We start from the raw sequence: 288,358 nt of genomic DNA on the forward strand, positions 1-288,358 counted from the left end.
GGGTCCGGTCTCGTAAACTGACATGCGACCGGGAGAGCAGTGCGCTGATCATATGCCCCTCCATATCTGCATCCAGTCACGCCTATGGGCTGAGGACGACACGGCGACCGATCGCTACCGTTGGGCCTTCCAAGGCCTGTTCAGACGGAGTTTAGTTTACATATATTCAAGATCCGATCAGTCGATAACTGGAATCCGCACTGCAAATCTCTCTGTCTATCTACCGCTTGCGCCTTGTCCCGCAGGTACGCAGGGTTGGCCATGGTTAATCGATTTGGCATGTTCATTTTAAGGGGTGGCCGGATGCCCTTCCTGCCACTACCCCGTACCCTCCAGGACGGAAATAGTGTACCCCAACTGTCTGTGTCTGGTGGAATCCATGAAATAGTGTGAATGTGTTCAGATGTCTGCGAGCTGTGTAACTGAAGTGGAACGTGGGGACCAGCCCGGTATTCACCTAGCGGGATGTGGAAAACCGCCTAAAAACCACATCCAGGCTGGCCAGCACACTGGCTCTCGTCGGTAATCCTCCGGGCGGATTCGATCCGGGGGCCGGCGCGTCTACCCGACTCCAGGAACCAAGAACTGGGGGGGGGGGAATCAAAAGTGTTTTATTTGCAACAATTAGCTACACCTTGCAACTAGTTGTCTACGTAGTCGCCGCCCCGGCATTGACATTTGTCCTAGCTTTTCCCCAATTCTGTACGCTGGTCTGCAGCTCGTTTTCTGTACCGACCTGCTTTCCTCGTAGCCAGCGGATCGTGTGAGCAAGAAGATAAAAATCAGACCGAGCCAAGTCCGCTGGCGCATGGCGGGTTATCAAACACTTCCCGTCGAAAACGCTGCAGGAGCTTCCTTATTGCAGTTGCAGTCTGCGGTCGAGCATTGCCATGAAGAAGGACGATCCCCGATGACAACATTTCTCTACGTTTGTTCTGAATTGCCCTTCGTAGACGATTTTGTCAAATCGCCTGATCCATTCGCTAAATAATATCGTCGGCTGGTACACCTTTCGTTCCCTGAGCCCCTGCATTACTGTGTAAGACGTGTATACTTCTATTGTCAAACCACAGATGTTTATATTTTATTAATAGGATTAAGTAGGAATAATTAATATTTGTCATTTTGGAAATAATTGTGGTAGCAGGGAATGTCTGCACCAAAGTATTATTGGCTGGAGAGACCGCACATTGATATAATTTTAAAAAGGGAGGAACAGACTACGTATGGATACATTTTAAGAAATGAGCGGGAAAGACCGCGCAATGATACAATTTGTAATGGTAGCAGGGATTGTCTGCACCAAAAACCATTGTTGGCGGGAGAGACAGCACTTTAGCGTTCGTAGGAAGTCAGTAGTAAGCGAGATGTGAAGCGATTCGGTAGCAGGTCTGAAGCGAGAGGTAGAGAGGAGCCACCAGCCTGCCAGCCACCAGTTATGATTTGCAAGAGATTATAAACGGATGTACAGAGACATCAGCTAACTATTATCATAAGAGGAACTAATATTATTGTTTCCTTTTTTTTTTTTTGAAACTCAAGACTACTGAAGGTATGTTTACGCAATGCTAGTTAATAAGTAAGTCCCATTTGAATGTTTGTAAAATCATTTCATTACTAGCAGTAAATATTTGAAGAAACGTTTTCAGAATATAATTAATTTTTGCCAGCAATGTTGCATTACTGTTTACAATCCATCCTAAAAACCATCAACTTAAAACTTTGCAAAACTTTATTGTTGTTAAGAAAAAGTTTAACTATTAATTACGCAACTTCAGTCAAATAAATAAAGAATAACGTCAGCTTTGCTATTAAAGAATAACGTCAGCTTTGGTAATAAATACAGCCACTTATTATGACAGCCCACCAGCAGCTAATATAGTTAAACAGAGTAAGTATATTCATGTCGCAGTTCGATGTAGCAGTCAGATGGCGATCCAGTAACAGTAAAAAAGGTAAGGAACAGTTTTGGGTTATTGCAAGTAACGACTGAGGGCCACGACGACGACACATTCTATGTTTCGTCGAAATGATCAGCAAATCACTTTTAATAAGCAGCATTTAAATATGCATGCGAAGATTGCACTTATTATTATTGGGAAAGAGAGTTAATTTCAAAGGGAAGATTTCATTTGTTATTATTAAGCAAGAGACAGAAATCCTAAGGGAAGGTTTCATAGGTTATTGTAGAAGGGAAGGTTGCGTAACAAAAGAGATTAGAGGAGACGGGAAAGTTTCAACTGACATTGTACGTCCCGCGTCAAAGTTCCTGCACCGCTGCCACACATTGCTGTCACGCATGACGGTTAAGTTATGTGGGCTGCATGAAATCAGGTGGAACGCCCAGACTGAAGAAATCGAATGATAGTACACACTTCAGACTTGGAGGGAGACACTATCGTTATAGACATTTTTACGTACGCACTGTGCGTTCAGAACTGAAAAGTTCGTCGTGACGCGATCGGTGGGTAATCTATCTGCTCAGAGCTTCATTAGATTTTCACTGTGGTTTTAACTTCTCTACCGACTAGACGCTGAAAAAAAAAATAGTCCTCGTATGTTAGCCGACTCTTCCCGGAAACTGCTGTCTGCAAATGTAAACAGAAAAAAACTTCTGCGTGATGGGTACGCCTGTCTTGGTGCGTTTGCCGCTGCAGTTTGATGAGCACATCCGTAACGCTTTCGCGCCGCCTAAGCGATCCTGTGACAAAATGCGCTCTTTTTTTTTTTAATAATGTCTGTCTCCTCTATTAATCCAACCTGTAGATGTCACAGACTGATGAGAATAGGTCGAATCAATATCCTGTAAGCCACTTCTTTCACGGATGTTACATTTCCGTAAGATTCTCCCTGCAAATGTCAGTCTGGCATCCGCTTTTCATACTGTTTGTTCTTTGTGGTCATTCTACTTAAGCTTGCTCTGGATAGATATTTTACTGTAGATACTGTTTCCACCGATCTGTCATCAATGATGTTGTTTGGTTCTACAGTAGCGTATTTCTTCTTCTACGTATTTATTTTCGCTCAGTGTCAACTGCCAGGGCCTGCACCATTCATTAGTCTTGTGGAAATCTTAAACAGCCTTCCGACGTTAAGCACTAGATCATTTACATATATCGTAAACAGTAACGTTCCTGTCGTAATTCTTTATGGTACTCCTGAAGTTGCCTTTACATCTGTCGATTTTGTTCTGTTAAAAGTAACGTATCGAGTTCAACCTCGGGTAGTCTTGAATTCAGTCGTAATGCGGTCCGATACTGCAAAGGAAGCGCGGGACTGGATCAAACGCCTTCCTGAAGCTAAGGAACACAGCACCAAACTGAGCGCTGACGTCTGCAGTGCTGTGGATCTAACGGGGAAAAGGAGCGAACTAAATTTCGCAAGATCTCTGTTTACGGAATCTTTGTTGATTGTTAGAGAGGGCGTTTTCGTTCTCCAAGAGCGCTACTTGTATTTTGCGGTGAGATCGAAACTGTAAGGTATTGCAAGGGATAGTCACACGAAGTTTTCACTGTCGCTTCTACATAACCAAAGTGCGGCGGTGAAACTTGGTGATGGTATTGGTCCTCCTGCACTCGTTACCCCTCTAATCTGACACATTTTTTCTTGCGATGGGTGATTTAGCGAAGACTTCCTTGTAGTAAGCCGGCCGAAGTGGCCGTGCGGTTAAAGGCGCTGCAGTCTGGAACCGCGAGACCGCTACGGTCGCAGGTTCGAATCCTGCCTCGGGCATGGATGTGTGTGATGTCTTTAGGTTAGTTAGGTTTAAGTAGTTCTAAGTTCTAGGGGACTGATGGCCACAGCAGGTAAGTCCCATAGTGCTCAGAGCCATTTGAACCTTGTAGTAGTCTGCATTTTGACTGCAAAGGAAACGTCTACCCCTAAATTCTGCGAGTCATCGTCGTTCTGGAAATGTGTGCCACGAAGTGCTTCCTTGAATCGAAGAATGAGGAAGAAGCCGTTGGGTGCCATGGACGAACAGTGTGGACGAGGCAAAATCTGGTATTCCGAAGAAGCAGCATATGTGACTCTGTGCTCGTGCTGTGGAGAATGAGATGGGGCGCTTCCTTGGACAGCTTCCTGCAATAGTTCGTCTTAATAGCCTCCCGTAATCTCATCAGTATACTTCCAAAGTATGATTTTGTGACGTTTGGCCCCTACCGAGCATAATCTGTTAGCACCACACTACGACAGTCCGAAAAAAAAAAACACTCAGCATCATTCTTCCCGGGTCTTCGCCTTTTTCGACGCTGGTGGCTCCACGTGTTTCCACTGCTTGCTTTGCTCCTTTGGTTAAGGGTCACAATCGCACACCCAGCACTCTCCCGTGATGATTAGACTGAAAAGTCTATAGAGAATCGTTTCATAAGACATTTTATCGATTTTATCTTGTTCACATCTCATTTTATACACCGCTCATCCGCGGTGTACTTCTTCAAACTTGCCCAGAAGGACTGAACAGTGAGAGTGATATAACCTGTACTCTGCATTAGAAATTCTATATGCAATGTTGTATCCATTACTGATCCTGTGTAATCCACACCAATATTTATATAATGACAATCTATGTTATCATGTTCACTCCTTTACCTTGTCTTCTGTACGAAGGAATGAGAGAGTACCTGTAATTTCTTTGCGTGTTTTTGGTACTTGCATTGTTTAATTCATAAATTTCGGGCGTATTATAGTATTTGAGAGTTGTAGCATCGCGTTTTAGTACCTGAATAGTGTAAAATCGCGTAGTCTCCTTCCGCCGCCGAGCAGTGTGTCAGCAGTGCGCAAGTAGCAGCATTACTGAATTTACTAGGCAACCTTGTATTTTAATAACCGTTTAAATTTTGTGACGATTTGTTTGCGCTCTCTATAGATTAGTTCAGACGTTCTTTGCACAACAGTTTTTAGCATGGATAGAGACTGCAACTGCTGTGTTCGGATGCAGGCTGAGTTGGCATCCCTTTGCTCCCAGCTACAGGCAGTGTTGGCTTCGGTCACACAGTTTGAGACTGTTGCCAATGGGCATCACTGTGGGGGTCCGGATGGGGGTTTGTCAGGGACGGCCAGCTCGTCCCACGCATCCCCCGATCGGACTACGACTGTGGTTGCCCGGGATACTGCCCGCATTGAGGCTGATCCCTCACCTGCGGTAGAGTGGGAGGTCGTCTCAAGTGTGGCAGGGGGCGAAGGACATTCCGGAGTGCTGAACGGAAGGCCTCTCCGGTTTGTCTGACGAACCGGTTTCAGGCTCTGTCTCAGGCTGATACTGATCTTCGGCCTGACATGGCTGCTTGTCCTGTTCCAGAGGTTGCCCCTCAGTCTGCAAGATCCGGGCGGTTGCAGAGGGTGGGCTTACTGGTAGTTGGGAGCTCCAACATCAGGCGCGTAATGGGGCCCCTTAGGAATATGGCAGCAAGAGAGGGGAAGAAAACCAATGTGCACTCCGTGTGCATACCGGGGGGAGTCATTCCAGATGTGGAAAGGGTCCTTCCGGATGCCATGAAGGGTACAGGGTGCACCCATCTGCAGGTGGTCGCTCATGTCGGCACCAATGATGTGTGTCGCTATGAATCCGAGGAAATCCTCTCTGGCTTCCGGCAGCTATCTGATTTGGTGAAGACTGCCAGTCTCGCTAGCGGGATGAAAGCAGAGCTCACCATCTGCAGCATCGTCGACAGGACTGACTGCGGACCTTTGGTACAGAGCCGAGTGGAGGGTCTGAATCAGAGGCTGAGACGGTTCTACGACCGTGTGGGCTGCAGATTCCTCGACTTGCGCCATAGGGTGGTGGGGTTTCGGGTTCCGCTGGATAGGTCAGGAGTCCACTACACGCAACAAGCAGCTACACGGGTAGCAGGGGTTGGGCTGGGCGGCTTTTTAGGTTAGATGGCCTTGGGCAAGTACAGAAAGGGCAACAACCTCAACGGGTGCAGGGCAAAGTCAGGACATGCGGGGACCAAGCAGCAATCGGTATTGTAATTGTCAACTGTCGAAGCTGCGTTGGTAAAGTACCAGAACTTCAAGCGCTGATAGAAAGCACCGAAGCCGAAATCGTTATAGGTACAGAAAGCTGGTTGAAGCCAGAGATAAATTCTGCCGAAATTTTTACAAAGGTACAGACGGTGTTTAGAAAGGATAGATTGCATGCAACCGGTGGTGGAGTGTTCGTCGCTGTTAGTAGTGGTTTATCCTGTAGTGAAATAGAAGTGGATAGTTCCTGTGAATTATTATGGGTGGAGGTTATACTCAACAACCGAGCTAGGTTAATAATTGACTCCTTTTACCGACCTCCCGACTCAGCAGCATTAGTGGCAGAACAACTGTGAGAAAATTTGGAATACATTTCACATAAATTTTCTCAGCATGTTATAGTCTTAGGTGGAGATTTCAATTTACCAGATATAGAGTGGGACACTCAGATGTTTAGGACGGGTGGTAGAGCATCGAGTGACATTATACTGAGTGCACTATCCGAAAATTACCTCGAGCAATTAAACAGAGAACCGACTCGTGGAGATAACATCTTGGACCTACTGATAACAAACAGACTCGAACTTTTCGACTCTGTATGTACAGAACAGGGAATCAGTGATCATAAGGCCGTTGCAGCATTCCTGAATATGGAAGTTAGTAGGAATATAAAAAAAGGGAGGAAGGTTTATCTGTTTAGCAAGAGTAATAGAAGGCAGATTTCAGACTACCTAACAGATCAAAATGAAAATTTCTGTTCCGACACTGACAATGTTGAGTGTTTATGGAAAAAGTTCAAGGCAATCGTAAAATGCGTTTTAGACAGGTACGTGCCGAGTAAAACTGTGAGGGACGGGAAAAACCCACCGTGGTACAACAACAAAGTTAGGAAACTACTGCGAAAGCAAAGAGAGCTTCACTCTAAGTTTAAACGCAGCCAAAACCTCTCAGACAAACAGAAGCTAAACGATGTCAAAGGCAGCGTAAGGAGGGCTATGCGTGAAACGTTCAGTGAATTCTAAAGTAAAATTCTATGTACCGACTTGACAGAAAATCCTAGGAAGTTCTGGTCTTACGTTAAATCAATAAGTGGCTCGAAACAGCATATCAAGACACTCCGGGATGATGATGGCATTGAAACAGAGGATGACACGCGTAAAGCTGAAGTACTAAACACCTTTTTCCAAAGCTGTTTCACAGAGGAAGACCGCACTGCAGTTCCTTCTCTAAATCCTCGCACAAACGAAAAAATGGCTGACATCGAAATAAGTGTCCAAGGAATAGAAAAGCAACAGGAATCACTCCACAGAGGGAAGTCCACTGGACCTGACGGGATACCAATTCGATTCTACACAGAGTACGCGAAAGAACTTGCCCCCCTTCTAACAGCCGTGTACCGCAAGTCTCTAGAGGAACAGAAGGTTCCAAATGATTGGAAAAGAGCACAGGTAGTCCCAGTCTTCAAGAAGGGTCGTCGAGCAGATGCGCAAAACTATAGACCTATATCTCTGACGTCGATCTGTTATAGAATTTTAGAACATGTTTTTTGCTCGAGTATCATGTCGTTTTTGGAAACCCAGAATCTACTATGTAGGAATCAACACGGATTCCGGAAACAGCGATCGTGTGAGACCCAGCTCGCTTTATTTGTTCACGAGACCCAGAAAATATTAGATACAGGCTCCCAGGTAGATGCTATTTTTCTTGACTTCCGGAAGGCGTTCGATACAGTTCCGCACTGTCGCCTGATAAACAAAGTAAGAGCCTACGGAATATCAGACCAGCTGTGTGGCTGGATTGAAGAGTTTTTAGCAAACAGAACACAGCATGTTGTTATCAATGGAGAGACGTCTACAGACGTTAAAGTAACCTCTGGCGTGCCACAGGGGAGTGTTATGGGACCATTGCTTTTCACAATATATATAAATGACCTAGTAGATAGTGTCGGAAGTTCCATGCGGCTTTTAGTATACAGAGAAGTTGCAGCATTAGAAAATTGTAGCGAAATGCAGGAAGATCTGCAGCGGATAGGCACTTGGTGCAGGGAGTGGCAACTGACCCTTAACATAGACAAATGTAATGTATTGCGAATACATAGAAAGAAGGATCCTTTATTGTATGATTATATGATAGCGGAACAAACATTGGTAGCAGTTACTTCTGTAAAATATCTGGGAGTATGCGTGCGGAACGATTTGAAGTGGAATGATCATATAAAATTAATTGTTGGTAAGGCGGGTACCAGGTTGAGATTCATTGGGAGAGTCCTTAGAAAATGTAGTCCATCAACAAAGGAGGTGGCTTACAAAACACTCGTGCGATCTATACTTGAGTATTGCTCATCAGTGTGGGATCCGTACCAGATCGGGTTGACGGAGGAGATAGAGAAGATCCAAAGAAGAGCGGCGCGTTTCGTCACAGGGTTATTTGGTAACCGTGATAGCGTTACGGAGATGTTTAACAAACTCAAGTGGCAGACTCTGCAAGAAAGGCGCTCTGCATCGCGGTATAGCTTGCTCGCTAGGTTTCGAGAGGGTGTGTTTCTGGATGAGGATCGAATATATTGCTTCCCCCTACTTATACCTCCCGAGGAGATCACGAATGTAAAATTAGAGAGATTAGAGCGCGCACGGAGGCTTTCAGACAGTCGTTCTTCCCGCGAACCATACGCGACTGGAACAGGAAAGGGAGGTAATGACAGTGGCACGTAAAGTGCCCTCCGCCACACACCGTTGGGTGGCTTGCGGAGTATAAATGTAGATGTAGATGTAGATGTATTTTTTCGGATTTATGAAGCATGTGGCAGTCTAGCTGCTTCCTATCTGCTGGTGGTACAGGAAAACCACCGGCGCAACGACATCTATCCCCACTACCCGTGTGTGTTATGTTGGGTGCGGAAATGACCCCTCTGGTACTTCCGGTTTACCTGGGTGGTTCTCTAGGTGCTATCGCCAGAAGGATACTCTGCTGCTGGCTGTTAGTGAGTTCGATTCGTAACTCTTATAGCACCGTCTTGCTACTTTAAAGCGATTGTGAATGTGTAAGTTCTTCAGCCTAACTGAAGCGATTTTTTTCACTTCACTGGGTTGTATTCAATTAAAAGTATAATGCTTCTCTACTGTTAGGGGTTTCGATTTATTCTGTAGCCTGGGTTTGCTCTGTTCCTTTGGAACAGTACGATGTGAAATGTTCGTCATTGCATGATGATTAGGACGAGTTAGGGCGATATTTACCCTGTGTGAGTGCGTGAGTGTGAGAATGATTGTGTCTTCGTGTGCGTTAAGTTTGTTTCTATTCTAGTTTATGTGTCTATTCCTGCTACGGCTTTGTGTGTGATTAGATGTACGAATTTCCGCGTGCGCTTTGTTCCACCTATTTCCACGTGTTCGTTAAGTGGCCCTCAGCTCGAATTTCTGTACCCCAAGATGTGATCTCAATTGACTTAAATGACCAACGTCTAACTTGCTATTTGAACAGCTACATCTTCATAGTTTTATGGGAGTTTAGCAACCTCTTTTGTTGGTGAGGACTGTGTGTTGCATGAACGAGTGGAAGATTCAGCTTTCCTGCTCTCAGCCGGCCGGTGTGGCCGTGCGGTTCTAGGCGCTACAGTCTGGAACCGCGTGGCCGCAACGGTCGCAGGTTCGAATCCTGCCTCGGGCATGGATGTGTGTGATGTCCTTAGGTTAGTTAGGTTTAAGTAGTTCTAAGTTCTAGGGGACTAATGACCTAAGATATTAAGTCCCATCGTGCTCAGAGCCATTTGAACCAATTTTTTTCCTGCTCTCGTTGATCTCTTCGCAGTTTCCTCATAATCTAGTCTAACTTTCATAGTGGTGTATTCGTTTCTCTGCAATTTAGCGATTTTTATCTGTTTCACCAAGGTGTTGCTCAGTGAGTAATCTATTCACTCATATGTACTTTCAGTTTCACCGTCCGTATTGTGGTCGCGAGTTCCCTATCTTATACTTGTTTCAGTTGTTCAGTCGGTATAAATATTGCTGTCGTAACTGCGCGTTTTTGGTCATGGTTCATTTCCCTCGTAACTCTGTTTCATAAGAACGCAGTTTGAGTGCCTGAGTCTACACGTTGCTCTTCCTCTCTCTTCACTTCCGGTATAGTCGATCACGATGAACGACGTTGCATCATTTTAACGTGTTCTGATGGGTTGTTTAATGCTCAGGTACCAGCCAGCTTCTAGCTTAGGATGTTCCCCCCTTTTATTCATACTCTGTCAATTTAAGAAGAAATGTTCTCACTGAAAATTAATACTTTGTGTCCTGTCGCATTCTTTCTGAGTTACCACGCAGTCACCTTCATTGTAAAATAAAGTGGGACGAGTGGTTATGTTTCTTCAGTATGTTTCATAGAAATGAAACGTAATTTGAGAAAGGGGTCTCATCACTGAAGTGCACAGCTCATACTTTAATAAGTTCACGCTTATTTTATTGTGTGATCACATTTTTGATTTCGCATAATTTGACTGAGTAAAATGAAAGCTAATAATTTCCAGGTATCGAGTCATAAGATGTTTTCCCGTTCGGTCTGACCTTTATTGTGTAAAGAAGGGTTTGGTAGAGGAGGGGGGGGGGGGAAGTTTGGAACGCTTAAGGGCTCTAGGACGAGGTTATCGGTGCCGTGGTAGTTAGGCAGTTACGGAGGTTATGTGGGTTGGCCTGACAAGCTGCAACTTTTCCACTGCTGCCTCAGCTCGGCGGCCTTTGTGAGTGGATGTGAGCAGTCATGGGACCCAGCCGGCACGAACTTTGTGAAATTGTCACTGTCGTGCGAGACGTTCAGAAGTGATTCACGACTGATTTTCACTTTGTCTCGTGTCGCCTCCATTATGACACGTCGACCCTCGAATACCGACTCCCGGTTCTTCACAGGGAGATGGGCTGCTACTCGAATCTCCGACATTTAGCCTTGTCTGACTCACCAGGAGCGCCTGCGGTGCGTGACCAGTGTTTCCGTACACGTCCACCAAAGCAGCACGGGCTGTCGCAGAGTTGTTCCCTTTCAGACGCAGTACAGGAATCACCGCACCACACTGCACTTTGTTAGTGGACCGTGCCGCTTTGTTTTAGTTTGTCCAGAGGCGTGCTACGGTACTGTGGCGCGGGGATTTGTACTCTGAAGGGTCAAGGAAACTGGTACGCCTTCCTAATATCGTGTAGGGCCTCCGCGAGCAAGCAGAAGTGCCTCAACGTGACATGGCATGGACTCGACTAATGTCTGAAGCAGTGCCAAAGGGAACTGACACTGTGAATCCTGCAGGGTTGTCCATAAATCCGTAAGAATACGACGCACGGTGCAAGGTATCCCAGATATGCTCAGTAATGTTCATGTCTGGGAAGTATGGTGGTCGGCGGAAGTGTTTAAACACAGAAGAGCGTTCCTGGAGCCACTCTGTAGCATTTCTGTCGGCGTTGACGGGCTCATGCGAGACGTACAGCTTTGTGTCGTGCAATCATCAAGGGTACAATAGTGGGCCTTCGGCTCCGAAAGCCCTTATCGATGATGTTTCGTCGAATGGTTCGCACGCTGACACTTGTTAATGGCCCAGCACTGAAATCTGCAGCAATTTTCGGAAGGGATGCACTTTGTCACATTGGACGATTCTCTTCAGTCGTCGTTGGTCCTGTTGTTGCAGGATCCTTTTCCAGCAGCAGCGATGTCGGTGATTTGATGTGTTACCGGATTCCTGATTTTCACGGTACACTCGGGAAATGGTTGTACGGGAAAATCTTCACTTCATCGGTACCTCGGAGGTGCTGTGTCCTATCGCTCGTGCGCCGACTATAACATGTCAAACTCACTTAAATCTTGCTAACTTACCGTTGTAGCAACAGTAACCAATCTGACAAGTGAGCCAGACACTTATCTTATATAGGCGTTGCCGACCACAACGCCGTATTCTACGTGTTTATATATCTCTGTACTTCAATACGCATGCCTATACCAGTTTCTTTGGCGCTTCAGTGTATGTGTATTAGGACTGTAGTCCTGTATGTGCAACACAAAAAAGAACAAATTACGTAACTTCTTTTTCTCGACACGATAATGAAAACTTCATGACTACCTCTCACACACGTGATCGCCTTGTTTCTACACGTTTGTTTATTAGTAACAGCAATGGTGAGTGATTCTGACAGCTTCAGACGGACATCGAAATAAATGAAAGGAGGAAAAGTTCCTTATTATACATTGTTACTGTAAAAACATTTCCAAAAATTCTCCAAACAAATCTTAAATAATCCTTTAAAATTTTCTGAAAATGAATGAAAATTCTTCAAGACCGCGCTAGCTGCTTAGAGGTTTATTTTTTAGGCATCTCAACCGGCTTCACATCATTATAGGTGCATCTTGAGCTGATAATAACTTCTCAGTTTGCAAGACTAGAAAGGATGTACCATATCCCAACATTCAAGTTTTAAACCGATTAGTTGCTTAACGTCTTAAAACCCTTATCATCGGATAGTTAAAATCGTAATTATACGCCGTAATATGAACGTCGAAAGCGTCGAAACTGGTGCTCCAATAAAATGCAAAGCTGTGTTATAATACACTCAGGATCTAAAAAAGTTGCCCTGAAATGCATCTCCACTAAAAGAGGAGTGCAGTTAGCATATACATGGTCTCCGTCAGGTGGATAAAACAACTGTTCATGTGGTTCACCAATAAAACTGTGCTACGACTGCGGTGAAGGAGCTATGATAGTTCAGGATGATCATGCGGTGATAAATTCTTGCATCCTGGTACTGAGAGTCCATCTTGTGTGGAATCTATTAGAGAGGGTTGTTGTGGCAGCCGTACGGTAGAAGAGATCACTAAGAAATAGTGATACGAAAGGTCTAATTAAGTTATCATATCAGTACGAGGCCCTTTGTGTATTGAAGAACACCGAGGCACAGTGCAATAAACAGCTAGCACCATATGAATAATCAGTGTGCATGTATGGACACTGATTTACAAGTGTAACGTGGGAGAACGCTGCCAGAGAATCCCTTGAATGTACACACATTTCGAGTCTCGTAGAACTGTAGATAAGATTTATGAGGGCGTGCTGAAAAGTAATGCATCAGGATTTTCCATGTGAAAACTCTTAAAGCTTTTGAAGTAAAACAAAAATTATTAAAATTCTATACCTTTATTCTTCATGTGTACATATTCGCAGCCCTTTATCGCTAGAAAAAAAAAGCACTCCGTCATCAGGCCACAAGTGGCCCATCGGGACCATCCGACCGCCGAGTCATCCTCCGATGAGAATGCGGATAGGAGGGGCGTGTGGTCAGCACACCGCTCTCCCGGTCGTTACGATGGGTTTCTTTGACGGGAGCCGCTACTATTCGGTCGATTAGCTCCTCAGCTGACATCACGAGGCTGAGTGCACCCCGAAAAATGGCAACAGCACATTGCGGCCCGGATAGTCACCCATCCAAGTGCCGGCCAAGCCCGACAGCGCTTACCTTCGGTGATCTGACGAGAACCAGTGTATCCACTGCGGCAAGGCCGTTGTCCCTTTATTGCTCCGAATTGTAGTGTGTAACGTGGCAATGGGCGACGTAAGTATCTCAGTGCATGAGAAACAGCGTGTTACAGTTGAGTCTAGAATTCGAAGAGTTCGTCCACACACAGAGCACCCTCTCCTTCAGCACGATAACGCCAGACTACACACGAGCGCTGCGAATCTCAACAATCCGAGACCTTGGATCCACTGTCATCCACCGTCCTCCATACACTCCCCACTTGGTCCCATCCGATTTTCATCTTCTTTCCAGAACTTACAGAACGCCTTAGAGGGCTTCACTTTGACAGCGGTGCAAGCAGAGGAGAGGTTGTGGCTCCTCAACAAAACAACCAACCATTCTGCAATGACGGCACCAACGAAGTGGTCTCTCGTTGGCAGAAATGTATTCGTCGCCAGAGTGCCTATGTTGAGAAATAAATATGAGACATGAAGTGTAAAGACGTGGAATGTCAATAACGTTTGTTTTATAGAAAAAGCTTAAAGAGTTTTCTCACAAAAAAACTCGGAGGCATTACTTTTCAGCAAACCCCTCGTATTTATGACAGATCGAGTCTTTTCCACAGCACTGCATAAATTTCCAAACTTTTGTGCTTATTCTGCGCTAGTTACATCAGGGAAGCTGGAGGACTGTAGAACCACACATAGGCGGGCGGCCCGCTCGACCCGTTCCGCGGCCGCGGCCGCAGCGGCAGCTCGGCTCACTTCTCAGCCGCGTGTCCTGGTTCACATCTCTGCGGTTTCCGCCACGATGCCGGCGGACTCACACGACGCGGCGCGACAACACGCGACACCGCGATCTCTTATATTTTCTCTGTTCGACTGATTTCAGTCATTTTCGTTACAAATCCGAGGAACATTTCTCACAGACAGCGCGATAAATGTATCGATAGATATTTAGCGACAATAACACTTATTTAAGAAAAGCTACCGGCTAGAAGGTATCAGATAGATTATATAGTGGTAAGACAGAAATTTACTAACATTTCCAGCGGCAGATGTGGACTCTGACCACAATCTATTGGTTATGAACTGTAGATTAAAACTGAATAAACTGCAAAAAGGTGGGAATTTAAGGAGATGGGACCTGGATAAACGGAAAGAACCAGAGGTTGTACTGAGTTTCAGGGAGAGCATAAGGGAACAATTGACAGGAATGGGGAAAGAAATACAGTAGAAGAAGAATGGGTAGCTCTGAGGGATGAAGTAGTGAAGGCAGCAGAGGATCAAGTAGGTAAAAAGACGAGGTCTAGTAGAAATCCTTGGGTAACAGAAGAAATATTGAATTTAATTGATGAAAGGAGGAAATATAAAAATGCAGTAAATGAAGCAGGCAAAAAGAAATACAAACGTCTCAAAAATGAGATCGACAGGAAGTGTAAAATGGCTAAGCAGGGATAGCTAGACGACAAATGTAAGGATGTAGAGGCTTATCTCACTAGGGGTGAGATAGATATTGCCTAAAGGAAAATTAAAGAGACCTTTGGAGAAAAGAGAGCCACTTCAATGAATATCAAGAGCTCAGATGGAAACCTTCTAAGCAGGCAAGGGAAAGCAGAAAGGTGGAAGGAGTGTATAGAGGGTCTATACAACGGCGATGTACTTGAGGACAATATTATAGAAATGGAAGTGAATGTAGATGAAGATGAAATAGGAGATATGATACTGAGTGAAGAGTTTGACAGAGCACTCAAAGACCTGAGTTCCATTAGAACTGCTGACGACCTTGGGAGAGCCAGTCCTGACAAACCTCTACCATCTGGTGAGCAAGATGTATGAGACAGGCGAAATACCCTCAGACTTCAAGAAGAATATAATAATTCCAATCCCAAAGAAAGCAGGTGTTGACAGATGTGAAAATTACCGAACTATCAGTTTAATAAGTCACAGCTGCAAAATACTAACGCGAATTCTTTACAGACGAATGGAAAAACTGGTAGAAGCCGACCTCGGGGAAGATCAGTTTGGATTCCGTAGAAATGTTGGAACACGTGAGACAATACTGACCTTACGACTTATCGTAGAAGTTAGATTAAGGAAAGGCAAACCTACGTTTCTAGCATTTGTAGACTTAGCGAAAGCTTTTGACAATGTTGACTAGAATACTCTTTTTCAAATTCTAAAGATGGCAGGGGTAAAATACAGGGAGCGAAAGGCTATTTACAATTTGTACAAAAACCAGATAGCAATTATAAGAGTCGAGGGGATGAAAGGAAAGCAGTGGTTGGGGAGGGAGTGAGACATGGTTGTAGCCTATCCCCGATGTTATACAATCTGTATATTGAGCAAGCAGTAAAGGAAACAAAAGAAATATTCGGAGTAGGTATTAAAATCCATGGAGAAGAAATAAAAACTTTGAGGTTCGCCGATGACATTGTAATTCTGTCAGAGACAGCAAAGGACTTGGAAGAGCAGTTGAACGGAATGGACAGTGTCTTGAAAGGAGGATATAAGATGAACGTCAACAAAAGTAAAACGAGGATAATGGAATGTAGTCGAATTAAGTCTGGTGATGATGAGGGAATTAGATTAGGAAATGAGACACTTAAAGTAGTAAAGGAGTTTTGCTATTTGTGGAGCAAAATAGCTGATGATGGTCGAAGTAGAGAGGATATAAAATGTAAGCTGGCAATGGCAAAGAAAGCGTTTCTGAAGAAGAGAAATTTGTTAACATTGAGTATAGATTTAAGTGTCAGGAAGTCGTTTCTGTAAGTATTTGTATGGAGTGTAGCTATCTGTGGAAGTGAAACATGGACGATAAGTAGTCTGGACAAGAAGAGAATAGAAGCTTTCGTAATGTGGTGCTACAGAAGAATGCTGAAGATTAGATGGGTAGATCACATAAATAATGTGGAGGTATTGAATAGAATTGCGAAGAAGAGGAGTTTGTGGCACAACTTGACAAGAAGAAGGGACCGGTTTGTGGTACATGTTCTGAGGCATGAAAGGATCACAAATTTAGCATTGGAGGGCAGCGTGGAGGGTAAAAATCGTAGAGGGAGACCAAGAGATGAATACACTAAGCAGATTCAGTAGGATGTAGGTTGCAGTAAGTACTGGGAGATGAAGAAGCTTGCACAGGATAGAGTAGCATGGAGAGCTGCATCAAACCAGTCTCAGGACTGAAGACCACAACAACAACAACCGGCTGTAACCAAAGTGTCGCTAATAATTACCACATTGCGGACGGGTACCGGGTTTACTCGTGTTTCCGTTAGGGAGGAATCTCAGGTAAACTCGTGTTTCCTACAAGCTGTCTGTAGATGCTATCTGCTGTGATGTATTTTAACTACTTCGTCTATTTAGATGCTTACATCAGTAGTCAACGTATCGAACTTGCTTGCCTTCATATACTTATCGCTTACTTACAAGGGAACCTCCCTATCGCACTCCCCTCAGATTTAGTTATAAGTTGGCACAGTGGATTGGCCTCGAAAAACTGAACGTAGATCAATTGACAAAACAGGAAGAAGTTGTGTGGAACTGTGAAAAAATAAGCAAAATATACAAACTGAGTAGTTCATGGGAAGATAGGCAACATTAAGGACGATAGGAACGCAGTGGCGCCGTGGTCTCGTGGTAACGTGAGCAGGTGCGGAACGGAAGGTCCTTGGTTCAAATCTTCCATCGAGTGAAAACTTTAATTTTTTTTAAATTTTCAGTTTATGTGACAAACTCTTATGTTTTCATCACTTTTTTGGGAGTGATTATCACATCCACAAGAATACCTAAATCGGGCAAGGTAGAAGAATCTTTTTACCCATTCGCCAAGTGTACAAGTTAGGTGGGTCGACAACATATTCCTGTCATATGACGCACATGCCGTCACCAGTGTCGTATTTATCAGATGTGTTTTCCTGTGGAGGAATCGGTTGACCTATGACCTTGCGATCAAATGTTTTCGGTTCCGATTGGAGGGGCACGTCCTTTCGTCTACTAATCGCACGGTTTTGCGATGCGGTCGCAAAACACAGACACTAAACTTATTACAGTGAACAGAGACGTCAATGAACGAACGGACAGATAATAACTATGCAAAAATAAAGAAAGTAAAATTTTCACTCGTTGGAAGACTTGAACCAATGACCTCTCCTTCTGCAGCTGCTCACTCTACCACGGGACCACGGCGCTCCTAAACTCACGTTCTCCTTTATGTTGCCTATGTGGCCAAGACTGATGACCAGTTTGTATATTTTGCTTATTTTTTCACAGTTCCACACAACTTCTTCATGTTTTCTCAATTGATCTGTGTTCAGTTTATCAAGGCCTATCCACTGTGCCAAGTTATAACTAAATCTGAGGGGGGTGCGATGGGGAGGTTCCCTTGTTAGTATTTCGAATTGTACTTTGATATTTCAGATAGTTCCTATTTTCCTCTCGAAGTTCCTCCTTCTTTCAGAGATGGCTCTGTTCAGGAAACGAAAAGGAAGTGGTCGAATCTGTACTTTTTTTGTGTTTGTAGATCCCAGTCATAGATCATAAAAAACTTTTATTAATAAGGTAGTTAATTTCGGTCAGCCATGACAATCTTCTGGGTTAAAAAAATATAACATACAAAGGTAGTTAGAGGGACAATGTCTCCAAATTATATAAAATATAGAATCAGAAATAATTATTAGTAAACACGACAGGATTTCCGTACCAGGGTGAATACAGTACGGTAAGTAATTCCTGTCATTGCGTATATAGATGTAATACAGTCATATTAACCAGCTGTACGAGCTTCATTATGAAATCTGAAAGGCGTTGAATGACATTTTGCTCGTTTCTGTACACATGGTTGGGATTTGGTTTGTAGGATCAAGTTTAGCAGATGGACTGCGGCCGGACGATGTGCGCCCTTGGAGTTAGGGTTTTTATGGTCCGTCTTATTAGCAAGCTGCAGATTTTATTCAACGATCGACTTCATTGCATAATAACGCTCTGTAATTTTGTAGCGCAGCTAGCATATTTAATAGTGCCCCTTCCCTACTACATTTTGTTACATAACACATAAAAACAGTAACCTGCGGTTTGAGATTTATTTGCGCTAAGTTCTGCAGGCAATTTTTTATATAATTACTGAAAAAGAGTATTATGAGATGCTAGCACAATTTAATGGAGCCCCTTCCCTACTGCATTTTGTTGCATAATACATAAAAAGGGTAACCTACAGTTTGAGAATGAGTATTATGAGATGCTAGCATATTTAATAGAGCTTCTTCCCTACTACATTTTGTTGCATAATACATAAAAATGGAAACCTACGGTTTTAGAATAATCTGCACTAAGTTCTGTAGGGAACTTTTTGGAAAAGTAATGAGAAAGAGTATTATGATATCTAACATGCCATAGCGACATAAGCTCGTCGCTGTGATTATTAGTCGACCACAATATTATTAGGGGAAGTGGCGGTAATATGAAACAGGGTTGTAATATGAAACACCGTAGTATTTGAAGACTAGTAATGTCATTTGGCTTCAGTTTCAGTTATCACAAGCGCAATGTTCTGTTTCCGCCACTAGAGGCAGCAGAGGTCAATATCTCATTGTATGTAGCCATGAGTAGACGCAAGTTGTTTTCCAACCTCCAAAAGTTTTTGCAACGTAAGATTCAAATATTTTTCCTGCTACTTTTATTTAGAAGTTAGCATATTGTTTCCACATTACGATTTAGTAATGGAATTAAACTTACAAATGATAATTTTGGTTACTTGAAATTGTTTATCGAAAGTGTAGTCTGTTTGGTTAGTTTGAAAATTGCTTTGGGTGGAAATATGAAACAGGCTGTTCCATATTACAACCCCTTTTATGTTTTATAGGTGTCGTCATGCCAACAAGCAGGTTATGGCCTGAAAAAAGGGGAATGCGACAGAAATGGCGCCCTGAAGATATGGTTCAAGCAATAATGGCTGTTAGGGATAAAACTAAAACTCTAAATGAAGCAGCAAGATTTCAATACACCAAAAGCTACTCTCTTTAGAAAGGTGGCTAGAAAGGATACAGATTTAAATACTTTAGCAGCTGAAAAATTAGGTAGAAAACCTATTATTCCCCAAGAAATTGAAAAGGACCTTGTTGAGTATTGCCTATAGATGGAAAAGAAATTTTATGGACTCACTCGTAATGACGTGAGGCGAATGGCTTATCAGCTGGCAGTAAGAAATGGAATCGGCTATCCGTTCACTGATGATATGACTGGAAGGGCATGGTTCGATCACTTCATGAACAGACACAAGAATCAGCTTTCAGTACGAAATCATGAAGGAGCATCACTTTCTCGAGCCACTGGCTTTAACTGAGAGAGTGCCATGAAATTTTTTGATCTTCTGGAAGCTGAATACACTGATTATCGCTATCCTCCTGACCGGATCTTCAATGTTGACGAGTCTGGTCTTAGTGTAGTTCAAACAAAAATTCCACACGTAATTGGCGTGAAGGGAAGAAAACAGATAGGAGTCCTCACTGCTGCACAGAGAGGAAGTCTGGTGACGATCATTGTAAGCATGAGTGCAGGTGGCAACTTTGTGCCTCCGATGATGATTTTTCCACGCACCAATTGGACAGACAGATTAATGAAAGGTGCACCTCCCGGAGCTATTGGAAAATGTCATCCGTCAGGCTGCGTACAGTTCTATCTATTCACTGAATGGTTTACCCACTGCGTTGAACATACGAAACCTACAGCTGAATCTCCTGTCTTGCTCATACTGGCTGGACATTATTCTCACACTAGGAATATAGATGTCATAATAAAAGCAAAGATAATCATGTGACCATTCTCTGCTTGCCACCTCATACTACACATAGACTACAGCCCCTTGATAGCACTTTCATGGGCCCCCTAGAAAAATACTACAGTGAAGAGATTAGGCAGGCACTAAGGACAGGCGGTGTGGACACCTACGATGTTGCAGAGAAGCTTGGAAAGGCGTACCTCAGAGTCCAAAGTGGTGCAGTAGCAGTCAATGGATTCAAATGTACCGGCATTTATCCACTAAACAGAGGTATTTTTACAGAAGCAGATTTCATTGCAGCTGAACATGAAGCAGAAAAGGCAGCTGACAGTGGTGAAGCACTTTGTGGCGATGGAGATGCCGGAGTTGGTTCAAAGCAAAGCGATGGGGGGCGAAGGGAAGAGCAGACAGCGGGTCCATCAATATCTGTAGGCTATATAAAGCCACGACACATCTCTCCAGTCCCTAGTTCAACAAAGAAGACATCAAACAGAGATCGCAAAGCACTTTTGGCTACTGTCCTAACCAGGTAACCCTATAAAAGCGTTTCGAAGTGTTTCATAGACAACAAACAAAGTACTGAACTGAATCTACAGAAGAAAAAGGCATCAATTCAGGTATCTTCCTTTTATAGCCCTATAGATCAACCAAGAACCGCCAAAATGTCAGACAGACCTACAAGGGCGAAGACTGTTGACACCGGTAAACGAACACTGTTCTTAACTACAAAAAGAAGTAAGGACGAAAGTTGTAGCGAGGAAGAGGAAATAGAACTATCTTCTGGTAGTTCAAACCTGACGGAATCTCTTGGGAAAGACGTTCCTGAAAACGATGATCCAGACTGTTTGTTTTCTGGTGAGGCATTTAAAAAGTCAAAACCTGGAGAACTTTGGGTTCAATGTGTCATGTGTCAGGAATGGGCTCATATGTTGTGCAGTGGGTGTGAGACACAAGTGTTCGTTTGCGACTTTTGTTCATGAAGAACTTTAAATTGTTTTCTACGGCTCATAAAAACTATTTTACCACAGATTTACATTGTAATTTGTGATTTTTCCATGTGAGGTCAAAATACCATTTTATAATTTCATTGACAAAAATCTAAAAATTTTAAATCTGTTTCATGTTACCAGCCCACTTAGAAATGCTCATAATTTACAGCAAGTCAAAAAGCTATTGTAATTATTTATTATGTTCATTTTTCATAAAAATTATTATTCATTCTTTCTAATAGATATATAAACTAACACAGCTGAAATTTCTGACGGAATAGCCACATTTTAAATTCAGTATTTTGCATTAAACAAAAAAGTGTTCCATATTAGCATCACTTCCCCTATATCTGGGAGTGATAGCGCATCGGTCGGCTTAACGTGAGTTAGCGCGTGTTCTGTGTTACGCAGGGAAGAAACGATGGTACAACTACAGTTATGCAAAGAAATCTGCGCTACAGTTGGTAATGAGTTATGAAGCCGATGCTAAAAACATTCTAAAGTCAAGATCGCATAAACACTTCTATATTTAAAACAACCGGTTTCGAAAGACATTGTTGTCGTCTTCACGCCTCAAAAATGGCCGGGCAAATGCTAGGTGGGCAGTGCATTTATGAATGGGTATCTGCCCGGAATTTGCCCAAAGCAGTTGTAAATGCCCAAAACCTAGAATTTATAAAAGAAGTATTTTTTAATTTTTTTGCTGTTAGAATGTGTAATTAACCAACTAAAATGGGAATAGGACGATACTCACGACATTAAGGGTTAGTAAATGTTTACACTTGTCTTTACGACTATGAACGAAAGGAAAGAAGAGAGAAGCATGTTTGTTTTTTTTGCTAGCAATTAAACTTGCTGTACCAGGGGATGGTGTATGTTGTTGACAGATGTTTATCATTTATAATATCCTTTCATTTTTACCAGTTCTCAAAATGGTTCAAATGTCTATGAGCACTGTGGGACTTAACATATGAGGTCATGAGTCCCCTAGAACTTAGAACTACTCAAACCTAACTAACCTAAGAACATCACACACATCCATGCCCGAGGTAGGATTCGAACCTGCGACCGTAGCGGTCGCGCTGTTCCAGACTGTAGCGACTAGAACCGCTCGGCCAACTCGGCCGGCTTACCAGTTCCTCTCTCTCTCTCCCTCCATATATATATATCTCTCTCTCCCTCTCACACACACACACACACACACACACACACACACACACACACACACACACACACACACGCAGTCACGGCGTTGAATAGCTTTGTTGTGATTAGCCGGCATAAAAAACATTCTCTTTGGGTCATCGCTTTGTAATGTAACGTTCTTCATAATCCGCGTCACATCTCCGAATAGTATTGAGGAATGATGATTGATAACAAAATTGTTACTGAATGTGTTAAACAGCTGGCATGTGTTACTCGATGATAAATGTATTATTAAATGTTAAACTGTTTTCAATGAAAAACAAAAAAATATAAATTGTCAGATGTTGCGACTTTTGAGACAGATTATACACTCCTGGAAATGGAAAAAAGAACACATTGACACCGGTGTGTCAGACCCACCATACTTGCTCCGGACACTGCGAGAGGGCTGTACAAGCAATGATCACACGCACAGCACAGCGGACACACCAGGAACCGCGGTGTTGGCCGTCGAATGGCGCTAGCTGCGCAGCATTTGTGCACCGCCGCCGTCAGTGTCAGCCAGTTTGCCGTGGCATACGGAGCTCCATCGCAGTCTTTAACACTGGTAGCATGCCGCGACAGCGTGGACGTGAACCGTATGTGCAGTTGACGGACTTTGAGCGAGGGCGTATAGTGGGCATGCGGGAGGCCGGGTGGACGTACCGCCGAATTGCTCAACACGTGGGGCGTGAGGTCTCCACAGTACATCGATGTTGTCGCCAGTGGTCGCCGGAAGGTGCACGTGCCCGTCGACCTGGGACCGGACCGCAGCGACGCACGGATGCACGCCAAGACCGTAGGATCCTACGCAGTGCCGTAGGGGACCGCACCGCCACTTCCCAGCAAATTAGGGACACTGTTGCTCCTGGGGCATCGGCGAGGACCATTCGCAACCGTCTCCATGAAGCTGGGCTACGGTCCCGCACACCGTTAGGCCGTCTTCCTCTCACGCCCCAACATCGTGCAGCCCGCCTCCAGTGGTGTCGCGACAGGCGTGAATGGAGGGACGAATGGAGACGTGTCGTCTTCAGCGATGAGAGTCGCTTCTGCCTTGGTGCCAATGATGGTCGTATGCGTGTTTGGCGCCGTGCAGGTGAGCGCCACAATCAGGACTGCATACGACCGAGGCACACAGGGCCAACACCCGGCATCATGGTGTGGGGAGCGATCTCCTACACTGGCCGTACACCACTGGTGATCGTCGAGGGGACACTGAATAGTGCACGGTACATCCAAACCGTCATCGAACCCATCGTTCTACCATTCCTAGACCGGCAAGGGAACTTGCTGTTCCAACAGGACAATGCACGTCCGCATGCATCCCGTGCCACCCAACGTGCTCTAGAAGGTGTAAGTCAACTACCCTGGCCAGCAAGATCTCCGGATCTGTCCCCCATTGAGCATGTTTGGGACTGGATGAAGCGTCGTCTCACGCGGTCTGCACGTCCAGCACGAATGCTGGTCCAACTGAGGCGCCAGGTGGAAATGGCATGGCAAGCCGTTCCACAGGACTACATCCAGCATCTCTACGATCGTCTCCATGGGAGAATAGCAGCCTGCATTGCTGCGAAAGGTGGATATACACTGTACTAGTGCCGACATTGTGCATGCTCTGTTGCCTGTGTCTATGTGCCTGTGGTTCTGTCAGTGTGATCATGTGATGTATCTGACCCCAGGAATGTGTCAATAAAGTTTCCCCTTCCTGGGACAATGAATTCACGGTGTGAAACTTCCTGGCAGATTAAAACTGTGTGCCCGACCGAGACCCGAACTCGGGACCTTTGCCTTTCGCGGGCAAGTGCTCTACCAACTGAGCTACCGAAGCACGACTCACGACCGGTACTCACAGCTTTACTTCTGCCAGTACCTCGTCTCCTACCTTCCAAACTTTACAGAAGCTCTCCTGCGAACCTTGCAGAACTAGCACTCCTGAAAGAAAGGATATTGCGGAGACATGGCTTAGCCACAGCCTGGGGGATGTTTCCAGAATGAGATTTTCACTCTGCAGCGGAGTGTGCGCTGATATGAAACTTCCTGGCAGATTAAAACTGTGTGCCCGACCGAGACCCGAACTCGGGACCTTTGCCTTTCGCGGGCAAGTGCTCTACCAACTGAGCTACCGAAGCACGACTCACGACCGGTACTCACAGCTTTACTTCTGCCATACTGCCAGGTACTGGCAGAAGTAAAGCTGTGAGTACCGGTCGTGAGTCGTGCTTCGGTAGCTCAGTTGGTAGAGCACTTGCCCGCGAAAGGCAAAGGTCCCGAGTTCGGGTCTCGGTCGGGCACACAGTTTTAATCTGCCAGGAAGTTTCATATCAGCGCACACTCCGCTGCAGAGTGAAAATCTCATTCTGGAAACATCCCCCAGGCTGTGGCTAAGCCATGTCTCCGCAATATCCTTTCTTTCAGGAGTGCTAGTTCTGCAAGGTTCGCAGGAGAGCTTCTGTAAAGTTTGGAAGGTAGGAGACGAGGTACTGGCAGAAGTAAAGCTGTGAGTACCGGTCGTGAGTCGTGCTTCGGTAGCTCAGTTGGTAGAGCACTTGCCCGCGAAAGGCAAAGGTCCCGAGTTCGGGTCTCGGTCGGGCACACAGTTTTAATCTGCCAGGAAGTTTCATATCAGCGCACACTCCGCTGCAGAGTGAAAATCTCATTCTGAATTCACGGTGTTCTTATTTCAATTTCCAGGAGTGTAGTATTCTATTCCACTTCTTTCTTTATCTACCGTGTGACTGCAATGCTGTGAAGATTAAATGAGAACACTAACCCAAAAAAAGATTTAATAAGAATGAACCGATGCCCAAGACGCTGGAATCATTTGATTCCAACAGTAGTCGATTCCTAGAAAATCCGCGATTCTTGGAATTGTGGAATCGCAATCGATATGTGACACATTCCTATCTAGAATCATAATTGATAAACTTTTTTGTCCTAATTCCAGTTATTCTAAGCAAATATTAGTGCTAATGCTATTGCAAATAGATAGTAGATCAGATTCTGAGTGAATAGCTGGCAATTTTCCGTAATTCATGCAGCTCTGTGGGTTATTTAGTTAACTGGAATTGGCAAGATTCTGACCGTCTGACAGACATTCAAGTCTATGTGGTTGAGCGAGAAACAACATAACCTCATCTTTGTGTTATTTACAGTGTTAGAGACAATAGATTATTGAATAGTTGCAAGATGGTTAAGAGAAAATGGCCTGTTTGGGAATTTTTCAATTTAAAACGGAAAGGAACATCTTATAAATATTGTTTTAAGGAATACAGTTACATTCCAACAAAATGGAAAAGCATATCAAAAAATGTTTCAAGTGCCCTCAGAATATGAAAAAAGTGCTGGATTAGGTATAGTGATTGAGAACAATTTCTTAATTTGTTTGCAGTAATATAATATAAGTAAATATACTACCTACAGGCTAGCTACTTAATATAAACTATACTTTATTTCAAAAATTACTTTAAATCTTGAGTGTCGTTTTATTTTCCTATTATGTACTACCCCTACAACTGACCTCATTAAAGATGTAAAAAGTTATGTTTACAGCGCAATTTATTTCTCCTGATAACTATCCCCTAACTCTCAAGCACCTTTCTCAACTTTGTTACCTAACCACTGAAAAAGGAATGTTTCAAAACAACTTTTCCAATACAAAAATCAGCTTAAATTTTTTTTATAAGCGTCGCTTATCAATAAACCTTTAAAATGCGTAAATGCCTGGGTATTTATGAATTTTGGGCATTTTTTTCAGGCATTTCTCCTGGGCATTTGCCCAACTTACAAACACCCAGACCGATGACCTCAGCAGTTTGGTCCCTTAAGACCTTACCACTACCACAGAGACCCAGGAGCTTTATATCTCTCGTTATGAAAAGTGTTTATTTTAAGCTGGATCTTACACCAAGTTGTCTTGTTGATAAAAGCAGCACTTTTTTTTTTTTTTTTTTTGATGCGACAACTTGGCGTGACGTCCAACATAAAATGAACACATTTCACAACAAAAAGATTTTTTAAGACCTGAAGATGACAGCAAAGTCTATCGAAATATTTATGCGATCTTGGATTTAGAATGTTTTTAGCAAGTAAAACATATCGCTCCTTCAATCTTCTCAAAATGAGAAAATTCAGTCAATATGAAGTGAACGGTCCATCACGCGAGGGGTGGACGCCAAGTTCTTCACCTATTGTATCTCTTTCATTGGAATCCGTTCCAGTTTCATCCGCCGTGTCAGTTTACGTATCATGGTCGCCGTCACGCGTTGCACACTCATCGTCATTCTCGAGACAACCATCGAGTATTATATTCTTGGTTGCTTCTTCGATTAACCCATCTCTGCGCCAATGTTCATTTTCAATTCCTTTTACATGTTCGCTAAATTTTAACCAGTTATGTTGGGTAATCTTAGATAAAGACTCTTTAATTACCAATATTTGTTTTAGGGCAGATAAATTAAAGGAGGAAACTTGTTCCGCATTTTTCTTTTGTTTCATTGTATTCCAGATTTTTTTCAGTGTTCAAATCGCATTGGTATAGTGGGAGTCTCAGTACGCCTATCACTTACTCTTAAAACTGGATTTTTTTTCTTTAAAAAATCGGAGTGAGCCATTCAGTTACGTCCTTTTTGGAAGTTGCAGCAATAAGAGCTTTATTTGTATGAAGAATATGATACAGTACGTTATCAAGAACAAAAATGCTACCAGATGAGACGTTAGGAATTCGTATCTCCTTTAGTCATTTGTGATAACTATCCCCATTGAAATCATCGTGGTATTCTTGTGATTTGTATTTAGAATCGCAGATTAATTGTGTTCCTTCTATGAAACCCATTGACTCACCAGCGTGGAGAACAACAACTCTCTGGACTGCAGCGCTATTAGTTATTGCACCATCGAACTTCTTCTGCTGCCAGCACTTTTTAATGGTACGGTCAGAATGTTGGAAGGTTCTATTAAAATGGTTATCATATCTTTACAGTTTTTGAAACGAAATGCCATGTCTTTCAAAAGTTTCAGGAACATTTCCCTTCCTCCCAGTAAATTTCTCTCAGTTTTTGAAAATATAAGGAACTTTCTTAGTGTTAGGCTTTCCTTCCTTTGATCATAAAACTTCAAAAATTTCCTCGACTGTTTGTTTTATTGAAGTCATCAATACAAACTATTTTTCTAGTACTACTTTGTTTTCTTGGAGTTTGAACTTGTGGACGCTTTCTTAAAATCATTCAAATTGTATTTTACTTCTTTCCGACTTGCCTACCATTTTCTCACCCACAATATGGCTTTCTATAAAGGTACCATTACCTGACTCTGCTTTTTATTTCTTCCTGGCAGAACTGTACACCTTTGATTAAAAGCTCTTTTTATCTGAATGTGTGCACTTCCGTGACATCTTCAGATTTAATCATGATTGTGAATAACACGGCAGTGCACTACTGGCAATGTTCCACGATGACACACTGCATCACTTAGCAGATTATAGACAACTGTGCGATACATTTTCCTTCGTCATCATTGTCCTTGCTTACCGTAACGTCACCGGCTGTTTCCGATAACGGCCACGAGAGACCAAGCGCAATAATATAGTGGCTGAGTAGTATGCCTTGTGTCTTTAAAGTGCCAACATGTCTGGCGTAATAGTATCCATGTCACTCAGAAAAATTTTAAGATTCCATGGCCAAGCTTGTTTAGCTAATTAATGTGACTGTACCATCTATATACGCAATGGCATGGATTATTTTATGTAATGGATTCACTCAGCTACGTAACTGTTGTCATGTTTGCTTATTATGTTTTCTGATTCAATATTTTATGTAATTTGGAGACATTGCACATCAAGGGACCTTTGTATGTTACATTTTTTTAGGTCTGACGATGAACATAGCTGATCGAAATTAAATACCTGATTAATAAAAGTTTTTGTGATCCGTGACAGGATTTATAATAAAATAAAAATTCCTGGGTCGCTGTGAAGCCTTATTGCGAATATTTCCCTGCTCGGGAATTTTACCTGCTCGGGAATCTACAATACTTTCGAAGGTTTTGGACGACGGTTATCCAGAAGTTTCTAGTGAGAACAAAGAACCGGATGAATGTGTTAATGAATGCTTTTTTTTTAAGATTCTGTGGGCGACTCCAGTGACTGACATCATTAGGCCTGTAAAAAACCACAAGGTGGCGTTGTTTTTAAGTGATTCCGACAGTAACAATGAAAGTGATCCTGTTCTTGTGAATTATTCGTTTTGTCATAATGTTAAGAGACTGCCTGTGCGCCAGCACTGGGGCTTACAAAAATGGGTGATATTGGAGAACAAGTACACGGTATAAAAGATTTGTCTGGCCTAGGACACATCAGGCTAATACCACGTGACACCGCCTTAGCCTATCGAGGAAGGGAGTCCGCAGGTTCCTTCAGCAATATCTTGTGCAAGTGGACCAAATTATTCCGTGAATGTCTTGCTCGAGCTGAGAGAACGTATAAGGAACAACAGAATTCGTGGAACAGCAAATAATGGATTCTTCACGGAAACATACCGCCATCCTCTAATGGTCACTTCGAGTAGTCTTTAACGTACCAGTGTGTTTTTGTTATCCAGCGTCGTTATATAATTGCCATGTGACTCCCAGCTTCGTTCGACTTCCTTTTTTTTCTTTATTTCTTCGCCGAGATGCTATTTCTACGGTTTGCGTATGAATTTCGCTGTATATATTACCAACCAGCCGTCTTAGGTTGTTTGCAGATGATGCTGTCATTTATCGTCTTTTATACTCATCAGAAGATCAAAACAAATTGCAAACGGTTTAGAAAAGATATCTGAATGGTGAGAAAATTGGCAGTTGAGCCTAAATAATGAAAAGTGTGAGGTCATCGACATAAGTGCTAAAAGGAATCCTAAGCTTCGGTTACACGATAAATCAGTCTAATCTAAAGGCCATAAATTCAACTAAATACCTAGGAATTACAATTACGAACAATTTAAATTGGAAAGAACGCATAGAAAATGTTATGCGTAAGGCAAACCAAAGACAGCAGAACGCTTAGGAAATGTAACAGGTTTACTAAAGAGACTGCCTATACTACGCTTGTCCGTCCTCTTTTGGAGTACTGCGCGCGGTTTGGGATCCTTACCGGATATCGAGAAAGTTCAACGAAGAGCAAGACGTTTTGTCTTATTGCGAAATAGGGGAGAGAGTGTGAAGGACGCAATACAGAATCTGGGATGGACATCTTTAAAACAAAGATGTTTTTCGTTGCGGCGAAACCTCCTCACGAAATTTCAATCACCACCTTTCTCCTCCGAATGCGAAAATATTTTGCTGGTTCCGACATACATAGGGAGAAACGATCATTATAATAAAATAAGGGAAATCACAGCTCGCACGAAAAGATATAAGTGTTCAGTTTTCCTCCACGCTGTTCGAGAGTGGAATAATAGAGAATTACTGTGAAGGCGGTTCGATGAACCCTCTGCCAGGCAGTTAAGTGTGATTTGCAGAGTATCCATGGAGATGTAGATGTATATGAAGCGACTTCTCATTAAGTACCAAGACATGGTGTGGACCCGGCCCCAGACCTGTCCTACAACACAAAATTACGAGAAAGGCACTCGGAAGCGAACGCGTAGCCATCGTATCATTAGCCAACAACGATAACCACTATATTGTATTTTTACAAGTTTCCTCAATGTACCTATCGAGAAATTACTCACATTATACGAGTCACTGAACAACAACGTCTGAAATTATATACTAAACCTGTACGCGGACCAATCAAATGAATACGAGGCAGATGGGAAAAAAAATGGCGATGTGTGAGTAGAAATCGCGCACTGAGGGTTCCGCCAAACTTAGTTATGCATACAGACAGTTCATTCACACCGGGAACCGAGAATTTCTGCTTGTTATCGACACTGATACTGGCAAGATGTTGGGCCCAGGAGTTCCAAGGCTTACAAGAATGTTAAATTTGAAATCGGATAGCAAATAACAAAAAAAAAAAATGTTTTTCGTGTGATATAATTATAAATTAACAATTTTCAGATCTTTTCCTTTACTTGTACGAGGGGCGTTTGAAAAGCCTGTGCAATAATAAAAACTACTTACGTGTTTGGGGTAAACCTTTTTTATTTTTCGACATAGTCTCCTTTTAGACTTATACACTTCGTCGAACGCTGTTCTAATTTGTTGATCCCTTCCGAATAATAGGAAGTGTCTAAGTCTGCAAAATAGCTATTAGTTGCTACATTCATCTCCTCGTTTGAATAAAATCTTTGTCCCTCCAGCCATTACTTCAAATTGGGAAACAAATAATAGTCAGAGGGAGCCAAGTCTAGAAAATAGGGGGGATGTGAAACGAGTTAGAATCCTATTTCCAATATTTTTGCGACCACAACTGCTGAGGTGTGTGCTGGTGCATTGTGGTGATGGAAAAAGACTTTTTTGCGGTCCAATCGCCGGCGTTTTTCTTGCAGCTCGGTTTTCAAACGGTTCAATAGCTATGAATAATATGCACCTGTAATAGTTTTACCCTTTTCCAGATTGTTGATGAGGATTATCCCTTGCGAATCCCCAAAGACAGTCACCATAACCTTTCTGGCCGAAGGAATGGACTCGCCTTTTTTGGTGCAGATTCTCCCTTGGTAGCCCATTGTTTAGATTACTCTTTGGTCTCAGGAGTATAGTAACGTATCCATGTCTCATCCGCAGTGACGAAACGACGCCTGCGGTTTCGTCCTCAACAGCTGCAACGATCCTTGCAACACTTCACACGATTCCGTTTTTGGTCAAGCGTGAGCAATCGCGGAACCCATCTTGCGGATAGCTTTCTCATGTCCAAATGCTTATGCAAAATATTATGTACCCGTTCATTCGAGATGCCCACAGCCCTAGCAATCTCACGCACCTTAACTCTTCTGTCATTCACCACCATATCATGGATTTTATCAATGATTTATGGAGCCAGAGTCCAGAACGTTCAGCACCATTTCTGCCCATATGGCCACTCCGAAAATTTTGAAACCACTTATAAATTGTTCTAATCTAAGGTGCAGAGTCACCGTAATGTTTATCAAGCTTCTTCTCCTTGGGCGTTTTGCCTTTCATAAAGTAATATTTAATCACCACACGAAATTCTTTTTCGTCCATTTTTGAGAATAGCTCGACTTCCCTGATTCACACGAATGCCAAACACAAAGAAATGGACTAGTGAGGCTGAAACTTGGTGTGGGTTCTTTCCAAAGATGTTACTAACTAAACATGACCTCGATACGCGTCGGTGGTGCCATCTCTCGGACTATGCACGGACTTTCCAAACGTCCCTCGTACTGTGAAACGCTGATTCTAGGTCAACGGAAAGCACCCTATACGTTTTAATGAAAGAGTTTGCTAGAATCAAAATAGAAGATGTAAATGATGTATATCTTTTGATTACTTTGACTTAGAAGCTCAACTTTTTTACATCACCACGGGACCTTCCGCTGTAGTATGTAGTATGTGACATAAATTTCATTTCGATCCGTCTACCCATTCTGAGGAAAAGGGATCTTAACAAATGGCTCTAAGCACTATGGGACTTAACATCTGAGGTCATCAGTCCCTAGACTTAGAACTACTTAAACCTAACTAACCTAAGGACATCACACACATCCATGCCCGAGGCAGGATTCGAACCTTCGACCGTAGCAGTAGCGCGGTTCCAGACTGAAGCGCCTAGAAACCGTTCGGCCACAGCGGCCGGCTGGATCTTAACAGGCGTACATAGAAACAACAAAGCCAAACAAATATTTTTCTCGTGTGATTTAATTACAAATTAACACTTTTGGGATTTTTTCCTGTTCACGTTCTGTTAGACAGTTTCTTGCCAAATTTCATGATTATATGTCAACGGGAAGTACGCTATACGCTTTGATGAGTGAGTTTGCGAGTGTCAAAATATGTTACATTAGTAGACGTATCATTTGATAGCAATGATTTCGGAAGCTTCAATGTTTTACACCGCCAAGGGAGCGCGGACGTTTGGCTGTCACATAAATTTTAACTTGATATGCATACCCGTTCCTGAGTAGAAGGAGTCTTAACTGTCGAACAGACAGACAGACAGGCTGACGACAAAGATATTCTTTAAGGGTTCCGTTCATACGAAACTCTAAAGATATGGAAACTGTTTATTATTTCAAAAGCAGTCGCTTTAATCGTCGCTATTGCGAGACCAGTTGGTCAGCGCCTTAAGGGAAAAATGTTTGTGGCTGCCTGCTGAACCTTGATTGTACCTCTTCGTCCGAAGTGGCCCACATGTTGCCAATGTTGTTAACGAGTACCCTCCTTAAGTTTCGCTGGGAAGTTGTACATCCTCCATACAGCCCCGATCACCCCCCATGCGATTTTTATGTTTTTTTCGAGCCCTGCGTCGGACAAAGACGTGCACGCCTGGGTACAATCATGGTTCGGTAGGCAACCGTAAACATTTTTCCTTGAAGTCATTGACCGTCTTGTCTCACAGCGGGATAAAGGTATTAATCGTTATTGCGATTATTTTTGAAGTATAAACGGTTTACTTATTTTTTCCGCACCTGTCTCGGATTCATTTGATTTGCCCTGGGCGGCCGAAATAAACTAGATAGCTTCTGGCCAGTAATGCCATACGATCTCATCATTTCATTGCATTAAAAGTCGAGTTTGGCTGTCAGTTAAGATATTATACAAGTAGCCTCAATAAAATTAGTTTTGTCTCCTTTTTAGTTCCGTGCTGACATCGTTACATTAGTGAAACAGTGTACAAGTGCAAGGTAGTCAGTATCAAGACGTCGTCATCCGATCGTTACACAAAAATTTGAGTAAATCTCACCTAGGTGAATTAGAGAAGACATGCAATCTAGCCGTAACACTCAGGTTAAGAAGCGCTGATATTTGCTACATTATAAATGGATTATTACGCAATATTTTTTAAAACATTTTTGTGGTCACATAAAGACGCGTTATATCTGTTTTGTCTTAACAGTAGAAAAGATTCCGTTTATCCTCATAGATCAATGTCTGAGTTGTTGCTGTCATGCAACCAATTCCTTTTAATTGATACACAAACCTATTTCCTTCTCTCTACATTCACTACATTTCGTGGTCCGTATCGCCCAATCAGCTGGTCTATTTGTACCTATCATGAGCGCAGTATTTTCAAAACGTTTAGTCTCTCCCAAAAGGACCGGGAGATCTGCATTTCACTAATCCACCAATTAAGGTCTTCCATGTTTGACAAGACCAATTTCATCAGTATCGAATCGTTGTATTATCTCATCAATAAGGTTAGGTTGAACAGTACAAATACGATGTCCACGAGGAACTCACATCACGGAGTTCTCCATTTCAGATTATCATCACTGCTAACAATGTCACTTATCTGATTACTTCTGGTAATAATAATACTACTACTACTACTACCACTACTACTACTACTACTACATACACAGGGTAAGACGCCCAACTTCTTTACCTCAAAATACTTTTGCCGCGTCAAGGGCATTTGTAATCTGTTTTCATCTTGAACAGTGAACAGGATCCTATAAAACAATCACCAATACTTTCTCGCAACTTCGTTAATTATCGAGGTACAGCTTTCAACTTTTTTTAAATATATAAAGGAAACTATCCTATTTTTTCCGCTAGAATAGCAGGTCTCTATGGGACGAACTGTTTTGTAGATATGAAACGTCTCTGTTGGATTCCTTTCATGTTAATTTCTTAAATCTGTTGTCATTTACGGCATACATTCCACTTCTAAATTTACTGTGGTGTTTCTGACTCTATCCGGGAGGAGACTGCGCAGTGGAACGTGTTACTTTTACACGTAAACAAGAACGATCTGTCACACTACTAAACTTTAAAACACAGTTTATATGTAATTCATGTCACACAGTCTCATATGGAACCTACATCCGCTTTCTTTTATATAGTGTATATGATAAGACACAGTCATCCCCCTTCCCTTCTGTGTGAAAGGATGAATGAGCAAATGTATTTTGAGTTCCATGCTTGATGGTAGCAGACAAGCCTGTCTGCTAGAGAACAGTAGGACCAACGTTGGAACAGGTAAATAAGCTTTCTTAAAGCAAAGAGGTTTCTATTCCTGGTATGGTCCTGTCCGTCCCTTGTCATGTGGTATAGGAAGCTGCCTCTCTGGTCACATCTGATTGTATCTGTAAGGCACCCACAGTAGAGGCCCACGCCAGTCTGTCCGCTGCGAGCGTCTGAAGTGGTAAGATCCCCGGTTAAGCGCGTCTCTGCTAATTTTGTAGGACAATGGATTTCTTAAGTTCAGCCTAACTGAAAATTTAATCACCTTTGTTTCAGGCTTCGATCTAAAATATCTTATGTTATCTTAAATTGCAACGCAGTGTAATTCGAGTGCGAAATTCAGAATATCTTCCAGTAGTTGCTTTGTCACTACTTTGTGAGCAAAGTGGAACGACGTGTTGATGATCCGTAACTGTAACTAAGATCATCAATCTTAAATGCGAATGTACGTGAGATTATAACGTCTCGTCTAGACAATATTTTTCAATATAGCAACTTTTCTTTATGTTCAACCCACGTGGGGTGTACTTTGTGAGACCAGTACCACGTGCTTACATAATTGTTTGACCCATCAGGTTAATAGTATGACGATAGTAACCAGTTCAAGGTTTTTCTTTTGTAAACTGCATTTCGATGTAATTTACTTTAATTATCAAAATTATTGTGGAGTTACACTCTTTGTGTAAACCAAGTTGACCACGTGAAGCATGTGGTGTATCATCAAAGTAGCCCTCAGCTACTCTTTTTGAGAAGATTTCACAGACAATTAGTATGAATTTAGTATACCAGTGTGTGGTAATTTCATGACGGACAGGACTGCGCTACGACCGTAACTTCTTTGGGTGAAAATTGAATAGGTTGGTTGTGGTTAATTTCCTCTTGCATATGTTTCAACGTTGTTCGTGTGTTATTTTATGAATGCAGTGTTGTATGCAGTCTCCCAATCGTGGCTCCATATTTGATGTGTTCCGTAAGATTACAAACTCACATTTTCACAATCCTAAATAAGGCACCAGTTTAGTTATGAATCAAGTTTAACATGGTGAAATTTTAACGGAACAATGATCAATGTTAAAATAAATGTCCAAATATAAACTGATTTATTTCTTTTTATTTAAATTCTCTTTTTATATACAGGGTGAGTCACCTAACATTACCGCTGGATATATTTCGTAAACCACATCAAATACTGACGAATCGATTCCACTGACCGAACGTGAGGAGAGGGGCTAGTGTAATCGTTTAATACAAACCATACAAAAATGCACGGAAGTATGTTTTTTAACACAAACCTACGTTTTTTTAAATGGAACCCCCTTAGTTTTGTTAGCACATCTGAACATATAAACAAATACGTAATCAGTGCCGTTTGTTGCATTGTAAAATGTTAATTACATCCGGAGATATTGTAACCTAAAGTTGACGCTTGAGTACCACTCCTCCGCTGTTCGATCGTGTGTATCGGAGAGCACCGAATTACGTAGGGATCCAAAGTGAACGGTGGTGGACCTTAGGTACAGAAGAGACTGGAACAGCACATTACGTCCACACGCTAACACCTTTTTATTGGTCTTTTTCACTGACGCACATGTACATTATCATGAGGGGTGAGGTACGCGTACACACGTGGTTTCCGTTTTCAATTACGGAGGGGAATAGAGTGTGTTCCGACATGTCAGGCCAATAGATGTTCAATGTGGTGGCCATCATTTGCTGCACACAATTGCAATCTCTGTCGTAGTGAATGTCGTACACGCCGCAGTACATCTGGTGTAATGTCGCCGCAGGCTGCCACAATACGTTGTTTCATATCCTCTGGGGTTGTAGGCACATCACGGTACACATTCTCCTCTAACGTACCCCACAGAAAGAAGTCCAGAGGTGTAAGATCAGGAGAACGGGCTAGCCAATTTATGCGTCCTCCACGTCCTATGAAGCGCCCTTTGAACATCCTGTCAAGGGTCAGCCTATTGTTAATTGCGGAATGTGCAGGTGCACCATCATGCTGATACCACATACGTCGACGCGTTTCCAGTGGGACATTTTCGAGCAACGTTGGCAGATCATTCTGTAGAAACGCGATGTATGTTGCAGCTGTTTGGGCCCCTGCAATGAAGTGAGGACCAATGAGGTGGTCGCCAATGATTCCGCACCATACATTTACAGTTCACGGTCGCTGTCGCTCTACCTGTCTGAGCCAGCGAGGATTGTCCACGGACCAGTAATGATGCATGTTCCGTAGATTCACTGCCCCGTGGTTTGTGAAACCCGCTTCATCGGTAAACAGGTAGAACTGCAACGCATTCTCTGTTAATGCCCATCGACAGAATTGCACTCGATGATTAAAGTCATCACCATGTAATTGCTGATGTAGCGACACATGAAACGGGTGAAAGCGGTGACGATGCAGTATGCGCAAGACACTACTTTGACTCAGTCCACCGGCTCTCGCAATGTCCCGTGTACTCATGTGTGGGTTCATGGCAACAGCAGCTAACACACCAACTGCACCCGCTTCTCCTGTGACGGGACTGTTACGGACCCGTTTGAGTGCTACGACCATACCTGTTGCATACATGTTCTGCAATGTGGGGCACGTTGGATGCTCTCTGTCCGGGTACCGTTCTGCATACACCCTGCGGGCTTCAGCTGCATTTCGTCGACACTCGCCATAGATGAGTATCATCTCCGCCTTTTCAGAGTTCGAATACACCATGGTCACAGTTCCTACAACACTACACCATCACAGACGTCTGGTAACACGGTGTACTACAGTTGGTCTGCGTGCGGAGACGAATGTAGAATAACAATAGCAGCAAGCGCTACATGGGGACACTGCGACAACTAGACCAAACCACAACAGCCACACTCGTAAACACGGTCGTCATCGTAAACATGACCCTGCAGATGCTGCTCGCCGACCGTGGCCCGTGTTTGTTACAACACGCAACTGAACGTCGGAGGTTTCAAGCGTCAACTTTAGGTTACAATATCTCCGGATGTAATTAACATTTTACAATGCAACAAACGGCACTGATTACGTATTTGCTTATATGTTCAGATGTGCTAGCAAAACTAACGTTACATTTAAAAAAAACGTAGGTTTGTGTTAAAAAACATACTTCCGTGCATTTTTGTATGGTTTGTATTAAACAATTACACTAGCCCCTCTCCTCACGTTCGGTCTGTGGAATCGATTCGTCAGTATTTGATGTGGTTTACGAAATATATCCAGCGGTAACGTTAGGTGACTCACCCTGTATATACAGGGTGATTCAAAAAGAATACCACAACTTTAAAAATGTGTATTTAATGAAAGAAACATAATATAACCTTCTGTTATACATCATTACAAAGAGTATTTAAAAAGGTTTTTTTTTTCAATCAAAAACAAGTTCAGAGATGTTCAATATGGCCCCCTCCAGACACACGAGCAATATCAACCCGATACTCCAACTCTTTCCACACTCTCTGTAGCATATCAGGCGCAACAGTTTGGATAGCTGCTGTTATTTCTCGTTTCAAATCATCAATGGTCGCTGGGAGAGGTGGCCGAAACACCATATCCTTAACATACCCCCATAAGAAAAAATCGCAGGGGGTAAGATCAGGGCTTCTTGGAGGCCAGTGATGAAGTGCTCTGTCACGGGCTGCCTGGCGGCCGATCCATCGCCTCGGGTAGTTGACGTTCAGGTTTCATAACTAACCTTTTTCGTAGGACTCTCCATACAGTTGATTGTGGAATTTTCAGCTCTCTGCTAGCTCTGCGAGTCGATTTTCCTGGGCTGCGAACAAATGCTTGCTGGATGCGTGCTACATTTTCATCACTCGTTCTCGGCCGTCCAGAACTTTTCCCTTTGCACAAACACCCATTCTCTGTAAACTGTTTATACCAACGTTTAATACACCACCTATCAGGAGGTTTAACACCATACTTCGTTCGAAATGCACGCTGAACAACTGTCGTCGATTCACTTCTGCCGTACTCAATAACACAAAAAGCTTTTTGTTGAGCGGTCGCCATCTTAGCATCAACTGACGCTGACGCCTAGTCAACAGCGCCTCAAGCGAACAAATGTACAACTAAATGAAACTTTATAGCTCCCTTAATTCGCCGACAGATAGTGCTTAGCTCTGCCTTTTGTCGTTGCAGAGTTTTAAATTCCTAAAGTTGTGGTATTCTTTTTGAATCACCTTGTATATCACCGGTTGTCGTAAGATGACTATTAGAAGATTATAATTAATGTTAGTCTGGTGGCAATTTGGTAAACTAGACTGGATACCTGGTGAAACAGTTGCTCAGTAATGCAAGGATAACTTCCCCAGATAGCTCACAGCTTTTAACCTGCTTTTATTATCTTGAATATCAGCACCGCTCTCAGAACAACTTAATGCATCAACTTTACAGATATTACAAAAAACCACATCGAATTTAGAGTTTTGTGTTGTTGTTGTTGTTGTTGTTGTTGCTGCCGCTGACTGGCCCATCACCTGGAAGTTTCTACCACTCTCCAGGGAAAGTTGCGCTGCCGGCTTAAGATGCAATGTCATGTTTGCGTGTTAGACTTAGCAAGGCTTAAACATATTTCGTACCAGATCGCTAGAAAGTCATTAAGATGAGATTTTTTTTTTTTTTTTTGCCTCCGTCAGTATTCAACAAAACGTCAGATACACATGAGAACATCGCACTCTCGAAATAATATTTATTAGTGACAACGTAACCACGGTATAAATGCAACCAAAGATTGTGAACAAAAAAAACAATGAAGATATTTCTGTTGGTGAGTTTTATTATACGGTGTGTTCAACGCGTGTACCGTTTGCGTCACGACACTACTCTCTACATCACTGACAAACTCAGTGCCATCAACATATCTGGTGTAGTCGATTTACACGCAACAATAATGTGCTGTCTCATGACTCATTACTCATGGCGTATCCCAACCAGTGCATTACAGTGCCATTTCAGTTTGTCGATGAATCGATGCCGAGCCCAATCGGACGCATTATCCTGATTAGATGCCACACCATTTGATGACAGACCAACGTCTATGGACAATTCCACCACAATCCATCAATTGAGCTTGAGGAATGGACGGCCGACATGTACGGTGCAAATCCACAGCCTCATTCCGACCCGCACGAAACGCCTTGACCCATCATGTAACTGGTAATGTATTCCCGCCACACGCTTTACGCAATCTTCGATAACATTGTCATGCATTTTTTTTCCACGAGTAACCTCGATTAGGTTCTTAAGAGCGGTGAAATCACACTTCTCACTTGAACGCCACAAAGCAACACTCCAAAATGGATGCCCCTCAAATGCTCACTACACATCGACAACAGCGCCAACGGACCACTCTGTTGCTGTATTTGCGCATGCCCGCGAGTGGCTGGCTCTGAGCACTATGGGACTTAACTTCTGAGGTCATCAGTCCCTTAGAACTTAGAGCTACTTAAACCTAACTATCCTAAGGACATCACACACACCCATGCCCGAGGCAGGATTCGAACCTGCGACCGTAGCGATCGCGCGATTCCAGACTGCAGCGCCTAGAACCGCTCGGGCACTACGGCCAGCTGCCCGCGAGTGTCTGGTCTACAACGCCACTACTTTATTTACAGTCCTTGTAGATACCATGTCTAGAGCAGCTGGTAAAAAAAAAAGGTTTTCCGCTATGGTGTGAGGTTTCTTAGCCTTTGCAGTATCATAGTCAACTTTGTAAGATGAAAGAAGAGCCTTTGTAGGAATTGCAGCTTGCTTAATGAAAGTTTTTTCTTGCTTGCGTTTCTGTTAGCATGTAGGAAAAGTACTCTCGTGATTTCGTTTGCCAAACTACCGTGATATGACTCCAAATCTCGTTTCATTTGATTAGGAAGCATACTTTCAGTAGCTATGACTTTTAAATAAATGACACGCTCTGGTAGCTCATTTCCAACGTAAAACCGAAATTGAAGTAATTGTCGTCAGCTTCATGCATTTTCTTCTACCCATGTCTTTAGAGTTATATGATGCATCTGAAATATCATGTTTAGGATTTATGTTTAAAATTTCTCTATACTGACAGGAAAATACAAATCATATAAGACAAACAATAACGATAAATGATTAGCATTTAACAGAATCCTGCTTTGACTCATGACGTCATATTTCGAGGAACGAGAATAGCTTACACGACTTATTAAGACAACCACAGGTAACATTTAATAACAGACAGCTTACATTCTTCAAGAGGCGACCGCAAGACCATTACAGTCGAAAGCAATATAATAACCCGCATAGTGTTTGAATCTGCTAATAAAATTAAATTAACGGGTGGTAACACAATGTAGAGCTTGGCCGTCTGGTCTCGCCCATTAACCCTCTGAGTGGATATGTGGCTGTTTCTTCAGCAGGATACGAGCAGGCAGTCGAGAGGAGCGGTTTACTAGTTATCGGCAGCTCCGATATTAGGCGCGTTATGGAGTTCCTTAGGCAGATAGCTTTCAGGGCGGAAGGAAAGCCAATGTGCGCTCAGTATGTCTGCTGGGGCTCTGATCTGAGATGTGGAGGACGCATTCCCTGTGGCTACCGAGCGTGCAGAGTGCAGTCATCTGCAAGTTGTGCCTCAAGTCAGCACCAGCGACGCCTGGTGCCTGGGTTCTGTGGCCACCCTCAGCTCATACAGGCGGCTGGGGAGGTGGTGAAGACTGCTGGTCTCGCGGGCAGAGTGCAAACAGAGCTCGCAATTTGTAGCATTGTTCTCACATTCGATCGGGGTCCTCTGATTTGGAGCCGTGTGGTCTCAACCAAAGGCTTCGTCGACTCTGTCACGGTCTAGGCTCCAGATACTGGACCTGCGTTATTGGGTGGAGAATTCCCCTTGATAGGTCAGGGATGGACTACACAAAGGAAGCATCTACTCCGGTAGCATAGTGGTTGTTGAGTGCACATAGGGTTTTTTTAGGCTAAGTGGTAGGTTGAGGTTCTCTAACACTCGCCAGGTGACTTCCAGATAGTGAAATCAGACCACATTCAGAGCAAAGACGCTTCGACTGTCAAAATTTTATCAGTAAATAGTCGAAGTATTCGTAACGAATTTACTCCTCTCCAGAAAACTTCTCACGTTGAAATTATTCTCTGGACCGAGAGGTGGCTGAAACCTGAAGTAGAAGCCTATAAGATGCTCGGCGATTCAGGGAACGTAAATCAACAAGACAGACTGGACGTCGTAGGAGGGGATTTGTTTGAGCCATGACTTTTTTTTTATCATTTGTTGCAGTCCAGTGGTGTCTTATTTCTTCTTTGGTTACCGCAATAACGTTGCTGTCTTCTCTCTGTGAGTGGCAGAAGTAGCGTGCATCGATACTAGTACTGCTGTACTATCATTGGTGTGGTGAATATACTTTCCAGGTGTGCTGAGTGTGGCAGTCGGTCGGTTGGGGCAGAGCAGCGGGGAAGTCTCCGTGGCGCGTAGTCAGGCCCGAGCCGACGGCGGCGTGCACGCGCAGTTGGAGTTGAGAGACGCTTCTTGCGAGGGTTACCAAGTTCGGCGCCCTCCGATTCTGGACACTTAAGTTGAGCGCTCACTTAGCCTACTATCAAGCCTCAACTGCTATCACATCTCTTCGTTTGATCCTGGTTGTCGCTTTCTGGGAGATTCCCGCAAGCAACAATGCGTGTGCATTGGAGTTGGCTAGAATTGCAGCCGTTTTCCTGTGTGGTGTTGAACTTAATGTAATTCATTCCTTCATTAATGAAGTGTACCAGCGGTATCTTCTGCCTTGTTGCTGTCGACGATCCAGTGACCTGCGCTGGTCGTTGACCTAGCTTTTAGCAGTGTATTTTCCTCGTCGTGTTGATGCTGTCCAGCACAGCGTGTAGTTCGACAGTTGAGGTGTTGTTGGTAGTTTTGGGCGTTTATTCTGACTTGGCTGGATTGGGCACCAGTATCAAGAACGTTGTGCTATTGACATCTTGTTATCGTTTTGCTGGTCAGGTGGGAGTAGAACTGATCTTTTTGGTTGGTTCGTCGGCTGGCTTTCGGTTGGGTTGCCTTCCGAGTAAGACGTTGTCGGTCTGGCTGTATGTCTCACCTAAACGTGTGTTAGTGTTGCCTTCCCAGGCCGATCCTTGCAACCCTCTGAGTGCCGCTCCTTGTGTTTTACAAAGTGATTTCCTTTTTTATTTTAAGTACTCTGTGTGGTCTTCAGCCGAGTTTTAGCTTATTAAAATTGCAAGGCTTTTCATCTTAGGCCTTAAGCCGTAAAAAAATTGGTTCTTGTTTGGTATGTGGCCTTCAGCCAAGTTTTCCAGCTTAAATTAAAAATTGGAAATTTCTTTGTCTGGGCTTTAGCCGCAAAATTATTTGCGTTTTGTATGTGGCCTTCAGCCGAGATCTTTGTGGAGCGTTTTAGGATAAAGCCTTTAGCCTATTTTAGTTGAAGTTTACAAGCTCTTCCCTTTAGGCCTTAAGCCATAATATTGTTTTTTTTGCATGGTGAGTGGCCTTCAGCCGAGTTTTAGTCTCTCTTTAATTAAAAATTCAAAATCCTTGTCTTGTCCTTAAGTCATAAGATTGTTATTCTTTAGTATGAGGTCTTCAGCCGAGTTTTACACGAAATATTTTAAGACGAGGCCTTCAGCCTTTTCAAATTGCAAATAATTTAAGAAACTATGCTGTAGTACTTCGTGCACTATGGGCTAGACAGACATCATGTTGGTAAAACAGTTTCCTCATAGTCTATAGTGGAACGGCTTCAAGCGTCCGTGGTAGATGGTCTGTTTGGAGGCTGCGATACTTGAGCACGTTCAGTGTTCTGTCTATGAAAAACGGGCCTATGAGCTCATGGTCGACATAACACTATTCTCATAATCGTTTCTATGCAGCTCTTGATGGAGAGAGATGTGATAGTAATGGAACCCTTGTCGATGGATAATGAGTAGGACTCTTGCCTGACTCATTTCACTTCCTCGTGCGATTATGCGGGAGCTAACGTGCGGATCCACTGCCGTCACTTGTTTTCTTCTGTTACGTTTTCTGGGTATTACTACCACTTTCATGTAACTGGTTGAAGAAATTGGTAAATAACTGCCGAGGTGGTTGGCGTGTATTGGGATATCTTGCCGCATACACCGTACGAGAACGAACTGCATTCTTTCTGCACCCTCCATACATCATGAACATGTCAGCTTTTTCTGCATTGGTAAATCCCATCGTCCACTCACAACCTACTGCTTGGACTATCATACACTAACCGACTAGCAAGTCGTTATGCACAAAGGGAACACACAAGCACAGTGCTAGCAAACATAATAACGTCGCATACCTAGCAACTACGTAGGTTGAGTGCCACACACAAATGTTGGCGTGGAAACTTTTTAAAATACGATATCTCGTAAACGACTTGCTCTAGAATCCTGAAACAAACATCATTGACGTTTACCCTACATTTAGTCTGTCAATGTCAGTAGGCACTGTTTCATTTCAAAAAGCGTATGTTTGCAGAAAAAAATACACTTTATAAGTATTTTTACAATCTGTTGACTGGCTAACAATACGAGCCCCTGACTACCCATTCTGTGAAAACCACAAATCAATAGCACTTCCCATTTCCGCAATATTTGCGCTGCATATATTAGGTGGTTCACCCTGCATACAGGATTCACCTGCGCTTTTTCACAGTCGCTTGGGGCTTTGCACTGGGCGAGAGATTCTCGATAATGGTTGGTTGGTTTGTTGGGGGAAGGAGACCAGACAGCGAAGTCGTCGGTCTCATCAGATTAGGGAAGGATAGGGAAGGAAGTCGGCCGTGCCCTTTGAAAGGAACCATCCCGGCATTTACCTGGAGAATTTAGGGAAATCACGGAAAACCTAAATCAGGATGGCCGGACGCGGGATTGAACCGTCGTCCTCCCGAATGCGAGTCCAGTGTCTAACCACTGCGCCACCTCGCTCGGTCTCGATAATGCAAGCTAATTAATGGGGCAATGCTGCAGAGTGTTCTTTGTAAAACTTAATTGGGATTGCATCAGCACCTGACGACTAATTTGCTTTTAACTCCTTCAGTTGTTTCATTACACCAGGGACGCTTATTAATATGTCCTCCAAACAGGAGTCTGTACGAAGGTCAAATGACGGCATTTTTGTACGATCCTCCTGATTGAACGGTTTCTTAAATGCGTAATTTGAAACTTAGACTTTACTTTAGCTATCTTCTGCTGAGACACCAGGCTGATCAACGAGTGGCTGGATAGAAGTAGTCTTAGGCCCACTAAGCGATTTTACGAAGGACCATAGTTATCTTGGTTTATCGTCAAGATCTGCTGCTAAAGTATGATGGCGACAGTTGCAAGCTTCGCTTGTCGATCTTTTTACAGGCGCACAATTTGTATTAACATTTCCCTGTCGTCATCTGCGCGTTCTCTTTTGAACCGAGAGTGCAACAGCCTTTGCCTCCTCATCGTTTTTAGAATTTCGTTGTTAAATCGTGGTTAGTCTTTTCTGTTCTCAATCCACTTACTCGGCACATACTTCTCGGGAACTAAACTACTTCAGTTCATTGTCAAGTGGGGTGCTAAGATCTGTCTGCCTGCCTGCTCTTTCGAGCAGAAATGCTCTCCCAGCCTTCTCGATTGATTTAATTAACTTTAGTAACCAAAGCCGCTATAATGACATCATGGCCGCTAATCTCTGTCTCTATACTGAAGCTGTCGTGAGGTCTTGCGTGTCTGTAGCTACAGGGTCTAAAATACTTGCGTTGCGTGTGGGCTGTCGAACTAGCTGCTCAAGACAGTTTACAGAAAACATGTTCAAAAGAACTTCGGAAGACTGACTGTCTGCACCCCCTGTAAAGAATTCATAGGCCTCCAGTTAATATTGCATACTCTGGGCATTTCTGCATTACTTCCTGTTAATGATTCTAAATTAATCGGGTAGCCGGTAAAAATATACAACAACTAACTTGATTTCACCTAGACCTGTTCTACGCAATCAGATAAATTCACTGTCGTACTCAAATACGACCTCAGTAGAGACAATATTTTTGTTAACTACAATGAACACAGAAATCCCTGGGCTAGCAGGACAGCGGATGCGGTTATATTGGTGGAAAGGGACCAAAATAAGTTACTGTCAGTTGCACTCAACAAATAAACTTTATTTCTTAAAACACACAATCACACAAGCAAGAATCAAAACTCTCAAGGTTTTAACGAAGGGCACAAGGCCTAAGCTAGGAACTGAGGTACAGGAGTTCTTCTGGAGGTTTCACTTCTTTAGAAAAAACAATTATCTTCAATATAAATAGTCTGAAAGCCTTAAGTTAAATTTTTTTCCATAGAACTCGGCTGAAAGCCTCACATTAATCAAGAACAGTGTTACGGCTTAAGGCCGAGACAAAGATTTTCAAAGATTTATCTAAATAGGCTGAAAAGTCGGCTGAAGGCCGCATGTCAACAAAACAGTTTAACGGCTTAAGGCCTAGGAAGAAGAGTTGGACTGGACGCAGGGGACCTATAACTCGGCCAGCCCATTCCTCGGATTTGACGTCTGTAAACTCTTTTCTGTGGGCAAAGCTGAAAGAAGCTTTCTACAAGGACATACCAACTACACCCAATGATATACAATGACGTATTACTGCAGCCTGCTCGGACACATCCACTGAAATGCTACCACATGTGCAGCATTCGTTCTACCAGACCGGAAGCGCGTATTGCCGCTGCTGGTGGTCATTTTGAACACAATCTGTGATGGTCAGTTGTCTCGTTACTGGTCAGAATCCACATAACTAGAGTGGAGAGCAGCTACGAAGGCGGGTGGTGTCGGATGCGCAGAAGCATGCAGAAGTGTACCATGTGACTCACAGCCAATCGTGCGCCAGTGACATCCCTGTCTTCGTTCTGTGCGGGTCGTGCTGTGTTCGGAAGTTCTGTTTACTTCAGTCATTGTGTTCCTTGCTGACTGCTGACTGCCTTCATAGTGTTCATTATGAGTGATGGTAAACTATCACGCCTAGTGCTACACAAACAGGCAAGATGAAGTGTTCCGTGTGTACCAATACTTTAAGAGACAGCCTTCCGCTGGATCCACGCCGGCACAAGGCGCGGCTCACGCGGTTGCCAAATGCAAGGAGCAGACAGCTGGAGCATGTGGTGTTGGTTTAAGGTCCGCTCAGAGAATATACAGCGAAGCTAAGACGTCTATGCAAGCCTGTGGCTCAGCTGTCTTCAAATCACCAGGGAAGCAACACAACCTCAAAAAAGAAGTGGGTGGGCTATACAATTTCGCGTAAAACGTTTTGCAGCACATAGTGTTCAGCGTGTATGCTGAAGGCGAGTATCCAACAGCAGAGAAACTAGTTTCGCGTATGAAAGAAGCTGAAAATTTTAACGGAAACAAATGTATCATGTTGAAGATACTGAAACACATGTGGTTCAGATATCAGAAAACGAACGATGGTAGGTAATTACTGATGGGACGAAGCGATATTTTAGCTGCCAGGACTGTGTTCTTGAGAACAATGCAGAAGATCAGAGCAGCTGGAACATCTCGAATTTATTACTTAGATGAAACTTTCGTTAATCAGAACCACGCAAGGGTTATGTGCGGGAAAATGAGCGATGGGTGCAGTGGATTAAAAGTCCCTGTTGGTAAGGGTAACAGAATTATAGGTGGAAGGAGTATATAGAGGGTCTATACAAGGGCGATGTACTTGAGGACAATATTATGGATATGGAAGAGGATGTAGATGAATATGAAATGGGAGATACAATACTGCGTGAAGAGTTTGACAGAGCACTTCAAGACATGAGTAGAAACAAGGCCCTGGGAGTAGACAACATTCCATCAGAACTACTGACGGCCTTGACAGAGCCAGCCCTGACAAACCTCTACCATCTGGTGAGCAGGATGTATGAGACAGGCGAAATACCCTCAGACTTCAAGAAGAATATAATAATTCCAATCCCAGAGAAAGCAGGTGTTGACAGATGTGAAAATTACCGAACTATCAGTTTAATAAGTCACTGCTGCAAAATACTAACGCGAATTCTTTACAGAAGAATGGAAAAACTGGTAGAAGACGACCGTGGGAAAGATCAGTTTGGATTCCGTAGAAATGTTCGAACACATGAGGCAATACTGACTCTACGACTTATATTAGAAGAAAGATTAAGGAAAGGCAAACCTACGTTTCTAGCATTTGTAGACTTAGAGAAAGCTTTTGACAATGTTGACTGGAATACTCTCTTCCAAATTCTAAAGGTGGCCGGGGTAAAATACAGGGAGCAAAAGGCTATTTACAATTTGTACAGAAACCAGATGGCAGTTATGAGAGTCGAGGGGGATGAAAGGGAAGCAGCGGTTGGGAAGGGAGTGAGACAGGGTTGTAGCATCTCCCCAATGTTATTCAATCTGTATATTGAGCAAAGGAAACAAAAGAAAAATTTGGAGTAGGTATTAAAATCCATGGAGAAGAAATAAAAACTTTGAGGTTCGTCGATGACATTGTAATTTTGTCAGAGACAGCAAAGGACTTGGAAGAGCAGTTGAACGGAATGGACAGTGTCTTGAAAGGAGGATATAAGATGAACATCAACAAAAGCAAAACGAGGATAATGGAATGTAGTCGAATTAAGTCGGATGATGCTGAGGGAATTATATTAGGAAATGAGACACTTAAAGTAGTAAAGGAGTTTTGCTGTTTGGGGAGCAAAATAACTCATGATGGTCGAAGTAGAGAGGATATAAAATGTAAACTGGCAATGGCAAGCAAAGCATATCTGAAGAAGAGAAATTAGTTAACATCGAGTATAGATTTAAGTGTCGTTTCTGAAAGTACTTGTATGGAGTGTAGCCATGTATGGAAGTGAAACATGGACGATAAATAGTTTGGACAAGAAGAGAATAGAAGCTTTCGAAATGTGGTGCTACAGAAGAATGCTAAAGATTATATGGGTAGATCACATAACTAATGAGGAGGTATTGAACAGAATTGGGGAGAAGAGGAGTTTGTGGCACAGCTTGACAAGAAGAAGGGACCGGTTGGTAGGACATCTTCTGAGGCACCAAGGGATCACAAATTTAGCATTAGAGGACAGCGTGGAGGGTAAAAATCGTAAACGGAAACCAAGAGATGAATACACGAAGCAGATTCACAAGGATGTAGGTTGCAGTAAGTACTGGGAGATGAAGCAGCTTGCACATGATAGAGTAGCGTGGAGAGCTGCAACAAACCAGTCTCAGGACTGAAGACCACAACAACAACAATGTCGGATCAGTAGATACTGGCTTTATTTCTCAGGGTAAGCTGATTTTTAAAGCGTCTAAAGCTAAGAATTCTGAAGATTACGACTCTGAAGAGACGTATAGCGTCTTCAAAAGATGGTTTGCACAACAATAATTGCCACTTATTCCCTCGTCTTCAGTTATAATCATGGACAATGCGAGCATCCACTCAATGCAAGTGAACAAAGCTTCAAATACGACATTATTGCATGGCTGTCATCTAACGGAATACCTCGTAATTCGTCGCATACCAGAGCAGAATTGCTGGTTCTTGTGAATCAACACAGGCCTACATACTGAGTTTATAAGATAGACGAAATTGCAAAGCAATATGGACACCGTGTCGTTAGATTACCCCAATGCCATTGCCATTACAACTCAATGGAGCTGGTATGGGCTCAGGTGAAACCATATATTGCGGAAAAGAACAACACATTCAAAACTGAGACGTTGAGAGACTTACACATAAGGCAATAGACAGCATCTCAACACCTTTATGGGCAGCTTGCGTAAGACACACAGAAAAACTGCAAGATGAAGATTCCAACGGGGAAATTGGTAGGGACACGGTCATCGAACCATTCGTCGTAAATCTTGCTGAGTCTGATTGATCTACATCGGACAGCGAAGACGATGGCGTGGATTTATTGCTGTGAAGTACGTAAGTACCAATTACTGCTACTTATTACCGTGTGACTGTTCCTGAAGCAGTATAAAAAATTATTTGTAGCTCAAGTTTCATCTTTGACCTCGTAACAATGCTGCTTTCTTCATAAAACATATTTCGTTCAATTAGTACACACACTATAACGCCGTAACAGGTTGCAGAATGAAAGAAAATTAGTTTTTAGTATCATTAAACGCTTCTGATATCCTTATGGCCACAAAATATTAAAACTTGAAAATGCTTTAAATGTATTCGATCACTGTGGCTGCCTAATGTAAGCAATGCAAAAATTAGTTTGATTAACGAAACAAATCGTTGTTGTTCGACAGACGGAACATTAAACATTGACAGTATTTAAAGAAAGAATGAAGCTACATCATGATTACTGACAAAATAGTGTATCGTCTTGGGATTGAAGCTCTTCCGTCTGTGTTTGCTTTACAAATAAACTATACTTTTAGAAGAGATCCGCCTTGACAAAAACACAATTGTTTCTTTTTGTGCTATCACCCAGGGACGTTTCGTTGAGGTTTCAGCATCAACGATGGGTTTTAGTTTGCTTTCTGTTATACAACAGGAAAAATATTATACACTATATTCAAAACTTTATGCTGTTTTCAGATTTGTAAAAAGTTTTTTAAAAACTCTAAAACTTTGCATATAGTGTATATCTTGCTACCACATGCAGTGGTTTTATATATATATATATATATATATATATATATATATATATATATATATATATATATATATATCAGTTTTAATTTCAGAGTCTGTCGTCTTCAACCATATAGAACTTAAAGTAGAGAAATTATTTATCTCGATGTTTTATACGATTGGGAATGTTTCGAGTTCAACATTAATTAATTCTATGGGGAAGGTTGTGTGTGTGTGCGCGCGTAAGGATTCTCGTTACTAAGAATGCTGTGGAACGTTGTTTATGCTAGCGCGCCGTCAGCTGTCTCAGTGAGTGGACTGACGGAAGGAAATTGGCAGCGTCGCACCTCTCCCCCTCTCTCTCTCTCTCTCTCTCTCTCTCTCTCTCTCTCTCTCTGCGCAGAAAGCGCGACGCGCCCACCTTCGTAGCTGCTCTCCATTCTAGTGTATGTACAGGGTTATTACAAATGATTGAAGCGATTTCACAGCTCTACAATAACTTTATTATTTGAGATATTTTCACAATGCTTTGCACACACATACAAAAACTCAAAAAGTTTTTTTAGGCATTCACAAATGTTCGATATATGCCCCTTTAGTGATTCGGCAGACACCAAGCCGATAATCAAGTTCCTCCCACACTCGGCGCAGCATGTCCCCATCAATGAGTTCGAAAGCATCGTTGATGCGAGCTCGCAGTTCTCGCACGTTTCTTGGTAGAGGAGGTTTAAACACTGAATCTTTCACATAATTCCACAGAAAGAAATCGCATGGGGTTAAGTCGGGAGAGCGTGGGGGCCATGACATGAATTGTTGATCATGATCTCCACCACGACCGATCCATCGGTTTTCCAATCTCCTGTTTAAGAAATGCTTCTGCTTTAGCCTTTTCCGTAAGATTTTCCAAACAGTCGGCTGTGGTACGTTTAGCTCCCTGCTTGCTTTATTCGTCGACTTCCGCGGGCTACGCGTGAAACTTGCCCGCACGTGTTCAACCGTTTCTTCGCTCACTGCAGGCCGATCCGTTGATTTCCCCTTACAGAGGCATCCATAAGCTTTAAACTGCGCATACCATCGCCGAATGGAGTTAGCAGTTGGTGGATCTCTGTTGAACTTCGTCCTGAAGTGTCGTTGCACTGTTATGACTGACTGACGTGAGTGCATTTCAAGCACGACATACGCATTCTCGGCTCCTGTCGCCATTTTGTCTCACTGCGCTCTCGAGCGCTCTGGCGGCAGAAACCTGAAGTGCGGCTTCAGCCGAACAAAACTTTATGAGTTTTTCTACGTATCTGTAGTGTGTCGTGACCATATGTCAATGAATGGAGCTACAGTGAATTTATGAAATCGTTTCAATCATTTGTAATAGCCCTGTACTTACGTGTGTCGGGTGGGACCTTCTCAAACTGCGATATCTCGTAAACGACTTGCTCTAGAATCCTGCAACAAACGCCACTGACATTCTAGTTTACTCTATTTTAGTTTGTTAATGTTGTAAGCTTATTGTCGTATCGCTGGCGCAGTTGCGGAATATCTTTGCGAGCGGCTCTTTTTTTTTTTTTTTTGCAGAGTCGAGCACAGGACAGGGAGTTACGTTGTGGAGTTGTGAGTAGCTCTGTATGGGAAAAGCATTTTTATGGAAGTTCAAGTGTGGCCACAAGTGCTATTATTGTGAAGTAACGAAATATGGAAGTGGATTCAGTGAAAACCGTGTAAAGAAGTAATTAAATATGAGCAGTGCCGCCATTAACGTTTTTGAGTGTCCACCCGTCTGCGTGTCGTACCGTACATCGGTCATCCGCGCTGTGTTCGGTCTCCCAGGATGAACTAACGTTAATCAGCAATATAGTTTACCAGAAAAGAGAGTATTCAAGTGCCAGTATCTTGTGGCGAGCTTGAGGACGTGCGTTTGGTCATCACGTTTCCGCATCATCAAGAATCAGCTGTGCCACAATTGTTACGCACACACTCGTACAAGTGAGAAATGTGAACATTAATTTAACTTTATGAACAGTGTTATATTATTACAAGTGCCAAGGAGGACTGGTACCAGATATCTGTGTATACGAGACAAGCATAAGAACCTTTGTTCGATCATTCTGCTTCCGCATCATCAACAATCACTCGCATCGTGTCGGTTACGTGTGCGCTCATCCAACTGATATTGTGGACAGATAATCATCAAGAACGTTAATTGGCATAAACATTTATGACTTAGAATGTAAACAGTGCAACCTGCGATTTTCTTATCGTCTCAGAATATAGTTGTTCATACCAGATGTAGGACAGTGTTGTGTTTAATGTTGAGTGGCTCCCCTAAACCCGCTTGCGTATTTATATACTTAATTTCAGGCAAGCCAGCAGCAGTGTGGAGCAGAACAATAAGACCGCCGCGGGAGAATCAGGTACGTGGTGTGGACAGCGCGCACGGTCAAGGAGATCCACTTTAAAGGTCCCCCACCATTTGTACCCTATCTGTGTTACAATGTCAATAGGCATTGTTCCATTTAAAAATTGTATGTTTTCACAAAAAATAAACTTGCAATATGTAGATTGGCTGAAAATACTAACCTCTGACTACCAATCCATTCTGTGAAAACCGCTCATCAATAGCCCTTTCTGTTCCAGAAATATTTGCAGTGCAAGTTTTAGGTGATTCAGCCTGTATGAGAAGCATAAAAGATTGGTTCCACAAAATTACAGACCAATATCTTTAACGTCTGTTGGCTGCAGAATTTTTTAACATATTCTCAGTTCGAATATAATAAATTTCCTTAAAGGGGAAAGCATCTGTCCACAAATCAGCAAGATTTTAGAAAGCAAAGCTCGTGCGAAATTCAGCTTGCCCTTTCTTCACATGAGATCCTATGAACCATGGATGAATGCCTACAAGCAGATCCCACATTTCTACACTTCCCCAAAGCATTTGACAAGCTGCCACAATGCTGACTGTTAACGAAGGTACAGGCATCCAGAATAGGTTCCCAGATACGTGAATGGCTTGAAGACATCTTAAGTAACAGAGTCGAGCATGTTGTCCTCTATAGAGAGTGTTTATCAGAGACAAGGGTATCGTCATGAATGCTTCACTGGGGAAGTGTGACAGGACTGCTGTTATTTTCTATGTATATAAATTAATTTCTGTATAGATATACATAACTAATCAGACATTTACTGGCTATACAGTGATGTATGGGAAGGTGTCGTCGTTGGATGATGGCAGAGGATACAGACTCATTGAAGCAGAATTTCTATTTGATGTGATGAATGGCAGCTATTTCTACATATAGACAAATGTAAGTTAATGCAGATGAGTAGGCCAAACAAACCCATCATGTTCGAGTACAGCATTAATAGAATCCTGCTTGATATAGTCATATCAATTAAATACCTAAGTGTAATGTTGCAAAGCAGTATGAAATGAAATGAACATGTAAGGATTGTAGTATGGAAGGTAAATGGTCGACTTCGATTTATTGGGAGAATTTTGGGAAAGTGTGGTTCATCTGTAAAGGAGACCGCATAGTCTGACCCATTGTTGATTACTGTTCGAGTGTTTGGGATCCGACGTTGTTCAAGAGGAGTACTATTGAGAAAACTTAGAGAACCGGCATTTGACGCTGACAGCAGAAAGATTCTAATGCCACCAACGTACATTTAGCGTCAGGACCATGAAAATCAGATTAGAGAGATTAGGTCTCATATGGAGGCATACAGACAGTCGTTTTTTCCTCATTGTATTTGCGAGTGAAACAGGAAAGGAAATGGCTAATAGTGGTTCAGGGTACCCTCCGCCATGCACATAAGGTGGCTTGCGGAGTGTGTATGGAGATGTAGATAAACTGAAAACACAAAATGGGAATCGAGTAATTCGCTTGACCTATACAAACCAAACGATGGCAGTTATGCTAGTCCCCCTCCCTCCACACCCACACGCAAAACAACAAGACAATCCACAAATGTCATACGAATTTCTCTAGAATAAACAGAACAAAACATACAAAAACTGCACAACTCGAATCGAATTTTTCGCTCAAACAAAGCCAGCTATACCAAAAACCCCACACCGAACCATGAAAATCAATATCACAATTTCCGTTAGGACTATATATCTGCTTATCTCACTAGGGGTAAGATAGATACCGCCCACAGGAAAATTAAAGAGACCTTTGGAGAAAAGAGAACCACTTGTATGAATATCAAGAGCTCAGATGGTCACCCAGTTCTAAGCAAAAAGGGAAAGCAGAAAGGTGGGACTATATAGAGGGTCTATACAAGGGTGATGTACTTGAGGGCAATATTATGGAAATGGAAGAGGACGTAGATGAAGATGAAATGGGAGACGATACTGCGTGAAGAGGTTGACAGAGCACTTCAAGACCTGAGTAGAAACATGGCCCCGGGAGTAGACAACATTCCATTAAAACTATTGATGGCCTTGGGAGAGCCAGCCCTGACAAAACTCTACCATCTGATGAGCAGGAAGTATGAGACAGGCGAAATACCCTCAGACTTCAAGAAGAATATAATAATTCCAATCCCAGAGAAAGCAGGTGTTGACAGATGTGAAAATTACCGAACTATCAGTTTAATAAGTCACTGCTGCAAAATACTAACGCGAATTCTTTACAGAAGAATGGAAAAACTGGTAGAAGACGACCGTGGGAAAGATCAGTTTGGATTCCGTAGAAATGTTCGAACACATAATCTTAGAAGAAAGATTAAGGAAAGGCAAACCTACATTTCTAGCATTTGTAGACTTAGAGAAAGCTTTTGACAATGTTGACTGGAATACTCTCTTTCAAATTCTAAAGGTGGCAGGGGTAAAACACAGGGATCGAAAGGCTATTTACAATTTGTACAGAAACCAGATGGCAGTTATAAGAGTTGAGGGGCATCAAAGGGAAGCAGTGATTGAGAAGGGAGTGAGACAGGGTTGTAGCCTCTCCCCGATGTTATTCAATCTGTATATTGAGCAAGCAATAAAGGAAACAAAAGAAAAATTTGGAGTAGGTATTAAAATCCATGGAGAAGAAATAAAAACTTTGAGGTTCGTCGATGACATTGTAATTTTGTCAGAGACAGCAAAGGACTTGGAAGAGCAGTTGAACGGAATGGACAGTGTCTTGAAAGGAGGATATAAGATGAACATCAACAAAAGCAAAACGAGGATAATGGAATGTAGTCGAATTAAGTCGGATGATGCTGAGGGAATTATATTAGGAAATGAGACACTTAAAGTAGTAAAGGAGTTTTGCTGTTTGGGGAGCAAAATAACTCATGATGGTCGAAGTAGAGAGGATATAAAATGTAAACTGGCAATGGCAAGCAAAGCATATCTGAAGAAGAGAAATTAGTTAACATCGAGTATAGATTTAAGTGTCGTTTCTGAAAGTACTTGTATGGAGTGTAGCCATGTATGGAAGTGAAACATGGACGATAAATAGTTTGGACAAGAAGAGAATAGAAGCTTTCGAAATGTGGTGCTACAGAAGAATGCTAAAGATTATATGGGTAGATCACATAACTAATGAGGAGGTATTGAACAGAATTGGGGAGAAGAGGAGTTTGTGGCACAGCTTGACAAGAAGAAGGGACCGGTTGGTAGGACATCTTCTGAGGCACCAAGGGATCACAAATTTAGCATTAGAGGACAGCGTGGAGGGTAAAAATCGTAAACGGAAACCAAGAGATGAATACACGAAGCAGATTCACAAGGATGTAGGTTGCAGTAAGTACTGGGAGATGAAGCAGCTTGCACATGATAGAGTAGCGTGGAGAGCTGCAACAAACCAGTCTCAGGACTGAAGACCACAACAACAACAATGTCGGATCAGTAGATACTGGCTTTATTTCTCAGGGTAAGCTGATTTTTAAAGCGTCTAAAGCTAAGAATTCTGAAGATTACGACTCTGAAGAGACGTATAGCGTCTTCAAAAGATGGTTTGCACAACAATAATTGCCACTTATTCCCTCGTCTTCAGTTATAATCATGGACAATGCGAGCATCCACTCAATGCAAGTGAACAAAGCTTCAAATACGACATTATTGCATGGCTGTCATCTAACGGAATACCTCGTAATTCGTCGCATACCAGAGCAGAATTGCTGGTTCTTGTGAATCAACACAGGCCTACATACTGAGTTTATAAGATAGACGAAATTGCAAAGCAATATGGACACCGTGTCGTTAGATTACCCCAATGCCATTGCCATTACAACTCAATGGAGCTGGTATGGGCTCAGGTGAAACCATATATTGCGGAAAAGAACAACACATTCAAAACTGAGACGTTGAGAGACTTACACATAAGGCAATAGACAGCATCTCAACACCTTTATGGGCAGCTTGCGTAAGACACACAGAAAAACTGCAAGATGAAGATTCCAACGGGGAAATTGGTAGGGACACGGTCATCGAACCATTCGTCGTAAATCTTGCTGAGTCTGATTGATCTACATCGGACAGCGAAGACGATGGCGTGGATTTATTGCTGTGAAGTACGTAAGTACCAATTACTGCTACTTATTACCGTGTGACTGTTCCTGAAGCAGTATAAAAAATTATTTGTAGCTCAAGTTTCATCTTTGACCTCGTAACAATGCTGCTTTCTTCATAAAACATATTTCGTTCAATTAGTACACACACTATAACGCCGTAACAGGTTGCAGAATGAAAGAAAATTAGTTTTTAGTATCATTAAACGTTTCTGATATCCTTATGGCCACAAAATATTAAAACTTGAAAATGCTTTAAATGTATTCGATCACTGTGGCTGCCTAATGTAAGCAATGCAAAAATTAGTTTGATTAACGAAACAAATCGTTGTTGTTCGACAGACGGAACATTAAACATTGACAGTATTTAAAGAAAGAATGAAGCTACATCATGATTACTGACAAAATAGTGTATCGTCTTGGGATTGAAGCTCTTCCGTCTGTGTTTGCTTTACAAATAAACTATACTTTTAGAAGAGATCCGCCTTGACAAAAACACAATTGTTTCTTTTTGTGCTATCACCCAGGGACGTTTCGTTGAGGTTTCAGCATCAACGATGGGTTTTCGTTTGCTTTCTGTTATACAACAGGAAAAATATTATACACTATATTCAAAACTTTATGCTGTTTTCAGATTTGTAAAAAGTTTTTTAAAAACTCTAAAACTTTGCATATAGTGTATATCTTGCTACCACATGCAGTGGTTTTATATATATATATATATATATATATATATATATATATATATATATATATATATATATCAGTTTTAATTTCAGAGTCTGTCGTCTTCAACCATATAGAACTTAAAGTAGAGAAATTATTTATCTCGATGTTTTATACGATTGGGAATGTTTCGAGTTCAACATTAATTAATTCTATGGGGAAGGTTGTGTGTGTGTGCGCGCGTAAGGATTCTCGTTACTAAGAATGCTGTGGAACGTTGTTTATGCTAGCGCGCCGTCAGCTGTCTCAGTGAGTGGACTGACGGAAGGAAATTGGCAGCGTCGCACCTCTCCCTCTCTCTCTCTCTCTCTCTCTCTCTCTCTCTCTGCGCAGAAAGCGCGACGCGCCCACCTTCGTAGCTGCTCTCCATTCTAGTGTATGTACAGGGTTATTACAAATGATTGAAGCGATTTCACAGCTCTACAATAACTTTATTATTTGAGATATTTTCACAATGCTTTGCACACACATACAAAAACTCAAAAAGTTTTTTTAGGCATTCACAAATGTTCGATATATGCCCCTTTAGTGATTCGGCAGACACCAAGCCGATAATCAAGTTCCTCCCACACTCGGCGCAGCATGTCCCCATCAATGAGTTCGAAAGCATCGTTGATGCGAGCTCGCAGTTCTCGCACGTTTCTTGGTAGAGGAGGTTTAAACACTGAATCTTTCACATAATTCCACAGAAAGAAATCGCATGGGGTTAAGTCGGGAGAGCGTGGGGGCCATGACATGAATTGTTGATCATGATCTCCACCACGACCGATCCATCGGTTTTCCAATCTCCTGTTTAAGAAATGCTTCTGCTTTAGCCTTTTCCGTAAGATTTTCCAAACCGTCGGCTGTGGTACGTTCAGCTCCCTGCTTGCTTTATTCGTCGACTTCCGCGGGCTACGCGTGAAACTTGCCCGCACGTGTTCAACCGTTTCTTCGCTCACTGCAGGCCGATCCGTTGATTTCCCCTTACAGAGGCATCCATAAGCTTTAAACTGCGCATACCATCGCCGAATGGAGTTAGCAGTTGGTGGATCTCTGTTGAACTTCGTCCTGAAGTGTCGTTGCACTGTTATGACTGACTGACGTGAGTGCATTTCAAGCACGACATACGCATTCTCGGCTCCTGTCGCCATTTTGTCTCACTGCGCTCTCGAGCGCTCTGGCGGCAGAAACCTGAAGTGCGGCTTCAGCCGAACAAAACTTTATGAGTTTTTCTACGTATCTGTAGTGTGTCGTGACCATATGTCAATGAATGGAGCTACAGTGAATTTATGAAATCGTTTCAATCATTTGTAATAGCCCTGTACTTACGTGTGTCGGGTGGGACCTTCTCAAACTGCGATATCTCGTAAACGACTTGCTCTAGAATCCTGCAACAAACGCCACTGACATTCTAGTTTACTCTATTTTAGTTTGTTAATGTTGTAAGCTTATTGTCGTATCGCTGGCGCAGTTGCGGAATATCTTTGCGAGCGGCTCTTTTTTTTTTTTTTTGCAGAGTCGAGCACAGGACAGGGAGTTACGTTGTGGAGTTGTGAGTAGCTCTGTATGGGAAAAGCATTTTTATGGAAGTTCAAGTGTGGCCACAAGTGCTATTATTGTGAAGTAACGAAATATGGAAGTGGATTCAGTGAAAACCGTGTAAAGAAGTAATTAAATATGAGCAGTGCCGCCATTAACGTTTTTGAGTGTCCACCCGTCTGCGTGTCGTACCGTACATCGGTCATCCGCGCTGTGTTCGGTCTCCCAGGATGAACTAACGTTAATCAGCAATATAGTTTACCAGAAAAGAGAGTATTCAAGTGCCAGTATCTTGTGGCGAGCTTGAGGACGTGCGTTTGGTCATCACGTTTCCGCATCATCAAGAATCAGCTGTGCCACAATTGTTACGCACACACTCGTACAAGTGAGAAATGTGAACATTAATTTAACTTTATGAACAGTGTTATATTATTACAAGTGCCAAGGAGGACTGGTACCAGATATCTGTGTATACGAGACAAGCATAAGAACCTTTGTTCGATCATTCTGCTTCCGCATCATCAACAATCACTCGCATCGTGTCGGTTACGTGTGCGCTCATCCAACTGATATTGTGGACAGATAATCATCAAGAACGTTAATTGGCATAAACATTTATGACTTAGAATGTAAACAGTGCAACCTGCGATTTTCTTATCGTCTCAGAATATAGTTGTTCATACCAGATGTAGGACAGTGTTGTGTTTAATGTTGAGTGGCTCCCCTAAACCCGCTTGCGTATTTATATACTTAATTTCAGGCAAGCCAGCAGCAGTGTGGAGCAGAACAATAAGACCGCCGCGGGAGAATCAGGTACGTGGTGTGGACAGCGCGCACGGTCAAGGAGATCCACTTTAAAGGTCCCCCACCATTTGTACCCTAGCTGTGTTACAATGTCAATAGGCATTGTTCCATTTAAAAATTGTATGTTTTCACAAAAAATAAACTTGCAATATGTAGATTGGCTGAAAATACTAACCTCTGACTACCAATCCATTCTGTGAAAACCGCTCATCAATAGCCCTTTCTGTTCCAGAAATATTTGCAGTGCAAGTTTTAGGTGATTCAGCCTGTATGAGAAGCATAAAAGATTGGTTCCACAAAATTACAGACCAATATCTTTAACGTCTGTTGGCTGCAGAATTTTTTAACATATTCTCAGTTCGAATATAATAAATTTCCTTAAAGGGGAAAGCATCTGTCCACAAATCAGCAAGATTTTAGAAAGCAAAGCTCGTGCGAAATTCAGCTTGCCCTTTCTTCACATGAGATCCTATGAACCATGGATGAATGCCTACAAGCAGATCCCACATTTCTACACTTCCCCAAAGCATTTGACAAGCTGCCACAATGCTGACTGTTAACGAAGGTACAGGCATCCAGAATAGGTTCCCAGATACGTGAATGGCTTGAAGACATCTTAAGTAACAGAGTCGAGCATGTTGTCCTCTATAGAGAGTGTTTATCAGAGACAAGGGTATCGTCATGAATGCTTCACTGGGGAAGTGTGACAGGACTGCTGTTATTTTCTATGTATATAAATTAATTTCTGTATAGATATACATAACTAATCAGACATTTACTGGCTATACAGTGATGTATGGGAAGGTGTCGTCGTTGGATGATGGCAGAGGATACAGACTCATTGAAGCAGAATTTCTATTTGATGTGATGAATGGCAGCTATTTCTACATATAGACAAATGTAAGTTAATGCAGATGAGTAGGCCAAACAAACCCATCATGTTCGAGTACAGCATTAATAGAATCCTGCTTGATATAGTCATATCAATTAAATACCTAAGTGTAATGTTGCAAAGCAGTATGAAATGAAATGAACATGTAAGGATTGTAGTATGGAAGGTAAATGGTCGACTTCGATTTATTGGGAGAATTTTGGGAAAGTGTGGTTCATCTGTAAAGGAGACCGCATAGTCTGACCCATTGTTGATTACTGTTCGAGTGTTTGGGATCCGACGTTGTTCAAGAGGAGTACTATTGAGAAAACTTAGAGAACCGGCATTTGACGCTGACAGCAGAAAGATTCTAATGCCACCAACGTACATTTAGCGTCAGGACCATGAAAATCAGATTAGAGAGATTAGGTCTCATATGGAGGCATACAGACAGTCGTTTTTTCCTCATTGTATTTGCGAGTGAAACAGGAAAGGAAATGCCTAATATTGGTTCAGGGTACCCTCCGCCATGCACATAAGGTGGCTTGCGGAGTGTGTATGGAGATGTAGATAAACTGAAAACACAAAATGGGAATCGAGTAATTCGCTTGACCTATACAAACCAAACGATGGCAGTTATGCTAGTCCCCCTCCCTCCACACCCACACGCAAAACAACAAGACAATCCACAAATGTCATACGAATTTCTCTAGAATAAACAGAACAAAACATACAAAAACTGCACAACTCGAATCGAATTTTTCGCTCAAACAAAGCCAGCTATACCAAAAACCCCACACCGAACCATGAAAATCAATATCACAATTTCCGTTAGGACTATATATCTGCTTATCTCACTAGGGGTAAGATAGATACCGCCCACAGGAAAATTAAAGAGACCTTTGGAGAAAAGAGAACCACTTGTATGAATATCAAGAGCTCAGATGGTCACCCAGTTCTAAGCAAAAAGGGAAAGCAGAAAGGTGGGACTATATAGAGGGTCTATACAAGGGTGATGTACTTGAGGGCAATATTATGGAAATGGAAGAGGACGTAGATGAAGATGAAATGGGAGACGATACTGCGTGAAGAGGTTGACAGAGCACTTCAAGACCTGAGTAGAAACATGGCCCCGGGAGTAGACAACATTCCATTAAAACTATTGATGGCCTTGGGAGAGCCAGCCCTGACAAAACTCTACCATCTGATGAGCAGGAAGTATGAGACAGGCGAAATACCCTCAGACTTCAAGAAGAATATAATAATTCCAATCCCAGAGAAAGCAGGTGTTGACAGATGTGAAAATTACCGAACTATCAGTTTAATAAGTCACTGCTGCAAAATACTAACGCGAATTCTTTACAGAAGAATGGAAAAACTGGTAGAAGACGACCGTGGGAAAGATCAGTTTGGATTCCGTAGAAATGTTCGAACACATAATCTTAGAAGAAAGATTAAGGAAAGGCAAACCTACATTTCTAGCATTTGTAGACTTAGAGAAAGCTTTTGACAATGTTGACTGGAATACTCTCTTTCAAATTCTAAAGGTGGCAGGGGTAAAATACAGGGATCGAAAGGCTATTTACAATTTGTACAGAAACCAGATGGCAGTTATAAGAGTTGAGGGGCATCAAAGGGAAGCAGTGATTGAGAAGGGAGTGAGACAGGGTTGTAGCCTCTCCCCGATGTTATTCAATCTGTATATTGAGCAAGCAATAAAGGAAACAAAAGAAAAATTTGGAGTAGGTATTAAAATCCATGGAGAAGAAATAAAAACTTTGAGGTACGCCGATGACATTGTAATTCTGTCAGAGACAGCAAAGGACTTGGAAGAGCAGTTGAACAGAATGACAGTGTCTTGAAAGTAGGATATAAGATGAACAACAACAAAAGCAAAACGAGGGTAATGGAATGTAGTCGAATTAAGTCGGGTGATGCTGAGGGAATTAGGTTAGAAAATGAGACACTTAAAGTAGTAAAGGAGTTTTGCTATTTGGGGAGCAAAATAACTGATGATGGTCGAAGTAGAGAGGATATAAAATGTAGACTGGCAATGGCAAGCAAAGCGTTTCTGAAGAAGAGAAATTTGTTAACATCGAATATAGATTTAAGTGTCAGGAAGTCGTTTCTGAAAGTATTTGTATGCAGTGTAGCCATGTATGGAAGTGAAACATGGACGATAAATAGTTTGGACAAGAAGAGAATAGAAGCTTTCGAAATGTGGTGCTACAGAAGAATGCTGAAGATTATATGGATAGATCACATGACTAATGAGGAGGTATTGGATCGAATTGGGGAGAAGAGGAATTTGTGGCACAAATTGACAAGAAGAAGGGACCGATTGGTAGGACATCTTCTGAGGCATCAGGGGATCACCAATTTAGTATTGGAGGGCAGCGTGGAGGGTAAAAATCGTAAACGGAAACCAAGAGATGAATACACGAAGCAGATTCACAGAATGTAGGTTGCAGTAAGTACTGGGAGATGAAGCAGCTTGCACAGGATAGAGTAGCATGGAGAGCTGCATCAAACCAGTCTTAGGACTGAAGACCACAACCACAACAACAATAACAACAACAACAACAACAACAAATGGTTCAAATGGCTCTGAGCACTATGGGACTTAACATCTGTGGTCATCAGTCCCCTAGAACTTAGAACTACTTAAACCTAACTAACCTAAGGACATCACACACATCCATGCCCGAAGCAGGATTCGAACCTGCGACTGTAGCGGTCAGGCGGTTCCAGACTGAAGCGCCTAGAACCGCACGGCCACACTGGCCGGCACACCAACAACAACAACAAACAAAATACAGTCTCAGAATAAAAGAAAAGCATAAAAACGAACGTAGCAAGCATAGTGTATGCCTAGTTAATCTAGGTTGGCTACCAAGGATACTACAAACCACAGATACGAACGTACACGTGCACATACGCACAGAGAAAGACACACAATAACACCCCCCGCCCCCTCTATCTCTAACTCACACACACACACACACACACACACACACACACACACACACACACACACACACAAAATCGCCCGAAAGAACCTTACCACACAAACCACTCTCATGTAATCACGACGCACACACTGGCTCAAAAATACCCATACCCAACATAATACCGAAATTCGATCTAAAGCAGGAACAAATTAAAAACGAAAGCTAGGAGCTCAAAAACGAAAAAGTAATTAAATGACATACTACTACGAAAGACTCGACACCATTAGTAAACAAGTAATCAAAAACACAATCATCCACCACAGAAGTAACGTCCCCGCTTACTTCAACACTCACCTTGGAAAACATCGAGCATCCAAGACTACACACAGCACAACGGGTTTCCGTCACGAATCAAAATCAACAAGTAGAATCGCTACACCTATATAGTTCAAACGAAGACAGTGATACCGGACACCCTGGCCCCCACCACACAAAAAAATTACTTAATCGAAAAATAACACAAATTCCTTCAGAGTAAACCGAAAGAAGATACATTATAAAAATTTGACTCGCACTGCTAACAAAAGTTCACAGGTCAAAAACCGAACACAAATAAAGAACCAACAAATACTAAAGACCCGATGCAATTCAACTAAACCATTACTACAGACCAAATAACAAAAACAAAAACAGATCACAAGATTGAGTCGCCAGCAAAGTCAACAAAACTTCTATAAGAATAATCGATTTCTCATATATGCAGCACCTCAGTGACATCAAATTCGAAATAAACAGCGAAATATTTGTAAAACCCAAAGTTATAAATAACATTACTATTTGTTTCACTCACGACTATTTGAACTATGAAAATTTTACAAACAACATAGGTTACACTAGTAATTAAGACAACCATTGACATTTAATAACCGGCCGCTTACATTCTTCGCAAAGAATTCGTAACGTCACGCAGGATGTCATGGGTCATAGCAGACGGTGGAATCGGACCATGTGCTTGACCCAATGAAACTAACCCTCAAACTGATTGTTACTGGACAAAAACAAAAGAATGGTGTAACACGAATAGACTGATATAGTAACACCACTTCCTTGACAGCCCGCTAAATATCACCACTAGCGGACACGTTGTTCCTTTACTTAAAAATAAACTACATTATGATCTTCATGAAACCACTGCCCCTGGGAGCTGCGGCGCATGGCTTGATAACTCCTGCACTAGTACGAGTCCAGTACGTATTCAGAGTGCATGCGACACTAACTGTGGTCTAAGCCTGCAATTTTTCCCGTTTAAAAAGGGGACATTTGAAAAGGTTGTGCTCAGCTGATCAATAATTTCTGAACTACTGTGTTAACAGGACATTAGGATGACGGAAAAACGATAATGAATAAATGCGCTTTGGATCATAACACTGTTTATTAACACTCTAAGTGAAGTACACTTACAAATACTTCATATCATTAGAATTTTGTTTGTATTTTACACCTGAGCGAATTTACTCACACAGCTGCTTACTTTGTAACAATCTGTCGTACAAGACTGCTCAGGAAATGCTTAGGTTACACTTGAGAATCACCTCCAGTTCCTGATTTCGAACCCAGGATACACAGAACAAGTTCTATAATTTTAGGCCGCACTTTTAGTTTTGAGCATGCTTCCTTTCACACTTTATAATTATTCCAACCCATCTATTGAATACATCTTACTTGAACGTTCCAGTAATTTAATTAGCAATACAATATTCATGAGACAGTTGTGCACTATCAATTTATACACAGCTGTCTTTCTGAAATGAACGGTATACTTGATTCTATGTCACTGCTCTTAACTCCTTTTTCAAACAGGCCCAAAAAAGTGATTTATAATCTGAAAACTGCTTCCACCAAAATACCAAATATTTAAGTGCTACATTATCGAATAAATGGATAGGAATAAAAGCTAGTGTGAGCAGTTTGATCACCGTCGTAAAGTTCCCTCAACGTCGATGCAGCCTTAAAACTGACAAAATTAATTTATTTCCTTTTCTTTATCTTTCTTATAAGTTAGTCTTAACAACATATTGTCTCTGCAAGGCAGGCATTTTGTTTTTCGATTCCTCGATTGTCAACCATCTTGTACTGCTGTAGCCTAGCAGTTGACGATAACTGACATTCATAAACCCCCAGAACTCTTTCAGTCTTTCCGCCCTTACAGTGTAAATAAGTAAATACTTGCAATTTTTATAAATGATATTCTATATATCAACTAGCAGCTCCCCAACGTCTGTTTCCACACTTGTGGGTGATAAATGCCATGCTGAGATGCGATGCAAGTTATTAATTATATGCGAGACTTTCTGGTGATTCTTCTTGAATAATATCATTTGTAAGACATTCACCAAAGAGGCTAGCAGTTTTTCAATCGCTATAAGAAGACAACGAAGATGGTGTTGTAGAAAAAAACATTCGCAAACTGACTGTGCGACCATTCTGTCCTACGAGGTGGTATGTCGGCACAGTCACTAAAATCGATGGAAGTAATTATGATTTTCCCTTGAAATTGTTGGAAGTCTGTGGGAAGGCTAGTGGATAGTTTACAAAAAAAATGGTTCAAATGGCTCTGAGCACTATGGGACTCAATATCTTAGGTCATCAGTCCCCTAGAACTTAGAACTACTTAAACCTAACTAACCTAAGGACATCACACACACCCATGCCCGAGACAGGATTCGAACCTGCGACCGTAGCAGTCCCGCGGTTCCGGACTGCAGTGCCAGAACCGCACGGCCACCGCGCCCGGCGATAGTTTACAAACCTGCGTCAATTCAGATTTCTTGTTTTACTGAAAGTGCCATCTTCAGTTTTCGGCCGAATTGAGCAACTTCATTGTTCTTTTCAGAAGAAATCATTGTCATGCCGAGAAATCTAAACATTGGTGGAAATTTTGTCTAGAGATTTAGCTTCACACAGGAAGTTTTTTTGAGTTATGGAATGAAACCATTAGGAAAGCGGAGGTACTTAACATTGATGAATCAGTTTTGCCAAGAAAAAGGAAGATGCCAAAACTAAGATAGTGATCCTCGCACATATCAAACTACGGAGGAAATGTACACGAAAATATTTTTTGAAATAATTGATGTGGCTGTGGCTTCGATAAATCAGACATTTGACTCAAAGATTCTGGAGCTTATTTCACAACTTGACGCTTTTAATATAGGTCAAATTGCTGCTGATAGAATCCTGCAGTTTTATGGGGGCAGACTGTGATAAAGACAAGCTAATTTTGTATAGGAACATGTTTCTAGATCTGTGCAGAATGAAGAAACGGAAAGTGGCCAAATTGTCAGCCATTACAAACATTTTAAGTAGAGAATGCGTGAACTGCTCACAGAATTTGTGACGTTTGTTCGGATGATTTTAATTATACCTATTGCTTCTTGCTGAGCAGCCGTTTTCACCACTTAGACGATTTAAACAAAAAGATTCAACGATTTGGCAGTTTTGCATTTTCGTAAAGAAATTACTAAAAATATTGATATTACCAAAACTGCAAGCAAATTCATATGTGCAAATTACCTAAGAAAGGAAGCGTTGTTTTTTTTTTTCTACTGAAAGTTAATAAGTCATGCTTACTATTTGGAACGTAAACTGAGTTACTTTGTATTTCTGTTCACAAATAAATATTTGCACAGTTCTTACTCCAATAAAGTAAAACTATCTGATTTATGAAGATTTTTTTCATTTTACTTTGAATATGTTATTTTCTTTTAGTAACGTGTTGATAACATCGTTGCCTCTTGCAGTCACTGTGCATGTGAATTGTTTAAAGTATACAACACCAGATACAGATTTAACTGGCACTTTTTAGTAAATTAGAAGTCGACAAAAGACAATTTAATTCAGAAAGAATCGATTAATGCTACGATTACACGTTTTGAGAATATTCGTTAAAGTAATTTATCCTTATAATCCAAATCCACTAGCGCGATAGCCCTTGCAGGCCGGGGCCTGTCACAGAGGCTCTCGTGTGGGCGGACACGTGGTCAGTGAGTTGCTTTGGACCCAAGGTTGGCCCCGGTACTCATTTCAGACTGAGTAGACCTCCGAAGCGTGCGGCCTGTGTTGGGGTGTAACGTTAGGACCTGCAAAGCGGGACGGCTTGGTACTTTAGCGACACGCAGAATGTAAAGATTATTATTTTATTAAGAATTAAAATAAACATATATGCAAGTATAAAAACAAACACGTATACAATAAACAGTAAAGTCAAACGCATAGAAATAGTCAGATCAACACGGATCAGCACCCGAAACTGTATAATGCGCATTTTTCTGAACATCTAACTTTTGGCATATCTTTATTTGGCAACGGTGTTAGTTATCCAATAAGAAGTAATGGTGTAATAAGGGGTAATCTGTTCAGTTTAGCACAACGGTTACAGGAGTACTGAGCGTCACAAGTGAATGCTACTCGGAAGTGAAACGTTATAATAGCAAATTATTATCAAGGCGAAAAAGAAAATTGTAGTAAAATCGCCATAAATGTAGTTAGGCCTGTTAATATCGCAAACTATTCAAATGATGTAAATGATGAAACTAAGAAGTTCTTCGTTTGACAAAATCCTTCATCTTGAAGGGAAATTGTCGACATTGGGGGTGGCTAACCAAAAGCATAGTGTCACACGAAACTATATGCTCACCCTAAGTCATGTATTGTATTCAATTCGTGGTGTACGAAAAACACAGCTGACGCCGGTATGTATTTATAAGTAAGGAAAAGTGAGATTGTCTAAAAATAGGTGCTTGAGCTAGTTTTGAATATAGCGATAATAATGGAATCCAAAATACAGCTTTTCGGAGTCGTAGGGAGAAAATAGGAGAATCAAACAGAGGAAACATTTATGCAACCATCAAACTTCTCGCAAAGTACAATCCGGTATTATACAATATGATAAAATAAACCAAAAATACACATATACGGAAAAATACCTTAGCCCTTCAGTTCAAAACGTCCTATTCCGTGCAACTGAAAAAAATTTTAATTACTCAAGCAACGTAGGGTATTACAAAAAGACGTTTTTCAGATGAGGTGCATTGTGCTGCCAGGTACACCATATCAACGACCTCAGCAGTCATTAGACATCGTGAGAGCAGAATGGGGCGCTGCGGAACTCACGGACTTCGAACGTGCTCAGATGATATTCAATTCGTGATTTTGTTATACATATATATATATTCAATTGTGTCATACGTCTGTACGCGAGATTTCCACACTCCAAAACATCCCTAGGTCCACTGTTTCCGATGTGATAGTGAAGTGGAAACGTGAAGGGACACGTACAGCACAAAAGCGTACAGGCCGACCTCGTCTGTTGACCGACAGAGACCGCCGGCAGTTGAAGAGGGTCGTAATGTGAAATAGAAATAGGCAGACGTCTATCCAGACCATCACACAGGAATTCGAGACTGCATCAGGATCCACTGCAAGTACTATGACAATTAGGCAGGAGGTGATAAAACTTGGATTTAATGGTCGAGCGGCTGCTCATAAGCCACACATCACGCCAGTAAATGCCAAACGACGCCTCGCCCGGTGTAATGTGTAGTGCCAACAGTAAAATTCGGAGGCGGTGGTACTACGGTGTGGCCGTGTTTTCGACAGAGGGGACTTGCAATCCTTGTTGTTTTGCCTAGCACTATCACAGCACACGCCTACATTAATGTTTCAAGCACCTTGTAACCTCCCCCCTCACTTATCGACCTTAATGACAGTGAAAAATTAAACCGCGTGTACCTAATGGAAATTTGGGAAAAGCAATCGTCACCGAAGTTAATCTATCGGTAAAGAGGGAGGAAAGGGTTACATCTAAATGAAAGGAAAAATGCAAATGAAACTGGTGGAAATTAATTTTGAAAAGGGGTAAACTTAATAAAGAAAGTAAATGTGCGGCCGTTACGTTAACAATTAACTAGCGGTAATTAGATATTTGAGATTTGGGGGAAATCACGGTCGCCAGTCCTAAGGACAATTACTATAGTAACTGAAAAAGAAAGGTTATTACACATATAATTAACACTAGAAGCGTGGCAACTGAAGGTTGACACGTGTAATGTGAAAACTGAAAGTTTGTCAGAAGTAATAAATTTCGCTATACTCTGACTTAATTTAGCAAAAGAATTAATAAAACCGGAAAATCGAAAGTTAATTTAGTGACTGAAGTTAATAGTGAGCTTTCTTTCTGAAGCACATCGAAATCCAGTAAAATACGGTTAGTCTTGGACTACCTCAACAATAATTTCAAAAGCAACTTGACTCTACGCAATTTAGAAACAAGAGATTTAACTTTGAACTTGAATTAAATGATTCTGAACTATTAACAATAGTAAAATTTAGTACGTACCAAGCTGAGCTGCAGTCACAGGTAAGCTAAAATATGCTAACAAAACTCGCACTCTAAATTTGTGCTCGTGTAACCTAAATATTGTAGCCAGCTACTGAACTTTGAAATTAAAGCAGTGAAATCTAATTATATTATTTTAATGCTGGCGTTTGAATTTCAACGACACTCGGGTTCATTTCGGAAAAGGAAGGGACCCTGCTTGGCAATGCAATTGGGACAATGAGCAACAAAGGTTCATGCTAAGTTGCTGTAATTTTGCGAGGCAAATGGAACAATTTGAAAAGCTGAGGTCTGCCATACAGTTCTGAAACTTTACGTGCTTTTAGTCTTCCTTGTTGGTTGATTGAAGGTTTGAAGCCGTCGATCGAGGAGGTGGCGACAGTCACTCATTGTCGGCCGTCGCTGTTGCAGAAGCTGGATGTTGGCGCGCCTTCTTCTCGACACGGTCACCAGGCGAAATGGGCTCTTGATGTGCGCCAGCTAATGCTTCTCGTCCGCGACACCATGTCAGAAACTATCATCGCGAGTCGAGCGCAATTACATGCTGCCAAACCCCGAAAGCGCGGCAACTCGCGGGAGCGTCACATAACACCTGCTCCACTCGCTACTCCCGCCAGACTCCCACTGCCCTGCCCGCGCTCCACGCGGCAGAGTTAACACTACCAAAGATCCTACACACTTTGATTCTTCACACGACCTATCGATGTAATCGTTCGATAGCAGTTTTCCCTAGGCAAGACCCAGCGTAAAAATACAAATAACATTTACGAAACAAACCAATTATACATCGACATAAGGGCATAAATATATATATATATATATATATATATATGTATATATATATATACAAACAGTAAAACAATTACAATATATAAAGAGACAGAAATGTCATATCATGAGGTAACAAAACAAGGAAAAAAAATAATAGTACAATAGATGAAAATAGGAGGATATGCATTTCCGGCGTTACACGTGCCCCACATTGTCTGAGGATGTTCGTGCAACGTAAACAGACTCAGAAAATGTCCCAAAAAAGAAACAGCGGAAATGCATATGCTCAAAACATCAACAAAAGTTAGCTTTCGTCTAATTAACCATAAATTAATTTTTAGACCATAATAATTGAGTGGAGACACTCCTAATCTTATTCCACTCTGTCATCTTGCACAAAATAAAATAGGTTGACAACATATTAAAATTCATAGAAAATATAGAAAATGGTTTAGCTATTCCAAAATCGTCAAAATCCGTAACACTATCATGAAATGGAATACTATTTACAAAATTAATCAGAGTACATGGTCATAAAAACAGGTAGATCAAAATACGCAAATTAATTATTAATTACATAGAATACACATTTTATATAACCTTTTCGTAATTAATACGCTTGCCATGAGAGTCCACTTAATGCTAAACAAGAAAATAATATTCAGTAGATCGAAAAAAACGTAAGTATTGACAGCAGAATTCTTTCACATCATCTGTCCGGGAAGAAAAACAATTCCGCCTTCCGTACTCGCAAGTACAAAGAATACCGACAGCGGCACAAGAGCCGACAGCGGCACCGCCTCGCCAGTATTGTTGCGCCCGCCTGTGCGGCACGCTTGATCTCACTCGCCTGTGTAACGGCATTTCCAGAACGTCCGTTTCACTGAATTCTTTCGGAAAAACTCACTCCCGAGTAATCTCAAGGAGTCCATTAACACTATCACAGTGGATAACACAACACTGTCCATCATCACACATGTACAAGCCTGAAACTTAAAACAGCGTCTAAGTACATCGGCAATGACTAGTAAAACACATATTCATGGAATCTTACAGCTAGTTACAAAATCATATTTACATTGCTTAATCTACTGTGACTCAGCTGAAAACTTAAACTAGCAGCTTGGATTTTTAAATTGATTAATATTCAGTAACTCTTAAATCATTTAATCAACATAAATTACTTATTAATTACAACTTCTTTAATGACCTCTAGGTCAGGCAAAAGCATCGCCACATGGCACATCCTTAAATCTTACACTCTATATCTACATACTGTACAAATTACCCTATCTGTGGTACTAATCAATCCTTGGTTGGTACAATTTCAGGTCTACAATGTTTCGTATACCTAATAGCTTTCCAGAGCTTGGATACTCTAAGCAATAAGCATTTGTGTGAGGTATACCAATGACTTTATATGGTCCATTATAAACAAACTTAAATTTAGAGATTTCATTGTCTATCTCGCTCGATTTCTCATGAGCTTTTACAAGTACTAAGTCTCCGATCGCAAACTTAGCAAAACGCGCTTTAGCGTCATGACGACGTATGCGAGCATCGGCTTTAAGCTTCATTACTTCTCGCAAACGATCTTTTTTCACACCAATACTAATGTCAATCCGTGGAGGGAATTTGATTATCTCTTCGACTAAACTTTTACTTCTGTCATCCAACAGGATTTCCTCTGGAGAAAATCCCGTAGATTCATGTCTCAAGGTGTTCATAATTCTCTCAAATACTGCTACATATTTGCCCCATGCCCTATGGTTGTGATGGCAATAGGTACGGCAAAGTTGGCCTAGCTCGCGCATATACCTCTCAGCGGGATTCCGAGCCGGACAATAAGCTGAAATATGGATCACCTCGACCCCATTACTTTCCATGCCTTCATTCCACAACTTAGAAGTAAATTGTGCCCCATTGTCTGATAGAATCGCCTTGGGCTTGCCAATATGAACAAAATAATCGTTCACAAGCTTGCTATAGACCGCTTTGGCTGTAGCTTTCCTAATCGGGTATAGTTTGATGAACTTGGAAAAAGCTTCTAGCACTACTAAAATGTAGGCAAAGTTTCCTGATGACTTGGGCAAAGGTCCGTACAAGTCCACGCACAGTAACTCAAAGGTGTCGTTAGGCCTTATACTTTGCATAGGACCACGACTCGTACAGTTGGTAACCTTCACCTTCTGACATAAATCGCAAGTTTTCACTCTGTCAGTAACTCGTTTTAACATGTTGTTGAAATGCACTACTTCACTCAGCTTTTCCGTACATTTCTTTGGTCCACAGTGACCATACGCCAAATGGTAGTAGTCTATTATTTCCGTGACGTATTTGCTGGGCCAGCATACCCGCCAAATATTACTATCTTCACCCTTACGTATGTACAAGATATGATCGTATATCTTGTAATACTTCCTTAATTTCTCTCCTTCTGGGCTCTTTTCATCATATCGGGTTTTCACCATATTTAAACAACCATCCTCGTTCTGATGACGACGTAGATTCTTACAAATGTTCATTATTAATTTACGTCCCTCAACTTCTTTAAAATAGTACAATTTGACCACTCCATCTGCCTCATCTTTCAATAGACCTTGATTAGACTCGGGCAACCGCGACAGCGCATCCGCTACGCAATTGTCGGTCCCTTTTACGTAACAGATGTCATAGTTAAATTGCTGTAAATACAGCGACCACCTAGTCAGTCTTTCGTGAAGTAGTTTACAATCCTTCAGATAAGTGAGCGCCTTATGGTCCGTATGAATAATCACCTTACGGTCCCATAGGTAACCCTTGAACTTCTTGAATCCCCACACGATAGCGAGACACTCTTTCTCAGAAATCGTGTAGTTTCGCTCACTTTTTGATAAAGTTCGACTCGCGAACGCTATCGTCCGGTGTTCCTTATCCTCTCCTTTACCAACTTCTTGGAACAGTTCTACCCCCACCCCGTAATTCGACGAATCCGTTCCCAGATGGAAGGGTAGCGATAAATCAGGATGAAATAGTATGTTAGATCTTAACAACTCGTCTTTTAATCTCTCGAAAGCGGTCTGACACCCGTCAGTCCACACAAACGGAACATTTTTGCGTAAGAGGTTATTCAAATTTTCATCATTAAACACTTGTCCTTTTACAAATTTACGGTAAAATCCTGTGAGCCCTAGAAAACTTTTTAACTGTTTCCTAGACTTGGGTGGAGGACAATTCCTTATTGCCTCTAGTTTCTCTGGGTCTTTCGTAATACCAGCAGTGGTAATTACATGCCCTAAAAATTTCAGTTCCTGCTTCACAAATTCGCATTTCTTTAGCTTTAGAGTCATTCCGCCACGGCGCAATGCTCTAAAAACTTCATCTAACAGGTCACAATGGTCATGCCAAGTGGCATTGGCCAACAATAGGTCGTCAACATATACAGTTAATCTTGAACTCAAAGCCGGTCTTAGCACTTTATCTAGGGCCCTGATGAATACGGACACAGATATATTAAGTCCAAACGGCAGTACTCTATACTGATAACACCTGCCCGCAAACAAGAAGGCGGTGTATGGCCTAGATTCTTCTTCGAGTTCTATTTGCCAGTAACTAGCTGTCAGATCGAGGCTAGTCATGAACTTAACGTCATGAAAACGTTGCAAAATCTCCTCCATACTCTCTGGTCTGTCTGTTTCACGTTGAACGACCCTATTCAACGTGCGTGCGTCAATCACAATACGCACACTACCATCCCGTTTTGCTACAATGACCAAACCGTTATTGTATGGACTTGTACTTCTTTCAATCACTCCCCATTCGATCATCTTATCTATCTCCCGTTGCACTGCTTCCTTTTTGGACAGCGGTATAGCATACGGTCTCACGAAGAATGGTTCGTGCGGAATTACATGCAACTTGCATTTATATCCTTCCACAAGACCCGGTTTGTCTGAAAACACACTCTTATTCCTCATTATTACTTCATACAGGCCTCGTCTTTGTTCGTGTGTTACGTTTGACACACCGTCTACAATACTTTCCAATTCACTTTCTACACTATTGTCAATGCCGAGATTCCTCACATTACAGTAGTTCAAATTCATACCTACGTCAATACCAACCGGCCAGTTAACAATGTGTATAGGCTGGTATTGCCTATGCACACCGTCTCCTGCCTCGTCAAAACTAACTACTATTGTTTTATCTTGGGACGTACATGTCAAAGTTTTGCTTTCGCAGTTAATCACTGCACAGTACTTTAATAGCCAATCTAACCCGATAATTACTTCCGTAGTTAAGTCTGGCACGACGACAAACTCTTGTTCAAATCGTGCCCCACATATCTCAAAGTTGACAAAAATCTGTTTTGTGACCGGTTTACTGGCCTTCCCAGTAGCACCGATAATTTTCACTCCTGTTACTGGCATAACTACGATGCCAGGTCTGTCTTTCAGAAACTCAAATATTTTCGCAGATACAGCACTCAATTCTGCACCGGTGTCAATCAACACGTTTAGTTGTAGGTCGTGCATATTAACAGACACTACTATCTGTCTACACTTGTCCTCGACTGTTTCTTTATTTTCCCACAGTAAATCCTCGTCTATATCCAGGTCATTCCAGAAAAAACCATCCGGCTTTGATCCTAAATCCGGTTTATCTGGCGGCTTTTTCAGCCTCTGTTCACATACAGTTTTAATTTCAACACGTTTGTCCTGAGGCTTAGTCTGTAGCGTCGCCTCCAATACCGAAACCTTTTCCTGTAACTCGTCAACTAGTGAGTGTTGCTTTGCTATCAATTCACTAATTGTCACCTTCGTTGATTCCTCTTTAATCAGATTGATCTCATCTGCCAATCTACCTGGAGACATGTGCCCAGTAGTATCTGCAATTACTTCCTCTAGATCTGCGCAACCCACACTGTTATCTTCTGACCGTATAATGTCAGCTCTAACCTCATACACGCTGTAATCTACGTGCTTTTCTACCAATCGTGTTCGGCTATCACTAAAATTTTCGTAATCTTTCTCCTTAATACTCTCGCAATGTTTAAACTGGATGTTCGCGTCGGATGGGTCGGCTACTTCTACCATTACAACTTTCGGTAAAGTCTGCCGGTTAGGGCCAGAACTTTCCGTTACTACTTCAACATTCAACTCCTGCGGGACGAAACACGACGCATCTTGCTCGTGCTCCCCATTAACATCAACTATTTCTAGTAAAGTCTGCCGGTTAGGGCCAGAACTTTCTATCACTTCACAATCACTATCTTCCTGCGGGACGAGACGCGGCAAATCCTGCCCGCGCTCCCCATAAACACTTCTCCCGTACAGGCCCCTATAATCTCTTAGTTCGTCGTATAAGCGACCGAACTGCCTTAACCAGACCTCATCCCTCTCTGCATCTCCTCGGCTCGATGACGGACGTTTTATCCGACATCTGATCTTCTTTCAACACTTGCGAATCATTCTTAAACTCAATCTCCAGTTCCGCTGTGGGTATTACAGCTGCCACTTTATAATCGATTTCCGGAACACTACTTAAATTGTTCTCACTGACAGTGAATGTACTTCCTACTGCCGTGTCTACAGCTGATCTACTACTTGTGGGCGCACTCCTTTCTCCTAACACTGGCACACTCTCCCGCCGTTGATTATTCCATACGGAATTTTCATAACGACGACACCTGGGTTTTCTCCTGTTATTGGGCCGCCAAAATTTCTCCACGCCCGGTCGGCCCCTCACCGGCGCGGCTAATGGTTTCCCTGTCTCGTCCCAGCAGATACGCTCCCCGGATACTGCTGAGGCGGCTGGTCACACCCTCTGGCGTTATTACTATTCTGCGCAGCCCGTATCACGCTAGTATGATACTGGTTTCCGTCATTCCGGTTATTATTTGCATTGTACCGATTGTTATTACGGTCCGAACCATTATTGTTATTGCTGCCATGGTTGCGGTATGCATTATTCCCATGGTTATCGTTGGTGTGGTTGCTGTGGTACCCGTTGTTGTTACCACGGCCTCTACCACTGTCGCGATTATTGCGCCAATTGTCCTCGTCCTCCACTCTTTCCAGGAAATCATTTATTGTCCTGTAATTGCTTCCTACGTAGCGTTTTGTATCATCTGGAAGCTTTTTGTAGAGTTCCCAGACTATTTCGGATTCCGTGCGGCGATCACGCAAATATTCCAACTTGCGGATCCAGCCCTCACAAAACTCCTTCATCGAGCCGCGCGAATTCGCATCGAAAGGCCTCGATACGACAAATTCGCGCCAGACACTTTGCTGTTTTGGCTCTGACCAGTATTCAGCCAGAAACAAATTTTTAAACTCGTCAAAAGTTAGGTTCGTAATGTTGAGGTTTAGGCCCCAACGCTTGGCATCACCAGCCAACACATCAATAACCGCATTGATTTTTCTCTCATTAGTCCATGATCTGGGTAAAACTCTTTCACAATTTTTAATGAAATCCGTCGGGTGTATACCGCCTTTTTTCAAGGGGTCGAACCGCTCCTCTTTCGTCAACAACTCCGAACTATGTGCACAGATTGGCACATAGCTCTGTTTTTCGTCAAGTTTCCTTTCTAATTCCGACACCCTCGTAATCACTTGGCAAGCGGTTGTCGCAAGCGTTTCCACTTCCCTCTTTTTCTCTTCGCAGGTGTTAGCCTGCTTCGTCACTTTGGTATCTACTTCGGATACTAAAGCCTTTAAAGTTTCCACCTTCTGTTGATCCTCTTTTCTCACTAATTGAATTTGTTCCGTCACCTTATTCTCGATGATCGGAGCAACTGCGTCTCCTACACTTTTCTCGATTCTGCTAATTTCGGAATCAAAACGAGTATTTATACTCGCAATTTCCGCCTGAACGCCTATCATTTCCTGTTTAAGGTTACCGATTTCGGTATTAATCACGACAATATCGTCTTTGATTTTATCAACTTTTGTGTTAACAACTTCAACATTGTTGTTAACAACATTAATAGCTTTGTTCTGATTGTCTAGCATTCGTTCAATTTTTTCAGACTGAGCTACTTGCTTGGCAGCCTGAGCTGCTTGCTCGGCAGCCTGAGCTTCTTGCTTGGCAGCCTGATCTTTAATTTCTGCCGATTGACTCTTGATTTCGTTAATCAAAACATTCAATAAATTAGTTAAATTCCCGGAAACCACCGGTTTTACTTCCGTAGCGGCTTCCTCTTTCATTGTCCCCCCCGTATTCGTCATCAAGGGATTCAGATTTGATTTTCACTTCCGATTCCGAAACATTTTCTAAAGTCTGGAATTCCATTTCTGCTCTTTGTTGTGTTTCGGCGGTCGCATCTTTCATGCTAGCCGCCTGCCCCGGAACAATGGGTACCGCTGTGCGCGTTTCCCACTGTTCGACCGATTGTTCCGTATCCAAGTCTACCAAATTTTGGTAATTGTTGCCTTCACTCATTTTAATAATTTTCAATAACAATGCAAAATCTCAACTCTAATTAGGATTCCTCACACGAATATTCTCGCTGACGTATCGACCATTTCGTAACCAGTACTTTGTTACGAGATTTGCACAATGCAAAATTCGTGTCCAGAACAACCTCAAATTTGAAGATTGTCCTGTCACCAGGTCGCCACGTGTAACCTCCCCCCTCACTTATCGACCTTAATGACAGTGAAAAATTAAACCGCGTGTACCTAATGGAAATTTGGGAAAAGCAATCGTCACCGAAGTTAATCTGTCGGTAAAGAGGGAGGAAAGGGTTACATCTAAATGAAAGGAAAAATGCAAATGAAACTGGTGGAAATTAATTTTGAAAAGGGGTAAAGTTAATAAAGAAAGTAAATGTGCGGCCGTTACGTTAGCAATTAACTAGCGGTAATTAGATATTTGAGATTTGGGGGAAATCACGGTCGCCAGTCCTATGGACAATTACTATAATAACTGAAAAAGAAAGGTTATTACACATATAATTAGCACTAGAAGCGTGGCAACTGAAGGTTGACACGTGTAGTGTGAAAACTGAAAGTTTGTCAGAAGTAATAAATTTCGCTACACTTAATTTAGCAAAAGAATTAATGAAACCGGAAATTCGAAAGTTAATTTAGTGACTGAAGTTAATAGTGAGCTTTCTTTCTGAAGCACATCGAAATCCAGTAAAATACGGTTAGTCTTGGACTACCTCAACAATCATTTCAAAAGCAACTTGACTCTACGCAATTTAGAAACAAGAGATTTAACTTTGAACTTGAATTAAATGATTCTGAACTATTAACAATAGTAAAATTTAGTACGTACCAAGCTGAGCTGCAGTCACAGGTAAGCTAAAATATGCTAACAAAACTCGCACTCTAAATTTGTGCTCGTGTAACCTAAATATTGTAGCCAGCTACTGAACTTTGAAATTAATGCAGTGAAATCTAATTATATTATTTTAATGCTGGCGTTTGAATTTCAACGACACTCGGGTTCATTTCGGAAAAGGAAGGGACCCTGCTTGGCAATGCAATTGGGACAATGAGCAACAAAGGTTCATGCTAAGTTGCTGTAATTTTGCGAGGCAAATGGAACAATTTGAAAAGCTGAGGTCTGCCATACAGTTCTGAAACTTTACGTGCTTTTAGTCTTCCTTGTTGGTTGATTGAAGGTTTGAAGCCGTCGATCGAGGAGGTGGCGACAGTCACTCATTGTCGGCCGTCGCTGTTGCAGAAGCTGGATGTTGGCGCGCCTTCTTCTCGACACGGTCACCAGGCGAAATGGGCTCTTGATGTGCGCCAGCTAATGCTTCTCGTCCGCGACACCATGTCAGAAACTATCATCGCGAGTCGAGCGCAATTACATGCTGCCAAACCCCGAAAGCGCGGCAACTCGCGGGAGCGTCACATAACACCTGCTCCACTCGCTACTCCCGCCAGACTCCCACTGCCCTGCCCGCGCTCCACGCGGCAGAGTTAACACTACCAAAGATCCTACACACTTTGATTCTTCACACGACCTATCGATGTAATCGTTCGATAGCAGTTTTCCCTAGGCAAGACCCAGCGTAAAAATACAAATAACATTTACGAAACAAACCAATTATACATCGACATAAGGGCATAAATATATATATATATATATATATATATATATATATATATATATATATATATATATATATATATATACAAACAGTAAAACAATTACAATATATAAAGAGACAGAAATGTCATATCATGAGGTAACAAAACAAGGAAAAAAAATAATAGTACAATAGATGAAAATAGGAGGATATGCATTTCCGGCGTTACAACCTTCTTGCTTCCCCCCGTTGAAGAGCAATTCGGGGATGGCGATTGCATCTTTGAACACGATCAAGCACCTGTTCATAATGCACGGCCTGGGGCGGAGTGATTACACGACAATAACGTCCCTGTAATGGACTGGCCTCCACAGAGTCCTGACCTGAATCCTATAGAACACCTTTCGGATGTTTTGGAACGCCGACTTCGTGCCAGGCCTCACCGACCGACATTGGTACCTCTCCTCAGTGCAGCACTCCATGAAGAATGGGCTGCCATCAGAGCTAAGAGTGGGCCAACACCATACTGAATTCCAGCATTACCGATGGATGGCGCCACGAACTTGTATGTCATTTTCAGCCAGGTGTCCGGATACTTTTGATCACATAGTATATGATACAGTGAAACGCCTTGTAAAGCGAGGATATATGAAAGCTGTTTAAGGTTTCGTGAAATAAAAGATCAAGGAGCATTAGGAACAGAAAGTAAAGACTAAATGCAATAAAGACTAAATGCAATAAATACAAAATGCAATAAATACAAAATGCAATAAATACAAAATGCAATAAATACAAAATGCAATAAATACTAAATGCAATAAATACTAAATGCAATAAATACTAAATGCAATAAATACTAAATGCAATAAATACTAAATGCAATAAATACTAAATGCAATAAATACTAAATGCAATAAATACTAAATGCAATAAATACTAAATGCAATAAATACTAAATGCAATAAATACTAAATGCAATAAATACTAAATGCAATAAATACTAAATGCAGTAAATACTAAATGCAGTAAATACTAAATGCAGTAAATACTAAATGCAATAAATACTAAATGCAAGCTCGGTAAGGGCTTTTGTTGAAGTTTCGAGAACATACCTTCACCGAGGAGTCAAGCAGTATATTGCTCCCTCCTACGTATATCTCGCGAAGAGACCATGAGGATAAAATCAGAGACATTAGAGCCCACACAGAGGCAAACCGACAATCTTTCTTTCTACGAATAATACGAGACTGGAATAGAAGGGAGAACCGATAGAGGTACTCAAAGTACCCTCTGCCACACACCGTCAGGTGGCTTGCGGAGTATAGATGTAGATGTATAGATGACACAGACTTTTTAACTAAATGCAGTGGTCAGGGTTATGATGGTTGTGCCAATATGTCAGGCATACTCAGAACTATCAGAACCAGAATTCAACAAAGACAAAAGACTTCAAAATTTGTACACTATGCAGTGTACACATTCAAGTCTAGCCAGCTTAACACTTAAAGATGCTACATGTGGAATTCAAGAAGTCAGGTCCTTTTACGACGCAGTAGAGACTTTCTATCCTTTCTTCAGCCATTGAATTAAAAGATGGGAATTCTGGTATCTTCTTGTACTTTAAAAAAGCTTGGCCCAACACGTCCGTCTTCAAGATATCAGTCTGTAAAAGCCCTGTCTATAAGGCTACTTAAGGCTCAAATGGCTCTGAGCACTATGGGACTGAACATCTTAGGTCATCAGTCACCTAGAACTTAGAACTACTTAAACCTAACTAACCTAAGGACAGCACACACATCCATGCCCGAGGCAGGATTCGAACCTGCGACTGTAGCGGTCACGCGGTTCCGGACTGCAGCGCCTAGAACCGCACGGCCACCACGGCCGGCTGCTACTTAAGGCACCGCAAGAAATAACATTGACGTATAAGTATAGGGAAGAAAGTGAACAAGCTGTTGTCTTGAAAAACATTTAGAGAAATGTGAATTCATTTTTCGGATAGAGCTGCGATCAAGAATTTGCAATTTATCATCTCAAATTAACGCAAACGGAAAATGTAGAGCATGATAAAGGGTGCTCTCTTGTTCCAATGCAGCTTATAATCACTCCTGCTATCGACACAATTTTTAGGAAGCAATATCATCGGCAACATATTTGGCAAAGAAATTGACATTTTAATGGCTGTTTGGACATCACTGCAGCCAAGAAAAAGAGCAAATTTGAGGATATACATCTCTTCAAAATTATTTTTCCAAAATTTATGAATTCTGTTTCCGAAGATGAGATTCACAATGCAGTAGTAATTGTTCAAAATGAATATGAGGAGGATTTATCCAGTAAATTCCCTAGCCGTAAAAGCTCTGAAAGAGAAATAGCCTTGTTAGCCTCACTAGTTGATAAACTAAACTCTTCGTAACAGAAATGTAATCGTTGCTGTAGCATTCCAGATTATGGCAGAAAATTTTACCAATTTTACCAATTCCTGTTGCTGTTTCTTCAGCTGTACGCTTATTTTCGAAGCTCATACTTATAAAGAACTATCCGTGGAATTCTATGACCCAAGACAGAGTTGGTGAACGCAGCCTCCACATTATCAAAAGTGATCCGTTGATGCCTGTAATACAATTAACCCCATCCATCACATGGTCCAGTTTCACGAGAGGTCAAAGCGAGTACAGTGAAGTACAAATCAAACAAACAAAAAATAGAACTACAAGCTTACGTTCATTGATGTTGACTATCAATCTCTATAATATGTTTAATTTTTAATAACATTTATCGGTATTAATAATTTCTGTGTAATACTTTGAATATAGTAAACGAATGATCTCTGTTGGTATTACATGGGATTTTACAACATACTCCATTAAATTTCCATTTCTACCTGCTGTAACGAAAGTTATGTTAGTTAATGATAGATTATACATTTTACTCATTTTACGTTAGGGGGTCAGGATTCTTATTTTTGTAGGAGGGCCCATATGAAAGGGAGGGAGGGTGGGGAGGGGGGGGGGGGACGGCTCTGGATCTGTGGGTTCGTCCGAGTACATCTGAACCCGAGTTTGATCTCATTTCTATTTTTAAATCAGTTGTGTTACCGACTGGGCTAGGGCAGTCTCAATGTACGCTTATAGTACCGGTATATTTTATCATAGCACAGACCTTTATGACATAGACAGTGTACATATAAGATTATAAAAAAATATCAAGACTCCCCAGGAAACATAATACATTTCACCATTGATATGCACCCACAAAAATTTTGGAATGTTGGCGCCCTTGATTCCAGTCACCCCCCCAGTTTCAACAGCAGCGTTAGAATTGTCATTTTAGACTCTAAAACGTTTAAAAGCCTAGAGTACAAATCAAGATAGGCTGAATGGCCTTGCTCTCCTGTCTCTGCGTGGCAGAATACCAGCTGCCACAAAGGATAAATGCTCGTTAAAGGTGTTAGCAGTAATCACTTTTTACTCGACATCGATACATTTTTGGGCCATAATTTCAAGCCAATAGCGAACACTGTGCCTTTACAAAATTTAAACAGAACTCTCCCTCCCCTCCCCCCCCCCCCAAATCCTTAAATCTTCCATGGGTAACTTAGTATGTAACGGGAGGTGATATTCTAATAAACATGGGGAATTGGAACGCTGTGATAGGAGAAGTGATTGAAGTGTGTGTTAAGGAAGAATATGGGTTCGGTAGTTAGAAATAGAGAATAAGGACTAATTGCATGCTATAGTAAATATCTGTGTGTAATAAGGAATACACTGTTCAAAAGTCACAAAAGGAGATAGACTTGGAAAGGGTCCAGGGGCACAAGAAGATACCAGCTGGATAAAATCATGGTCACACACAGATTCCGAAAACAGACTCTGTACTGTAAGGCGTACCTAGGAACAGATATTGATTCGGATCACAATTTAGTTATGAAGAATAGACTGAAGTTTAAGAGAATAATGCGGTGGACTGTGGGCGGTTCAGTTGAAGAGGAATTAACATCTGTGAAAAGAGTAATTACATTAGTTGGATTGGCAAGTATAGGCAACTGCGAGGAAATCTTGGGAAACAAAAGAAATACTTCAGTTGACCGATGGAAGAAGGAAGAACAAAAATGCTGGAAGAGACAGGAATACAGCAATACAGGTCACTGAAGAATGAAATAAGGATGAAGTGCGGGGAAGCTAAGGCGAAATGTGAGCAGAAAAAATGTGAAGAAATCTAAAAAGAAATGGTTGTCGGAAGGACAGGTTCAGCATGTCGAGAAGTCAAAAGAAAGGTAATCATAAGCAAAATTTAAGACAAATATGTTACCGTCTAAGCTAGGGTTGCAGCTATGTTGGGATTACAACAACTGAAACAACGAAATTAATTATATTGATTACAATTAAACACACTGAACTCACCCATTCACAGTAGGCAATCAAAATGTTTTCCTCTTTCATGAAGGCATAGGTAAACACGTTTACATTTATTTGCGAACACCTATACCAGTGTCATGTGTAATCGAATGCAGGCAATCAATTATTGCTGTTTTCAATTCATTTATTGTCTTTCAGTTATTTTGATAGACAAATGTTTTAGCCGCACCCCAAAGGAGGCTGTCGGGCGGAGACAGATCCGGTGGGCGGAGAGGCCAGAGAATGTCTCCAAAGAAATCTGAAAGTCATAGGGCCTCGAGTACCGTATGGGCAGTAGCGTTGTCATGTTGGAAGAATGAATGATTGATCTCATTTTCATTCAGCAAGGCAAATGGGAACAGTATTTATCATCAGTGACGGTAGTATCGAAAAAGATCGGCCCTATATTTCGCACTCGTGTTATGGCAACCCACACTGATTTTCTCCGAGTGTAATGTTGTTTCTCTTAAGGCATGTGGATTTTTTGATGATCAAATTCGTGTATTTTGGGAATTCATGTAGCCAGATAGGTGAAACCAAACCTCATCAGTGGAAAAGGTCTAATCTAAAACACTCAACTGCGTGTTGGTTAGCAAATCGCGGAAACTATTCACAGTACGCTATTCATTTCGTATGGCCCATACAATGTAATTCTCGTGCGGCCGAACTCCTCCGGAAGAGCCTCCCGGCCAACAATGCCACACGATCATTTCATTTTTACAGCAGTAATTTTATACGGATACGTCTCCAGTTCTTTGGTTGCGGCCTTACGTGTAGTCGTTAAGATAACCACCTAACTGAGTTGTTGAACTCCGGAACATGATGTCGCCAAGCTTGTGTTAAAATTGTGTGCCTGCTAGTTCGTGGTGCATTGTGAACTGAATCTGTTGTCTGGAATTTGCGAATTCAATCACGTTCAGTGTCACGATGTGGGCAACTCTAAGCCGGAAAAAAGCAATCTAAATTGCCGTCTCACGCGCTCCGTAAGGTTTCCTCCTGCACGGAAAACCCTCTTCCACTAGAACTCTCTCCGGAATAGTAGGGATTCTCGCCACATTCAGCTTACGCAAGAATTAGAAAATAACACAACGCACACTGCAACGCATACGTAACACTACTACTACCACCCCCTCCCCCGCCCCTCCCTACCACAGGAGGTCAGCAGAATACTAACCACAGGGAATTCCACTGCTGCCAGTCCGAGCCACAATGTTCAGCACAAGAAAGCACACGCTGACTGCCTCAGATTCGAATACATCGAAGCCAATCCCATGAAAATCCCTCCCACTTCCTCATATACATGCATTTTCCTTGTCTCTCGTGGAAGTCATGGATCTCTCAATTCAAGAACCCTTAGTTCTGAGATGAAGACGTGTGGTAATTACACAAAAGAAGTATTGCCAAATTCATTTCCTGTTAAGGTCAAATCATAATCAGATCCGTAGCTGAGGACTTCCATTGTAGCCTTCCCAAAATGTTTTCATTCACCATCTTTGGGAATGATGGAAGTATGTGGGCCAAAGTATCCCCAAACCCTAACGACCCACCAACCTTCACAGCAGTCATAATAGAAATGGAGCTTGACATGAAACGGACTTCTAGCGAGGACGATGGTAGACAAAGATCTTACCACATGGGTCCCCTCTCATCCTGGGATCTGAGAGACCTTCCCTTCCTTTAAAGCGTCCCCAACATGTCCCTTTCTCCTCTCCAACCAAGGAAGAATGGGAAGTGCCTCACTTCTGTGTGTCCTTCAGCATTACTGCTCGTACCTGGATCTGTAAGTTGATAAGAGCACTCTCCACAAAACGCAAGGTTCTTGGTTTGAGTCCTGGGCTAGCACAGAGTGTTGAACTGCCAGGAAGTGTAAATATAGCTCTATAATAGTATCTGCAGTTTGAAGATGCAATAATACCAAAATGGCTGTTTATTTCCAGGGAAATTCATGAACATTCAATAGCTTATGATTTCCTATTGTTTTACCTTATCAATATGCATTAAAATATTTGCATTCAATGAAACAGATAGCTCTCCTTTGGCTTCCAAATCAGTGCAAGAATTTCAGTTAGCAGCTCATGCAATCATTTCACTGTTTTTATTTTTCCACGTAGCTTCTCATTTAGATTCACAAGGGTTAGAGTAATTGTGATAGTTACAAGTGAATGTGATAAATTTTGTTATCAGTTTATTGGTATTGTTGCTTTTATATGTATTGTGATTTAAAACGTAAAATGTCATTATCGTTTTGTAGATAAAGACAAGGAACGGACAAGCTTCGCAAATGCGGACACTGATGGAGAGAAAGAAGTGCTTACACTTTATGGCCGTTAATTAACGCCCTCTGCATGGAAGCTGGCCGCTATATGAAGCATCGACAGCAATCACGTACAATACAATTATTGTTAAAAGTATTAATAATGCTGCTAATTTGTTCCTTTTATGGTTTCGATGTTTGTTTACAATGGTTTTTAGGGCAGTTAAGATTTGGATCTGGAGCCAACCAGATGGGTGAGTCGACTGCATGAAGTCATTGTCACGGGGAAGAGCAGGTCCATTTTGTACCACTGGCCATAACCATACATCACATCCAAAATTTTAAAGTGCATAACTTTGTGGGAAAACCGGAAATAATTTAGTTGGAAATACTCCACTTAAAAAAATTAACTTTTGAATAACACAGAAGTCATCAGCTGATTTCTGTGTCCACAATGTCTCTGAAGAGTTTATGGTTGTTTAATTAAGATCAGGGACTTGCTGGGTAACATTTACAGACAGTATGCGGTGTGAGTCAGCAATCCCATCACATAATCTTACACAGGGAATGGTGGTTGATTTGTATTGAAAGAATGGTAGTTTACGGGAATAAACTAAAGAGAAGATTCAATTACAAACCTTACGGGTAATGAGAGTTACTCTATCCCTTAGCGAATAGTTCTAGTCATCGTGCAACTATTAGTGCAAACTCAAGACATAAGCAGTCAAATTACAATTTCATCAGTGGTACAGAGTTGCTTCACCTCTTTCTCGCCCTTACTGTTAGATGAAAGATGACTGTGCGTAAGAACATTTGTATGGTGAGGAATTCGTACTGTGCGCGCGTTTGTTTGATGGTTTTACGAAGTTGGAGCAAGGCACGCGAACGCAGAACGTCACCAAGGAGCGACATCGATTTAGCGTCTGTCTTGATCTCCTTGAGGGGCCGCTTATGCTTCTGCATCGCGGCTTGGAAGGCAGAGAGCAAGAGGCACTGCCCACAATGTCAAAGCCTAGCAGCAATTGAACAAATCTTAAGAGAAACCCAACTACATTCTCTAATGTTCTGTTCAGAGATTCACTTCAGGCATGATGTTCTGATAGACAAGAGATCTGTGCATCCAATGTTGTAATTGTTATATAAGAGCAACAATACACAGAATAGTTCTTTAAAAAGCAGTAACGTCATTTCGTAGCGAGTTGGCATAGATGTGAGCTCTCTCACAGCTGTCGACCCTGTGCAGACGGCGTCACATGGTACAAGAGTGGCACTGCATAGCACAGTGGTTCCCAACCTACGTTAGACTATTACCCCTGAGTGCAATTACACATTAGCTGGCACATCCCTCACATTATCATCAACTTTAGTACCTAACGAAACTGTAGAAATGGACTTTTCTTAGACAGGGTGTATATGTGGAAAAGGAAAAAAATTCCCCGATTTTTCCCGGATTTCCCAGTTAAAAAATACAATTACGTTTACTCGGGCGAAAATAAACTCTGTCCGTGTTAAGCAACAGTGTACTTTCCCACGGAAGTCTAAAACTTATCAATCCTTTAAATGGTTAACGTTTTATACGCCGGCGTAGATCTTCCTGCAGCCACTTTAGAAGACGCAACTCAGAAAAAAACCCTGGAAACACCTCTGATGTGCAGCAACCTTACGTTATATATTTTCATAATTACGAAAGCATAAATTCGACTTCCATCAAACACAGTACGTTAGTTTCCAAAGCACTGACATCATGATCGTAATGCCCTTTTGTAAGTCGATCACAGCTCATGTCACGTGAACGCAACAGCAGATAATCAGGGCACAGAACATGGGGACGTTGTCAGCCAATAGCAACATCACTTAAGTAGAGCGAACACACAAATAGGAAAAGTTAATGATTTAAATTAATATACATAGTGTAGCTACAAGAAAAGGTAAGCCTTCACATATAAGATCGATCGCGAAGATTAATAAGCTACAAGACAAGTTAAGCTTTCACGTGTAATATTGGTCTGGTTACACTAAGATAAAAAATGGTTCAAATGGCTCTGAGCACTATGGGACTTAACATCTGAGGTCATCAGTCCCCTAGACTTAGAACTACTTAAACGTGACTAACCTAAGGACATCACACACATCCATGCCCAAGGCAGGATTCGAACCTGCGACAGTAGCGGACACGCTGTTCCAGACTGAAGCGCCTAGAACCGCACGGCCACACCGGCCGGCACACTATAAAATGCATCACACAAATGTACAAGTAAAATTTAAAATAATGACATAAATGTCTGGCCTTCTGGGCTCGTAATTCTCCTAAGTGGCTCTCCTGAAAGTGTTAAGTTTTAAACGAGGGACAAACGCTCTGTTATTTAAGGAATTCATTGCACATTCTCACACGTAACATAATTCATCTTGCGTAAAAGGAAATTTACTTTGAAAGTAACGCTTTTCGAATCACCATTCGCAATATTTTCCCGAAACCGGTTAGAAAGACGAGGGTGGTTTGAAAAGTTCTCGGAATCACCACAAGAGGTCAGCACTAGCGCAACGAGTTATTCACGTGATATTGGGCTGTTGCCTGTAAACACGTGCGAAGTCAGTGTTCTTGGAAGAGAGCTCTGGCGGTGACATGGCTCTGTTGTTGTTCCCGTGTAGTGATTTGCGAAGATGGAAAAAATCGAGATTCGAATAGTGATTAAGTATAAAGAAAGGTACGAAAGCAAAGTACATTCATGCCAATTTCCAGAGTATACTGTGGGACTCTGCTCCTTCATATTCAACTGTTGCCAATTGGACAAATTTAAATTTGGTCGGGAGAACTTTGAAGATGATCCGCGCAGTGGTCGGCCAAGTTGTGTCACTATTCCACAAATCAGTGCAAAAGTGCACAAAATGATGGAGGATCGCTGCTTGAAAGTGCACGAAATTGCTCACGCTTTCCAGATGTCATCTGAAAGGGTTTATCACATTTTAACTGAAGAATTAGAAATGTAAAAAATTTCTGCAAGATGGGTGCCGCGACTCTTGACGCAGGATCAAAAACGCATGAGAATGGACATATCGAAACAATGTTTGGCCCGATTTAGGAGAAACGAACAAGATTTTTTGTGCCGGTTTCTGACCAAAGACGAAACTTGTGTGCACTACAGCACCCCAGAAACGAAACAACAGTCAAAGCAGTGGAAACATGCTGATTCTCCATCACCAAAGAAAGCAAAGACAATTCTTTCAGTGGGAAAGGTCATGGCATTAGTGCTCTGGAGGAAAAGGGGATTCTGTTTGTAGATTATCTCCCCATTGGGCAAACAATTAATGAGAATACTATGCTAACCTCCTGGACAAATTGCAACAAAAGATACGCGAAAAAAGGCCAGGTTTAGCTATGAAGAAATTCACCTTCCATCAAGACAATGTGCACCTGCGCACATGTGCTGTCGCCATGGCAAAATTAGACAAACTAATGTATGAATTGTTGCCACAACCGTCTCATTCACCTGATATGGCTCCATCAGACCTCAATCTCTTACCAAAACTGAAAAGTTTTTCTTGGTGGACGGAGATTTACTTCAAACGAAGAATTGATAGCCACAGTTGACAACGATTTTGCAGGCCTGAAGGAAACTCATTTTCGAGATGGGATCAAGGAACTGGAACATCGTTGGACCAACTGCATTGATCTACAAGGAGACTACATTGAAAAATAAAAGAAGTTCCAGTGATGTGAGCACTTTTTTTTTCTATTCCGTTCCGATAACTTTTGAAACCACTCTCGTAGGTTCGTTTCAGTAGTTACCAAAGAATGCCAGGAAATAGGCGTTGCTGTGCATCCGCAGCAACGATGGTGTAGGAAGCCCGTATCTTCGTGCGTATAAAGCGTTATAAAATAAGAGATCTTACTTTACGTCATAAAAGAAACAGGACACCAGAGGTAATTTCAAGAGCATAGGAATTTCGTAAACCATATTCAAATGTATAACTCTACTCGAAGTGCACATTCGTACGCTCATATTCACAATGAAGTAGGGCTCAACCTCATATTAAGCCTTTCTGTTTGATTTCCGATGTGTAAATTTATTGGAGTGCCAAAACTGTACCATCTCACACTTAGTTCTTCATTATGGCAAAATGCCGTACATGCCAGAAGATGAAAACGTACACCTGAAATTCAACAAACAGTTGGAAGTAGCCTATACTGTGGAATGAACGCTTCGGCCTCGGCGAAAATATTAATTAAAGCAAAATTTCTTTAGCAAACCGACGAAAATAACATTTTAGTTTTGCAAGGCGATTATTGCCTGACTGCCAAAAACCTGGAAATAAAGTAAAATCAGAAAAACTAATAATCATGTATTTCATCCTTCCGTAATTGACTATTTTAATTCACATGATAGCTCCCGGCCACAGAAATCCATTTTGTTTTCATTTGACGTGAGAGCTCTAAGAGAAAACAGCAAAATCACTAAACGTAAAAACGGGTCATATGCACACTACCTCAGTTCCCATTACAACTCAGACTGCATGCGCAAATCTGGCCCCTTGGGCACGCCATAAAAAATTTTACGGCTAGAATATGACTTCAAGTAGCCAGAGGCGAAAAAAAGTTCTGCTCACATACCTGTAAGACAGAGCTACGCGTGCGCTTGGGTCTGCCGACAACTGTTCAAACGAACCTAATAAAACAGTTGTGATGTCACGCTCATTGGAAATAGTTTGTAGTTACAAAGTATTGCATAGTCTTCGTCCTAAGGCCTTTGACGCATTTTGCTGTTGCCAGACGCTTGTGTGTGCGTGGTATTAGGTTGTTATAAAGTTTTATTTTTTCTCTCATTTATGTTTTATTGCTGCACTATTATTTCGCAGTAAGGGGCTGTAGTAATATTCTTTGTTAGAGGATCAGTTTTTACCAGTCAAAATTACAAAAAATGAAGCGAAGAACTAAAACAATGAAAAATTCCCGGAATTCCGGAAAATTCTAGTGTTTTTCCTCGTCGAAAAAATTTCCGAGTTTTTCCCGGGGTGTATACATCTTGTTAGAACACTTATTTTTAAAATGATGAAAGATGAATGATATTTAGTTTGTGTGTGTGTGTGTGTGTGTGTGTGTGTGTGTGTGTGTGTGTGTGAGTGAGAGAGAGAGAGAGAGAGAGAATGACGAAGGAATTCATGATATATCGCAAGTGCTACCCACAACTCCTCCTCAGTTAAGAAAGTTAACTATCCACAGTAAGTGTGGACACTTGTTAAAACATACTTCCCTGCATTACTCCTCTCCATTGCGACACTTGCTTGACCTGTACACTGCATCCCAATCTAGAATCAACTGAGTTAAGATGTGTGCACTATACTTAATTTTCATAAATCACTTGATTGTTCCAGTCCTTACTTTTGAACTGGCAGAAATTGGATCACTTCGGACTGTTGATGCTTCGTGTCTGACCAAGCCACTGATGATGTTGATAATAATACTATGTACTCAGTGCTATAGGACCCCTTATGTAGTCACTCCTATCCCCATGAACCATGGACCATGGACCTTGCTGTTGGTGGGGAGGCTAGCGTGCCTCAGCGATACAGATGGCCGTACCGTGGGTGCAACCACAACGGAGAAGTATCTGTTGAGAGGCCAGACAAACGTGTGGTTCCTGAAGAGGGGCAGCAGCCTTTTCAGTAGTTGCAGGGGCAACAGTCTGGGTGATTGACTGATCTGGCCTTGTAACACTAACCAAAACGGCCTTGCTGTGCTGGTACTGCGAACGGCTGAAAGCAAGGGGAAACTACAGCCGTAATTTTTCCCGAGGGCATGCAGCTTTACTGTATGATTAAATTATGATGGCGTCCTCTTTGGTAAAATATTCCAGAGGTAAAGTAGTCCCCCATTCGGATCTCCGGGCGGGGACTACCCAAGAGGATGACGTTATCAGGAGAAAGAAAACTGGCGTTCTATGGAACGGAGCGTGGAATGTCAGATCCCTTAATCGGGCAGTTAGGTTAGAAAATTTAAAAAGGGGGATGGATAAGTTAAAGTTAGATATAGTGGGAATTAGTGAAGTTCGGAGGCAGGAGGAACAAGACTTTTGGTCAGGTGAATACAGGGTTATAAATACAAAATCAAACAGGGGTAATGCAGGAGTAGGTTTAATAATGAATAAAAAAATAGGAGTGCGGGTAAGCTACTACAAACAGCATACTGAATGCATTATTGTGCTCAAGATAGACACAAAGCCCATGCCTACTACAGTAGTACAAGTTTATATGCCAACTGGCTCTGCAGATGATTAAGAAATTGATGAAATGTATGATGAGATAAAAGAAATTATTCAGGTAGTGAAGGGAGACAAAAATTTTATAGTCATGGGTGACTGGAATTCGAGAGCAGGAAAAGGAAGAGAAGGAAACATAGTGCGTGAATATGGGTTGGGGGAGAGAAATGAAAGAGGAAGCCGCCTGGTAGAATTTTGCACAGAGCATAACTTAATCATAGCTAACACTTGGTTCAAGAATCATAAAAGAAGGCTGTATACATGGAAGAAGCCTGGAGATACTGGCAGGTTTCAGACAGATTATATAATGGTAAGACAGAGATTTAGGAACCAGGTTTTAAATTGTAAGACATTTCCAGGGCAGATGTGGACTCTGACCACAATCTATTGGTTATGAACTGTAGACTAAAACTGAAGAAACTGCAAAAAGGTGGGAATTTAAGTAGATGGGACCTGGATAAACGGACTAAACCAGAGGTTGTACAGAGTTTCAGGGAGAGCACAAGGGAACAATTGACAGGAACGGGGGAAAGAAATACAGTTGAAGAAGAATGGGTATCTGTGAGGGATGAAGGAATGAAGGCGGCAGAGGATCAAGTAGGTAAAAACACAAGGGCTAGTAGAAATCCTTGGGTAACAGAAGAAATATTGAATTTAATTGATGAAAGGAGAAAATATAAAAATGCAGTAAATGAAGAAGGCAAAAAAGAATACAAGCGACTCTGAGATCGACATGAACTGCAAAATGGCTAAGCAGGGATGGCTAGAGGACAAATGTAAGGATGTAGAGGTGTATCTCACTAGGGGGTAAGATAGATACTGCCTACAGGAAAATTAAAGAGACCTTTGAAGAAAAGAGAGCCACTTGCATGAATATCAAGAGCTCAGCTGGAAACCCGGTTCTAAGCAAAGAAGGGAAAGCAGAAAGGTGGAAGGAGTATATAGAGGGTCTATACAAGGGCGATGTACTTGAGGACAATATTATGGAAATTGAAGAGGATGTAGATGAAGATGAAATTGGAGATACGATACTGCGTGAAGAGTTTGACAGAGCACTGAAAGACCTGAGTCGAAACAAGGCCCCGGGAGTAGACAACATTCCATCAAAACTACTGACGGCCTTGGAAGAGCCAGTCCTGACAAAACTGTACCATCTGATGAGCAAGATGTATGTGACAGGTGAAATACCCTTAGACTTCAAGAAGAATACAGGGTGATTCAAAAAGAATACCACAACTTTAAAAATGTGTATTTAATGAAAGAAACATAATATAACCTTCTGTTATACATCATTACAAAGAGTATTTAAAAAGGTTTTTTTTCACTCAAAAACAAGTTCAGAGATGTTCAATATGGCCCCCTCCAGACACACGAGCAATATCAACCCGATACTCCAACTCGTTCCACACTCTCTGTAGCATATCAGGCGTAACAGTTTGGATAGCTGCTGTTATTTCTCGTTTCAAATCATCAATGGTGGCTGGGAGAGGTGGCCGAAACACCATATCCTTAACATACCCCCATTAGAAAAAATCGCAGGGGGTAAGATCAGGGCTTCTTGGAGGCCAGTGATGAAGTGCTCTGTCACGGGCTGCCTGGCGGCCGATCCATCGCCTCGGGTAGTTGACGTTCAGGTAGTTACGGACAGATGTGGTGGCGCTCCATCCTGCTGAAATATGAATTATTGTGCTTCTTGTTCGAGCTGAGGGAACAGCCAATTCTCTAACATCTCCAGATACTGTAGTCCAGTTACAGTAGCACCTTCGAAGAAAAAGGGACCAAAAACTTTATTGGCTGAAATGGCACAGAAAACGTTCACCTTAGGCGAGTCACGTTCATACTGAGTTGTTTCCCGCGGATTCTCAGTGCCCCATATACAGACATTGTGACGGTTGACTTTCCCGTTAGTGTGGAAAGTTGCTTCATCACTAAACACAATCTTTGAAACGAAAGATTCATCTGTTTCCATTTGAGCAAGGATAAAATCACAGAAATCGATTCTTTTAATCTTATCAGCTGCAGACAGTGCATGAACCAATTTCAGACGATAAGGTTTCATAACTAACCTTTTTCGTAGGACTCTCCATACAGTTGATTGTGGAATTTGCAGCTCTCTGCGAGTCGATTTTCCTGGGCTGTGAACAAATGCTTGCTGGATGCGTGCTGCATTTTCATCACTCGTTCTCGGCCGTCCAGAACTTTTCCTTTTGCACAAACACCCATTCTCTGTAAACTGTTTATACCAACGTTTAATACACCACCTATCAGGAGGTTTAACACCATACTTCGTTCGAAATGCATGCTGAACAACTGTCGTCGATTCACTTCTGCCGTACTCAATAACACAAAAAGCTTTCTGTTGAGCGGTCGCCATCTTAGCATCAACTGACGCTGACACCTAGTCAACAGCGCCTCAAGCGAACAAATGTACAACTAAATGAAACTTTACAGCTCCCTTAATTCGCCGACAGATAGTGCTTAGCTCTGCCTTTTGTCGTTGCAGAGTTTTAAATTCCTAAAGTTGTGGTATTCTTTTTGAATCACCCTGTATAATAATTCCAATCCAAAAGAAAGCAGGTGTTAACAGATGTCAAAATTACCGAACTATCAGTTTAATAAGTCACAGCTGCAAAATACTAACGTGAATTATTTACAGACAAATGGAAAAACTGGTAGAAGCCACCTCGGCGAAGATCAGTTTGGATTCCGCAGAAATGTTGGAACACGTGAGGCCATACAGACCCTACAACTTATCTTAGAAAATAGATTAAGGAAAGGCAAACCTACATTTCTAGCATTTGTAGACTTAGAGAAAGCTTTCGACAATGTTGACTGGAATACTCTCTTTCAAATTCTGAAGGTGGCAGGGGTAAAATACAGGGAGCGAAAGGCTATTTACAATTTGTACAGAAACCAGATGGCAGTTATAAGAGTCGAGGGGCATGAAAGGGAAGCAGCGGTTGGGAAGGGAGTGAGACAGGATTGTAGCCTCACCCCAATGTTATTCAATCTGTATATTGAGCAAGCAGTAAAGGGAACAAAAGAAAAGTTCGGAGTAGGTATTAAAATCCAGGGAGAAGAAATAAAAACTTTGAGGTTCGTCGATGACATTGTAATTCTGTCAGAGACAGCTAAGGACTTGGAAGAGCAGTTGAACGGAATGGACAGTGTCTTGAAAGGAGGATATAAGATGAACATCAACAAAAGCAAAATGAGGATAATGGAATGTAGTTGAATTAAGTCGGACGATGCTGAGGGAATTATATTACGAAATGAGACACTTAAAGTAGTAAAGGAGTTTTGCTATTTAGGGAGTAAAGTAGAGAGGATATAAAATGTAGACTGGCAATGGCAAGGAAAGCGTTTGTGAAGAAGAGAAATTTGTTAACATCGAGTATTGATTTAAGTGTCAGGAAGTTGTTTCTGAAAGTATTTGTATGGAGTGTAGCCATGTATGGAAGTGAAACATGGACGATAAATAGTTTGGACAAGAAGAGAATAGAAGCTTTCGAAATGTGGTGCTACAGAAGAATGCTAAAGATTAGATGGGTAGATCACATAACTAATGAGGAGGTATTGAACAGAATTGGGGAGAAGAGGAGTTTGTGGCACAGCTTGACAAGAAGAAGGGACTAGTTGGTAGGACATCTTCTGAGGCACCAAGGGATCACAAATTTAGCATTGGAGGATAGCGTGGAGGGTAAAAATCGTAAACGGAAACCAAGAGATGAATACACGAAGCAGATTCACAAGGATGTAGGTTGCAGTAAGTACTGGGAGATGAAGCAGCTTGCACATGATAGAGTAGCGTGGAGAGCTGCATGAAACCAGTGTCAGGACTTAAGACAACAACAACAACAACAACAACAACAACATGTAGTCACTATTTGTCGTGCTGTCATTTAATTCAATTATCTGTTTTGGGGGTGAGTAATGAAGCAATTTCTGGATTACTGGCAGGTATTATCTATAACTTGGAGAATACAATTTCTTGAGATTTTTAGCCTTTGTTACATAATGTCTCACTTTTATCATAGCGATGTATGGGACAAAGCACAACATACGTGTGTAGTGGGTGGACTGTATGAGGAACCTGTAACCTCCACCACATTAATGTTTCTAATTGAGAAAAAGCAATTATTGATAATTTATATAATCAATATTAAAGTCTCACAAAATTGTAATAATAGTAATGATCTTTTGAAAATAATTTAGCTTCGAGACGAACAGAATCGAATTGTTTAGTTTTTGCCCCTCGAATAATTAAATTCTACCCCTCATGGGGTAATTACCCCCAGGTTGGGAAACACTAGCATAGCAGGTCCACTGAGTCAGGAAACTATGAGAAAGCAACCATATGAAAATAATCAAGCTGGAAGTTGTCATGGAAAGCATTAAAGTGGCAGATCGATAGTGAAGCTGGTGACTCGGTTACAACCCACAACTTGAGTATTAACACTTTACACCTGACTGGAAAAAGTACTGCTCATTTCTGTAACTGATTGTGTGTATCTATAATCTTAATTTTGTAGCTTGCATTCGTATTAAACTGGAAGAACACTGAGAATATTAATTCGAAAAAGAAAAATAGTTACTTTCTCTTTGAAAAAGAAAGCCTTAAAATAGCTTTGCACGCGCTCTTCTCTGCTCCATGCAGGATATAGTACAGTAGTCCTCAATCCCCAACCATGAAGTTTTGATTTGGAACTGCAACGGCAGGGTTTGAAGACATAGGTGTCAAAAGAGGGCATTCCACCAGCTGACTTGTTATGGGAAGACTGGACCCGAGTGCTGAAGTGTCCAGAATGTTTGTTCTAGATTGTTGGAGAACGTTCCAAAACGTTATAGAATCTTTCAGAAGATTCGAGAATGTTCCCGATCTCCGAGTTAACGGCAATTGCTTCCTGTTATTCCAAAATCTATTCCGGCATGTGAAATCGATGCATGCTTGAGAGGAAAGTACAATTATAAACGAGTATAGGAGTTCAACTTTCCAATGATGATGAAGAGAAACATTTTGTGGAAAAAGTCCTAGAAATTAGTGAAGGCAATCACCCAACTGATTGAGTAACTAGCCATATTGAACTTACAAATGACTCGTGCAACACTAACAACAGTTCAAATGAATAAATAGATAAAGTTGTTCAAAATTACTCAGGTTGGTTATTTGAAACAGCCATTTTACAAGTAAGAAAAAATAATATCTGGAAAATAGAAAGGAAAACCAGCATTTATTCAGAGAATTCCGTTCGTATCTACCGAACTACCAACTGCAGTCACTGCTTTTTGTGACACGTGCTACCATCCGTTCTGCTTTTGTGTAGCATAGTGGTTGTGTGGTGGTAGCCGTTATTTTCTGGACATATGTGTTTGGAGTGGTCACTGTCTCACTGTAGTGGTCACCAGGACATCTTCCGCTCTTTTGCATCAGTGCATATTTTAAGGGAAAGGGTTCGAAATGTATTTATGTTGATGAGCCTTTATGAATATTTTCGAATGTTCTAAAATATTGCCGAATGTTCCAGAAAGTTCCTGTATGTTTTTAGCATTCTGAAATGTGTTGAACTGATTTGCACAGTATTTTATTTCAAATTAGGGTATTGTTGAACGCTTCAGTGAATTTAAGAGAACTGGACAGTATTGTTGAGCATTCGAGAGTACTTTCTAGCGTGGCATACCAACATTTTTACGATTTATTTTTAAATGTTAACTTTTGCTTTGTTCTCAAGTGATCTGGAATGTTCATCAAATGTTATGGCTTGGTGGTGCCTTGGACGTAAGGGAACAGAGAGATGCCCTCAAGAATGTAAACAAGCAGAAACAGATATTGTTTTACAAACAATCACTCACTCACTTTTGATCACTAATGACATTCCGAGACACGTCTGTTTTAATTAATCTGTCATGAGCTGTGATATCTGTTTACATATCATTCTTATTCAATTTGTGTGTCAAAATCAGTGCGTGTAAAATACAGAAGAATTACTGCTAAGCTGTTCATGTCACTTAGTAGCTTTGATGGAGTACAGCTCACTTCCAGCACCAATACGTCACAACAAAGTGAAAAGTTTGAGAGAACAGTCATGTGGTAGGACCAACAAATAATTAACTTCGAGAAAGGCGACCGGAAGTTAGTTACAAAGTAAACTGTCAAACATATACTGGGTGACAGATCGTGCTTGAAGTGCACACCACAAGGTAACAACGTAGAACACCTATAATAAAATAAGTCAGTCTGACACATTGTGTAAGCCAATAAGAACAATTATCCATTGTGTATACAATATTGTCAAATGGATCACCTCATGCTGGATAACAAAGATATAAAATACAGTATACTCCAGATTACTCAGGGTAATATGGGAAGAAGATGCACAAATAATTTTAAAACATGAATAATCAAGACCATTCCAAACATGTATTCTTTGTTCAAAAGTTTATCCAAATTCTGTGCATAGGTGTTGTAGGCCTGTTTATTTCTTAAAATAGTCTGTGATGTTGGAGAGGAGTTGACATTTTTTTGCACAGCATTTTGAATTTTTCTTGCAGCAATAATGTCATTATAATTTAACCCCTCTGGACCATATAATTTAGAACAGTATCAACACATTGTAGTGCAGTACAATGACTGACAAGGTTACTGTTTTCATACCCACTTTCACATTCACTGCCCTCTTCTTTATTTTGTTGTGAAGCAGCAGTCACAATTTTGGTACCACTCACGCACTGTAAGCCAGGTTGACATGCATCAATCTTCAACTAGCATTCTCAGTATTCTAGCCTCTTAGCACCATTTTACCAATGCAATTACATACTCCTACATTGGCTGCATAATGGCACTCACATTAGGAGGTAAAAACTTATTTACAGTAAGCCTTCATCAAATACGAGAACCATCTCATCATGATGTGAAGGGGCATTTCAAGAAATAGAACAGTCTTCTGTGGCAAACTCTTCTCTTCTAGACATCAATGAAACGTTGGTACAAAATGTGTGTGGACGCAGTTTTCAAAAATTTCACTATCCATCCATGCTCATTTTTGGTTGTAATAATACACAGGGAAATCCCTAGCTGCAACATCCTTGAATGCTTTTTCCCCTAATCCCTAGAACTTGACTTTGTGGTTCCCAGACACAATATAGTTCACAAAATTGTAATATATTCTTTACATGACTTATCCAGGAGCACGAACTTCACTTACGAGCACTGGTTCCGGTTGGTAGTCATTTCCAATACAGGCCACTTTCGTCTGTATTATAAATTTGGTCTGGTATGAAATTATTTCTCCCACCAATTTTCAGAACTCTTCCCAGAAGGAATCAGATGCCACAACATTAGAAATAAGCCACTCTCATTGCAGAGTAAGTCCACAAATCCTTTGACGACATTTGAATATGGTTTGCCATCCAGATGACGCATTAAATATTTCTGCTAACACTAGAGTGTCATGAAAAATTTAGCTTTTGTGGTCCACATCGTGCTTGAAACAGTGACACCTTCTGCTCGTTTTTCGGTAAACCACTGCAAAAGAGCAGCGTCTAACTTATCAAATTTAGATCTCTTCATGCTTTTTCATGCAGATGGTTCAGAAATATTATTTCATTTCCCAACAAAATCCTTATTTTGTGCTTATTCTTTTTAATAACTCCATTCCAATACCATAATCAGCATTTAGTTTTGCCCCCCTTCTCAAGTATTTCAGTTAGTTATAGTTCTTGTTTTAACGTCAGTACAGGTTTCTTTAATTTCTATAGTTTGTCTTTTACAAATTTCTTTTAACATACTTCATTGAAAAACACTAGTTAACATCAGAAAACTGAATTCATTGTTGATTTACATAAAACAGGCTGGCCAATAATAGTGTGTGTTGTGTGGCAGTTGTTTAAACAACGGAAATGGCACTTATTGTCACACAACGGGTTGTGTATTGCTAAAGAAAATTGTTGCACATCTTTATTGTTTAGAAATGCGAATAATCAGCAAACCAGATTAACCGCACATGAATAATTGGGAGTACACTGTACATTTAAGTGTGCTACAAACAGAACTGTCCACACTAACCATAATCAAAACATAAATACATGGCTTGAGAAAATCGGCGAAGCCTGAAACTATCCAGCCAGTAAACAGACACGAGATGCAATGTACTGAGAGCATTTACATCAATTTTTTATGATTCTAACGTTTTGTACTAACATCATTCATACAAAACGGACAGTTTTGGTGTGTGATTAGTCAACTTACTCTGTTTTCTCAGTCTGTGCAAATATTGTACTGTAAACATCTTAGTGGTTGCAAGTAATGCAAACAAACACAGTTATTGGTATATTTCGAATACTGGTGCAAGGGTAATAAATGTATCAAACAATATGTAACAAGACTACAGTCCATACAGGCTAGGTACATTTACTTTTACATAATAGTGAAGTTGGTAGTGTTTTATGTGAAACACTGTAGCCGTGTGGCAGTCAGTGTGTTAACTGATTTTATGGGGTCAAGAGTGTGTGTTACATGATGTTAGAAAATTGTAATAAATGTTTTAAAGTTAATCTGTCTGTCTCATATAAATCATTTCATAGTTAGTAAATCACAAATCACATGACATTGTAAATAAAAGAACTACAAGCAATATTTGTAATGGAGGAGTTACAAAATTAATATTCAATTGGTGTCCATCATGGAATAAAGTTAAAGAGTGCCAATTCAACCAGGGAAGACTGCAACTGTCTTTAGGAATAGTGGAAATATTTGATGTCATGGGCATGGAATGTGTCTGTCTGTATCTACCACTGAGGTTTAGATGAAATTTTCTTCAGAGCCCACTGGTACACTGCAAAAATGTTAACTTCTTTATTTGACAAAAATTTTGCATTATGTGGAGATTCAGAACTTGTTTGGCTATTCTAACATTCTGACGACTTAAAGTATGAGTGTGAATCTGGGTTGTATTGGCTTATTCCCCCAATCCAACTTCCACTTCTTTACGAGATGACTGACTTGGAATTTTTAGCCACTCTTCTTTACTGAATAGCCAACTGCTGGAAACCCTCTTGACTAACGCTAGATACAGGAATTTTTAGACTCTTTCTACTTATGAAATAAGTAGACATACAAGCTTTACTTTTTACTGTATTTGACCTCCATACACCATAAAAATTTCACTTTCCACATGAATATGTAACTTCCTGCAAGTCTCTTGTACAGTTGGACGTTAGAAACAAATTGAGTTACAGTTAAAAGAAAGTTGGCTTGGATACAATGACCTTTCCTAACATGAATAACAAAATGAGTCTTGCCTCTAACAAGGTTGCGTCAAAAGTCTACAAGAGTACTTTTTCAACTGTTCTTGTTTTAATAACAATAGTCAATGACACAATAAGCACACTAAAACATCTATGGATTGCCCAACAGGTACTTGTTGGGTGCCTTCTGACCGCCACTTCTATTTTCTTTCCATGACTGATTTTAAACCTGCACACACAAACATGTGACGCGCAGTAGGTAGGATTCTACCATCCATAACTCATATCCAGAACATCATGTGTTCGAGACAGTAGAACGCTGAGCGGGTCTAGAATTTACACAGAAATTCTTGAATCACTACACTACTCTCAGCAAAGTGCACAAAGTCTTCTGAAGCCTCGGCACTCAGTTTCTGTTACCTCCTATAGGCTAAAAACTCTTTTTGATATCACGTGGTCTGTCAGCTCTTCTTCAATTGCTAAATTTCTGTCAATGTTGCTCCCTCTATCAACTACTTCTGCTGAAAACGCAGTCAGTTCATTAATGGATGCCAAATTTACCACTCTTACAATTTCAGAATGACTCATTTACATCACTTTCCATGTTGGCTTCTTGGAAGAGTTTAGGCGATAGTTTTTTCCAGGCCCTGTGCAATGTATTTTTCACAGAGATCAAAGCAATTGCAGACGTTAAAACTGCATCTTTAATTTTAACACTACACTGGAAGACTGATACTGCAATCTGAGCTTAGCAGCTTTTGCAAAGACATTCTTCGGTAACAGCACTTTAAATTTTGTATGATCCATTGGTCCATGGGTTGAATTCATGATATAACATTGGTAGGAAGATGTGTGCCAAAAATATTACTTGATGAAGTCTGATTCTGAAGGTTAAGGTTGGCAAGTGTCAAGGATGACAACCACCTTAGAATTTGTAGATTGTCTTATTTTTTCGAAATTTTCTTTCACAGTTGGAACTAAATGCCGAAAGAAACAACCTTTGAACAACTCAGCTTTCATCCACGCACCAGGCTGGGCATCGGAAATAACCAGCATGTGTGTCACATTTTTTTTATAGGTCTAGGCTTATGTTGTTTCCCAATCACAAACAAAGGCAGTATGTGATCACATGAAGAATTTCCACACACTATGACAGTTATTCTTTCTATTATTTTTACAACCCTATGTACAGGACGACTCAATCTTCCACCAGGACTCCTCATCATTGTAAATTGGTGTGGGGACAACTTACACTTATCAATAATCTCTCAAAATATTCTTTTGCACTCAGTTGCAGCAGTCTCATCATTGAGTTTTATATCGCCAGAAGTATATAGTTTACAGATGCCATGATGAATTTTGAAACTATTACACTAGCTTTTTGAGAACAAAAAGAACACCTCTGTGCACATCTACTCCCTTGGGAAAAAATTTGGCCTTTTCTATTAACATAGGCCCCCTATCTCTGACATTTCCTCTGTTCTCTTAGCACCGAGTCATTTATACTGAACTTCATCTACTGTTTCTACTTTCTAACTTAGTTTTTTTTCCCCCCCCCAGATTGCCTAACATCTAGACTTGAACTGAAGCAAATTGTGACATTTTTTCTAGCTGGTTTTGGTTTTCAATGTCATATATAGCTGAAGGTGCAACATTAAATTCACTCATAATATTGCTTCGGTTCGTACCTTTTGCGACCACCTTATAATGTCAAGTTTTTGGTGCACTGTCAATGTCACTTTTGCCATTATAGATGTCCTTTGCTGTTTGGAAAACATATACTCTATACCGTACTGCGCTGTAGTCTACTTGATTCACCCAAGTAGCTGAATATTGATACAATAAAATGACTTTATTAAATAACTGTCAAATAAAACTGCACAGCACTGATGCAAATGTAAGTGCTGTAAATTTAAGAATAGTGAACAGAGAATTGTTGATATTAGCACAAGGCTACCAATGCAACTGCCTTATCTTGCAAGAATACAATCACTAAGCGAGTTGCAGTCAGGTCTTTGAAGGAAGCATTTGAGAATTCATGACATCTGGAAACAGATGGGTCCAGTACGCCAATATCGAAACTTTTTGAGAGGTGCTTTTGGGGCCCTGAAGATAGCATACTGAACTGCAGAAACCAGTTTCATCAACATTCACAAATTGACACAAAAAGCCCAGCAGACTGTGATAAAACAGTCCGACATTGTGTTAAAATGTAATGCCAGATGCACTTTGGGTCCACAGTGAGAAATTGCAGCACCCACCTCACACGCAGTTTCTTCATAGCAAATTCTCCATGCAGGACATTATGCACTGGTTCAGTTGAGATGCCTGAAACCTTAGAAATCTTGCGAATTTCTATTCAGTAGTCTTGCATTACCTTTTTCATGGATTTTGTCAATGTTCCCTTAGTGGTGACCTGAACTGGGTGGCTCGAGTGTGCTTAGTCTTGAATGCTTGTCCAATTGCATTTGAATTCATTAATCCAGAAGCAAATAGTCTTCAAGAATTGTGCAGAGTCCACATGAATTTCAAGCCATTCTGTTTTGATTTGTGCAGCAGTCCAACTCTTCAGATGAAAATATTCGCTAACAGCATGAGACACTGGTTTTTTCCATTTTCAATCGCAGTTGGCACTGAAACCTATTCAGACAGCTGACAACTATGAACTGTGCTGTACGTTGTTGAAATTCATTATATGATCCTTTGAATAATCAAGTTCCTAACCATGAAGGCACAACAAAAATATTGTGTTCTTCCAGGCAAATTTATGAGACTTATCAATCTACTCTCTTATCGTTATCTGTGAATACAATCATGTGCAACTTATTCTATAGTCTCATTTAGCCTTTAATTTTTTTTTAATGTAAAAGAGAAAATAAAGTTTTCTACGCAGTGCTTTGTTCATAATTACACTTAGCATGGCACAACTATTTTTCTATAACCCCCCCCCCCCCCCTCCCTCCTTTTCCTCAGTCAACTGGAACACAAAGAGTCACAATCCGTGATGCTGACATTACAAATTAAGGTCATTCCAAAAAAAGAGCAGTATTACAATCGTAAAAAAATCTGAAAATTTTATTTAGAATTGCACTAAAGTACAGTGTCAAAATGAAACAAAATTAATGAAACTAATTTACTTTTAGTAATGTTTTCTGTCTTTTTTGCCTAAAGGAACAATTTCCATGGCATGTAGAGTTCGCCGAAATTTCCTATAAAAGGCCAAAACTTCTGGATTTGCCCAGACCTGTTTAGGATCAAAGTCAAGAACCCTCAATGTATCAAAATTCTTTGCTCTGGACAGAGCAACATATGCCTGACCTGCCTCAAACACACGTGATAGAGACATTTCCACACAGTCCAGTGATAATCCCTGAAACACAAAAATAAAGAATTATTAGCTAGCAAAGAAAGTGTGAGACACATCACCACCACCTATCACAACAATGTCCTATTTCTGATATGTTAAGAAGAAACAGCTAGCTAATATCCGAAAATGTAACATCATGACAACCAACAAATATGACAACATTTAACATATATAACTTATAACAAAAAATATAAGTAACATAATACCACATGTGCCTGTGTGAGAATACATCCAAATCCCTGGCATTCCGAAGGACAAGCACCTATTACCATTTGTGTAAGAAAAACATTCATGGATTATATGAAAGAATAAAGATGAATGACATACACAGCAATTCTCTCATGGTTGTATTTGTAGATGTTAATCTGACTTTTAGTGCTGCATTTTATTTTGTTTCAGGAAATTAAATAATTACAAAACCTCATCTCACTGTGCAGTATGAACTATGTTTTTATGTTCAATGACTGTTTTAAAAAAATATTTGTTAGAACTACAAGTAACACTACACAACTGATTCAATGCATAAAGGACAAACATCCCCATTCTCACTTCGTTTAATGTAGAAGATGTGAGAGTAGCAGGAACAACAAAAATTACATAAGAAAATCTTAAAACATATGATACAGTTTCATATGAATCCTTTGAAGTAACTTCACAGCTCAATAAGGGAATTTTATTTACAAAAGTAATGATGGAATCCTCAGTGTCAGAAACCATATTATATGTATTTGTCAATCATGTAGAATATGTACTAATTTGGTACAATGTTGTCGAAAAAGAAAACATCCTATGGATTAACGATACAGGGCGAACATTAATAAAAACAATAAACTGCAATGATGGATTCCTGACTTGACCTCTTAGGAACAAATAATCCTGAGTTAATAATGAGCATCAAAATGGATGCAGGATTAGTGAACACAGGGTTGTTGTAGCGAGACTGAATATTGTAAACCCAAATCGTCCAACAATGAAAGAGAAATATACCTATTCAAAAAAGTAGACAACATTCACTTGATGCTTTCCTAAGAGACAATATCCACATCTTGCAAATTAACAATTTAAGTTTAGACCAGTGTGGCTTGAATTAAAAGAAATCGTACTGGGAGCAATTGAGAGATTTATACCAAATAAATTAACAAATGACGGTACAGATCCCCCACGGTACACAAAACAGGTCAAAACACTGTTGCAGAAACAACTAAAAAAAAAGCATGCAAAATTTAAATAAACGCAAAATCTCCAAGACTGGTGATCTTTTACAGAAGCCTGAAATTTGCACGGACTTCAATGTCAGATGGTTTTCATAGTTTCCACAATGAAACTGTCTTGAAACTTGGCAGAAGATCCAAAGAGATTCTGGTCGTATGTGAAGTGTGGTAGTGGCAAGACACAATCAATACCTTCTCTGTGTGATAGCAATGGAGATACTATTGGAGACAGTGCTACCAAAGCAGAGTTACTAAACACAGCCTTCCAAAATTCCTTCACCAAAGAAGATGAAGTAAAAATACCACAATTCAAATCAAGAACAGCTGCCAACGTGAGTAACATAGATGTAGAAAACCTCGGAATAGTGAAGCAATGTAAATCACTTAATAAAAGCAAGTCATACGGTCCACTCTGTGTACCAATTAGGTTCCTTTCAGAGTATGCTGATGCAATAGCTCCAAACTTAATAATCGTATACAACCGTTCACTCAACGAGAATCGGTACCCAATGACTGGAAAGTTGCAGAGGTCACACAAATATTCATGAAAGGTAGTACGAGTAATCCACTAAATTATATGCTCATATCATTTACATCGATATGCAGCAGGATTTAGGATCATATATTGTGTCAGAAAATTAGGAATTACATAAAAAGCACTTTCTATAGACACACAGTCAAAATGGATTTAGAAAAAAAATCTTTCTTGTAAAGCACAACTAGCTCTTCACTCGCACGAAGTGTTTAGTGCTAGTGACAAGGGATTTCATATTGATTCCTTATTTCTGGATTTCCGGAAGGCCTTCGACACTGTATCACACAAGTGGCTTGTAGAGAAACTGCATGCTTATGGAATATCGTCTCAGTTATGCAATTGGATTCGTGATTTCCTGTCACAGAGGTTACAGTTCATAGTTACGGATGGAAAGTCATCGAGTAAAACAGAAGTGATTTCTGGCATTCCCCAAGATAGTGTTATAGCCCTTTGCTGTTACACAAACGATTTGGGAGACAATCTGGGCAGCCAGCTTAGGTTGCTTGCAAATGATGCTGTCATGTATCGACTAGTAAAGTCATCACAAGATAAAAACAAATTGCAAAATGATTTAGAAAAGGTATCTGTATGGTGCAAAAATTGGCAATTGACCCTAAAGATTGAAAAGTGTGAGGTCATCCACATGAGTGCTAAAAGGAATCTGTTAAACTTCAGTTACACGATAAATCAGTCAAATCTAAAGGCCATAAATTCAACTAAATACCTGGGAATTACAATTATGAACAACTTAATTTGGAAAGAACACACAGAAAACGTTGTGGGGAAGGCTAACGAAACACTGCATTTTATTGGTAGGTCACTTAGAAAATTTAACGAATTTACTACGGAGACTGCCTACACTATACTTGTCCGTCCTCTTTTAGAATACCGATGCACGATGTGGGATCCCTACCAGGTAGGATTAATGGAATACATCGAAAAGGTTCAAAGAAAGGCAGCACGGTTTGTATTATCATGAAGTAGGGGAGTGAGTGTCACTGAAATGATACAGGATTTGGGTTGGACATCATTAAAACAAAGGCATTTTTCGTTGCAGAGGAATGTTCTCACAAAATTCCAATCACTAACTTTCTCCTCCAACTGCGAAATATTTTGTTGACACCGACCTACATAAGGAGAAACGATCACCATGATAAAATAAGGGAAATCAGAGCTCACACAGGAAGATGTAAGTGTTTATTCTTTCCGTGTGCTATACGAGATTGGAATAATAGAGAATTGTGAAGGTTGTTCGATAGGCCACCTGCCACACACTTAAATGTGATTTGCAGAGGATCTATGTAAATGTAGTGACTGGAATGGAGGCAAAAGGTTCTATGGACATGTATACAGAAATACATCATTGCCACAGTAGATGGTGTTGACAAATGAAAGTTCCTCTGATCACATGCCGTGTGTTACCTGTGTGTTGTAGGATGTGTTCGACACAGCATACTATAAGCAGCAGAATGATCTTGTATTCATGTCAGAAACAACCATAAATGGTGCTTGTGTATGGCCAAGCAGATGGAAATGGTTGAGGCAGCACGGCTATACCAAAACAAGTACCCTCACAGTCACCAACCACACCACACCACACAACAATTCAAGCCCTCTTTGGATGTTTGTGTGATCATGGGTCCTTTCAGGCAAAAATCCAGGGAGGCGGTGGACTGTACATACACCAAATTTGGAGGATGAGGTGCTCCAAGATATTGAGATGAACCCTAGTAGAGGCTCCAGACAAGTGGCTTGTCAATATGGTGTAAGCCAAAGTCTGATCATGTATATCCTTCATGACAGCCACCTCTATCACCTGCAATCCCTTGCGTGCCGCTTTGAGCAGCTGTTGTGGCACGGATGCAATGAAGCTCTGTACTGTGTTCTGGGATGACTTCTTGTCATTGCGTGCTCACTGTCCATTACCAGACACATATTCGTATGATCTTTTTTTCATCATATCCTGTCAGGAATCTGTCCCTGCATGCTTTTATTGATGTTCATCCTGTATGTGTGGGCATTCCGTAATTCCCAAAAGGTGTACCAGGTATCAAAATAGACTAGCTACTTGTAGATATAATAAATACAATACATGAGAAGATGAAACTTACAATTTGGAAATAACATGATAGCCAGTTAAATTTTATTGATGAGAAAGCTACAGAACATTAAACAGCTACCTAACATACATCAGCCACCGACAGAAGATACAATAATGTATCAGGCATCAAATCACTCGTATTCTCAGAAACAAGCAGCACATTTTTCACACACTAAACATAGTTCTCTTAAACACAGACAATTACTAAAATGAACTGAATACCAACATGTAAATACCCACAAATATTAATGCAAACAAAGCTTTAGTTATTAAAAAAAAAGAAGAAGGTACACAAAATCATTGATAAGGACAGAATCCATGATAAAAATATACACAAGGAGGAAGTATAAAAATGCAGTAAATGAAGCAGGCAAAAAGGAATACAAACGTCTCAAAAATGAGATCGACAGGAAGTGCAAAGTGGGTAAGCAGGGATGGCTAGAGGACAAATGTAAGGATTTAGAGGCTCGTCTCACTAGGGGTAAGATAGATACTGCCTACAGGAAATTTAAAGAGACCTTTGGAGAGAAGAGAACCACTTGTATGAATATAAAGAGCTCAGATGGCAACCTAGTTCTAAGCAAATAAGGGAAGGCAGAAAGGTGGAAGGAGTATATAGAGGGTTTATACAAGGGTGATGTGCTTGAGGACAATATTATGGAAATGGAAGAGGATGTACATGAAGACGAAATGGGAGATAAGATACTGTGTGAAGAGTTTGACAGAGCACTGAAAGACCTGAGTCGAAACAAGGCCCCGGGAGTAGACAACTAATGAGGAGGTATTGAATAGGATTGGGGAGAAGAGAAGTTTGTGGCACAACTTGACTAGAAGAAGGGATCGGTTGGTAGGGCATGTTTTGAGGCATCAAGGTATCACAAATTTAGCATTGGAGGGCAGCGCGGAGGGTAAAAATCGTAGAGGGAGACCAAGAGATGAATGCACTAAGCAGATTCAGAAGGATGTAGGTTGCAGTAGGTACTGGGAGATGAAGAAGCTTGCACAGGATAGAGTAGCATGGAGAGCTGCATCAAACCAGTCTCAGGACTGAAGACCACAACAACAACAACAACAACAACAACAACACCAACAACAACAACAACAACATCGGTTCTCCCGTCTAATCCAGTCTCGTATTGTTCGTGGAAAGAAAGATTGTCGGTATGCCTCTGTGTGGGCTCTAATCTCTCCGATTTTATGCTCATGGTCTCTTCGTTGGATATACGTAGGAGGGAGCAATATACTGCTTGACTCCTCGGTGAAGGTATGTTCTCGAAACTTCAACAAAAGGCCGTGCCGAGCTACTGAGCATCTCTCTTGCAGAGTCTTCCACTGGAGTTCATCTATCATCTCCGTAATGCTTTCGTGATTACTAAATGATCCTGTAATGAAGTGCGCTGCTCTCCGTTGGATCTTCTCTATCTCTTCTATCAACCCTATCTGGTACGGATCCACACTGGTGAGCAGTATTCAAGCAGTGGGCGAACAAGTGTACTGTAATCTACTTCCTTTGTTTTTGGATTGCATTCCCTTAGGATTCTTCCAATGAATCTCAGTCTGGCATCTGCTTTACCGACGATCAACTTTATATGATCATTCCATTTTAAATCACTCCTAATTCCTAGTCCCAGATAATTTATGGAATTAACTGCTTCCAGTTGGTGACCTGCTATATTGTAGCTAAATGATAAGGGATCTTTCTTTCTATGTATTCGCAGCACATTACACTTGTCTACATTGAGATTCAATTGCCATTCCCTGCACCACGCGTCACATCACTGCAGATCCTCCTCACTCCTAGTGAGTGACTCTTTAGAAGCTCACGAGTGTACCTTCACTTAACAGTGTGGCAGCTGGTCAGCTAACTATGGCAATGGCTACACACTGGCTGATAACGACACTGCTTCACCCACGCACAATGCAGCAAACAGCAAGCAGTGCGTGCGATAAGGTGAGCTGCAAATAGCTGCAAGTTAAATCTTTTTTGGTGCTATTCTGGTTGTGAAGTAGTGTTGATATATGTTGTTCTGATTTTTTGTGCTTGTATCTGAACAGAATCAGAGGATTTCAGTGTTCTTGGGTAGATAATAGTGTTGTTATTACTGTGTGCATATCACTACTCACAAAATGGATAGCATTGTCAGGAATTTTAAAAACCTAGTATAGTTATCAAATGGTGGTAACGCTCAAGCGGAGCAGCTAAACAAATTACACAAGCTGTCAAACAGTATTACAATGCAGACCTCAAAAGAAGTATGTACAAAAGTAGACTCTTTAGATAGGAACATTTTCAATATAGTTTGACCTTAGACAAATTACCTAAGGAGAGACAATGTGAAATAGAAAATCAATGTGATATGGTCAGGAACAAGGTTACGCAACAGTTTAAAGAAGTGAGTGATAAACACGAATTCAGAGATATACATCGTCAAATATCATAAATACAAAGTAGAGTGGAAACCTTGGAGCAATGTAAAGATTTTGGCTCAGTAATTAGTGCCCCAAATGCCGTGATCAGTATGGAGGAGCTTCTACAAGAGTTAGCTGAACATAAGATACAAGAGAAGAATGGTATTAACTAGTGCTGTAACTAATTCTTTGAGTGATATTGTACAACATCAGAAGGACATTCAGCAGTTGTGGGAAGCATTAGAAAATATCCAGAAAGAACTTAGAAAATAGCTATCATTGGGTTATCAAATGTTGTCATAGAGGAGCTCCAACTTTGAAGTAGTATGGGTTTATCAAAACATCCTCCAAAGTTTAAATCTGACGGGGAAGTGCACCGTACTTATTATCTGCACGTATTTTCTAGATCGTTACTGGAGATGTGGGGAGATCACAAGAAAATCAACTTTGCCCTTAGCTATTTTCTAGGGGATGTGGCAAAATTTTGGAAACTCACCCCAAGGATTTTAAATCCTGGGATGATTAAGAAATACATTGATGGCACTTGACAGGACCTAAATATTTTGAAACAAATGGAAGAAGCATGCCTTTCAAAGATATACTACAGTTTGTAAAAAATAGAACACTCAGAAGCAATGGTCTGCCATACACTACAATAACAGGATGTGTAGAAGAATGGAACCGTAACAAGTGATTTAAATGGCAGAGGGGCGGCATGCACATAGGCCCAACAACACACTCTTCTGTGTGACCGGACAAGCAGTGTTACACAATGCTCAGTCGTTGCGGAGCAGTCATAAGAAGCGGAAATGTGTAACCATGTGCCACTACACCTTTCCGACATCACAGGGTTGAGTAACAGCATGCGAGTGTGTTCAAACAGGGCAGAATGACATTTCTCCAGGAGGTAGATATGGAACCAGTGGAGATAAGAAGGCTGTACACATATCTGATAGGGTACAGATAATACGATCTAAACACGGTGCGTGATGGCTGCCATCGTCTGCTGATCCGTAGCAGACAGAACAACCTCATCCATAGTGTTGGTGCAATATTGGAGCACTGGAATGGGTGTGGACATGTCAGCTTTGATGATTTGACGCAGTCTTCTGCAGGCTAGATTGTTGACGTTCACACCATTGCACTGGCTTCCATTGACCAGAATCCACCAACAAGGCCTGCAATGGGCACATGAACATCGACTCTGGCAAATTGAGTGCCAAAACACAGTGTTTTTCGGATGAATCAGTCATCAACTTGTCCTACAGTGATGGCTGCATACACGTTTAACTTTCCCATGGTGAACGCAATCGGGCAGACTGTATTGTTGAGCAGTGTAGTGAACAAACCCCAAGTGTAATGGTTTGGCATGCCATTGCCTGTAACAAGTGATCTTGCCTCTAACATCTTAAAAGCAATCTGAACAGCTACTGCTACATTAGGGAGATATTACCGCCCGTGCCTCTTGCATGCCATTCCACATGCCATGTCTCGGCAGGACAATACCAGGTCCCATGTGGTGAGGAATGTGTCAGACTTCGTCGAAGAACTACAGGTACCACTGCTTTCCTGGCCTGCCCATTTGTCTGACACGTCCAAGATCTGCTCAATCAGCAACTTGATTGTTCAGGTCTTCCTGCAGCCATAGTTGATGCTTTGTGGACGAACCTATAATCTACGTGACAGGGTATTCCCCAGCAGCATATTCAGGTGCTTTTTGGATTCCATGCCATGAAGTCTAGCAGCTCGATTACAGTATTTGGTGGTTCTACTGTATTTCCAGTCACAGTGCATGTACTGGTCTGCCACACTTTAGTTTTTCTAGTGTCATGTAATCAGCAGAATAAATTTCATTGTGGTCATATCTCTCTGGACATTCCACTTTTTCCTTACAGTAGTATATTAGCACACAGCTTACTCCATTACCCAAAAAGGGAAATTTGGTATACAGGATGGACAATCATTACTAATTTGTTGACATGCATTGAAGGATTACACACATTAAACAAAGAATACCTTGGAACATTAGTTACTGTGTTCATACCAGTTGTATTTGATGCTGCAGAAACAAGGACGTTGTCATGTCATTTACATTACACAGAAACAGACTATTTTTCTTTTGTATGGGGAGCGATGACGAGGCATACAATTTTTCTCTTAGTACCAGTGACCCCAAAATAATACAAATATGCAATAAACATAATACGTAAAAATTATTGATGTGCTCAGCGTTGCTTTTATGCAACACTGAAAATGTAGCGCAGTGTCCTGCGATACAAATAGTGTTGCATAAATTTAAATGAAATATGTATGACTGCTGGTGATTTAAGGAACTATTTACAGGTTTTGAACCTGAATGATAAGATATTCTGACTTATAGTTACTCAATATATGGCTTGATAACTTTATAAAAAATGTTAACATTCAACACAATAGTTAATACTTGGATATTCCACAGATCATAATTGTTGAGTCACATGATTATGTGAAATGGGTCAGATCTAGCAATTTTTATTATTGTCACATTGTTTTTAAAAATTGTATTATTCTTTATTTCCATCTCCCACCTTTTCTTTCTTTATTCTAGTACAACAAGATGTCTGCCCTGAAAACTGATTATCATTAAGATACTAAACAGTTACCTGTGATTTATGAATTGAGAAAGCCCATGCAAGTCTAAGTGGTAGCTGCTTTCTTGTAAGTATTGTACCTCCAGCAGCTTTCACAACCCAGCGATCTGGACGAATAACATACTCTTTTCTGGAACAGAACCGAATAGCTGGCATCCCTGTTTGAACATAAAATGAAAACCCATTTCAATGAAGGGAACATTTAAGACTTCTTAAATTTAATAATTCTGACCAACAACCAGAAAATCACTTTGTTTGTGTTCCAGGATAATAAACATAACATTCACAGGCAATGGGACAATGACTAATCATTCTTTTCTCTTCTGAGTAAAGACTTAAAAAAAAGAGCTATAAACAAAATCAAAATTGCAGAAGTGATACACACAGTAGAAATTAAGAACTTTAGGATGGCAGTGTTACGCTTGATTCCTCTGCTCACAGTTATCTGGATCTCTTCCTAGTTTCAGCAGGATGACTAAACTTTATTTCTTCTACATTGCTTTTAAAATATTTCTACAAAATCTTTCAAAGAACTACAGAGAATGAACTGATGCCTTCTGTACACTCCCATCTCATCCTCTACTATCTAAATCAATAAACTATGTACAGAGTCAAAACTATTTGAAATTGTGTGTCACCAAAAATTACCAACCTTTGAGAACTACAAAAAGTCTACTGGTGTGATGGGAGAAGGTCAGGGGGTGGGTGTTGGTGGAGACTCTTTGCTGAATTACAGGTCAAGTACTAAATCCTTTGTACATGCTGAACTAAATCTTTTAACCTTCAAAAAGCATTTCAAGGATGTTGAGAAGAGACCAACATCAGCCTCAGAAGCATGGCTCCACTTACCAGAGACTGGTTGTGTGTGCGAGTTGTGTTTGTGTGTGTGTGTGTCATTTATTTCCAATAAATGCCATATTGGCCAAAAGCTCATTTTCCACCAGTCTTTTTGTTATGCCTTTCTGCGACTCAGAATTTTTGCTATATGGGGGGTAGCAAGTATTCCTTTCATACTATTGCTTCATTTTTGCTAACCAAATTGAGACAATTTCTGGTCCTTTCCACTACTGAAACAGAGAAGCTTGAACTAAAATTTAATGTCATGTTTTGGATCATGGCACCTGCAGTTCCAAAACAATCTTTCAAATGCCTGCCATTCAATGATACAGAAGTGGATGGCAAATATTACATTACTGTGGTGTGATACTTTGTTCATAAACCCAGCTCCAGCGGAGGACACAAAAGCATCAACTGTATCGAAGACACCTTGTGAACAAATCTCTCAAATGTTACAAGTGAAGCAGACAAATGGGTTTGCAAACACATATGAAGCCTACAATTATGCGCCTCAGTTATATTCTGTTAAAGACTATCTTGTTTACTGAGTTCCACTGATACTATCTGGACACCTACTTCACTTCCTACGTGGGGCAGAGGGCACTTTGTGTACTGATGTCTCACCTTACCTTCCTGCTACAGTTGAGAATGATATGTGGAGAGGATGACAGTTGATAAGCCTACATGTGAGCTCAGATACCACCGCTTTTACCTTCATGGTCTTTTCATGCAATATATGTAGGAGAAAGTAATACAGTATTTCCATTTTTCTAGGAACATTTGATTGTGGAATTCTAACTGTGAAGCACATAAGGACATGCAAAGCCTTTCTTGAAGCATCTAATATGGAAGATGAGTAGCTGTGTGATGCCACTGCATTTAAACAAACCTGTTACAAAATGCATTGTCATCCTTCGAATTTTCCCTATTTCCCCTGTCAATCCTAAATGGTATGGGTCCACAACTGACAAGCAATATTTATGTATCAGATTAATTTCATTCACAGCCTATAGTAATTTTTGCTGATTATGTTAAACAAAAGGCGATTAATTACGTATTGGTTTTTATGAAGATAGTTAAGAATATTTGCACAAAAAGTGCTCGTTAATTAAAAGTTGCCTTCATATTAATTGTTGGAGTTGGATGGTTTGGTTTGGGGTATAAAGGGACCAAACTACAGGGTCATCAGTCCATTTTCCCTCATGCAAACAAAGCTCAAGTTAAAACAATTCCCTAAAGGAGCCAGAGAAACAAAAAGGGTGGAAAACTAACAGGGAACCACACTGAAAGAAGAAACAAAAGAAGCTAACCAAAAGGGGAAAACATACACTAAAAGGAAAAATAGTGGAAGGTATTAAAATAATCTAGCAGCTGACCGAGGTTGGCTGATCACAAGAATAAAAAAGGACGAGCCAGCCACTCTGCAACGCACTAAAATCTCCAGCCTAAAAGAGAAGGTGAGATGAACACACACAGGGGCAAGAACACCACCAACACAAACGTAAAGAAAGAGTGAGGAAGAAGAATGGAGGGAGGATGAGGTCTGGGAGAGAAAGCCAGACCCTTAGATTGTGATAAAAACCATCCTTATGAACAACATCAGCCATTGAGACATTGTCGCCCAACACTAGAGGCAAGGTGCTCGGAAGATTAAAAGTCCGCCGCAGAGCAGCTAAAATTGGGCAGTCCAACAAGATGTGGACGACAGTCACAAGGGAGCCACATCAACACCAATGTGGATCCTCACAATGGAGGAGATGACCATGTGTTAGCCAAGTATGGTCAATGTGGAGCTGGCAAAAGACAACAGAATCCCTGGGAGTGGCTTGCAAGGATGACCGTCACATATTCATTGGCTCCTTGATAGCACATAGTTTATTTGGTGTACTAAGGGTGCGCCCTTTAGTATCCCAGATCACAAAAACTTTGAGGCAGAAGATCGATCGAAGTTTTCTCCAGCAGGCCAAACTGCAGAATTGGTTTACTGGTAGCCTGTTCGGCCACGCAGTCAGAAAGTTCATTGCCTGGGATCCTGACAAGTCCTGGAGTCCAAATGAAGGTCACTGAACATCCACCGTTGCCGAGGGCATAAAGAGACTCCTGGATAGTCAGTAATGAAGGATGGCTAGGGAAGACTAAACCAACAAGATCGTCGACCATTGATCCATCAGTGTAGACTACTGTCGTTAAAGTTCTGCATGATGGACAAGTTATATAAATAATTATATATTTTAGTCGTTTTTCTGCTTATATTCACTTGACACCATATTTTGGAGAATTTTCATTGGATTTATTTTGTGCTTGTTTTTTAAAGTTATGTTTTCATGTAGTGATAATCATTGTGTGTACACAGGGGTGAATCACCTAAAACTTACACCACAAATATTTTGAGAACATGATAAGTGCTTGACATGCAGTTTTCACATAAAAGATTGGTAGTCAGGGGCTCATATTTTTGGCCAATAGACAGACTGTAATGATACTTAGGAAAGAGTGTATTTTCTGCAACATGCAGTTTTTTTAAATGGAACAATGCCTGTTGACATAAACTTAAAGAAGGATAAATTAGAATATCAATGGTGTTTGTTGCAGGATTCTAGTGCAAGTCATTTACGGGATATCAAATTTTTAAAAGTTTCCACACCAACATTTGTTTGTGCCACTCGACCTACATAGTTGCTTGGTACGCAATGTTATTATGTTTGCTTACAGTGTGCTTGTGTGGTCATTGAGTGCACTGCCACTTGCTAGTCAGTCAGTGTGTGACAGTTCAAGCAGTAGGTCTTGAGTGGACAAAGGGATTAACCAATGCAGAACAAGCTAACATGCTCATGGTGTATGGAGTGTGTAGGAAGAATGCAGTTCTTTCTTGTATGGTGTATGTGGCAAGATATTCCAATAGATGTCAATCACATCAGCAATTTTTTATCAACCTATTGAACCAGTAAGTGAAAGTGGTAGTCTACCACCTAGACAACGTAACAACTACACATTCTTCATCAACATAGGTTTCATCCCAATTACATCTCTCTCCATCACGAGCTGCGTGGAAACAATTATAAGAATCTTGTTAACTTCTGTGAATGGACATTAAGACATGGTACTCCAGTTTGTTTAGTGAAGAAGCCATGTTCACCAATCAAGACCAAGTAAACTGCCGAAACATGCACTATTGGTCTGTTGACAATTCCCATTGTTATCATCAGGTGGAATGTCAGCTTCCATGGATTGTAAACATGTGTTGTGGGATAGTGAACCATCAGCTCATTTTCCTGTTTTTCAATAACTGAACACGCACAAGTATTTCAGTCTCTTAACAGATTATCTTTCATGGATGCTATAAGATATTCCTCTGCATATCAGGAGAAACCTGTGGCACCAACATGATGGCTGTCCAGCCCATAGTGCACGAAGTACTACAGTATGTTTTCATGAAAATTGTTGGATTGGATGCAGAGGACCTGTACCTTGGCTGGCCCATTCCTGGGATTTGATGCCTGCAGACTTTTTTTCTGTGCTGAAAGCTGAGATATGCTGTCTACAGGCACATGCTAACCACATCCGATCACATGCAATGACATACTACTGCAACCTGCTCAGATATCTCCACTGAAATTCTAGCATGTGTGAAGCAATCATTTCTGAACACAAACTGTGATGGTCAGTTGTCTCTTTAGTGGTCAGAATCCACATAACTTGCATATGCATTTATGTTATTCTTTATGGTGTGCTATCACATGCATTGTACATGTGTTGGTGTGGGAACTTTTCAAAATACAGTAACTCGTACAAGACTCTTACTAGAATCCTGCAACAAACACCACAGACATCCTCATTTACTCTACTCTTAGTTCGTTAATGTCAATAGGCATTGTGACATTTAAAAAGTGTATGTTTGCACAACAATACAATTTCTAAGTGTTACTGCAATCTGTTTATTGGCTAACAGTACAAGCCCTTTACTACCAATCCATTCAGTGATAAACCGCACAGAAATAGCACTTTCCATTTCCACAAAATTTGCAGTGCAAGTCTTAGGTGATTCTCCCTGTATAATCCAAGTGCCTGTTAATTATGCATCACTGAATATTTATTTAGCTGTAGCTTCTTTCCTATCTATTGGGGCCCTCCCTTTTGATTAATTTGCTTCTGAAAACTACGTTGCCATAAATTTACAGTCGAAATCTATTTTCTGTGGTTCGGAGATGGTTGAGGATCCTGTATCCTCTCATGTGAAAATAGTTATATTTTGTGACTTTTTTGTCAGGTTACCAAGTGCAGTAGAACCTCGACTACCCGACCTTTTACTAACTGACGCCTTGGATAATTTGACCATGTGTCTGACCATCTTTATGTGCTCTGCACTCAACAAAGTTATCCAACTATTTGCCTCACTGTGTCCATCTAAGTCAATACTCCTCATGCATGCTCAGTTCACAGACTATTGTTCTGCTTGACTGTTGGCTTTACTGTACTCTTTAATCTGCTGTTTCATCTGTGTGCTTTCTGTTCGTTACTGTATTTCCTTCAATCTTAAAGCTGTAATTTAGCTTTATGCAGAATGCTATCCCTTTCTTGCTGATGTAGAGGATGACAGCAGAGGAAGGTAATGCTGCTGCTGCTGTTACCAATGAAGAACTTTAAGGGGATCAGATCATTAATCTGGTTTTACAACAGTATAATGTTACGCAAGATGAGCCATATGATGAATAAAAGGAAGAAGACCACTTTGCCGTGAAGGATGCATTCGAGATTTCACACAAATATTTGGAACAACAGCCAACTGCTACAGCTCTGGACATAGTGTGTGCAAAGAGGTGGTGTGATGCAGCCACAAAGTCTAGGTTCACAAAACTGAATACATTTCACACTTTTTTAAATAGGTTTCAGTGCTAAAACTTTCTGTCTGCCTTCTCTTTATTAGAAATGTAATTTTTTTACTTGATCTTGGTTTATTATGCCGTTCTGAGCTCTTTAAACGATGTGTTTCATTCTCCTCTGATTATCTGACCTCTTTAGTGTTCCAAGCACCCCATGGTCCCAAAAGTGACATTTAGTTGAAGTTCTTCTGTAATGTCACTGCAGAGCATACATCGTATAACTGCAGCTACCACCAATAAAGTGATAGTAGTTTTGTGCATGTACCTGGCATAACACTGTGGTAACAGGTAGGTGGCTAGATCATCGCTGTCATTGGGCGGCTGCAGTCCCAATGTATTCAGACTATTTATCTGCACCACATTCAGATGGGCAGAAGATTTCTGTGTATAATAATAATGTCATATTGCGACATTAAGGATGTTACTCAAATAGAACATAGTTAAACTGGTTTTGATATGAGTAATAATTTTGATCATAAACAGTATAATATATGAGGCATCACTAACTTACCTGTCAAGCATTTCATTATTCGCTTCCTAAAATTTACCAGTCAAAGAAAAGATATTAGATCACTGAGTAGTAGAGAAGAGAGGTAGCACTGATTAATATAGCATCACCCATTGGTCTACTAACATTTTAGGATTGAGGGTCAACTGCCAAACCCTGCAGCAAGTGTCAATCCTCTGTAGGTCTTTGCTTAGAATTTTTCTAGTGTTATGACTTCTCTCTAATCATCATCATCCACAAAAATGAGCTTTGAGCTTCCAATGTTATCCACTAGGTCATTTAATATGTCGTGAACAGCAATGGTCCTACGACACTCCCTATGGGTACATCTGAAGTTACTTTTATGTCAGAAGATTCCTCTCTGTTAAGCCCGACATGATGTGTTACGTCTGCTACAAACCCTCCAATCCAATTGCAAAGCTAGTCTGATACTCCACACTGTATTGTTATAAATATTTAAGGTAAAATGGATGCCTTTCCAGCTGAGCAATGCCTGATAAACATTTATAAATTTGTATTTCAGTGTATTCACATTCACGTTATTCAAATATATTCAAACAATTTCATTTATTTTCTGTTTTATGTGCAGTTTACAAGATCATGAAAATGCAGCATTGTACGTTTTTATTGGCACGGAGTTCTGCAGTGCTGGTCACCACAACGTTTCAGCCAATGACCAGTGGCCAGAAGACGATGGGAACCGTATTGTCAGGCGCATCATTGTACTTTATTATAATAAGGATAACAAATGAAATGCAAAAAACATTATGTTAAGAGTTGTGATGGAGCAAGGTGGAACCACCCCCATGTTCTTGAAGCACTTCTGATAATATTTTTTCCCTTTATTCAGCCACGTTTTTGCGGAGAAAATGTGTGAGACAAGTATACAAAGCAGTTAATTTCATATTCAGGCTTTATATCATCAGAATTATTTGTTGAAGATATATTTTCTCAATCAGTAACAGTAATACTGTAGTTAAATTATGTGAAAATAATATACATAAATAAATGTTTTAATTTGAGTGTCTTATGAGCACATGGATATGTCCATTTTCACTAGAAAAACGTGTTAGTTTGTCAATCATTCAAGCTAGAAAATTTCAAGTTTTTGTCAATTTTGATTGAAGGAATTATTTAAGTCTAGTGTTACCTATGATTTATCAATGAAAACAATCAGTTTTTGAAAATACAATGTCAGGAGGAGCCACCGGTTCTAAAAGCATGAAAATTTCTCTATCTTTATACATTTTTTCCTACTGCTACTTGGTGAGCAGATTTTTACCTATCCAATTACATTTTAATACCCATAATTTGTCAATTATACTGTTATCCAATCCATAATATAACAGACTTGATCCTTGGGTCATTGTAATTTCTTGTTTACTAATTTGGTTCTTTTCCCTGTTATAAAGTAAAACATCATATCAAATTTTAATTATTGTACAGACAAACTTCTATAAATAGTTGTGCTGGATGGTTCTACAGTCAGTCCAGGTTCAGCAGCCAACCTGGTAACATTTCACAGTTACAACCAAACAAAATGTGTGATAATTTGGGAGTCAGTGCTTGGTAATCAAATAGCCAACCTCTGTGTGTTAGGCCCTTAGTTCATCTTCATGAAGTTAACAAGTGGCCACAGTCAGTGCAGATTAAGTAATCAACTGACCATCATTTTATAGTCATTCCCAATCTAAATGTGTCATCAGTCAGATGAATGATTCCAGTTGTATGTACTATTATGTTGTGATTCACCCTGTGATTAATTTTCAATTTGTAATCATCATATAAAATCATTGTGTGAATATCTAATACGTGAAGTAATTGTGTTACCAAATGATGAGCAAATTGTTCAGTCAATATGTTGCTATTTAGGACTTGTGAAGTTTAGATAGTGGTCTGTGATACATAAATCTAATAGCAAAAGCTGATCACTGTAATGTTTCAGGTATCAATAAATCTGAAAATATTTCAAGTTAACCACTATAGTGTTGTGATCACCATTTATCTATCAGGTCACTGAGTAAAATAATTACAGGAAGCCAGCAGCTCTTGTTCCTCCACCACCACCACCACCACCACCACCACCACCACCACCAGAGAGTGCAGCACTGTTAATTATTTTTACAAGCTTCAAACAGAAGCAACTTATTTTCACTTACCTGGGTGCTGGGTTGTTTAGTTTGCAAATTTTTTGCATGTTTGTGTGCTTAGTAGACACAGTTTTGTCTTTTAATAACTGTAGAGTTTCGCCATCTTTAGTATGGGTAGGGATTGTGATTGCTGTGTTTGGATGCAGGCTGAGTTGGTGACTCACTCACAGCTCCAGAAGGTGCTGGCATTGGACACACAGCTTGCAGCTTGTGGCTGTTACCAACAGTCATCACTGTGTGTGTGTGTGTGTGTGTGTGTGTGTGTGTGTGTGTGTGTGTGTGTGTGTGTGTGTAGGGGGATTGGCAGGGGGGGGGGTGGGGTGCTGGATGTGAGAATCCAAGTGACATCCAGTATGTCCCACGTGTCCACTACTGTGGCCACCAAAGGTACTGCCTACACAGAGGCTAACCCCTCATCCGTGATTGAGTGGGAGGTTGTTCCAAGGAGTGGCAGCAACGAAATACTTTCCACAGGGAGGGCTTCCCCTTTTCACCTGACAAAGATGTTTCAAGTGCTACCTGTGGCTGGTGAAGATCTTAAATCAGAGGCAGTGACTTGTTCTGTTTCAGAGGAAGCCTTTCAGGCTGCAAGATACAGTCACAGAGAATAGGCTTACTGGTTGTTGGGATCTCCAATGTTAGGCATATAATGGGGCCCCCTTAGGAACATGACTGCTAAGGAGGGGAAGAATACAATTTATTTATTTATACATCAAATTCCATAGGACCAAATTGAGGAGCAAATCTCCAAGGTCATTAAACATGTCAGTACATGAAATTACAACATAAAAGTAATAACAGACAAAAATAAAATGTTTATGAACTCGAAAAAGTCAATGCATAAGTTTAAGTAAATGCAATCAATAATACAACAAGAATCAGTTTAATTTTTCGAAGAACTCCTCGACAGAATAGGAGTGACTCTTCAGTTTTGATCTGAAAGTGTGTGGATTACTGCTAAGATTTTTGAATTCGAGTGGTAGCTTATTGAAAATTGATACACGCAGTATACTGCACACCTTTCTGCACAAGAGTTAAGGGAGTCTCATCCAAAGGCCAATGTCAAAATACCCAGACTCGTAAACAGGCGTCGACAAGAGGTTCGCAAACTTACACCACTTATTGCCCGAACTACACATTTCTGAGCCAAAAATATCCTTTTAGAATGGGAAGAGTTACCCCAAAATATAATACCATACATAAGTGAATGAAAATGAGCAAAGTAGACTAATTTCATGTAGAACAATCACTCATTTCAGATACCTTTTGAATAGTAAAAATGGCAGCTTTAAGTCTTTTAACAAAATCCTGAAGTTGGGCTTTCCATGACAGTTTACCATCTATCTGAACACCTAGAAATTTGAACTGTTGAGTTTCACTAATCAGATGCCCATTCTGTGAAATTAAAATTTCGAGTTTTGTTGAATTGTGTGTTAGAAACAGTAAAAACTGAGTCTTACTGTGATTTAGTGTTGGTTCATTTTCTACAGGCCATGAACTTTGGTCATGAACTGCACTATTTGAAACTGAGCCAAGTTGCACACAACATCCTTTACTACCAAGCTAGTGTCATCAGCAAACAGAAATATTTTAGAGTTACCCGTAATATTAGATGGCATATAATTTACATAAATAAGGAACTGGAGTGGCCCCAACACTGTTCCCTGGGGCACCCCCCTCTTGACCATACCCCACTCATAACCCCACATCACAGCCAATCTCAACATTGTGAATAATGACCTTTTGATGTCTGTTGCTAAAGTAAGAGGTGAACCAATTGTGAGCTACTCCCCGTATTCCGTAAAGGTCCAACTTCTGGAGCAATATTTTGTGATCAACACAATCAAACGCCTTAGTTAAATAAAAAAATATGCCTAGCATTCAAAACCCTTGTCTAACCCATCCAGTAACTCAGAGAAAATAAAATATAGTATTTTCAGTTGTTAGATGACTTCGAAAGCTGAACTGTACATTTGATAGCAAATTGTTTGATATAAAATGATCAATTATCCTTACACAAATACAGTCTTTTCAATAACTTTAGCAAACACTGATGGCATAAACATAGGTCTACAATTGTCTGCATTATCCCTTTCTCCCTTTTTATACAGTGGCTTTACTACTGAGTATTTTAATCGTTCAGGAAACTGACCATTCCCAAAATAAAAATTACAAATATGGCTAAGTAAGGGCTCTACAGATGTAGAGGCATATATCACAAGGGGGTAAGATAGATACTGCCTACAGGAAAATTAAAGAGACCTTCGGAGAAAAGAGAAACACTTCTATGAATATCAAGAGCTCAGATGGAAAACCAGTTCTAAGCAAAGAAGGGAAGTTTCACTAAATTCAACTGCCCCTGCACAACATTCAAATATCAGTTCAGTGCAGTGCCATGATACGTCTATGGACTCAAATGGAATACTTTTTCTTATGTACATAGACACTCCCCCACTACGCAAGGAACTCCCTGAAAAACAGCCAGCTAATCTGTATCCTGGTAATGGAAGCCTCTGAATTGTCAATTTATTTAAGTGGTGCTCCAATATACCAATAATTTCAGGGTCAACATGTGCACTCTGTGTGTATACTTGGGGAAGTTATCCCACATGTGGAACACACTTCTGGGTGCCGTGAAGAGCCAACTGCGGGTGGTGGCTCATGTCAGTACTAACAATTTGTGTAACTTTTGATCTAAAGAGATTCTCTCTGGTTTCGGGCGTTTGCTTGAAGTGATAAAGCCTGCCAGTCTTGCTTGCAAGATGAAGGCAGCGCTCACTATCTGCGGCATCACTGACAGGACCAATTGTGGATCTTTTATACAGAGCTGAGTGAAGGGTCTGAAACAGAGGCTCAGATGGTTCTGCAACCGTGTAGGTCAACTTGCGCCATAAGGTGTTGGGGTATCAGGATCGCTGAGTAGGTTAGGAGTCCATTACACACAAGCAGCAGCTACAATGGGTAGTGGGGGCTGTGTGGAGTGGATAGGTTTTTTTTTTCCTTGTGAGGTTGGGAAATAATAAAACGGGCTTCAGTCTCAAAGGGAGCAGGTCAAAAAGGACAAAGGTATACCTAGGAATCAAAGCTATTATAGTAGTAAACTGTCAAAGCTATGTTAAGAAAGAACCAGAGCTCCAAGTGCTAATAGAAAGCACTAAATCTGAAATCATTATAGGTACTGAAGTTGGCTTAAGCCAGAGATAAGTACAGCTGAAATTTTTGTAAAGGACCTAATGGTGTTTAGAAATGACAGATTACATATGGCTAATGGCAGCGTGTTTGTTGCTGTTAGATGTATTTTACCTCACAGTTAAATTGAAATAGACAGTCCCTGTGATCTGTTATGGACATATGTTAAACTTGACAACCAGAATAAATTAAAAATTGGTTTCTTTCACTGAGCCCAACTCAGATGATTCACTTGCTGAAAAAAGTTCAAAGAAAACTTTAGTATCATCTCAAATAAGTACCTCACTGATACAATTATTGTTGGTGATGACTTCAATTTACCTTTGACATGCAGACAAAAATAGGTGTTCAAAGATGGTGGTTGGTATAAATCGTCATCCGAAATTGTACTAAATGCTTCCTCTGACATTTATTTTGAGCAATTAATTTAGGAGGCCACTCAAAGTGTAAATGGTTGCAAAAACATTCTTGACCTCTAAGCAACAAATAATCCCATGCAAATAGTGAGCATCATGATAGATACAGGGATTAGTGACCACTAGATCATTGCAATAAGACTAAATACCATAATAATCAAACCCACCAAAAATAAACACAAAATATATCTAGTTAGAAAAGCATATAAAAATTCGCTTGATGCCTTCCTAAGGGACAGTCTCCATTCCTTCTGAAACTACAATGAAAGCGTAGATCAGATGTGGCTTGATGGTCCACAAACAGATCAGAACACCATTGCGGCAGCTACGAGAAAAGCATGCCAAATTTAAAGGAACACAACATCTACAAGACAGAAGTTCAACATTTAGATTTCAAAGCGAGATGCTTTTAACAACTCCCCAGTGAAACACTGTCTCGAAATGTGGCATAAAATACAAAGATTCTGGTCACATGCAAAGTACACCAGTGGCAAGACACAATCAATAGCTTCAATGAGCAATAGCCATGGTAATGTTACCAATGACAGTGCCACTGAATTGGACTTACTAAACCAAGTTTTACAACTTTTTTTCACCACTGAAGACGAAGGAAGTATTCCAGGGTTCAAATCAGGAAGAGCTGGCAATATGAGTAACTTCAAAGTAGATATGCTTGGTGTAGCAAAGCAACTCATGAGGACTGTCCAGAAATTAGATTAAGTTTTTGCCTGTAACAACAATGGATATGGTTAGTGTGGCCATATTGTCTTCTGAGTGCTGGTCCGTTCAGGCGGCATCCAGTTGTGCAAAGTGAGGTTTGTGTCATTTCCTGTTATTTCACAATAAAAATTTTAAATGCGTGCTGCAACTGAAAATCCTGTGAGTGAAGTGTGGTCAGTAATACGATTTTTATTGGCAAAAACCATAAACTGATTAAGATTTGGTGGCAACTGTGTGAAGTGCATGGAAACAGTGTGATCACTGAAGGTGGAATGCGCCAACAGTGCATTAGGTTTAAAAGTGGCTGAACTAATGTTCACACAGAGAGAAGTGGAGGACCAGACATTGTGAGTGATGAACTGGTCATAAAGTCTATGGAGTGGGGGCACACAAATTTCCACATAAACCAACATGAAATTGCTTGCAAATGATGTCTGCAAGAAAGATTATGGTGACTGTATTTTTGGGACAGGAAATGTATGCTGCTTGTCAATTTTCTGGAGTGTGGAACAACAACGAACTCTGCAAGGTTATTGTCAAGCTTCGGAAAACTGAAAATAAGTCGAGTAAGTACAGTAGCAGAAAGGTGAGCTCAGAAAATTTTTTCCTGCATGACAATGCTTGACCCCACACTGCAAAAACTGTACTCAAGAAGTACTCAATGCTCTTAACTGGGAGATGTTTCCTCATCTGCTGTACAGTCTGGATCTTTCACACTGTGACTGCCATCTGTTTCCAACAACAACACAAATCTGGCTCGCAACGCAGCGCTTTGATGATGACACGAAACACTCACTCACTCACTCACTCACTCACTGTCTGTCTGTCTGTCTGTCTGTCTGTCTGTGTGTGTGTGTGTGTGTGTGTGTGTGTGTGTGTAAAAATACCAAAATATAATAATCTTTCCGGACAGTCCTTAACGTCGCTTAATGAAGTTAAGTCTTCTTGTTCAGGGTCCAGATTGTATACCAGTCAGGTTCCTTTTAGAGTATGCTGATATAATACACAACCACTCACTCATTGAAATACCTGTACTTAAAGCCTGGAAATTTGCACAACTCACACCAATACCCAAGAAAGAAAATAGGAGTAATCTCCAGAATTACAGATCCATATCACTGAAGTCAATTTGCAGTAGAGTTTTGGGACATGTAATGGGTTTGAACATTATGACTTACCTCAAAATGATTTACCTGTTTTTACAAATGGTCTGCTTGGTTTCAGGAAATATCGTTCTTGTGGGACACAACTAGCTCTTTATTCTATGTGTGTTATTGACAATGGATCTCGAACTGATTCCCTATTTCTAGATTTCCAGAGGCTTTTGACACTGTTTCTGACAAGCAACTTCCAATCAAATTGCTTGCCTACGAAGTATCCACTCAATTGAGATACTGTGTTTGTGATTTCCTGTCAAAGCTCACATTTTGTAGTAACTGATGGCAAGTTATTGAGTCAAGCAGATGTGATACCCGGCATTCTCCAAGGAGTTAATATAAATTATTTAAAAGACAATCTGTGCATGATTCTTTGGATTGTTTGCAGATGACGCTGCCATTTACTGCTTATTAAGGTCTCCAGAGTTCAATACCAATTGCAAAATGATTTAGACAAGATATCTGTATGGTGCATTAAGTGACAATTGACTCTTAAATAATGAGAAGTCTGACGTCATCTATGTGAGTACTAAAATGAATCTATTAAATTTCTGTTACATGATAAAACACACAAATCTAAAGGCTGTCAATTCATCTAAATACCTATGGATAACAATAATGAACATCTTAAACAGAAACCATAACTCTGCTTTGGTGGCACTGTCATCAGTGACTTCACCATTGTTATCGCACAGTGAAGGTATTGACTGCGTCTTGCTACTGGTGTGCTTTTATATGACCAGAATCTCTTTTGGTTTTCTGCCAGATTCCGAGACAGAGTTTCATTATTGTGGAAATTATTAAAAGCATCTCACACTGAAGCATGTGCTATATTTCGAACTTCTGCAAAACTTTGCCAATCTTCAGGATTTTGTGTTCTTTTAAATTTGGCATGCTTTTTTCGTTGCTTCTGCAACAGTGATCTGATCCCTTTTGTGTACCATGGGGGATCAGTACCATCACTTATTAATTTATGTGGTATGTATCTCCCAATTGCCATCAATACCATCTCTTTGAAATCATTCCTCATCTTTTCAACATTTACGTGATCAGATTGGAAGGAGTGGAGACTGTCTCTTAAAAAGGCACGAAGACCATTTTTATCAGCTTTTTTAAATAAATGTACTTTGCGTTTCTTTTTGATGGTTGTAGGTGTTACAGTATTCAGCCTAGCAGCAACTGCCTTGTGCTTGCTAATCCCTGTATTCATCATGATACTCCCTATTTGTCCAGGATTATTTGTTCTAAGAGGTCAATTATCTTTCGCAACTGAGTGGGCTCATGAACTAACTGTTCAAAATAATTTTCTGAGAAAACATTCAGTACAATTTCTGATGACGTTTTATGTCTGCCGCCAGCTTTAAATGTATAATTTTTCCAGCATATCGAGGGTAGACTGAAGACGCCACCGACTATAATTGTATGAGTGGGGTACCTATATGAAATGAAACTCTGGTTTTCTTTGAACTGTTCAGCAATTATATCTCCATCACACAGAACATATTGTGGGGAAGACTAAATGTACTGTTTAACTCTCAGAATACTCAGAAGCTACATCAGATCCACTAAAGAGACTACGGCATTATGCTTGTCCATCCTGTGCTAGAGTACTGCTGTGCAGTATGGGATCCTTACCAGACAGGAAAGATGGAGGACATCGAAAAAATTCAACGAGGGGCAAACTTGCCTTATACCACTGCAAAATATGCGTTTAGATTGCCATGGGTATGATATGCAAGTTGGAGTGGTGATTATTAAAACAAAGGCATTTTTCGATGCAGTGAGATCTTTTCAAGAAATTTCTATCTCCAACATTCCCCCCTCTCAATGTGAAAGTATTTTGTTGATGCCTGCCTACAAAGGGAGAAATGATCATCGTAATAAAATAAGAGTTGACACCAGTAACCACAAAATCATGTAATTCACAAAATCATGTAATTCACAGAATTTAATCGTTCAGTGACTGAAAATATCATTGATAGCATATTTGGCTCAGTCATACCAATATCATTTGTGTTGTACATAGTTAGAGAACAAACAGGCTATGACTGCAGAAGATTAATTGGAAAAAATGTTTAAAGTTTGACATTTTTTTCCCATAGGTATTAAATTATTTATATTCCTAAACACCAAATTATTGGAATTTCATTTAAATGAAAAATAACACACATTCTGAATGTGACTATTATTCACACATGCTATCTAGCTTTGAGTTTGTTATCACTGCACGATTGTCATCTCTGACTGAGTAAGTATGAATTTTTGTTCTAAAACTATGAAAAATAAATACTGAAATAGTATCTCATTCCCTGAATAGAACTGCGTGAAGAACTTGCTGGTAATAAGAGAATATTTCAACAATAAAAAAGGCCTGTAATTACTAATCCACGAAGGTTCCTCACATGCACTAAGATTGGGTTTGTGGGTTTTGATTTGCTTTCGGGTGGAGAAACAACTAGCGTCATATGGGCCCATGTCAGAACTGTAGGGGGGAAAAAAGAAAGAAGAGTTAGAAACGAATATATGCCAGCCCAACGTCCTGAACTAAAGAGTAAATTTCCTTCACCATATTGCTACGACAGATAAAAAGTAAAACATGGTTAACAGCCCATCATCGTTCGCCAAAACTGCTGGTAACTCAGACAGCAAACATAAATGAGAACTAAGTGGTTAAAAAAAGGGCATTCCATCAGAAAATGGCGAACTGTCAGAGGTTGAGGCACTTACCAAATGGCGAAGGCAAAACCTAGCTGAAATGATTTCCTCGCGGCGAGCGGACGTCGTCCAAACCAACGAGAGAGGCTTAATTCCCCAAAGCTCGTTTCCATGAAGGGAGGACCAGTAGTGACACCAAAGTGACACCACGTGCTGACAGACGGCAACACACAGATTGGAGGGACTGGAAGAACTAGCGGGCGGAGGCACAAGGACTGCAGCCTTGGCAGCAGCCTCATTTCTCGTCAGACCGACATGACCAGGAACCCACATAAACATCACAGTGGCTCCATCAAGAGGGAGCAAGTGAAAACTTTCCTGTACCAGTTGCACTAAGGGATGAACGGTGTACAGCACAATGAGGTTCTGAAGGGCAGCAAGAGAGAGAACAGATGATGCAACTGAAAAGCCTGTGTTCCCCCATGTGCTGCACGGTCTGATATAGAGCGATGAGCTCTGCAGTAAATATTGACCAGTGTTCCAGATGCCGATACCAAAAAATATCACTGCCAGTAACAAAGGCACACCCGACACCATGATCAGTACAAGAGCCATCAGTATACACGAAGGTACTATCGTGAAGTTCCATGCAAAGGTCATGAAATTGAAGGCGATAGAGCGAGGCTGGAGTAGTGTCCTTAGGAAGTGAATGAAGGCCAAGATGATCACAGACCACTGCATGAAGCGAAGGTGGTGAAGGGCTCACACCCATTGGGAATGTGGCAGGTAGCATGAAGTTAGGTTGCTGGAGCAAGAGCCAAAAGCGAACTCCAGGAGGTAACAGAAGAGGGACACGCCCCCTACTGACGCTCAGAGGAGTCATTGAAGAAGGAGGCATAGGATGGGTGGCCAGGCATGGCAAACAAACTGCATGCATATCTGCTGAGGAGACACTCACAGCCATATGACAGCAGTAGTTCGGCAGCTTCTGCACACAGACACTCAACCGGGCTAGTGTAAAAGGCGCCAGTGGCCAAACGGAGGCCATAACGGTGGATAGTGTTGACACGGCATAAGAGGGATGGACGTGCAGACGCATAAACAAATCACCCTTAGTCGAGTTTCGAATGGACAAGGGAACGGTACAAATGGAGGAGGGTGGTTCGATCAGCACCCCAGGAAGTACCATTGAGGACACGTAGGACATTGAGGAACCGCCTACAGTGGGCTGTCACGTAAGACACCTGGGAGGACCAAGAGTGTTTCCTATTGAACATGAGCCTCAGGAATTTTGTAGTTTCAACAAATGGAATGGCAACAAGCCCAAGATGTCAAGATGGTGGGAGAGACCAACTGCGCCGCCAGATATTCAGACAGACAGTTTTGTCTGTGGAAAAACAAAAGCCATTGTCGATGCTCCAGAAGACGATCAAGACTTCACTGAAGATGCCGCTGAGTGAGACAGGTCCATGGAGAACTGCAATAGATCCCAAAATAGTCAACAAAAAGGGAGCCGGAGATGCCTGGCAGCGGTTAGCAAACTGCAAGGCTTGAGTCAACAAAAAGGGAGCCGGAGATGCCTGGCAGCGGTTAGCAAACTGCAAGGCTTGAGTCACCATACCAGCCGGGCATGAATCATATGTTCGATCACCTTGAAAATGCAGCTGGTGAGAGAAATAGGGCAGTAGCTAGAACGAAGGTGTTTATCCTTACCGGGCTTAGGTACAGGTATGACAGTGACTGCACACGCCAGTGCCTGGGAAACGTGCCCTCTGCCCAGATGCAATTGTACGTATGAAGAAGAAAGGGCTTACCTACAAGAAAAAGGTGCTGCCAACATCTGTATGTTAACATCGTCTGGCCCTGGGGCCGAGGATCGGAATGAAGTGAGAGCATGATCTAGCTCCCTCGTACTAAAGTCACCATTGTAGCACTCACTGTTCTAAGAAGAGAAAGGCATTGCCTGAGCCACCTCCACTCGTTTCCAATGGAGGAAGGCAGGGTGATAGCGGCAGCAGCTCTGAATCTCCGCAAAATGGCAGCCCAAGGTGTTTCAGATAACAATGGGTCCACTACGATATTGTCTGCTACTGTCACGCCTGAAATTGGCTAATGGATCTTCATCCCAGGGAGCCGCCGAAGGTTGGCCCACACGACAGAAGATGGAGTGAAACTGTTAAAAGAACTAATAAATGGGATCCAGCTAGTTTTTTGCTATACCAAAGAATGAGAGGACACTGTGCATGCAACTGTTTGTAACGAATGCAGTTTGCCAATGTAGGATGACGGTTAAAAATGCGGAGAGAGTGCCTCTGCATGCGGATTGTGTCACTGCACACCCAGTCAACCAAGGGACTGGAAAACGGTAAAGTGGAAGTGCAAGGAATGGAAGGTTCTGTGAGGGTAAGGATAGCGTTTGTAAGATATTCTACCTGGTCATCACAACTGGGGAAATGTTTTTGCTGAAGGCCGCCAGGGAGGAGTAAAGCCTCCAGTCACCCTTAGAAAGCTACCATTTGGGGGTGTATGTAGGTCGGGTAGGAATCAGCAAATGGATAGCACACAGGAATTGGTCGCTCGAGTATGTATCAGAACTGCTTCAAGCCAGGTAGCAAGGGAGATGGGTTGACTATGTATGTCATCCTGGGTGAGCAGCATGACCCCCCAGTGAGATTGAATGCCGCCCTCGGGAGGGAGGTCAAAACGAGCCGGGAAGAAAAGAGAGCTCAAAGAAGTTGTGAGGACACAATTTTGTTTCCTCGAGACTGAGAACAAGTGGACGCTGCAGTTCAAAGAGCAGCCGAAGTCCTCTTTTTTGGATTGAAGGCCACAAACATTCCATTGGAGAACAGTCACAATGAGGGAAGGGGAGCAAGGAACAAACCCTGTGAGGCAAAAGTTTCGTGGCTTGTTGCACAGCTGGAGGAGGAGACGGGGATGCTACCATGATGCAGGGCAATTTTACAACCGTGGTGCTGAATCTGAGGTCACATGTCTGCGTGGCCACATCCTTCATGGAGTGAGATTTAGCAAGAACAGTATTGTATGAGCCAGATGGTAGAATGCAGGGTTTGCAACTAGCCAATAACTCACAAGCGACTGGGTAAGGCAGGTTTTCCTTTACCCAGCTCTCCTGGACAGCCTGCTCATCAAGATACATGGGACAATCTCGAGAGGAGGATGCACAGTTGCCATTGCAGTTGATACAGTAGGGAGGAGGCGGCAGACAGTCGCCCTTGTAAGCACCCCTATCGCAGGTTTGGTCAGATGTGGTTGAAACGATGACACTAGTAGCAGTGCATTGCGTTTGGAATGTATGGTCGGACTGTAACAGGATTTAACAGTTAATCCTAAGAAGACTGCTGTGGTACCATTCACGAAGAAGCAGATCCAACACTCAAGTTGGAACCTAAAGCTTTTCGATGAAACTCTACCTGTGAAGGTGATAGTGAAATATCTAGGAGTAACCTTAGATGAGAAACTAACATGGATCCCTCACATTAAGAGCATCTGCTCCAAGGCGAAAGTTCCTCTAGTGAGTACCAGAAGGGCTTCTGTTAAAAACTGGGATCTAAACCCAGAGGTATGCACTGGATATACACCACAGTGGTTAGACCTAGGATTTACTACGGGGCGGTAGTGTGGTGGCAGAAGGTAGAACAGCAGGTTGCAGCTAAGGAGCTTGCTAAGCTGCAGAACCACAACAGGCAGAATTAGCAGCACACCAACCGCTGGGATGGAAGCCATGCTGGACATGCATCCACTACACGTTTGAGTCAAGATGAAGGAAGCAGCTGGTGCATACAGACTCAAAATTGGCAAAAACTGGATCTCATTGAGATATCCAGAATCACACACTGAAATAGTGCATGAGGTAAATATGGGAAAGGCTGGGGAAATGCCAGCCGACTATATAACAACTCCCAACTACTTCAACAAGCCTTACAACATAATAACTGGAAGCAGGTAGCAGTGGGAAAAACAGTTCGACACTGTACAGGGGACATTGTCTGGTTCACTGATGGGTCGAAATCAGACCATGGCACTGGGGCTGGGGCGTACGGGGTTCAGCCAGGACTGGAGGGCATCATCTCTCTAGTAAAATTGGCCTTAGTATTCCAAACTGAGATTACTGCAATCAGGGCGTGTGTGGAGGAGAATACGTGTAGGTGCTACAAGGACCATAGCATCTTCATCTATTCAGACAGCCAGGCAACTCTGATACCATAGGCAGCTCCCACAACAAAATCTAAAATTGTTGCAGAATGTCTCGGGGTTCTGGCGGAGCTAGGGGGAACCAATAGGGTAAATCTAGTGTGGGTCCCTGGCCACTCAGGGGTTGGTGGCAATGAACAAGCCGACAGATTGGCCGGGATGGGGCCAAAGACTCCATTAATTGGACTGGAACCTGTCCTGACAATCACCAAGGCTATGATCAAACTAAAACTATGTAACTGGCTTAGAAGAGAGCACATAGAACACTGGACCAAAGTCTATAAACGAAAACATGGTAAGGCAATGGCGCCACAGCTGTGTTTTAAAAAAGCTCTGTAGTCCTGGGCTTGAACAGGAAAGAGATTGAACTCATGGTTAGACTGATGACGGGCCATGGGAATTTCAAAAAACACGTACATACAATGGGTATAACAGAAGACGACCCTAAATGTAAGATCTGTAATGAGAGCGAAGAAACTGCATCACTTCTAATCTTCAAATGCACGGCATTGGAGAGCAAGAGACACAGAATTTTCGGGACAACTACACTTGAAGAAACTGTCTACCAAAGAGCTGGTAAAGGGACTCCTTGCACTATTTAAGGGCATTGGTTGGCTTTACTAGATATACAGGGAGCAATTCCACACAATAAACTCGGGAAGTGGCAGGTTAGACCAAAGATGTTTTAGCTTCCCTGCCAAAATCAAATCAATGATCGACAGTGGTAACTTCATAAGCTCTTTGATGGAAGCACCATTCTATCAACAGTGAGAAAAAGAGTGCATGTGGTCACTAAGGATGCATCAACCTTTTAAATCATCCGATGGACAGCAATGACATACTGACCAGAAAGGTATGTTTGGCTTTCAGCCTCAGTCGGACCATCGAACAAGCTAGTGTACATAACACCACGGGAGTAATTCACAGTTCTATGGGCCTTGACACTAACAGGATAGCTGTGAAGATGCGAAGTGGCAAGTTGCTGTTGTGCTTGAGAATCAGAAGCTGTCTTCAAAAGCAAAATGCTATTGCGTAAATGAGAGCAGTATTTCACAGGGCCGGCAATTGCATCAACACCTTTCGGAATAAGAAACGGACTTACTATTGCAAAGGACTGACCGTCTTCAGTGCATGAATAATTGGCTCATGGTAAGAAAATTCCTCATGATTGCCAGCACTTCTGATGGCGCCCTCAGAGAGGGGGGGCGGGCCTCACAGGCCTTAGGTGATTGTTAACACCCCAGGCCACACCTCCCGAACACCTGACAGATGGAGCAGTCAGCAATTTGCGAAGGTAACAGCTCAGGCAATCGCCCTTCCCTGGGCCTGGCCCGTACCAGGGGGTATGTGCGAACCCTACCTGTTGACCCAGGGCTGGGAATTACACATTACACAGACACCTGTTAGGCATCAGATGCGTGGGCCAGCCTTCAGGAGCACATAGGGAGGAAGAAGAAAAAGAGGAACCTCAAATGCTGATGCAGAGGAAGGATAGGAGAAGGTGAAGAAAGAAAGAAAGAAAGAAAGAAGGATCGAGTGGTGCGACCGTTCTGATGTCTGCTACTGAAATGCAAAACACATTCCCAAAACACCCCAAGGGCGGAGAAAAGGAATAGCAAGAGGATAGACATGCAGCATGGAAGAGAAAAGTTGTTGCAAAGGCTAGGGCCCCGTAGTAGCCAAGCACAAACCCACCAAAGAGCATCGAGCCCACTAGGGGGGTGACTCTCTGATGCCCGATCTTTATAAACTGGTCAAACCACTGAGGTACTATGCAGCACATGCTCAGTTTGTTCATCAGATGACCATGCAGAACAATGCCTAATAACTTCTAGAAGTAAAGGAACATGGAATCAATATGGGTGCTGGAAGCTACTGCTTTCTGTAACTCGTGGATGGACGTGGCAAGCTCGATTTCACGTGACCATTGTCTGCAGGATCAACGTTGATTTCTGGAAGAGTTTTTCATCCTCCAGAAAGGTAATACTACACAAACATAAAATGTGTTACAAAATTTTACAGACAGACATCAGCATAACAGGCTCATGTAGTAGTAGTAGTAGTAGTAGTAGTAGTAGTAGTGGTGTGTGTGTGTGTGTGTGTGTGTGTGTGTGTGTGTGTGTGTGTGTGTGTGTGTGTGTGTGTGTGTGGGGGGGGGGGGGGGGGGGGTTCCAGCGCATGCGTGTGTACATGCATGCACGAGTGCGAGCATGCGCGTTTTCAACAATCCTCCATGATGAGAGCAGTGACCTTGCAATGATTCTGCTGCAATTTGACTTTCTTTTCACAGGATTTCATTTCTGTATGTTGCTTAATACTATTGAAAATTGACACTTTCTTCTCTTATGCAGCACACGAAGAAATAGTGGGGGCACGTGCGCACGCACACACACACACACACACACACACACACACACACACACACACACACACACAGTGCTTATTTGGTCCCAGCTCAACTCCAAGAGTCCAGTACAGTGCTGGCTGAGATGTACATTTAAATGGGAACTTGGGCGCGTGCATGAGGGGTAAACTCGTTACCACTCAGCTAAGCAGCTGAAATGTGATATACTGAAGCACTACTAAATATAGAATGTGCCACCAACTGCTTTGCTTTGCTTTGCTTTTCAGTTGCAGTATATGCATCAAAGTCTGATGAAAATAAAAAATGAAACCTCTAAAATAATCACAATGTGCTTAAAACCAGTGACAACAGATGAAATTTACCTGCTGCCCAGAACAGCACCACCACCAATGTGAAAGGATGCTGCAGCCATGGCAGAGGTCAACGAACTCCACTGAGAAGTCACACACTGCATTGCCATAGGCTTCCAAAATTGATATTATAAATTAGTAATCTCTTGAGATCTACATTATTACCACAAGGCAGATAACTTGAAAAGCCCTGAAGTTCAAATTGAAAATGGTAAGGACTTTAGAACTGTTTCTTAACTGGGGGCCTCTGCTGGGACACATTGTATTTATGTTGGAACACACACTTAATGAACTGCAGCTGGTGTCTAATCATAGTTATAACGAAGTATTAGGGTTGAACTATAATACAACTGGTCATAATTTTATGGTGTCTTTGACACAATGAACAAAACTAATAAGCATTGTATTTTGGGAAGTATACTGCCAAACTTTCCATTTGACTAGATAACGTAAGTAACTATAATACCACATTAACACCACATCTATCTTTTAAAAAATTTCAGAAGAAACTTCAGTTTATAAAATGAATGCAGACTAAGAGACAATCAAAATTTTATAGAAACATCAGATTTCAAATGCAGGAACAATAACAAAGGCATGAAAGAGATGGAATCGAACAAGGATTAGATAGGGAAGGCGATGTAACTTCATGTCAAGATGATACAACAGGAAGGAAGGAAGGAAAGCAGACTCAGCAAGCTGTCAAGCAAGGATTATTGAAGATGGATAAGACAAAAACAGAAAATATATTACAAATAATTACAAAGATGAAATGTATCAAATAAATAATAATATAACGAACTGATAAAACAGGGAAGATTGCTTCTCACTACGAAGATGACACCTTTAGTAGCCAACAGGCACAATGAAATGATGTTAAACCTAAGCTTTTGGCTAACGCCTTCTTCAGAAAGGAAACCACACAAATTCACACAAACAAGCACACTTCATGCACACGACTACTAGCTCTGCCGAGATTGGACTGGGCTGTGTCACATTATTGTTGATATTCCAACCTGGACTTTCTATTGTTTGAAACAGTAAAGAGTTATAAATTTGATGGTGATATCATATGGAAGAGAATAAAGGGAAGATTAACTGCAAAAGGTATGAGTATAGATTAGTAAACTGGATAAACTTTGTGGTTGGAATTGAGCACATGCTGTACAGGAAGTTAACACCTATGAAGTCATGAGGAGCAAGTTCATATTTGTAGAATTAAAACTTCTTGAATACTGTCAAATAATCAGTTATATGATTTTGCAGGATTAAAGCAACAAACTAGACACTGAATGAATTGCAGTTAAATCATGGAACTGTCATATATTCATTTTGGAGAGATGACTGTAAAGAGAAAAATTTGTTACCATGCAACTTTTATCTTAAAATTCATACTGTGAAGTTTTCCAAAAGCTGTAAGGACAAATAGCTGAGAGAATAAAAAGGAGTTAAATCTTACCATCTTTATTAAATTTTGTAACAACACCTCTTGCACCATTCACAAGGCCTTCCGAAACATTTAGGTTTTTCATAAGCATCACCTGTGTTCCAACTTTCAGCTCTATCACACTTGCAACTGGTGTCTGTTGATCTAACTGTTTTGATATATATGGGTCACTATCAACAGCAGCAAACCTTTTTGTTTCACCTAATTAGAAATAGGAATATAGTTAAATAAGAAATAATAATACAAAACAGGAACATACATTTCCACGCATAATGTAACTTCATAAAATGTAATGTATGGGAGGGGGAGGGGAGGGGCGGGGAGACGGGGGGGGGGGGGGGGAGGGGAGGGGCGGGCAGACGGGGGGAGGGGCGGGCAGACGGGGGGAGGGGAGGGGAGACGGGGGGGAGGGGAGGGGAGACGGGGGGGAGGGGAGGGGAGACGGGGGGGAGGGGAGGGGAGACGGGAGGGGAGACGGGGGGAGGGGAGGGGAGACGGGGGAGGGGAGGGGAGACGGGGGGAGGGGAGGGGAGACGGGGGGAGGGGAGGGGAGACGGGGGAGGGGAGGGGAGACGGGGGGAGGGGAGGGGAGACGGGGGGAGGGGAGGGGAGACGGGGGGAGGGGAGGGGAGACGGGGGGAGGGGAGGGGAGACGGGGGGAGGGGAGGGGAGACGGGGGGAGGGGAGGGGAGACGGGGGGAGGGGAGGGGAGACGGGGGGAGGGGAGGGGAGACGGGGGGAGGGGAGGGGAGACGGGGGGGAGGGGAGGGGAGACGGGGGGGAGGGGAGGGGAGACGGGGGGGAGGGGAGGGGAGACCGGGGGGAGGGGAGGGGAGACGGGGGGAGGGGAGGGGAGACGGGGGGAGGGGAGGGGAGACGGGGGGAGGGGAGGGGAGACGGGGGAGGGGAGGGGAGACGGGGGGAGGGGAGGGGAGACGGGGGAGGGGAGGGGAGACGGGGGAGGGGAGGGGAGACGGGGGGAGGGGAGGGGAGACGGGGGGAGGGGAGGGGAGACGGGGGGAGGGGAGGGGAGACGGGGGGAGGGGAGGGGAGACGGGGGGAGGGGAGGGGAGACGGGGGGAGGGGAGGGGAGACGGGGGGAGGGGAGGGGAGACGGGGGGAGGGGAGGGGAGACGGGGGGAGGCGAGGGGAGGGGAGACGGGGGGAGGCGAGGGGAGGGGAGACGGGGGGAGGGGAGACGGGGGAGGGGAGGGGAGACGGGGGAGGGGAGGGGAGACGGGGGAGGGGAGGGGAGGGGAGACGGGGGGAGGGGAGGGGAGACGGGGGGAGGGGAGGGGCGGGGCGGGGAGACGGGGGGAGGGGAGGGGAGGGGCGGGGAGACGGGGGGAGGGGAGATGGGGGAGTCGAGTGGAGAGACCTCTATCTATTGCCTATCACTCATCTGAAGCAAGGTACTTTATCAAGTAACTGTTGATATGTTAACATAATTCACTAAGCCAAGTGGGAGAGACCACACCATTGTATGCCCCAAGTGGAAATTCCAAATTTATCAACTGCATTTTTGCTTACCTTATGCTAAAAATAAACATGTCTGGGATGAAAGGTTTTATGGAGTACAACAAATACATGACAGTTTTAAAGAAGACATGATAGACAGGAAGCATCAGGAGCTTGCAAGATAATACAGAAAACAACAAACCACAAAGTGTATCAGTTCCTACTATTAAATGAGTAATTGGTCCATTTAATATCACGACTTGTTTTAATTCTGATACTTAACAGCAAACCATTAAGGGATAAAACAATCTATGCCATGTGCTTTCATCTCGTTGGTCTTGGTTTCTGCTCAGTACATTAATGCAACAGATAGAAGAAAAAATCAAAAACATTTATGACTATAATGAACATGTTTGCACCATCAACATCAAGGTTGTGTGCAGCTCAAGTACCATTCAATGTCAGAAAAGAGAGCACAGAGAGCACATTTGAGGAAGCGAAGCTGCCCCACACACACAATATTTGATCCAGAAATACTAATTCATTATATAAAGAACATACATACTAACCTGGCAACTCTGCCATTTTAGTACGGTTGATCAAATCTGCATCTTGCATATGGCTGCACAATCTTGTTGCAAGTATTCCTTCCACTTCAATCTTATGTTTCGACGTAGATATTAACTTATCCGAAATTTCTGGAGTGATCCTGAAGTAGAAAGGAAGTACCGCACTAAATCAAAATATTCTCTCTTATTTTCATGGCAACATTACTTAATTATGTGTAAATGAGAAGGATACTCTTCTTGCTCATTTTAAAATTCTGACAAATTCTACACTTCAGTTTTGATTACATACTGCCATTGTACAAATGACATACATGAAACCATTCATGTTTTATTTTATTCTGAAACTGACATGTAGACAAGACGACTTTATGACAAATATTGAAGTAGCCTAATTCAACTATGGTTTTGTTTCTGACAATTTTAGTCATCCTCCAACCTTTCATAAATGAAATTAAGAATATATTCTGTTCAGAAAAGATGTGACATACACACTGAAGGCACGAACCTGCCGATCCGTACATTTTGCAAGATTTTAATGAATTCTGGATCTGCTTGGCGATGCACTTTATTAAGTTCAAAGCTTGTATGTATAACCTGGTCCCAGACAGCACTCTGGAAACAAAATTTTGCTTGACCAGGTTTTGCATCACGACAAACTGGTGGAAGCTGAAGAAAGTCACCACACAGGATAAGCTGTATTCCTCCAAATGGTCTCTCATTGTTCCTCACTATTCGGGCAACATATTCCAGTTTCTGTAACAGAAGAATTTTCATTACAAAAATGATAACCAAGTTATAAAATTTTTACTTTAAAAACATGTTTTCCATGCTCTTTAACACACTATGAAACAGCATGAGAGGAGGGGGGGGGGGGGGGGGGGAGATGATGGGAAAGGGGAGATGAAGGAAGAGTGCACACAAGCTGTACATCAGTGGAGTTAAATTGGAGGCATGGGACAGAGGTGGAGGTGGCAGTGGTGGGAGGGTTGGGGCCATGTGGATCCAAAGATAGTAGGATGTGTTTTAACTGAAATTTCCAGCTACATAATTCAAAGTAGCTGGTTTTGGAAGAAACAATCCACAAAGAATGAGTTATGGAGCAACTCCTGATAAAATGACTGTTTTTATGGGTGGCCCTACCACTAGCAATACAGGATGTATCCACGTTGGGACTCTAATAGCATGTGCTCAGTACATGCATACGGCATCTCTCACACCTTTGGCAAGGGAGTTGGAAGGTGGCATGGCATGAGGATGGATCATGTTGTTTCATAGGTAGCCTCTGTGGCAAAGTTACATATTTGAAGAGGTGGGCAGGCTACTGAAATGATGTTCCTTATTTCAGTGCATGGTGTCCCACTACTTTGTGCAAGGATAAGTATAAGGCCTCTGCAAATGAAGAGGTACATTCTAAACAATGGTTCCCCGATTGAGCAACAAGCTACGCTCACATATTGATGTACAGTATTTAACAAAAGGCAGTTGTTAACAGCCTGCTGCCACAGTGACTAACAGGGACAGATCCCCAGGGATGGAATGTGTTTTCTGAAAACACCTATACAGTGGTGCAGATTAGGATCCCAGGTATCACAGTTTGCAGCCATTCACTCTGATGGATTGAGGAAGGGATTGAATTGGTTAATGTGGCATCTTACTGCTGTCTGTCACTGAAAGTATTTTTGAATCCAAGTAGTCATTTTGTAGCCACTTGGTGATGAATTAATGAGTGACCAGAAAGTTACTGCACTTCTGTCACCATGAGTTTTATTATTATTATTTTTTTTCTTTTTTTTTTTTTGTGGTTTTAGGGCGCACAACTTCAATGGTCATTAGCGCCCAGACTACGTTAGGAATGCACCACGAGACACAAGTTTAAAACAGCAACTAAAAGGGAAAATACGATAAAAGACGATTGACAGGCATAGGATTAAAAAAACCAGCATAATCAAATGTCCTTAGACAGGTTTGTCAAGTTGATAAAACCAAGAACGCGAGCAGCTGCTCCTGGGTCATCCACTAAAATGGCATCTAGAGTACATGGCAGGCCAAGATCAAGACGCAGTGTATTAAAATCCGGACAGGACGTTAAAATGTGGCGGACCGTCAGCAATTGCCCACATGGGCAGAATGGTGCCGGCGCAGCCGTCAGCAGATGGTGATGGCTGAACCGGCAGTGTCCAATTTGTAACCGGGCCAAAACGACCTCCTCCCGCCGAGAAGGGCGTGAGGAGGACGTCCAAGCCGCGAGAAGAGATTTCAAGGCCCGAAGCTTGTTGTCCGTAAGTGCAGCCCAGTCGGCATGCCACAGCGATAAAATGCGCCGACAAATGACCCTGCTACAATCTGATGAAGGGACACAACAAGAAGCTGTCCGAGGCTGGAGGACCGCAGCCTTGGCCGCGGCATCTGCAGCTTCGTTCCCAGGGATACCGACATAGCCAGGAACCCACATAAAGCTAACCGGAGAACCGTCGTCCACCAGCTGCTGAAGAGAGCATTGGATCCGGAGCACGAAAGGGTGAACCGGATACGGATCACTGAGGCTCTGGATGGCGCTCAGGGAATCGGAGCAGATGACATAAGCAGAATGTCTGTGGCAGCAGATGTAAAGAACAGCCTGGTAGAGGGCAAAGAGCTCAGCTGTGAAGACCGAACAATGGCCATGGAGCCGGTATTTGAAACTTTGTGCCATGACAATAAAACAACACCCGACCCCGTCATTGGTCTTAGAGCCATCTGTATAAATGAAGGTCATATTAATGAACTTCGAACGAAGTTCGACAAAACGAGAGTGGTATACCGAACCGGGGGTAACCTCCTTTGGGAGCGAGCTGAGGTCAAGGTGAACGCGAACCTGAGCCTGGAGCAAAGGTGGCGTGTGGCTCTCGCCCACTCTAAAGGTTGCAGGGAATGAAAAATCAAGGTGTTGAAGGAGGCGACGAAAGCAAACTCCAGGGGGCAGCAGGGCAGAGACATACAACCCGTATTGACGGTCGAGAGAGTCGTCAAAAAAGGAACAATAAGACGGGTGGTCGGGCATTGACAGTAGCCGACAGGCATACCGACAAAGCAGTATATCGCGCCGGTAGGTGAGTGGCAATTCACCGGCTTCAGCATGAATTAACGATAAGACAGGTGGTCGGGCATTGACAGTAGCTGACAGGCATACCGACAAAGCAGTATATCGCGCCGGTAGGTGAGTGGCAATTCACCGGCTTCAGCATGAACACTCTCGACGGGACTAGTATAAAACGCTCCGATCGCAAGACGTAAACCCCGATGTTGTATGGAGTTGAGGCGGCGTAAGATGGACGGCCACGCAGAGGAGTATACGAAGCTCCCATAATCCAGCTTGGAGCTGATGATCAACCGATATAGGCGAAGTAGGACGGTTCGATCCGCTCCCCACGACATACCACTGAGAACACGGAGGACATTTAGAGAGCGGGTACAACGGGCAGCCAAATATGACACATGTGGAGACCAGCTAAGTTTCCTGTCAAATGTAAGACCGAAAAATTTTGTTGTCTCCATGAATGGGAGAGCAATGGGACCGAGTCATAAGGACGGTGGGAGAAACTCTTTGTAGCACCAGAAGTTAATACAGACCGTCTTCTCGGCAGAAAAACGGAAGCCATTGGCGACACTCCAGGAGTAAAGACGGTCAAGAGAACGCTGAAGACAGCGCTCCAGGAAACATGTACGTTGCGCGCTGCAATAGATGGTAAAATCGTCCACAAAAAGGGAACCTGATACATCAGCTGGGAGGCAATCCATTATTGGATTGATCGCTATGGCGAAGAGAGCGACGCTCAAAACTGAGCCCTGTGGCACCCCATTCTCCTGGCGAAAGGTGTCTGACAGGACAGAACCCACACGTACCCTGAACTGGTGATCCATTAAAAAGGAACAAATAAAAAGAGGGAGGCGACCGTGAAGGCCCATGTATGCATGGTGCAGAGAATGCCCGCCCTCCAACAGGTGTCATAAGCCTTCTCCAAATCAAAGAACACAGCCGCGGTCGGGCGCTTCTGCAAGAAATTATTCATAATTAAGGTCGACAAGGTAACCAGATGGTCAACAGCAGAGCGGCGCCTACGAAATCCACATTGTACATTGGTAAGTAGGCGTCGAGATTCGAGCAGCCAAACAAAACGAGAGTTAACCATTCGCTCCATCACCTTACAGACACAGCTGGTAAGCGAGATGGGTTGATAACTGGAAGGCAAGTGCTTGTCCTTCCCCGGCTTAGGAATCGGTACAACAATAGACTCGCGCCAGCATGCGGGAACATGTCCCTCAATCCAGATGCGATTATAAGTACGAAGAAGAAAACCTTTAGCCGCAGGAGAAAGGTTCTTCAGCATCTGAATATGAATGGAATCAGGCCCTGGAGCGGAGGACCGTGACCGGGCAAATGCATTTTTGAGTTCCCGCATGGTGAATGGGGCATTGTAACATTCACGATTCAAGGAGCGGAAGTTAGGTGGCCTAGCCTCCTCTGCCTGTTTTCGGGGGAGGAAGGCAGGGTGGTAATGTGCAGAGCTCAAAACCTCTGCGAAAAAGCGGCCGAAGGCATTGGAGACATCCTCAGGGGCCACAAGGACGTCATTCGCGACCGTCAAGCCAGAAACTGGTGAGTGGACCTTAGTGCCAGATAACCGGCGCAGGCTACCCCAGACAACAGGAGTAAAACTGTTGAAGGTGCTTGTGAAAGCAGCCCAGCTGGCTTTCTTGCTTTCTTTAATAATACGACGACACTGCGCACGTAATCGTTTATAATTGATACAATTCGCCACTGTAGGGTGGCGTTTAAAGGTGTGTAAAGCACGTCGACGAGCACGTAAAGCGTCTCTACATGCTGCGGTCCACCAGGGGACCGGTACGTGACGTGGAGAAGAAGTAGTGTGAGGGATGGAATATTCAGCAGCAGTGAGAATGACTTCCGTGAGGTGTGCGACCAGTCTATCGCAGCTTGTGAAGGTTTGATCCTGAAAGGTCGCCCTGGAAGAGAAGAGCCCCCAGTCTGCTTTGGAGATGTTCCAACTAGTTGAGCATGGAGAGGGGGTATGATGCAGGAGATGGATAACACACGGGAAGTGGTCGCTCGAATATGTGTCAGAAAGTGCATACCACTCAAACCGGCGTGCAAGTTGGGTAGTACATATAGAGAGGTCTAAATGGGAATAGGTGTGAGATGTGCCCGAAAGAAAAGTAGGGGCGCCAGTATTGAGGGAGACAAGATTGAGCTGGTTGAAAAGGTCTGCTAACAGGGAGCCCCTCGGGCAGGATGCTGGAGAGCCCCAAAGGGGATGGTGGGCATTGAAGTCTCCAGTTAACAACATAAATGGTGCAGGTAGCTGAGCAATAATTTGCATCATGTCTTGGCTGCCCTGGTAACGGCAGATGACGATGGAGTGTAAACGGTACAAATGGAAAATGTGAAAGTGGGGAGAGTAATTCGGACGGCAACTGCCTGCAGGCCGGTGTGCAATGTGATGGGATCGTAGTAAATATCATCCCGGACCAGCAACATAACCCCTCCGTGAGCCGGAATACCTACCACAGGGGGTAGGTCAAAACGCACAGAGGTGTAGTGTGCCAAGGCAATTTGATCGCATGGGCATAGCTTCGTTTCCTGGAGTGGACGGTGCAAGCGGAGCAGCAACTTTAAGTCCTCTCGGTTGGAGCGAGAATGCTGCGAATATTCCAGTGAATAAGTGCCATCGTGAGAAGAAAAGGAAGATGAAAGAAGGGGTCACCTCGAAGGCCGCTGAGGGCCTGGCTTCGAGCGAGCACTGCCGCCGCTATCAGTAGGCGGACAGTCATCGTCCATTGGTTCTATAGGTTCATCGGCCATCTTGTTAAGATGGCCGGGAGGGGGAGCTTCCTCTGGAGGTGAACGGCCAGATGTTCGGCTAACAGCGGTGCGGCCAGGCGAAACGGATGATGGCCTGGGGCGGCAACCGCTGGGTGGCGCAGAAGGAGAACTGTGCTTCCTATGAGCCTTCTTGGCAGGTCGTTTAGCGGAAGTACTGGTCGATGGCTGGGAGTTCGAGGTACGTAGGAAGTCTGTACGGGACGGTTCCTTCTTGAGGGCCCGTGCATCTGACTTCCGGGTCTTCGTCTTGGCAGAAGCTGATGAAGGTGCTTGTGTCTGAGGGGTGACGGGAGGAAGAGGAGGTGTCGACCGCGCGATCTTAGCACTGGCCGAACGGACGACATGGTGCTGAAGGTCAGATCGCATGTCTGCGTCGCCACCTACCTGGTAGTCCAAGGAGAGGCGAGGACAGTACTGTATTTCCCCGCTGGGAGCAGCGTGGGCTTCCTACTAGCAAATAGCTTGTGAGCAGCCGAGGTGGACACTTTCTCTTTGACCCGAATTTATTGGATACAGCGTTCTTCCTTGTAGATGGGACAGTCGCGGGAGGATGCTGCATGGTCACCCTGACAGTTCACACGAGGAGACGGAGGTGGACAGTCACCCTCATGGGCATCCCTGCCACAAGTGACACATTTAGCCGCATTGGAACCAGACTGGCGAGTGTGATTAAAACGCTGACACTGGTAGCAGCGTGTAGGTGTCGGGACATAGGGGTGAACAGAAATAACCTCGTAGCCTGCTTTGATGCGCGACGGCAGCTGAACACTATCAAAGGTCAAGAAAAGTGTCCGGGTCGGTACAAGGTCATTGTTGACCTTTTTCATGACCCTATGGACAGCCGTCACACCCTGCTCAGCGAGGAAAGACTGAATCTCCTCGTCAGTCAATCCGTCGAGTGATCTAGTATATACCACACCACGAGACGAATTCAAAGTGCGGTGAGCCTCCACCCGGACAGGGAACGTGTACAGGAGTGTGGCCCGAAGCAGTTTTTGTGCCTGAAAGGCGCTCTCAGTTTCTAGTAACAAGGTACCATTACGCAACCTGGTACAAGACTTGACAGATCCGGCTATGGCATCTACGCCCTTCTGGATAACGAAAGGGTTGACAGAGGAAAAATCCTTTCCGTCCTCAGATCGAGAAACTACGAGGAACTGTGGGGCAGGTGGTAGTACTTTTGTCACTGGTGGCTGGTCAAGTTTCCGATTGTGGGCAGAAGTCGAGAGAGAAGAAGAAGAGAAATCCATTGCAGAGGAATCCCCCATGATTGCCAGCGTCTCCGATGGCGCGCTCCTTCCATGTGGGGACCATCTCAGAGGGCACTCCCGCCTTAGGTGAATGTTTACAGTTCAGGTCACACCTCCCGAGAAACAGACGGAGGGACCAATCGGCACTGTCAGCAGGTATCAGCTCAGGCAATCACCCCTCCCTGGACCTGGCCTTTACCAGGGGGTACATGCATGCCTTACTTGTCTACCCAGGGCGGGGAATTACGTGTTACCCCGTCACCGGCTACACGTGCGAATGCGTGGGTCAGCCTTCAGGCGCGCACAGGGAGGAAGGAAGAAGAGGAAAAAGAAGAGAGAGAGGGAGAGAGAGGACAGACTGTCTCAAACGCTGAGGCGAAGGAGGCGAGGCGAAGGAGGCGAGGCGAAGGAGGCGAGGCGAAGGAGGCGAGGCGAAGGAGGCGAGGCGAAGGAGGCGAGGCGAAGGAGGCGAGGCGAAGGAGGCGAGGCGAAGGAGGCGAGGCGAAGGAGGCGAGGCGAAGGAGGCGAGGCGAAGGAGGCGAGGCGAAGGAGGCGAGGCGAAGGAGGCGAGGCGAAGGAGGCGAGGCGAAGGAGGCGAGGCGAAGGAGGCGAGGCGAAGGAGGCGAGGCGAAGGAGGCGAGGCGAAGGAGGCGAGGCGAAGGAGGCGAGGCGAAGGAGGCGAGGCGAAGGAGGCGAGGCGAAGGAGGCGAGGCGAAGGAGGCGAGGCGAAGGAGGCAAGGAGTAAGTAAGACAAGGCAAGGAGTAAGTAAGACAAGGGAAGGAGTAAGTAAGACAAGGGAAGGAGTAAGTAAGACAAGGGAAGGAGTAAGTAAGACAAGGGAAGGAGTAAGTAAGACAAGGGAAGGAGTAAGTAAGACAAGGGAAGGAGTAAGTAAGACAAGGGAAGGAGTAAGTAAGACAAGGGAAGGAGTAAGTAAGACAAGGGAAGGAGTAAGTAAGACAAGGGAAGGAGTAAGTAAGACAGTGAGATGGAGAAGAACAAAGAAAGGAACCAACCAAAGGAAGGAAGAAACGAGAAGAAGTGAAAAACCAAAATGACCGCAAATATAGGTCGTGGAACCGTCCGTCTCTGGACGCAGGCGCTAAATACCCCCTTAAGTGGGAGGGACTCCTTTTAGTCGCTTCTTACGACAGGCAGGAATACCTCGGGCCTATTCTAACCCCCGGACCCGCAGGGGGGATGAGCTTTATTACTGGTGGATTGTATAAATTTTTTTCATTCAGTAATTGCTGGCACTTTCTAAGTGGTCTGCACTGGATGGAGCCAAAACCACACCTCCAGTGTCTTGCAAGGTGGGTGTCAATATGTCTGATGGAACAGGACTGATCATGTTCAAAACTAGAACAGTAATCTGCTGCAGTGCATTACTTATGTTGAAATAGCCAAAGTTCCCTAACACCTATGTGACCTACTTCTGTTACAGGGAGAGCCAATTTAAGCCTCTGGGCCTATACAGATATAGTGTGAGCTGAGACTGGTAACGTATTTAATACATCTCATGCTACAAAAGGTATTCCAGCCATTGGTAGTGGAGACAATGATATTAACATTGTCAAATACATTTTGACACCATATTACACTTGGCACAAGCTCTTCAGTGTAGTTAATAGCTGTGGACTTTTTGTTACACACTTAACAACTGCAAATACATTTGCACTCAGTAAACTGAAAATAGCTCCTCTATATAAACACAAGCTCAGTGAAGTTATTTTATCTGCTCACATGAGAGAACGGAACAGCAAACATTGGGTTGGTATAGTCAGACTGTAAAGTGAAAAGTTAGCAGCACTCACCATGGAAGGTAGTTGCCTTTCCTGGAAGAACACTACAGTGGTAGTGAAGGATGACTAAGAATCAGTTTCCCCTCTAGCAGTGTAGAACAGTGTGTAGAGATTTACTTAGATTCTGTTCATGTGGGTTTCTTGCATTAGTATTATTAATAACTCCACACTGTCTTCTAAGTAGTGTTAAAATACTTTGTGGAAAATAAACAGCTTTGGGAATGTCTGCACACAACATCATCAGTGATTCATAAGGTGAGCTGTGAAAGGGTTGGTGTTACTTTATGAAACACCCTGTAGTTGCTTTTTGTTATGTAGTGGGGTAGAGAGATCGGATACTTGCCTCCTTGCTTTTCAGTTAGAAGATCTGTGATGGAGGAAGTGCATGAGCATAATCCAGTGACCTACTCCCTTACTAGAGATGTCCTGCACTTCGAAGTGGTGTATGCATTTAATATTTGATCTTAATCTACTTCATTTAATAAAAAGAAATCAATCTTATACGATTAAAACACTATTTTTAATAACCAGCAATTTTTCATCCCCTGCAATACAACAGGAACTAATATTTATTCCAAGAGAATTGATGAATAGCATCTTTTTGTAGGTAATGTAACAGAATTTACTTTTATACTTTGAAATATTTTTTATTTTTGCTGCAAGCTGTGGTTTTTGAGACAATCAAGAAAAACAAAGTAATTTTAAGCAGTCCCCCCCCCCCCCCCCCCCCCCCACACACACACACGAACACGCCCAAGTCTGGATTTTTAGAATGAAGTGCATTTCACTCATCCCACTGCATCATACAAAAATTTATGACTACACAAATTTTTTCGACTACTTTGCCTTTGTTGACTGGAAAATACTGTTTATGTATGAATTACACATACTGATCTGCGTAACTTAGCTTTGACACTGTGATGAAGCAAGCTGGGATATTTATACTTCCCCTCTTGTTTTGCCGTCTGCCTATTTAAATTCGTTTTTCATTTTGACTAATTACTATTAACATATGTGAGATTAATCTGCATGTTCATAAAAGAGGAAGATTGGCCCTCAGTTTTAAAGAATTTAACACTAGATCTAATTTTGTGCTTAGTTTTATGTATGAAATTGATTTTCTACTTTATTTTGACTATTACTAGTTAGTGTCTTTTGTTATAGGGTGAAATCAGTAATTGTTTTGTAACTTAAATTCTATTGCTGACGTGTAAACAAATATAAATTCTGTACTAATTACAAACATTCGGAAGACGAAATACTAGTAATCTTAAAGTATCTATTTGGCTCTATTCGAAAATATGTTAGCAAAGTCAGCCCTTAGTTAATTACAAAGGAATTAACAGTTTTGTTTATGTAACTATATATGTTAATTTCATGATTTAAACAAATAATTTGGCTTAACTCTTGTAGTAGAAGAAACTGTTAAAAAGATGCAATTTTTCGATGTATTCAGTTAATTTAATGAGTTAAATTTCTGTATATTTAACTTCGAACAATGTGTAGTTTTGGCCCTTATTATTGTGAGGATATATAAGGGCCTGATTTTTGGTCACGGCCAAGTTTCAGACGTGAAACCTGTGTAGGTTAGAACAACAATGCTTCCACTTAACAGTGGAATAAGTGTTAAACAATGACGCCGTGTGTAAAAACAATGACAGTGTCTGCTCCATACGTACCTTTCTATGCTTCAAGAACTGTGAGCTTTGTGGTTAGGTTTTTACTGCTCGTAGATGTTCAATAGTAAACTATTGCAGCAGTATGTGGATGTTTGCCTGCAACCTATTAATGGGGCTTATTGAAAGTTAAACAATAGTGCACTGGCCAAATAACTGAATTACTGGAGGGGTTGTGAAAAGTGAAAGTAAAAGACTGTAAAATGCAAATGTGCATCAGTCGGCTACATCATTTAAAGTAGTCCGTGTTTGACTTCCACACCCCATTTTTCATCCAGTATAGCAACGCAGTATTTCAACAACGAGGACAACAAACGAAGAAATTAAAGTATGCAAACTGCTACAACTTCCATACCTAACTGCAAATTCCAAGAATTCTGATAGTTTAAAAATGTATTCCTTTTTTGCAGTACCTCAAAAAATTCTCCTTCAACCATAGAAATTTCATCTATTATTAGATGACGACATTTTCTCCACATCTGCTGAACCTGTGGGCGAGTAGCCAATTCAATACAGCGTTCTTTGGAAGCCTGACCACTTCCTATTCCTTAAAGAAAAAAGAAAAAAAAAATGTTAGTCTGCTGCACTATCTCAATGTGTAATTCTTTAATAAGCAGCAATTGTTCAATTATTAAACAAATACCAAATTATTATTAATGGTAAAACTTACGTAATAGAGAACTAATTTATTATGGAGATGTGCAGCAACACAGGTTACACTGTGGTAGTGACATTACTAACAGACAAATTTGGAAACATCTGCCATATCTGTCAATTTTTTTGAATTACAACTGAGCAGCAACAGAAAAAAAATGTACTTGTCAACTGAAACAAGCATTAGTTAAGCCAACAGCGGAACTACTACTAGCATTGATGCCTAAGTAAAAAATGGAAAGAAAATTAGACTAACAGAAAAGTTATTAGGACAGAAACGGAGTCAAAGTGTCTCACATCAATTGAAAAGAGGTGGATAGGCCATGAAGGGGCAGGTCGGCAAAATTCAACAATGCTTAATTTTTAAGATACAAAATGTTACACAGTTAGCTCTACACAAATTAAAAAAGAGCCATCATATTTATGAACTCAAGGCAACTATTTACTATCACAAGAATTTATTATATTAAAACTGTGTTTTAATTTTTCTTGTAATATAAGAAACACATTGCATACCATCTACATTTCCGGAAAAAAAAAAAAACTAACTTCATGTAGAATCTTATTGACTGTAATGTGTAATTTAGATTAAATGCAAAATTTTATAACTCTTCAATAATTTCGCTGAAGGTTGTATACCTGGAAGAATCCTGGAGATACTAAAAGATATCAGATAGATTATATAATGGTAAGACAGAGATTTAGGAACCAGGTTTTAAATTGTAAGACATTTCCAGGGGCAGATGTGGATTCTGACCACAATCTATTGGTAATAAACTGCAGATTGAAACTGAAGAAACTGCAAAAAGGTGGGAATTTAAGGAGATGGGACCTGGATAAACTGAAAGAACCAGAGGTTGTAGAGAGTTTCAGGGAGAGCATAAGGGAACAATTGACAGGAATGGGGGAAAGAAATACAGTAGAAGAAGAATGGGTAGCTCTGAGGGATGAAGTAGTGAAGGCAGCAGATGATCAAGTAGGTAAAAAGACGAGGGCTAATAGAAATCCTTGGGTAACAGAAGAAATATTGAATTTAATTGATGAAAGGAGAAAATATAAAAATGCAGTAAATGAAGCAGGCAAAAAGGAATACAAATGTCTCAAAAATGATATCGACAGGAAGTGCAAAATGGCTAAGCAGGGATGGCTCGAGGACAAATGTAAGGATGTAGAGGCTTGTCTCACTAGGGGAAAGATAGATACTGCCTACAGGAAAATTAAAGAGACCTTTGGAGAGAAGAGAACCACTTGTATGAATATAAAGAGCTCAGATGGCAACCCAGTTCTAAGCAAAGAAGGGAAGGCAGAAAGGTGGAAGGAGTATATAGAGGGTGTATACAAGGGCGATGTACTTGAGGACAATATTATGGAAATGGAAGAGGATGTAGATGAAGATGAAATGGGAGATACGATACTGCGTGAAGAGTTTGACAGAGCACTGAAAGACCTGAGTTGAAACAAGGCCCCCGGAGTAGACAACATTCCATTAGAACTACTGATGGCCTCGGGAGAGCCAGTCCTGACAAAACTCTACTATCTGATGAGCACGATGTATGAGACAGGCGAAATACCCTCAGACTTCAAGAAGAATATAATAATTCCAATCCCAAAGAAAGCAGGTGTTGACAGATGTGAAAATCACTGAACTATCAGTTTAATAAGTCACAGCTGCAAAATACTAACGTGAATTCTTTACAGATGAATGGAAAAACTGGTAGAAGCCGACCTCGGGGAAGATCAGTTTGGATTCCGTAGAAATGTTGGAACACGTGAGGCAATACTGACCTTACGACTTATCTTAGAAGAAAGATTAAGAAAAGGCAAACCTACGTTTCTAGCATTTGTAGACTTAGAGAAAGCTTTTGACAATGTTAACTGGAATACTATCTTTCAAATTCTGAAGGTGGCAGGGGTAAAATACAGGGAGTGAAAGGCTATTTACAACTTGTACAGAAACCAAATGGCAGTTATAAGACTCGAGGGGCATGAAAGGGAAGCAGTGGTTGGGAAAGGAGTGAGACACGGTTGTAGCCTTTCCCCGATGTTATTCAATCTGTATATTGAGCGAGCAGTAAAGGAAACAAAAGAAAAATTCGGAGTAGGTATTAAAATTCACGGAGAAGAAGTAAAAACTTTGAGGTTCGCCGATGACATTGTAATTCTGTCAGAGACAGCAAAGGACTTGGAAGAGCAGTTGAACGGAATGGACAGTGTCTTGAAAGGAGGATATAAGATGAACATCAACAAAAGCAAAACGAGGATAATGGAATGTAGTCAAATTAAGTCGGGTGATGCTGAGGGAATTAGATTAGGAAATGAGACACTTAGAGTAGTAAAGGAGTTTTGCTATTTAGGGAGTAAAATAACCGATGATGGTCGAAGCAGAGGGGATATAAAATGTAGACTGGCAATGGCAAAGAAAGCGTTTCTCAAGAAGAGAAACTTGTTAACATCGAGTATAGATTTAAATGTCAGGAAGTCGTTTCTGAAAGTATTTGTATGGAGTGTAGCCATGTATGGAAGTGAAACATGGACGATAACTAGTTTGGACAAGAAGAGAATAGAAGCTTTCGAAATGTGGTGCTACAGAAGAATGCTGAAGATAAGGTGGGTAGATCACGTAACTAATGAGGAGGTATTGAGTAGGATTGGGGAGAAGAGGAGTTTGTGGCACAACTTGTCTAGAAGAAGGGATCGGTTGGTAGGACATGTTTTGAGGCATCAAGGGATCACAAATTTAGCATTGGAGGGCAGCGTGGAGGGTAAAAATCGTAGAGGGAGACCAAGAGATGAATACACTAAGCAGATTCAGAAGGATGTAGGTTGCAGTAGGTACTGGGAGATGAAGAAGCTTGCACAGGATAGAGTAGCATGGAGAGCTGCATCAAACCAGTCTCAGGACTGAAGACAACAACAACAACAACAACAACAACAACAACAACATTTCTCTACTAAATTATTTCTTAATTTTGACCAAACAAGCCTGCAGATGGAGAAATTCTCTTAATGCATGCAGTGTTGGCAAGGCAAGAACTGAGGCACTAATTACGTAGTAGTAGGAAAGGGTTAGCGTTTTGAGTATATTAATCATGGGAATTTAAATTGAAATATTTGCCAAATCAAAAGAAATCACTAGGAACCCAATTTTACCCAGTATTTTCCTTAATAGCTTGGTTTTTCTCAACCCTGTCTCCATCATCATACAAGGTGATCACGTGGAGCCAGTGTAATAATTATATACTTCTCACATAAGCTACAAAATATCAATGACCATTCTGCTGAAGCTCATTTTCTGCTTATGGTAGCTTACTACTAAACTGGACTAGAATAGTACCTCTATGTTGAAAAAGGCAGCAATATTATTGACAACGTATTGCAAAGAATGCTATTTTTCATATTGGTAGGAAACATAGCGAGATACAGGACTTAGGGGCTGGGAGTAAAATCTTATCAGAATGAGACGAAATGGGATGAATAGAGAGCAAGCTGCATTTCAATTTAGGGTGTAACTTCTGAGAACCATAGTGCTTGTGGAGAATGAGTTGACGCATTTTGGGTCGAGACTGTTGAATGAAGACATTGCATGCAAGAACACACATACCACATATTTTTATGCAACTACAGTATGCTTATTGGATGTTTCATACAAAAACTACACGCGTCTTCAAATAATGGTCTGACTTGTTTGCACAAACAGATGTTACAATAAACTCACATTTTATCAGTAACAGAAAATGCTACTGTATTAAGACTTAACAAGTGTTATTTATTCCAGAAAAGAATTTTTAAGCGAGGTTGGATGAAAAATTGTGCACTTTCCAAAGGTTATGAATACACCATGCTTAACAAGTGTCCTACATACAGCAAACAGTTTATGATGATCAATACCACAATGAACAATAGGAAAAGAGAAGAATGAAAGAAAAATAGTCACAAAAAACAGTACACTAAAGCGAAGTCTGAATAATGTACTACTTTTACAATACTTCACCTGCAAATGAGTGCAATGTTACACCACCTATCTGACAGGCTGCCACACCTGTGCTAGCTGTGGCTACTGTAACATCTGGAGGTAATGCTCCTAGAATTCGCTGAAGTAGGTAGGACTTACCAGTACCAGCACTACCTGAAATTTACGGACATATGTTGCAGCAACTGGTTTTGGTGTACATGATAATTTCAATACTACACTCCAACTACATTCCAAATCAGCAATCTGTGGTACTAGTGATAAATCAGTAAGTATTTGGTCACAAACTGGCAAAGACATTTAAATTAACACACACTGAGCCAGCATTCATTCCATTATGTATTTTACCAAAACAAATACTCACCTTTAGTCCATTCAATCTGAATGTTCACAGAGTAACACTTTTAATTATTAAACAACAGGGATTTACAGGAATAATGCAAAAAACTGAAAAGGCGTATCAGCTCTTGGGAGTGTGGCTTAATAAGTTACTGATATACCTATCATTTACACAAAATACTGACACTCTGGCATCAAGTAATTTGAAACAGCGGAAGCTAATGATCAGTTTAAATAGACAGCCACAGGGCAAAAGTTTAACAGGAGTGTTCATCATTCACAAAATAAAATGAAAAGTGATTATTGACTCTGAAACTTACTGACATAGTAAGCTCATTTTTCAAACAGAATTTCTGCCAACATAAAAATTAGATGCATTCACAATCATTAATTTAACATGACCAAAATTCAACATATGATAAATATAATTTCATAATTTCATAATTTCATCATCTTTTTCATTACTTTATTCTCTTATTTGTGATGTTTACAAAGGATAAGACCATGAAATAATATTTTATATGGGGGAGTGAAATCAGAGTTAGGAGAAAAGGAGCTAGGACCATTAAACACAAAAGAGAAATAATTACAACACAGTGATATGGTAATTTGAGAGAGTAAATGTTTCACAACAGTGATACCTGCATTCGAGTTTCCAGAAATTTCATGAACAATTCAACAAAACGTTCAAGGTGTAATACATGTAGTACAAAAACTGGGCCCACATCACATATTTCAACAATGGAAGTAATTACACAGACACACAGAGGAAAGTATGTACTTGGAATAAACATCTCGGCTGACCCAAACAGCCACAGGTAGTGGCCGTGTGTGTGTCAGGTGAGCTAGCTTGCTTGTGTGTGTGTGTGTGTGTGTGTGTGTGTTTCTTTTTTTATGTAGGCTTTGGCTGAAAGCTTAATGCACAACAGTCTCTTCATTGTGGCAGCCTGCAATTCAATGCGTCATCTGGACAGTGACTAGCAATCTACCCTTTTTGTAATTGTCAATAAACATCTATGTTATTCTAGTTCACAGCTTATACTGATGATCTTCAAAGTCTGCTTTAACTGCCAGGAAGCGTGTTAGCACCTCTTCTGTCCTCAGATGTAACCAACTGCAGCATTGAGCATCTTTTCCTTACAAAGATTTTACAATGGTGAAGAGTGTGGAGATGTTATACAGACGTGAACTTCAATAGAAAAAACTCCTGAACCTTGAAGTATTACTCACAGGGGGATCTGTTTACATATGTTGAAATGTTAGTCATGTCCAAAAATCAAAGAGAATCAAACTGGTGAGGGGAAGTTCATACAGTCCCCTCATCGGCAAACTAAACTGGTAAATTTGCCATGCTGGTAGCCCCATCGTGTTTACACTTCAGAAGCATGGAAATAATGTTCACTCAAGTACTCTTACAAGTGTAGTGCTGTCACATTCTACACCTCTTTAGGCGTCACTGAAGAAATGGCGTGTTTAGAACAACAACACAAACAGCACATACAGCGTATTTCACCTTTGCAGCTCAGGACACTTTGCTGGCAGTATCCATAAAACTACTTTCCCCAGTGATGTCACTATTTTCCTCAGCAGTGGCTGTTGACTGATCATCTGCTGTTTCAGTAGCGGACGATAATGTCACCTTTTTGTTAGACTCTATGCCAATCAATTTTGTTCTATTTTCAGTTTCCTTGTCCATCACAGAATCTCTCCCCCCATTAGTAACCACACAATTTTTTGGTGAGTCACATAGCCTTTAAAGTCTTCTAATGTTACAACAGTAAATACTAAAATCAAAGCAATTAAATCAGAATGATTGCATAGTGTAGGGTTTAGCGTATTTGGCTAGTATCGCCCAAGTCCCAGGATCAATTTCCAAAAACCACTTCAAATTTTTCATGGTGGAAAGATCTGGCAGAGATTCCATTCAAGCTTATGAGGGCAACCACAGCAGCATTACAATGAAAGGTTTACACCAGCAAAGTGGCACACACGCTTCATTTATAAGTACTAAAAACATCAGCTGCTACTTCTTCAGGTTAGAGGGTGAGATGTTTAATGCGTTACAACTACAGATCTTATTCTTCACAAGACTCCTTATCATATGGTGGCAGTACATAGGGAACAATTTGCTTGCAGATTTTTGTCAGCGGAATAAAGGAGAATGTGGTTAGGGTTCCTTAATGTCAAAAATCTGCCTTTCCTTGTCTCTACTTTTTTTCTGTCCATTTCTACATGACAGTAGAATGTACAAAAATTTGTGTCCGATAATACATTGATCTATACAGACAATGAATTTACTGTGTGCATTTTTTTCTGCTTGGAGGCAGATACTTGAATCCTGTCCACTATGCTGATATTTTTGCTGCTAATAAACAAACATCACGTCACCTTGCCTGGTGCAAGACTTTCAATGAAACATTTCTTTGGTGACGTGTGTGCCAAATGTGCTGTTTTAATTTTCAAGCAACATTTCAGTTGACTCAAGGCTGATTAGGCATCCTTCAAGGCCTTTCCACCATAAAAACATTGAAGTGCACACCATAAGAAGCCTCAAGCTCTAGCTGCTGCTGTGAGTTATTTGGAGTTGCGTATAAGTTAAAGCTGGGAAACTGTTCACTGTTGCAGTAATGCCCAGACGTGTGAACAATAACAGGCAGACCATAAAAAGTGTTGTAGAAAGGTCAGAGGGGCGGAGGAGAGTAATGATTAGTCTTAAACTTTTTAAGAATGGCAGGGATGGTTCCCTTTGGGGAACACCTCCAACATGTAATTATGATAAAAACTGTTCACTGTGCTGTGTATATGAACAAAGGCTGAGCAAATGCTAATGGGTTCTGCTGAAGCGGCTATGAAGAGGGCCTAAGCACAAAGCAGAACATATTAAGTGGAGACTACCGTCAATTATGTGCATTGCTACTTAAGCTGCTAATGGGATATTCTTACTATATGAATTCATATTTTATTTCATTAAGGACTGCTATTCAGTAAGAAGCTGTATCAACCAGTTATTTGAAATATAAATTTCAAGTGTAGCATAAATTATTACTGTGATTTCCGTGATCTTTTATGTTTAATAATCTTCAATTGACATTACACATCTGACCTTAAACCATTTGATCACAGAGTCACCAGTATATTGGCTTGACTAGTCACTACAACATCAGAGTGTAAAGCACGTAGTGTACAGCTTGACTGAGATATCTACGAGCCAAGTTCTTAACCAACAGTTTTATACATTAACCCAAGGAAAGTTAAGTCGCAAATGGGGTCTCTCTTATCCAGTATGTGGACTTCAATTTATTTTGTTCTGAATTTACAAATAGAACCGGTGATCCAGATCCTGAAAGTCTAGGCAGTTTTGCATAGAGGCTTCAGGCTTAAAGAAATTCAGCAGCAGCAGCAGCAGCAGTAGTATACTAAGTTGATATTGATTTGAAGCAGTGCAAAAGGGAAGAAGACAATAACTTGAGGGAGTGCTGAATTCTGTGACATTGGCTTCAGAAGCAGAGACCCAACACTGCAGACATCAGCTATTGCTTCAGTCACGGCTCCAGCTACAAGAGCTTCACTATCAGCATCAGCAGCATCTGCACTTTTTGGTGACAACAGCACAGCAGAGGCAGACATCATGACGAAAAAGGAAAGTATTGGCAACAAAACTGTCAATGTGTTTAGTTTTGTAGGCCTACCATCAGGAACGGATGATATCCTGTTCAGTCACTGAGACTAGTGTTTTGGAGAATAATAGTCAACTGGATAGCCCAAAGTCAGAGTGGGAAAGTTTAGATTTGGAAAATCCAGTTACTATGATGTTGGCAGATGATGGAGGCTTTATAGTTTAGTATGGGGGAAATGAAAATTGACCATTCAAATGAAATCTCAACAGTTAAAAATTATCAGTTGTTAAAACTGAGCTAAATTTAAAAATAAATGACAAACATTATTTAAAAAGTTAGCTAAAAGGTGAAGTTTGGAAAATTAACACTGCTGTATAGGATATGACTGAAGGAAGGTATTTGAGATTAGAAATGAAATGGACAAAATTACACACAAAGTAGGCTGTGCCACATGGATGAAAAAATCAATTATGTTAAAAAGTCATTGATCTAAACATAGAAAAGATGCATGATGAATTGAGGAGTTGCGTAGGCAACTGTTTGCTGAGGCAGAATGCAATTGTGGGGGAAACACAAGTAGCACTACAGAATGTGTGTGAAAAAACTGTAGTCTGCAATAGGGTCATTGGAAAAAGTCAGCAGGGTCTGGAGGATGTGCTTGAAATTAGCTGGGTTAGTGTCAGGTCAGGCCACCACTGTAATACATGTGCCATGAAGTGGGCCGGGAGCTTCAAAATGTTTCGCTAACAATGGAAAGTACCATTCAATAAATTTTCTTGTAGCTTGTACAGGTAGTTTCACACTGGGAATGTCTGATGCAACAAAAATAAAACCTAGTGAAAAGACAGTAGGAGACACACAATCATGGGTAAATTTGCTGGATGATTTGTTTACCAGTTGCAAGGTATTTGAAAGACTGGAGATTGCCTCAGTCAAAATCACGATATCATAAGGGTATGAGGGAATTTAAAAAGGCCAAGACAGGTAGGAGTGATGAAGCAGGGCTGAAGAAATTCATTGATGAATAATTGGAAGGAAATAATGAGGCTGAAGATGGAGTGACAGACGAGATGAAAGCATTGGAAGTGAAGGAAAGTTGAAGAGAGAGAGAAAACGATCCATTAAGAGGAAAATGTTTGGAGAGAGAAGCAGTTAAAAAAATTTCAACCAATAATAGAGGCCGACATTTGTGACAAAGATATATGCGCTTCTGGATTCAGATAGTAACATGTCAACAGAGTCAGAAGTGCTTATAATCCAACATAGAGAAAAAGATGTAGTAATATTTATCACTGGTGTCAAAATCAGAATTGCCACTGGTAGACTGAGTAGGCAAATAAAAAATGAGAAGTTTGAATTTAAGTGTGACAGTTAATGGTCTGATACAAGGTGTTTCATAGTGAAGAGATTAATTAAAGAAGTAGTAATAGGTAAGAATTTTTTATGAAAATGTGGGTCATCACTTAACTGCCATGAAAAGTGCTTTGCGTTTGAGATAAAAAAACACGAGGCATAAAGTAAAATTTGAAGATATGTTAACAAGGGAACAACATGTATCCCACACTGAAAAGATTGGCAGCTTGCATAGACAGAAGATGTTTTCAATCATTGAGGAGGGAGAACTGAGCATTTTGTTGCACCATAATGGAGATGTCTCCTCATGCAAACCTGTAAGGGTGCCTGGGAGTGAGTATTCAATTTAGGTGAGAGTGCATGAACTCATTAAGCTAAAGGCATATCCAATTGCAACTGCCAATAGGGAAGCTGAAAAGGCCAGGCTAGAAGAGAATGCAATGCTATGTTGTACAGCCGTGCAGAAATGATTACTGTAACCCTGTTGTCATAGTAAAGAAGAAGGATAACACTGTAAGAATAGTCTTTGACATGTGCAAATTGAATACGATCACTGTCAGAGAACAGAAACAACCAGGAAATGTGGTAGAACAGCTGCAAAATTTCCACAATGTAGAACTAATGTTGAGCGTAAACTTTATGTCAGGCTTCTAGCAGGTCACATCAGCAGAAGAAAGAAGATACTCAGCCTTTTCGTTTGAAGACCAAAGCTATAGGTTCAAGGTTATACCATTAAGGTTGACTATCTTAGTTGAGGTATTTGTTAGGGCACACTGCCAAATGTTAGGAACTGAACTTAGTGCAAGTTGGTTGTATATGCCGACAACATATTAATTGCAACTAGTTCACGGCATAGACACTGTAGCAGGAGTTGCTTATGGCTTTGAGGCATGGGGGCATGACACTCAAGTGTCTACATTAAGTGTGTCATAGCAGAAAGTATTCCACGCACACACTTATAAATGAAGCAGTACACGGTTATTAGTATATCAAATTAATTTAATGTATTAACTTTGTTGACAGTATTTGACTGAAAATGCAATAAACATACATCCTTTGCTGCATATAAGATGGTAGTCCATAAAGTAAGTTCCGTTTCTATTTCTATCCACGGCAGCGCTACAATCACATTTCCGAATAGGCGTGGCAGTTACTCTGACTCAAGGAGAAGACTTGTATGCCATTTTCAGATTGCTGCTGCTGGCTTGTGCTTTGTAGAGCTTCTTTATAATGTCAGCCGTAATTGAAAATGCCGCCGTGTGTGAAATCAGATCTGCGATTCGTTTTCTAAATGCAAAGAAAGTTAAACCAAAGGAAATTCATCGGCAAATCTGAAGGTTTACGAGCAAAATTCTATGAGTGATTCAAAGGTTAGAAGATGGGCCAGACTGTTCAATGAAGGACGTGATCAAGTGCACGATGAAGAATGAAGTGGACACCCGTCTGTGGTTACTGATTAACTGGTTCACACAATTGAAGAGAAGATTAAGCACAACCGAAAGTTTACACTTAGTGCCCTTGCTATCGAAGTTCTGCAAATCTCACAATTACTGATTCATAAAATTATTACTGAAAAACTGAAATTTCGAAAACTTTGCTCACATCGGGTACCCAAAATTCTTATTGAACACAAAAAACAACGGCTGGGCAGTGCACTTCAGTTTCCGACACGCTACAATGAAGAAGACAATGGTTTTCTTTCTCTGATGGTCAAATGGGATGAAACTTGGGTATCGTATGACACCCCTGAAACAAAATGGCAATCAACGGAATGGAGGCACACTTCATCCCCAATGATGGTTAAGCCTAAGCAAATATTGACACCTTGGAAAGTCATGTGCACAGTTTTTTGGGACAGAAAAGGCATTTTGCTGATGCATTTCTTACCATGAGGCCAAACAATAAGTACACATGGTTACTGCGAGACCAAGAAATTGTGCCATGCAATACAGAACAAGCACAGAGGATTATTGTCAAAAGATGGTGTTTTTTTCCACAATAATGCCTGACCTCACAAAGCAAATGTGAAAACAACTCTTATGGGAATTTCACTGGAAGGCGTTTGATCATCTGCCGTACAGCCCTGACCTCACTTCTAGTGACCATCTCTTCTTACACCTGAAATCTGTCCTTGGTGGTCAACACTTCAACAATGATGAGCTGAAAGAACACGTTACCACAGGGTTGAATACACAGGCGGCAGCCTTCTGTGAAGAAGGCATACAAAAACTTGTGCCACTCTATGACAAGTGCCTACAAAATTTTCGAAGCTATGTAGAAAAGTAGTTTAACAGTTGTAGATTTTTGTACAATAAATATTTTTTCTGTATCTGTACACATTTTTTTTATACAACCAAACAGAACTTTGTGGACATACCTCTTATCACAGCTCTATGTTTAGAGGAATAACAAATAGTGTCGGTATGCACAGTATCAAATAACATGTCATGTAACATATGTAAATTAATTGTAAAATTGTTAGTGTAGGAATCATGGTCCAGTTCCACAATTCCATTTCCATTCCATTTCAACTGCACATGGTGTGGTAAAGTGCTGAAGAAATACGTTATGTCATGAGGAGCTACTTGAAATCCCACTGGTTAAAATTTGGTGATGCGGTGTATATGGTGGTGGGAGATGCTCTTGAAAGCTACTGAAATGCAAGCACAAAAATTCCATTTCAGCCTTGAAAGAAAGAGAGAGAGAGAGAGAGAGAGAGAGAGAGAGAGAGAGAGAGAGAGAGAGGGGGGGGGGGGGGGTGTTACTGCCAGACACCACACTTGCTAGGTGGTAGCCTTTAAATCGGCCGAGGTCCGTTAGTATATGTCGGACCTGCATGTCGCCACTATCAGCGATTGCAGACCGAGCGCCGCCACACGGCAGGTCTAATCTAGAGAGACTCCCTAGCACTCGCCCCAGTTGTACAGCTGACTTTGCTAGCGATGGTTCACTGACTACAGACGCTCTCATTTGTATAGACGAGTGTAGCATAGCCTTCAGCTACGTCATTTGCTACGACCTAGCAAGGTGCCATATTCAGTTACTATTGATATTGATATTGTGAATCATGTACAGTCATGAGCGACTTTATCATAAATGGATTAAAGTTAAGTATGAAACTAGCTACGTCCGCTTTCTGAATTCTAATTCCTTATGTTCCAGACCTCACGTCAGTATAGTTCTTTCCTCCTCACACCAACATGTGCTTTTCGGCCTCCTCTAGTAACACGGTGTTGGCTCTTCTGCCACCACTACAGAGAGAGAGAGAGAGAGAGAGAGAGAGAGAGAGAGAGAGAGAGAGAGAGAGAGAGAGGGGGGGGGGGGGGGATGATTCTTTTTATTATTTTTTATAATGTGAGTGGATGTTCAGTTACAACCGTAGAAGACTTGTCTTTTTGTGATCAGGACTGCAGTCAAGCAACATATTCTGAACAGAGACTTGCTTCAGCGACTTCACCTGCTGGAGCATGGGACTGTATTTCATCATACGTGGACTTTGGTTAATACATCTGAGAATGGAAATGAGCGTATGGTGTCAGTGGCTGGGAGGCCCCTTACAGGACAGGTCCAGCTGCCTTGGTGCAGGTCTTATTACATTTGACCCCACATTGGGCGACCTGCACACCAGATGGGGATGAAATGATGATGAAGACAACACAACACCCAGTCCCTGAGCGGAGAAAATCCCTGACCCAGCCGGGAATCAAACCCGGGCCCCTTAGGACGGCAGTCTGTCACGCTGACCATTCAGCTATCGAGTGGACATCAGAGAATGGGGTTACAAGAACTGGTGTAAAAACATATTTAATAATTGAAAGTATTAATTGAGTCTACCATTACTTGTGTGCTGCTAGTTAAGTCACAAACGGGAATTATTACTAGATGAACTCATATTTCATTTTGTTAATGACCACTATTCAGTAAAAAGCTGTATCTTGCTGAATAAACCAGTTATTTACAATACAGGGAGAGTCAAAAGTCCTTGGACACCTTCATAAGTTGGAAGATTAAAGGGAAAATTGAAATGTGATGATGGGAACATAGGTTTGACTTAGGGTCGCAACTTCTGGAGTTAATGTCGTTCATGGCTGCCATCTTGAAATCCGCCATTTTGGATTCAATTCATTTTTTTTTTATGGGAAGGGGGGTGTATTACACATCAAACAACACTCACTTGAGCTCTGGAATTGACTGGTGTAATTTATTTTTGTCTAACTTGTACAGTTTATAAGTTATTAATTTTCAAAGTTACCTTGATACCGACTCACGTCTCTCTTTGTTCCAGGTGATCTAAAATGGGTCTGACACATGAATAGAAATTTGAAATCATCATTTTATCAGGGGAACGCTGCTATCGAACAATAGCAGCTGACTACAACTGACGGCACCCAGACAGAGAACCGGTATCGCACAACACGGTGGCTCATGTGATCACCAAATTCCAGGAGATGGGCTCTGTTCATGATAGGGCACGTAGTGGGCGACCAAGGACTGCCACCAATGAGGAAACTGCAACTGCGGTTGTTGCATTGCTTGTGAAAAGTTCTAAACGAAGTACCCGTCGTGTGGCCCCAGCATATGGAATAAGCCAAACCTCCATTGACCAGATATTGCACACCAATAAGTGGCATCCTTACAAGTTGCAGGTGCAATATCGACTCAGGATGACCCTGATCGCCGGTTGAAGTTCTGCCTGTGGGCTACTGAACAACACGAACTGGATCCTTCGTTTGCCAAGTGCATACTGTTCAGCGAATAGGCGTATTTCACTTTGAACAAGGAGGTTAATCGACATAATTGTTGATACTGGCGTGACGCAAATCTGAACTAGGTTGCCCAAATTCGAGAACATAGTCCAGCAAAGGTGATAGTGTGGTGTGGCATATGGAACACCCGCATCATTGGGCCATTTTTCATTTACAACACCTTAACTGCACCACAGTATCTGACGCTGCTGCAGGACCTTGTGTTCCCTCCCACAACATTTTCCCATCTTATTTTCAGCACAATGGAGCCCCTCCACACTATGGCATTGGTGTCTGAATGGTTGGAGAAACAACTGCCGGGGAAGTGGATTGGTCGCTGAGGTCCTGTGGAGTGGCCGCCCAGATCTCCTGACTTAACGCCCCTTGATTTTTATCTATGGGGACATCTTAAGAAGATAGTGTATGCTAAGAGCATCCGTGATTTGAGACACCTGGAGAAACGCATACAACATGCCTGTGACCAAATTGCTGGAGACACTCTCCTCCGTGTGCAGTCAGAGTGGTTGCGGCGACTACAGTTGTTCATTGCACGGGATGGACAACAACACATAGAACATGTGTTGTAGCAGTCGGTATGAAGGTAATTTCCCAACTTTGAACATTAATAACGTCTAATTGTACAAGATAGACAAAAACAAACTGGTGTAAAAACATATTTAATAATTGAAAGTATTAATTGAGTCTACCATTACTTGTGTGCTGCTAGTTAAGTCACAAACGGGAATTATTACTAGATGAACTCATATTTCATTTTGTTAATGACCACTATTCAGTAAAAAGCTGTATCTTGCTGAATAAACCAGTTATTTACAATACAGGGAGAGTCAAAAGTCCTTGGACACCTTCATAAGTTGGAAGATTAAAGGGAAAATTGAAATGTGATGATGGGAACATAGGTTTGACTTAGGGTCGCAACTTCTGGAGTTAATGTCGTTCATGGCTGCCATCTTGAAATCCGCCATTTTGGATTCAATTCATTTTTTTTTTTATGGGAAGGGGGGTGTATTACACATCAAACAACACTCACTTGAGCTCTGGAATTGACTGGTGTAATTTATTTTTGTCTAACTTGTACAGTTTATAAGTTATTAATTTTCAAAGTTACCTTGATACCGACTCATGTCTCTCTTTGTTCCAGGTGATCTAAAATGGGTCTGACACATGAATAGAAATTTGAAATCATCATTTTATCAGGGGAACGCTGCTATCGAACAATAGCAGCTGACTACAACTGACGGCACCCAGACAGAGAACCGGTATCGCACAACACGGTGGCTCATGTGATCACCAAATTCCAGGAGATGGGCTCTGTTCATGATAGGGCACGTAGTGGGCGACCAAGGACTGCCACCAATGAGGAAACTGCAACTGCGGTTGTTGCATTGCTTGTGAAAATTTCTAAACGAAGTACCCGTCGTGTGGCCCCAGCATATGGAATAAGCCAAACCTCCATTGACCAGATATTGCACACCAATAAGTGGCATCCTTACAAGTTGCAGGTGCAATATCGACTCAGGATGACCCTGATCGCCGGTTGAAGTTCTGCCTGTGGGCTACTGAACAACACGAACTGGATCCTTCGTTTGCCAAGTGCATACTGTTCAGCGAATAGGCGTATTTCACTTTGAACAAGGAGGTTAATCGACATAATTGTTGATACTGGCGTGACGCAAATCTGAACTAGGTTGCCCAAATTCGAGAACATAGTCCAGCAAAGGTGATAGTGTGGTGTGGCATATGGAACACCCGCATCATTGGGCCATTTTTCATTTACAACACCTTAACTGCACCACAGTATCTGACGCTGCTGCAGGACCTTGTGTTCCCTCCCACAACATTTTCCCATCTTATTTTCAGCACAATGGAGCCCCTCCACACTATGGCATTGGTGTCTGAATGGTTGGAGAAACAACTGCCGGGGAAGTGGATTGGTCGCTGAGGTCCTGTGGAGTGGCCGCCCAGATCTCCTGACTTAACGCCCCTTGATTTTTATCTATGGGGACATCTTAAGAAGATAGTGTATGCTAAGAGCATCCGTGATTTGAGACACCTGGAGAAACGCATACAACATGCCTGTGACCAAATTGCTGGAGACACTCTCCTCCGTGTGCAGTCAGAGTGGTTGCGGCGACTACAGTTGTTCATTGCACGGGATGGACAACAACACATAGAACATGTGTTGTAGCAGTCGGTATGAAGGTAATTTCCCAACTTTGAACATTAATAACGTCTAATTGTACAAGATAGACAAAAACAAATTACACCACTCAATTCCAGAGCTCAAGCGAGTGTTATCTGATGTGTCATACACCCCCTTCCCATTTAAAAAAAATGAATTGAATCCAAAATGGCGGATTTCAAGATGGCGGCCATGAATGACATTCACTCCAAAAGTTGCGGCTCCACATCAAACCTATGTTTCAATCATCACATTTCAATTTCCCCTTTAATCTTCCAACTTATGAAGATGTCCATTGACTCACCCTGTATAAATCTCGAGTGTAGCATACATTACTACTGTGATTTGCATGATCTTTTATGTTTAATAATCTTTAACTCACATTACATGTCTGTTCTCAGACCATTTGACCACAGGATCAGGAGTGTAGTGGACTGACAGATCACTACCGTATCAGGATTGAAAGCAGACTGTGTACGGCTCGACCCTGAGACATTTACAAGCCAAGCTTCTAACAAACAGTCATACATTAACCCAAGGAAGGTGGGTTGGGTTGATTTGGGGGGAAGAGACCAAACAGTGAGGTCATCTGTCTCATCAGATTAGGGAAGAATTCTCTGCCCAAACTCTTTGCCTTTACAAATGTCTGCTTGTGTCTGTATGTGCGGATGGATGTGTGTGTGTGTGTGTGTGTGTGTGTGTGTGTGTGTGTGTGGCGCGCGCGCGCGCGCGCGCGCGTGCGTACCCGTCTTTTTTCCCCCCTAAGGTAAGTCTTTCCGCTCCCGGGATTGGAATGACTCCTTACCCTCTCCCTTAAAACCCACATCCTTTCGTCTTTCCCTCTCCTTCCCTCTTTCCTGATGAGGCAACAGTTTGTTGCGAAAGCTTGAATTTTGTGTGTATGTTTGTGTTTGTTTGTGTGTCTGTCGACCTGCCAGTACTTTCATTTGGTAAGTCACATCATCTTTGTTTTTATATATATAAAAAGATGATGTGACTTACCAAACGAAAGCGCTGGCAGGTTGATAGACACACAAACACTAACATACACACAAAATTCAAATTTTCACAACCAACGGTTGCTTCATCAGGAAAGAGGGAAGGTGAGGGAAAGACGAAAGGATGTGGGTTTTAAGGGAAAGGGTACGGAGTCATTCCAATCCCGGGAGCTGAAAGACTTACACCTTAGGGGGAAAAAAGGACAGGTATACACTCGCGCGCGCGCGCGCGCACGCACGCACACACACACGCACACACGCACGCACGCACGCACGCACGCACAAGCAGACATTTCATATTTTTCCCACGTGGAATGTTTCCCTCTATTATATTCCTGTTGTAATCAGTATGTTGCTGTCTTTCTCCATCCTTTTCTACTGCGTCAAACATGTGTGTATTGTATAAATAACCTACAAATACATCAGCAGTCTGGTACCATGTTTGTGTTGTAAAGAATGTACAGAATGAAAGAAAGAGCGGGCAAAACCCAGTAATGGCACATAACACTCTCTTCTTGAACAGCAATTAATAGAATGACCAAGCCTAGCACCCATCTCAAACAGATCAGTTCTAAGTTTCACTTATTCCCATTGCACCAGATGGATTTAGTATTTAACCCACAGCATAGTCAAAAAGTCTGGTGATCACATAACTTTACGCTGCCACATCCCTTGCCAACTGAATACTGACAATGGAAGGTGCTTCCACAACCAGGGACTGAACCAACCCCAAAAACCAGCTTAAGCATTACTACATTACATGTTGAAGAATAGCCAACAGCATAAATTCTGCAGCTATAACCCTGAACGGTACTTCCATAAATAAAAGTTATGGTAATAACACATCCAAAATTGTATTATAAACGGTGGCATAACTGGGTTTCATGCACTGCCTGTTCCTGAAAACTGACCTGTAAAAAATATGTTTTGGCCCTTAAGAGCTGCTTCTAACACATGCTTTTGCTCATCTGTTAAAGGACAGGGGTCTAAACCTGAGGCTATCCGAATTTTCTTGGTGCCCTAAAAAAAAATAAAAAAAATAAAATAAAACAGAGTACTACTAGCAAAAACAATATCTCTGGTGCAGTTTGTGTAATATCGTCTTAACATGTTTTACAGCACATTTTAACCATGTGTCTTACTTCCTAGACATTTTATAATCCTTACAGTGTGACTGTATATTAGAAATATATTCAGCAATAATGCATTTCTCTTCAAATGATACTAACCATTACTTGCATTGTTTGCAATGGCCTCTTCTTCCCAGTTGGTGGTGTAGTTACAGTATTCGGTAAGCTTACTTTTGCCTTTGCTTTATTTACCTCTTGCAGAGTAACTGGACTTATTTCTTGAATTATTTTATCTTTTGCAGACAGTAACCTAGATTTAATGGGAACCTTGGTAGAAGCAGTATCTGCACTTAATTTTATAAATACGGTCTTCAGGAACGTCAGAAGGTTTACCGGTGGTGCATTTGAAATCAATAAAATTAATTTTTGAAGTTGAAAATTTATCGATGCTTTCCCTTCTGCCATAAATTTTTTGTGAACTGTTATCCCTTTCAATTGGAACCTGTTGTTAACAGAAGTTCCTTTTTCTGTCAGGATTTCAAGAAATATTTCCCTGAACTCATTTCTGATGAGCCTTAAAATGACATTCTTAAGAGCAGATTTTCTCACAACACAATTCTGTGAATTCAGCCATTCCAGCGTAACTGAACAAGACAGTGTAGGGCACTCCGCGGCATTTGTCATGTTGCTTTGTAAATCTGGAACAACTGTACATAACTTCTTAGTAGAAAAACAACAGAATGATTAAAAATTTGAAATCTGATCTTAACTTATATAAAGTGCTATACTCACCAGTAACAGAAACAAGACTAAATAAACATTTTTACAACAGACGCAGAAAGATCCACTTCTTTGGAACTAGGCATTTTCATTTGATAGTGAAGATGAATTGGAGAAAGAAAGGCAAAAATATTTGGCAGATATACAATGTCATTGCGTAAGTATGGATTTGAATCACTGTCCTCCCAAATACGAGTCCAGATACTTACCACCACACCACCTCACTTGGTCCCAAGAGGCAACTTTGTACAAGATATAAACATAGCACACAAAATTTTGCATGAGAGCTATAATTTTAGTTCTGGTAGGCCAGTCTTGGACTGACTGGTGGTCTAAGAGTTGCATTTTTGATTAATAAACAAAATGTCTTCTGTCCCAGGTTCGAAGCCCACCACCACTTAAATTTTGAATAAAAGTTATCAGCAATGGTGGCCAAAGACTTCTGGAATAAGAAGTCACTCCCATTCTACCAACAGCCTTTGTCAAACAGGGCAGAGGAGGGGACAGAGGTTCAGGGCACATCCTTGCCCTTGGGGTGGTAAATCGCCCCTGAAAGCTGAAGAATCAGCAATGACAATGGCATTACGATGCAGAATAAAATAGAAACCACTGCAATAAATACAAAACGTGTAGCCATAGGACATGTGGCCTGTAATTGAGGAAGTGTCATGATCTCTGCACGGGCAAAACATTCTGGACTAGTCGTCCATTTGGAGCTTTGGGAGGGGACTGCCATTGAATAATCAATGAAAGGAAAAGGATAATGTTCTATGAGTCAGGGCATAGAATGTCAGAAGTTTGAATATGGTAGGAAAACTAGAAAATGTGAAAAGGAAATTCTAAGGCTCAATATAAATATAGTGGGTGTCAGTGAAGTGAAATATAAAGACAACAGGGATTTCTGGCCAGATGAGTACAAAGTATCATCGACAGCAGTATAAAATATTACAATGCAGCGCCGGCCACTGCATACCGAACTTCATGCGTGCAGTGTGTGTGACTCACCCGGGGCCAAGGCCTGGCTTCTCACTCAGATTTGCTTAGTCCTCTTCTAAAATATCCAGAATAGTGCGAATTTCATTTAGCATTGCAGTGTGGCATTTTTCAGTCAGCACAACTGAGTTCAGCAGGACTGTGATGTCAGCACAGCTTATCCTTCAGTGTTTGTTCATAGTATGAAGGATGTTCACAAGTCCAGTGGCTGTATGCACAAAAAGGGGCAGTCTAGCAATCTTGGCATCACAATCCTTTAAGATGAATGGGAATGACTGAAGAGAGGGATGAGAATTCCCAATTCATCTATGCGATGAAAGAATTTAAAGATTTAACTGACAATGAAAGAGCAAAAAATTACAGTGATCGATAAATGGGATTTATTGAAATCACATGCATTATTCCATTGTCAGTCACAGTTGTTTTCAAGGGAACTGAACAACGAGTACAGAAACTTCATATATTACTGCAAAGTAAGTTGGTTAAAGGTATACTTGGGAAAGGGCAGGAGTTACAGGAAGATTTGAGTCAGATTACATCAAGGCCAGACAGAGATTCCAAAATCAAATATAGGTTTGTAAGACACACCAAGGAAACAAATATAGACTCCGATCACAATTTAACTGCGATAAAGAGAGGGCTGAAGTTTAAGGGACTAGTTGGGATACAGAAGTACTAAGGAATTAAGAGATACACTTAAAGTTCTCTGAGGCTATAGATAGTGTGATAACGAATAGCTCAGTAGGCAGTTCAGTTGAAGAGGAATGGACATCTCTAAAAAGGGCAATCACAGAAATTGCAAAGGAAAACACAGGCACAATAAAGGTAATTGTGAAGAAACCATGGGTAACAGAAGGGCTACGTCAATTGATCGATGAAAGAAGGGAGTACAAAATTTTTCAGGGAAATTCAAGAGTACAGAAATACGCTTAATTTAGAAATGAAATAAAGAGGAAACGCAAGGAAGCTAAGGTGAAATGGCTGCAGGAAAAATGGGAAGAAATAAACAAAATGTATGGTTATCAGAACGATTGGCTCAGCATATAGAAAAGTCAAAACAAACTCCAGTGAAATTAAAAGCACAGGTGATAACATTAAGAGTGCAATGAGAATTCCTTGGTTAAATGCAGAGGGGAAAGCAGGTAAGTGGTAAGAGTACACTGAAGGCCTCTGAGGAGGAAGACTTGTATGGAGACGTGATAGAAGAAGAAACAGGAGTCAGTAGGGAAGAGAGAAGAATCTGAATTTAAAAGAGCTTTGGAAGACGTAAGATTAAACACAGCAGAAGGGATAGATAACATTTCATCAGAATTACTAAAATCATTGGGAGGAGTGGCAATAAAACAACTATTCATGTTGGTGTGCAGAAGTTATGTAACTGGCAATATATCATCAGACTTTTGGAAAAATGTCATCCACTATTCTCTAGACTGGAAGAACTGACAAGTCTGAGAATTATCGCACATCAGCTTAACAGCTCATGTTGCTGACAAGAACAATATACAAAAGAATGGAAAAGAAAACTGAGGGTATGTTAGATGACGATCAGTTTGGCTTTAGGAAAAGAAATTCGATGTTTGATTTGTCGGACTAGAAAAAGCGTTCAACAATGTCAAATGGCGCAACATGTTTGAAATTCTGAGTAAAATAGGGGTAAGGTATAGGGAGGGAGGGAGGGAGTAAATATACAAAATGTACAAGGGTCAAGAGGGAACAATAGGAATGGAAGACAAATAATGAAGTGCTCTGATTAAAAAGGATGTAAGGCAGGAGTGTTATCTTTCACCCCTACTGTTTAATCTACACATCGAAGAAGCAATGACAGAAATAAAATAGGTTCAAGAGAAGTTAAAATTCAGGGTGAAAGGATATTGATAAGATTTGCTGATGGCATCACTATCCTAAGTGAAAGTTAAGAATAAGTACAGTATGTGTTGAATGAAATGAGCAGTCTATGGAGTACAGACTCAAGATTGAGAGTAAACCGAAGAAAGACTGAAGTAATGAGGGGTAGAAAAAATGAGAACAACAAAATTAACATCATAATTATTTATCACATAGTAGATGAAATTAAGGAATTTTGCTACCTAGGTACAAAATAACCCATGACGGACAGATCAAGGAGGACATAAAAAGAAGACTAGGACTTTTATTCCTCATCCTGCACTAGCTTCCACAATATGGGCATTTTGAAGTTTTCACTCTGCAATACTGCATTTTGTGCACTACATATTGCACTTTTTAGTAAGTAACTCAATATTAATCTTACCTAAACCAATTGCTTCAACATACTGAAGTTGCTGGCTCTTCTGTCTGTCCTGCCTACTGGTAACGTCTATAGCTTCCACTCTGATTTTGGTATTGAAGTTTTGGCTTGGGTGGAGGAACCAAGGAACCAAGGAACCATGGGACCCGACCCCCCCCCCCCCCCCCCCCGCCAAATAAATTTAAGAACACACAAATACTAAAATAGATGCTAGAGTATAATTTGAACTCAGATCCACCTAGTCTTACATGTTCTCTCCCCACACTCTTTGTATTCTACACCGTTTATGGTTAACATGCCCCTGCTCTTCAGTCATCCCCTATCTTTGAATTGCATTTTTATTTCTGCACACTATTAACACCCCTTGCATACCACTTGCCCTTTAAGGCCACTTGTTAGTATTATTTTATGACAACAGTGTAAAATACAATGTGTACATAACAGCAACTCATCCCTCAAGGTAAAGTTATGAAACAGATTTGAGTCTCTGTTATACATTCAATGATTGCAAATTATCTTCATTGTAGTAACAGTATACTATTTCAACAATCTCACTTCCCATCTAATTCCCCCCCCCCCCCCCCCCCCTGACAAAACTGCTATCAAATGTAGTACATTTCTGCCTAGCACTTTAAATATACACTAAAAGCAATACATTGAAATACAAAAAATGTAAAATTATACTTACTGTTAAAATGGTTGGTAAAAGAAATTCAGCACTGCTCTCTTGCCAAGAAACAGCTCTTCACCAGTCTGTCATGTATAGTATATTGCTGTAACACACTGGAAAAGAAAAGATTCCAAACTTTACCCCTTGATGAATTGAAAACTGACTTCTACTACAAGTTTTAGATTTGCAGATCCATCATGTGTCACTCTGACTAACAACACTACAATAATTGGTTGGTTGCATATTAAGGGAGTAAACAGTGAGGTTATTAGTATCTCTGTCGAACAATGGTTTAATTCAATTCATTGCCATGAATTTTAAATCAGTTATTTGGAAACTGTCAAAAGGTCATAAATATTCAACACTTGATAACATACAATGTTTTACATTATATATATCATTACGAGAATGAAAACTCTTATATCTTAACACAAAAAGGTGACTATGTCCTAGGCAGAATTAGGGATGTCAAACAAGGGAACTAGCTTTTTGATCTGTCTGGCAGCTTCAGCTTCAAAGACTTTTAAATAAAAACATCTCAACACACACTTACTTTTCACTTTTTAGTATTAGTACCCGTGTCATGTAATATAATACAGGGGTTGGAACTTTAATAGTGGCAACAATTTATTTACAGCTCTTACAAAATAGATACTTGTTTCAAAGTTTTATGGACCTTCAAAGTAGTCACCAGCGTAGTGTATAACCCATTGCCAGCAATGTGGAAGTCACAGGATACTCTTAGAGCAGTGCCAGTTGTGTTGACAGTTCGAGCGGTGCGGTCTATTGCCCAACGAATTTGTAGCAATTCTGAAGCGAATGCGAAGTGTTTCCTTCAGCTTAGAAATTGAGTTGAACTCACGAGGGCTTAAGTCAGGGGAGTGCAGTAGGTGGTATAGCAATTAGCAGCCCCATCAGTCAGACGAATCAGTACCATCTTGCACTGTACATTCTTGAGCACTGTCCTGCAAAATGATGGTCAGGTACTGCAGAAAGTGTCATCATTTCTGTCTCTAAGCTGGGTGTAGGTTGTGTTCATTTTCATACCAGACGTATTTCAGTACTATGTGGATTACTTCACACTTTTTTTTTTGTTTAGACTCAACTGCCATTTTTTGCACCATACAGATATCTTGTCTAAATCATTCTGCAATTTGTTTTAATCACTAATTACTTTACAAGATGGTAAATGACAGCATCATCTGCAAACAATCCAAGAGGGCTGCTCAGGTTGTCTCCTAAATCATTTATGTAGATCAGGAGCAGCAGAGGGCCTATAACATTTCCTTGGGTAATGCCAGATATTACTTCTGCTTTTCTCGACTTTCCGTCAGTTCCTACAAGTTGTGACCTTTCTAACAGAAACTCACAAATCCAGTCACACAACTGAGGCAATGCTCTACAGGCACAAAAGTTGATTAGAAGCAGCTTGTGAGGAACAGTGTCAAAAGCCTTCTGGAAATCTAAAAATATGGAATCAATTTGACGTACAGGTTGGTTGCACTCATTGCTAAGTGATGATAAAGTGCTAGTTTTGTTTCACAAGAATGATATTTTCCGACTCCACGCTGACTGTTTGCAAATAAATCACTTTCTTCAAGGTAATTCATTATGTTCGAACAAAGTATATGTTCCAAAACCATACGGAAAATCAGTATTACTGATATGGGTCTCTCACTCTAATCACTCTCATGTCCTTTCTTGGGTGTTGCTTTGACTTTTGCAATTTTCCAGTCTAAAGACCTAAAGGTACAGTTCTTTCAATAAGCAAGTGATTGCATACGATTGCTAAGTATGGAGCTACTGAATCGGCAAACTCTGAAAAGAATATGACCAGCATACAACCTGCACCAAAGGCCTTGCCTTTATTATACACCAAGGAATCTACTTTTAAGTTACTCATGTTGGCGGTTGTTCTAGATTCAAATTCTGAAGTATATACATCTTCTCTGGTGAAGGGTTTTTGGAAAACTGTGTTTAGTAACTCTGTTTTAGTGGCACTGTCATCAGTGATATCACCATTATTATCAAGCAGTGAAAGTATTGAGCGTGTACTTTATATATAACCATGTACTTTATATATAACCAGAATCTCTTTGGATTTTCTGCCAGATTTTGAGACAGAGTTTCATTATGGAAGCTATTACAAACATCTTGCATTGAAGTTCACACTAAATTTCGAGCTTTGGTGAAACTTGGCGAATCTTGGGCATTGTGCATTCTCTTCAATTTGGTTTGCTTCCTTTGTTGCTTCTGCAACAGTGTTCTAACCTGTTTTGTATACCATGGGGGATCAGGGCCATCTCTTACTAATTTATTTGATATACACCTCTCGATTGCTGTCTACACTATTTCTCTTAATTCAAACCACATATGGTCTACGCTAACATAGTCAGATCGGGAGGAGTGGAGACAGTCTCTTAGAAAGATGTATGTACACATATGAAACGACCATATTACATAGATGAACTTACTTAAAAGCTTACTATATTGCTAACTGAACAACTTACACAATGAACAACATATCGAAAACATACATCTTGTTATTATCTATTATCTTAAAATTCTTGTAATTTTTTAATTCAGGTATGCAATAATGAAAACTGAAAATTAAGTAATCATTGCTAGCAAACCTCAAATGAACAATTTTGGTGCAAAATGTTGCAACAATCAATTCAAATGAAGTATGAGTGTGATTGGCTGAAGTAAGCAGAACAACTGCGAAACAATGTCTACACAACAAAATACTGCCAGCTTTTCAGTTCAGTCCTGTACAAAAATTGGCAAACTTAAGCTTGTTTTGCCCAAAAATAAATTTCAACAAGACACACAATAGTTTCTTTAACAAGACTTAGTAAATTATTTTCTACTGGTTAGAAATAAGATGACCTTTTTCTGACACTTATTTTTATATAAATTTTTGGGTTACTTTAATTTTCTGCATTGTCATCAATAAAGCTTTAAATGCTTCATCAAACAGCAAATAATTCTGTGCAGTGCTGCGCATTATCCTGGTTTTATGCATGCATTGTTTTGCATGTCCAAAGCTTTTTCAATGATTTTAAGCCACTGGTGAACAAAACCTTTAATGTGTGAAGAATAAAATGATAATCAACTGTACTACCCAGTTCTTTTTTTTTAATTATATCCAAGTGCAGCACTTTAAAAAATGGTTCAAATGGCTCTGAGCTCTAAGGAACGTAGCATCTGAGGTCATTATTCCCCTAGAACTTAGAACCACTTAAACCTAACCAACCTAAGGACATCAGACACAACCATGCCCGAGGCACGATTCAAACCTGCAACCATAGCGGTCACACGGCTCCAGACTGAAGCGCCTAGAACCGCTTGGCCACACCGGCCAGACACAACACTTAAAATGCAACACATTTCTACAAAACACAATTTCTTGTGCAAACGCATGATTTTTCACATGTAAAATCTAAATGATGAAAGATTTTTGCAAATGCTTCTTATAATTACGATAAGGATATATTTTTTAATATCATCTGTATCATCTGAAAGACTCAGCACACGCGATTCGTGTAGAACCAGATTTTACGCGTGTTTTATGTACAACTTTAGACCACTGTATCATGGCATCAAATAAAGCTTTCAGAAAACAACAGCATGACCATTAATTACATTCACCTGTTTAACTTCTTACAAAATTTGAACCAAGTCATGCAAGTCCGAAAAACAGAACTGGTGCGTTTCAAAAATCTCCCAGAAAAACGTGTTTTTTGTATGCACGATAAAAGCAATCAAGATTTTTTTCAGTTAAAACTTGTCTTAGACTGAGCGTTGCCACACTACTCTACATTGTCCACACTGACACATGCATGCCTCAGTAATCCTCAAGTCTATGCATACCCGTGTGGGTGGCCATTGCATTTTTTTTATATTTCTTAATTTATAATGTACATGTATTTTAAAGTTTCTATTAATTATATTTATTTCTTATCATTCTCTATGATCGAGGAAACAGTTCCTGTGATCTATTGACATTATTGTGATACTTTGGGTGTCAGCTTAATGTTATAGACAAACTTGATCAGTTGTCTATTATATATTTAATATACAATCATATTACAGTAGTCTGTAGATCACAGTCTATTTGTCTGCATTGTCTCTCTATCTGAAAAAATAGATGGATTGGTTCAGAACGTAGGTCGGAGCAAATGAGGAGTTTCACAGGGTGCATCTGTAGCCAAAGAAATCACAGTTGCATCTAGCCTCTGCCAACCCAATTAAAGGCAAAGAGAATTAAGGAGACAGGAATGCTTTCTAGCTAGGCAATTCATAATGGTAAAAGTAAAAAGGCTAAATACATAATGGACACTAGTTTGACCATCAATTACAAAACAAGGTGAGAGATTAATCAGGTCAACAAGGGAGAGGTGTAGCGGTTATTAAAAAATAAAAAGAGAAGAAAAGAAAAGAACAAAAATGTGGGAAGAAATGGTGAATAAAAAGGGGTTTTTTAAATCGTTAATGACTGTGAAAAAAGGGAAAGAATGAAATGCAAATCGGACTTCGTATTACAGAAAAGTTATCGGACTTCGTGATTTGGAAAAGCTATTGTTGGGGTGGTCCTTGTGGCGTTTCTGAGCATAAGTCAAACCAATTTCCACTACAAAAATTATTTGAAAAAGAAAACAGAGAATAACAAATGTGACTAACAGGGGGAAATGGCGTAGATAAGAGTTCATCCTTTACCATGTTAACATGTCTTCTTTCGTGCGGCGTCCAGGTCTTCAAAAATCTCTTACTTCATTTCTGCGTGAGAAGTCTGCTCCAAAATCTTGCAATCGTCCAGGAATCACTAATTTATACAAATTAAAATCATCTTGACACTGAATGCAAATTAATTTACTTTGCTATTTCCATCCCATGAATTTCATAACAACTTCCACAATACGTCTACACATTAATAAGTTTTTTCGTCTTAATCAGACCAAGACCAGCTAATAAGTTTTTTACGTCTGAATTCAGCTTCGGCTCTCCATAGACAAAAAAGAAACGGATAGGGGGAAAAAAAAAAAAAAAAAAAAAAAAAAAAAAAAAAAAAAAAAAAAAAAAAGAGAGAGAGAGAGAGAGAGAGAGAGAGAGAGAGAGAGAGAGAGAGAGAGAGAGAGAGAGAGAGAGTGTTACAATTTTAGTATTTTCTCTGCCGTCGAGTGCTCATACCGCTGCGAAGGTATAATTTATGTCCGAGGGAACGACTGTAGCGCAGCAAAATTCAAAGTCCCGCTACAGATGCCAGACGAGTGTGCTCCGCCTTCAATTCATTACAGAGAGGAAAACTAACCACTGCATCAAAGGCAATTAAAACAGAGTAAAAGAGGGATGAGTGAGGAAGCTGGCAAAGGAGACACATCCAAGGGACTCGGACCTCGCCTGCAGCAGGAGAAACCCAAAACAACAACTGCTAATCCTAAAAGTAGTTTAAAATGTATATTTGATGATAAAAATCGCTTGCATGGAGACAATCACTTGCATGGAGGCAATGGAGAGGGGTTCAGCTATCCACAAGTCATTCACTAACATTGATGGAAAAGAATCCAGGAGATGATGCTTAGCATGGAGAGTCAGGAGAGGGACGTTTCAACACAATCGAGGTATTGTCTGTAAGGACACACAATCACAACAATTGTTATGATGGACAAAAAGTAAAACACAGTCAACAGGCCATGTGTCATTCGCCAAAGCAGCCGAGAACTCTGATGGCAAACATACATTAGGATGTAAGAGGTTAAAAAGGGCATTCAGTCGGGAAATGGCAAACTGTCAAGAGTTGATGACAACGAGCAGAAAGTGGTGGGGGATCATCATGTAACAAATGGCAATGGCTAAAATTACAGTGTGCAAGACACATCCTAGCTAAAATGATCTCCTTGCAGTAAGAGGGCCAAGAGGAAGTTGGCCAAGCTGCTGTATGAAGCCAAGGTGGTAATGGGTTCACACCCATCAGGAAAGTGGCAGGTACCAGAAGGCAGCAAAGAAGAGGGATGTCCTCCATACTGGTGGTCAGAGAAGTCATCAAAGAACAGGGAGTAGGCAGGGTGACAAATTTGGTTCGGTTTTGTTTTGTTTTGCTTTGCTTTGGGGCGCAAAAAACCAACTGGGGTCATATGCACCCAAGCAAAAACTATAGAACACGGAGACAGAAAGGAATTAAACAACTATAAGTCAGTCCCAACTGACATAAGTGAGGACAGCTAAAAACAGGAATGTGGAGAAAGGGCCAAAAAAGACACCATACAGAAATGAAGGTCCGAAAACTAAAAATTACATGGCCTTCGCCATATTGCTTTGGCGGATAAAAAGTAAAACGTGGTCGTAAGCCCACGCATCATTTGCTAAAATGGCCAATAACTCAGATGGCAGACCCAAGCAGCAATGTAAACAGTTCCTCTGTGAGAGGCTTAATAAGCCGAAGCTTATTCCTGTGAAGGGAGGACTATTGGTGATGCCAAAAGGACACCACCTCCTGACAGACGGCAACACAGAGATCGTCGGAGGGAATGTAGGAACTAGTGGGCTGAGATATGAGGAATGCAGCCTTGGCAGCAGCCTCATTTCCTGCTAGACAGACACGACCAGGAACCCACATAAACATCACAGTGGCTCCACCAAGAGAGAGCAAGTGACAGCTTTCCTGGACCTGCAGCACTAAGGGATGGGCGGTGTGCAGCACACAGACTTTGAAGGGCACTGAGTGAGTCTGAGCAGAGGACACAATTGAAAAGTCTGTATCGCCAGATGTACTCCATGGCTTGATACAGGGTGAAGAGCTTGGCTGTAAATACTGAGCACTGTGCTGGAAGCTGATATCTAAAGACACAACCGACCCCGCCGTCAGTCCGAGAGCCATTAGTGGCCGTCAGTCCGAGAGCTATCAGTGTATATAAAGGTACTATCGCAAAGGTCGTGAAACTGAAGGCGAGGCTGGAGTAGTGTCCTTAGGAAGCAAATGAAGGCCAAGACAGTGAAGGGTTCACACCCACCAGGAAAGCTGCAGGTAGTGCTGAGTTAAGCCGCCACAACAAGTGCCGGAAGCGGACTCCATGAGGTAACAGAGACGAGGGACACGCCCCATACTGACGATCAAGGGAATCATGGAAGAAGGCGGCATAGGATGGGTGGCCACACATGGCAGACAAATGGCATGCATACCTGCCAAGGAGAAAGTCACAGCGGCAAGACAGTGGTAGTTCCACAGCTTCAGCATACATACTCTCAACCGGGCTACTGTAAAAGGTGGCCAAATGGATACCACAATGGTGGATAGTGTTGAGACAGTGTAAGAGGGATGGATGTGAAGACGCATAAAGAAAGCACCAATAATCAAGTTTTGAATGGACAAGGGACTGGTACAAATGGAGGAGAGTGGTTCGATCGGTACCCCAGGAAGTATGATTAAGGACACGTACAACACTGAGGAACCGCGTACAGTAGGCTGCCACATAAACACATGTGGGTGGACCAAGAGTGTTTCCAGTCGAGCATGAGCCCCAGGGATTTCATAGTTTCAATGAGCGGAAGGGCAACAGGACCAAGATGTAAAGACAGTGTGGGAAACAAATCGCGACGGCAGAAATTCATCCAGACTGTTTTGTCTGTGGAAAAACAAAAGCCATTGTCAATGCTCCAGGAGTAAAGACGATCAAGACATTGCTGAAGGCGCTGCTCAGTGAGACAGGTCCGCGGAGAACTCCAACATATTGCAAAAGAGTCAACGAAAAGAGTGTCGGAGATGCCTGGCAGTGGTTAGTAAATTGCGAGGCTCCAGTCACCATACCAACCGGGCATGACTCGTGTTCCATCACCTTGAAAATGCAGCTGGTGAGAGAAATGGGGCAGTAGCTAGAATGAAGGTGTTTGTCCTCACCTGGCTTAGGTACAGGTATGACAGTGACTTCACACGCCAGTGCCTGGGAAATGTGCCCTCTGCCCAGATGCGATTGTGCGTATGTAGAAGAAAGGGCTTGCCTGCAAGAAAAAGGTGCTGCAACATCTGTATGTGAAAATCGTCTGGGGCTGGGGCAGAGGATCGGGATAAAGTGAGAGCGTGATCTAGCTCCCTCATACTAAAGGTGGCATTGCAGCACTCACTGTTCTGAGAAGAGAAAGGTATTGTCCAAGCCTCCTCAACTCTCTTCCAATGGAGGAAGGCAGGATGATAGTGGGAAGAGCTCTGAATCTCCAAAAAAATGGCAGCCCAACGTGTTTCAGATAACAATGGGTCCACTATGATATTGTCTACTACTGTCAGGCCTGAAATTGGTCAATGGATCTTCATCCCAGAGAGCCGTCGGAGGTTGACCCACATGACGGAAGAGGGAGTGGAACTGTTAAAAGAACTAATTAATGAAATCCAGCTAGTTTTTTTGCTATACAAAATAATGCAAAGACACTGTGCATGCAACTGTTTATAATGAAAGCAGTTTGCCACTGTAGGATGACTGTTAAGAATGCATAGAGCACATCTCCGTGCATGAATTGCGTGTCTCAGTCCACCAAGAATCTGGGACTCAGCGTGGTAAAGAGGAAGTGCAAGGAATGGAACGTTCTGCAGCTAAGGATAACTTTTGTGAGATATTCCACCTCATCATTACAACTGAGGAAATCTTGTTCTTCGAAGGTTGCCAGTGAGGAATAGAGCTACCAGTGAGGAATAAAGCTGCCCGTTAGCCTTAGTGAGCTGGCACTTGGGTGTGCAGGCAGGTGGGGTAGGAGTCAGCAAACGGATAGTACACTCAAAATGGTCGCTCAAGTAGGTGTCAGAAAAAAACAGACCACTCATGATAAGCAAGCTGGGCAGTGCAGAAGTATAGGTCCAAATGGGAATAGATGTGTGAAGAGTCAGAAAGGAAAGTGGATGCTCCAGTGTTACGGCAGAAGAGGTTAAGGTGGTTAAGATGATCAGTGAAGAGGCCACCTTTGTGACAGGTCCTGGCGGAACCCCGATGGGTATGATGCACATTAAAGTCGCCAAGTAGCAAAAATGGGGGAGGTAGCTGCCCAATAAGCTGAAGGAAGTCTGCCCTCGTGACACTGAATGACGGAGGGACATAAATGGTGCAGAGGGAAAAAGTCAGGAGGATCCTGCTCCATGGGGTCCACAGAAGCATTGGCTTACTTGTGCTGTTGGTCTGTGGAGTCCGACACAGAAAAACTGTTGGTGGTGCGCACCGGTGACACAGAGGCCGACCGGGCTAAGGTATCTCATGGCGAAGAGGATCTTCGAATCGGCAAAGGAGAAGACCGTTTGCCTTTGGTGGATTTCTTCAAGCCTTTATGGTTAGAGGAAGATTAGGGTATTGGTTGGCTGGAGGGATGTAGGAAGTCTTCAAGAGAATACTCTTTCTGTCCTTTCTGGCCTACCGATTGTGTAGCTGATGGCTACGCCCCTTGGTGTGAGAGCTGGATGGCTTGTTGCACAGCTGGATGGGGGACAGCAATGCTACCTCGCCACTGGGCAATTTCACAACCTCAAAGCTGAATTGTTGGTTGCATGTCCACATGGCCATGTCCTTCATGAAGTGAGGAGGTAACAAGAACAGGACTACAGGTGCCACACGGGAGAATGAAGGGTTTGCGACTAGCCAATAACTTGCAACCAACTGGGTAAGACACTTTTTCCTTTACCCAAGTCTCTTGGACAGCCCGCTCATCAATACACATGGGACAATCCCAAGAGGTGGTGAAATGGCCACCATTGCAGTCGATACAACAGGGAGAAGGAGGCAGACAACCACCCTTGTTCCATTAAGTTTCGGTTGTGTAGCCACAAGAAATCTCCTTCTTCTAGTATTTTGGCTGTATAACGTTCAGCCATCTACAGAGTGAGCCGCAAGACTGCCACTCCAGTCCTCGCTTCGTCCCTTTATACTGTTGTACCACACGACTGCGCATGCGGCCACAGATGCAAATGCGCCAGAGACGTTGGTCGGCGGCAGAGACGTGCATAATGCGCGAGTTGTATCTATGACTCCGCAGTTGATCTGTGTTGGCATATCGATATATCATTGTGAGCTGCACTGTGATGTCGTCTTTGTGAATTTACTATGGCAAGTGCCGGATTCCATGATTTATCAAGATTGAAACCACTGATTGAAGATGGCTGAACGTTATACAGCCGAAATATTAGAAGAAGGAGATTTCTTGCGGCTGCACACCCGAAACTTAATAGAACAGTCTATGCGCCGCCAAAACCTGAAGATTCAAATCACCCTTGTGTGCATCCCTACCACTGGTTACACATTTGGCTGAGTGTAGACAAGACATTCTATGTTTGTTGTTGTGGTCTTCAGTCCTGAGACTGGTTTGATGCAGCTCTCCAAGCTACTCTATCCTGTGCAAGTTTCATCATCTCCCAGTACCTACTGCAGCCTACATTCTTCTGCATCTGCTTAGTGTATTCATCTCTTGGTCTCCCTCTACAATTTTTACCCTCAACGCTGCCCTCCAATACTAAACTGGTGACCCCTTGATGCCTCAAAATATGCCCTACCAACTGATCCCTTCTTCTAGTCAAGTTGTGCCAAAAAATTTCTCTTCTCTCCAATTCTATTCAATACCTCCTCATTAGTTATGTGATCTACCCATCTAATCTTCAGCATCCTTCTGTAGCACCACCTTTCGAAAGCTTCTATTCTCTTCTTGTCCAATCTATTTATCGTCCATGTTTCACTTCCATACATGGCTACACTCCATACAAATACTTTCAGAAACGCCTTCCTGACACTTAAATCTATACTCAATGTTAACAAATTTCTCTTCTTCAGAAACGCTTTCCTTGCCATTGCCAGTCTACATTTTATATCTTCTCTACTTCGACCATCATCAGTTATTTTGCTCCCCAAATAGCAAAACTCCTTTACTACTTTAAGCATCTCATTTCCTAATCTAATTCCCGCAGCATCACCTGACTTAATTCGACTACATTCCATTATACTCGTTTTGCTTTTGCTGGTGTTCATCTTATATCCTTCTTTCAAGACATTGTCCATTCCGTTCAACTGCTCTTCCGTGTCCCTTCCTGTCTGTGACAGGAAAGGGGGGGGGGGGGGGGGGTTGGGTGGCCAGGCATGGCAGACAATGGCATGCGTATATGCTGAGGAGAACATCACACTGGCATGACAGTGATAGTTCAGCAGCTTATGCATCGAGACTCCCAACCGAGTTAGTGCAAAGGTCCCAGTGGCCAAACGGATTCCACGATGGTGGATTGTATTTAGATGGCGTAAGATGGATGGACATGCATAAACAACATACCCATAGTCTAATTTCGATCAGACAGGGGATCCGTGCAAACAGAGGAGGGTGGTATGATCCGCTCTCCCGGAAGCACGGCTTAGGACACATAGGAGGAGGACCAAGAAAGTTGTCTACCAAGCATGAGCCACAGGAACTTCGTAGTTTCAATGAATGGAAGAGCAACAGGCCGGCCGAAGATGTAAAGACGGTGGAAGCAACCCATTGCTCCAGTGGAAATACATATGAACAGTTTTGTCAGTGGAAAAACAAAAGCCACTATCAATGCTCAATGAGTAAAGACGACAGAGACATCACTGGAGATGCTGCCCTAGGAGACAAGTCCGTGAAAATCAACGAAAAGGGACCCGGAGATGCCTGGCAGGAGACAGGTCATAACAGCCTTAACAGATATAGCAAAGAGGACGACAGTCAGGATGGAGCCCTGAGGCACCCCGTTTTCCTGGGTAAAGATTTCCAAGAAGGTAGAGCCCACACATATTTCAAAAACTCTTGTCTTTTGAAAATTATTGAAGGGAAACAGGGTAGGCTGCCTCGAAGCCCCATGTGTGGATAGTACGGAGGACACCAGTTCTCCAACAGGTGCCACACTTTCTCAAAGAAATAAAAAATAAAAACAGCCACAGTCTGGTATTTTTGCAGAAAACCATTCATGATACTGGTTGACAAAGTGATCAGATGGTCAACTGCAGAACGATCCACATTGAGCAGTGTTCAGTAAATTGCGAGACTCTAGACATACCAACCGGGCATGAATCATACGTGCCATCACCCTGCAAACACAGCTGGTGAGAGAAATGGGTTGGTAGTTAGAAGGACAGTGTTTGTCCTTACTGGGGGCTTAGGTATGGGTATGACTATGGCCTCATGTCAGCATCTGGGAAATGTGCCATTTGCCCAGTTGTGATTGTATGTGTATGAAGGAGAAATTGCTTGCCCACAAGGAAATGCTTTTGCAACATCTGAATGTGAACATCATCAAGCCCTGGGTCTGAAGATCAGGATGAATTGAGAGCACATCTAGGTCTCTCAGAGTAAAGACAGCATTTTAGCACTCATGATTCTGAGAGGAGAAGGATATCGCCCGAGACACCTACACTCGTTTCCGATAGATGAAGGTGGGGTGATATTGAGTGGAGCATGAAATCACAATGAAATAGCAGCCTAAGGTGTTGGAGATAGCAGTGGAGTCCACTATGGCATTATCTGTGACAGTCAGACCGGAAACTGGGGAATAGACCTTGATCCCAGTGAGCTGTCAGAGGTTGGTCCACATGATGGAAGACAGAGTGGAACTGTTAAAAGAAATAGTAAATGAAATCCAGCTAGCTTTTTTGCTATCCTAGAAAATGTGACGACATTGTGCACACAACTGTTTGTGCAGTGTTTATGCAGTGACCATGTGTCTGCACACAAATTGCATCATGGCATGCTGCAATCCACCAATGGACTGGGACACAGTGCGATAAATATCAGGTGCGAGGTATGGAACATTCTGTGGCAATATGGTTAATGTAACATTTGTAAGGTACTCCACCTGGTCACCATCACTTGTGGGGTAGAAGTCAGCAACCTGACAGCACACGGGAAATGGTCACTCAAGTACACTACTGGCCATTAAAATTGCTACACCACGAAGATGATGTGCTACAGATGCCAAATTTAACCAACAGGAAGAAGATGCTATGATATGCAAATGATTAGCTTTTCAGAGCATTCACACAAGGCTGGTGCCAGTGGCGATACCTACAACATGCTGACATGAGGAAAGTTTCCAACCGAGTTCTCATACACAAACAGCAGTTGACCAGTATTGCCTGGTGAAACGTTGTTGTGATGCCTCGTGTAAGGAGAATAAATGCGTACCATCACGTTCCCAACTTTGATAAAGATCAGATTGTAGCCTATCACGATTACAGCTTATTGTATCGCGACACTGCTGCTCGCTTGGTCAAGATCCAATGACTGTTAGCAGAATATGGAATCGGTGGGTTCAGGAGGGTAATACGGAACGCCGTGGTGGATCCCAACCGCCTCGTATCACTAGCAGTCGAGATGACAGGCATCTTATCTGCATGGCTGTAACGGATCGTGTAGCCACATCTCGATCCCTGAGTCAACAGATGGGGACGTTTGCAAGACAACAACCATCTGCACGAACAGTTCGACGACGTTCGCAGCAGCATGGACTATCAGCTCGAAGACCGTGGCTGCGGTTACCCTTGATGCTGCATCACAGACAGGAGCGCCTGCGATGGTGTACTGAACGACGAACCTGGGTGTACGAATAGCAAAACGTCATTTTTTCGGATGAATCCAGGTTCTGTTTACAGCATCATGATGGTCGCACCTGTGTTTGGCGACACCATGGTGAACGCACATTGGAAGTGTGTATTCATCATCGCCATACTGGTGTATCACCAGGAGTGATGGTATGGGGTGACATTGGTTACACATCTCTGTCACCTCTTGTTCGCATTGACTGCACTTTGAACAGTGGACGTTACATTTCAGATGTGTTACGACCCGTGGTTCTACCCTTCATTCGGTCCCTGCGAAACCTTACATTTCGGCAGGATAATGCACGACCGCACGTTGCAAGTCCTGTACGGGCCTTTCTGGGTACAGAAAATGTTCGACTGCTGCCCTGGCCAGCACATTATCCAGATCTCTCAGCAACTGAAAATGTCTGGTCAATGGTGGCCAAGCAACTGGCTCGTCACAATACGCCAGTCACTACTCTCGATGAACTGTATTATCGTGTTTAAGCTACATGGACAACTGTACCTGTACACGCCATCCACGCTCTGTTTGACTCAATGCCCAGGCGTATCAACGCCGTTATTACGACCAGAGATGGTTGTTCTGGGTAATGATTTCCCAGGATCTATGCACTAAAATTGCGTGAAAATGTAATCACATGTCAGTTCTAGTATAATATATTTGTCCAATGAATACCCGTTTATCATCTGTATTTCTTCTTGGTGTAGCAATTTTAATGGCCAGTAGTGTACATTTCAGAGACAATGGAGCACTTTAGACGATGGGCACGCTGAACAAGTGCAGGACGAGAGGTCCAAATGGGAGCAGGTGTATATGGAGTCTGAAAGGAACATGGACGTTCCAATGCTAAGGCAGATGAGGTTGAGTTGATTGAGACGGTCAGCCAAGTTCTGAAAGAGCCCCAAAGGAAGCCACCGAGCAGCAAAAGGTGATGAGGGAGTTTACCAATAAGCTGGAGGAAGTATGTCCTGGTGACACCAAATGATGGAGGAATATTAACGTTGCAAAGAACAAAGATGAAGCTAGGAAGAAAAATGTGGACAGCAATGACTTGCAGCTGGGGGATTAGTGAGATGGTGGACTATGATTATCATCCCGGATGATCATCACGACTGCCCTGTGAGGTGGAATACCATCCTCGGGAGGGGGAGGGGGGGGGGGGGTTGTTGTCAGCTTGGTAGTTGCCGAGAGCCTGCTTTCGAAGACTCAGTGCTGCAGGATGCAGAGGCTGGAGGATCCTGCTCCATAAGATCTACAGAGGTGTCAGCAATCTCTCTGGGTTAGCCTGCAGATTTCACAGAAGAAAAATGGTTGGCAGTGGGCAGTGGCAAAACAGAGGTCGGCCGGGTGGGGGTATTGCGTGACATTACCGCGGAAGAGGATCGACGAAGGAGAAGACTGTTTGTCTTTGATTTCTCCAAGCCTTTGCAGTTGGCAGATGAAGACTAATGTTTGTGGCTGGATGGATGTAAAAAGTCTTCACGGGAGTATTCCTTCTGTTCTTTCCGGGTTGGCAGTTATGTTGTAGGTGCTTTCACCTGCCGGAGGCGAAGATTTGACGGCTCGTTTCACAGCTGGAGGAGGAGAGGAGAGGGATGCTGCCGTGACATTGGGCAATTTGGCAATTGCAGTGATGAATTTGAAGTTGCAAGTCTGCAAGGCCATGACCTTCATGGAGCAACGTGTAGCAAGAATGGTACTTTAAGTGCCAGATGGTAAAGCAGAGCTTTTGACTAGCCAACTACTTGCAAGCAACAAGGTAAGGCAACTTTTCCTTCACCTGGATCTCCTGGACGGCTCGCTCTTTGAGATACATAGGACATCCTCAAGATGAGGCTGCATGGTCGCCATTGCAATTGATACATTGGGCAGAAGGAAGTGGACAATCACCCTCGTGAGCATCCCTATCATGTGTAGCACAAATGGCCGTGATTTGACAGGACATTCGAGTGTGGTTGTAACACTGATACTGGTACCAGCACATTAAGTTTGGAATGTACGACTGAACTGTGATGATTTCATAGCCTTCTTTGATCTTTGATGGAAGCACTACATCATCAAACGTAAGGATACATTGAAGGTAACAGCAAACGTAAAATACGTGGTAAATTAGTATTACACTACAATATCAGTGTTGCAATACAACTTCAGAGCCCATCTTACATACGGTTTAGTTAGCAGAAAGCTAAAACTCGCCTCCCATCTGCTTAAATTCCTTAGCTTGTTGTGGGCTTTAGTGATCGTGTACTGTTAGCCCATTGGTTCCTATAAAGTAGAACTCATTTGTGCTTTACATTCTGAACTCTTATTGTTAGCTAAAGGTTTTGTTTTGTACCTGCATCTGTCAGTGTACAATACCCAGTGTTTAAGTTTATTAATGTCATTTAGACTCTGTACATATAAGGAAGCAGTTTCTATAGCTGTATTAGGTCACTTTTGTGTTTACGCAAACGCTTGTTTAAATTACAAATACGTGGGATAATCAGTAGGTGCAGCTTACTGTAGGTCACTGTTTAATCGTTTATAATATTCACTAGATAGCCCCCAGCAGTTTACTGTAGGTCACTGTCTTATTCTTTAGTATTCACTAAATAGCCCCTAGCAGGAAAATAAGCACCAGATCTCGCTTCTACCATAAATTTTTATTTTCATTATTGAGTGTCCTTTCTGCCAACTAGAGTGTAGCTGAGGTTTCCTAAAGTTTTCTACGGTAAATCAGTTATTAGCTAGATGGATAGGGACTGTGTCTGTTGTGTGCAGATGCAGGAGGAGTTGGCCACAGTCCAAACACAGCTGGAACCTTTGTTGGCCACAGTCAACAAGCTCCAGAGTGCCACCTTGAGGTGCGGTGGGGATGGGGTGCCTGAGGCAGCCTCTGCTGTATTAGATGTCACATGTCACAGCTCTCTGTCATTGAGCTGACCTAAGGTGTGACTGAGCCGGCCGGCCTACTCTCACCTCAGTGTGGGTGGCAGAATGTGTTGAGGTCTCGAGCCTCAAGGCGAAGGCTGCATGGGGGACGCAAGCTCCTGCCAAATCCCATGCACTTTGCTAATAGATTCAGTGTGCTATCTGATGCTGGGGGAGGGGGAGGCTTAGCCGGGTCAGAATGCACCTTCTGCCAGGATAGTGGCTGCTCCTTCAGCAAGGTCTGTACAGGCACGTGGGGGTAGGGGTTTGTTAGTTATTGGGAGCTCCAATGTTAGGCGGCTCATGGAGCTCCTCAGGAACATAGTGGCCAGGGCAGGGAAGAAGTCCAGCGTTCACTCAGTGTGCTTGCTGGGGGGCCTTGTCCGGGATGTGGAAGAGGCTCTTCCGGCAGCTATCGAGCATGCGGGGTGCAGCCAGCTGCAGATTGTTGCACACGTCGGTACCAACGATGCCTGTCGTCGGGGTTCCGAGGAAATCCTTGGGTCCTTTCGACGGCTCGCTAAATTGGTGAAGGTGGCCTCCATCTCTCGAGGAGTGGAAGCCAAGCTGACGATCTGCAGCATCATACCCAGGGTGGACCGGGGTCCTCTGGTTTGGAGTCGAGTGGAGAATCTAAACCAGAGGCTGCGTCAACTCTGTGATGAAAATTGTTGTAGATTCCTCAACCTACACTATGGGGTGGAAGGTTGTAGGACACCCCTCAATAGATCAGGGGTGCACTACACACAGAAAGCAGCTACATGGGTAGCACAGTACTTGTGGCGTGCACATGGGAGTTTTTTAGATTAGGTTCCTCCCCATGGGAAACAAACCGCTGGCCTGAAAAATTACCAGTTCATGGCACTGATGTGGGTGTGCCAACCGTAAAAATTGTTAGTTCGCCTACACAGGTCATTCCGAAAGATTTAAATATGCTTATTCTCAAGTTAGTAAATTGTCAAAGTGTCTGTAGCAAGATCCCTGAGTTACTCTCCAAAATAAACAGTAGCAATGCCAATATTGTATTAGGTACCGAAAGCTGGCTGAAACCAGACATAAAAAGCAGTGAAATTTTGAACTTAGATTGGACAATGTTTAGGAAGGATAGGACAGATGCTATGGGAGGTGGTGTGTTCAGTGCAGTTAAAAGCTGTTTAAACGTAGTTGATGTCTATACTGGGTCGGACTGTGAAATAGTCTGGATAAAGCTGTCAATCAGACAAGGATTGACCATTATATTAGGATGTTTTTATAGACCATCAGCAACCGCAACAAACGTCGCAGAACGTTTTAGGGAAAGTCTTGAGTACATAGGAAGTAAATATCCAAATTATCCATTAGATATAGGTGGTGACTTTAATCTGGCATCCACTGACTGGGAAAATTACATGTTTATCACAGGGGGCAGAAGCAAAGATCCACGTGAAGTTATTCTAGGAGCGCTCTCAACATACAACCTTGAGCAATTGGTTAGAAAACCAACTCAAGACAGTAACATATCACATATCTTTGCGACAAACAGACCTGATCCTTTTGAGGAAGTTAATCTAAAAGAAGGTATTAGCGACCATAATGTCGTTGTGGCTTCTATGTCAGTGGAAGTTGAAAAAAAGTGTCATTAATGAATATCTTCATAGTCAGCTCCAAGCATTCACCGCGAGACTCAAGGATGTTTAGCATCTTTGGTCGGAATTTAAAGGTATTGTCCACCATGTGCTAGAGAAGTATGTGCCTAGCAAAAATATAGGAGGGGGAAAGGATCCACCTTGGCACAACAAACATATTAGGAAGCTGCTGAGAAAGCAGAGAATTTTGCACAGTCATTTTAAACAGTGTCACTGCCACACCCCCACTGACAAACAAATTATGCGAAACGAAAGGAGCTGTCAGAAGGACGATGAGAGATTCTTTTAACAAATTTGAAAGCAATATTTTATCTGCAGATTCTAAAAGTAAACCCAAAAAATTTTGGTTGTACGTAAAATCTATGAACGCTACAAATAATTCAATACCTTCTCTTGCTGACAGTACAGGTAATGTAACTGACGATGATAAACAGGATGCCGAAATTCTAAACCTAGCTTTCAAAAACTCGTTTACGGTAGAGGACTGCAGCACCATTCCCCCTTTCAATTATCAAACAAACGAAAGGATGGCTGACATAGTGTTTGCTGTCTCTGAGATTGTAAAACAGTTGAGATACGTAAGACACTAGGAAGGCATCTGGCCCGGATGGTATCCCTGTAACATTTTATGTTGACTATGCTACAAATATAGCACCATTCTTATCCATCATCTATCACACATCACTGGAACAGCGAGAAGTTCCACAGGACTGGAAGAAGGCCCAGGTCATAGCAATCTATAAAAAGGGTAGAAAAGCGGATGCACCTAATTACCGGCCAATTTCACTGACATCGATTTGTTGTAGAATCATGAAACATATTTCGTGTTCAGACATAATGACCTTTCTAGACTCTGAGAAGCTCATCTGCAGAAACCAGCACTGTTTTAAGAAACAGCGGTCATGCGAGACACAGCTGGCCCTCTTTGTGCAAGATATTCAACAGGCTCTAGATACCGGCTCCCAGGTTGATGCCATATTTCTCGACTTTCGAAAGGCGTTCGACTCAGTTCCGCACTATTGCTTGCTACAAAAAGTGCTTGCTTATGGTCTATCTGATGACATATGTGGTTGGATAAATGGTTTTCTAACAGACAGAGAGCAGTATGTGTGTCCTGAATGGGGTGACTTCAGCAGAAACAAACGTAACTTCAGGTGTGCCCCAGGGCAGGTCCGCCGCGTTTTACAATTTACATATATGATATGGTTGATGGTATTGACAGCAGCATTAGACTGTTTGCTGATGATGCTGTAGTCTACAGGAAAGTAGTATCACATGAAAGTTGAGAAGAAATCAATGAGGATGTCCAGAAAATAAATGTGTGGTGTAATGACTGGCAGTTATCTCTCAATATTAGTAAGTGTAACCTACTGCATATAACAAAGCGAAAATCCCCATTAATGTACGAGACAAAATAAATGCCCAGCCTTTGGAAGCGGTAACATCCGTCAAGTATCTGGGTATGACTATTCGAAATGTTCTCAAATGGAATGATCAGATTACACAAGTAACGGGTAAGGCAAACTCTACATTGCGGTTTATTGGTACAATCCTGAAACAATGCAGTCCTTCAACAAAAGGAAACAGCTTACAATATGTTAGTTCATCCAGTCTTGGAGTATTGTTCATCTGTATGGGACCCTTACCAGCTGGGTCTGATTCAAGAGATTGAGAAGGTCCAAAGAAGAGCGGCAAGATTCGTGACTGGTACATTTAGCCATTGCAAGATAGTTACAAATCTCATAGAAAGTTTGAAGTGCAGATAGACGGCAGATAGACGGCACGCTAAATAGAAGGGACTGCTCACTAAATTCCGAAATGCGATCTTCACTGAGGATGTAGAGCACATATTATTACCACCAACTTTCAAATCGCACAATGATCACCATTCAAAGATAAGTGAAATAAGAGCTCGTACTGAGGCGTTCAGACAGTCGTTTTTCCCTCGCGCGATCCGCGAGTGGAACAAAGGGGGGAAAATTTGATTTTGGCGTGAATTGTGCCCTCCGCCACACACCATTTGGTGGCTTGCAGAGTATATATGTAGATGTAGAAAAAGAGTGCACTGAGGTTGCATCAACCTTTTTCATTGCCTGATGGACTGCAGTGATACCCTGATCAGAGAGGTAAATTTGGAATTCTCCTTCAATCAAACCATCAAGCAGCCTAGCGTAAGTAACACTACGCACAGAATTCAGTGTCGATAGGCTTCGGCACGAACAGGATAGCCACGGAGGAGCAAAGCTGCAAGCAGTTGTTGGGCTTGAAAATCACAATTTGTCTCCACAAGCAAAGTGCCATTACGTACACAAGAGCAGGATTTTCCAGGGCCTGCAATTGCATCCACACCTTTATGAATAATAAACTGTAGCAAAAGAACAATCATTTTCAGTATGTGATAATATGAGGAACCAATATGTAGCTGGCAGTGTCTTGGAATGTTTAGCCCCATTCTGTTTATTTTTAGCAGACATAGCCTGAGATGGTGATAGGCCCATTGTGAGAAAATCCCCATGATTGCCAGTGTCTCCGGGGGCCAATAGGCAATTTGGGAATGCCTGTACCAGATGAACCCTATCTGTCAACACAGGGTGAGAATTACATGTTACCCTCTCACCTGTTACCTGTCAGACATGTAAGCCAGCCTTCAAGAATGCACAGTGAGGAAGAAGAAACAAAGAGCACTCAAACGCTAAAGCAGAGGAAGGATAGGAGGTGGAGAACGAAGAAAGGAAGAAAGAAACAACAGGAGGAGGACTGTTCAGATGTCAAGCTACTGGAATGTCTGACATTCCCAAAAATATCTCAGACATGTTCCCAAGGGAGGGGAAAAACAATAGCAAGAGGGTAGACATGCAGCACAGAAAGGGAAAAATGTGCTGCGAAGACTGGAGCCCTGCAGTAGCCAAGCATGAACTCATCAAAGAATGGTGAGACTGCTGGGGAAACAACATAGGGGTGATTTGTTGCATAAAATTAAATATTAGTTATCTGGTATGATCAAAGCTAAAGGTGTCACTGAGCCACAAACCAGGCAACAGTAGTCCAACCAGAATGACACCAGGGCCTAGCAAATATCAAGCAAAGTAGCATGATCCACACCCAAAGAGCCATGGACAAGGAAGCTTATGCATGCACCAACTCTTTAACTGATGAAAACGGGGAAATCACATTAGCTTTTTACTACAGAGGAGTCCCAAAAATTGTGACTCTGCAACAACATTGAAGTCTGGCTACTCAAGTAGAGTTCTGGATCGGGACTGACCATGGTACAAAGGCAAATTTAAGACTCATCTTCGGGGCAGAGAACTGTAAGCCACAGGCAAGGGTCCAAGCAGAGGCCCTTTGGATGGCATTCAGCCATTGCTACAGACTGTAACTGTACAAATGTGAAAGTCATCAACATACAGTATGAGATATCCACTAGTCTGACAGGAAGTCACTAAACCTATCGATGGCGATGAGAAGACTGCAACACTCAGAACAGACCTTGCAGGACAGTGTTCTCTTTGACCCAAGGAGATCTGAGTGACACTTATGAAGCCCAACTTGAAACAACTGCTGTGGAAAAAACTGACAAACAAAATGCAGTAGGGGGCCTAAAAAGTCTGTCATGGAGGTCAGGTAAAAATGAGATGATGCCGTGCCCTGCTGTATGTATTCTGTAGGTCACAAAAGTCAGCAATAAGGTACTGGTGTTTACAAAAACCCTGACAGAATGCTTTTTCCAACCTAATAGTTGTCCCCCCTGGAAACCACATATACCGATAGACAAAAGGTTCCACTATCCAAGAACACAGCATAATAATCTGGCTACCATCCTTTGAAGCAGTTTGCAGAGCATGTTGGAAAGCCCCCCCCCCCCCCCCCCCCCCCCGGTCACAAACCTGTGACCATTCTTGCTGCCCTTCTCTGTATCGTTCAATATCCCCTGTTAGGACTATCTGGTATTGGTCGCACACATTTGAGCAATATTCTAGAACCCGTCGCCCGAGTGATTTATAAGCAGTACCCTTTGTAGACTGATTGCAGTTCCCCAGTATACTACCAATAAACTGAAGTCTACCACCTGCTTTACCCACAACTGAGCATGTGTGATCATTCTATTTCATATCCCTATAATGTGTTACACCAAGGTATTTGTACGAGTTAGCCAGTTCCAATATATTGATATTATAGTCATAGGATACCATGTTTTTTTCGTTTTGTGAAGTGCAAAATTTTGTATTTCTGAACATTGGGAGAAAGTTGCCAATCTCTGCACCATGTTGAAATCTTGTCAAGATCTAACTGAATATTTACGCAACTTCTTTCAGGTAATTCTTCAGTATGGATAACAGCATCATCTGCAAAAATCCTGATCTTACTACCAAAACTGTCTGCAAAGGCATTAATATACAAAATGAACAGCAACACACTTCCCTGGGCCACACCTGAGGTTACTTGTACATCTGATGATGACTTCACATCCAAGGTAAGATGCTGTGTCCTCCCTACCAAAAAGTACACAATTCAGTCACAAATTTCACTTGATACCCCATATGATCATACTTTTGACAATAAGCATAGGTGCAGTACTGAGTCAAATGCTTTTTGGAAATCAATAAATGCTGCATCCATCCATTTGCCTTGAGTCAAAGCTTTCAGTATGTCACGTGAGAAAAGTGCAAGGTGGGTTTCACAGGATCAGTGTTTTCAAACTCTATGCTGGTTGGCATTGGGAGGTCACTTTGTTCAAGATATCCCATTATGTTCGAGATCAGAATATGTTCCAAGATTCTAATGCGTATTATAATAGCATCAGCAAGTAATCTTATTGTGTCCAAACTGCACCCTCAGAACAGCAATCTCCACCTTTTCAAGGTATGGCACAGTGTCATTAATGGTCCCAAAACATCTGTTCTACCATTAATGCTTACCACACAAAGTTCAAGCTAGATAGCTTTTGATTATACAGTTTCCTGTGTGGTCATCTTAGATATTTTCCCATATACTATTACCTTATGCTATCCAGCCATAATCCACTTCAAAGTCCTTGCAATTATGAACTTTGACACAAGTCTGCTGAGTTTGGCAAATGATTTTCACAGCCAACACAGTATTTCTCCAGACATCAATAAAGCCATGACCCAAGTGTAGAGGAGCAGGCAGTGTTTTACATCGTTTCCCCAGCACAATGCAACATAAACCTGTTTGACAATATGGAGGTGTCCTGGATGCAAGCATTTCGGGGAGCACATAGCATGTGCAATAGCAGCTTGCAGCCGAGTGAGCACATGAAATACAGGACTAGTGTAGCAGGGGATACAACCCGTCGGCTTTGGACAATGACGTCACAAGTCGCCAAACGAGAAGCGATTCATCTTAGTGTTGTAGCTCCCTTCAGTAGCTGATAAGTGTTTTTTGGCTTTTTAAAAAAAATCTCACGAGATAGAATAAACAGATCCACTTAATTAAGCAATCAGTAAAAAAACGAAACTGAAACATAACAGAAAAAGCAAAAATGGTAAACTGCTCTCTGGCGACTTGTGACGTCATTGTCCAAAGCCGATGGGTTGTATCCCCTGCTACACTAGACCCTGAAATACAAACCAGTTGGTGTTTCTCGAGTACACAGTGAGCCACGTCCTTTAAAGAAATGATCACAGCAGTACAAGAACAGCCGGAAACTTGGCAATCTAGTCATTCTCAGTATAAAAACAGGTTAATTGGAAGGATGTCTAAGAGTGAAATAGCACTGCAGCTTAATATTGTTGATAGTAAATATTTATTGGATACACTGTCCTTTTATCAAAGTAATCCACAAACACAATTCGCACACTTCTTGTCATTAGTAATGTTAAATGCAATTGTTTAAATTGTGTAATACTGTTTTGATTACAAAAAGTTTAATTCTGTTTTGGTATCACAAAGTAACAAAGTTTTCCATCTTGCAGTATAGCTGAAAGGAAATTTAATGTTAGGAAGAACTACTCTAGCAGTTGGTAAAATTGTAGTTTATTAAAACACAACTGGTTCCATGGCTTAAAGCTCCATCATCAGGTGCAATCTACATGTTAAAAAACAAAATCCCCACACTTTGTGGATATTACAATTAATAAAGGAACGTCTAAAACATACTTACAATGTTAAAAGATCAATGGCATATGCATCATTCCTAGTTATAATTTACTATTTGGAGAATATTGTCAATACTATAGCTAGTTAAAGATAAAGGAGATATGCTCCATTCTTTAACACTTGCCTGAAATTAAAAAGAAAAACTTTTAGCATCCACTCACTATAAAATATTTTCTTTTTTCTTGTTAAATGCTGGCATAGTTTAAAGAATGTAGCATGTCTTCTTTACCTTTCACTCGCCATAGTGTTGACAGTATTTTCTAAATAGTAAATTTCAACTAGGAGCGATGGGTATGGCTGTGTTCTTTATTTTAGACATACCTTTATTAACTTTAATATCCACAAAATGTGGTGACATTGTACTTTGCTTTTTACTGTGAAGTTTGCACTTGATGATGCCACTTTAAACCACAAAACCAGTTGTGTTTTAATAGACAACAATTTTACCAGCTGTTAGCAGAGTTCTTCCTACATCATGGCTGCAGTTGCTCAGAATATGAAATAGTTTGAATGGAAACTGATGCAGGGACCTGTACGCATAGACCTTTTTCAAAATGTAATCAAATTAAGACACAGACATTCTCTTTCATTCACAAAACAAATTCTCATACAACGTATTAAACTCTCCAAACAATTCTCTGTTTCACTAGAATACTTAGACCTAAAATTTGTTTCATTCCATCATTTCACTTGATACAGCAACCACTGTAAAATAGAGTCTTGCGTGTGGATCTTTTATTTTCAAATTAAATGACATTTTGTGTACAGATGCCCACCACAGACGAAATGCACCACTGAAATTTGAAAATAAAAATCTCCACAACTAAGACCATGTTTTTCTCTCTTACTTGGACTTTTCCCTACACTGGATAAATGGACTTCCTTTCAGTGTCACATCTGATAGCAATGCATCTACCAATTGTTTTATCTGTTCCGAACACTACTGCACACTTTTGAACAAAGAACTGCTACTCAGGACACTATAGTGTAGGCTGGCATTCTGACGACATCAAGAATTAACTTTCTGTTGTGTTTATGTTATTGCAGTGTCCTTTGCTGTTAGTTGCACAGTATGTCTTTTAGTTCAATTTGTGGCTTCTTTTAGGTATGGATATGACTTCTAAGTTTAATAGTGCGCGTCTGTGAGGGGAGGGTGGAGGGTGAAGGGTGTGTGTGTAGTAGTCTTTCTTTGGGTCTATTGTTTGTGTGTTATGATGTTCGGTGGGGTTTTTGTGTTGTTCATTCGGTGTTATTTACTGCATGTGTTGGTAGTTGATGTTTTGGTATCGGCACTTGTGGCTGATTTAAGTATCTTAGGGGAAGTACTCCATTTCAATTTTTTTGGTATCGACAACTGTATTTGAGCTATACAGGTCATGGGAAGTGTCCGATTCCAATGCGCCGTCGTAGCTGTGTGTGTTCTGGTAATGTGAGCTGCTATTACCTGTATAGGTCAAGGGAAGTTTTCGATTCCAATGTCTCGTTGTAGCTATGTGTTTTGGTATCGTGAGCTGCTGCTGACATATAGGTCAAGCAAAGCGTCTGATTCCATTTTTTGTTGTTTTAGGTGTTGGTTTTGTGGTATCGATAGCTGCGGTGTGGTTATAATTTTTGGAGTAGTTGGTTTTTATTCTGTGGTATTGACAATTGAGGTTGAGCTATGTAGGTGAAGGGAAGTGACCGATTCTTGTCAATACTGTGAGTGTAGCGGAATTTGAGAATTTTCTGGTGTTTTTATGTTGTTGTTTTGCGTGGTTTGGGATCATTTTGAGTGTTGTGTGTGTGGGGGGGGGGGGGGGGGGGGAGGGGGGCGGGGCGTGCGCGCGCGCACATTTAGTATTACCCCACCCAAGAACCCCCAATTTCCTGCACTGGTCCCGTTAGTTTGATTATATTTTTGGAGGGAGATGTGTGTGTTGGTTCTATACATATTTCCGTGTTTGTTGTCGTTTTTATGTAATGACATCGTAGGCGCCATATTGGAGATGTTGAGAATGGTCATTTCCGCCATATTGGTGACCTCATGGGTCAAAGCAGATGTGTGGAATCTGACACTTCTGTAATCTCGCACAATGATGTTTCCCTACAGCAGAGCTTGTAGTTATGAAGACAGTAAAACAATTCAAAAATAAGAAGTCAACAGAATAAATAAGGTTTCTGTCTTTGCTCAGAAGCATAGCACAGCATACCAGCCCAGGAACAAACACAATAAATTAATCCTTTAGTCCGGTTGTTTTCCCTAAGTACTTTAAGCATGCATGCATGATGCCCTCAAGAGAACAGTAGTGTGGAAAGCACTGAAAACCACAGGCCAGTTTCACTTCTTATTTTTATTTATTTATTCAGCCTAATTGATTAGGGCAATCAGGTCCCCTCTCGAGCCAGGGTTTCACTCATATAGTACTTTTTTATGTCCTAGTTACCTAAGAAATAACTTTAATATGAAAAATATTATGTCTTCATTCTCAAAAATAACTGAAGCAAGAGAGAAATAAGTTATACGAGAAAGACAACCTCTTTAAGAAAGCATAGTTTTATTTCAGAAGTGGAAAGAAGTACAACATCGGCCATTGTAGAGTCCACAAAAGTGGTACTCAAAGCTCCTGATAGGGATGATTGCACTACAGGAGTTTTCTTAGACTTGTCCAAGGCTTCTGATACTGTCTGATCACAAAATACTATTGAACAAGCTGGAAGTTCTAGGTATAAGAGGAACAGCAAATGAGTGATTTCAGTCTTACTGGGTAAACAGAATGCAAAAGATGGAGACTGTTGACACATCTGCTGATAACAAATTTTTAGTACAAAAATTTCCAGCAAGAAATATACACATAGTTGTTTCTCGGAGTAGTGAATTGGGTCTGTTTTTATATCAATGACTTTCCAGGCACAAAGAAAGTTATGTTTGCTGATGACAACATCATAGTCACTGAATAAACACCAGACACATATCAGAGAAAGCAAATGAAACCCTCAAGAAAACGAATGGTATGAACGCCAGCATAAAGACAGAAATCAACTGTCACTTTAAGCACAGGTGATAAGCCCATGGATTGTGTAGCAAACACAAAGATTTTGGGAATGAACATTTATAGCTAATGTTGAGTGAACATAAAAAGATACTGGTAAAAAGAATGTCATCAGCATGCTATGCTCTTAGGATGTCAGTACCTGTTTGTAATGACTTTTTGGTCACTATGCCTACAAACACTCAATTCTAAGTTATGAATTCTTTTTTTAAAAAAAAAAAAGAAAAAAAGAATCAGGTGTCCTTGCTACACTAATCTACAGTGCACATCTGGGAAAATAAATACTGCAGTAATAATTCTATACATAATAGTGGAACAAGAGCCAGTTTGGAGTTACATTTACCCAGGAACAACAAGAAACTCAAAACAGCCTTTTATATAAAAGAAAAAAATAGTATAATAAATTGCCAAGGGAAGTGAAAAATATTACTAAAACACATTGTATAAAATCATTCCTCACAAATAATGCATAATACACAATTAAAGGTTACTCAGAGGACTAAGTAGTGGATAGTAATAAAAGTGGATAACTAACGCACCTGTCACATTTCAGTACATTATTACTGTTTACTGCTTCCGCAAGGATCATGTGTAAAGATGTACAATGCATGACAGTAATGTGCGTTGGCCTACTTTTTCAGGTGGAAAGTAGCATATAGCTGAATACAGAGTCTAAAATCGAGGCAAGGAGCACAGCATCATCATCATCATCATCATCATCATCATCATCATCATCATCTCAGTCCAGGAACCGTCGGTAGGTGTCTGTGTGTGAGTGGCAGTGAAGAGTCCGGAAGCCATCAGTGGGTGTCCTCAGGGAGTGGACAGTGAACGAAGAAACTATGTACTATATTGGAAGTTATCTGAAATGAATTGTGTGTGAATGAAGGAACATTATACCACAGAGAATAATGCAGTGAAGCAGTGCTGACCTCATATTTGGGAGGTTGGAGCTGCTCTGTCTGGTTATCCTGATTTGGATTTTCCTAGATGGTTAAGGAAAATGCCGGGATGATTACTTAATCAAGGCCACGGCCGACCCCATGTCCTATCCCCAGAGGTTACCTGTCCTATCCTCTTACGGCATGTTACGTATGCTCTGTGTTATACTTAGGCTTATTGACTGGCACTGAATTACCTTGACAAATCTTATATCACTGTGAGATGATCCTGGGATTAATAAATAAATACAAACAGGTTTCCTTTGAGTTACTGTTGCCATGTGTTCATTTTATTTTGTCCAATCCTAAATTTTCAATGTACTCGACGACTACATGCCATGTTTTAAGAGAAAATGTTCACTTAAATATGTGATTTGGTGTTCTTTCCCTCCTGTGCTCCAGCTGACAGAATGAGGTCTGGGCTTTTTGACAATTTAAAATGGTAGTCTGTTCCACACTAAGTGCCACAAGATTTTGCTTTGTCCAGATTTTGAATAAATACAAAGAGTGTTGGTGATTTAAAACAGTTCTTTCCATGGTAGAGTGGTCAAGCAGATAAAATCTCAATGACTTTGGATCAGTCTATGTGTACAGATGTCAACAATATAAGAGTAAACATCACTAAGGTTTTATAAAACTGATTCAGGTGTGCACTAAGTGACATTTGGTATTTCAGTACCTTTGGGGGCCCCTTCCAGACTTTAATTATGATACCTAAGGGGGCTTACTACCGAAGACATGACCTAGAAATTTTACAAACTCGAGCAAGATGCCTTATTAGCAAAGGAGACAAGTAATAAAATGGGATATTTTGTTTCAGTGTACTGCATATGAGTATTTGAAATTTACACAGAACTTAAAATACATAGGGCCTAATGTTGTCAGCTTGGACAATAGTTATAAATAAGCAAAATACCTAGCAAAGTTAAAAGCTGTCAATAATATGTAAGGAGCTAAAAAAATAAAATTCAGAACTATGGGTGCTATGGCTATTTTGCAGACCACACTAACTGCCCCGTTAAAGCTTAAGAAAGCAGGTTAAAAAGATTATTCTGCTTCAATGCCTGGATGAAGCTAAGGCACATCCACCTCCATGATTAATATCTTCTTATTATGCAACAAAATCTGTCACACTGTTAAGTCTTCACAGACAGATTCACATTAGAAGAATGTGGTGTTCAGTTGCGATCAATGAAGGGTACAGATTGTTCCCCAATGCAACAATACTCTAAGGTATTGTGTACAGCGTGAATGTAAATAGCATAATTTATCTTCCCTCGACACATTAAGTAATAGTCTGCTACGACAGATCCTAGTGCCCCCTTCACTTACAAGTTGTTCTTAATATTGTGTTAGTTTGACATATTTGATATTTCATGTTTTTATCACATAAGTGTAAGTCCATCATGAGGGCAATTGTGCTTCTTCTCTCATCTTCTCTTCTACCCATTTATGTCTGATCAAATGAGAGGTGTGGAAACTTAGTTTCAAAATCTGAACTAACTAAGAACAAGAAACATTGCTTGCGAACTGCATAAATAAATGTTCAAAAGTACACGCAAGATAATAAATACCTACGCAGATTTACTTCTCAGCATTATGGTTCACACAAACTCGTATGTTTAGAAACCACACATAATTAATACGTAACAACAATTCGATATCTAAACTAACCGTACTGTAACAAATCCATACACACTACACCTGCAATACGTTACGAATCTGCAATTCACAAGTGTCAGTACCGAAAACTCGACAAAGCGAATCCCCACTCACACCTGAACAAAGAGTTAACTAAATGGATATAGGGATTATTATGAATAACTGATTGTCCTCTCTATTTCGAGTAGCGATTTTGACGACCGCAGCTAACCGAAGAAGTGTGTAGATATCGAGTTCCTAGGCGTACGGTACTTCTAATTACCTAACACACACACTTTTCTCAGGGCGACAGGTCGTACAATACAATGCCGCACAAGTGATACACATAACTACGTAACGCACAATCTGAAATTCCTATTTAAAGTATACAGTTATTAAGGACACGAATAATTTCACTTACCGGTACCTGAAAGTTTTTCATTTTCACTGCAACGTGCCGTTCCATTCCTTCCTCTTAAAAATTCTTTTTTTTTTTTTTTGTATATATAATGCAATTACTTTCCTTGGTAAGAATGGAGATTTTTCGCAGTCACTTACAAGGAGTGCTTTGTTCTACTTCCTCTAATTCAAATACATCTTAGTCCACCCGCCTCATGCTGTCACGCATGTCAGAGATTAAAATGATAATTGGCTTTCAAAATGAACCTCTTTGGCGAGCTTTCAATTTGGAAATGCCCCACAAATATGTACTACCAAAACTGAGTGTACTTCAGTTCTTGGCTATAATGCAATGCCTAGAAGCAGTGAAGTCGTCAGCAACTAATACGCCTCTAATAGAAACCAAAGAAATGTCTCTTGACAGTAAAAGGCTCCCAATGTCTCCGGTTCACGATTCCTACCCGAGCTCAGTAACCAGTGATCTCTATACTATTAGTATAGAGATCACTGTCAGTAACGGATATGACCACTGTTGATTAGCTGCCGGAAGCAGAAGACTTGCCCTGATTTAAGTAAACTGACATAACAAAGTTCATCTTCGGCACACCCACATAGAAGTTATCATAGACTCAGCTATCTGAAAAATCCATGCAGTTGGCACGATTATTTACATTACACAAGTTAATTTACGAATTTTCCATTGTGTGAGACGACGTGGGTCAGACTGGTCCGATTCTAAATGCAACGTTCTAACATTCTACTATCCGTGTCTTCTCACATAATCTTACACTGATTATGTCAATAGTCGTGCACCTTATGATATAACAATAAACTTTCGCTACATGAGACGGGAAACTATTTATCGTATGGGTACCCAACTTTGTAGGGATAATGTTCAGACTGTGCGTTGCAGTATTGGCGTTGTTCGTAGCGTTAACGTCATGACTTGCCGTTAGCCAACCGTGCTGGTATGGTGACGTAGAGTTGAAACACAAGGAGCAGTGTGAATTACAGTTGCAGACAGTCAACATGGGTCTGAGCCGGGCTTTACTCGTAAAGATGTTGTTTAAAAAGACAGAATACCGCTGCAGCTCTTCGCAAGTATCGACGCGTTAAAGGAATACAGAGAGGTCCTCTTTCCGCACTGCGGTTGAAGAACATGATTCGGAAGTTCGGATTAACTGGTGATTTGGAAATTGCTCTTGGGAGAGGCCAACTGCGCCCCAAATGGTTGAAGAAGTTACTGTTGCCACTGCTGCGAATGCTGGATGCAATGTTCGATTTTAAAGCAGTCAGCGAGGTGTGTCATGACTGTTGAACGTTCCATGGTCAGCCATTCGAAAAGTGTTGTGGGGAATCTCCAGTGCAGTTCCAGACTATCATCGATGCAAATGGTCCACCCATTGAGCAACGTTTGGAACCCTTAATGTAAACATAGGACACAACAAATTTGCACTGTCACATCGAAATTAAAATGTATTGCTTTCCATTGCTTATTCATTATTTATCTTCCACGTGTCCTTATTACAAGTGTTTCCACAAAGTTTCATTGTCCTGAGACCACTCGTTTTTCATAGGGACACTTTTAAGTTTACTTATGAAAGTTTACTTATAACCAGCCAACATTCTGTATTTTCGAACATTTGCTAGTGTGGTATCGGCGTAGGTGCAAGTTCATAGGTTGGCAATATGACACCGACACCGACGACAGTGCCCTCTAGCAGGCGCTGTCTCCATCTACGAGCTCCGCTGCAGATTCGACCCATTTGATCAAGAGCAGAGGGCCTTGATACATTGCTTCAACTTCACAGGGTGTTGGCTTGCTATTGAGATTACGCAGTACTTACGACGGGTCTAAGGCTTCGCACCTCCGTGCAAAGTTATGTATTCAGTTAATATTGTGGTATAGTAAAACCATTTCTAAGAACAGTACCGAGAGATTTTCACCTTTTCCTGCTCCTGCTCACTTCCTACATTCGGCCTACCCTTCAGTTTACAGGAGCAGACACATGTGCCGCCTTCCAGACGGAATACAAAAGCTAGTATCGCGAAATGCTTGTAGCTTATTGTCAATTGTAAACTCCACTCATAGATGTAAAAAGCTTCAATGCTTGGTACTCCATAGCTTTCAGATATTAAAGATCATCTATGCACCATGAGCTGTACGGTAAATAGTTTATTTGCCAAACCGATTTTCAGCTTAATGGTCCATCATCAGTGGCATCTGGTACAGAAGAACCAACCACTGTATGTACATTGATTTATACAAAATGATAACTGTACATACAGAGCAGTAATGCAAGTCTACAACCACAACGGAGGAGTATCTGTTGAAAGGCCACACGAACGTGTGGTTCCTGAGGAGGGGCAGCAGCCTTTTTAGTAGTTACAGGGGCAACAGTCTGGATAAATGACTGATTTGGCCTTGTAACACTAACCAAAACGGCCTTGCTGTGCAGGTACTGTGAACGGCTGAAAGCAAGGGGTAACTACAGCCGTAATTTTTCCCGAGGGCATGCAGCTTTAATGTATGGTTAAATGATGATGGCGTCCTCTTGTCCTGCAGCCAGGCGACTAGCGCGAGCTTTGGTGTTCTCGTAAAGATATGTCATTTTAGATTATAAAAACATATGGTTTAGTACTGATTACGTGGTAAATAGATGTATTAGTGTGCCTTTTAAACGTACCATTAAAGGTTTCATTTTTATTTACGTAATAGAACAGGAAACGCGAAAAGATCGTACAGTCGTGTTTTCTGTTCACGTTTTGCCGCAGCAAATCTAGTATATAATTTCGTTTAGTTGTTCTTTGCTCTCTCCAGCAATTTAACTGTAGCCCACCTCTTCATTATTTAACTCCCATTTCCGGAAAGTAGCCTAAAGTTTAAGTTTTTGTTTCAGAAAATTTGCACTGTTGTTTTTGTTTACACACAGTTGCGTATAGGTCTAATTTGTGGAACCATATTTTTGTGTTTATCTGTAATTTAACTGACTTATTCTTAATAAACTATTACGTTTATCACGAGTGAAAAGTGCTTCACTTGCCGTAGAATTGTTAGGTCGCGGCTTTGGTGTGACGGGTGCTGTAGTCTTTTTCCATGTGGGTGACTGTAATGGCGTGGGAATAGGGGAAGTAAATGAGACTCATCAGTGGTTTTGTAGGATATGTAGTAGAGATAGGAAGATACTAGAACAGGAGGGGAAAATTGCCGCCCTTCAGGCTGAGTTAGACAAGGCCAGGGGAGATCTTCAAAGGTTAAGGAGAGAGAAGGGTAAAGAGAGGTGGGAAGTGGCAACAGGAGGAACAGGCCTAGAACTTTGTCTGACAGCTTCGTGGTGAATGTGGAAAATAGATTTGACCTGTTGCTTCAGTTAGAAACTGGTGAGCCTCAAGCAGTTGCAGGTGTAGACAGGGCACAACAAACTTTCAGCAGCAAATTGAGAAGTAAGAATGCGGGGAAATCAGTAAAAAGAAAGAAAGTGGTGTTGTTAGGTAGCTCCCGTGGAAGAGGTGTTGGCCAACTTTTGCAGGATGAACAAGTATCAGAATACCAGGCCACCAATTTTTTTAAACCTAGTGCTCGTCTGGAGCAGGTGATAGTGGATTTAGGATCACTTTGCAAAGATTTCACTATGGAAGACACCGTGGTTGTAGTGGGTGGGGTAGGTAATAGTATTGACAGAGATCCTGGGTACAGTATAGAGTGTGACCTGGCAAAGATTGCATCAGCATCGAAGCATACTAGTGCTGTGTTTGTATCTGTTCTTGCGCTCCTTGAGCGACCTCATTTGCACTCTTCTCAAACCCAGCTGGCATAATCTGCCTCTCTGAACATCATGTGATCACTGGTATAGAACTTTTAAGTGCTACAGGGTTTAGGTTATCATCTTACTTTTATAGAGCAGAAATGGAGAAAGGAGGAGTTGCCACATTCATCAGGACCTGTCATAAATTTAAGAATGTAGACAGTCACAAATTTTGCCTAAAACAGCATAATGAAGTATGTGCAACAGAAGTAGAATTTTACAAAAAATTCTTCATAGTATTAAGTGTATATCGAGCACCTGCAGGTAACTTTAATCTGTTCATAAACCACCTTGAAGCCAAAAATTGATTATTTTAGGACACTCCTCAGAGACATTCACTGGACTGATGTTACAGTGCTCATGGCATGAATGAAAAATATAACACTTTTGCTAATAAAGTGTTTACCTTATTTGAACACTGTTTTCCCCCAAAACTATCCAAGGTTAGAACAAAGTCTACAAAGAAGCCATGGATTACTCAAGGAATAGGGGTATCTTGTAAAATAAAAAGAAAACTGTATCTGTCAATTCGAAACACTTCTGATGTTGATGCTATAGCACATTACAAGAAATACTGCAAAATATTAAAGACTGTAATATGGACATCAAAGCAAATATATTACAAGGAAAAGATAGTCATATCAGATAACAAATAAAGATAATATGGTATACAGTCAAGGAGGAGACTGGTAGAACCAGACATGAAGAGGGACAAATAGAATTAAGAGTAAATGATACATTGGTGACAGATGTGTGTAGTCTTGCAGAACTTTTTAACAAACATTTTATAACTGTTACTGAAAAGATGTGGTTGTCAGGTTCTGTAGATGCTGCTATGAAATACCTCAGACTAGACATTTCAAGTAACTTCCTTAATATGAATTTGACTCTAACTACCCCAGCAGAAATAATGTCCACCATAAAATCTTTAAAATCAAAGACATATAGTGGTTATGATGAAATATCAACAAAGTTAATTAAAGAATGTGATTCTGAGTTAAGTAACACATTAAGCTATCTGTTTAACCAGTCGTTTATATTTCCTGAATGGTTGAAATATGCTGAAGTTCAGCCACTGTTTAAGAAGAAAGATAAAGAAATAGCATCAAATTTCTGTCCAATTTCACTTTTGCATCATTCTCAAAAATTTTAGATAAAGTAATGTACAATCGGGTTTACAACCATCTTATCTCAAATAACACACTGTCAAAGTCGCAGTTCGGATTTCTAAAGGGTTCTGATATTGAGAAGACTATCTACACTTACAGTGAAAATGTGCTTAATTCATTAGACAAAAATTGCAGGCAACTGGTATATTTTGTGATCTGTCAAAGACATTTGACTGCGTAAATCACAATATATTTTTAAGTAAATTAGAATATTATTGTGTAACAGGAAATGCTGCAAAATGGTTCAAATCTTATATCTCTGGCAGGAAACAAAGGGTGTTATTAGGAAAGAGACATGTCTTAAGCTATCAGGCATCATCCAACTGGGAACTAATTACATGTAAGGTCTCACAAGGTTCCATTTTAGGGCCCTTACTTTTTCTTGTGTGTATCAATGACCCTTCATCAGTAACATTACCAGATGCCAAGTTCGTTTTGTTTGCCAATGATACAAACATTGCAATAAATAGCGAATCAAGTGTAGTCTTAGAAAGATCGGCTAATAAAATATTTGTGGACATTAATCACTGGTTCCTAGCTAATTTTTTGCACTAAACTTTGAAAAATCACACTACATGCAGTTCAAAACTTGTAAGGGGTGTCCCACGAGTATATGCCTAACATATGATGACAAACAGATAGAAGAAGTGTACAGTGTTAAATTCTTGGGATTACACCTTGATAATAAATTCAGCTGGGAGGAGCACACCACAGAACTGCTGAAGTAGCTTAACAAATCTTTATTTGCAATGCAAATTGTGTCAGACATAGGTGATATAAAAATGAAAAAGCTGGCATACTATGCCTACTTTCATTCCATAATGTCATAAGGGATTATTTTGTGGGGTAATTCATCAAGCCAAGCTAAAGTTTTTCAGGCACAAAAACGTGCAGTAAGAGTTATATGTGGTGTGAACTGAAGAAGATCCCGTAGAAGCCTGTTTAGGGAACTAGGGATACTAACTACTGCTTCCCAGTATATTTATTCCTTAATGAAATTTGTCATTAAAAATATATCACTTTTGCAAACCAACAGCTCAATTCATGGACTCAATACTAGAAATAAGAATAATCCTCACAAGAATTTAAAGTCACTTACTCTTGTACAAAAAGGTGTGCATTATTCAGAAACACACATTTTCAATAACTTGCCAAGAGCCATATAAAGCCTAACAACGATTGAAATTCAGTTTAAAAGAAGCCTAAGGGATTTATTGGTGGCCAACTCTGTCTACTCCATTCATGAATTTCTCAGTAGAACCAACTGATTTGTGTGTGTGTGTGTGTGTGTGTGTGTGTGTGTGTGTGTACATGTGTAAGTCCAATCTAACTTCTGCACCATTTCAGTGCAGTAATGTGTTCATTGTAAATAAGTATTATAGTAGTTCTATTACATGTTTATTACCTTATAAATAAAAAACTTTTTTATTTTAAATTCAGTACATTAGTGTTTGTAAAATGATTCTTTCATATTATGTTCATTAAAAAAATGACTATCATTCCAATTGGGACCTGTGGAAGGTAAATTATCTTATTTGTTTCAGTTGTAAATATTTGTCATATGTTATTGTTTTTCTGACATGTTCTACTTTCTGGAGGACCTCCTCACTACAGATCAGTTGGAATGAAAGGAAATCTAATCTAAAATATGCTGGAGGTAAAAAAGTCCCCCATTAGGATCCTAGGAGGACACCATTATCAAGAGAAAGAAAACTGGCGTTCTACAGATTGGAACATGGAATGTCAGATCCCTTAATCGGGCAGAAGGTTAGAAAATTTTAAAACGGGAAATGGATAGTTTCAAGTTAGATATAGTGGGAATTAGTGAAGTTCAGTGGCAGGAGGAACAAGACTTCTGGTCAGGTGAATACAGTATTATAAATACAAAATCAAATAAAGGTAATGCAGGAGTAGGTTTAATAATGAATAAAAAATAGGAGTGCCGGTAAGTTACTACAAACAGCATAGTACGTGCATTATTGTGGCTAGGATAGACACGAAGCCCACGCCTACCGCAGTAGTACAAGTTTATGTGCCAACTAGCTCTGCAGATGACGAAGAAATTGATGAAATGTATGATGAGATAAAAAAAATTATTCTGGTAGTGAAGGGAGACGAAAATTTAATAGTCATAGGAGACTAGAATTCGATAGTGGGAAAAGGAAGAGAAAGAAACGTAGTAGGTGAAGATGGAATGGGAGTAAGGAATGAAAGAGGAAGCAGCCTGGTAGAATTTTGCACAGAGCATAACTTAATCATAGCTAATACTTGGTTCAAGAACCATGAAAGAAGGTTCTATACATGGAAGAGAGCTAGAGATACTGGAAGGTTTCAGACAGATTATATAATGGCAAGACAGAGATTTAGGAACCAGGTTTTAAATTGTAAGACATTTCCAGGGGCAGATGTGGGCTCTGACCACAATCATTGATTATTAACTGTAGATTAAAACTGAAGAAATTGCAAAAAGGTGGGAATTTAAGGAGATGGGACCTGGATAAACTGAAAGAATCAAAGGTTGTGGAGAGTTTCAGAGAGAGCATTAAGGAACAATTGACAAGAATGGGGGAAAGAAATACAGTAGAAGAAGAATGGGTAGGTTTGAGATATGAGATAGTGAAGGCAGCAGAGGACCAAAGGCGTGGAAATCCTTGGGTAAAATGATGAAAGGAGAAAATATAAAAATGCAGTAAATGAAGAAGGCAAAAAGGACTACAAACACCTCGAAAATGAGATCGACAGGAAGTGCAAAATGGCTAAGCAGGGATGGCTAGAGGACAAATGTAAGGATGTAGAAGCATATATCACTAGGGGTAAGACAGATACTGCCTACAGGAAAATTAAAGAGACCTTTGGACAAAAAAGAACCACTTGTATGAATATCAAGAGAATATAAAGAGAAAACTAATGTGACATGATACGTTAATTATTTACAGTAACTGTAAATCAAAAATGCCGATCTACTACCGAATAGGTCACGCACAACACCAGTAACTTACTTATGAAAATTCTTGAAATATACATTGGAAAATGTCGAAAAATTCTCAAAAAACACATTTTATTTCCTCATAAGTAAATTATTACATTAGGTTGGTTGGTTGGTTGTTTTGGGAAGGATGGGGAAGGAAGTCGGCCGTGCCCTTTCAGAGGAACCATCCTGGCATTTGCCTGGAGTGATTTAGGGAAATCACGGAAAACCCAAATCAGGATGGCCGGATGCGGGATTGAACCGTCGTCCTCCCGAATGCGAGTCCAGTGTCTAACCACTGCGCCACCTCGCTCGGTAATTACATTAGGAAATGATTGGTTTTGAACAAGGTTACAGGGATCAAGAGGACTGTTCGATATGAGTCGTCAGCTTTGGCCCGTGAAGTAATGTAATGGCTGCTGTGACTTCACTTTTTGGTGCATATACAGGGTGTTACAAAAAGGTACGGCCAAACTTTCAGGAAACGTTCCTCACACACAAATAAAGAAAAGATGTTATGTGGACATGTGTCCGGAAGTGCTTAATTTCCATGTTAGAGCTCATTTTAGTTTCGTCAGTATGTACTGTACTTCCTCGATTCACCGCCAGTTGGCCCAATTGAAGGAAGGTAATGTTGATTTCGGTGCTTGTGTTGACATGCAACTCATTGCTCTACAGTACTAGCATCAAACACATCAGTACGTAGCATCAACAGGTTAGTGTTCATCACGAACGTGGTTTTGCAGTCAGTGCAATGTTTACAAATGTGGAGTTGGCAGATGCCCATTTGATGTATGGGTTAGCACGGGGCAATAGCCGTGGCGCGGTACGTTTGTATCGAGACAGATTTCCAGAACGAAGGTGTCCCGACAGGAAGACGTTCGAAGAAATTGATCGGCGTCTTAGGGAGCACGGAACATTCCAGCCTATGTCTTGCGACTGGGGAAGACCTAGAACGACGAGGACACCTGCAATGGACGAGGCAATTTTTCGTGCAGTTGACGATAACCCTAATGTCAGCATCAGAGAAGTTGCTGCTGTACAAGCTAACGTTGACCACGTCACTGTATGGAGAGTGCTACGGGAGAACCAGTTGTTTCTGTACCATGTACAACGTGTGCAGGCACTTTCAGCAGGTGATTGGCCTCCACGGGTTCACTTCTGCGAATGGTTCATCCAACAATGTGTCAGTCCTCATTTCAGTGCAAATGTTCTCTTTATGTATGAGGCTTCATTCCAACGTGATCAAATTGTAAATTTCCACAATCAACATGTGGGGGCTGACGAGAATCCGCATGCAATTGTGCAATCACGTCATCAACACAGATTTTCTGTGAACGTTTGGGCAGGCATTGTTGGTGATGTCTTGATTGGGCCCAATGTTCTTCCACCTACGCTCAATGGAGCACGTTATCACGATTTCATACGGGATACTCTACCTGTGCTGCTAGAACATGTGCCTTTACAAGTACGACACAACATGTGGTTCATGGACGAGGGAGATCCTGCACATTTCAGTCGAAGTGTTCGTACGCTTCTCAACAACAGATTCGGTGACCGATGGATTGGTAGAGGCGGACCAATTCCATGGCCTCCACGCTCTCCTGACCTCAACCCTCTTGACTTTCATTTATGGGGGCATTTGAAAGCTCTTGTCTACTCAACCCCGGTACCAAATGTAGAGACTCTTCGTGCTCGTATTGTGGACGGCTGTGATACAATACGCCATTCTCCAGGGCTGCATCAGCGCTTCAGGGATTCCATGCGACGTAGGGTGGATGCATGTATCCTCGCTAATGGAGGACATTTTGAACATGTCCTGTAACAAAGTGTTTGAAGTCACGCTGTACGTTCTGTTGTTGTGTGTTTCCATTCCATGATTAATGTGATAAGAAGAGAAGTAATAAAATGAGCTCTAACATGGAAAGTAAGCGTTTCTGGACACATGTCCACATAACATATTTTCTTTCTTTGTGTGTGAGGAATGTTTCCTGAAAGTTTGGCCGTACCTTTTTATAACACCCTATATTCACAGTTTTGTCGTTAGTTGACGAAGTCAAAGAATTTAAAAGAAAAACAGCTGGTTGTGGTTACACAGTGATCTGTAGCTTCACCCGAGGTGTAAGTTAGGTTGGAAGGTAAGAGTCTAGTTGTGAGTTGGCTAAGTAAGAAAAACGTGGTTGTGGCAACAGACTGATCTGTAGCTTTGTACAAGGCCTTTTTAGGTTTGATTGGAAGGTGACAGTTCGCTTATAAGTTGGCGAAGTCAACATATGTGGCACTAAAAAAACCTGCTTGTATTAACATGCTGATCTGCAAATAGACCTTGTGAAAAAAATGGCTCTGAGCACTATGCGACTTAACTTCTGAGGTCATCAGTCCCCTAGAACTTAGAACTACTTAAACCTAACTAACCTAAGGACATCACACACATCCAAACCCGAGGCAGGATTCGAACCTGTGACTGTAGCGGTCGCGCGATTCCAGACTGTAGCGCCTAGAACCGCTCGGGCACCCAAGCCGGCCCCTTGTAAAAAAGTCGTTATCACGTTATAGCTGCTATGTTGTTTATGGCGTTTGTCGCATGTTTCCTATATCACTGGCCAAAGCGGACGACTGTTATGGAACATTCTGTGTATCCGGATACAGTACCCAAAATGTTTAAAATCTACAGGTTACTAAAGGACATCTTCTATACACCATGAGCTGCACTAGAAATATTTTATTTGCCTAATGTGGTTTTCGGCTTTATAACCCATCATTGGTAGCATCTGATAGAGAGGAAACGACAACTGTACATACATTTCTACAAAACGATAGCTGTACGAGTATACATATAACAGTAATAAAGTCTACTTGCATTATGCACTTCTATAGAAATGTCATGCTTTTCAGTTAATACGACAGGATCTGAAACGTATCCTACAACATAGCGCACAGTATGTCACATATTTTACTGCTGTCAGATCTTGAGCAGTGACAATTATTAACTTTTGACATAACCTGTCAAAAGACTAAATATGGAAGTGACAGGTGAAGGAGTCTACATTACCTATATTTTGCTATTTCGAAGACCATATTTATATCTATCTGTGACATGCATTCATATGATTACGTAAATTACAATTTTTGACAATTGGCATATAAGATAGAATGCACAGAAGGTATAAAATAGCAAAATAATCCTATATATCACGTCACATTTATGCAATTTACATAATTATATGAATGCATGTCACAATAAGTATAAACATGATCTCAGAACAGGTAATGCAGACTTCTTGATCTGTCAGTTCAATGTTTACTCTATATGACAGTCATGTCAAACATTATCAAGACTTGTCTTTGCCCAAATTTTTACAGCAGAGACATACATGACAAACTGCCTATTACATTATAGGGCATATTTCAGATCCTGTCTTTTTAACTGAAAAGCATGTCATCCTACAGAAGCGTGTAACGCATGTTGTTGTTGTGGTCTTATGTCCAGAGACTGGTTTGATGCAGCTCTCCATGCTACTCTATCCTGTGCAAGCTTCTTCATCTCCCAGTACCTACTGCAGCCTACATTCTTCTGCATCTGCTTAGTGTATTCATCTCTTGGTCTCCCTCTACAATTTTTACCCTCAACGCTGCCCTCCAATACTAAATTGGTGACCCCTTGATGCCTCAGAATATGCCCTACCAACTGATCCCTTCTTCTAGTCACGTTATGCCACGAATTTCTCTTCTCCCCAAATCTATTCAGTACCTCCTCATTAGTTATGTGATCTACCCATCTAATATTCAGCATTCTTCTGTAGCACCACGTTTCGAAAGCTTCCATTATCTTCTTGTCTAAGCTATTTATCGTCCGTGTTTCACTTCCATATATGGCTACACTCCATACAAATACTTTCAGAAACGACTTCCAGACACTTAAAATTGTACTCAATGTTAACAAATTTCTCTTCTTCAGAAACGCTTTCCTTGCCATTGCCAGTCGACATTTTATATCCTCTCCACTTCGACCATTATCAGTTATTATGCTCCACAAACAGCAAAACTCATTTACTAATTTAAGTGTTTCATTTCCTAATCTAATTCCCTCAGCATCACCAGATTTAATTCTATTACATTCCATTATCCTTGTTTTTATTTTTTTGACGTTCATCTTATCTCCTCCTTTAAAAATACCTGTACTGTCTATTCTGCTCAACTGCTCTTCCAGGTCCTTTGCTGTCTCTGACAGAATTACAATGTCATCAGCGAACCTCAAAGTTTTTATTTCTTCTCCATGGATTTTAATTCCTACTCCGAATTTTTCTGTTGTTTCCTTTACTGTTTGCTCAATATACAGACTGAATAACATTGGGGATAGGCTGCAACCCTGTCTCACTCCCATCCCAACCACTGCTTTCCTTTGATGCCCCTCGACTCCTATAACTGCCATCTGGTTTCTGTACAAATTCTAAATAGCTTTTCGCTCCCTGCATTTTATCCCTACCACCTTCAGAATTGGAAGAGAATATTCCAGTCACATTGTCAAAAGCTTTCTCTAAGTCTACAAATGCTAAAAACGTAGGTTTCCCTTTCTTTAATCTATCTTCTAGGATACATTGTAGGGTCAATATTGCCTCACGTGTTCCAACATTTCTACAGAATCCTAACTGATCTTCCCTGAGGTCGGCTTCTACCAGTTTTTTCATTCGTCTGTAAAGAACTCGTGTTACTATTTTGGAGCCGTGACTTATTAAACTGATAGTTCGGTGATTTTCACACCAGTCAACACCTGCTTTCTTTGGGATTGGAATTATTATATTCTTCTTGAAGACTGAGGGTATTTCGCCTGTCTCATACATCTTGCTCACCACATGGTAGAGTATTGTCAGGACTGGCTCTCCCAAGGCTATCAGTAGTTCTACTCCCAAGGCCTTGTCTTTCAGGGCTCTGTCAAACTCTTCATGTGGTTTCATATCTCCAATTTCATCTTCATCTGTGTCCTCTTCCATTTCCATAACATTGTCCTCAAGTACATCTTCCATGTGTAGACCCTCTATATACTCCTTTCACCTTTCTGCTTTCCCTTCTTTGCTTAGAACTGGGTTTCCATCTGAGCTCTTGATATTCATACAAGTGGTTCTTTTTTGTCCAAAGGTCTCTTTAATTTTCCTGTAGGCAGTATCTGTCTTACCCCTAGTGATATATAAATTAAACGTCCTGTGTCTCGTGTCATGGGGAGGTATATGCAGGGGTCCATAATTGCCGACATTTTACATATGACGAATAATGGTACGCCTTAAGGAAATGACAGCAGCGATTAGGAAGGAACACCAGGTGCACTGAACACGTATTCAACACATTGAAAAGGATATTCCAGCAGCCAAAGTCGCCTTGGCTCCATGGTCATACTTGAATCATTCCAGCAACTGGCAGAGAAGGGTGAGAATACTAGCCTCGCTCAAGAAGTTTCAACAAAGCTCACAATCTGCAGCATTGTCCCCAGAACAGATTGTGGCCCCCTGGTTCTGAGTCGAATGGAATGCTTGAACCAGAGACTTCGAAAGTTTTATGGCAAGCTAGATTGACATCCTAGATTTCCATCACAGGGTTGAGAACTGTAGAGTACCTTAAAGGATCAGGTGTTCGCTAAACATCAGTGGCTGCTACCCAGGTAGCTGAATGTGTGCAGCGTGCACACAAACATTTTTTTAGATTATGCAAGTCTCCATACCACCACAACTATAGGAAACTCAGAAATAGCAGTGTAAGATCCAAAGAAACGTGGTCCACAGGTGAAGGTATTGCAATCCTAGTGGTTAACTGTCGAATACTAGGTTAGAAAGCTGGTTAAAATCGAGAGGTGACAGTAGTCAGATTTTTGGGGAAAATGTAAGCATATACCAAAAGGAAAGACTAATAGGCAATGGAGGAGGTGTATATGGTATGGTACACAAGACACTAAAAACTAACAAAATAGAAACTGAAGCTGTATGCGGTATTGTTTGGGCAACGGTGGGCACAAAATTATAACTGAATTCTTCTATCGACCACCATCCTCACCTCCTGATCTAAACAAAAACTTTAATGAAAACCCAGTTCACTTTAACGAAAGTTCCCTTAATCATTTTGTAATCATCAGAGCAGAGTATGATCATCCATCAATCACTTGGGATAATTACAGTTTTGTTAGTGGTGGGTGTGACAACACCTTCTCTGAAAACTACTCAGAAAACCACTGATGAAAAATTATTGTATCTACTGGCAACAAACACAACAGACCTTTTAGACAGTCTCTACATAAAAACAGGCACCTGTGACAATGAGGCAGTACAATGAATACCAAGGTACAAAGGGCAGCTAAACCCAGTAGAAATATCTATATGCTCAGTAAAATAGACAAATAATCGGTGGCATCATATCCCAGTGAGGAACTTGAAACTTATAGGGCAGGACAGGACAGATAGAGCAGTGGTGCTCAACCTAACGATCGCGACGACCGGTAGATCGTCATGGCTTTATAAGTCGATCTTCCAATACCTCTACCCGAAATCTTATTAAATGAGCTGTTTTTGTTTGAATACCAGATTGTTGACCATGAGTGTTTCGCACGATATTTCTGGGTGGTAAATCTGACAACATTGCCTTTGTCTCTTTCGTCTCCATCTGCACTTCACTACCTTTAACGCTCGTACCAAGCAACAATCCTTCCCCTTGCTTGGTGAGGTTACTACTTGAAATGTGGCAATGTGCTGTGCACGAAAGACCACGCTTCAGATAAACCTTAGTTTTAAGAACTTCATGTGATACCTAAGAATATGAGGTGGCTTCAGAAAGGAACCTGGTCGTTGTACGGGCAATAAAACTAAAGTTCTGGCCTTTTTTAATTAATCGAGTGCCGATTAGCATGCAGCAGGGTGGCAGACAGACAGCCAGCCAGAGCAGAGGTAGTGTGCCAAAGGGTTACGATAAGAGCCGAGTCGGGTGCAGTAGGCCATCGCGGTGACTTGGAAGAACGTGAAGGCGGAAGGACACAGAAAAGCCAGGGGTAGCTTAGAAATACGACGCAGCATCCACAGGCAGACACCCCTCGGGGATGGAGAAGGTGGACCGGTCCGACCAGAGGCTGCCAAAGGGTAAAAAAGTAGTTCGTTTGAAAAAAACTTTAAATTAGAGCAGAGGGCCAGAGTAAAATTTGCAGAAGAGTGTAAATGAAAAGTGTATTTGCGTAGAAAGCAACAGGGAAAGTATAAGGTAAAATGTGCCTGTTTTAAGGGCAGAGGTGGTGGCTGACGTCACAAGCGATTTAGTGGAGGAGGAGGAGAAGCGCACAGCTCGCCATTGTTGAGGACTAGCTGTTCGACTGGGGAGCAGTACGGATGACCGGCAGTTGCGCTCCCGCAAGATTACCAACTAAGCTTTGCATTTTCACTAAATCTGCATAAGACTGCGTAGGTGATGAAGTTATTTTGACTATGAATGAATGTTTATCTTAATATGTGACAATTACTGAGATATAGGCGGAAATAGTTAACTGAGCAGAGCTTAGTGCAAGCAACAGCACTCCTGCTGTTGCAGTTCTGTTTTGTTTTCTGCCAATGATCATTATGACCAATTTGTTATGATCATGTTTATTTTTATCTGGGGTATCAAGTGTAAGTAAAGACTGAGTTCTGTGGCATACGGTAGTACAAGATCATGGTCTTGTGCACTAAAAGACCCACGTGGCAGCTGAATGAATTCTATTAATACGGTCACAGTTGGGATTAGCCTGCTTGCAACAACAACCAAATGCAATCGGTACCCTACAGTGGTCTTAAACCCACTTAGAGGGCTATATCCGTCTGACCGCTATCTGGCTGGATTCTGGCTAGCAAACCACGATTTTGCCATTTGTTTGTAATAAATTGTATCAAAGGATTTTAGGCCACCGTGTCTCTAGAATATAATTGCTTTTATCAGAGCTGCGTTGCATTATTCAGTAGCACCGGAATTCCTCTCCAAAACCTTAGTTCTACGTATTTACTAAGTCCAGAGTCCACAGGGTGCCGAATAACGCACGAGTAGCTGAACTGCGGGTAAGGGCAGGTAAGATTACAGGTCAAGAAAGTGCGGAGGCCGACTGCGCAGTTAAGGCACAAAGAGGACCTGACACACACCCCTGTAAATCTACCGTTTACCGTAACAGACAGTCCAAGGGGTCCAGTACGTTTTATAAGTTAGGCTTTGTCATTCCACAGAGGGGCTGTTACAAAGTGGTACATCGGCATAGGGAATGTTACATACTTGCGAACTGTAACTTAGCCTGTTGTGAGGCGGGTTACGGGGAAAACGACGACGTCGTCTCGCAGCCACTGACGGTTTACTGGAAGGTCATGTTGTCTTTCGATACTTCAGACAATTTTAAATTTTAGGGGGCTTCACACTAAGTCGCCTTATCTCTCTTTGCCTGATTTCAGTAAACAAATGTTGGGGGTAAATAGGGCTGAAGCGGTCAGTGTCATAAGGAGGTTGATGTTCTCCTAACCGACGACAAGACCAAGTGCTGAACATCAGCAGCAGTAGCTACATGGTGGCTCACGAAAAATCGACCCCAACAGCACTCCTCTCTAAGTACACATGAATTGTTTCCCACCAAGAGCAGATACAGCAACAAATAGATAAAACAATTAGATTATAAAGAAATAACAAATAAGCTTATGCGAAGGTTTGTATTTACTGAAATGATCTTGTCTTTTACATCACATTACATTAGATGCTCAAAATAGCCTCTTTGCGCTTCAATGCAATTTTGCTCACACCCTAATGTGTTAATATACACTTGGCGCACATTTGCCACATAATTTCTACAAATCAATACGGATATTGTCCTTCAAGTCTTTTAAGTGCTCTTTGCTGGTTTGCAAACTCCAGGAAACTTTTTTGCAAAAATGTCCCGCATTTCCTAAAATGACCCGGTTCAAATGGCTCTGAGCACTATGGGACTCAACTGCTGAGGTCATTAGTCCCCTAGAACTTAGAACTAGTTAAACCTAACTAACCTAAGGACATCACAAACATCCATGCCCGAGGCAGGATTCGAACCTGCGACCGTAGCGGTCTTGCGGTTCCAGACTGCAGCGCCTTTAACCGCACGGCCACTTCGGCCGGCAAATGACCCGGTAGCCACATATGGTTCCATATTACGATTCTTTCTAGAAGACGATACATATTACTGAGATATTTACTTCATACATCTTAACAAAGATGCAACAAGTTTCGTTCTGATAGTATAAAACGTAGTCGCAACAGCTTCATGATAATTGGCAGGCGACAATGAGCAGTCTAGTACTCGGGGCCGGTTTTTGGTACACCACCCTGTATAGTTAGAGTATCGGCGTCCCCATTGGCTTGCTTAATATCGAAGTGCTCGCCGTCAAGTTGTAAATCAGTAAAGAGAAGAGATGCTGTTTTATTGCTTTCTTTCGACAGAGACAGGACTTGTGCCATGTCTACTGAAGTTGCTTCATTAGATGTGACAGCTGGAGCAGTCATTTTGCTAGCTCCGTACAGCTGCTCAGTTGATTTCGTGCTCCTGTCATCTGTTCCTCCATGGTATCCACAAACAGAATTAACTCTGAATGAACGTACTCTATTATATTGCACTCACAAGGATTTCTTAGTCAGGTAAATTTGTATGATCAGGATGGTATGTCTATGATATGAGTGTAAAAATGGAAGGCACTAACACAAACTCCGACTTGGCGGTTTGAATATACAGTGAAGCGCCAAAGAAGCTGGTACAGGCATGAATATTCAGATACAGAGATATGTAAACAGGCAGAATACGGCGCTGCAGTTGCCAACATCTATATAGAACGACACGTGTCTGACGTGGTTGTTAGATCGGTTACTGCTGCTACAATGGCAGGTTATCAAGATTAAAATGGGTTTGAATGTGGTGTTACAGTCGGCACACGGATGATGAGACACAGTATCTCCGAGGTAGCGACGAATTGGGGATTATCCCGTACGACCATTTAACGAGTGTACCGTGAATATCAGGAATCCGGTAAAACACAAAATCTCCAACATCGCTGTGGCCGGAAAAAGATTCTGCAAGACTCGGACCAACGACGCCTGAAGAGAATCGTTCAGTGTGACAGAAGAGCAACCCTTCCACAAACTGCTGAAGATTTCAATCTGAGCCATCAACAAGTATCAGCATGCGAACCATTCAACGAAACTTCATCGATATGGACTTTTGAAGTTGAAGCCTTACTCTTGTACCCTTGATGACTCCACAACACAAAGTTTTACATTCGCCTGTGCCCGTCAACACTGGCGTTGGACTGTTGATGACTGGAAACATGTAGCCTGATCGGACGAGTCTCGTTTCAAATTTCATCGAGCAGATGGACGTGTATGGCTATGGAGACAACCTCATGAATCCATGGACTCTGCATGTCAGCAGAGGACTGTTGAAGCTGGTGGAGGCTCTATAATGGTGTGGGAAGTGTGCAATTGGAGTGATATGGGACCCCTGATACGTCTATATACGACTCTGAAAGGTGACACCTACATAAGCATCCTGTCTGAGCACCTGCAACCATTCATGTCCACTGTGCATTCCGACAGACTTGGTCAACTCCAGCGGGACAATGCGACCCCCCACACGTCCAGAATTGCTACAGAGTGACTCCAGGAATACTCCTCTGAGTTCCAACACTTCCGCTGGCCACCAAACTCCCCAGGCATGAACATTATTGACCATATCTAGGATATCTGTTCAGAAGAGATCGCTAACCCCTCGTACTCTTAGGGATTTATGGACAGCCATGCAGGATTCATGGAGTCAGTTCCCTCCAGCACTACTTTAGACATTAGCCGGGTCCAAGCAACGTTGTGTTGCGAAACTTGTGCGTGTTCGTGGGGGCCCTAGACGATATTAGGCAGGTGTACCAGTTTGTCTCTTCAGTGTACATAAGACGTCACTGTGCTTTGGCTAGATTTACAAGTATCAAAAATACGATAAGGTTTCGTGTAAGTGACGAAATTGAGAAAAATAAAAAAAAACACACTTGGGATTTTTAATTGTATTTACATCGTTTATTCCTTGATAAATATGTGATGGTAAGTTTTTTGCTACTGCACAGTGCGAAACTATACCCACTTGGTGTGAGTGTGGCCATAGTGCAATTTTTTTCGGACGCTACACACCTATAATGGGAAACGCTATTCTGAAGTTGCTATGGCTTATGTTCCGATATGTGCAAAGAAAATGAATATGTCCGATCGTAAGGGAGGAATGGATTTGACGTGCGACATTCTGAGTTTCAACATATCGATAGAGATAAGGGTATAAGAGATTTTACGTGGAAAAGTTATGTACAGTCATAAGGAGGTTATAATACTGATATTTCAACGTTGGAAATTGATATTTCCAGAGCCACTGCAGTCAGGAGGAGGTATTACCGATACTTCGTTCATTGTCGAATGTCACTATATTGGTGCTACGATCGCAATATTTAATTGTAATTGCAGTGATAACTATGTGGCAGATTTCCTAGCACGACACCGTTTGGCGTGTGGGGCGCGTGGCGGAGATAGCCCGTGGCCGGAACAAATGGGCATTTCCCTCTTAAATCTCTCGCGGGCGGCGGCTACAAAAAAAAGCTTCAGCCGGCTGGACGACTAGTCGGTTCTCTCACGCAGCTGCAAGTATAGGTCCCAGCGGCGGCGCTCTCTGGATGGCTGAAAAGCAAACTAAATACTCAGTATTCTTGAGCAGCCTTCGCGATCGCGGATGTTACGAGTATTCTCCGATTTTTACGTGTGTATTTGAGAAGATTCAATATCGACCACTGGCAGGTGTTGGTACTGGACGCACCTATAACATTCGAATTCCTACCGCTCCAATTATCCCCAGAGCCATCCATAACTGGGCAGTCCTCTCCGGCAGACCGAGTCTTGCTGCTGACCTGGCACGATCGTTGAGACGGGCGTAAACTGCGGCAACATGCGCTGCGCCACTGTCTGGCCTGGGGCCCTCTGTGTGGACATTGGGATATGAGCGTGTGAGATGCGTGAGTGTTTTAGCGATCTCTGACATCTAGCCGTGAAAACTACTGCTACAGAATGGAATGAGGTTTATGAGTGTCCTGTTTAGTGCTTCCCAATACATCACAGTGGATTCTGTCTTGCAGTGGTGTTCGTTGTTGTTGTCTCTATCCTATCATGTGGTAGACCCCTTCCTCCTCATCCGCTTCCTCCTCCTCATTCTTCGTCCTCGCGCAGCTGAGAGAACCAACTTAGGGATTATAAAGTGCTTTAAAAACCCAATCACAACGTCAAATTCCCGATTGATCAATTTATTGCTTCTAATAGTGGTATTGCGAGCACACACACCATTCCAACCCCTCCCATACATTCAGACAACTTACGGGAATTCAGGCAGGTAATATTTACAGCGACCGCCGATATTCCAGCGGGAGTACACCCCGCCATTTTCACGGCACAAACTTCCTTGAAATTGGCGAGGTGTACTCCAGTCGAAATATCTGCGGTCGCTGTAAATATTACCTGGCTGAATTCCCATAAGTTGTTTGAAAATTGTACACGCCAAGAGAAAATCAGACCTCCCATATACTGTTTAAGGACACAGAATCCAACTGAGCCGTGATCTGAAATTTTCAGCTACCTGCAACGTAATGGACTTCCTACCAAATGACCTAACTGTTCCAGTATCCACCAACAATTGACAAGCGGGAAAACATACAGAAGGAGAAAGAGTAGCGTTGGGAAACTGTTGGCTGTGGGATCGAATCCCTCTACCAATAGGAAGCACACACACAGAGGATATAGATTTAATTAATTAGTCATTCAGTCTGATAGAGTGGTTGACCTGTTCCCAAGACGTTAACAGCCCAGAATTTTCAGAAGGGCTACTTAGATCTTCTGGAATGCCTTCGTTCCATTCGTTCCAGGTTTCCATACCAGTGGGAGTGAGAGAACAAAGGGGTGTACCAACTACCAACGGCAGGTCTGCAGGAGTGGCAAAGGGGCCGTGGGAGGGGATGGAAGGGAGGAATTGGGTGGGGAATCTTGATGTGTTTCTGTTTGCCTACATTGGTTCACACAAAAAGGAAGCATTCACTTGAGAAAGAGAGGGAGAGAGAGATGGAGAGAGAGAGAAGGAGAGAGGGAGAGAAGGTATTTCGACAGAAATTTGTCAGGTATCAATATGAAAGATATGCTGCCACCTGATGCTTTGTTCCGGGGCATTAGTGGAGTATGTCGGGTGCTACAGCGGTGGGGGCACAGTGCATGGATCTGGTGGCAAGGCTCTGACAGTAGTTCCGATGCATGTGCATGCCTCGTGGTCCCTCTGAAGACACAGTTACTTCAAGGGATACATGACACTTCCAGTCTTACACTGCAGCTTCAGCGCAGGTGTTCTTATCACAGAAGATAGTGACCACAATGTAATTATCTGTAGTGAGTGTTTTATATTGACAGTATTCCTTATGCAATAGGAAAAAACGGCGCAAATTGTTAAAGAAACAATATTCCATACTCTGCAATCAATTTCCCGACATTTTGTTTAAATAAATATATAAACCATATTCCATACCCTGCCTGGCATCCCATAAATTCCTTAAATAAACAATATTATACACATTGCCTTGTCTACCAGTAATTGTTTAAACAGTATTCCATATAATCCAATTGATTTCCCACCAAATTCTTTACATAAATAAATAAATTATATCCATACACTGCCTTAGTGAGCCATGCATGGCTTATGTTCCCGCCATCACATATTTTACTCCCTGTTTTTAATGTACTTCCACCTCACTACATTAATTTAAATTACTACTGTCACTGAGTTGCTGCTTTGCCTGACTGCGACCGGCGCTAGCAGCGCATATCGATATATCCCCTCTCGTAGTATCTTTGCTCAACTATTATTACTTCCCGGTCGTTGTCTGTTGTGTACCAGTTCGGGTCACGAGTTTCGACTGCCAGTTGGTTGGATCGCATCTGGAGCGCAGTCTGGTCCTGCCAGTTGGGGAATTGCAATGCGGCACTAGTGCAGTCGGGTTGGAGCTGCAGTGAGGTCTGTGACGACATGGCTCACCTGACCATTGCCACCACACACCACTTGAGCCGGGCCACGGTCTTGGCGGATCGTCGGTCGGTCGTCCTACCGGACGACACGTTTTGGCTCGCCGAACGTTCATGAGTCGGCTGTGTGTGTATGCATCGACTCCCGATTTGTCTTCATGTGTGCTTAGTTACTGTTGGGTATCATTCAGGTCTTCGTGAAAGTGTTTGTCAGGTTGTGTGTGTAGTTGGCGTTATTTCCAATGACGACATTGGCATTCTGAGAGGAGTCAGTCGGAACGTATGAGGAGGAGAGTTCACAGCAGTTCGGGTCATGTCGCCGGCTTGCAGCAGCAGTGAGCCCTGCGTGGACATCGCCCACCCGACCGTTGCTGCCACGCATCACTTAAGCGACTTTTGGTGGATTGTTGGTCGGTCGGTTCGTCCGAGGACATCTCCATGTGGCGAAGTCGACTTGGCCCCTGGCGGTGTTTGCGCAGTGTCAGAGTCTGTCTGGAGCTGTCTGATTAACACGAGCATCGTCGCTCGCCGACCCAGGACGTGAAGGTTAAGTGGTTTTGAGCATCACATTGTTGGTTCCAGCGCTGCTGTTGTGGAGGTTTTCCTGTGAGCAACAACGAGTGAAGTGTTCGAGATAGCCGCTGTCAGATGGAATTGATCAAATTAATTTATCCAGAGCAAGTGCACCAGCGGAATTTTCTGCCTTGTGGCCGTTAATGTACTGGTTACCTGCCCTGGCCGCTAGCGTAAGTTCAGGCAGTGTTCATTTTGGGTGAAGTTAACGGTATTATCTTGTTTTGTAGTTACGTGAACCTGTGGAATTTTCTGCCTTGTGACCGTTAAGGTTCTGGTTACATGCCCCGGTCGATAACGTAGTTTTTATGCAGTGTCGTTTCCTAACCTGTTGCTGCTGCCCAACATGGTGTGTAGTTTTGGCAGCTCAGTTCACATACGCATATGTTTGAGGATAGTGATACTTGTAATTGTTTGGGGGCCTTGAATTCTCGTGTACTCCGTCGTGGCAAGCAAGCGGTTAGTCGGTCGGTCTGTGACTGTCCCTTGGTGGGAATCGCACGAATTAAGTGTAGTTAGACTCAACACCTGTCTCGCCTAAGTGAACGAGGGCAGACCGATCCACTGGAGACTCCTGAGTGCCGTTCTCTTAATTATCCTTTTGGCAGTGTTAATGTTGTTGTAATTTAACTGTATTTTATATTTTTTTAATTTGGCAAGTTAGTTGTGGGCCTTCAGCCCTAGAAACATGTTCTTAGAGTTTCCTTCTAGTCCAAACATTATCGCCTTCTGCTCTTGAGATGTTATTGTAATTTCCTCTGAAATATTTTACAAGTTATTGTGGGCCTTCCGCCGTTGGTGATGCAAAAAGGAAATTTATAAACTTAATGTATTGTTTTATCGATTGTTGCAATAGATATTTCCTTAATTTGCAGAATTTAACCTTGCAGCCTTCAGCCATCTTATTGCCTTTGTTTATCTCTTTCTGTGCACCTTGAGGGCCATCGGCCCTGTTAGCATCTTAAAACATTGTGGCCTTCTGCCATCAGTAATCATCATAGAATATTTGAAATTTTTGAAGATTTAATCTGGCGCCCTTCAGCCACTCCGCATGCTGATCTCATATATGTATACGATTTATCTTATTTGTAAATTTAATTGTGTGTCATTTTTTTTCAAATTGAACTTATTCTAAAGCATCTGTTTGGAGGCCTTCTGCTGTGAATCAAATTTAATTCTTTCAAAAGTGCATTGGTGAACTAAATGATAATAAATTACGATTGTGAAATGAATCCAACCACAGCTCCCTTGGCCCTTTCCACAATCCTAATTACCTATTATCTCTGCATGATTTAACAGGCGTTTCACTTATATCCCATAAACTGTTTAAATAAACAATATTCCACACATTTCATTGTCTACCAGAATTTTTTTAACATGGCACAGAGTAGGCTCAGGATAGGATTAGGACAGAGCTCGTAGGTGGCTTCACTACAGTGTAATTACATAATTAGAACATGTAGTTGCTGAATGTGAGCATTTCCTGTCAAATAAATGAAAGATTCAGCCCCTGGCAAACTGCATTTTATAAATAAATAACATATCCTCTGATATGTAACTGACATTGGTTTGAAAGCCACACCCTCAGCTGGTAAAGTCATGGCAATGGTATTCTGAGAGTCTGAAGGGGTTATTCTATTTGATGCATTCTTTGTTTATAATTAATGGGCAATAACTGTCAGGGTAATTACCATAATTTGCAGGTAAGATGGCCAACTAGTGGGGACTTGAGTTCATGTTTACTCAGGCATTCAGTGCTTATAGCTTAAACTGATAACTATCATGTTTAGTGGTGATAATGTATAACCCAAAAAAATGACACTCCCACTGTGCAGCTATTAGTCATTCCCTTGCCATCACCACTGCCCCTACTGCTCCTTATCATCACACAAACTAATTTTTACTTAGGACCCTCCTGGAGTAACACTGCCACCATCAAGAATTGTCAGATATCATCCACCACCACTGAGAAGAATAAAAAGAAGAAAACTGTTTCATTTGAATTTAAGTACTGATAACTCCATCCTTTTTCTCATTGTTGTCATTTTTCTGTTGTTTTAGTAACGTTTTTGATAATTTTTCCCCTGCAGTTTAGTGAATTCCTGATGATAATGTAGCTGACCAGCTTAATTTATGCGAACTTCACGACACTTACATGATTTTGGTGGACTCCGGGTTCCCATTTTCTGTTTTGGGCTGCTTTGTGCCTCCACTGTAGAAGCACCAGGAGTGGGCCACATCGACGTATCAGTGGATAATATAAAAGAACTGTTCTTCTGTGATTGTGAGTTACCACTATAATATCTGCACCATCATTCGTTGGTTACAGTGGCATAATACATACATTGAAGTGTTTCTGTTCACTATTATGTACAATCTAAACTTCAGTGGTAGGAAACATATAGCTGCATCCGTGTCCTCAGGGTATGAATTCAATACTCTAATAGTGTTTGAAAATCTTCAGTTTAGTGGCAAAAATGTTACGCTTTCATCATATGTGTGATGGTAGCTATATGAGAATTTCTCGAAGAAAATTTCTCTGTTCAATGATCAAACCGCACCCTCTGTGTTACTTAGTTGTCACTCAGTGTGTGTTGGTGACTATTCGAAAACTATTAAAATGATCAACAATGAGGATAAGTTAGAGTACACCCATTTACAGTAAGTGACATTCAGAAACTTGGTGAGCGCCAGTTCAGGGTCATGTGGTTGGTAGGATTATGTCTATGGATTTTTGACAATGTTTGGATACACTCTTTCACAGCTGACTAATGAGAACTCTTCTGAGGATGTATTTTTGATATGTGTTGTATGGACCATGTATGGTGCATCACCACTACCTGATGTAAGCGAAAATATGCATACATACTTACATGTGTTTATCTTCCCCACTTGCTATCTGTCATTAAAAGTAAAAATAAATGACCTGTAAAACAAAATTTCTTTGTACTTTTTTATTTTTCAAGTAAAGATGCAGTGCTGCTGTAGCTTGGCCTGTAGTGTGTGTACTTGCACCAACTGACTCTAAGCTGTATATAATGGCAATGCATTTTTATAAGCAGCAGCGTCATCTAAAAAATATGTGATATATTGTTTTGTAAATTAAAAGATCAAGAGAGTGTTGCATATTTGACAATTTTATTTCTAGTTTATTCACTAGACATATACATTGATTCTTTTATACAGAGAGAGGGATCAAAGCATTGAGTAGCAATTCCTTTTCTTAATGACTAGAAGTTACAGGAATACACTGCAATGACAAGAGATACATTTCTTCTTAATTACTAGTCACACTTCATACTACTAGAAACCAAGCCTCCTATGGCAATCTCTTTTCATTTATCAGTTGTCATCTATCACAATGTTAGAGAGCATCTTTTCATTGATTCAGTACTACAGATTTTGTAGTGTACTGACATAGAAAAGATACTCAGAGACAAGTGAACACTAAATATATACACTAATAATACTGGAATGGCTAGCAACAGGTGAAGAAATAACTACACACACACACACAAACACACACACACACAAACACACACACACACACATACACAGAGAGAGAGAGAGAGAGAGAGAATCAAAAGTGTGCACCCAAATTATACAGGGCTTTTCTGTAAGAGCACGAAAAAATTTAACAGGATACAGAGGATGCTCCACTGAACAATTTGAGGTGGGGAACCTGGAGTCGGAGAAGCCAGCTTAAGGAGATAAAAGGAATAAACCTCTTTACTATATCTTTTTTTATTTACATTAGTTACAGTTCACTGCAAATACCATCACTGACGCAATGAACATACCCTTTGTACCGTATCTTACAAAAAATGCTGGAACTGATGGCCATCAACCTTAATGCTAGCATGACATCGGCGAACAAGATTCTGAAGCACCTTGACAAATATCCCTGGTGTGTTTCATATCGCATCACAGGCAGCTAAAATTCTGGCAACTAATTCCGTATCCGTATCCACTGGGGGCTCATACACAAGTGACTTTAGATATCCTTGTAGGAAATAATCAAGAGGATTCAGGTCAGGTGACCTTGCAGGCCTTGGTACAGGACCTCCACTTCCAACTCTGCGACAAGGAAATACAGCACTGAAGTGGTTGCGGACATCCAAACTGAAGTGAGGTGGTACACCATCGTGTTGTTGGTTCATAGCACGTTCTGTCATGGAGCAATTTAAATAGGATAAAACAGAACCACCTGACAGACAAGTAAAGTAAACAAAACCAGTTTTATTACCTCCTAGTAATCAGGCTGGTCTTCCTTGTTTCCTTCCGGGAAATAAAGAATGTACATGTACAGGCTGTTTCAAAAATGACCGGTATATTTGAAACGGCAATAAAAACTAAACGAGCAGCGATCGAAATACACCGTTTGTTGCAATATGCTTGGGACAACAGTACATTTTCAGGCAGACAAACTTTCGAAATTACAGTAGTTACAATTTTCAACAACAGATGGCGCTGCGGTCTGGGAAACTCTATAGTACGATATTTTCCACATATCCACCATGCGTAGCAATAATATGGCGTAGTCTCTGAATGAAATTACCCGAAACCTTTGACAACGTGTCTGGCGGAATGGCTTCACATGCAGATGAGATGTACTGCTTCAGCTGTTCAATTGTTTCTGGATTCTGGCGGTACACCTGGTCTTTCAAGTGTGCCCACAGAAAGAAGTCACAGGGGTTCATGTCTGGCGAATAGGGAGGCCGATCCACGCTGCCTCCTGTATGTTTTGGATAGCCCAAAGCAATCACACGATCATCGAAATATTCATTCAGGAAATTAAGGACGTCGGCCGTGCGATGTGGCCGGGCACCATCTTGCATAAACCACGAGGTGTTCGCAGTGTCGTCTAAGGCAGTTTGTACCGCCACAAATTCACGAAGAATGTCCAGATAGCGTGATGCAGTAATCGTTTTGGATCTGAAAAATGGGCCAATGATTCCTTTGGAAGAAATGGCGGCCCAGACCAGTACTTTTTGAGGACGCAGGGACGATGGGACTGCAACATGGGGCTTTTCGGTTCCCCATATGCGCCAGTTCTGTTTATTGACGAAGCCGTCCAGGTAAAAATAAGCTTCGTCAGTAAACCAAATGCTGCCCACATGCATATCGCCGTCATCAATCCTGTGCACTAAATCGTTAGCGAATGTCTCTCGTGCAGCAATGGTAGCGGTGCTGGGGGGTTGCCGCGTTTGAATTTTGTATGGATAGAGGTGTAAACTCTGGCGCATGAGACGATACGTGGACGTTGGTGTCATTTGGACCGCAGCTGCAACACGGCGAACGGAAACCCGAGGCCGCTGTTGGATCACCTGCTGCACTAGCTGCGCGTTGCCCTCTGTGGTTGCCGTAAGCGGTCGCCCTACCTTTCCAGCACGTTCATCCGTCACGTTCCCAGTCCGTTGAAATTTTTCAAACAGATCCTTTATTGTATTGCTTTTCGGTCCTTTGGTTACATTAAACCTCCGTTGAAAACTTCGTCTTGTTGCAACAACACTGTGTTCTAGGCGGTGGAATTCCAACACCCGAAAAATCCTCTGTTCTAAGGAATAAACCATGTTGTCTACAGCACACTTGCACGTTGTGAACAGCACACGCTTACAGCAGAAAGACGACGTACAGAATGGCGCACCCACAGACTGCGTTGTCTTCTATATCTTTCACATCACATGCAGCGCCATCTGTTGTTGAAAATTGTAACTACTGTAATTTCGAAAGTTTGTCCGCCTGAAAATGTACTGTTGTCCCAAGCATATTGCAACAAACGGTGTATTTCTATCGCTGCTCGTTTAGTTTTTATTGCCGTTTCAAATATACTGGTCATTTTTGAAACACCCTGCAAATAAACAGCACAGTTTATGCAAATTTGTACGCATCTTAGTTGTAAATACGCTGGAAAACTGTGATGCGAGACAAAGCCGTAGACAAGTTTACTCCACATCTCTGTAAGCTGGCTTCTCTGGCCCCAGGGTCCCTACTTGAAATTGTTCAGTGGAGCATTCTCTATGTCCTGTTATATATTTGTGCGCTCTTACGGAAACACCCTGTATACAGTTTCACATACACACAGACCTATTTACATTACTATGACAAATGACTCATTCAACTATTCCACACACCCACCCACCCACCCACACACACACACACACACACACACACACACACACACACACACATACACATGCTATTTACAAATAAATACCACATTCAGTCACTCAAGCAGAAATCGTGAATAAAAGGGGTGTCTTGATCCTGTCCTCACGGATCAATCGTTTGTCGTGATGTGAACCCTCATTTAGAGTTGCGAGATGTGTTCGCATCATTGATTGAATGCTTCATTGATGCACCATATGTGGAGAAGAAGAATCCTCACCAGGAAGGAGACACCTCATATAATCATCAATCGTGAGAGCCTTGGAGGCTGCACAATGCACACCCTTAGTCTATCTTGGGTGGCACCTGTTTGCCTATGGTATGTTTACATTTTGCATCTAACACCCACAAACTCCACAATCTACGAACCATTCGCCTCATAGCTCATCAAGCTGATAACTTTTTTTTTTTTTTTAGGTATCATGCCATAAGAATTATTGGCCGCATAGACGGACGTGTCGAATTCTTCAGAATAGTACCTAATTATATGTATTGCAGCCTTTCACGCAATAGATGAAGTTGTCTGTGTCGATAAAAAGTAAATTTGAATCAGTGAATTTCTTCTTCGCAAAGTCGCAATGAAATCGGAACATGTGGAATTTGGAAAAGTCTAATGCACACATACCATAATAAACAGGTTTCGTAAACTTTATCAAAAGTTCTCTTCCACGACTAATCCTTCAATGAAGATCATGGCACATTTACAATTTGGACTGGCTACATAATCTTGTGCACCACAAAGCCCCCCCCCCCCCCCCCATATAGATAGACATACAGAAACAGAGCAAACGCTCTCCAAATGTGGGGGTGACTGGATAAAATCGAGTACAGGTGTTGACAGCTGTGCCACATTTACAAGCAGTTTTAGAACACAGAACGAGAGGTTATGTCATGATGGCATGGATAGAACTGACATTAAAAAATTGATAGAATAGCGAAAAATGATGGGGAATAGGTAAAATTTGTACGTGGGGACAAGTATGCAGCAGCAATGGGAATCTGAGAATACGTCGACATGGAAGCGAAGGAAATCAGGGAAGCAGTCAATTTTTTATCTGTCGAGATAGCATTATACTGTATGTCTACTGAGGTGCCAGTGATACACTCGAGTTGACTAATGTATTTGACGCTTTTCTGGAAGACAGAGAAGCATCCACCTCTAAACTTACTTGCATCTGCATTAAAGCATAACAGAGAGTGGACTGGGTTGTCGACTGAGATGGAGCTGTAAGGAGGTACGATTTAATGGTTGACTGATGATGCTTTCTAGAGAGGGAGAAGTTGCTGCAGGTCAATTTTTCCACTGTCCTGTCAGGATGCATTAGCCACGTGACATAACCTGTGTTCGACTCGCATACAGCCACGTCTTCTGCATGTGATTTAAAGCACTGTCAACTTGCGATTGTTAACGGTAAACCTGTTAGTCATCGGAGGACATCCATCTCATGTGTGATGAAACATGATACTTTCCTCTAAACGAACTTTGATTTATGCGATGTACTCCATCCCCCTGTCGCATCTTGGGTGTAAAATCGAGACTTCAGCTTCATAATTAAGTTAGCGATAGGTGCTTGTGAGGTACTACAATCCCCGAGCACACATTTGCCTGACAGATGTGGTGTTTACAGAGTTAGTGGCTGAATGACTTGTAATTTTCACATGTCTGGACACTACTGCTATGCGTTTATCCGTTTCCTTGTAAGAGGTATTCCGGGTTACTAACGATCATTTTATGTTGGGCTGATGCAGGCATCGTATAATTTCAAAACCATGATTGGATGTGAACAGTGGACGCTATATGTCTCCAGAAAGCTATATGGTGCTCGTATCACGCAGAGCAAATGTTTTACTAAAGTAGTATTTTCTTTTTACTGTTAAAATTGATAGCTTGGTTGATTTACGTAAAAATGCTTCGAACTCTGTCCGTCTGGAGCTCCATCACGCATGAAAATCATCCGTTTCTTGTTCTTCTTAACCGTCTGCTATTACATCACGACACTTTCAAATCTGTTACTATACATCGATAAGGAGTGCTAACCTCCTCGACATGGGCGCATCTCGAGAAATCTTGTGCACTCGAATTGGTGAGGACTCGGAAAGCTCCGTTCATTCACGAGACATGGAATGTAGCGGCATTCTTCTGGTCGGTTGCAGATTAAATCGGTAACGGTGCTGCAGGGCTGGTTGGTCAGTGACATTGTGAGGAGGTTCTTTCACTCTCTAATTTGACAGTAAGACCGTAAGGATGCTCTGTGGCTCCCATACGCAGAGAGATAGATCGTAAATTAAGCACTATGCTTGAGGTGTTAGAAATATGTAGAGCACTGTCTGATATACTTTGGTGGTGTTTGTGTTCGAAAATTAACAATGAATGGACGTAGTGCACAGGCATCTATCCATGTACGCAATGATACTCGCAAAGTGGAGAAGGGGTGGTTTAGCTATGATACTGAAATTGAGAAACATGCTGTCACATAAGTGGTCGATGTTGAAATTACAGTGAAATTGTCCACACTATCAGCTGTGATGCTTATTATTAGAGTACATCAATGATGTCTTTTCCATCCCACATGTGCACTGGCACACTGTTGGTTAACACATAATGACTGACTGATATCGCTGGTTTGAGTTGGAGAAAGAGTTTTGGTGGGGTGGATAGCTCCAAAACAGTTATCACGTACATGGCTGCAATATGATGAATCAGTCGAAATGGAGCGTAGAGTCATCAGCTGTTCTGTAACTATGACAGATGAGTTTAAATGCAGAGCTCGTGAATCACTTTCGGACTCTAGTTTGGATCCACAACGCTGCAAAAATTCCCCCCAATTTACTTATGTTGTAACTCTCTTTTATTTAAAATTATACAGTGTTAGCATGTGTGTGTATTGTGTTATGGCAGCCTCAGTAATAACATGAGTTACATGATGTGACGTCTAGTTTCCTGCAAGAGGCCGTGGATCAGAACGTCTTAATGTCAGTTTAGATTCAGACACAGACCTCGAAGTCGTGGCAGAAATTAAAGTGTATGGTGATGTATAAAGCGTGCTACAGCTGAAACAAATAATGCTTCAAACAATGAGACAGGGCCACAGAGAGCGTCTCTTGTGATTTACAGTATAGTCTGCGGGATACAATCATCCCCCTACAGTACAGATGATGTAACCTTAAACTGGCCTCTGCAGTGGAACGAAGGCTGTATATTTAATAGGATCATCCCACACCAACAGCAGCAGCAGTTTGACAGGCAAATTTAGTGACAGACAGACTGTTCCGTTAGGAATGCTAGACGGAATTCTATTCTGGGAAGCATTGCGACATCTCATTAACTGCACTGGACCCCTGCCGCAGCTATGCATCATCACGCCAGCATCAGTGCCTAAGTGAGTTCCATATCGGAAGAAGTTAGTGGAGCGTTTATAGTTCATAATTTTTCTCTGTTGGATGGTACAGAATAACGATGATAGCATGCTGGGCTGATATATGTGAATGGACGTGGATCTTCTTCGGACTGTAGTATCTGTATCTGGTTTGGAGACTCACCACAATGCGTGCATTTCCTCCGAATGGTCAAAACATGGTCCTGTGAACTAACTCAGGTCGTTCTGTTTCTACATGGGTTGCAGAAGGTGGTGGCATGGCTTTCTCCGACTTCTGCTCGGTTCCAACTTAAATTGGAAAGATCACATGCGGTAAGCTGTAGAAATGGGATCAGTTGCAAGATGTGTAGGGGCTGACTAAAGCCACATTGGAATTTTACTGTAGCAGACGAGTTTGGGAAAGGTGTCTCGTTTCAAGATATCAGAGTACCAGAAATATTATTCACATGTGGCTTTGATCCAACACAGGTATGTCCTTGAATGGAGACTCTTGTTTCCAAATCATAGACTTCATTTCTAGCAGATAGCGTAACACTAGAGATATGAAACGCTAATGTACATTTCTTACCATCTCAGTCAGCACACCATCTACTACTGTTTGTCATCATTCTCAATCAGTCATCGCCTATAACTCAGTGGATATAGCGCAGAACCTCTGACATGGTATCGAGACAGAATATGTTACAAATACAGTAGAAATATCTAGCGGCGTGAGGGAGTTGCAGATAGCGGTATCATACCACTTTCCTTAGCCGAATCACTTTCAGAATTCAACTATTTTATCATGAGGTTGCATCGTGGGTTACGTGTAACCTGACTGCTGCTATGATAATATACACTCCAGCGATCACCGTCTCGGTATTTGTCCGGAAAAGGCAGCGTCATTCGTAGGTAATGCCATACCTCGATTTATAAAGCCAGTATAGCTTTTAACATGGATACTTGTGTACTCCTGTAGAACCATGACCACTTGTGAAGTAACATACAGTAGCTGTTGCGAACAGGTTTTTTTAACATATGAGACGATTACGACTCCCTCTCTAAGACACAGTGGTATCATTCACAAGAGAAAATTATGAGACTTGCCCACCCATTTTTGATTCTCCCTCAGTATTATTTTGTATCTTGCGGAATCATTTACTGGTCAAGTACTATACTTAGTAGTAGTAGGGGATGCGTGATAGGTCCACCTTGAGCATCAGGCTTGTAAAGTATGTGTTTGTGTTCAGATATTTGGAAAGGAAATGACTATGTCCATTCGTAAGGAAGGCATGGATTTGACGTCGAGCACTGTGATAGCAAAGAGAAGAGTATGTCAAGTCATAAGAATGGTACTGATATTTCTATTTCCAGAGCCACAGCTGTCAACAGGGTGTATTTCCGAAACTTCGCTCATTGTCGAATATCGTTCAGCTGAGACCGCGATCGTAACATTTAGTTGTAAGTACAGGGATAAAATATATATGTGAGCGATTTCTTAGGGTAATGATTCTACCTGTGTGTGCTTGGCGTGCAGTGGTGGAGACCTGTGTGGGGATGATTCACGTTTCCCGTTAACGGTAGAACCCCCCAAATGGAGAGACCTGTTGGATTGTAAGAATGTAGACATTAGATTAGATTTACTTTCATTCCAATTGATCCGTAGTGAGGAGGTCCTCCAGCATGTAGAACATGTCAGAAAAACAACAATACATGACAAATATTTACAACTAAAACAAATAAGCTAATGTACCATTCCACAGGTCCCAAGTGGCATGGTCGTCATTTTTTAATGAATGCTGTATGAAAGAATCATTTTACAAATACTAATGCATTGAAATTAAAATAAAGAAGTTTTTTAATTCATTTATAAGGTAATAAACATGTAATACAACTACTAAATACTTATTTACAATGAACACATTACTGCACTGAACTGGTGCAGAAGTTAGATTGTACTTACACACACACACACACACACACACACTTATTTACAATGAACACAATACTGCACTGAGATTGTGCAGAAGTTATATTGTACTTATATACGTATATACACACACAAATCAGTTGGTTCTACTGAGAAATTCATCAGTGGTGTAGAAGGAGTTGGCCACCAATAAATCCTTTAGGCTTCTCTTAAACTGAATTTCAATGGTTGTTAAGCTTTTTATGGCTGCTGGCAAGTTATTGAAAATGTGTGTTCCTGAATAATGCACACCTTTTTGTACAAGACAAAGTGACTTTAAACTTGTGAAGATTATTCTTATTTCTGGTATTGATTCCATGAATTGAGCTGTTGGTTTGAAAATGTGATATATTTTTAATGACAAATTTCATTAAGGAATAAATATATTGGGAAGCAGTAGTTAGTATCGCTAGTTCCCTAAACAGGCTTCTGCAGGATGTTCTTGAGTTCACACCACATATAACTCTTACTGCACGTTTTTGTGACCGGAAAACTTTAGCTTGGCTTCATGAATTGCGCAAAAAATAATCCCATATGACATTATGGAATGAAAATAAGCATAGTATGCCAGCGTTTTCATTTTTACATCCCCTATGTCTGATACAATTCGCATTGCAAATAGAGATTTTTTAAGACGCTTCAGCAGTTCTGTGGTGTGCTCCTCCCAGTTGAATTTATTATCAAGCTGTAATCCCAAGAATTTAACACTGTCCACTTCTTCCATCTGCTTGTCATCGTATGTTATGCATATACTCGTGGGACACCCCTTACAAGTTCATCTTAACCAGGTTGTCCTGTAGACGACCGAATAGCGAACTAATAGTTAGTATGTGTTGGATAGCTTTTGTGATCACGTGGAAAATTTAGTGGACTGAAAATGGATGTGTGTTTGTGCTGCACCGTTATTCCCTCCCATGTAAATTGTTCGGTTCACTGCTTCTGCACATTTCGCCATTCATTTAGTTGAGCGAACACGGATTTTGGTGTGTGCATCTAGCAGGTGAAAGACATATTTGCTGGTTCTCTAGACATGAGAAACACATTAGCTAACTTTGTTAATTATAGGGATGATCTGGAATCTGTTACATCACGGACATCAGTATTCGTGAGCAGATATATCAGTTACCTCTATTTGTTTCGAGTTCTCACATAAAGGTCTTCGCAGGCGGGATAAGCGCTTAAGTTTCTGGTTTGCAGAGAAATAATTCCCAGTCTTTATCTTCTGAATTATGTTAACACGAGCGATCGGTAGGCTACTGCTGTATGCTTGATATCGAGAAGTACCACGAAAACAGTATAATATTATGGAAAACAATGCGAAAATACATGTGTTCTTGTAATCCCAGAGTCTGGAGATGGGTGTAGAAAAGCAAGCAAGCAAGCAGGTCCACACTAGAAACAGTAATGTGTGTGTGCCAAGGGGATTGCGAGCCCGAATTTGCAGAACAGTTCTGAGGGTGACTTCGGTCCACTGAGGGTGCTCTGGTCACCCGCCGGGCATGGATGGCCGCCGACCTTGCAGGTAAATATCTAGTGCTGCGAGGTGTATATACGATGCTGTCTGTCTTCGTGGTATATGCACGAATGATGTAAAAGGGATGATTTTGTATGGTGAAGGATAGGAATTGTATGTTTACTGCATCAACATGGTACATGGTGATATACTGCTGGGCTGGATATCGGTTTTGTGCTCTAATATTCAAGCTCCTGTCCTCAGTGGGAGAGCAGTGTAATTGAGTAAGAGTCTTTCCGTATTTGACGCTATGTATGGGCACTTTGCAGGGCTTAATTGTCGATGCAATATTGCGATCTGTGTAAAATAGCTTTTTTTCCCACTGAAAATCTCGTCTGCAGAAAGAAAGAAAAGGCAGACGGTGCTTCGATACCGGTGGCACCAGTAATTTCGCGGGTAAATTCGATAAGGGCCAATCATAATGCTCAATTCATTCAGAAGGCATTCTTTTGTGCTGGGATATAGGAGTCTCTACATAGCGGTCGGAACGTTTATGTGTGTTGAAAGCGTGAAGGGTAACACATGATGGACGGGGTACCACGTTAAGACCACTAGGAAGACTGCATTCGATGTTATTCTGTGCTATTTTCTTAAACAGGTTCTGTTAGGGCAACAATTTCCATACAGCCAAGCTGAGACACCAATAAAGCAGACGTTAAGTATTTCTGGAGCACTATACAATTTTTGAGAGTTCTACTTGGTTATTATTTTAGATAGCCATGTGGCTTCAGTATAACATTGAGAAAGTTGCTAGATGCGCTTGCGATCGAACACATGTGTGCAGACCACCTTGGAGCGTCTGCACTCTGCAAATAGGTCTTCACTCCCGTCCGGCTGCGTCATGAACAGTGCCTACGTGATCATGTATTTCGATGCTGCCACCTCATGCTTAAGGGGCCCGAACGGGCACCTGTGCATGGCTTGGCAGTTGATGGCCGTGTCACTTTGTGGGGGCTGCCACTAGCCTCCCGTTTGGTCCAGTGGATAGGGGCGGTGGGTGGTGCCTGCGTACGTTGTTTGCGTATCTGTTGTATTATATTGCGTGCAGGTCTGTAGGCTGTGCTATGCCTTATTTGGACAGTTTAAGAGTTGATTTCGTGTCTGCACGTATGTGTACTGCATTATTTAGGAGGAGTTTACATGTCTATACTGAAATTATTTCTCTAATTTAGGAGTTGTTTTCATGTCTTCAGAGCGTTATTTAGGAGTGGTCTACAGGTCTGTGGGCTGTGTGGTGTGACTCCAAGCATGTCAGAGCATGTGTTTTATATCAGTGTGATAAATATACTATCTCTTAAAATCCGTCCCCAAATAAATTCTTCCAAAATAAATAAAGTACACTCCTTCCTCTCTCCAACAGCTCTGCGCAGACTGTGTCATTTCCCCCTCCAGACAGTCATCTTGGGTTATGTCACAGAGAACAGCGCCCTCTGGTGCCAGTACTGTGTAGCAGGTCTTGACCTCGTGGTCAACGAGTTAAAATTTCATAGAGTGGCTGAGATACTAGTTACAGCGCTCCTAGCGGCAACCAACGCTAACTCGGCCGCCATGTTCTCCTTAGTCAAAACATTAGGAAAGCGTTACTGTTGTTTGTGTTGGAAGTGTGTCAGCTGTTGTGATATTACTGCAATATTTAACTTTTCTAGTTGACTTTTTTGTTACAAAATATAAAGTCAACATGCCTGCAGTGTGTTCAGCGTTCAGCTGCACAAATCGCAGCGATAAAACAACAAATATTTCATATTATAAGTAAGTATATTAGTACCGATATATGACACACGTTTTTTTGATATTTATTAAAGTCATTTGCATTGGAACTGTAATTATGCTTAAGACAAATGCAGGAAGTAATTTAGTTATCGTTGATTACAGATAAGGAAATTACAAAAAGATGGGTTATAAATATGAAGCGAGAAAACTGGTTTCCTACTACAGCCAGTTATCTCCGTTCAGCTCATTTTGAAGAGAAATATATGTACCACACAAATGTCCAGAGGCGCCTTTTGTCAAAACCGGTACCTACTATCTTTAACTTTCCACCACATTTACAAAAGCAAGATAAAGTATTACGACCACAACCCAGAAAGCGATCTTTCGACAATTTGCAAGATAGTGCTATTACAGTGACATCATTAGCACAAAGTAAGTCAATAATTTAATTTTACTCCGTGTTCGTATTACTTTGAATTACATACTGTCTATTATAATCTTATGGTGTAACTCTGTTATAAACTTATGATGTAACTACATTCTTTCAGTGCCTGTCGGACCCACATCTGTTTCTGCTGACCACAATTTCTGTCTACCAAGACCTAAGAAGTTGAAAACACAATATAACAGAGTACAAGCAGAGAATGTGCGACTAAAGAAGCGGATAATGCAAATGAAGCAACTTAGTGTACGACACAAAAGAAGAATAGTGCAGTTACAGACTTTAGTTGCTGGTTTGAGAAGAAGGCTATGTAGTTCAGTTTCTGATATGTTAAACAGTGAACATGTAGTTGGTTTGTTGAAGGAGCTATTTGAACTTCAGTGCAGTGCTAAAGTATGCCATTATTCTCAGCAAATAAGGAAATTTGCCCCGACCCTACACTTTTATTCTGCCAAGGCATACAGCTACTTACGAAAATTTGTGAAATTACCCCACCCAAGAACGCTTCGACTCTGTTATTGAATTACTATGCTTGTGTTAACTACTTGTAACACATATTTCAAATAAATTCTCGTTCACAGTGTACTGGTTTTTGAGGCTTTGACTGTTTACTTTCAAAGAGCGACAAAAATATCGCATTTCTGCGCCCGTTACTGTTTCTAATAGTTAACCACAGCATGTTTGGAACTTTCACCATAATATTCTGGTGGTACCTGCTCTAATTGCATTAATTTATGGGCAACAAGTAACGTTATAGTGGATGGACAGACTTATTTGAGTTGTCTTGTAGTGTTATCTACATCGAAAAGTTTAGCCATATTTCGACAAACATCCCTTTTTGCTGTCAGTGTACACTGAAATCACTGCTGTCTATTGCTTGTTTTAGAAAAAATAAAGCTAGTATGGGCTATTTCAAGTAAGTCAAACGCAGTTACAAGGGGGCGGGACACATCAGACGAATGCCTTGACTAAAGAAAACATGGCGGCCAGAACTTCAATTTGCTTCAAACATGGCGGACCTATAGCCACTCTATGAAATTTTAACTCGTTGCTCGTGGTGGACACACTGTTTCCGCCATCTTGGACATTGGTACTTGCGTCATCAGCTGACGTCATGGCCTCCATCTTGGATTACGTCACAGAACAGACGACAGTGCCTTCTGGTGGTGGTACTAGGGCAGTTGGACTCTGGATCTACATCTACATATACATCTATATTTATACTCCGCAAGCCACCCAACGGTGTGTGGTGGAGGGCACTTTACGTGCCACTGTCATTACCTCCCTTTCCTGTTTCAGTCGTGTATGGTTCGCGGGAAGAACGACTGCCGAAAAGCCTCTGTGCGCGCTCGAATCTCTCTAATTTTTCATTTGTGATCTCCTCGGGAGGTATAAGTAGGGGGAAGCAATTATAACTGGGACATTTCCTGACTGGCTAAAATATGCAGATGTTGAGCCTCTATTCAAGAAAGGGGATAAAGAGATACCATCAAACTACAGACTGATTTCACTTGTGCCAGCATTCTCAAAAATTTTAGAAAAAGTAATGTACAGGCAGCTTCTCAACCATCTGACCTCAAATAACATATTATCAAGAACTCAGTTTGGATTTCTGAAGGGTTCTGATATCGAGAAGGCTATTTACACCTACAGTGAAAATGTAGTTAATTCACCAAATAACAAATTACAAGCAGCAGGTATGTTCTGTGATTTGTCAAAGGCATTTGATTGTGTGAACCACAAAATCCTTTTAAATAAATTAGAATTCTATGGTGTCATGGGCAGTGCTGCAAAATGGTTCAAGTCATACCTAGCTAACAGGATCAAAGGGTGTCAGTACAAGGGACTAGCGAATTAAGTCATCAGTTATCATCAGAATGGGAAGAAATTACATGTGGTGTCCCACAAGGATCCATCTTAGGGCCATTGCTTTTTCTTGTGTACATTAATGATCTCTCATCACTTACACTACCAGAAGCAGAGTTCGTTTTGTTTGCAGATGACACAAGTATGGCAATAAATAGTATGTCGAGTGTAGTTCTAGAAAGATCTGCTAATGATATTTTCATGGATATTAATAAATGGTTTAAAGCCAACTCATTGACATTAAAATTTGAAAAGACTCACTACATGCAATTCAGAACCCTTAAGAGGTTTCCACCCAGCATATGCATAAAGTATGAAGAAGAGCAGATAAAAGAGGTTGACAGTCTTAAATTCCTGGGATTACAACTTGATAATAAATTCAGTTGGGAGGAGCACACCACAGAACTGCAAAAATGCCTTAACAAATCTGTATTTGCAATTCGAGTGTTAGCAGACATAGGCAACATAAAAATGAAAAACCTTGCATACTTTGCCTACTTTCATTTCGTAATGTCATATGGTATAATATTTTGGGGGAACTCTTCAAGTCAAACAAAAGTTTTCAGAGTCCAAAAGTGTGTAATACGTATTATTTGTGGAGTAAATTCACGGACGTCATGTAGAAACCTCTTCAAAGAACTGGGTATACTAACCACTGCCTCTCAGTATATTTACTCCTTAATGAAATTTGTCCTAAATAATACATCTCTTTTTCCAACAAACAGCTCAGTTCATACATACAATACCAGGAACAAAAATGTTGTGCAGAAAGACTTTAAAGTACTTACTTTAGTTCAAAAAGGGGTCCACTACTCAGGAACACTCATCTTCAATAATTTGCCAGCAAACATAAAAAAATTAGTTACAAATAAAGATCAATTTAAAAGGAGCCTGAAAGGCTTACTAATGGCCAACTCCTTCTACTCCATTGACGAATTTTTTAATAGAAACAAATGATGTATTGTATTTATAAAAAAAATCTCTAATCGATACCTCATCCAGAAACGCACCCTCTCGAAACCTGGCGAGCAAGCTACACTGCGACGCAGAGCGCCTTCCTTGCAGAGTCTGCCACTTGAGTTTACTAAACATCTCTGTAACGCTATCACAGTTACCAAATAACCCTGTGATGAAACGCGCCACTCTTCTTTGGATCTTCTCTATCTTCTCCGCCAACCCAATCTGGTACGGATCCCACATTGATAAGCAATACTCAAGTATAGGTCGTACGAGTGTTTTGTAAGCCACCTCCTTTGTTGATGGACTACATTTTCTAAGGACTCACCCAATGAATCTCAACCTGGTACCCGCCTTACCAACAGTTAATTTTATATGACCATTCCACTTCAAATCGTTCCGTACGCATACTCCAAGATATTTTACAGAAGTTACTGCTACCAGTATTTGTTCCACTATCATATAATCATACAATAAAGGATCCTTTTTTCTATATATTCGCAGTACATTACATTTGTCTATCTTAAGGGTCAGTTGCCACTCCCTGCACCAAGTGCCTATCCGCCGCAGATCTTCCTGCATTTTGCTACAATTTTCTAATGCTGCAACTTCTCTGTATACTACAGCATCATCCACGAAAAGCCGCATGGAACTTCCGACACTATCTACTAGGTCATTTACATATATTGTGAAAAGCAATGGTCCCATAACACTCCCCTGTGGCACGCCAGAGGTTACTTTAACGCCTGTAGACGTCTGTCCATTGATAACAACATGCTGTGTTCTGTTTGCTAAAAACTCTTCAATCCAGCCCCATAGCTGGTCTGATATTCTGTAGGCTCTTACTTTGTTTATCAGGCGACAGTGCGGAACTGTATCGAACGCCTTCCGGAAGTCAAGGAAAATAGCATCTACCTGGGAGCCTGTAACCAATATTCTCTGGGTCTCATGAACAAATAAAGCGAGTTGGGTCTCACACGATCGCTGTTTCCGGAATCCATGTTGATTCCTACAGAGTAGATTCTGGGTTTCCAGAAACGACATGATACGCGAGCAGAAAACATGTTCTAAAATTCTACAACAGATTGACGTCAGAGATATAGGTCTATTGTTTTGCGAATCTGCTCGACGACCCTTCTTGAAAACTGGGACTACCTGTGCTCTTTTCCAATCATTTGGAACCTTCCATTCCTCTAGAGACTTGTGGTACACGGCTGTTAGAAGGGGGGCAAGTTCTTTTGCGTACTCTGTGTAGAATCGAATTGGTATCCCGTCAGGTCCAGTGGACTTTCCTCTGTTGAGTGATTCCAGTTGCTTTTCTATTCCTTGGACACTTATTTCGATGTCAGCCATTTTTTCGTTTGTGCGAGGATTTAGAGAAGGAACTGCAGTGCGGTCTTCCTCTGTGAAACAGCTTTGGAAAAAGGTGTTTAGTATTTCAACTTTACGCGTGTCATCCTCTGTTTCAATGCCATCATCATCCCGGAGTGTCTGGATATGCCGTTTTGAGCCACTTACTGATTTAACGTAAGACCAGAACTTCCTAAGATTTTCTGTCAAGTCGGTACATAGAATTTTACTTTCGAATTCACTGAACGCTTCACGCATAGCCCTCCTTACGTTAACTTTGACATCGTTTAGCCTCTGTTTGTCTGAGAGGTTTTGGCTGCGTTTAAATTTGCAGCGAAGCTCTCTTTGCTTTCGCAGTAGTTTCCTAACTTTGTTGTTGAACCACGGTGGGTTTTTCCCGTCCCTCGCAGTTTTACTCAGCACGTACCTGTCTAAAACGCATTTTACGATTGCCTTGAACTTTTTCCGTAAACACTCAACATTGTCAGTGTCGGAACAGAAATTTTCGTTTTGATCTGTTAGGTAGTCTGAAATCTGCCTTCTATTACTCTTGTTAAACAGATAAACCTTCCTCCTTGTTTTTATATTCCTATTAACTTCCATATTCAGGGATGCTGCAACGGCCTTATGATCACTGATTCCCTGGTCTGCGCTTACAGAGTCGAAAAATTCGGGTTTGTTTGTTATCAGTAGGTCCAAGATGTTATCTCCACGAGTCGGTTCTCTGTTTAATTGCTCGAGGTAATTTTCGGATAGTGCACTCAGTATAATGTCACTCAATGTTCTGTCCCTACCATTCGTTCTAAACATCTGAGTGTCCCAGTCTATAATTGGTAAATTGAAATCTCCACCTAAGACTATAACATGCTGAGAAAATTTATGTGAAATGTATTCCAAATTTTCTCTCAGTTGTTCTGCCACTAATGCTGCTGCGTCGGGAGGTCGGTAAAAGGAGCCAATTATTAACCTAGCTCGGTTGTTGAGTGTAACCTCCACCCACAATAATTCACAGGAACTATCCACTTCTACTTCATTACAGGATAAACTACTACTAACAGCAACAAACACGCCACCACCGGTTGCGTGGAATCTATCCTTTCTAAACACCATCTGTGCCTTTGTAAAAATTTCGGCAGAATTTATCTCTGGCTTCTGCCAGCTTTCCGTACCTATTATGATTTCAGCTTCAGTGCTTTCTATCAGCGCTTGAAGTTCCGGTACTTTACCAATACAGCTTCAACAGTTTACAATTACAATACCGATTGCTGCTTGGTCCCCGCATGTCCTGACTTTGCCCTGCACCCTTTGAGGCTGTTGCCCTTTCTGTACTTGCCCGAGGCCATCTAACCTAAACAACCGCCCAGTCCACGCCACACAACCCCTGCTACCCGTGTAGCTGCATGCTGCATATAGTGGACTCCTGACCTATCCAGCGGAACCCGAAACCCCACCACCCTATGGCGCAAGTCGAGGAATCTGCAGCCCACAAGGTCGCAGAACCGTCTCAGCCTCTGATTCAGACCCTCCACTCGGCTCTGTACCAAAGGTCCGCAGTCAGTCCTGTTGACGATGCTGCAGATGGTGAGCTCTGCTTTCATCCTGCTAGCGAGATTGGCAGTCTTCACCAAATCAGATAGCCGCCGGAAGCCTGAGAGGATTTCCTCTGATCCACAGCGACACACATCATTGGTGCCCTTCATGGCATCCAGAAGGACCCTTTCCACATCTGGAATGACTCCCCCCCGGTATGCACACAGAGAGCACACTGGTTTTCTTCCCCTTGTGGGGAACACACTGGATGGTAGTAGTGCTTCAAATTATTTAAATAAAGACTGTTGCATGATTCTGACAGTTGATGATTAGCAAGCATGTTTGCAGAGTCTTTTAGATGGATTATTATTTTGACGATTTTCAAGTTGTTTGGCTCTCTGGGCATAAATGTATTGCATTATTTACGAGTGGTTTGCAGGTCTATAGGCTGTGTGGCATGTCAGAGTGTGTGTTCTGTATCACTGTGATAAATATACTATCTTTCAAAATCGATCCCTAAATAAATTGTTCCAAAATAAATAAAGTACACACAGGTTGAGTCATTTTCCCGCCAATCCCTAGGAAGAGGTGATGGGCGGGTGACTTAGGTTAGTGGAGGTAGCCCAAAGGCCCTTTCTTTCCTACCATTTTATTAGATTAGCAGAGGTAACCGTGGTGTGATGCATTATCCTGATTGAATTTGAACTTACCGCCATTTTCTGGTGGAGGGGGTTAGGTTAGTGGAGGTAGCCCAATTGATCGATCTTCCCGCCAAAATTCAAACTTCCCGCCAAAATCCGCCATCTTGGATTACCTCATTGCGGCCATCTTGGATGACTTCATGCGCTGTTGCCAAGTCTATACGCCGCCATCTTGTAAGACATCATCGCTGCCATCTAGGATACATCTGACAACAATGGTGAGTGGGTTAGAACATAGGTTATCCCGATACTGTAACTCTCAGCCACAGATGTTTTGAACTGTAAACCTGTTCAGGGTTTATTCACCTTGGTGTGCCTATGGACACATTGGTGAAGTCCCTCATGAATCCCGTGTTCAGAAAAGAACAGCTTGCCAACGTTGGTCAATAATTCAATTTCGACACCTGTCCTTTTCAACATTATGTCCCACCAAAGTCCTGATGTGGTGTAATAGAGTGCAGGATCCATATTGTGTGTGGTTATGCATATGCTCTTGAATATCTCGAAAATATCTGGTGGTAGTGGTACATCCGTGTCCATCTACAGCTTTGCATACTCCCATAAATCAGAGACACTGCATTTCTGCCAAACATTCACCGCATGCTCATAGTCTGCATCCATTATGGCTTTGGCTGTAAAGTTACTCAAATGGTTCAAATGGCTCTAAGCACTATGGGACTTAACATTTGACGTCATCAGTCCCCTAGACTTAGAACTACTTAAACCTTACTAACCTAAGGACATCACACACACATCCATGTCTGAGATTGAGTTCGAACCTGCGACCGTAGCAACAGCGAGGCTACCAACTGAAGCGCCTAGAACCGCTCGGCCACAGGGGCTGGTTTAAGTTACCGGTGAAAGCAGCTGTGTTGGGCAATGTGATTTCGTTGAGTGTCTCCATAGTATACAGGTATTCATAAGGAAAGTCTCTCTTCATTGTCACGAGCTGAAACTTTTTAACATTGGTAAATGTAGCTCCAGTAAGGTGCATGTCCTTGTGATGCGTCATCTGAGCAAGTTTCTGAAGCAGCAAGTGTATAAATCGAAGTGAGTCCAGGAACCTTAAGACGATTTTCAGTGTCGTCTGCTTGCAGAACGAAATGCATCTCTCAGTGCTCTGAAGCAGGACACTAATCTGATCACTGCATAAACCGAAGTCGTCTAAGCGCTCAATGAAGAACTGGACATCATATCCGCTTAAATTGTGGAAAAATACGGGTATGTGTCGTGGCACTTGGTAATTCGCTTTGTATGCATTGTGTGCTGCACCACAGAACTTCCTCATTAGATGACAGTGGTCTCTACGTGAAGTTCCCACTTTTCTGTCTAATGGCAGTCCACAAATACGCCATTTCATGGCTTTCTTATGCAAGGCATCATTCTCCTGTGATTTGGTCATGGGAATTTTGGTGTCATAAATCCAATCCACTTCCCAAGCAATCTTTCATTCAGCTTCCATCTCGCAGGACTATCCCCAACATGTGATTTGAAAAGATCTTTACTTGAATCATACCTGCATACCCCAGCTCACTTTCTTCTTTCTTCAGTGTATAAACATGAACTGAATAACATGTTTTCTGCCTCTAGAATTTAGGTACGTCCTGCAGTGTCATGGGGAATGAGATGTCATTACAGTTGAAAAGCCCACAAACATCTTTCATTCTGTTTGTGATCAGACGCTCAGGATGATCAGTATAATTTTTTCATAAGCCAGTATTGACTATGCAAAGCAGCATTCATCGTCGAGATTCTTAAAATTGATACATGGCCTTTTCTTAGCTCTTTCATTCAGAAGTTTGTTGAGTCAAATACATGAGTATGGACGTCCTAGTAACATATACACCTGAGTGCCTTACCGAACACTCTTTCATGCGTTTTGGAAAAATGGGTGAAAGAGCTGCTACTACCTGGCTAGTGTCTGCTACTAGACGACATGGCAGGTGGAAAGTGACGCCACGAGGATCCTGAGTGAGGTGATGGTGCCCATGGTGACAGGATTGCAGATGGATGCAGATTCAGGGACTGAAACCATGACAGGCTCACACACAGTTTTGGCGCCATAGACAGCCCCAGTTGCAATGACTGCAGCCATGACAGATACGTTCACAGTGACGGGTCTGCACATGGGGCCTCAAGCCACAAAGGCCAGCACTTTGTGGTGGTGCTGCTGCCGGGTGCATTAACAAAGGGTTAGGAGATGGTGATGTTGGGTGAATTCCGCCTCCAGATTGGATGCTCAGGTATTTTGCAAGGAAAAAAATACCATGATAAGTATAATTTATGTCTATCGAAGCCAGCATGAAAAAAAATCATATCACACTGATGATTTGTGATACTTACTCACACATTGATCTACATTGTACATTTCCCTTATATCATTCTCGTCTGCCTATGGGCCACCTCTTATCATTAACTCAAGATCATCAGCTTCATCATCATTATTACTATTATCAAGCATGCCTACAAACAATGAAACATGTCACGAGCACTACATGAAGGTGTGACAAAAAAAGTTATTGAAGAAGAAGAAGAACCATTACTCATGCATCTGCTCATCTATGAAGGAGCAAATCCAGCGCAGTAAACTGTTGGAAGAGAACAGAATAGTGGGCTGAGATAGCTCGACCCATTCGCCTCCAGTGGCTTCACTGTTATCGATAGCATCTGGAAACAAGAAGAAGAGCAATCAATAAACATTCTTTATGCAAGCATGAATGACCGTAGAATAAGAATGAATTACTATGATCACATACGAATTAGTTCGTCGACTACTGGCGTCCATTCTTATGAGGGGTCTTAGATGGACCGTCATTCTGAGTATCAATTGTGTCGAGAAAGACGGTGAAGTTATAAGGAATGCATGCAGATGAGATAGAAGAAGAAGAAGAAAAAATAAGTATCATCACATAAGTAAACGCCCATTCACAAGCTAAGTCAAGCCGAAAATGGCTCATGGGATCAACATGCATTAGAATATCTCAAAATAAAGATTACATCACCATGTTGTGGAACTATGGGGCTGACTGCAGCCCATGTGTCAGTTTGTGGGGTCGGCAAACACACAGGAAGGATGGTGAATGATACATTCACCCCAGCAGCATGACTGAACGAATAGAAATATATAGTGATATTCACACGCAAAAGAAGAAAAACGCATGGTATTATATAAGCAGCGTGATAAAAAAATATGTAGAGGGAAAAAGATCGCTTTAGCACTCAACATGTTGTTGCTGAACTACTGAGCTGCCTAACACCAGGTGTCAGCTTGTAGGATGAGCAAGCATGCAGAAGTGCCAGACTCACCCTGGTTTGCATTAACTCCAGCAACACCACTGAAAAAGATCTATAAAGAAGAAGAGGAAATATGTTGCATAAAGATGTATATCGAGAAAGAAAGGGATTGGTTGGTCATATAATGTTATAAATCCAAATAGTGACACTCTTCAGCTGCTGCTTGCACTTGGTAACTTTCACTGTATTGTACCTGACACTCACCTTCGTAATATTTTTGATTATGTACAGTCGCCTTTACGAATTGTTCTAGTGGTCCAGCTATTCTGTCCTACCACAATATACAAACTTTCTCTTCTTTTGGCCTTCGTTCCTACACAGGGTCGTGCTGGAAGCCACAAAATAAACATAGAACTAATAAGTTTCACTTCTCTATGTTTTAAAATCTTCCTATTGCACAACGACAGATCTCCTGAATTACAACTCGAAATAGCACAATATTATATATGTGCACAATATTATATATGTGAGGCATAGGCTTTATATCAAAGTTCGATCTTTTTACATCTAAAAAGTGATTCGTTTGTTTTGGCTCCCCATTGACATTATTGGTGGCTCTATTACTCCAACTCAGTGTGTCAAAGCATATCTATATTCTTGTGCAGCAAGTGAATGGCGCTCATCCCCTGACAACTCAATGCGGCTCTTGTTGTTACTGTTCTCGCAACCTCTGTACAAATGCTGACTGGGCTGCACAGTATCTGCTCCTTTTTTCTACAGTACTCAACACATATCAGCTACCACAATCATCTTTAGCTGGTACAAATATTACTAGTCAAGTAGGGTATTTGACAAAACGTCCTATTATGCTACGTATCCCCACACTCAAGCTATAGATGTCATGCCATATTACCTATTCATACTTATCTATTTTACTTACTCGGGATATATTTCATTTTTATGTCTAATTATTGAGTCTTACTACACTTCGTAACTAATCATATTTTTAAAAAACCACATTTGAAAAAAATTATGTTGTTCATGTGACATTTCAGCCTTACACCATTCATGACTCTGCTTTCGTTGTATAATGCATATACATTCGTTTCTTCGAAACTAATTAACTTCTCTCGGTAGCTGAATTTAATTTGTTCCCTTAGCACTATATATCATTTAAGAGATCGATTTGCTTTGACTTAAATGATTCTTACTTCTAGCAGATTTATCCTCTTATACGTACTTTTGCTACAATTTTCTGTTTCAGAGATATAATAGATTAACTGTAACTCATCTGTTCCGAGTACACATTCAAATTTCAAATATTTCCACATTAACATGCAAGAATAAAATCAAATAATGGAAAATCCGGGATAAAATAACGACAATATAATGAAAAGTATAGATTGCTACTCACTAGATAGTGGAAATGTTGAGTCGCAGACAGGCACAACAAAAAGACTGTTAAATGAGTAAGCTTTTGTCCAGAAGGTCTTCTTCTGTATTAGACAAGACACACACACAAGCACATTCTGCAAACAAACATATACATACATGAGCACTGTCTCTGGCTGCCAAGGCCAGACTGTGAGCAACAGTGTGTTATAGGAGAAGCAGTCTGACCATACTGGGGCAGGGAGAGGGAGGGATAGCAGGATAGGAGAGGGGGATGGTAAAGTGCTGCTTGTGGGAGCGTACAGGGACAAGATGAGGGGAGGTTAGGTTACCTAGGTGCAGTCAGGAGGTTAGATGGAGGGCAGGAGGGGATGCAGAAAAGGACTGTAGTAAAAAGGTTGTGAGTGTTTTGGTGGAATAGAGGGCTGCGTAGTGCTGGTCCTACCCAGCACTATACAGCCTTCTATTCTACCATCACACTTCTCTCCTTTTCCACACCTTCCCCCAGCTCCTGTGTTGCCTCCTGACTAAACGTAGCTGCCCTACTTCTCCCTACCTCGTCCCTGTATGCTCCCACAAGCAGCACTTCACCATCCCCCACCACAATCCTACTATCTCCCCCTCTCTACCCTAGCTTCCCCCTTACTCCCACCATCCAAACTGGTTCTGCCATCGTGGGCTGTAGCTCGCAATCTGGCCTTGGCAGCCAGAGACAGTGGTCATGTGCCTGTGAGTTGTGTTTATGCAAATGAGTATGTGTGTATTGTCTAATTCAGAAGAAGTCCCTGTGGCCGAAAGGTTACTTGTTTGGCAGTATTTCTGTTTTGTTTGACTGTGACTCAACATCTACAAATTATGATGAGCGGCAGTCTACCTTTTTCTTTCTATGCATGGAGATTAAATAGGTCCCCATACATTGAAATTAGGAATATTATCCATCTTAACTAGCTAGGAAACATCATCTTTGGTGTGATCCATTGACGCTGCAACCCTTTAAATCGTTTCATAGCATAGCTGCTGATTCTCTTCTGTGTATAGATGCTGTAAAGTCGTATTTTTTAAACATGTGAAAGTGCCTAATGTTAATTCCCTACCAATATATGGTACAGGCCATTTCCTTCTCGAATATACGTGACCTACAGCATATACCAGTCTGTTTCATGGATCAGACTCGCCTAATGTAAGTAGATTTCCATTTTTATTTTAAACCAATTGCACAGCACATCCTCAGCTTTTCTCTTATTTTTCCCCTTACATGAGTTTGAAGTGGTTCCTTCACTTGACTGTATCCAGATGTCAAACCTATACTCTTCCTAATTTAATATCTTACACTTCCTTGTACTCTAATTACCTCCTTTTATTCAAATCAAATTTACATACTTATATTTTACACAATAATTACCCATCCTACCTACTTAATTAAATCTCAGGGCTTTATACCTACCTTCTTACTACCTACCACAGCTCACGCTTTTCCCTATTTAACTTTATTAACGACATTATTTGTTAGTACATGTGAGACAATATTACTTTGTGTCCATAATTAGTTTGTGTTCTTGGGTCCATACATCTGCTGTTCAAAGAAACGACGTTACTATCACCATGTGTTTAGGGCATCACTTTCTATGTATTTTATATTCTGCTTAGCGTCTGCCTATCCCCCCTAAAATTTTTGATGTGTCTAAACCTATTGGCACTTAAATTACTTGTCGCAGTCGTCGACGTTTTATGGCGCTTGGAAGTAGAGCAGTCTTCACAGCTCTGTCAAAACAGGTTGAAGGCAAATGGAAATGACAAGTGTTCCACAATGGAGATTATTGCTTATGGAAAGAGGGAAAATAAGACCATCCCTCCCAAAGGAGAAGAACGAAAGGAAGAAGAAGAATGGGTTTGTTGAAATCAAAGAAGAAAAGAGGTGATAGACCCCCAAAGGCAGCTTTCCATCCAACTGTCCATGTACTAAAAAAAAAAAAAATTCATGAAACATAATTCGTCAATTGCAAATTGTTCTTGTTTCAAGTTACGTTCACCATCCTTGTTTTTCCACAATATGCATACAGTTTCTTCAAAAATAACGTCTTTCTCGTAATTCGTTTACAATGTATTTGATTCATGTGATAACTATTATCTGATGATATGGAAACTAACAATTAGTTTAATGGTATCTCTAAGATTTCTTAAATTTGGTGTAGGTCAATATCAGTGATATTACATCTTATGTGCATTTAACAGCTGGCGAATAACTAATAGTTAGATTAACTGCATCTCTTGATTTCTTATGGCTGACGTAGCTAAATCTCATTTATATTATAACTTACATGTCAATAAAATCTGACTATTAACAGTTGATAGTGTTTTATGGTTTGTTTATTATACTGCATAACAGAAATAACTTCTGATTGAGACTTCTTTATTTATTTACATTTAAGAAATTAGTGTTTTATAAACGTTTAGTATATCTATTCCGTATAATTCTTTGTTGAATGTTAGTGGGATCGACCAAGAAATCAGATTTGGATGCGGTTGGCTTAATTTTATATATGGTCCACTGGAATGAGGAAAGACTTTATGTGTTTCCTTCTTTATGTTAAAACTGTAGTGTACTTCTATCACTAACACTAAGTCATCTTTATACAACATGTTGGTGTTCTTTCTCATTTACTTAATCGTCCCTCAACTGTTTGCTGTAAATTATTTCTTGCTACGTCTTCTAAGTTTTTCCTACTATTGTATTGTTATTTGGCCATTTAAATAATTTGAGTAATGGTTCAGCAACAAGTAGACATATGTGGCAAGTCATTTAATATTACCTTCATAATACGTTCACATGGGTTCGATTCTGGACTATACTTCGATTCAGTCATATGATGCATGCCTTTCCAAGCCAATAATTCCTTAAAATTATGATGTGTAACTTGTGTACCATTGTCAGTTAAGAGTCGTTTCGGTTTCCCAACATCTCTAAAGTCATTGCACATACAGTTAATCACTGAATCAATATTTGCATGCATAACAGGATACAGTGAAACATATTTTGACCAACATGCAAAAACTATGTAAATATATTTTTCACCTCCCCTACCCACCGTTAATGGGCTGTAAAACCTGATGCTGTTAAGTCATGTAAACCTTTTGGTAAAATAGAATACATCATATAATTAATGCCACTATTACCCACTTTAACATTTTGACAAATTTGGCATATCCATATCAGTCTAACAATTTTCTTACCTAAGACCTAGAAGAAGTAAAACTTTCATCAGTACCTAGAATTACACATTATTTAAACTAACTTATGGTAACAGCAACACACACACCCATGCCCAAGGGAGGACTCGACCCTCCAGCAGGAAGGGATGCACAATCCATGACATGGTGCCTCTAACCACATGGTCACTCTGTATGGCATATGTTTATTCATTTATGAACACCAAAGTGACCATAGCCTTTATGTATGAACCATACTAACTAGGTCTCCGCACACTGTGCAATGTGTAAATCACAATATTGTGTGTGTGTGTGTGTGTGTGTGTGTTTTGTCTTGAAAATAACATTATATTACGATTTGGTGAAGGCTGCCGGTCTTGCTTACGAGATGAAGGCAGGGCTCACCATCTGCAGCACCGTTGACAGAACCGACTGCGGACCTTTGGTGCAGAGCCGGGTGGAGGGTCTGAATCAGAGGCTCAGACGGTTTTGCGACCGTGTTGGCTGCAGATTCCTTGACTTGCGCCATAGGGTGGTGGGGTTCCGGGTTCCGCTGAATAGGTCAGGAGTTCACTACACTCAGCTGACGGCTACACATGTAGCGGAGGCTGTGTGGCGTGGACTTGGCGGATTTTTAGGTTAGAAGGCCTCGGGAAACTACGGGGTGGGCTGCAATTTCAAACGGTGCATGACAAATGCAGGACGTGCTTGGATCAAGGAACAGTCGGAATTGTAGTTGTAAATTGTTGTAGTTGTGCTGGGAAAGTCCCTGAGCTTCAAGCGCTAATAGAAAGCACAGAAGCTGAAATCGTTATAGGTACAGAAAACTGGCTAAAGCCTAAAATAAGTTCTGCAGAAATTTTTACGAAGTCTCAGACGGTGTTCAGGAAAGATAGATTAGGCAGAATTGGTGGTGGAATGTTTGTGTCTGTCAGTAGTCGTTTATCTTGTAGTGAAGTTGAAGTAGATACTCCGTGCGAATTGGTATTGGTGGAGGTTATACTTAACAGCCGAACTAAGTTAATAATTGGCTCCTTCTACCGACCCCCAGACTCCGATGATATAGTTGCTGAAAAGTTCAAAGAAAATTTGAGTCTCATAACAAATAAATACCCCACTCATATGGTTATAGTTGGTGGGGACTTCAACCTTCCCTCGATATGTTGGCAAAAATACTTGTTCAAAACCGGTGGTAGGCAGAAAACATCTTCCGAGATTGTCCTAAATGCTTTCTCCGAACATTATTTCGAGCAGTTAGTCCACGAACCGACGCGAATCGTAAATGGTTGCGAAAACACACTTGACCTCTTCGCCACAAACAATCCAGAGCTAATAGAGAGTATCATGACTGATACATGGATTAGTGATCACAAGGTCGTTGTAGCTAGGCTCAATACCGTTTCCTCCAAATCCACCAGAAACAAACGCAAAATAATTTTATTTAATAAAGCGGATTAAGTGTCACTAGAAGCCTTCCTAAGAGCCAATCTCCATTCCTTCCCAACTGACTATGCAAATGTAGACGAGATGTGGCTCAAATTCAAAGCTATAGTAGCAACAGCAATTGAGAGATTCATACCTCATAAATTGGTATGAGATGGGACTGATCCCCCATGGTACTAAAAACAGGTCCGAACGCTGTTGCACAGGCAACGGAAAAAGCATGTGAAGTTCAGAAGAACGCGAAATCCCGAAGATTGGCTAAAATTTACAGACGCGCGAAATTTGGCACGGACTTCAATGCGAGATGCCTTTAATAGGTTCCACAACGAAACATTGTCTCGAATTTTGGTAGAAAATCCAAAGAAATTCTGGTCGTATGTAAAGTACACAAGCGGCAAGACGCAGTCAATGCCTTCGCTGCGCAGTGCCGATGGTACTGTTACCGACGACTGTGCCGCTAAAGCGGAGTTATTGAACGCAGTTTTCCGAAATTCCTTCACCAGAATTTGAAACACGAACAGCTGCTGGCATGAGTTTCTTAGAAGTAGATATCTTAGGGGTTGCAAAGCAACTCAAATCGCTTGATACGGGCAAGTCTTCAGATTCAGATTGTATACCAATTAGGTTCCTTTCAGATTAAGCTGATACAATAGCTCCCTACTTAGCTATCGTATACAACCGGTCGCTCACCGATAGATCTGTACCTACAGATTGGAAAATAGCGCAGGTCGCAACAGTGTTTAAGAAGGGTAGTAGGAGTAATCCATCGAACTACAGACCTATATCATTGACGTCGGCTTGCAGTAGGGTTTTGGAGTGTATACTGAATTCAAACATTATGAACCACCTCAAAGGAAACGATCTATTGATACGTAATCAGCATGGTTTCAGAAAACATCGTTCTTGTGCAATGCAGCTAGCTCTTTATTCGCACAAAGTAAAGGCCGCTATCGACAGGGGATCTCAAGTTGATTCCGTATTTCTAGATTTCCGGAAAGCTTTTGACACCGTTCCTCACAAGCGACTTCTAATCAAGCTGCGGGCCTCTGGGGTATCGTCTCAGTTGTGCAACTGGATTCGTGATTTCCTGTCAGGAAGGTCGCAGGTCGTAGTAATAGACAGCAAATCATCGAGTAAAACTGAAGTGATATCAGGTGTTCCACAGGGAAGCGTCCTGGAACCTCTGCTGTTCCTGATCTATATAAATGACCTGGGTGACAATCTGAGCAGTTCTCTTAGGTTGTTCGCAGATGATGCTCTAATTTACCGTCTAGTAAGGTCATCCGAAGACCAGCATCAGTTGCAAAGCGATTCAGAAAAGATTGCTGCATGGTGTGGCAGGTGGCAGTTGACGCTAAATAACGAAAAGTGTGAGGTGATCCACATGAGTTCCAAAAGAAATCCTTTGGAATTTGATTACTCGATAAATAGTACAATTCTCAAGGCTGTCAATTCAACTAAGTACCTGGGTGTAAAAATTACGAACAACTTCAGTTGGAAAGGCCACATAGATAATATTGTGGGGAAGGCGAGCCAAAGGTTGAGTTTCATTGGCAGGACACTTAGAAGATGCAACAAGTCCACTAAAGAGACAGTTTACACTACATTCGTTCGCCCTCTGTTAGAATATTGTGTGGTGTGGGATCCTTACCAGGAGGGATTGAAGGAGGACATCGAAAGGGTGCAAAAAAGGGCAGCTCGTTTTGTTTTATCACGTAATAGGGGAGAGAGTGTGGCAGATATGATACGCGAGTTGGGATGGAAGTCATTAAAGCAAAGACGTTTTTCGTCGCGGCGAGATCTATTTACGAAATTTCAGTCACCAACTTTCTCTTCCGAATGCGAAAATATTTTGTTGAGCCCAACCTACATAGGTAGGAATGATCATCAAAATAAAATCAGAGAAATCAGAGCTCGAACAGAAAGGTTTAGGTGTTCGTTTTTCCCGCGCGCTGTTCGGGAGTGGAATGGCAGGGAGATAGTATGATTGTGCTTCGACGAAGCCTCTGCCAAGCACTTAAATGTGAATTGCAGAGTAATCATGTAGATGTAGATGTAGATCCATAGGTGTCATTCTGATAATGGTAGTGATTCCTTTTCACACTGTTGAAGTTTACTTTTAAAATAGTCAACCCCTTTTAATCCTTGGTCTATCCGTGCTGCTAAGTTTCTTCCTTCATTCTTTGTATAGTTTAAACTAAAGTAGTTAATTGTGAAGGTTACTCTGTTCCATTTGGCTCTTTTCATATCAGTCATGCCAGGGATATCCTTTTCAAGGCATCTGGAACTCGATTTTTAGACTGCTTTAAATATTTTATTTCAATGCTGAACTGTTGAAGAAACAATACCCATCTCATCAAACGTCTGTGCAACAATCGGCTTTCCATTAGAAGGTAAGTACTCGATGATCAGTGTATACTACTAACAAGGGGAGGCCGCCAATTGTGAAATTCAGATTCGATTCATACTGCGCATAATAAAAGCTCTTGGCCAGAGGTGTAATGTGGCAAAGCACCAAGAAGCACTTCTCAGCCGTTGTCGAGAAAATCGAGTTAAAAGAAACTGTTGCGGTGAAATACTCTCTACAATTAGTAATTTTCTACAGCATCGTGGCGCAGCGGTAAGCGCTCGGGTTCACAATCCGAAGGTCGCTGGATCGAATGTCGCGCCAGGCAACTTCGTTTTATTATTTGCTTTTTGTAATTCAAATGTATACACACACACACACACACACACACACATACATATATATATATATATATATATATATATATATATATATATATATATAAATTCCCGGCAATCAGTTGTGGCAATTATGCATATAATAAGTTTTTGAAAGTCGTTTGTCGTGGAAAAATAATACTTGAAATAAAACACAATATCACAAATAATATTCAAGTGGATACAATTTATTGATAAGTTCGGTATACACCCGCACATAATTAACAATTTGTGACCAGAAGTAGCTGGAGTATCACACGAACCAGAGTGATAGTTATCACAGAAACATGGAAAGCAGAAAACAGCACGACATCGAGCACATCTGATAAACGATGCGTTTTTACAAGAACAATTGTTTTTTTAAATTATCTGTTGGGAAACACACCTGACTGACATTCTGAAAAATTGTTCTAACGTTCATCAGGTTTGATGCATATACATTTGAATTACAAAAAACAAATACTAAATACTGAAAGAAAGGTTGCATGGCGCGAGATTCGATCCAGCAACCTTCGGATTACGAAGCCGAGCGCTTACCGCTGCGCCACGACGCTGTAGAAAATTACTAATCGTAGAGAGTATTTCACCGCAACGGTTTCTTTTAACTCGATTCTCTCGACAACGGCTGAGAAGTGCATCTTGGTGCTTTGCCACATTACACCTCTGGCCATGAGCTTTTAGTATGCGCAGTATGAATCGAATCTGAATTTCAGAATTGGCGGCCTCCCCTTGTAAGTCTAACCCCAATAAGTGTAACAATTTTTTCTAAATTCTAAACGATGGATAATAGTGTGTTCTCAGTTGCAGTATAGTTTAGTTCGTACTTGTCAAGGCTTCTACTCACAAAAGAAATGGTCCTATGTTCCCCAACTTTGGGATCCTATTCTCCTGCAAATAATTCTGCAGCTACACCATATTCTAATGTATCAATTGCAGGAGCGTTTACCAATGCCTCTTTGATATTCTGAAAAATATCTGCAGTATTTTCATCCCAAATCCAACTAGATTTCTGTTTAAATAATGCAAGTAAACATGGATCGTTCATTTCTTTCCCTTTTATATATCCTGCTAGTCTCAAAAATGAGTATTACTGTTTAAGATTATGCAGTTCTGGACAATGCTTAATATCTTTTTTTCATTTTGGGTCTGGTATATCTCCTAGAAACTTATTTTTTTGGACCAAAATGTGACTTTGCTAGTTTAATAGTTATTCCTTTTTCTCTGAATTTTTGCAGTGTCTTAGTTAATAAAGCTTAATGTTTCTCTCAAGTCTTGGATACTAGTAAAATATCGTCTACATAAATTAAAAGTTCTTGTAGCAGTCCTCTTCCCAGAGGTTGATCAAGGGCTCTAACAAATACTGAAACAGAAGTATTTAATCGAAACGTAATAGTTTAGATCAATAAAACTTCTAGTTACATAAAAATGCTGTATACTGTTCAGAATCTTAATGTAATCTTACCAGCCAGTATCCAGCCATCAAAACCACCAAACTAAAGTATTTTGATTGTTCAAAATTCGCCAATAGCTCAATGATACTTATAGGTCTATCACACTCCGTTTCTATGTGTCTATTTAATGTATGTGTGGCCAAAATGAGTTGAACTACACCTGTAGCTTTCTTAACCTTTCGTAAATGATTACTTCAAACAATTCAACTATGTTCTAATACTTGGTTGTCCCTCATTTTGTTGATTTCTTTTTGTACTGCAACTTTTTAACTTATAGGTACTGGATAAGGTTAACAAGAAATAGTTCTCTGTTTTTTATCTTGAAACTACATATGTAGTCACCTATATCCAAAATTAGTGCTTCATCAGTACATAGAATTCGATATAAATCCTTCTTTCTTTGATCTGTTAATAGGTCCAGTTCATGTGCTTTTGATATATATTAGCACAAGATAGTTGATGTAAGGCTTTTTTATTTTCTTCATATAATATATTGACACCAACCACTAAATGTAGCTTAGTTAATAATAGGTTTTTGTAGCTTACTAATGGGCTAGATTTAAAAGGCTCTGAGACATTATAATTACGGTTCTAGGCGATACAGTCTGGAATCGCGCGACCGCTACGGTCGCAGGTTCGAATCCTGCCTCGGGCATGGATGTGTGTGATGTCCTTAGGTTAGTTAGGTTTAAGTAGTTCTAAGTTCTATGGGACTGATGACCTTAGAAGTTAAGTCCCATAGCGTTCAGAGCCATTTGAAGCCATTATAATTATCTAAATTACACTTTAAGGGTGTTGTACAAAAATCCAAAATGATTTTCTACTTAAGTAACCATTCTACACCCAATAGTATTAACATACACTCCTGGAAATTGAAATAAGAACACCGTGAATTCATTGTCCCAGGAAGGGGAAACTTTATTGACACATTCCTGGGGTCAGATACATCACATGATCACACTGACAGAACCACAGGCACATAGACACAGGCAACAGAGCATGCACAATGTCGGCACTAGTACAGTGTATATCCACCTTTCGCAGCAATGCAGGCTGCTATTCTCCCATGGAGACGATCGTAGAGATGCTGGATGTAGTCCTGTGGAACGGCTTGCCATGCCATTTCCACCTGGCGCCTCAGTTGGACCAGCGTTCGTGCTGGACGTGCAGACCGCGTGAGACGACGCTTCATCCAGTCCCAAACATGCTCAATGGGGGACAGATCTGGAGATCTTGCTGGTCAGGGTAGTTGACTTACACCTTCTAGAGCACGTTGGGTGGCGCGGGATACATGCGGACGTGCATTGTCCTGTTGGAACAGCAAGTTCCCTTGCCGGTCTAGGAATGGTAGAACGATGGGTTCGTTGACGGTTTGGATGTACCGTGCACTATTCAGTGTCCCCTCGACGATCACCAGTGGTGTACGGCCAGTGTAGGAGATCGCTCCCCACACCATGATGCCGGGTGTTGGCCCTGTGTGCCTCGGTCGTATGCAGTCCTGATTGTGGCGCTCACCTGCACGGCGCCAAACACGCATACGACCATCATTGGCACCAAGGCAGAAGGGACTCTCATCGCTGAAGACGACACGTCTCCATTCGTCCCTCCATTCACGCCTGTCGCGACACCACTGGGGGTGGGCTGCACGATGTTGGGGCGTGAGCGGAAGACGGCCTAACGGTGTGCGGGACCGTAGCCCAGCTTTATGGAGACGCTTGCGAATGGTCCTCGCCGATACCCCAGGAGCAACAGTGTCCCTAATTTGCTGGGAAGTGGCGGTGCGGTCCCCTACGGCACTGCGTAGGATCCTACGGTCTTGGCGTGCATCCGTGCGTCGCTGCGGTCCGGTCCCAGGTCGACGGGCACGTGCACCTTCCGCCGACCACTGGCGACAACATCGATGTACTGTGGAGACCTCACGCCCCACGTGTTGAGCAATTCGGTGGTACGTCCACCCGGCCTCCCGCATGCCCACTATACGCCCTCGCTCAAAGTCCATCAACTGCACATACGGTTCACGTCCACGCTGTCGCGGCATGCTACCAGTGTTAAAGACTGCGATGGAGCTCCGTATGCCACGGCAAACTGGCTGACACTGACGGCGGCGGTGCACAAATGCTGCGCAGCTAGCGCCATTCGACGGCCAACACCGCGGTTCCTGGTGTGTCCGCTGTGCCGTGCGTGTGATCATTGCTTGTACAGCCCTCTCGCAGTGTCCGGAGCAAGTATGGTGGGTCTGACACACCGGTGTCAATGTGTTCTTTTTTCCATTTCCAGGAGTGTATTTATATTAGGCACTATAATAAAGGAAAATGGAATGTTAATAGTTGTACTGGTTTCCTGTTTGATTAATTTCCTTTTTGTACCTGTAATTCCTACTATATATACACCTCTTACTGGTAAAATAAGAAATAATTCCTCCTTTTTACAAGTTGTCACTAGTTCTTCTCAGATCGAGGAAATAATCTCGCAACTTGAATCAGCATACATTGCTACTTTTCTATGTCCTGTTTCACTACTCACTATAGTTTTTGGTACAATTTCCTCTAATTCCTTATCTTCTCCAATAGCCATTCTCTCATTGGTATCCTGCGATTGTAAGCAACAAATAAATCTATGTATCGCCAAATACTGATAAGTTACATCCTGGATTTTGGGCTGCAACCCAGGATGCTCTCCATTTTCCATAATTATACATGGATAATTGTTCTGAACTACATCCTTACTGGGCTTAGTTGTGTCCCCATTCCTGGAAATAGTGTTTGTGTTAGGTGCATTATGAGGTACAAAAACTTGTTAATGCACGTAGTTTTCATCATGGCTTCTTATCTTATTTCTATTGTTACTTACTCTACAGTAATTAGCTTTTACTTTCTTTACAAATGGGCTCGAGAAAAGGTTTCTTAATTTTATTCTTGTTCACTCATTCACTGTCATGAAAACGCTTACTTCTCTCCGTGCTTATAATATCTAAGCATTCTATGAAGGCGAGTGAATCATTAACATTAGTACATCCTCTATGTTGTATCTCTTTTTGTACATAGTGTGATAGCTGTTGTATTAGTACCTTAGCAAATTTGCTTCATCTAATGCATCATCTAAATACTTGGGCTTCGTAACATGGCACTCAATCTACATTTCTAAAAGGCAATGTTCTGAGTGACTGACTGACTCACTCGGTCACTCCTTTATCACCATCCAACCGAAATCTCTAAGGACAGAAACTTAAAATTTGGAGAGGGTGTTGTATTTATACTGTAGGTGACGTTTAAGAAAAGAATTTTCGATATTTCACCCCTAAGGGGGCTAAGTGGTTGGTATATAGTTTCTAGGTCAGAAATAAGGAAATATGTGTTTCAGCAGTTTTGGAAATTTAACCCCTGTGAGGTGAAATAGTGGGTCAAAGCCTTTTTTGAAAGTAATTCATTATTAAAGAACTATTGAAGTATTTTTATAGCTGCATTAGTAATTGACTTCTGAGTTACAATAAAAAATACATGTTTCAGTGTGCTTGGAAATTCAGTCCATAAGGGGGTGAAATATATAGTGACAGGTTTTATGAAACCATTTTACTGGTATCTACCATCTCCATTAGAAAGTGACTGTTGTTTTTAGAAATTCGCCCCATGGGGTGAAATTCTTTATGGAAATATTTCATTATGCAAGAATTTCTGAAGCTGCATATCATTGATTTTGGAAGTTCTAGCCCTAATGTGGTGAAATGTTATAAGAAAATACTTCATTGTGACAGTATTTTTAAAACTAAATCTATGAAAGCTGGTATTTGACTTCTCAATTTGAAATGAAAGAAATATGTGTTTCACTGCTTTCTGAAATTCATTCCTAAGAGAGTGAAATAGAGCCAGACTGATCCAGAGGCTCATCAGTGACCAGTTGAAACTGCTAAGAATAGAAACATGAAATTTGGAGAGGGTGTGGATTTTATACTGTAGGTATCGCTGAGGGATGAAATAGAGGATGAAACGCTTTTTTGAAAATATGTCACGACTAAGACACAAGTAAAAAAATCGGTATTTGGGTATTTGGTTTCTCAGTCAGAGATAAAAAATACTGGTTTCAGCATTTTTGGAAATTCAAACGTTAAGGCTGTAAAATAGTGTGAGAACGTTTTTTGAAAATGATTCATTATTAAACAACTATTACAGTACCAGTATTTTTGAAACTGCATCAATGAAAATTGGTCTTTGACTTCTCAGTTAGGAATTTGTAAAAAATGTGTTTCAGTGTTTTTGAAAATTCTAACGCCTTAGGGAGTGAAATTAGGGATGAAAAGTTTTATGAAACTATTTCATTATGAACACATTTTTGAAACTAAATCTATGAAAATTTGTATGTGACTTCTCTATAAGAAATTTAAAAAATACGTGCTTCACTGTTTTGTGAAATCCAACACATAAGACAGTGAACTAGGGGGTGAAAATTGTTAATAAAGTACTTCATTATATTCAAAAATTTGAAAAACTGAATCTATAACAACTGGTATTTCACTTCTCATTTAGATCTAAAGCAGTATGTGACAGGCAATGAAAGTTCCTATGAAAAAAGCATCACAAGAATGCAAAAAGTATGATTAACAAAAATCTTGGACTCCAGCTACCAGATTCACTTTCAGGCCAGAAGTATATTCGGTAAACATTCTGCTTCTATGGCCTTAATGAGTGTGAAAAATTTAGAAGGTGCCACAATTTGCTAGCAATATAAAATTTTGATTACAGCAAAACAAAATACAAAAAAATATGCAGATCATACAAACTACATGAGCAAAACAGCAGGACCTAAGCTAGTGTACCTATAAGTACTATGAGAACTACTGTAATTTTTAGATCAAAAATAGTTCAAGTTTTAACTTGTACTTTGTGCTTGAAGACCAGTACTTTCACTTTAAACTGACTTGCAAATCTTGCCAAGATTTAAAATCTTCAGAATGAGCATTACCCCATTCAGTTGCATCTCCAGTTAAATAATCAAATGCGAAATCCATTTTCTTGTGGTCATCCCACCTGCTTGGTTACAATCATGAAAATGCCCTTAAAAAGTGTATAGGATAAATCTCACCCTCTGGCTTAAATTTGAGAAATTGATTTAACAATTTGTCTTACTATTACTTGGTTGAAATGCGTAATTTTTGTTCAAATATGCTTGTAACTTTACTCCTAAACTAGTTAATGTAGATTGTGGGCTTAAACCCTGTCTTGTTCTGATGACTCTACTCTTTTCTCCATGTTTGAAGTTTTGGTATGTATCAACATAAAGTTTTGAGTTATGTCTTTAAAATATTCTTTGAAATTATGAGAAACTAATGAATGTACTTCAAGTGTTACATTTTCTGTAATACATTAACTTTGCCTTGTACAGGTAATTTTGTTAGTTTACTTTCATGTAATCTGAACATTGACATGAATGTAGTTCTAATTGATTCTTCCAGTAGTCCATTATTCTAATCTAATTAATTATTAATAATATCCTCAATATTATTATTAATAATTTCAAGTTATATTTTATTTCTTTCTACATGTTTTTATTATTATTCTCCAACAGTCACTAATTCCCATCCATCAATTTTCTGTTACTACCTTCTAACATTTTCTTAGTTTCTTCTACAAATTTAGCAATGCATGTTTTTGTATCTACTTTTTTCCGCCTTGGTAGTCTCATAATCAATGACTGCACACACGTTGTTTGCTGGCTGCAGTAATGTTGGGTATCCTGTTTGTGTACTCTCCCATAACATTGTATGCAGCCCAAATCTTCGTGTCTTGTCTTGTACTTACAATGTAGGTACAGGCCATCGTAACTTGTTGTTACGAGATTTCTATGCTCGCAAAAGATTATTCTTTTTTACGTGGAAATTGATTCTCATGCATCTAAATAATTTTTTTCGATTGAAATCGGTAAACAATACAGTCGAAAACTTGAGACAGTTTGTTCATTCAGCTGTAGGATCTCTGTTGCTGATGTTTAGTCGCCAAGGGCAACAAATATAATCTTCTGGATATTATGTCAAAATGTTTGAAATTTATCCAATAAATTGCGATCTCCTCAGCATCACTCCTTCGTTTCGCTGATTGGTTGCCACATACGACGAGAAAAAAGGTTTTTTTTTGTCGTTTAATGTTATTAATCCAAATAGTGGCATACTATGCTGCTTGCGCTTGGTACCTTCCGCCATGTGAGATCTGCCACTTACCTTTATATTATTTTTGACTATGTATGGTCGTCTTTATGAACTTTTGTGGTGGTCCAGATACTCTGTCCCACCACCATGTATGAACATTCTCTTCCTCTGGACTTCGATCCTTTGCAGGGTTCTGCTGAAATATGAAATGGCGACGACTACTTCAAGCTACGAAATAAAATTCTAACTCTTAAGTTTCACTTCTTTAAATTTTAATTTTTTTCTGTCTCACAACTACAGATCCACATAATTACAACTCGAAATAGTCTAAATCTTCAACACAACATTATACAGGTGAACCATGGGCCATACATCAAAGTTCCATCATTTTATACAAATAAGTGATTCATTTGTTTTGGGTTCCTGTTGACAGTGTCAGTGGCCCTCTTACTCCAAGCCATCCATGACACTGCCTACTCAAAGTATCAAGGTATATTTGTATACTTGTGCAGCAAGTGGGTGGCGGTCATCCCCTGACGACTCACTACTGCTCTCGTTGTTACTGCTCACATACCCTCTGTACAAACACAGACTGGGGTACAGTATCTGCTCCTTTTTTCTACACTACTTAACATATGTCAGCTACCACAGTCATCTTTAGCTGGTACGAATATTAATAGGGGTATTTGATAAAACGCCCTGTTACACTACAGATGAGTACTCATACAAATAAAGATAAATACCTTAGATAATCGTATATCACAAATATGAGAGCAATCGGCGAACAAGAAATCGATCAGAATGAGATTTTCACTCTGCAGCGGAGTGTGCGCTGATATGAAACTTCCTGGTAGATTAAAACTGTGTGCCCGACCGAGACTCGAACTCGGGACCTTTGCCTTTCGGGGGCAAGTGGTAGAGCAAAGGTCCCGAGTTCGAGTCTCGGTCGGGCACACAGTTTTAATCTGCCAGGAAGTTTCAAGAAATCGATCGTTTCGCTCCCCCACTAATGGCGAGCATAAACCACCATCTGCAACAGAAAATCATAATCAAATTTTTTGGGCTATACAGTGAAAAGCGAGTGCATTGGAACATGCACAAAACGTTCGCGATATATACTGTCTTCAATGCAAGCTCACTTAACTCACTCTGCATCACAGAATGACGAAGAAGGACACACTGACTGCGTTTGCCTTATGCGCAAAGTGGTTCTGCTGGCTGTCTGATTTCGATTGGCCTACAGCACCACATAGCGGCCTATTGATAGCGCGCTGGTGGGGGGATAAAGGGGACTAGCGTCTGATCACAGTGATACAGCCTTCCAACCACAGTACCTTCAACTGACCCCGAAATTGTTCAATATTATAAAAACTATTGTGCGGTACTAAGAAAAGTTATTAAAAAGTCCAAAAGCATGTGTATCATGTCAGAAACTCTGATAATAAAATTAAAGCAATTTGGAAGATTATTGAAAGGGAAACAGGGCAACCAAGAGCACAGGAAGACTTTAGTGCCATAAAACTGAATGACAAGTGTCCTAACAAACAATCAGAAATTGAAAATATTTTCAATAATCATTTTTTAAATGTTGTGGAGAAAATAGGATCTAGATCTTCACTAGAAGAGGCAAGGCTTCTAATAGAAGAGGCCATACCTGTGCAGTTTGAAACAACTGTATTTCCACCAACCTCTCCCTCTGAAATCAGTAAAATAATAAACTCACTGAAAAGTAAAAACTCTTACAGAATTGATGGCATTTCCAGCAAGATACTTAAAGCTTGTTCCCCACAGATAAGTAGGATTCTCAGCCACATATGTAATAGCTCTTTGGAGCAGGGTGTTTTCCCCGATAGACTGAAATATGCCATTGTAAAACCATTGCATAAAAAGGGGGATACGTCGGATGTCAACAACTATCACCCAATCTCTCTTCTGACAGCTCTATCAGAATTTTTTGAGAAAGTAATGTATTCAAGAGTAGCATCCCACATTTGTAAAAATAAAGTACTAAAAAAATGTCAATTTGGTTTTCAGAAAGGCTTTTCAACAGAAAATGCTATATACGCTTTCACTGATCAAATATTAAATGCTCTGAATAACCGAGCATCACCCATTGGTATTTTTTGTGATCTCTCAAAGGCCTTTGATTGTGTAAATCATGGAATTCTTTTAGATAAGCTAAATCATTATGGTTTGAGGGGGGCAGTGCATAAATGGTTTAATTCATACTTAACTGGAAGAATGCAGAAAGTTGAAATAAGTGGTTCATGTAATGTTAAAAGAACAGCTGATTCCTCATACTGGGGGGCTATCAAGTACAGGGTCCCACAGGGTTCGGTCTTAGGTCCTTTACTGTTCTTGATATATATTAATGACTTACCATTCCTAATTGATGAAGATGCAAAGTTAGTTCTTTTTGCTGATGATACAAGTGTAGTAATAAGATCCAAAAACCAAGAAATAAGTGATTTAATTGTAAATGATGTTTTTCACAAAATTATTAAGTGGTTCTCAGCAAACGGACTCTCTTTAAATTTTGATAAAACACAGTATATACAGTTCCATACAGTAAATGGCACAACTCCAGTAATAAATATAGATTTTGAACAGAAGTCTGTAGCTAAGGTAGAATTTTCAAAATTTTTAGGTGTGTCCATTGATGAGAGGTTAAACTGGAAGCAACACATTGATGGTCTGCTGAAACGTCTGAGTTCAGCTGCGTATGCTATTAGGGTTATTGCAAATTTTGGTGATAAGAATCTCAGTAAATTAGGTTACTATGCCTACTTTCATTCACTGCTTTCGTATGGTATATTCTGGGGTAATTCATCGTTGAGTAGAAAAGTATTCATTGCTCAAAAACGTGTAATCAGAATAATTGCTGGAGCCCACCCATGGTCATCCTGCAGACATCTATTTGAGGATCTAGGGATCCTCACAGTAACCTCACAGTATATATATTCACTTATGAAATTTTTTGTTAATAATCCACCCCTGTTCAAAAGTAATAGCAGTGTGCATAGCTATAACACTAGGAGAAAGGATGATCTTCACTACACAGGGTTAAATCTGACTTTGGCACAGAAAGGGGTAAATTATGCTGCCACAAAAGTCTTTGGTCACCTACCAAACAGCATCAAAAGCCTGACAGATAGTCAACCAACATTTAAAAATAAATTAAAAGAATTTCTAGATGACAACTCCTTCTAATCATTGGCTGAATTTTTACATATAAATTAAGGGGAGAAAAACCCACCCAACTTAAACATTTATGTCATGCAATATTTTGTGTAATGTAATATCTTGTACAGACATCTTTTATTAACCTGACACATTCCACATCATTACGAAGTGTCGTATTCATCATCTATGAAACAAGTATTAATCTAATCTAATCTAATCTAATCAGAGACGAGAAACCTGCCGCCGCACTTTCCCCCCACCAATCAGAACACCCTCGTCCAGAACAGCATGACACCTGCGCCACAGACAAGCTGGTGTATGAATATATCTGATGCAGTATGTAAGCCAAACCACCGTCTTGACTGGACCTGTTGTCCCGACGAGACTCAAGAGATGACGCAATATACAGTTTCATATAGCAGTTATTGATACGACTCCAGCATGGTTCTGGATGATGTAATTAATTTCTGTACTAGACAAACACTGTCTGTAAGAGCTGATGTAGCTGACTCGGTCACAGTGGACGGACGCTGTTCCACAGTGAAGCCTTGTGCATAATATCATGAATTTTTACAGCACAATAGTACAGCAGAATTCCGTGTGAAGTTCTGTGCGACATATAGTAAACATTAACGTTTGTTGGAGTGGATGCTGCTGTATATAATAAACATTGACCTGAGTATAGTACCGCAATAAATTTCTGTACCATCTGCTGATATAGAGTCTGGCAGATAAGACAGTGCTCTACAGTTCTGACCACAGGACAGCGTTAGTATTGAGGCAGGCTGAGAAGCACTCTCACTGTCTGAACTCGCTGCATCTTTAGACAAGTACACATCTAGGCCATAAAGAAGCTCTTCACAATTCATGTGATTGTAACAAGTGCACTTGGTATATACTAAGCCCTGCTGTGAGTTTTAAGTCTCTCTCCATCTCTTTAAAGACACGCAGGTGCATCGCATCATACAGATAGTAGTATCCAGTACTTCTCTCCGACGTCTTAAAATACATGACACACCACAAACAGATGGTGGACTTCCAGGCCAACCAGCCAGCTGTAGTGTGAGCGCTCTCTAAACAAACACTGCAGTGCCGCTCTACCAGCGCCCGTAGTGACCGCCAGCCACTGTGTAGAGTCCACACACAATACCGTGGCTGATGGAGGTGCAATCGGCAGGGCACGCATGGGGAGAGCGACAGTGGTGTGGGCTATAGGCAGGTGCTGCAGGGGAAATGCCGAGCACTGGAAGTGAAGTGCCATTCTAAATTGATGCCTACACTCACATTTTTTGTAAACATTAAATGGAGCCCCATGTTGTGCAGACACAACTGAGAGACAATTCTGAAACAGTTTATTTAGTGAGGAAGTGGGGAAAAGTAATAACAGTAGTTTATGAAAAAGCACATTCTCAATACAAAATATACATGTAATCTCTTTATTTACGTTGTTTGTTAAAATTTTGGATATTTGTAAAATGAGAAAACTCATTTTAGAGTGGGAGTATGTTTGGACTCTGCTACTCACTCCAACTGCCATCTAGTGGCAGCTTCAAACTGGGCAGGTCAGACTGTCCAGTATAGTTTGCTCCCTGTTGGAAGAATTTGCAACCTACGTGCGGAAGTGGACGTCCCAGGTCCTTTGTGCGCGCAGGTATGATTAGCCGTTGTAACGGCCGAGCAGCTAGCTGCGAGACCCCGTAGCGGACGGGCGTGTATGTCTTTCAGCTAAGCCAGGAGCCGCGGTTGGCGCGCTGCCTGTGCAAGTTGTAACGTTTAATGTAATAAACAATTATACCAGACAACTTGTTCCGTCTAGTTATTGTGAGTGGAAGCAAGGAGAGGACAATAAGTTCTCTCGCACTATACATTCACACTCCAATGTGCCACCACGGAAAGAAGAGCCCGCGCGCACATTTTTTGGTCCTCCGGGCCGGATACAGTGACCACGCGGAATTTACGTTCGCGCGGATTTATTTTCCGTTATTTGTGAACTTCTAAAAAACCACGTGTGAGCTGCGCACGTTATCGGTTTCGTTGTTGACTGCTACCGAGTCCCAAGGCCTGTTCGGGACTTCGACAATAACAGCCTTAAAAACGGCGATCGGGGACATATTTGTGAACATTTAATGTGTCTCTAATTCAAACGCGAGAGGCACAGAAACGTGTCGGTGCCAGCATCATCACCTCCTGCTCCCGCCGAAACTTCGCGCCGCCGGAGACTGCAGCGCCTGCCACGCCAGCTGCCAGTGCTCGTGACGCCGCTGCTGTTCCAGTCCGTACTGACTCCTATTGCCACTGTAGCCTGGTAAGTACAACTGTTGGGTTACTGCTGTCATCTTCCTGGTCTTAAAATGGAGCCCTCAGAGAAAACAAAATTAGTCAAGCAGAGAGGTGTAGCAAAGGCCGCTCTCGCGCGCTTAGCGAGCTTTGTGCAGTCTGCAGACAGTGCCAGCATCGAAATGTTGGAATAAAAATTAAATCGATTGACTCGGATTCGGACTGATTTTGAGTCGTCTCAAACACGGCTGGAAATTGAAGACGAATCAGCAGATCACAGTAAGGGACTTTGTTGAATCTCTCTCAAGGGTTCAGTGAAGAGGTGCACCCAGCTTCCGCAGCCTTTGGGCTCGAATCCATCAGGCAGTGTCAGTTCTTTGAAACTACCCGCTATTAACTTACCAAATTTTGAAGATGACTACCTTAAGTGGTCATCATACAGGGATGTGTTTTTGAGTCTCATCATGAATAACAATTCAATTGATGACGTTCAAAAACTTCACTACATTAATTCGTCTTTGCGAGGTGAAGCTAAAGACCTTTTGAAACATATACCTGTCACAGCAGGAAATCTAGCGATAGCCTGGGGACTTATTACGCAGAGGTATAATAACCCAAAAATAATTGCAGCCAGACATACTAAGGCTTTGTTGGCCTTGCCTACAGTCGGCCATGGCGCAGCGAGCGATTATAGGCAACTAATTAATCACGTATGCAGCCATTTTAAGGCCTTAGAAGCTCTCAAACCTGATGTTCCACTTCATGAAGTTATTCTTTCGGAAGAGATTCTGTCCAGTATGCGACCCACAGATCGTCATGAGTGGGAGGTAAAGATGTCTGGGTCAACATTCACCACATTAAATCAACTAATAGATTTTTTGGAAACAAAATGTCAGGCCCTTGAGCTGATCAGGTTCAGGAATAACACCTCAAGGGATTTGCAAGGAAATGCCAACAATTTAAATCAAACAAGACATGTGAGGAGGGCTCATCTCGCTAATGCTGATGCTGAGGAATCATGTAATTTTTGTAGTGAATCTCATACTATCACTAAATGCAAAAGGTTTCAGGCACTAAATGTCGATGAGCGGCGGGCATATGTGACAAAAAATAAGCTTTGTTTTTTGTGCATCCACTCTGGTCATTTCTCGACTAAATGCAGGATTTCTCCTTGTAAGACCTGTAAAGGAAGGCACAACATACTGCTCCACAAGCCTGCTGAACCAAGGAATGGGCAGAATAGTGAACCAGGAGGCCATTCCTTGGCCCATCAAGCTACGAATGGGAAGGCAAACATCCACTGTAATGTTTTGTTAGCAACAGCTGTTGTCAACATTAAAGACAGCGTGGGTAGACAGCAGGTTTGCAGAGTTCTGCTAGATAGTGCGAGTCAGCTGTCCTTTATATCTAAGGGCATGGCAGAGAAATTAAAACTGAAACGAAGTAAACATTCGTTTCCAGTGAAGGGTATAAACAATGCCTTTGCAGCCTCAGTGTCTTACACTTGTGATGTTGAACTGTCGTCTAGGCTCAACGACTTTCATATAAGAACCACTTGTGCTATCGTAGATCATGTCACCAGTGACCTACCGACGAGTAAGATAGACACAAGGTCCTGGAGTGTCTCACGTAATCTTCCGCTCGCTGATCCAGAATTCAACAAGCCTGTCACAGTAGATTTAATTCTTGGTGCTGAGGTTTTCTTTGACGTTGTTTGTAAGGAAAGGCTGGTGAAACCAAGTCATCCTTCACTGGTAGAAACAAGATTTGGCTGGATTTTGTCTGGTAGGATGCCTTCAGCAGCAGGCAACATGCCTCGTTCTACAGTGACCTCGTGCTTTGTTAGAGGTGACAATTTAGATGCCAAACTGCAAAGGTTTTGGGAGTTAGAGGAAATGTCTACGAAAACGATGAGTAGGCAGGATAAAATATGTGAGGCTCACTTTCAGCGCCACACCGCACGAGATGAAGAAGGGAGATTTGTGGTTCGACTACCAGTGAAACCTGACTCTAAATGATTAGGCGAATCACGACAACAAGCATCTCGGAGACTGGCACATCTTGAGAGGAGGTTTAAAAGGCAACCGAATCTGCAGAAGGAATATGCTGCATTCATGCATGAATATGGTAATGAGATCGCTTTGCTGATGGCCAGTTCCTCTATTCCACATAATAGCAAATTAAGGGATTTGCACCCATTTGTTGATGCCGAAGGTATTCTACGAGTGGGAGGGAGATTAATGAATGCTAGTGTACCATATAATGAGCGCCATCCTATTATCGTACCGCCTATGCATCATTTGACAAAACTCTCATAATAGATGAACATGAAAATCTGTTGCACACTGGGTCACAATTTTTGTTGGCTATGTTGCGTAGGAGGTTTTGGATCCGCAATGGGCGTAACACGTCAAGGGAGTTATCAGAAAATGTTTAAAATGTTTTAGGCTTAAGTCCAAGACAGCAGTTCATCTCATGGGTCAGCTACCTGCAGCTAGAGTAAACCAGTCTCATCCATTCCAGCACTGTGGAGTAGATTATTGCTGTAAAGCATGGTGGAAGACGAAGTAAGGTTACCACCAAGGCTTATATTGCTTTATTCATTTGCATGGCAACCAAGGCCATCCACTTAGAATTAGTTAGTGACTTGGTAAGAAGTTCATTTTTGGCCGCCCTCAGGATATTCATTGCAAGAAGAGGGAAACCTTCTCACATGTACAGTGATGGCACCACATTTGTAGGTGCAGACAATGAGCTTTAACGTTTTCTCTCCAAAGATGTTACTGTTGAAGGTGTAGTGAATTATTCGACCTCAGAGGGAATCAGTTGGAGGTTCACTCCACCTCGTGCCCCTCACTTTAGTGGACTCTGGGAGGCAGGAATCAAATGCATGAAGTCGCATCTCAAAAGTGTCATCGGCAATGCAGTGCTGACATTTGAAGAACTGACTACTGTGTTAATTCAGATAGAAGCATGCTTGAATTCAAGGCCGTTGTGTCTTCTCTCTGATGACCTAGATTCTCCTGCTGCTCTCACTCCTGGTCATTTCCTAATCGGACAGCCCCTTTGTGCTCATCCTGAACCCTCTGTCCTTGAGGTTCCCGCCAACAGGTTGCACAGATGGCAACTTGTGCAGCAGTTGCATCAGTCCTTTTGGAAGAGGTGGTCCACAGAATATGTACATGATCTGCAGCAACGCAAAAAATGGACATCGGAAGGAGCATGGCAACCCCAGATCGGTGATCATGTGCTGGTCAAGGAGGATAATTTGCCTCCCTTGGTATGGAGGCTGGGTGTCATTGACCAGCTGTTTCCCGGTCCTGATAAGTGTGTGCGTGTGGTAATGGTAAAAACTGCTAATGGGCATATTAAGAGGCCTGTAGCAAAATTGTGTCCCCTACCTAAGCAGTGAATCGGTTAAGTGTTCCCTCAGATCTGTGTAGTGGTATATGATACAGAGCCACTGCCAAATTGCCATTTACTGGAATAACCTCATAATTCATAAAATCAGCTTGGGAGGCTGTGGATGTTTCTTGTGGACTAACTGCTGTTAGTATTTATTTCATGTTTTTATGCAGAATAACATTAATACTTTATTGTTTTGTGTCCTGCATGTTAGTACCCATCGTGTTTCACATGCAGCATGACAGTGGTGTTTGATCATGTGGGCATCCCAAATGTTAGTATATTCATGTTTTATGTGCATTGATATTGTGTCTAGTTATATTTTTATTGTTTACTTGTTTTTGTGTTGTTGTTTGTTAAAATGTTGGTTATTTGTAAAAAATGTTTGTGTATTCATGTTTTATGTGCATTGATCTTGTACCTAGTTATATTTTTTATTGTTTACTTGTTTTGGTTTTGTTGTTTCTTAAAATTTTGATATCTGTAAAATGAGAAAACTCATTTTAGAGTGGGAGTATGTTTGGACTCTGCTACTCACTCCAACTGCCATCTAGTGGCAGCCTCAAACTGGGCAGGTCGGTCTGTCCAGTATAGTCTGCTCCCTGTTGGAAGAATTTGCAATCTGCATGCGGAAGAGGACCTCCCAGGTCCTTTGTGCGCGCAGGTAGGATTAGCCGTTGTAACGGCCGAGCAGGTAGTTGCGAGACCCCGTAGCGGACGGGTGTGTGTGTCTTCCAGCTAAGCCAGGAGCCACAGTTGGCGCGCTGCCTGTGCAAGTTGTAACGTTTAATGTAATAAACAATTATACCAGACCACTTGTTCCGTCTAGTTATTGTGTGTGGAAACAAGGGGAGGACAATAAGTTCTCTCGCACTATACATTCACACTCCAATGTGCCACCACGGGAAGAAGAGCCCGCACACACAGGCGCTAATTGCTTAAACTTCTTTGGCTCAGTATGCATCCAGAGCCATCATCTGACTCATAATGGGATGGACTAAGCTATTAATATATGTCATGTAATAGGCTGTACACTGTATTATTCCAGCTCAGCTGTAAGTTGTCGTATGGGTAGGATTCGCCATTAAGAAAGACCTTCGCAGTTGTCGAATACACTCGAATCATTCTTTAAGTTCACTTTCCATTTGGTGTGAAACGCCAGTATAATGAAGCACGTATTCCCCACATGAATATTAGTTTTAACTGCTCAAGACTGATATTGAGTGGTCGGAAGAGCTGGGTACTTAAATAATTCCCATGAATAGAAAGATAATGGCAGCACAGCAGTGGAACTCAAAACCTCCAGAAATCGCAGATGCTCTTCTTCCGATACTGTAATGTGCTGTATTTTACAGATCATATTCTCCAACACTGATTTATTTCCTCCAGATTTGGCTTTCTCTGAACATAACAGACCGCATATTTTTCATTGGGCTTAAGTGAACCGACACACATATGTGGCAAATCGACAATAACTCCTTAAATCTTGAAATAACTACTTTTAGACATAGTTTTTCACTTTTTTGTGTAATATTCGAGTGTGATTCTTTACAAAAGACTGGATTTCTAATGTAATATAAAAGTAAAGTAATTAATTGTTAAAAGTTGAAAACTGATGCATTTAAAAAAACACGAAAAAATTCTGAAACCATATGCTCCATTTTATTCATAGTATCGTTACCTTTAAAGCAAAAAATATAAAATCTACAGTTCCACATTTTGCAATAGCTACACATAATTCTACAAAAACAAAACGACATTTCACAGTCCATTTACTCGTTGTCTTCTTTGTTATTCGTTACAAGCCACTTTAGAATTTTATCATAGAAAGGTGTGTGTTCGTTAGGAGGATACCTTCGCAGTTTTTCCAAGCCTTTTATTGTACTGGACTTAATTGGAACCTTTCGTGATGGGTAAGCTAGTTTATCTGGCGCAGTCAGTGGACCATGATGGAATCCTAGAGGAAAAGTGTGACTAATAACTCCGTTGACCGTTGAAGAAGCTCAAACACAACCCAATTCAGTATGGTGAAAAATAAAACATGGAAAAGTGCTGGTAGAGTAACTTACCTTTCCTTGTCTTCCACTCTTTTGAGTTTTCTTTAGAAATTCTGCTCTTCCTGTAATAAGGCGGCGACCATGACTTGAAGTCTAATACCTCAGTGGCACCAGTTTCTTTAGCAAGATATTTACCTTTCTCCGAACTTGCAAGAATCACCTCTATAGCATCACGCACAGTAGACAATCTGTAATGATTTCTTGGTTTCTTTTTTACAACGCCAAAATCCCTGTCACAGGGTAGAAAACTGTGCCCCCTCACTGGAAAGTATTTCTGAATTTCCCAGTATTGGTTAGGTACAACAGAAATCTGTTGAAGGTGTGATTCTTATTTTGAGCTGAGCAGCTTTCTGAAAAGAGATCAAGTTCGGTGTATTTTTGTGGTACATCCTTTATCATTTATAAATGACCACACTTCATTTAGACTTTTCTTATCTTCGTCTTCTTGGAGGACATATACTGTGCTCTTGTCAATATTTATATTGCGTATGCAAAACATATTAACAGTAATTTGTCTGAAATGAAACGCATCTTGCACTAGAAGTTTTGGTAGGAAGACATTCTGCATGAAATCGAAAGACAAAGAAAGAACGTGGTCTTCCAATATTCCTGCATCCGATTTCTCATGTTGAAGAGCAGTGTAAAATTTTCTGCTTCTATGCTTATGAAGAAACAGCTGAATCACAGCTCTGCACTTTGCTGTATCATTTAGTCGAGGAGATTTCAGTTGAACATTTAGCTCCTCGCACGTGCAACAAGTGTCTATTTGTGCTCTTCCAAATTTGTAATTAAAATTGTCCCTGAAGGATGTCTGGTAAAAGCAACAACTTACTTTTTCTTGAGGGTGTTTCTCAATGAATAATTTCCACATCAGTTTGATGCTGAGATCAGCACTTGAGTAATATCATGTTGGCCCCCTACATAATGGCATTCTTTTTGCAGAAAGAATTATATATGATGTCACAATAAATCATGCACTACTTTTGGTAGGCTGTGGGAAATAGGCCTTTCTTTCTCGTTTTCAAGCGTTCTGCGAGCAATTTTCAGTGTACATAGACTTCTTATCCTCTTCACGCTGACGCTGAAAACTCCCATATATGTATCGAAACATACTGTCTTTCCTATTGTTCCATTAAGTACATGTTACTTAAAGCTGGCAGAATTAGTCCTTGGAGTATTGTTCCTTGAGAGTCTCTGTTTCACATCATACACTTCAACTGGCCCTTGAAGTTAGATATCTTGATCATTTTTTGATGTAATATCGTGAAATTGTGTAAATATATCCAGGCAGCTTACTTCTTCATTTTTTCCCTAGCAATTTTGTGCCCATCTGTAATAAGACAAGTACTTTTATTAATATCAACTTCAGATAGTGTAATATGTATATAATAATAGAAATTGTACACCTGTTCATATATAAAATGAACGCATTTTATTATCTGAAGGTGTTGTATATTCCTGTGATACAATATTACTGAGATATGTTGGAGTAAATGCTACTGGTTTAAGAATGGTCTGAATTAACAATAGCTCAGAACCAGCACAGAAGCATGGAACTTCAAAATGTATTGTACATTAAACATTCATGTCTTCTAAATAAAAGCTTGGCACACACAAAAATAAAGGAGACATGCTGATAACAAAGAAACATCAAATTATTCACCTTCTCCATACACTGACACTGTTTCAGTGAACAAACAATCATCACATAATGCTGCTACCTTGTGATCTGGTTACAAAATAAGATTATAGGAAAGCTAGAAGTCATGTCTAGGATCTAGGTGGCATAATATATTGTTCATTTACTAAGACAATTAAAAAGTTCTACTTACTTGCAAGTGAGTGCAGGCTTTTTGCTGCAACACCTTTCCCTCGGTGATCAACATAGACTTCATCTCATACCCAAGTCACACACCGGCATATTTTATTGGACTTATAACATTCCAGATGATTAATTTTTTCGCTTTTTCTAGTTATAGCCTTGCTCTCCAAGAGTAATATCACTATCATTGTATGATAAAATACTCGCTAGACACTAATGGCAGCGTATACTGCAACTCAAGTTTAACAGCATGGAAAACAAGGACATCAATCAACAGCAGTCCAAACAGTTGCAGCATACTGTTTGATTGTCAACACTGCCAGTAACGACATCTATTGGTGCGATTACAAAGCATTTCAGATATGCCACATCAGTTTGTGCTGTCACCTAAGTTTCATTTTCAAAGAGGCATATGTCAAAACTCGTGGTTGATCTTTTTAAAAGGGCAGGGGTCATCGACTGATGCCATTATAAAAACAATACTGTTTTTCAGTATCTTATAAAATACACACTAACTGGTGGACTACAGACCTTTTAATGTCAGTTGGTGCAGCTATATACGAAGTATTTGAAGGCTAGTAAACTGAAAATCACCAAATTGTGACTGATGCCCATTTAAACTTATAAGATTCCCAGTGGTTATCTGTCGCGCTTCTCACTAAAATCAGTCGTCGTTTCAGGTGTAAAATAACACATTTCATACCTTCAAAGAATCCAATAAGCATCTTAAGCAGTAAGCATACACTAAAGCGGTCATATTCGCTTATTGATCCGTCTATGAACCATCCTGCATTCTGCAGACAATTCTCATCAAAACTTGATGCAGGAACGTATATCTTAAGGGCTGATGTGATACCCACATTGCAAGTGCGGTCGATTTCGATTCTGTTCAGTTCATATCTCATTTCCTGAAATAGAAAGGCGAATGTGTTATGCGTGAGTCACGAAGTCGAAGTGAGCTCTCCATCATTCCTTAAATCCGCCCTTTTAGATAAAGGAAACTGCTTCTTGGAAGTGTCAACGAATTCTGGTGTTGAATCAAAATTTGTATTTCGTCGTTACTGTTACACGTAGCTGAAGCAAACAGTTTATGGGAAAGATAGTCCTGACAGGTGATTCGTTCGCCATACTGAAATGGGGCTGTTGTATCAAACGACATCACTGTGCGGTTTCAAACCTATGGCTTTGAGAAACTTTAAATTATCCTATGTTATCACGCCGTGTTTCTGTTGCAAAGTGATTTACCGGCGACTGTGAGAGTTATGTTTACATCTGATAACCACATTACTTTAGATGCAGGTGTACAACTATCTCTTCGCAACGAAAATAAACTAAATTTCTGTCTTGATCTGGAATATTGACTTTGAGGTGGTCTAACGCTGGAAAGCCACAGGAAGACATATCAGGTGGTGTTGGGCCTGTACAGTCATGTATCCTGGGACTACTTTTGAGTAGAATCCGTGGATACTATGTTTAGCCGGTCATTCAACTATGAATTCGTCGCAATATTAGCATTGGCATGGATTGTGTTACCAGTAACATATTCACAAGTTCTATTGAATCGTAAAATTTAACGGAGTTCAACTGTTAAACTTGCCTCCTTCAGAATCCAAGTACTGGCACTATTGAACCTTTCTGGGTAAAATTTGCTGTCTGCTTCGATGTTTTTATTTCTGTTTTAAACGTGCTAATGTTTGTGCATAACTCGGACTATTTTACAAATCGTTTTATATACGCATTAAGACCGTCAATATCGTATGAACCAGGGGGTATTTTCACACGTTCGCCACCTGCTAAATGAAGCATATTGTTCACCTCTGTGATGTTCGGAATGCTATTGGACGTTTCAAGACTGACCAACCCAGTACCCCATTCTCCCTTGCTAAGCTCAAATGGCGGAAAGTAATTTGCTTTTATTACCGAGGGTCGTTCTTTCAAAGTTAATGTGTATGACATGACATCTGGATATCGACTGACTTACTGATGTAAGTGTAGTTTGTATTTAGGCATTTGTCAGAAGGAACATTAGACAAATGTCCACGAAGATATAATCAAAGTGCTGGTAGTGTTAGAAATTGTAGAACACATGGTTGCTGTCGGTAAACGGCACAATTCTTCTCGTGGGCGTAAATCACTCTACAAATGAAGCTAGTACACATTATTCCTGTTCTCCTTAACATATGCAATCCAGTGAGTTTCAGAACCTCCTGCACACTGAGGCTCACTATGTCGCATTCTCTACTTTTGTATATCTTCTTCTGGAGTCCACCTCTCATAAACACTCCACGAAATCATACATGTGAGATTTTTTGACAAATTCAAGCAGATCTGTATTGTTAAGCAGGCTGTCAGGTAGTATGGCTATGATCAGTTGGTCTAAGAGACTTCTGGTATAGTTTGCATTGTTGCCAGATGAATTCAAGATGGCGTATCCAAGATGGCGCCTGTAGATGTGGCAGTATCATACTGACATCATGGTGGGAAATTTAAATTTTGAGAGGAAAGTAGAGCAATTGGGCTACCTCCACTAACCTAACCCCCCCCTCCCTACACCTCCCCCCACTGCTATGATGTGACCCCTTTCCAGCCCCCTACACCCCTGGAAATGGTGGGGAACTGTCACTCTCTCTCCAGCTGCAGGAGAGGAAGGTTAGGTTAGCGTATTTGTTTATTTTTAGGGGGAATCTGAAGTAAAGATTGGTCCTAATTACGTAATTCATCATAAAGATCGGTCTTAATTACTCATCTACTTGCATAGTGCTACAGAACATGAGCCTAAAATCGCAACACAGCTCAAAGTTGAGGATGTTATATGTAATTAGTATTATTGCACTGGAAAAAATTCGCAGAACCACACTAAACTAGTAGCAGGCGGACTCAAACTAAATAGCAACTCTACATAGAGCCCCCTTCATCTACAACTCGAAATAAATAAATAAATATTTCTGTATTTATAAATAGGATGCTCACTTCACCTATCAGTCGAAATAAATGAAGTGCTCAGTGGGCTTAATTTATACTTCCTGCTGGAGACAGGGCTGTTAAGGCAGTAATTTTTTATTTTCCTCGCTTTTTGGGAAGCACAGTTCTACAATGCGAAACCCAAACTGGTGTCTAAGCGCAGGTGGGGAAATCAGAACAATTACATATCTAAAAGTTCATGACATATTTCAAAACCCACAACAGATTGCGAATAAAACATAGACACACAGCAGATCGAATGCCTAAAATATTCTCCTAGAATTCGAAGTACTATCCTACATCGAGAAAATTGGCTGGAATATTCGGTGAATTTTCGATGTTCTACAACTGTTGGTCTGCAGATACTCTAAACCCACAATGGTGATTTGGGGACAGCATCACATCTGTCTGAACCAAAGGATGCTGGCCACCCTGGACTCCTCTATGGACACTCGAACAAGGAAGACATCACATGACTCTCTGACGTTGTGGAACTTTCCGTAGATGCCTTGTTCTGCCCCCAGTCTTGTTCAAACCAGTTTGTAGAGATACTGTGGTACCCTGTACCACAGTGGCTTCCCATGTGGAACCTATAAAGGCACGCACGCATATACAGGAAAGTAACGCCGTTGCGCTAGGTGTTGCAACTGTACTAGATTTACAAATAATTATAGAATACATGGCGAGAAGTAATGTCATGATCACATGAGCAGAAGTGAGATAAAATAGGTTGTTATTGTTGTGGTCTTCAGTCCTGAGACTGGTTTGATGCAGCTCTCCATGCTACTCTATCCTGTGCAAGCTTCTTCATCTCCCAGTACCTACTGCAAGCTACATCCTTCTGAATTTGTTTAGTGTATTCATCTCTTGGTCTCCATCTACGATTTTTACCCTCCACGCTGCCCTACAATACTAAACTAGTGATCCCTTGATGCCTCAGAATATGCCCTACTAACCGATCCCTTCTTCTAGTCAAGTTGTGTCACAAACTTCTCTTCTCCCCAATCCTCTTCAACACCTCTTCATTAGTTATGTGATCTACCCATCTAATCTTCAGCATTCTTCTGTAGCACAACATTTCGAAAGCTTCTATTCTCTTCTTGTCTAAACTATTTATCGTCCATGTTGCACTTCCATACATGGCTACACTCCATACAAATACTTTCAGAAACGACTTCCTGACACTTGTTAACAAATTTCTCTTCTTCAGAAACGCTTTCCTTGCCATTGCCAGTCTACATTTTATATCCTCTCTACTTCGACTATCATCAGTTATTTTGCTCCCCAAATAGCAAAACTCCTTTACTACTTTAAGTGTCTCATTTCCTAATCTAATACCCTCAGCATCACCCGACTTAATTAGACTACATTCCATTATCCTCATTTTGCTTTTGTTGATGTTCATCTTATATCCTCCTTTCAAGACGCTATCCATTCCGTTCAACTGCTCTTCCAAGTCCTTTGCTGTCTCTGACAGAATTACAATGTCATCGGCAAACTTCAAAGTTTTTATTTCTTCTCCATGGATTTTAATACCTACCCCGAATTTTTCTTTTGTTTCCTTCACTGCTTGCTCAAAATACAGATTGAATAAGATTGGGGAGAGGCTACAGCCCTGTCTCACTCCCTTCCCAACCACTGCTTCCCTTTCACACCCCTTGACTCTTATAACTGCCATTTGGTTTCTATACAAATTGTAAATAGCCTTTCGCTCCCGATATTTTACCCCTGCCACCTTTAGAATTTGAAAGAGAGTATTCCAGTCAACATTGTCAAACGCTTTCTCTAAGTCTACAAATGCTAGAAACGTAGATTTGCCTTTCCTTAATCTAGCTTCTAAGAGAAGTCGTAGGGTCAGTATTGCCTCACGTGTTCCAATATTTCTATGGAATCCAAACTGATCTTCCCCTAGGTCAGCTTCCACTAGTTTTTCCATTCGTCTGTAAAGAATTCGCGTTAGTATTTTGCAGCTGTGACTTATTAAACTGATAGTTCGATAATTTTCACATCTGTCAACACCTGCTTTCTTTGGGATTGGAATTATTATATTCTTCTTGAAGTCTGAGGGTATTTCGCCTGTCTCATACATCTTGCTCACCAAATGATAAAATAGGTAAAATTACAAAAATTAACCGAAAATACTTCAAAATTTGGGGAGGGGGGGGGGGGAAAATTGAGGGAGAATGAAGGAGTATTTATATGTCTGCATGGTGCAGGAAAATTCTTGTACATGGAAACGAGTATGCAAAAGGAATACGAGAAAAAGTTGACATGGAAGTACCAGAAACCAGGGAAACAGTTATTTTTCGTGGGAGTGATAAGACAGCTGGAATGTATTGTTTAACATTGATGACAACAAAGTATGGAGTAATAAATAATTTATATTGGATCACAAGCTTGGGTGTGATCTCAAAGTTATCAGCAACCATCTTACAGATTTTTGTAAAATTTCCTTAGCTAAAGAGCATTGTATTACCAGCTCGGGAGCTGCAGTATACAACTACAGAATGGATCACGTGTTTGACCCTGCTCAAGACTTGTTACGTGTTTTAAACTATAACAAACAGTATTTACAATGTGCGCCTCTGTTCTGTCTCCCAATCACAACCAAGCGATGTCAGCTAACAAATACCTTACATAACAGCTGGTGCATGGGTTTTAACATGCTGCTGTATGTCTACTGAGGTAATAGGCATCTGACTGCAATCTTTGATGCTTTCCTGGAGAAAAGAAGCACTTGCCTCTAAACTGACATGGATCTGTATTAAAGGACGATAGAAAGTAGAGTAATCGGTTGAGAGGAATTGTAGCAAGGTATTATTTGATGGAAGACTGATGACGCATTCTAGAGAGAAGGAGATGTTGCAGTACGTTATTTATCACACATTTAAACATTTTTCTATTGTTCTCTCAGGGTGAATCAGTTGTGTGGTATATCCTGCATCCGACTTAGAGCGCTATCTACCTGCAATAGTTAACCTCTCCATACACAGTCAGCAGAGGACTTTGTGTTGAACCATGTCCAGCAAACCTATGGAAAACCTATTTCAGCACCCTCCTCCAGATGAATGAAGAAATATGTAAAATACTCCATTCCCCTGCCACATTTTGAACATAAATCGAGTCCTCAGTTTCATAACTTCAGTGATTCTAAGTTAGTGAGATAGGTTTATGAGGTACTGCAATCTATGTGTACATGTCTGCTTGACAGATGTTATGCATGGAAGAGACCAGGTTCTGTTCACAGAATCTGAGCAGCGTAGCGTGTAATTTCGCACTTCTGTTTCACCATGAGATGTCGTTGCTTCATCTATTTTCCGTTGCTAACGATAATTTATAGGACTGATGCAAGCATAGTATAATTTATGATCTGGAATCTAGAATTGACATCACAAGTGATTTACGTAAAACTTTTCAAACACCTCCCCTCTGGAGCTTCATTATGCATAAGTCATACGTTTCTTCTTCATCTTAGTCGTCTGTCATATCAC

General features: G+C 41.4%; 1 protein-coding gene across 3 annotated transcripts; it reads right to left on the minus strand.

Annotated features, from left to right (window-relative positions):
- Positions 1–104,808: 104,808 nt before the first annotated feature.
- Positions 104,809–205,650, minus strand: LOC126457895 (ATP-dependent DNA helicase PIF1). Of its 3 annotated transcripts, none has more exons than XM_050094566.1 (11): positions 205,441–205,646; positions 175,200–175,294; positions 170,632–171,179; positions 170,314–170,422; positions 156,172–156,306; positions 151,940–152,073; positions 141,422–141,669; positions 140,917–141,056; positions 138,902–139,090; positions 114,013–114,158; positions 104,809–105,117 (listed from the first exon to the last, which is right to left on the minus strand). In XM_050094566.1, exons 3-11 carry the CDS (start codon positions 171,154–171,156, stop codon positions 104,887–104,889), a joined length of 1,857 nt encoding a protein of 618 aa, XP_049950523.1. In that variant the 5' UTR covers positions 171,157–171,179; positions 175,200–175,294; positions 205,441–205,646; the 3' UTR covers positions 104,809–104,886. The 3 variants fall into 3 exon arrangements, with proteins under 3 accessions (XP_049950523.1, XP_049950522.1, XP_049950524.1); XM_050094565.1 differs by having other exon boundaries at positions 205,435–205,646; XM_050094567.1 differs by lacking the exon at positions 138,902–139,090 and having other exon boundaries at positions 205,435–205,650.
- Positions 205,651–288,358: the final 82,708 nt, after the last annotated feature.

This window comes from Schistocerca serialis, chromosome 2 (genome assembly GCF_023864345.2).
Source record: "Schistocerca serialis cubense isolate TAMUIC-IGC-003099 chromosome 2, iqSchSeri2.2, whole genome shotgun sequence".
Taxonomy (NCBI): Eukaryota; Metazoa; Arthropoda; class Insecta; order Orthoptera; family Acrididae; genus Schistocerca; species Schistocerca serialis.

Bases quoted from the DNA above. Each gene is read 5' to 3' on its own strand.
- LOC126457895 (XM_050094566.1), bottom strand. From the start codon at position 171,156: ATGACAAATGCCGCGGAGTGCCCTACACTGTCTTGTTCAGTTACGCTG. The intron at 170,423-170,631 runs GTTAGTATCATT...ATTTTTTTTTAG, and splicing joins TGCAAACAATGCAAGTAATG to GGCACCAAGAAAATTCGGAT. The intron at 141,670-151,939 runs GTACTGCAAAAA...CTTCTGTTACAG, and splicing joins TTGAAGGAGAATTTTTTGAG to AAACTGGAATATGTTGCCCG.